This window comes from Anomaloglossus baeobatrachus, chromosome 5 (assembly GCF_048569485.1).
Source record: "Anomaloglossus baeobatrachus isolate aAnoBae1 chromosome 5, aAnoBae1.hap1, whole genome shotgun sequence".
NCBI classification, from domain to species: domain Eukaryota; kingdom Metazoa; phylum Chordata; class Amphibia; order Anura; family Aromobatidae; genus Anomaloglossus; species Anomaloglossus baeobatrachus.
In genome coordinates, this window is record NC_134357.1 from 348,711,935 (window position 1) to 349,000,292 (window position 288,358).

A 288,358-nucleotide genomic window follows, 5' to 3' on the forward strand; every position below is an offset into this window, starting at 1 on the left:
TCGGTGGTGCACCCTAATTTTGGGTATAGGGGAACCTCAGCAATTGACCGAGCTGTTACTGGAAATTTCTATACAGAGACCAACACTGAAATGGTTAGCATATAGTGGTTGATACCAGTCTGCAGAACATGTAAGAGATTACAGGACAGTTATAGATAGTGGCAGGGCTGTATTTGGTGTTCATGCTGCCCTAGGCACTTTAAGTTGTGACGCCCCCAACTGGTAAGTCAAACTAAGGGATTGTGCACATGACATCTTTTTTAGGTGGATATGCTCCATTTCCAGCCTGAAATAATGCTAAACTCTAAATAATAATAATCTTTATTTATTCCTACACCAACATATTCCTCAGTGCTTTACAATTTAGGTTCGTATTCCAGCAGTCATAAGTAACAGTTATATAAGATACAATAATTAAAGCAAAAATAATGACAACCCTGCTTGTAAGAGTTTATAATCTACAATGAGGTGGGGGTGACACAAAGTACAGATGCTTATTTACAATGATGGACCAGCCATCTTGAAGAAATGGAGGATAGATAAAAGCTGCATGAGCCAGTCATCAGCGAATCGTACTGCTTTTGGGTGTGGTGGAGTTTGATGGAGGATTATGTTCAAAGAGAGAGTGAATGGGTTGTATATGAAATTACTTCAAGTCAAATGTGATAGGCCGCTCTAAGTGTTTTTAGGTAGCGTCTAAAACTGTGTAAGTTGTGGTTAGTCCTAGTTTCTTAGAGTAGAGCGTTCCAGAGAAATGGTGCAGCTAAGGAGAAGTCTTGGAGCCAGGAGTGGGAGGTTCAGTTTAGGAACTGAGAACGGGTACGGTTATATACAGAGATGAGGGTGGAGATGTAGGGGGGTACTGCACTGTGGATAGCTTTGTGGATGAGAACAAGCAATTTAAATTGGATCCCATAATATATGGGCAGCTAGTGCAATGACTGGCACAGAGCGGAAGCGTCCGAGTACAGATTAGCCAGAGAGTTGACCCTTGCTGCGTTAAGGGTGGACTGGAGAGAGGAAGGTCTACAGAGGGGGAGGCCAATTAATAGAGAATTACAATAATCAAAGTGGGAGTGGATCAGGGACACAGTGAGGGTTTTTGTTGTTTCCATGGTGAGAAAGGGGCAGAATCTAGTGATATTCTTTGTATATAAGAGGTAAAGGAAAGATTGGTGTCAAACATAACACACAAACAGCGAACCTGCTGTATAGGCTTAATCGTTGTTCTGCACACTGATAAATCACCACAACCACCATCAGTACACGAGTACATTACATGAGTACATTACAAGAACAACCATCAGTACATGAATTTGTCACCAGAACCACAGTCAGTACATGACTACATCCCCAAAACAATTATTAATGCAAATATACTGCACCAGAAACACCATCCGTACACAAATACATCATCAAGGTTAGTACAGCGATCACTTTCAATGTCAGGTTAGCCCCTAGCATATAAACTTGTATTGCATAAAATGGCAACTTCCAGTATGTCGTTAACAATGGTAAGGAAATTATTGTAGTTGTTGTTACCAGACATTGCAAAACTATGGACCATATAGGAACCACAGTACTGATTAGTTGCAGGTAGCAGCACTAATAAACATTTAAAGGGAATCTGTCACCATTTTGATCTTTTTAAACTGTTAATATGGGCATACAGTTTATAGAATGCTGAAAAAGTCATACCTGTCTGCCTCGTATCAGCTATAGGGATGGGCGATCCCGATCTGTAAAGATCGGGGATTGTACTGATCACATAGTGATTGTGTACACGATCCCGATCATGAGATTTCCTGGGAAGCTCATGTTACAGATCAGGTCCAGATCGAGTCCAGGGGCTGGAAAAAAAGCACATTATTAAAAAACATTATGATCATTCTTACAGGTTCCGCGACGCGTCCGGCAGATTATGTCTCCTGGACGCTTCTGCTTCCGACCAATCTTTGCTGTACTATATATTGTGTAAATCTAATATATAAAGCTGAGTTTATGTATATATGTGTGTATGTATGTATGTGTGTATGTGTTATGCTCACCGAGGAGCGGCGAGCGTCCGGAGGTGGACCCACTGGACCGTGCACCGGACTCCCCCGAGAAGGCGACCAGCAGCGATCCCCTATACAGGGACTGTGCGGCGCCTCCCCAGAAGGCCTAAATGCACGGCAGCCAGGAACCGGTAGTAGGAGTCTCTGTAGGGCCAGGTGTAGCAAGGTTGTGACGTCCACAGCCGGCAGAACACGGAAACGGCACCGGAGATGTTCACAGCAGGTGACGTCCACAGCAGGTACGGTACAGATAATGTCCACGGCAGGTAGAACCCGGTGACATCCACTGTAGGTATGAGTGGTGACGTCTACTGCGGGTATGGCCGGTGACGTCCACTGCGGGTATGTATAGATAGTGTCCGTGGCAGGTATGGCACGGTGACGTCCACGGTAGGTATAAGCGGTGACGTCCCCAGCCGGAATTGTATAGATGGCACTACGGTGAGACAAAGGATTAGAACCAGGTATCAAATGCACGGATATCAAATAATAGCACAAATGGCTCTGGACACTGGCAATGCAATGCGACACACAGACAGAGACTGGGAGAGAGACAGAGAGACAGTTACTATCCCGAGTAACGCCCGGGTACTACAGCTAGATATATATATATATATATATATATATATATATATATATATATATTATATACATATATACAGTACAGACCAAAAGTTTGGACACACCTTCTCATTCAATGAGTTTTCTTTATTTTCATGACTCTGAAAATTGTAGATTCACATTGAAGGCATCAACACTATGAATTAAAACATGTGGAATGAAATACTTGAAAAAGTGTGAAACAACTGAAAATATGTCATAGAATTCAAGGTTCTTCAAAGCAGCCAACTTTTGCTTTCATTAGTACATTGCACACTTTTTGCATTCTTTTGATGAGCTTCAAGAGGTAGTCACCGGAAATGGTTTTCCAACAGTCTTGAAGGAGTTCCCAGAGATGCTTAGCACTTGTTGGCCCTTTTACCTTCACTCTGCGGTCCAGCTCACCCCAAACCATCTCAATTGGGTTCAGGTCTGGTGACTGTGGAGGCCAGGTCATCTGGCGTAGCACCCAATCATTCTCCTTCTTAGTCAAATAGCCCTTACACAGCCTGGAGGTGTGTTTGGGGTCATTGTCCTGTTGAAAAATAAATGATGGTCCAACTAAACGCAAACCGGATGGAATAGCACACCGCTGCAAGATGCTGTGGTAGGCATGCTGGTTCTGTATGCCTTTAATTTTGAATAAATCCCAACAGTGTCACCAGCAAAGCACCCACACACCATCACACCTCCTCCTCCATGCTTCACAGTGGGAACCAGGCATGTAGAGTCCATCCGTTCACCTTTTCTACAAAGACACGGTGGTTGGATCCAAAGATCTCAAATTTGGACTCATCAGACCAAAGCACAGATTTCCACTGGTCTAATGTCCATTCCTTGTGTTCTTTAGCCCAAACAAGTCTCTTCTGCTTGTTGCTTGTCCTTAGCAGTGGTTTCCTAGCAGCTATTTTACCATGAAGGCCTGCTGCATAAACAGTTGTTCTAGAGATGAGAAGGTGTGTCCAAACTTTTGGTCTGTACTGTATATACAGCTCTGGTAAAAATTAAGAGACCACTGCAAAATTTTCAGTTTTTCTGATTTTTCTCTTTATAGGTATATTTTTGAGTAAAATGTAAATTGCTCTTTTATTCTATAAACTAGTATTTTCAGAAAATAAATACAAAATTTACTGCTTGGAAATTCGGAGACATATTGTCAGTAGTTTATAGAATAAAAGAACAATTTACATTGTACTCAAAAATATACCCATAAAGAGAAAAATCAGAAAAACTGAAAATTTTGCATATATATATATATATATATATATATATATATATATATACTGTATATATATATATACACACAACATATAGTTGTATACAAAGAAATTATTTAAAAAAGTGACATAGTGCTCCGCGGTATTTTTGATTCTCAGCGCACATAAGGCAGACGACTACGGGCTGCCACCCCCATCTGCCTGGCGTTACCTTGGCTGGCAATCAAAATACAGGGAAGCCCATTTTTTTTTTTTAGTTATTTAAAAAAATAATTAAAAAAAAATGCGTGGGCTCTCCCTGCATTTTCTATTGCTAGCTATGGGTAATCCAAGCAGTTACTTGCTGCTAACCCCCACTGCTTGGTGTTACCTTCACTGACAAAGGAAAATCCAGGGAAGCCCTATTTTTAAGTTTTTTGCCAAAAAAATAAAAAAAAATTACGTTGGTTGCGCCACATTTTTGTATGCTAGCCAGGTACAGCAGGCAGGTACGGGCTGCCCCCAACCCCCAGCTGCCTATTTGTACCCGGTTGGGAACCAAAAATATAGGGAAGTCCTTTTTTCAATTATTTCAGGAATTTCATGAAATAATAAAAAAAAACGACGTGCGCTTCGCCCAATTCTTGTGTCCAGCCAGGTACAACTAGACAGCTGGGGATTGGAATCCGCAGCGCAGGGTGGCCCAAGCTTTCTGGGCACCCCCACTGTGAATTGCAGTCTGTAGCTGCCCCAGAAAATGGCGCTTTCATGGCAGATCAAAGTATTGTAGTGCGCCTGCATAGGACCTCAATGCCGGCTATTGTGGATGACGTAGGATGCGTCTTGCACCCAGGCTTCAGAAGAAGGAGGACAAAGATGGCCGGTACCAGAGAACAGAGACACCTGTCCAACCAGTCTGCACCGCAACGTCCCCTTAGGTGAGTATTATAAAGTGATTTTTACGTTCTACACAGCTACCTGGGCGCTTTTATACAGCATGTTAGGATACTGTATATAAGAGCCCAATGGTGGTGGCCGGAGCTTATAGGCCCCAAATCTGGTGACAGGTTCCCTTTAAAAGCATGAACAAATCCCAAATGACAACCTCCGCAAAAGTGTGCTAACCTACTGTAATACAATACCCATATACAGTTAATGCACATAACAATTCAATACATGGAATAAGTATGTGCAGTGCCGCACAGCTAGCACAGAGACATACGTATAGCTAAATTCAACTTATTCTGTAATAAACCGGATATGGGCACTGCAAAGAAGGATTAGTATAAAAAAGTAGCCCTGAATAGAGCTCTGTGCAACAGCACATGGAGCAGACCCAGTATATCAGATGTGGCACTTATGATAACCCACTCTTATAATATGCTCATAAACAATAATCCACAATAACAATATATAGATTAAATACGCGTCGTGCTATATAGCCAGTACAGAGTCATATGTATAGCTTAATTACAGGCTATTATAGCTCACTGCTAACATGTCAGGGCATCCATGTGATCCAGTCAAATAATGAAAAAGTAATATAATAATAATAAAAAAGTTTTATTTCTATAGCGCCAACATATTCTGCAGCGCTTTACAATTCAGAGGGGACATGTACAGACAATTTGAGACAATACAAAAAAACAAAATTAAGATACCAGGAGGAGTGAGGGCCCTGCTCGTAAGCTTACAGTCTATGAGGAAATAGGGGAGGTACAAAAGGTGAATGGTGGGGAGAAAAGCTTGTTATATATGGTCCAGCCATCGATTTAATAAGGTATTCAAAACCAGCTGCATGAACCCGTCATTGGCCAGAATTTATACAGGTACAGGGGACAAGAATTGGAAGTACATTTTTTGTTATGAAAGGCAGAAAGGGACTAGATTAGATCAGGGCAGTGAGGTGATACATAGGATCCTATACCCAGTATGATGATCCACTGAACCAGGAACTATCAATCCCTGTACAGATATAGATATGGGGCACCGAGTGCAAAAATACGCCAAAAAGAACAGAAATATACATGTGCCGAGCTAAGAGAAGGGGTTGGAGCACTTGGATAAATGTTCTCTGCAGTAAAGCATAAAGCAGGCCTGATGAGCCTGATATAGGTACTGCAAAAGAGTATTAGAATAAAAGGGAAATCGCTTTGCAAGCCCTAAGTAAATGCTCTGTGCAGCGCTCTGCAACAGAGCATGAAGCAGAGCCAATATACCAGATGTGGCACTGCAGTTGGGGTATCAGAGCAGGAGGGAAGCCCCATGCTTATGGCAGCGATACATGGGGCTTCCTGACTGCTTCCCTCCAACTCTGATACCCCTCTGCAGTGCCACATCTGGTATAATGGCTTTGCTTCATGCTCTGTTGCACAGAATTGCACAGAGCATTTACTTAGAGCTTGCTGACAGTTTCCCTTTTAGTACAGAGATATTAAACACAGGGATGACACAGCACAGGGCAGTTTCTGTAGTGTTACAGGCAGACATCTGCACATTATTATACTCACCTGCTCCTGTGCTGTGAGAGATAATGTTAGTGGCTTCTGCCTCCACTTCCTGTGAGTCTTGCTTGCTGTGTTCAGATCCTGTTCTCTGCTTTTTCTGCCTGGTGCTTCTGCTCTCAGCTTCTTCTTGTTTGCTTAGCTCTCTCCTTGCTCTGCTTCTTCTGCTCTGTTGTCTCCATGTCAGGTCTCTGCTCCTTCTCGTGCTCTGTTTTTTCTTTCCATATTTTGATTTTCCTGCGGCTGTACTGAACAAGCTCTGCCCCCTCTCCTGATTGGCTGTTCTCCTCCTAGCAGCTCTCACAGCTCTCTGACTGGTAGAACATGCTGCCTGGCCACTCCCCCTCTACAGCAGAGGCCGCGCTGTGTGCAGTGTGCGTGAGTCGGACTCTGCACCTCTGTGTTGATGCCTGCAGCTATTCAAACAGGGCGGACCCCCCTTTAATCAGCTGCTTGGTGATGGCCCTGGGCAGCCTGCCCATGCTGGGAATGAGGAAAGTGAAAGTGCACACAAGGCGGGCAGCCATCAGGGCCCCTTTAGGTCACGGGCCCCGTAGCAGCCACGTGGTCTGCCTCTATTGACGGTACGCCACTGCTGAATTTTCCTTTCTAGCTGAGATTACTCATGGTCTTATTCACAGCTGCATCATCTTATCACTCCCTTCTGCTATATTTAGCTACTCCTGGCTTCACTCCAGGCGGTGATAGATCCTTTATACTGACCACTTTGAAGAAGCCTGTCTATGGAGAAGCTGAGATGTTCATTTCTGTTACAGCTGAGAAGTTTCCTCCTGGAGAAGCTATTTGTTGTGTCTTTCCCCACCTGTTTGTTTTACCTTCCTTTGTTTTCTTTTATTGCAGTATCAAGACTAGGATGTCGCTGGCCTAGACACGAATTAGGGTGAGTTCAGGGCCAGGGAGGGCCTAAGCACATGACAGCGCACAGGGAAAAAGACCCATCTAGGGACATTAGGGAGTACAGGCATCAGACTCAAATGATTGTTAGGAGGTGACCCCACTTTCCTCTCCCTATCCCCAGGACCTTCCATGGTAACTCTTCCCTGGTTTTCCTTTCATGTTGCACTGCTCGTTGAATGTCCTCTTGCACCCAGCATGACACCAGCAGTGATCTATGGAGCCTCTTTCTGAAAAGGTTCTCAGAACCAAGCTCCATAGGAATCGATGGAAATCATGGGACATTACTCCATTGGATTTCGATGGAACCTCCAGTATTTCTTTTAAATTAATAAATTGGTGAACTAGGGAGTGTCGGGGAGTTTGTCAATTCACACCTGACATCAACCCCAAAAGTATTACCCCGATGGCTACTGCCACATCAGGACAATTGAGAAAAGCCAGGTAAAGCGACAGAATTAGCGCCTCTAATGGATGCTCCATTTCCAGGGTGGCTGCGGGCTGCTATTTTTAGGCTGAGAGGGGCCAAATAACCACGGATCTTCCCAGCCTGATAATACCAGCCAAGGTAAAGCAGACAGCTGAGGGTTGCAGCCCACAGCTGTCTGCTTTACCTGCACTGGTTATCAAAAATATGGGGACCCCACATCAATCTTTAAAAAAATGTATTCTCTATCCACATTTGTTTGCAGGGCATTTGTCCCCATTTTGCTTCCTTTTGGAGCCCCCTATCCCATACTACGACTATTGTACAGCCATTTTACAGCACAGAAGTTTGGATACCCACTGACTTATATGGAGTTCTAGGTCCAGGGTCAAGTCCGGGTCCCGAACCAAACTTTTAAGTAAAATCCAGTCGAACGTGGCGAACACGAACTTCCACAGGTCCGCTCATCTCTGTTTTTAAACGCCTACTTTCAACATTTGTTAAGCCTCATTCACACATCTGTCTAAAATTGTCCTTGTACGTATTTGTATTTCTATGAGGCTGTCACGTTTGAGTCAGGAGCCCCATGGCCAGTCTGTACATTACAGTCCGTACAAGGACCATGTTACATGGACATCAGAATGAGGCTTTATGTTGCTGTAAACACAAGTACCTGGTATACTTACCACAGATTCTAGGACAAAATACTGTACCACCAAGCATCATACCTCTGTAGCACAGTCAGACAGGCACTTCGTATGCAGCTATGCAGAGATTGGGCACACAGCTTTTCTGGGATCAGTGGACCTAAGGTAAGTAGGAAACTGAGTTGAGATACTGTACTCAGTTTTTGCCTTGAAGACAATGTTACATTTTGTTAACATTGCCACCTAGTGGGTATTTTGTGAACACTTACTATGAAAGACCTAATGTGAGAAAAAACATAACGAGATGTATATTATTTTGGTCTCTCGTTAATTGTACTAAGTGCTCATTCATCTTTTGAAAAATATAGCAGCAAGGATTCCTGTAAAATAAAAGAGCTTTAATTACAACCCATACAAAAGCATACATAAACTAAAAGATAGCAGAGAAAGCAAGAAAAAAAACACCTTGGTTTAGTTCTTTGGATTGAAACATCCCCAGCACAGACCTATATTGTACTGTATCCTGCCTGTGAGGCACCATATTCTCTTAAAGGGTTATATCCTTTTTCCTATAAAGTTAAAATTGCAAAGTTCTTGTAAAAACAATTTACATGTTATCAAAATTCCTCTCAACTCTCAAGAACGGAGTAATTTCTAATTTTATTGCTTATGATTCATTGCCTAGGTTACTGGACACCTCTGCAGCCTTACAGCAGTGGCTGAACATGCGCAGTGCTTACAAGCTCTTTCCAAGCACTGCTATGTTAGCTCCCGATCCAGCCAGCTTCTGTAAGGCTTGGTCATCCAGTCTCGTCAAATCTGCTATCTCTCAAATAATTCTCTTTTTGACCCTTTACAATCCGGTTTCCGCTCCTTATACTCTACTGAAATAGCTTTTACTAAAGGGTACTTTACACGCTGCGATATCGGTACCGATATCGCTAGCGAGCGTACCCGCCCCCGTCGGTTGTGCGTCACGGGCAAATTGCTGCCCGTGGCGCACAACATCGCTTACACCCATCACACGGACTTACCTTCCCTGCGACGTCGCTCTGGCCGGCGAACCGCCTCCTTTTTAAGGGGGCGGTTCGTGCGGCGTCACAGCAACGTCACACGGCAGCCGTCCGATAGCAGAGGAGGGGCGGAGATGAGCGGCCGGAACATGCCGCCCACCTCCTTCCTTCCTCATTGCCGGTGGACACAGGTAAGGAGATGTTCGACGTTCCTGCAGTGTCACACTTAGCGATGTGTGGTGCCACAGGAACGACGAACAATATCGTACCTGCAGCAGCAACGATATTTGGAAAAGGAGCGACGTGGCAATGAGCAACGATTTTTCACGTTTTTGTGTGAAGCCCCGCCGGTGCTGTATCGGTGCATACCTTCAGGGACTCCACGTAGCTGGTGCTGGTCACAGGTAGGAAATCTTCGGTTTTGATCGTGACGCCACTCTCAGTATTGCGGTCAGTGGGGACCGCCACTGCAGGTTAGGGGACGCCTGGGGCTGATGGTGTGTGCAGTTAGTTGGAATAGCCTCCTGAGAGTGAGGCAAGCCCCAGGGCCCGATGTAGGTTTGTAGTACCACAAGGCGCAGAATAACTCCACACAGGCAGAATTGTCTTTCAAGGGCTTTACTCACATTTGATGGCAGGGTGAGTAGCCCGGGCGTAGCTGAGATGAACCAGGTGGGAACCAGGTATCCTTCAGGCTGACTTTATGAGGGTGACTACTGACTCGCCTTCCTTAGCCCTTGGTGGTTTGGGGTGACCCCGACTTTTAGTCCCTATGGGGGTCGCCCAGGGAAGATGCTGCAGCCTCTCTCCCCCTTTTGTTTGCCGTTTGCTTGTTCCCCGGACCAGGCCACTCCAGCTTCTTGCCTCCTGTGACCTATGGGCCCTCACTGCGGTTACGTGGCTGCGGCTTTTGTGGTGTTGTGGTGTGGGCTTTGAGAGCCCCACACCGGCAGGTTTAGCAGAAGAAAGCTGGATCTATCTTCGCTCCGGGATCTGCCGCCCGGTTGGGCCTGGTGCTCTCTAGCAGTCTCCTTACTTCCCACTCCGTTGCACTCCCTAGCTGAAGCTGGCTTTCAGGTAGCACTCCTAGTTGACCGTTCTCCCCCGTCTGTAGCCACTGCGCGGACGCTGTCAGATTGCACAGCTCCAGGGATCTGCTCCTCACTTGAGCTCCCTGGACTCTACACTGAACTGGCTCACTGCTCCTCCTCTCCTGTTCTTGCCTACGCCACCTAGCAACCAGACTCTCCACCACACCCCTTGAGAGGAGATGGAGGCTCTACCCCCTCCACTATTCCAGTGAAGGTGAAGGCTTGCCCCCTCCTGGGATCCCCAGGGGTCCTCTCATGGGTACATGTGTGAGACCTGATCACTATGCGCCTGTGTTCCACACCCCTGTCAGCCTTCTGGATTACCTGTATTGTACTGTCCCCAGCATGGGTGCAGTACTCAGTGGTCCCTGACCAGGTCAGGGGCGCCACATTCCCCCTTAGTTATCACCAGCACGTCCTCGGGCTGCAAGACAACATTTTAAAATGCATAAAACATTAAAACATGTAAAACATTTTTAAAACCACCAGGTATCAGACATCACCACCCTCCACCCACAAGTCCGTTAACCCACCCAAAACCCTCTCAGGAGGCAGGTCACCGGTCCTGTTGGTAACCAGGTCTGGGCCATCCGTTTCCCCAGACCTTTCCTCCAATCTTCCTCTCCCGTTGGCCGCGACTTCAGCCACTTCTGGCAGGATGTAGAGGCGGCTTTCATGGGCTGGTGGTTTCAGGGTATACCTGGCCTGGTGGATCCGCGCCGTCAGCCTCTTCTGGCAGAATGTAGAGGCGGCCTCCACAGTTGGTGCTGACCAGGTACCCTCTTTGTGGTGGTGAGCCAAGGCCCCATAAACAGGCGTGCTCTCTGGTCGCAAGTGAGCCAAGGCCCTATATACGGACGGGCCCCTCCTGGTTGCAGACGAGCCAAGCCCCTAAACAGGCTGGCCCTGGTGGTGGTGCCACTGGTGTAACTATTTACACTGCGAGAGTTTGTGGCTATAGCAAGTTCATAGCCTTAAAGTTTATTTCTCACAATAGTTTTTGTGGGCACATGCTTAAACAATAACGTTGCAAACTTTTCAACTTGTCAAACTGGTCAAACTTTCGGTACTTCTTTCTTTACTTTACTCCTCGGTACCAGGGCTTTGGCCTATTGGGCTACGGCACCTGCTGTTTTCTTGCTCCTTGTCATCCTCTGAGGTAGTTTCATCTGTAGGCTCTTTGTCTTTTCTTTCTTGATCTTCATCTGTTCCCTTTTCTGCATCTGTTTCTTTATCTCTGTCTTTTCTTTCTTCTTTGGGACATGGTGCTACGTCTAAGGCATAGTAGCCCCTTTCTCCTTGATGCAAGGTGAACTGTACTGCGTCTCCAATTTTCAAATTTCTGCCTGAATGTCCTCTGGGCAGGTGGGCTTGAACATCTCTCCGATTCACAAATATACCCTCTTTTATTCCTCTTGCTACAATAAAGCCGTATCCGCTTTTCAAATTGAAGTCCTCCACAACTCCTCTACAAAGGGGTCCTCTGACCTGGGCTTTGGATCTTCTCAGTAACCTTTTCTCCTGTAGGTCTCTGGCTGTGACTTCTCTCTGCTCTGGAGACTGTGGTGCAGGGGACAGCGTTGTCCTGTTGCGACGCTGTGTCTTGCAGGCTAGATTCTGCGAAGTGCAGCTTGCAAACTCCCATGTAAGGCTTTTGGGCAGATCTTCTTCTGCAGATGGTGTCAGGTCTTCCTCATCCCAGCGAGAATAAGGCAGCATCTCTGGCTCTGGGTATGGCTCTGGAGTCAGCCCCTCAACCTCCTGGCCTCCTCCCCCCCTTAGTTCTTCCTGGCACTCCTTGGGTAGCAGTGCTGGGGATGGACTTCTTTCTGCCGGCCCAGGTGGGGAACTCTTTGCCGTGGTTGCTGCGGGAGCTGTCGGGATACTCTTTGGGGTGTGCGGAGGGAGCATGTACCGCTCCACCATCTCCCGTGGGAACTTAGCTTCCAGGTCGGCTTTTAGCTGCCAGTATGCGGAGTCCTCACCTACCAGGGATTGCCTAGCAGGGACTTCCTGAACCTGGGGAGCCTTGTCTGCTCTGGCCTTGCGGGCCGGGGTAAATGGTACGTCAGCCTTGTCTTGGCGGGCCGCGCCTGGCATGGCGGCGGCCTGGTCTTGGCGGGCCGCGCCTGGCATGGCGGCGGCCTGGTCTTGGCGGGCCGCGCCCTGGATGGCGGCGGCCTGGTCTTGGCGGGCCGCGCCCGGCATGGCGGCGGCCTGGATCGGCGTCGCAGCTGTGATGGGATCTGTGCAGGCTGGGCTGGGCGTCGCTGCAGGGACCGGGTCTTGGTGGGCCGAGCAGGGCATCGCTGCGGCGGCCGGGGCTTGGCGGGCCGCGCCTGGCGTGGCTGCGGCCTGGTTCAGCACCTCACTTGCGGCGCGGACGAGCGTTGCTGCGGCGGTGGGGTCTCGGCGGGCCGGGCCTAGCAGGGCGGCGGCCTGGGTCAGCGTTACGCCTGCGACGCGGATGAGGGTCGCGGTGGCAGCCGGTTCTTTGCGGGCCGGACTGGGCGTTGCTGCAGGGACCGGGTCTTGGTGGGCCGAGCAGGGCATCGCTGCGGCCGCTGGGGCTTGGAAGGCCGCACCTGGCGTGGCTGCGGCCTGCTTCAGCGTCGCCGCACCGGACGCCTCTTCGGGGACCGCGGGCGTGGCAGCAGGGGTCGGGGCACTTGCGCTGGCCGGGGCATCACTCGACTCACCCACCGGTGGCAGCATCGGGGTCTGCGTCATCGCCGTCCTGTCTGGCACTCGGCGCGCGGCTCTCCTTTCATAGGCCCGAACCGCGGCAGCCATCTCCAGCAGTTCCATTCGTTCTTCTCTAATCTGCTCCACGACCCGGTTCTCCAGTCGGTCGCAGAACTGGGCCAGCTCCCGATACCACCAGGCAGCGGAGCCCGGTTCTGGATTTCTGCGGTCAGACGCCATTTCTTCTGCGCCCTCTTCTGCACGACTCTCCAGCTGTGGACTCGCCGTTGCCTCCGATAGCAAGCTGTTCAGTTTCTGCTCTGCCTCTTTCAGCAGCTCCTCTCCCAGCAGCAGGCTTGTGGCTCTCTTTCCTTCCCGCCGTCTCTGGACGCTTCCACTCTCATAGCTGGCAAGGTCAGAACTCTGCAGGGGATCTCTGGGTAGCCACACCTCTTCGTGGGCGGTAACTTCTTCCAGCGCGGGCTGCTGTTGTTTTTCAGCGCGCTTTTCATGGTGGCAATATGGCGGCGCTTCCAATTTTTCAAGCGGACCGCCCAGGCACATGGTCACCTGTCTGAACAGGTCTAGTCCTTATCCTGTTCGTGACGCCAGATGTGAAGCCCCGCCGGTGCTGTATCGGTGCATACCTTCAGGGACTCCACGTAGCTGGTGCTGGTCACAGGTAGGAAATCTTCGGTTTTGATCGTGACGCCACTCTCAGTATTGCGGTCAGTGGGGACCGCCACTGCAGGTTAGGGGACGCCTGGGGCTGATGGTGTGTGCAGTTAGTTGGAATAGCCTCCTGAGAGTGAGGCAAGCCCCAGGGCCCGATGTAGGTTTGTAGTACCACAAGGCGCAGAATAACTCCACACAGGCAGAATTGTCTTTCAAGGGCTTTACTCACATTTGATGGCAGGGTGAGTAGCCCGGGCGTAGCTGAGATGAACCAGGTGGGAACCAGGTATCCTTCAGGCTGACTTTATGAGGGTGACTACTGACTCGCCTTCCTTAGCCCTTGGTGGTTTGGGGTGACCCCGACTTTTAGTCCCTATGGGGGTCGCCCAGGGAAGATGCTGCAGCCTCTCTCCCCCTTTTGTTTGCCGTTTGCTTGTTCCCCGGACCAGGCCACTCCAGCTTCTTGCCTCCTGTGACCTATGGGCCCTCACTGCGGTTACGTGGCTGCGGCTTTTGTGGTGTTGTGGTGTGGGCTTTGAGAGCCCCACACCGGCAGGTTTAGCAGAAGAAAGCTGGATCTATCTTCGCTCCGGGATCTGCCGCCCGGTTGGGCCTGGTGCTCTCTAGCAGTCTCCTTACTTCCCACTCCGTTGCACTCCCTAGCTGAAGCTGGCTTTCAGGTAGCACTCCTAGTTGACCGTTCTCCCCCGTCTGTAGCCACTGCGCGGACGCTGTCAGATTGCACAGCTCCAGGGATCTGCTCCTCACTTGAGCTCCCTGGACTCTACACTGAACTGGCTCACTGCTCCTCCTCTCCTGTTCTTGCCTACGCCACCTAGCAACCAGACTCTCCACCACACCCCTTGAGAGGAGATGGAGGCTCTACCCCCTCCACTATTCCAGTGAAGGTGAAGGCTTGCCCCCTCCTGGGATCCCCAGGGGTCCTCTCATGGGTACATGTGTGAGACCTGATCACTATGCGCCTGTGTTCCACACCCCTGTCAGCCTTCTGGATTACCTGTATTGTACTGTCCCCAGCATGGGTGCAGTACTCAGTGGTCCCTGACCAGGTCAGGGGCGCCACATTTGCGCTCGTTGATCGTCGCTCCTTGGTGTCACACGCTGCGATGTCGCTAATGGTGCCGGATGTGCGTCACTAACAGCGTGACCACGACGATATATCGTTAGCGATGTCGCAGCGTGCAAGGAACCCTTTAGTCTCTAATGATCTACTAACAGCGAAATCTAGTGATCACTACTCCCTGCTGATTCTCCTGGATCTCTTTGCTGCATTCAACACTCTGGAACACCAGCTACGCCTCACTATGCTCCACTATTTTGGGCTTAAAGGCACCGCTCTCTCCTGATTTTCTTCCTACCTCTCTCACTCTTCTTCATTGTATCTTTTGCGGACTCCTCTTAATCTCCTCTTCCCTTTACTGTCTTTGTTCCTCAGGGTTCAGTCCTAGCCTCCCTCCTCTTCTCTTGTCTTTATAAGCTGCTCCTATTGGACAAATCATTAGTATATTCGGGTTTTCAGTACCATCTGTATGCTGATGCCACAAATTTATACAATGGTGTCTCCAGTATCATGTCTTCTCTCTATCTAAAACTGAATCTGTCAAAAACTGAACTTCTCGTGTTTCCTCACTCTACTAACCTTCCTAAACCCAATATTACTATTTCTGAGTATGGTTCAACCATTACTCCACAGCAAGATGTCCGCTATCTCAGGGTCATAGTTGACTTAGGTGTACTTTGCATACTACGACATCGCAGCTGCGATGTTGGTGGGGTCAAATCGAAAGTGACGCACATCTGGCGTTGCAGTCGATATCGTAGTGTGTAAATCGTTTATGATACGATTAACGAGTGCAAAAGCGTCATAATCGTATCATTGGTGTAGTGTCCGACATTTTCATAATTGCGCTGCAGCAACGGTACGATGCTGTTCCTCGTTCCCCTGCGGCAGCACACATCGCTGTGTGAGAAGCCGCAGGAGCGAGGAACATCAGCTTACCTACGTCACTGCGGCTCACGCCGGCTATGCAGAAGGACGGAGGTGGGAGGGATGTTTACGTCCCGCTCATCTCCGCCCCTCCGCCTCTATTGGCCGCCTGCCGTGTGACGTCGCTGTGACGCCGCACGACCTTCCCCCTTAGGAAGGAGGTGGGTCGCCGGCCAGAGCGACGTCGCAGGGCAGGTGAGTGCATGTGAAGCTGCCGTAGCGATAATGTTCGCTACGGCAGCGATCACAAAATATCGCAGCTGCGACGGGGACGGGGACTATCGTGCTCGGCATCGCTACCATTGGCTTGCGATGTCGCAGCGTGCAAAGTACCCCTTAGATCTGTCCTTCATTCACTGGTCATTTGCTCTATCATGTCACCTACACCCAGGGGCAGGCTTGCCCGGGAGGCCAGTGGGCAATCTCCCCCTGGGCCACTCTCCCAGGTGGTTTATGGGGTTGGCTGCATAATGTCATTATCACACACGTCATTATCACACAGACACGGCTGCGCACAGGTCACTTTGCGCGGCCGTGTGTTAGGGCTCGTGCGCACGTTGCGTAATTACATGTATTTACGCTGCGTATTTCACTGCAGCGTAAATGCATGCGTCCTGCATCCCCTGCACAATCTATGTAGATTGTACATGATACGTGCCTACGTTGCTTTTTTGAATGCAGTGATTTGTATGCCAAAATTTTGACCCAAATCCGTGCCTTACCTTCAGACCCCCGCTTTTATTATAAACAATTCCAGGAACACGTGGAGATTGTTCCTGGTGTCAGCTATGGCGGCTGAAGCCCCGCCCCCTTCTGATCACATGGGCATGGCGTCAGCAAGCTCCTCTAGCCCACTGGTATGTACACCAGGGGTGGGATTCAAATTTTTAAAAACAGGTTCTCTGTAAACCCCGCCCAGTTGAAAACCACACCCATTCAGTAACCACAGCCATTTTGTTAACCACACCCATTTACACGCACTTTCCTCAACCAAAAATACAAGTAATTTAAAGTAAAATCTCTTTCCCCTTCTTCCCCTCCCATACCTTCCCTCTTCTGTCCAGCACCAGTTGTTCCCGTCACTGTCAGTCTTATTGTATTAAACGTTTTTTCTACAATTTTTAAAAATTATTACTAAATGAGTTCTGCTAAAATGGGAACAGACGAACTTCCCCACACAGATCTCATCCCATGTGGTCTCTTTCCCCTGCAGATCCCATTACATTATGGCCTCTTTACCCCTACAGATCCAATCCCATCATGGCTTCTTTTCCCAGCAGATCTTATCCCATGTGCTCCTTTTCCCAGCAGATCTTATCCCATGTGCTCCTTTTCCCATTTCCCATGCGGCCTTCTCTCCCCATATAGTTCACATCTATGCGGCCTCCTCTTCCCATATAGCTCCCATCTATGCGGCCTCCTCTCCCCATATAGCTCCCATCTATGCAGCCTCCTCTCTCCATATAGTTCCCATCTATGCAGCCTCCTCTCCCCATATAGTTACCATCTATGTGGCCTCCTCTCCCCAAATAGTTCCCATCTGTGGCCTCCTCTCCCCATATACCTGCTATCTTTTGCGGCCCCTCTCCCCATATAGTTTTCATCTATGTGGCCTCCTCTCCCCATATAGCTGCCATCTTATGCGGCCCCTCTCCCCATATAGCTGCAATCTTTATGCGTCTCCTCTCCCCATATAGCTGCCATCTTATGCGGCTCCTGTCCCTACATCTTTGGCTCACTGAGCGCTTACCTGCTCCAAGCACCGGCGGCCTCTCCTCTGTCTTCCATCCTCCTCCGCGGCACTCTGCACACTGACGCTGACAGATGGCAGTAGGGGGAGCTACCTCCTCACACTGACGTGACCCGTGACACTGACGTTCTTTTATGTGACTATCTATATGTATATGCTTCTGTGTGACTATATCTGTGCACATGTCTGCGTATATGTATATGCTTCTATGTGACTGTGTATATGTATATGCTTCTGTGTGACTATATCTGTGCACGTGTCTGTGTATATGCTTCTTTGTGACTATATCTGTGGACGTGTCTGTGTATATGTATATGCTTCTATGTGACTATATCTGTGCATGTATATGTATGTGATTCTATGTGACTATATCTGCACGTGTCTGTGTATATGTGTATACTTCTGTGTGACTATATCTGTGCACGTGTCTGTGTATATGTGTGTACAAATGTCTGTATGATGTGTACACATCTCTGTACTGTATGTTTTCATGTTCATGTTTCTGGGGTTGTATGTGTGTAAGATGCGTGTATGTAAGGCTGCGTGCTCACGATCAGGGTTTACAGCATTTTGGATACAAGGTGTTTTTGCTGTGTCCTAAATGCTGTTATGTACAGTACAAGTACAGTGGATGGAGTTATAGAAATCCCATGCCCACTGTGCGTTTACTGCCCGCAGCATAACCTGACTTGCGGTGCTGCTTCCCGAGCTGCATCATGTCACTTTATTGCTGCAGAGTCGTGAGTGTTCTCTGTGGGGCAAACAGAGAGAGAGACCGCAGCAGCCCGAACCCTGATCATGGGCTCAGGCAGCTATGGTCCCTGCGGATAGCACACAGAGCAGGTGCGTCCCTGCGGATAGCACATACAGCCCTGCAGGGGAGGACATGCTGCGTCCGGGATGCAGCATGTCCGGACCGTGGTCACTTACCCTTATAGTGTATTGTGATGTATGTGTAAAACATTTGTATCTTTAGGGTACAACTATAAATCTATAAGGCCTAGGATACACGGCGAATAAAACGGATCGAGTGGAATGCAATTAAAAAATCGCATTCCAATCAGCCCAATGTTACTCTATGAGGCCACTCCCATGAACGATTTTTTTTCTCAGGATCGCATTCCACTTGCAGCATGCTGCGGTTGTTTTCTCGGTCCGATTAGGGCTATTTTACTCGCACCCATTCAAGTTTATGGGTGCGAGAGAAACATTGCACTGCACTCGCAGTACAGCGGAGTGCTATGCGATTATCGCATCAGCCAGCAATGGAGGAGATAAATCCCTCCCTCTACTCGGCGGCTAGGATCTGATTGCAGGATTGGACCACAGTCCCATGACATTCGGCTCCTGCTGTGCTGTGAGCATGTATGGCCCCAGCCTAAGGGTAAGTGCCCACCATCAGGCTTCCTCACAGACGCAGCGCACTTTCTCTGATGGAAACGCTAGTCTCCTGGGTGGGAGATCGCGCTGTCCGTGCCCACCACCAAGCTTCCTCACGGTCTGGATGCAGCATACTTTCTCTGGTGGAGACGCCAGTCTCCTGGGCGGGAGATCGTGCTATCCGTGCACACCATCAGGCTTCCTCATGGTATGGACACAGCGTACTTTCTCTGGTGAAGTCTCCTGGGCAGGAGATCGCGTTGTCCGTGCACGCCATCAGGGTGACTGACAGTGGATTTTTGCAGTCTTCTTCCGCACGGAGCACTAGGATCTCTGTTAGAATAAATTGACATGCTGCAGCTCGGAAACTTGCGCCACAGGTCAGTTTATGGAGCATCTAAAAGAAGCTCAGGGGGGGCGGAGATTTCTATAGATCCATCCACTGTGCCTGTACTGTACAACATAGCACTTTGGACACAGTGAAAACGCTTTATGTCCAAAAAGTGCTAACACTGATCGTGGGTCCGGATCCTAAGGGCTCATTCACATGTGTTAGGGAATTTAATTTGTCTTTCCATGTTTATGAAAAGAAAAGTGAAACTAACTGTGCACTATGACGTAGCTATGTCACCTTAGAGCCTCCTTCACATGTCCATGTTGTATCCTGTTACCACATGTACCTATTATAATCTATGGTGCTGCTCACATGTGCGTGTGTTTACACAGACCGTGCGTCCATGTGGTCCACATGGAGACGTCTTTTTTTTTTTTCCATCAGCACAGATGACAAGAGCCAATAGAAGTCTATGGGGCAGTGAAAGACACATACAGCACACGCATGGCGTCAGTGTACAGTCCGTGTGCCATCTGTGTGCTGTAAGTGTTTAACATTGAAAATAAAGGGGAAGCTTTCTAATTGTTGTATTTGTAGTTAGCTGGGTTATGGTACTGTATCTATGTTGCGGGCGGTGGCCAGACCACAGCTAAGGGGCTGCTCGGGGATGCTCGGATCCGGGGCTTTGCTGTGGCTCGAGTGGGACCGGACCCGGGCTCGAGCAGCGGTCCGCCGCCCACAAATGAAAAGGGGTTATTTGCAAGGGAAATTGTCTGTGACGCCACCCGTGGGTTGCGGTGATGAGATGGTGGCACCGCCGCTGCCTCTGGGGACCGTGCCCGGGACTGATGGAGCGGGGTAGCAAGGTGGGATCCCCTCCACGGGTAAGGGAGTTGTAGTCCCGGGGCCCAGTTGGGAGTTGAGGTGGTGGCAGGGATTGCAGGGAATAGTACACTCATAGTTCAGTTGTCAGGTGCTGGATGAGGCTGTTTTGATGTGGAGGGTGAGTAAACACTGATGGAAGAAATACTCAGAGTCCACTACTTAACCAGAAATGGCCGGTGTCCGTAGGCCTTTGGTACGGGGGTGTTCGGATCCCACACCCGGTAGAAGAAGAAGGGCCCTCTCTTTCTCTCCTGCACTCCATCTGACAGTCACCTTTTCCTCCTCGGTTTCGGACAGAGGAAGTCCTTTCTCTGCACAAGTCCGGGTTCCCGTGCACACTACCGGCGGGCCACTACCCTGCCCCGGTCCACCACGGGTTTCCCTGAGCCTACTCTCCACTTCAGCTCCTAGAACTCGGCTTTCACTTTTCTTCACTTCCCCAGCAGCCCAGGAGCTACAACCCCTGTCTGCTCTCCTCTCCCTCCCTTCTCCTACTGACTCTCAACTCCTCCCCTCCTGCTCTTTTCAGTTGCTACACTGGGGGGAGGATGCGGCTGCGTCACTGCACCGATGTGGGATCAGGTGGTACCAAGGAGGATTAACTCTTTCTGTGACTACCTGGTGTGCCAGGGTGTCCCATTCTCCCTTGGTAAAACACAGCCCGTCCGCGGGCTGTCCGGACAACGACGGTTTATTTTACAGGAAACTGTAGGGGGAGAAATGTGAAAGTTTAAAACTTACAAAACATAAAACATCTCAGCCCCCTAAGGGGAGGCATTTTTGCTTAAACGTTTCGAAACTGTCCTTCCCACCAGTCCATAAAACAACATTTTTACAACTGCTGCCGCTCCCAATACAGGGCACGGGTTGCGTGTTCCGCCTCCTGCTCAGGAGCCAGGCCCACTCGGATGCCTTCGGCGCCGGCTACAACCAGCCTCGCTAGCTGCCGAGAGCCCACACGCTCAGTGGCCTGCTCCTCCTCTCGGCAGGTGCACTCCCACTGTTTCACAGCCGGGACGGGGCATTTGGGAGCGACTGGCGCTACAGCTGGGAGAGATTTCAGGACAGGTGCTGCCGTCGTTGCGGCTGGGCGGACTGCCGGATCCGACGTCATCTCTGTTGTGGCCGGGCGGACTGCCGGGGCCGACGTCATCTCTGTTGTGGCCGGGCGGACTGCTGGGGCCGGGGATGACGTCATCGGGGCTGCGGTCCAGCTTGGGGCTGGATGGGATATCGTCGGGGTTGCAGCCAGCTGTGACATCTTGCCGCTCTTGTGTCCAAGAACGGGATTTTGCAGAGTCCTGGCGTTCCTACACTTTGCAGTTCTGGTTACATGCCGCAGCTTCTCTGCCCGCCCCCCCTGTTTTTTCGGGAGAAGTCCTCTCATGCGGCTTGCTAGTCTCGCTTTCGGCCTCAGGGTCCTCCTTCTGGCTGGGTTCCGAGGGGGGCTTTGGCTTCGCGCCCTTTCTCGGGGAAGAAGACGCGAGGTTATTTTGGCGCCAAGAATGGCGGTCAAGATGGCGGCAGTCCAAAAATTCCAAAGTTCAAAGATCAACAGCTCAGGAACAAGGCGCACTTCATCCAGGTCACAGATGGGGTAAGAATCCTGTTTGTGATGCCAAATTGATGCGGGCGGGGGCCAGACCGCAGCTAAGGGGCTGCTCGGGGCTGCTCGGATCTGGGGCTTTGCTGTGGCTCGAGTGGGAACCGGACCCGGGTTCGAGCAGTGGTCCGCCGCCCACAAGTGAAAAGGGGTTATTTACAAGGGAAATTGTCTGTGATGCCACCCGTGGGTTGCGGTGATGAGATGGTAGCACCGCCGCTGCCTCTGGGGACCGTGCCCGGGACTGATGGAGCAGGGCAGCCAGGTGGGATCCCCTCCACGGGTAGGGGAGTTGTAGTCTCGGGGCCCAGTTGGGAGTTGTGGTGGTGGCAGGGATTGCAGGGAATAGTACACTCACAGTTCGGTTGTCCTGGTGCTGGATGGGGCTGTATTGATGTGGAGGGTCAGTAAACACTGATGGAAGAAATACTCAGAGTCCAGTACTTAACCAGAAATGGCCAGTGTTCGTAGGCCTTTGGTACGGCGGTGTTCGGATCCCACACCTGGTACAAGAAGCAGGGCCCTCTCTCTCTCTCTCTCCTGCACTCCATCTGACAGTTACCTTTTCCTCCTCGGTTTCGGACGGGGGAAGGCCTTTCTCTGCACAAGTCCGGGTTCCCGTGCACACTACCGGCGGGCCACTACCCTGCCCCGGTCTACCACGTGTTCCCCTGAGCCTACTCTCCACTTCAGCTCCTAGAACTCGGCTTTCACCTTTCTTCACTTCCCCAGCAGCCCAGGAGCTACAACCCCTGTCTGCTCTCCTCTCACTCCCTTCTCCGACTGACTCTCAACTCCTCCCCTCTGGCTCTTTTCAGTTGCTACACTGGGGGGAGGGTGCGGCTGCCTCACTGCATCGATGTGGGATCAGGTGGTACCAAGGAGGATTAACTCTTTCTGTGAGTACCTGGTGTGCCAGGGCGTCACATCTATGTAGCAAGTGTGGTTTTGCTCCTATATCTATATAGTAAGCTGGGTTATGGTACCATACTTAAGAAGTAAGCTTAGTTCTGGTACTATATCTATACAGTAAGCTTGTTCTGTTCCTTTATCTATGTAGGCTTGGTAATGTTGCTGTTTCTATGTAGTAGACTTAGTAAGTACAATTTTGTTACTGTATGGATACAGTAAGCTCAGTTCTGTACCCGTATCTCTGTAGTAAGCTTGGTTCTGCTCCTGTATCTCTGTAGTAAGCTCAGTTCTGCACCCTTATCTCTGTAGTAAGCTCGGTTCTGTTCCCGTATTTATGTAGTAAGCTCAGTTCTGCTCCCGTATCTCTGTAGTAAGCTCGGTTCTGCACCCTTATCTCTGTAGTAGGCTTGGTTCTGTTCCCTTATCTCTGTAGTAAGCTCGGTTCATGTTCCCGTATCTCTGTAGTCAGCTCGGTTTTACTCCCATATCTCTGTAGTAAGCTCAGTTCTGCTCCCTTATCTCTGTAGTAAGCTCAGTTCTGTTCCCATATCTCTGTAGTAAGCTCTGTTCTGATCTCGTATCTCTGTAGTAAGCTCGGTCCTGCTCCCATATTTCTGTAGTAAGCTCCTTGCAGTTCCTGTATCTATGTAAGCATCTTGGTCCTGTTGCAGTAAGCGCGGTTCTGTTCCCATATATATGTACCAGTCTGTTCATAGAGCCTGATATCTCTGAAAATTTAATGCAGCGGCCAGAGATAAACAGGCCAAAGTTGGGCCGCTGCAACTTGAGGGCCACTGCCTTATGATTGCCTCCCTGGCCAATATATGCCAGCTAGCCCCTGCCTACACCTCAAAAACATCTCTAGATTTCAACCTTTTCTTACTGTCGATTCTGGAAAAACTCATACTGCTACTCTTATTCATTGTAGTCTGGAATATTGCAACTCTCCACTAATCGGTCTTCCTCTTACTAAAATCTCACCTCTCCAGTCCATCTTGAATGTAGCAGCCAGGATCATAGGCTACATAGGCTACACCGATGTCTCCACCTTATGCCAGTCATAGTGTGACGCCCCAGGGGCGCTGATCCTGTTCGGGGACGCCACAGTGCTCCTTCAGCAGGACAACAGGTATGTTGGGTTTTACTATCTTAGTCGTGACGCCACTCTCAGTTTTGCGGTCAGGGTGAGAGGGGACCGCCACTGCAGTTTAGAAGCGTCTGGGGCTGATGGTATTTGCAGTTAGATGCTGTGGCCTCCCGAGAGTGAGGTCGGCCCCTGGGGCTCGAGTGTAAGTGCGTAGAACCACAGGTCACAGAAGAACTCACACACAGTCCAGAATGTCTTTCACGGTTTTTACTCACTTTCAGTTGTTTTCTGTGAGGTAACCCTGGCGATACTGAGATAGACTGCAGGGAGAACTAGGTATCCTTCAGGCTGAAGTAAGGATGACTGTAAGCTCGCCTTCCTAGCACTTCTTGTTTCAGATAACCCCCGACTTGAAGTATATGGGATTCATGCAGGGAGTCGCATCTGCCTTTTCTCCCCTTTCTGGCCCGTTTGCTGACAGCGTGGACCAAGTAAAGATGGCTTCTTGCCCTATCTCACTTATGGGCCCCCTCGTTGCTGCTGATGCTGTGGACTCTGTGTGTTTGGTGAGACACCTGGAGTGTCCTCACTGGCAGGATTTAGCAGACCACTAAATGGATGTCTGGCTCTAGGGACCTGTCCCCGTGTGTGCCTGGTCTACCAGGAGTCCCTGTACTCAATCACCCCGCTTCTTCCTGAGGTGTCTTTCAGGCTAACTGTGTGGCAACCGAACTCCCCCGCCGACAGCCACTACACTTGCAGGGTCTGACTAGCGTATCTGCGTGCCTGCTCTCCGCTTTAGACTCGGCTTGTGAGTCCTCCTCCACTGCTTCTTTTGACTCACTACCACTGCACAACTCCTTCCAGCTTCTCCACCGCACCACTACCTGAGATGTGGAGGCCACGCCCCTCCTGGGTCTGCCCAGGGGTCCCCTCTAAGGTGTGTGTGAGACCTGGTTAAAGTGTGTCTGTGTGTTCACACCCTATTCAGCCTTTTGGATTATCTGTTTGTACTCACCCAGCATGGGTGCAGTACTCTGTGGTGCCTGACTAGGTCAGTGGTGCCACATTTGCACTGGTTGTCCATCCGGTAGAGTACGATATAAACTTATCACTCTCACCTACAAAGCTCTCCAAAGTTCAGCACCGCACTACAGCTCTTCCCTCATCTCTGTCTATCACCCTATCTGTGCTCTCCACTCCGCTAATGACCTAAGACTGGCATTCTCTATGTCTTTCAGGTGTCTTTCAGGCTGACTGTATGGCAACCGAACTTCCCCGCCGACAGCCACTACACTTGCAGGGTCTGACTAGCGTGTCTGCGGATTACCTGTACCTCCCCCAGCATTGGTGCAGTACTCAGTGGTGCCTGACCAGGTCAGGGGTGCCCCATTCCCCCTTAGTTATCATCAGAACGTCCTCGGGCTGCAAAGACAATAAAAATTTTAAAACTTTTAATACAACTTTCCCCACACAGGGATGACATTCACATAAAACATCATAAAACATTTTACCAGGTACTATTCTTCACCACCCTCCACCCACAAGTCCATAACCCACCCAAAAATCTCTCAGAAGGCCGGTCACTGGTCCTTTTAGTGACCAGGTCTGGGCCAGCTCTATCCCAGCCTTTCCTCCAATCTTCCTCTCCTGGGGATGGTGGTTAAAGGTAGGCTCCATAAACAGGCGTACCCGCTTCCGCGTGGTGGAGAGCCAGGCCCCATAAATAGGCGTGCTCCCTTGTTGTTGGCGAGCCAGGCCCCATAAACAGGCGTGCTCTTGGCTTTTGGACAGCAGGCGCCATTAAGAGGCATGCTTCCTGGTGGTGCAGAGCCAGGCCCCATAAAAAGGCGTGCTCTGATGTTGGAACCACTGAGGTAACTATACACAATGCGAGAGTTTGTGGTTATAGCCAGTTCATAACCTTTTGGTCCATATTTGTTTAAAGTGCACAAAACTGGTGCAAAAACAGGTGGGTATCAAAACAGTTCTCACAAAAGTACTTGTGGGCGCATTCTTGAACTTTAACGTTGCTTCAACTGGTAACTAACATTGCACACTTAAACGGACTTCCTCCTCTCACTGTTGCTTGGCACTGCAGTGCTCTGCTCCTGAAAAGTGGTGTTCTGTACGGTACTTGCATTGTCATCTGGAACTGTACTTGCGTTGTCATCTGGAACTGTACTTGCGTTGTCATCTGGAACTATACTTGCGTTGTCTTCTGGGGTTTCTGCTTGAGCTGCATCTAGTGTATCTGTGTTTGGAACATTACCTTGAGAGTCCCTTGGTGGCGTTGACTTTGGGGACCTAGTGGAAACTGTAGGGCTGTAGCTTGAGCTCTTCAGGCGTAGTACCACGTCTAGGGCAAACCAACCCCTTTTACCCTGTGTCTGGTGTACTCCACGATGTCTCCCATATGTAGGTCTCGACCAGGGTGTCCTCTTGGCAGGTGCGACAGCACATCTCTCCTTGAGACAAATATGCCCTCCTTAACGCCAGCCTCCACGATAAAGCCGTAGCCAGTACACAAGTTGAACTCCTCTACCACCCCACGTTGGATGGGACTTCTGGTCTGGAACCCGGTCTGCCGCAGAGACTTCTTCTCTTGTAATTCCCTGGCCTCCACTTTCTCTTTTTCAGGGGTAGGCTGCACAGGGGGGTGCCTTGCCCTCATGAGGCGCTGTCCTCTGTGGGTTGGCCTCCGCATCACCGTTACTTGGTCATCTGCGGGCTCCCAGGTCACATGAATGCTGGGCAGAGAAACGGTCAGCTCTTCCTCCTCTTTAGGGCATGCACCAACCTCCTCCAGTTGCTCTAGCGGTGGCTCCGGGGATGAGCTCTTATCAGCTGGCCAGGGTGGTGGATCCCTCTCCAGCATAGAGGTTGCTGGGACAGCTCCGGGTCCGGATGGCAGCCTGGGGGCCAAGTACATGTCCACCAGGTGCGCCGGGAACCGCGTTTTCAAATCCATCTTTAGTTGAGCCGCCTCTTCGGCTGCTTCTGGCAGGAATCTATGGGCGGCATCCCCAGTCTGCGACTGGGGCGCTGTGGCCGCTTCTAGTCTGCAGGTAGGGGTAGAAGGCGTTGCGGCCTGGTCTGGTCTGACGCGGCGTTGCTGCGGCCTGGTCTGGGCTGGCCGGACGCGGCGTTGCTGCGGTCACCGCATGGGGCGTCGCACCGGATGTCGCGCTGGGCGTCGCACCAGGTCGGGCAGGGGCTGCGTGGGATTCACCCAGAGGCAGCAGCAAGGGGGTCTGGGTGGTCACCTCTCGGCATGGCACTGGTCGCGCGTCCCACCTCTCGTGGGCCTGAATCGCCACAGCCATCTCCCACAGCTCCGAGCGCCACTCCATCGCTTACTGGAGGGACCGTGCCTGCACCCGGCTCCAACATTCCTGGCGTTCAGGGTCAGATCCGCTCTCATCTTCTCTGTGCACTCAGTCAGAGCATTCCAGGGGTTCTAGGATCGCCACACCTCTTCGTGGGCGGTTACTTCTTTTTGTGCGGGCTGCTGTTGTTTCTTTGGCAAGCTTTCCGCGGTGGCAATATGGCGGCGTTTCAAACTTTTCAATCGGACCTCCAAGGCGCACGGTCACCTGTCTTAACAGGTCTAGTCCTTATCCTGTTCGTGTTGCTAAAAACTGTGACGCCCCAGGAGCGCTGATCCTGTTCGGGGACGCCACAGTGCTCCTTCAGCAGGACACAAGGTATGTTGGGTTTTACTATCTTAAGCCTGCTTTACACGTTGCAATTTCGCATACAATATTGTATGCGATTTGCAACGCCCCCATCGTATGTGCGGCATGTTCAATTTGTTGAACGTGCCGCACAGACGATTCACCCCCGTCACACGTACTTACCTACCATACGACCTCGATGTGGGCGGCGAACGTCCACTTCCTGGAGTGGGAGGGACGTTCAGCGTCACATCGACGTCACGCGGCAGCCGGCCAATAGAAGCGGAGGGGCGGAGATGAGCGGGAGTTAAATATCCCGCCCACCTCCTTCCTTCCGCATTGTCGGCGGGAGCCGCGGACGGAGGTAAGCTGTCGTTCAATGTTCCGGGGGTGTCACACACTGCGATGTGTGCTGCCTCGGGAACATTGCACAACCTCACGTTCATTTTTTGAGGAATGAACGACGTGCATGCGATGAACGGATTTTCGTTCAATCGCAATTGCACGGAGGTTTTACACGCTACAATCATACTTAGGATGCCGGATGTGCGTCACTTACGATGTGACCCCGCCGACACATCGTAAGATTTATTGTAGCGTGTAAAGCGGGCTTTAGTCGTGACGCCACTCTCGGTTATGCGGTCAGAGTGATAGGGGACCGCCACTGCAGTTTAGCGAGCGTCTGGGGCTGATGGTATTTGCAGTTAGATGCTGTGGCCTCCCGAGAGTGAGGTCGGCCCCTGGGGCTTGAGTGTAAGTGCGTAGAACCACAGGTCACAGAAGAACTCACACACAGTCCAGAATGTCTTTCACGGTTTTTACTCACTTTCAGTTGTTTTCTGTGAGGTAACCCTGGCGATACTGAGATAGACTGCAGGGAGAACTAGGTATCCTTCAGGCTGAAGTAAGGATGACTGTAAGCTTGCCTTCCTAGCACTTCTTGTTTCAGATAACCCCCGACTTGAAGTATATGGGATTCATGCAGGGAGTCGCATCTGCCTTTTCTCCCCTTTCTGGCCCGTTTGCTGACAGCGTGGACCAAGTAAAGATGGCTTCTTGCCCTATCTCACTTATGGGCCCCCTCATTGCTGCTGATGCTGCGGACTCTGTGTGTTTGGTGAGACACCTGGAGTGTCCTCACTGGCAGGATTTAGCAGACCACTAAATGGATGTCTGGCTCTAGGGACCTGTCCCCGTGCGTGCCTGGTCTACCAGGAGTCCCTGTACTCAATCACCCGGCTTCTTCCTGAGGTGTCTTTCAGGCTAACTGTGTGGCAACCGAACTCCCCCGCCGACAGCCACTACACTTGCAGGGTCTGACTAGCGTATCTGCGTGCCTGCTCTCCGCTTTAGACTCGGCTTGTGAGTCCTCCTCCACTGCTTCTTTTGACTCACTACCACTGCACAACTCCTTCCAGCTTCTCCACTGCACCACTACCTGAGATGTGGAGGCCACGCCCCTCCTGGGTCTGTCCAGGGGTCCCCTCTAAGGTGTGTGTGAGACCTGGTTAAAGTGTGTCTGTGTGTTCACACCCTATTCAGCCTTTTGGATTATCTGTTTGTACTCACCCAGCATGGGTGCAGTACTCTGTGGTGCCTGACCAGGTCAGTGGTGCCACATTTGCACTGGTTGTCCATCCGGTAGAGTATGATATAAACTTATCACTCTCACCTACAAAGCTCTCCAAAGTTCAGCACCGCACTACATCTCTTCCCTCATCTCTGTCTATCACCCTATCTGTGCTCTCCACTCCGCTAATGACCTAAGACTGGCATTCTCTATAACCAGAACCTCCCATTCTTGTCTCCAAGACTTCTCACGAGCTGTGCTAATTCTCTGGAACGCACTACCAAGAACATTTTGATTAATTCACAACACCCACAGTTTTAAGTGTGCCCTAAAACCGCATTTCTTTAGATTGGCCTATCACCTTACCTCACTTAATTAACTATTCCCATTTTGCCCTTACAACATTTTCTTCCAAATCTGGTCCTTTTTATCATTTGTTTATGTAGCGCCCCTGAGGCTCTGGTTGCTACAGGGTACTGCAAGTGAGTTAAGGAGCAGTATCTATCTGGGGTAAGTGACAGGTGGTTTGCCGGTGCTCACACTAGACACATTACACAGGCAGTTAGGTGCCTTCCTCACAGGGGGGAGTGGACTGGGGTGGACAGGGAGAGTTAGCCATCCAGTAGTTTGGGACTTCCCGGTCACTAGGACAACGACTGGCGGGCGGGTGCCACATGGGGTATAAGAGGAGGTAGCCATGTCACATAGAGAGCTTTGCTGGAGGGAAGTACCATGAGACCAGACTGAATGCAGGAGAGCACCAGTGCTGGTGGGACTTCAGACATCTTATTTTTCTGTTACGGAGCCTGGGGCTTGGGAGCAGGAGCTCAGCCCAGGTTCCTTCTGCTGATCGCTGGATAGCGAGGACAAACAGGACATTTACACTGACACCGGTAACCACCTGGACCTTGCACCGGATAACTAGAGACTTACCAGCAGTGAAATAGGACACTCTCGGGCAATCTCCTAACCAGTGAATAAAAGACCTGAACCGGAGCTCTTGCTTCATTTCCATTAAATACCGGCAACGCCATCCCACGCTCCGGCGCCTACGGCCCACTAACTCCATCACCTGAGGCCCTACTTGCAGAGGGCCCAACATCCAGGCTGCCGTCAACATCAGCCCCAGCGGAGAGACTGTGCAGCGGTGGTTCTATATCCATAACCGCGACCCGCAAGTGGCGTCACTAAGTAAACGTTATTAAATACTCCCCTGTACATAACCCACTTTAAAAGTGACCCCCAGGGTCATGGAACCGGGCAATGCCCATCCAGTGACACATCCCAGTAGTACACCGCCCGTGACCGAGTACCTCATAACCCTTGGGCGAGTCAGTGTAGCGCCCCTGAGACACTCAGGGCACTATAGGGAACTGCATCCTCATGGGGATGCAGGGCCTACCCCCAGGGACCTGGAACACCAGTGCCAGCAACACCTAGACACACCAAAATCCTAGTTACCACTCCACACCAGGGGTAATTGGCTAGTCGGACACAAGGTGATGGCCACCTAGAGGGCGGAGAAAGACCAGGGGGACTATACAACCTGGTGGGAGGAGACAGCAGTCAGTCTAGAGAGGAAGTGAAAGTGGAAAGACGTGCCTAGAGCTGTCGTGTAACAGTGACCCGGGGCACAGGAGAGTGGTCGCCAGGGCAGGTACACCCGAGTACCGCTGGGACCAGAGCACCAAAGGGGCACAGGGCCCTAGGTCAGGTGACAGTTTCAGACGGCCTGGCAAATAACTGCACAGTGAGGGGACCTTCACAGACCTCACTGACCTACAGATCCGGGGGCACCAGCAGTAAAGCAAGGATCAGGGTTCGGGACACAGACCAGCCCTACAGGGTCCACACTGCCCGCCGTACGGACAAGAAGACTGCCACCAAAAAGGGACAGTCAGGCCCCAAACGCTCCACGCTATTAGGACCCAACCACACTGAGGTTTGCCGGGAACAGAGCAACCGAGTCATCAACTCGCACTGGAAATACAGGGGCCTGAACCAGCCATCCAAGGGTCCAGAGTGAGTAGAGACTGTTAACTACAACCCACGGTGTGGTCTCCCTTATTACTCCATCATACATCTCCCAGGCTCAGCCCTACTTGCAGAGGGCCTACCACCACAGCTGCCATTACCACCAGCACTGGGAGTAACCAATCCAGCAGCGGCGGTTCCACAATCTTAACCGCAACCCGCAGGTGGCGTCACACAAATTACTTTAATCTCCCCTGTAAATACTCCCCATTAAAAAGCACCCAGGGCACGGGACCTGGCAACGGCCACCAAAGTGACATTCCTCAGCTATACACTGCCCTGGACCAAGTACCCCATTCCCTGGGCGACACATCAGCTTCACACCCTCCATGCACTTAATATCACCCTTTATCTGCACTTGTACACATACTGGCTGGTGTCCGGCTCATGCAACTATTTGAATTCCCTATTTATTATATTGATGGATGGACCATGCTGTTAAAGCACTTTTAACATTTACCTTTTATGCCTCCCCTATTTCCTCATAGATTGTAAACTTGTGAGCAGGACCTTCACTCCTCTTGGTATCGGTTGAATTGTCTTAGGGCCGTTTTACACACAACGATATCGCTAACGAGATATCGCTGGGGTCACGGAATTCGTGACGCACATCCGGCCTCGTCTGCGACGTCGTTGCATGTGACACCTACGAGCGGCTGGTAACGATCAAAAATACTCACCTAATCGTTGATCGTTGACATGTCGTTCCTTTCTCAAAAATCGTTGCTGGTGCTGGACTCAGTTTGTTCGTCGTTCCTGAGGCAGCACACATCGCTATGTGTGACACCCCGGGAATGACGAACAACAACGTACCTGGGTCCTGCCAGCAATGATGTGGTTGTGTCGTTAATGCGGCTGGTCTCCACCCCTCCTCTTCTATTGATGGGACGCTAGCAAGGTAAGTATGTGTGACGCGTCCTAGCGATATTGTGCGCCATGGGCAGCGATTTGCCCGTGATGCACAACCGGCGAGGGTGGGTGCTTTCGGTAGCGACATCGCTAGCGATGTTGCTGCATGTAAAGCGCCCTTTACTCTGTAATGTCTGATATTGTCTGTAGGTGTCCCCATTGAATTGTAAAGTGCTGCGGAATATGTTGGTTCTATATAAATAAAAATTATATTTACTATTCTTACAAGGTTTAAAGATTATATCCAGGTTTTTTTTCCTTAAATGTGACCAAGCAATAACATGCAGGTAGTTGATACTTACCTGCCTGTTGTGCCCAGCTCCATTCTTCACCAGCACAGAGCACTCACAGACGGCTCCTGCAGGCAATTCAGCTGATTCCACTGATGCCGCAACAAAAGAGCAGCGGCTTCTTGTCCGCTCTGCTCTGTAGTTGTGATGCCCTGGACTAGTCAGGTCGCCCCAGGTAGTCCCACACACACACCCCGCTCCCTAAAAAGGTGACAGCAGCCAAACTTCAAAACCCTTGTCACCTCCCTCCAGGTTTGATGTCCACCCCAGGGGGGTGGAGCCAGGCAGTTGGCATGCTGTTTCTATTTGTCTTAGTTAAAACTGTTATTTAATATTTTTCATGCTTGTCTCTGCTGCCATCTACTGGTCAGACCTTTCGGCTCCTCTGTTTCTTTTGTCCAGCCCATGGGAGTGTCTGATGACCCTCTTGCATCACATCCTGGTATGTGCATTCCAAACCAGAGTTTTGTTTCATCACATCCCTTATTGGAGCTGCTAGAAGCAAAGTCTTCTGACCACGTAGTAGCTTCAGAAACAAACATCACTAGAGAATTACAATGCCAGCTACTTGGACCGCTGTACTTCTGCATGTCTTTAACCTTTGGAGAAAATAAACCACCATTGTTTCATCTCAGCATGTGCATGTTTAACTCTGGAGAACTGTGTCGTGTTTACTGGCTGAGTGAGTACCTCAGTGCCGCAAGGCACAGCGCTGCCCCTGCGCCCCTGCACCCCACTGGGCCCCGGGATCACCAACCCCTACCCACGGAGGGGCAACACAACAACTGGCTGCTCCACATCACCATCCCCGGGATCCCCACATTGAGCAGCGGTGGTGAAATCACCACAACCGTGGGTGGCGTCACGAACTATAACAATCCCCACACCCAACCACAAAACCCCCCTTTCACTCACGGGCGAGGAGTGTCGCTCGAGAAACCCCGGGATCCGGCCCACCGCTCGAGCCACCACTGAGCAGCTGCCGGACCCGAGCAGAAGGGGTGAGCGCGGTGTGCTGACACCCTCCTCCCCGCCCGCGACACCAGTACCACCTAAAGCACCCGAGCAAATTAATCACAGTCACCAAGAGGTGCCCTCTCAAACACAGTCACCACGGCAAGATGGCAACCAAGTGTTTCCTGACCCACTTCCACAGCTCAAGCAGCGGTCATCAGAATCTACAGAGGCTAAACCACAGCTCAACCCTGCAGCAACGTCATTTTACCCGGGAACATCTCATCCATTCACGCCAGACAGCTCATACGCCCCAGGGGCATCACGAGTCGTCGTGGCAACAAGTGGTGAGAAATCAGATATGTCTGAGTTTGCCAGGTTCATGGTGAGCAGAGAGCTAATCAACACTAGTCTCACGAAATTCGATGATCGTGCAGAGAGCTACAGGGCCTGGAAAGCAACTTTCAAGGCAGCCATCACCAATCTCAACTTAACTGCAGAACAGGAGCTCGACCTCCTGATCAAGTGGTTGGGCCCAGGCTCTACAAACCGTATCAAGAGCCTCAGAACCGTCTATGTGGGACAAGCAGAAGCAGGTCTCGCTGCTGCATGGCAAAGACTGGAACGCACCTTTGGCAGCGCAGAAGCAATAGAGAAAGCCCTATTCAAGAGACTGCAGGACGTCCCAAAGATTAACCTTAAAGAAGTCCACAAGCTTCAAGACCTAAGTGATCTGCTCATGGAGCTGGAGCTCGCCAAAAGAGATCCTCGTCTGTCTGGGCTGTGCTACCTGGATACAGCCCATGGAGTGAACCCAATCGTGGTGAAGCTGCCATACAGTCTGCAAAAGAAATGGGCAACGTCAGTCTCAAGGTACAAAAGAGTGCATGACGTCACCTTTCCCCCATTTATTCAGTTCTGCAAGTTCATCGACGAGCAGGCCCAGATGAGGAACGACCCCAGCCTCGACTTCCTAGAGTTCGACACTTCGGCAGCTGCAACATCATCATCATCAAGGTATGAAGGTGCCATACACAAACACAGAGACATTAAGAACACTGTGAGTGTCACGAAGACCATCACCTGCAGCACCCACAGATAAACAGTACACCATCTCATCACGAGATAAGTCTTTCATTCAAGAATGTCCCATCCATAAAAATCGCACTCACTGAACAAGTGCAGAGGGTTTAGATCCAAAACCCTACAGGAGCGCAAGAAAGTCCTCACAGAGCTTGGGATCTGTTTCAAATGCTGCACATCACTTGAGCACATGGCCAAGGACTGTAAATCCATTGTCAAGTGTGAGGAGTGTCATAGTGAAAAACACGTTTCAGCCATGCACCCAACCCAGCTAGCTAGAGACACACTGGCTGCAGTCACCACCACTCCCACTCCAAGTCATGGCGGGGAGTCCAAGAATCAGACTGACACCACCACAGCCGTCTCCTGCTCATGCTCAGAGGTATGTGGAGAGGGCCAAACACAGAAATGTTGTGCCCGAATATGCCTCATCAAGGTTTATCCCGAGGGACATCCAGAAAAGGTAATGAAGGTGTATGCCATCATAGACGACCAAAGCAACCGGTCCCTGGCAGGAAACAAATTCTTTGAAGCCTTTGGAATTAATGGACCATCAGAACCCTACACCTTGAACACCTGCTCGGGTCGCATAGAGACTAGCGGCAGAAGAGCCCAGGGATTCATTGCTTCTCCTATCAATGGGAAGACTGAAATACCTCTACCAACGCTCTTTGAATGTGACCAAATACCCAGCCACAGGAATGAAATTCCTACCCAAGAAGCTGCATTTCATCAACCACACCTAAGACACCTCGCTAGTGTTATCCCACCTTTGGACAATAACGCAGAGATTCTACTCCTGCTCGGCAGAGACAATCTAAGGGTACACAAGGTGCGACAGCAGTGTAATGGGCCTGACTATGCACCACACGCCCAGAGACTTGACTTGGGATGGGTAGTCATAGGAAATGTGTGCGTTGATCGATCAGAAATTGATTCCTTCAAGACTTACGTGCATGGAGATGGGCACACAACCTGCCTAAAGCCATGTCTTCATCACTATGGAGTGAAAGAGAAGTCTCCAGACACAATACAGCTACCTGACATCGCTTCTTCTCTGCATATCGACAACTTGGGAAGATCAGTCTTTCACACAACCAAGGACGACGATAAAGTAGCCTTGTCAGTAGAGGACAGAGAATTCATCGAAATAATGGACTGTGAGTTTTCTAAAGACAAAACCAACCACTGGGTCTCTCCATTACCCTTCCGATCTACCAGGGTAAGACTCCCAAACAACCGAGATCAAGCTCAGACTAGGTGTAACTCTCTTCAGCGTTCCATGAACAGCAAACCTGAAATGAGAGAACACAGCGTCGCCTTTATGGACAAGAAAGTCTGCAACAACCTAGCAGAACCTGTACCATCTGAACTGAATCCAGCAGATCACGCAACTAGACCTATGTCTATAAGTTCTTTTGCTAATTCTTCTTGGCTTACAGGTCCAGATTTCCTGCTGAGACAGTCCGAAGAAGGTGTCCAGGAAGCCTTCAGCATCCTAGATCCAGACAACGATCCAGATGTCCGAGCTGAAGTCAATACCCTGGCCACCAGTGCAGAAAAAACTTCCAACCTCGGTTGCCAATGTTTTGAACGTTTCTCCAGCTGGATGAGGCTCGTCAGGACTGTCGCTAGGTTAGTGCACATCGCCAGATCCTATCATACGGACCTTAAAAACAAAGACTGTCATCGCTGGCATGTCTGCCACAAACCCCTTTCTGCTGAGGACATCTCCCATAGCGAGTACCTCATAATAGGCCACCTCCAACAGAGTGAATTCGCCATAGAATGGAAGTGTTTATACAACAAACAGCAGATTCCATTAAGAAGTCCTCTCGCCAATTTAAACCCAGTCATCGACAGTTTCGGCTTACTGAGAGTTGGCGGTCGTTTAAATCAGGCTCATCTTGGAGTTGTAGAACAAAATCCTCTCATCATTCCCAACAAACACCATGTTACAGTCTTGCTGATCCGACACCACCATGAAAAGACTGAACACCAAGGCAGGCAAATTACAGAAGGTGCTTTACGGTCTGCAGGCCTCTGGATTATTGGGATGAAGAGACGTGTAGCACAAATATTACACGATTGTGTGCACTGTCGTAAAGCGAGAGGAAAACAACTGTACCAACAAATGGCTGACTTGCCTACAGACAGACTTTCTACAGAGCCACCTTTCACCTACGTGGGCCTAGACGTTTTTGGACCATGGATGTTGTCCACACGCAGAACTCACGGAGGCCAAGCAAACAGCAAGCGGTGGGCTGTGTTATTCACCTGCATGAGTGTTCGAGCCGTTCACATTGAGGTGTTAGAGTCCATGGATACCTCCAGCCTAATCAACGCCTTGAGAAGGATCCTTGCCATCAGAGGACCAGTGAAACAGCTGAGGTCTGACCGTGGAAGCAACTTCATCGGTGCATGTAGAGAACTGAACATCGACACCAAGCCTATCCAAGATCAGCTGGCAGAGAAAGGTTGCACCTGGATCTTCAATCCCCCTCACAGTTCTCACATGGGAGGCTCCTGGGAGAGGATGATCGGGATTTCACGCAACATCTTGAACTCCATGCTAATGGACGTCAATTCCTCAAGACTCACACATGAGACTCTAGTCACTCTTTTAGCTGAAGTCTCAGCCATTATCAATTCAAGACCCCTTGTGCCGGTGACCATGGATTCAGAAACACCAACCATATTGACTCCTACTATTCTTATTACCCAAAAAACTGACAACGCGGTAATGCCCTGCAGAGAGTTCACACACGCGAACACTTACCAAAAACACTGGAAACGGGTTCAATACTTGGCTGACTACTTCTGGAACCGATGGAGGAAGGAATACCTCACCATTCTTCAAGGAAGAAAGAAGTGGCGACATCCCAAGCCGAACCTCAAAGAAGGAGACCTAGTCCTCATGAAAGACCAGACCACAGAAAGGACTGACTGGCCTATGGGACTGATTACTAGGATACTGCCTAGTCAGGACGGCAATGTTCGGAAGGTGGAGCTAAGGGTCATCAGGAAAGGTGAGACGAAGACCTTTGAAAGGCCAATCCACGAACTTGTTCTGCTTTTGCCCATAGAAAGCCTCCCTACAGGATGAACGCTACCGGACCTGAACTTTGAGCCATCCTTCTTGTTTTGGACTCAATTGAGCTTGTTTTTGCATTTAATGTGCCTTTCCTTTCAGGTTGTATTATGGACTCAATAGTGAAATCCCCAAAGTAAATTTCAGACGGGGAGTGTGCTGTTTCTATTTGTCTTAGTTAAAACTGTTATTTAATATTTTTCATGCTTGTCTCTGCTGCCATCTACTGGTCAGACCTTTCGGCTCCTCTGTTTCTTTTGTCCAGCCCATGGGAGTGTCTGATGACCCTCTTGCATCACATCCTGGTATGTGCATTCCAAACCAGAGTTTTGTTTCATCACATCCCTTATTGGAGCTGCTAGAAGCAAAGTCTTCTGACCACGTAGTAGCTTCAGAAACAAACATAACTGGAGACTTACAATGCCAGGTACTTGGACCGCTGTACTTCTGCATGTCTTTAACCTTTGGAGAAAATAAACCACCATTGTGTCATCTCAGCATGTGCATGTTTAACTCTGGAGCGCTCTGGTCCTGTCTGCCTCACCTATAGGAAAAACGAAGGTAAGATTCTCACAACCTCTCACAACTTCGCGCCTTCCATCGCCTTTAAGTGGGGATAGAACAGTTGGCTCTGCCCACCGAGGAGTTCACAGGCCTGGAAGCGGGAAAAACAGTAGTTCTAGAGAGATCAGCTTTGACAGTGGACTGGAGTAGTCAAGTTCAAGGGCAGACCTGTGACCAGGCCTGCCATAGTCTACTAGGTGTCTGGGCTGGGGCCCAGTCACCTCTGGCAAGGAGTCAGACGGTGGTGGCCGCCTGCAGAAGCTGGGATTACAGCCGGTGGAACCGTAGGGACCGGGATCGGGCGGTGGCCTGCCAGTACCGAACCGGGGAACCGATTGGAAACCGGAGCACCAGGAGGGGTACTCAGACCCAGTACGAGGCCTAGAAACAACTAGGCTAAGTTGAATCAACTGATTAAGGACTGGACTTTAGGACCTTTCTCACACAAGACCCGACTGAAGACAACAGCCCAACCATTAGGGTAAAGCCACTGCCAAGGCATAGAGACCCAAGGGGCCAGCATCTGCGGGCAAACAGGGCTCTCCCGACACCCAGCAAGCTGGGGAGCGGACTGCCGTTGCTTAGGCATAGGAGTCATAACGTCTACATTAAAGAGGTGCAGGAGAAAGGTGGAAACCACCAACCTGTTAAGGGAGAAGCTGCAGCCGGCTGCGGGCACCGTTCATCATCCCGTTTGCTTTACCAGAGACTCCAGTGTGTTGTATCATAGTGAGTACACCAGTGCCTTCGGGCTGCGCACCGCACCGCACTAGCACCCAGCACACACTCGCTCCCCCGCCTCAGCACCTCCCTCGGGCCCCCGGGACAATCACTCCCCTACCCACGGAGAGGTCAACACCAAGCTGCGCAACATCGTCCCCGGGAGGCCTAGTCAACGGCAGCGGTGGTGTCCATCCATTCACCACAACCCGTGGGTGGCATCACGAACTTAAATCCCCCCTACAAACCACCGGGGCCCCAGCCGTGGAACTCCCCACCGAAGTCCCTGTGTGCAGCGGCAACCCCCCCTTTCAGAGCGACGTGACCCCCGGTCCGTGGAGAGCTCGAGCCACCCACCGACGAGCACGGATTCGAGTGGCTCGGCAACCGGCCGAGCCCGCGGGGCGGTACATAGTCATGGTGGGACAGCCAATGTTATGCTGATTGAAAGTCGGCTCCCCCAGTTAGGCAGCAAGAAGCCGGCTGTGAATCAGCATGACGTCTGCTGTCCCACGCCGTCTACAAGGCAGAGTGGAAAAGAATCCTATGCTTTGTTGACAAAGCCATTGTACCGCCGGCAGGAGCAGTGTGTGATCACTTTATACCAGTCAAGAATGCGCCGGGCACAGCAGCTACCTACTTGTTAGTGCTTAGGCACATTTTTTTAACGTCCCAGATATAACCATTAACTATTAGTGTGCTGAACATTCCAATCTACAGTATCTACATACATAATTGCCAGTTGCGGATGTAACCGTATCCCACAATGCACTGCAGCACTGTCAGTTGCGCAGCCTCAGTTCGCACCCACATCATAGCCATGGTAACCAGGGTTAACAGTGCAGGTGGAACCTAAATTTTGGGCTGAGTAAACACAATTCTGTTCCCAGTCTAACATTGTGCTACCCATACCACATCCAGGTATAATGAGGTGTTGGTGTTTGCGATGTCACGGAGCAGTAAGGAGGCATGGCCAGGTTTGTCCGCCCTTGCCTGACATCGCCATGCCTTGAGCGATGTTGCGGCAAGCGACAAGACATGGCAGCACTGACTAGACATGACGAGACATGGCGGCACTGACGAGAGATAGAGGGAGGGAGAGAGAGAGAGAAAGAGAGAAAGAAAAAGTTCCCGAGTCAGCCTGCTGCCATGACTAAAGTTAACTAAGGTCATTCCAGGGGCCTCCCCGCCCGCTGTGACATGGTAGGGAGAAAGTGATCGTGGAAGCCTTGGAGTCTGACCTCAGATACCCTCACTGCTGGCACCGCATACAACACATACAATACACAAATGCGGAGGGATGACATACAACAGATATTTTGGAAAGCACAGTGTGACACATGTCCACTATGTCCACTGCTCCTGTCAGCACCACTAAGGGGCACTTTGCACACTACGACATCGCAGCTGCGATGTCGGTGGGGTCAAATCGAAAGTGACGCACATCCGGCGTCGCAGTCGATATCGTAGTGTGTAAATCCTTTTTGATACGATTAGGGAGCGCAAAAATGTCCAAATTGTATCATCGGTGTAGCATCAGTCATTTCCATAATTTCGGAATGACCGATGTTACGATGTTGTTCCTCGTTCCTGCGGCAGCACACATCGCTGTGTGTGAAGCCGCAGGAGCGAGGAACATCACCTTACCTGCGTCCTGCGACTCACGCCGGCTATGCGGAAGGACAGAGGTGGGCGGTATGTTTACGTCCCGCTCAGCTCCGCCCCTCCGCTTCTATTGGCCGCCTGCCGTGTGACGTCGCTATGATGCAGCACGACCCGCCCACTTAATAAGGAGGCGGTTCACCAGCCAGAGCGACGTCGCAGGGCAGGTGAGTGCATGTGAAGCTGCCGAAGCGATAATGTTCGCTACGGCAGCTATCACCATGATATTGCAGCTGCGACGGAGGCGGGGACTATCGCACTCAGCATCGCAAGCATCGGCTTGCGATGCCGTAGTGTGCAAAGTTCCCCTAAGCATAGACAGATGATCTTTTCACCGCACTCCCGATGCGATAGTATCGGGCCTATTTCTAATATTTATATAAGCCGATGTGATTACTCATGGTTACTCGCTAATCCTTCCCACCAGAGCCCTGCATACACTGAGGAGCATGTAACCCCTGACTCCTCCCCTCCATGTGACATCATCACAAGTCCTCTAAGCACAGACACAAATCCTGTTATATACATTTTGAGGCGCCCCTGAGTGTCAGGTGCCAGAGGGTATTGCATCCAGTAACAGGTGCAGTGCTAACCTCGGGATTCCTGGAAGACCAGTAAATAACATTCAAACACACATTTACATGCCCTTTTTCCCAGACTGAGTAGCAGGCTAGAGACGAATCTGATGGATGGCCACCTATTGGTCGGGACTCATCCAATCGCTAGTCAGAAACCTGAGAGGAGGAGGGGCTAGTCAGTGCAGTGGATAGAAGACGGACATCTTGTCAGATAGTAAGAAAAGGTCAGTCAGACAGACAGTCAGTCGACGCTCAGACAGAGAGTGTAAAGTGAACTATTGGGCTAAAGAAGTACAGTCGCCAATACGGTGTGAGTACTCACTGGACCAAGCACCGGCGGGGTGCAGAGCCCTAGTTTAGGAAGACGCTTCAAGCTCACCTGATAAATCTGCCCGGTGAGGGAGTCATCAAGATTTCTCACCAACGTTAGTGTCCGGGGCACAGCAGCAAAAAAGGGAACCCGGGAACGGGGACAGAGGTCCAACCCAAGAGAGGTTCAACCTGCCTGCCATATGGGCCAGGACTGTGACAACAGGAGGAGACCCCAAAACTCTTCAGGCCACGGGGACCCACCAACTACAGATGGATGGATGGAACTGTGCCGCCCAGGGCTATGGGGTACTCGGTCCCGGGCAGTGTACTCCTGGGATGTGTCACTGGGTGGCTGTTGCCCGGTTCCATGACCCTGGGGGTCGCTTTAAAAAGGGGAATATTTACAGAGGGATAGTTAATAAAGTTTACATCGTGACGCCACATGTGGGTTGCGGTTATCATGATGGAACCGCTGCTGCACAGTCTCTCTGCCGGGGCTGATGTGATTGCAGCCTGGATGTTGGGCCCTCCGCAAGTAGGGCCGGGGCCCCAGGGGTTGGTGATGGTGTTAGGCGTGGAAAGAATAGTAGGCCACATGAGAGGTTGGTGTGTAACTGGTTGTCTTTACTCACAGTAGATGGTAACTGGTGGCCAGAGGATGGCTGGTATTCACCTCTGGTTCTCTTAGTCCCAGTGCCGGTTGGTGACCTGGTGGATTCTTTCCCCTGCACCTCTCTCAAGTTGGTGGGTCCCCATGGCTTGGAGCGTCTTGTGGTCCCCTCCTGTTTCTCTCTCAGTCTCTGGTCCGTACGGCGGCAGTGTGAACCCTGTAGGGACGGTGTTTGGTTCCGGTCCCTGGCTCTCCCGTTACTGCTGGTGCTCCTGGACTTCTAAGGTCAGTGAGGTCCTGGATGGTCCCCTCACTGTGCAGATTTTTATCAGGTCTGCCTGTACCATTTGCCTGACCTAGGGCTCTGTGCACCGTCGGTGCTATGGTTCCGGGAGTACTTCACCGTACTCCTCCAGCAATCAGACGCCTGGGCCCTCAGGTTTCCGTTACACTCCCGTGTCAGAGCAGTTACGTCCGTCTCCTCTCACTTTCACTTACTAACTCCAACTCACTTAATGTTGTCCCCTCCCACCTGGTCATTGTCTAGTGGACTGGATCGGCTCCACCCCTGGGTGGCCATCCATTGGGTCCAATTATAGTCTGTCACCAGTCTGTGTGGATAGGGGAAAACTGGGATTACAATGTGTTTTGCTGTTACCGGCACTGGTCTTCCAGGTCCCTGTGGGTAGGCACCGCATCTTTCGCAGGATGCAGTACCTTGTAGTGCCCTGATGGGTTCAGGGGCGCTACAGAAGTAAAGCTCCCCAGGTCATTACACCGGCACTGGGATCAAAGGAATACGAGTTGCAGCTACTCAGAACCAGTGAGTAAAACACAAGTTAAACCGCAACCCCTGTGTTGTCTGAATTCTTCCTACACCTCTGCATCACCAACTTTTACCATACTACTACCACCATCATTCTACCCTGGGGCTTAGCTCTACTTGTGGAGGGCCATATCATCCAAGCTGCTTAATACCACCAGCCCCAGCAGTGAGAGACTTTGCACCGGCGTCTTCCCCCATATAGCCGCATACCGCAAGTGGCATCATGATAAACACTTTATTTTTATTCTTCTTTGTATTTTCCCCTTTTTATGAAGCGACCCCCAGGGTCACAGAACCGGGCACCGGCCACCCGTGATACGTCCCCGTGATACAAGGCCCGGGACCGAGTACCCCAAAGCCCTGGGGTGCGTCACATTGCACACTCACACATCTCAAGCTGAGCTGATTCAGCCAATGAGAGACAAAGGCCATGTACTGCAAAATTGCAACTCCCAGCATTTTTCACGTCACGTTTTCATTGCCAGTCGACAATTATCAACTTCCTTTACACATAATTCAACCACTTCAACTAAGGTAAACGTACATTTAATTGCATCCACATTCTTCGAAAGAAAATGAACCAATAAGAAGCTCCATCTCACAGGCCGGAGGAAAATATGGACAACGATTCAGTAGCTGCTTGACTACAACAATATTGACAAAAATGTAGAATTGCTTATCAATAATTAACACCTGAGCAGATAGAGCAGGATAACCAAAGATATAAGGAAGCTTATCAACAACAAACCGCTCATCAGAATGAATGTGCACACTGGAAAACGGAATTTTCTTAAGAAAATTCCGCAGGGTCTGAAAGATTACCGCTCCCGAAAACCGCATGCGGTTTGCCGCGGTTTTACCGCGGTATTGCCGCGGTATTTTTACCGCTGTTTGCCGCGGGTTGGTACATGTGTTTTAATGCATTAAATGCAATAAAGCACATTGGAAAAAAAGTCATTTCCTTCTGAGATAGATAGTGGATAGATAGATAGATAAATAGACAGATAGAAGAATAGATAGATAGATAGATAGATAGAGGGATAGATAGATAGAGGGCAGATCAATCAACAATCGACACACTGCATTTCTCCCGAACGGTAATGTGTTTTCACATTACCGGCCGTGAGAAATGCGCTGTGGTTACCTCTCTGCAGGCTCGTTGAGAGGCTGCATACTGTACAGTGTCAGTCGCGGCTTGATGCAAGCGACGTGGGACCTCTGTGGATTATGCCGGAGCTGTGTGTTTGGGGGGGGGGGGTAATAAAGGGGTAAAAGAGGGGCTTTTTTGTGTTTTATTTAAAATAAAGGATTTTTTGGTGTTTGTGTTTATTCACTTTACTTACGGGTTAATCATGTAAGCGGTCTTATAGATGCTGCCATGATTAAGCCTGGACTTAGTGGTGGCGATACGCTGCCATTAACTTATTATTACCCTGATTGCCACCGCATCACGACAACAGGAAGTGCTGGGGACACTCCGGGACTACCGCATAATGGATGCAATAGTCCAGGGGCAGCTGTGGGCTGATATTCTCGGCTGCGGGAGGGGGGGGCATTAACCCTGTCCCTCGCCCTCCCCAGCCTGTGAACACCGGGCCGCTGCTGTGTGTTTACCTCAGCTGGACGGTAAAAATATGGCGGAGCCCACGTTTTTTATTTTTATATGTCCGTTTGATTTCTATGTGTATTCTATATGTCTGTGTCTGTGTGTGAGTGCGATATGTGTGTGTTTACTATATGTCTGTGTCTGTGATATGTGTGTGTTTACTCTCTGCATGGCTTCAGGGGGCTTTACACGCTACGACATCGCTAATGCAAACTCGTTGGGGTCACGGAATTGGTGACGCACATCCGGCCGCATTAGCGATGCCATTGCGTGTGACACCTATGAGCGATTTTGCATCGTTGCAAAAACGTGCAAAATGGCTCATCGGTGACATGGGGGTCCATTCTCAAAAATCGTTACTGCAGCAGTAACGAGGTTGTTCCTCGTTCCTGCGGCAGCACACATCGCTCCGTGTGACGCCGCAGGAACGAGGAACCTCTCCTTACCTGCCTCCCGGCCGCTATGCGGAGGGAAGGAGGTGGCCGGGATGTTCGTCCCGCTCATCTCCGCCCCTCTGCTTCTATTGGGCAGCGGTTCAGTGACACAGCTGTGACGTCGCTGTGACGCTGAACGAACCGCCCCCTTAGAAAGGAGGCGGTTCGCCGGTCACAGCGACGTCGCCGAGCAGGTAAGTATGTGTGACATGTCTGGGCGATGTTGTGCGGCACGGGCAGCGATTTGCCCGTGTCGCACAACAGATGGGGGCGGGTACCCACGCTAGCGATATCGGTACCGATATCGCAGCGTGTAAAGTAGCCTTTCCTCTTCCTGTCATAATGACATCACTTCCCTGAAAACCGCAGGCAGTGATGAACATTATGTCCCGAAACCGCGAAATACCGCAGGGAATAACGCAGGAAAATGCAATGAAATGCACAGAATTTGCTACCTGCGTTATTCCCTGCGGGATTTCCCGATTACATTATAGTCAATGGAGTGAAATGCCGCAGCTATCTGCGGAAAAGAAGTGACATGCAATTCTTTTTGCTGCGGGAATCCCGCAGCAAAACATGCAGCTGTCAAAATCCGCATAGTGCGCACAGCATTTTTTTTCCCCATAGGATTTGCTGGTGAATCACTGCAGAGATGTTATGAACATAACAAGCAGCGAAACATGCAGCAAAACCGCAGGAAATCCGCGGCAAAAACCGGTAAGTGCGCACAGGGCCTTAGATAGGAATGGGCGTTCTGAGCGTTAGCTGGCTGGGAACAGCTAGTACTTTAATAAGTGACAGTCACTCTGCGTTGACCCTTAGGCGGGCTTTGCACACTACGACATCGCAGGTGCGATGTCCGTGGGGTCAAATTGAAAATGACGTACTTCCGGCATCGCATGCGACAACGTAGTGTGTAAAGGCTCGATGATACGATTAACGAGCGCAAAAGCGTCGTAATCGTATCATCGGTGCAGTGTCGGCGTAATCCATAATTACGCTGACGCGACGGTCCGATGTTGTTCCTCGCTCCTGCGGCAGCACACATCGCTGTGTGTGAAGCCGCAGGAGCGAGGAACATCTTCTACCGGCGTCACCGCGGCTTCAGTAGAATATGCGGAAGGAAGGAGGTGGGCGGGATGTTTACATCCCACTCATCTCCGCCCCTCCGCTCCGATTGGCCGCCTGCCGTGTGACGTCGCAGTGACGCCGCACGACCCGCCCCCTTAATAAGGAGGCGGGTCGCCGGCCAGAGCGACGGTCGCAGGGCAGGTGAGTGCATGTGAAGCCGGCGTAGCGATAATTTTCGCTACGCCAGCTTTCACAAGATATTGTACCTGCGACGGTGGCGGGGACTATCGCGTGCGACATCGCAGCATCGGCTTGCGATGTCATAACGTGCAAAGCCCGCCTTACATGCTACTGGTCAAGACATAACTTCAATAAAACAGGAATAATTTTGGTAACAGATACAGCAGTACCTAGTGTAAGGTTACAAAAAAGACCCCAATGTTACCAAAAAAAGAAACACTGAGACTATCTTTTTCCAGGGTCCAGATATGATAGGTGGGGACCACTGTAGTAGTAGCAGAGGTTGGCTTAGGGTTCAGTCTTAAAGCCGCTTTACACACTGCGACATCGATAAAGCGATGTCATTGGGGTCACGGAATTCGTGACGTACATCCGGCCGCGGTAGCCATGTCATTGTGTGTGACACCTACGTGCGATCGAAAATCGACGCAAACACGTGCAAAATCGCTAATCGTTGACATGCTTCCCTATTCCCAGTTACCGTTCCTGCTGCAGGTACATTGTTCGTCGTTCCTGCGGCACCACACATCGTAATGTGTGACAACGCAGGAACAAGGAACCTCACCTTACCGGCGGCCGCCGCCAATGAGGAAGGAAGGAGGTGGGCAGGATGTTCGTCCCGCTCATCTCCGCCCCTCCGCATCGATTGGGTGGCCGCTTAGTGACGTTGCTGTGACGCCGAACAAACCACCCCCTTAGAAAGGAGGCGGTTCGCCGGTCACAGCGACGTTGCTAGGCTAAGTAATGTGATGGGTCCACGCGATTTTGTGCGCCACAGGCAGTGATTTGCCCGTGACGTACAAACGATGGGGGCGGGTACGCACGCTATCGATCTCGCAAGCGAGATCGCAGAGTGTAAAGCGACCTTTAATGTCGTAGGAATCAAAACATACAAGTTAATAAAAGTCTCTATAATAAATGTCTCTATAATAAATCTGGCAAAGTTCACGGAGTATGAATACTTTTTGAAGGCACTGTATTTCTTTCAATTAGTATTCCCGGCAAAATCCTAAACAAGCTAAACTCTATTGCCATCTACAGGTGCAAGTGTTACTAGCAAGTGCAAGTCTCCCGTATTGGAGGCCACTCTGGAAAACCAAATCCAACATTGGCAGCAATTATTTGACAAAGTTCTTCTCTGAACACTTTTAGGTTTACATACATTTCTTATCTACAACTGCAAAAGGTTCTTCTTTCACAACAACCATCGTAACTCTGATAATGCTATGTAACAAAAAAAAATTCTGTTCCTGGGTTAAGTGTTATTTCCTGTTTAATTGTGCATTACTTAGTTTGGAAAAAGTTGTTGTAACCCCAGAAACTTCGCTTTTGTGGGTGTCGCAATGAATTTATGATACTTATGTAGTGTAGCACCCAGGTGGCCGTTACCCGGTTTCGTGCCCTGGACCCTTTTTGTAATGAGGATATTTACAGTGGATTGGTGAATCGTGACGCCACTTGCGGTATTGCGGCTAAGTATAGGGAGCCGCCGCTGCAGAATGTCTTTACTGAGGCTGATGGTATCAGCAGCTAGTATGGTAGTCCCTCTGCAAGTAGGGTATTGCCCCAGCGGGTGTATGGTGTGGTGGGCGTTGGAAGAAGGAGTCCAGACAGGTATTCAGTGCAACTGGTTTACTCACTTTTCGGGTGTTAACTGGTTGCCCGAGGCTGGTTTCTCCTCCAGGTCACTGTCGTCCCAGTGCCAGTCTGGTTCTCTGGTACCTTCTTTCCCTGCACCTGTCTCTGGTAAGTGTGTCCCCGTCGTATGGAACACTGGGGGTCCCCGGTTTGTGGTTTGCCCACCTCTGTCCGCATGACGGTAGCGTGAACCCTGTGGGGTTGGAGTCTCTGGTCCTGTCCCTGGCTCTCTCTTTGCTACTGAGTCTTCGGATTCTTTAGGGTCAGCAAGGTCCTTGATGGTCCCCTTTGCTGTGAAGGTGTTAACAGGTTGACTTGAAGCTCTTTCCTGTTCTAGGGTCCTGTACCCCGTCGTTCAAAGCTATAGATACACAGAAGTATTGCTCCATAATAGTAACAAGTATCCTACTCTTCCATTTGCCCATTCAGCAAAGCTTAAAGAAGACTGAATTCAAAATGGTTGCATTCAAGATGAGTTTTTAAGGAGGGTATACTAAGTTTCCATGCTTTCTTTGTCTTTGGAATAGTAGGGACACTAAAGCACACTACCATAGACAATATTGACTTGAATGTACTGCGTTTTCTATGGGGAGTAACAACATTAAATGTGAGGCACTTTTAGACCCTCGAAAGGTACTAATGCCACTTTTCCACATCAAACTAGGCCTTATGCAACAATTTGTCACAAGGACAAGGAATCAGTGGCATTCAAGTATTTACAAGATTTCTTCCCAAAGCTTTGAGAAACAAAAGTTAAAGCTGGCGTTTTCGTTGGCCCTCAAATAAAGACAGTAAAGGAGTGTCAAGAACTTACCAAACTCCTCAAAAGAAAAGAGAAAGAAGCATGGATCAATTTTGTTAACGAAATTACAAGCTTCCTTGGAAATCATAAAGCTGAAAACTATGTTGCATTGGTTGAAACTATGGTGAAAAGCTATAGCAAAATGGTCTGCAAGATGTCTCTAAGGCTGGACTCACGAACGTATGAAAAAATGGTCCCATTCTCATCCTGGAGAGTTGGACGACTGTAATCCGTGTGGTAGTCCGTGTGTACTGCATGTATAATGCGATTGTGTGTTTTTTCTCCTCTATTCTAGTCCGTGTGGCATCTGTGTGGAATCCGTCTGCAATGCGATTTTTCACATACGTTAACATTGTAGTGGATTAAAATCATGACTCTGTTGTTAGGCCAACCCTATAAAAGATTCCTGACCCATGACACACAGTGATAGCAAATCATTTTTTGTGTGTGCTGTGATCCCTTTGATTGACTTAGCGTGCATAGTGTCATGGCCTAGGCAAATATGTCATTGCCTGTTACTTTTAATACCACTGAACATGTATTTTTGCACTGAGTATTGTCTAGACAGTTTGGCAAACCATACCCTGAAGATGTTGTTCCTCGAAGGCGGCGTAGAATGTGGGCTCATCCGCTATTGTGTCAACGGGATACTAGAGGCCATTTTCATAGGTTATATGATGAGCTATGTTGTCATCCAGTAAAATTCATGGACTACTGCAGTATGTCTATCGCGATCTTTGATAAGTTGCCGGACTTGATTCGGCTACTCATTACTTTCTATGACATTAACATGCGATGGTGTATTTCAGCTGAACAGAGTTTGTTGGTGACTTCAAGGTATGTTTTGTTTTTTATTTAATGCCTTCTAAATGGGTGATTGCTATTGTTTAGAATTTAAAATGTCACAATTTTTATTTCTTCTTCTTTATCATAATAAAACACTAGGTTCCTATTCACAGGTGTGTCTTATGCTGCTTTACATCTAGAATTTCTACTGGGCAAGTCTACCATATTTGTGATTGTTCGGTCCACTTGTGAAGACTTCTGGAGAAATCACTAGTCGTGCCTGAGCCTAGTGAAGAAGATTGATATTGGATTGCAAGTGGTTTACTTGACACCTGTCAGTTTCCCAACTGCATAGGGGCACATGATGAGAAACACATCTGCTTCAAGAAGCCGCCAAACTTATATTACAACTGCAAACAGTATTTTTCGGTTGTCCTTTTGGCCTTAGCTGACAGCACATATGTGTGTCCCACCCCCACGGCTATTACTGGGTACAACAGTACATCCGACATCTTTTCTGGTTGTTGCTGATGAGGCATTCCAACTATGTCTAGAAGTGCTCCGGCCATATCCACAACGTGGTCTTGATCAACGTAGACGAATTTTCAACTATAGATTAACATGAGCAAGACGAGTTGTGGAGTGTGCCTTTGTTATTTTAACATCAAAATGGTGGGTGTTTATCTCTCCCTTAGGGCGGCTTTGCACGTTGCAACATCGCACATGCGATGTCGGTGGGGTCAAATCAAAAGTGACGCACTTCCGGCATCACTTTCGAGATCGTAGTGTGTAAATGCTAGATGATACGATTAACGAGCGCAAAAGCGTCGTTATCATATCATCGTTGCAGGCTCCGACTTTTTTTGACATCGCTGTGTATAACGCCGCAGGAGCGAGGAACCTCACCATACCTTTGCCGTCTTCTCTTCAGCAGGGGGCATTGCGCTCATGCATGCTTACCACACATTGGAGCTGAGCCCCTGCCCTTTCCTGACACAGCAGTTGGATTGATCTTTCTGGAAAAAAATTGCAGCATATTAGACAGAGATTTTAGCCTGGAATGCAATCAGATTTCACCCTGTAATCCACATCTACATTTCAAAGTCTGAACATCTTGAAATCCCATAAAGACGTACGAGTGGCTCCCCTCCCCATCATTGTGTAGGTATGTCGCCCTTCCTCGGCCACTTCCTGGTAAACATGTCCCCCCATCCTGATATATATATTTCCTACATTCTGGTATATTTGTCCCCATCACGGCCCCATCCTGGTAAATGTCCTCCATCCTGGTAAATGTTACCCATTCTGGCATGTTCCCCCATGCTGGTAAATGTACCCCATCCTGACATATTGCCCATCCTTGTAAATGTTCCCCCATCCCGGCATGTACCTCATTCCTGGTAAATGTTCCCAATCCTGGTTAATTTACCCCATCCAGGTAAATGTACCCCTTCCTGGTAAATGTACCCTATCGTGGCATGTTTCCTCCATCCTGGCATGCATGTTTCCTCCATCCTGGCATGCATGTTTCCCCATCCTGGCATGCATGTTTCCTCCATCCTGGCATGCATGTTTCCTCCATCCTGGCATGCATGTTTCCTCCATCCTGGCATGCATGTTTCCTCCATCCTGGCATGCATGTTTCTTCCATCCTGGCATGCATGTTTCCCCCATCCTGGCATACATGTTTTCCCCATCCTGGCATGCATATTTTACCCATCCTGACATATATGTTTTCCCCATCCTGGCATGCATATTTTCCCCATCCTGGCATGCATGTTTTTCCCATCCTGGCATGCATGTTTCCTCCATCCTGCTATGCATGTTTCCTCCATTCTGGCATGCATGTTTCCCCATCCTGGCATGCATGTTTCCCCATCCTGGCATGCATGTTTCCTCCATCCTGGCATGTATGTTTTCCCCATCCTGGCATGCATGTTTTCCCCATCCTGGCATGCATGTTTTCCCCATCCTGGCATGCATGTTTTCCCCATCCTGGCATGCATGTTTTCCCCATCCTGGCATGCATGTTTCCTCCATCCTGGCATGCATGTTTCCTCCATCCTGGCATGCATGTTTCCTCCATCCTGGCATGCATGTTTCCTCCATCCTGGCATGCATGTTTCCTCCATCCTGGCATGCATGTTTCCTCCATCCTGGCATGCATGTTTCCTCCATCCTGGCATGCATGTTTCCTCCATCCTGGCATGTATTTTTCCCCATCCTGCCATGCATGTTTCCCCATCCTGGCATGCATGTTTCCCCATCCTGGCATGCATTGTTCCCCCATCCTGGCATGCATGTTTCCCCCTCATCCTGGCATGCATGTCATCCCCCCCCATGGTGGCATGCATGTCATCCCCCCCATGCTGGCATGTGTGTTCTCCCACTCCCCATGCTGGCATGTGTGTTCTCCCACCCCATGCTGGCATGTGCATTCCCCCACCCCCACCCCACGCTGGCATGTGCGTTCCCCCACCCCACGCTGCCATGTGCATTCCCCCACCCCCACGCTGCCATGTGCGTTCCCCCACCCCCACCCTGGCATGTGCGTTCCCCCACCCCACGCTGCCATGTGTGGTCCCCCACCCCCACCCCACGCTGCTATGTGCGTTCCCCCTCTCCCACCCCACGCTGCCATGTGCGTTCCCCCTCTCCCACCCCATGCTGCCATGTGCGTTCCCCCTCTCCCACCCCACGCTGCCATGTGCGTTCCCCCACCCCCCACTGCCATGTGCATTCCCCCTCTCCCACCCCATGCTGGCATGTGCGTTCCCCCTCTCCCACCCCACGCTGGCATGTGCGTTCCCCCTCTCCCACCCCACGCTGCCATGTGAGTTCCCCCACCCCCCACTGCCATGTGCGTTCCCCCTCCCCCACCCCACGCTGCCATGTGCGTTCCCCCACCCCACGCTGCCATGTGCGTTCCCCCACCCCCACCCCACGCTGCCATGTGCGTTCCCCCACCCCCACCCCACGCTACCATATGCGTTCCCCCACCCCCACCCCACGCTGCCATGTGCGTTCCCCCACCCCCCGCTGCCATATGCGTTCCCCCTCTCCCACCCCACGCTGGCATGTGCGTTCCCCCTCTCCCACCCCACGCTGGCATGTGCGTTCCCCCTCTCCCACCCCACGCTGCCATGTGCGTTCCCCCACCCCACGCTGGCATGTGCGTTCCCCCCACCCCATGCTGGCGCTGCCGCACACGAGTTATAAAAAAAAAAAAAGCAGCACACAACTTACCTTCCTGCACCCACTCTACCGCTGCACGCTGATGGGTCCTCAGTTCCCACGCGGCCATCAGACGGCGCTGGCGCCGCTCTCTGACGCTCCTCCGTCTCCTAGGCAACACACTGCAGCCTGGGGGAGGAGGAGTGTCAGAGTGGAGGAGAAATGTATCCTCCGCTCCAACACAGATTTGATCTGCCAGCGCGACTGCACTAGCAGACCAAAGCTGCAGCATCGGGCGACAGCACGCGTGCCAGCAGAATGGGCTCAGCGTGCCCCTGGTGGCACGCGTGCCATAGGTTCGCCATCACTGCCATATACAATCACGGGATCACAGATCACGGATTGCACATGGACTACCCACATGTGCCGTGAATCACGGAACACGGAGGGACATGTGCGTGTTTTACACGTCAGTGAAGAACGTCAGTGTTTTTCACTGACGCGTGAAACGGGCCTAAGGGAGCTATTCCTTTGCCTGATTCTTTACTTTAAAGACCTTAATTTGTTTTGTAATTCTATGTGAAAATCAGCAAAGTTGTTAACGTGAGAATCCCATTTCACGTTTTTTATTTTTTTTTTTTGTGGTGGCGCAGCCTGTGTTGTTGTTTTTTTTGTTTGTTTTTTTTAAAGGTGAAGCAATAATGAATACAAAATGCATTTTCTTATTCTTGAAAAGTAAACATAAATACAAAATGGCTTGTATTCTCTCACAATCCCCCTTTTGTGACTAATTGTGGCCATATCCGGAGGTATATAGGAGCACGCTACCCGCGTCCTCTGGACTTTCCTACCTGCTTTGCCACAGTTCCCTACCTAGATACCCATAATAATATCACAACACTAATGGATCTCTTCTTGTCTTGTTTCTGTATCCTACAACCAGAAGTTCTTTGACAGGATTTCCCTTACATGTGGACCTGATTACCTTTTTGTATTACACAGAGTAGCACTTTTCCGGCTACATGCGCAAGACAATACCAGTTACATACAGATGTGTGTTATCTATGAAAATCGCCCACATAAATCTTTAAACTAATTGTTTAGTTTGGGACGAAGAATGTTTCTCCCACCATGAGTCCTTGTTTTGCATCGTGTTTCTGTAAGCATTGTTCCCTTATATTGGCTATTTTCTGTATATCAGCCCCAATCTGAAAATATCTCATAATGTCCTATGTGAGAGAATGCACCCGCCCTGGTGCGGTGACAAGGATCCTTGTCACTACTATAGTGTCCTGAAGAAGGGGGCAGAGACGCCTGAAACACGTTGACCTGTATATGTGCCTGCAATAAACGACTTGAATTAATATTTCCAACTTGCATTGGTGATAAGCGCAGCGGTGACCCCCGTTTTTCTTCTCAAAAATTCGTCTCATATTCCTGCGGGGCTGCAGCTATCTCCACCCATGATTATGCGATTTCAGTTGTGACATTTTCACAACCCCTATAGGTGAGTGTACACTTTTTATAATTATCTGGTTTTTATCTGGTAAGACCCTATGCGTCTTTCTCTCCACAGTCCTTGATACTTTGTTGATCATTTGGCTTTCGGAAAGATCTACAACCTACATACACATTTGACCATCTTACCCATTTCTGCTCTACTCATCCAGAGAGGGCATCGTCATCACTGTTTCCTGTCCCAATAAGAGGGGAGGGAGTGGTTCGGATTTTTATTACCTCATGTTGTGTAAACCGTACCATATCCATTGTACAATCGACCAACATCTTGTTCCATCTATGAAAACAAAAACTAAAAATATGCATTAGATCATTCCTATAACTTTAGCTCTGACCATGATACAGTTAGTGGTAATCTATACTTTACACGGTTGAAAATACTAAATTCATAAATAAATAAATAAATAATATATATGACAAGATTTTCCTGTTTCAGATAGCAGATATATTTCATTGTAATCCAGTAAATATGACTGTTGCACAGGAAGTGCCAGTTTCAGGGTTTCTCTAGTATGTGTGTCTGCTGAACCCTCTACTGCTGGAGAATATAATATGTGACCTCCTTCTCCCCCTTTTGAATTCAGTGTCCTCTTGATAACTGGATTCAAAACTATATCTGTTAAGTCGGAATTTTTTTTTTTTTAAATATTTGTAGTGAGTCTCTTTCTGACTGAGCACTCCGCTCTATAAACCAGGCTGTGTTCATAATCCTTATACCAGGAGTCCTAGCTGCCCAAACAAGGAGGTTAGTCCAATTAGTGGCATTTCAAGTTAGATTTTTTTAGTCTATATGCCCCAACACGGATGTTTTTAACCTAGATAGTGGCATTTTAATTAGGTACCCGGATTATTGAGATTTACCTCGCCATTGGTTTCCGGGCTCACATGCATTGGCCAATTCATAAACTAAAAATCTAATTTTTTCATATAGCAGTAATGTAGTACCAGAGTTCCCTTATGCATTGTTGGCATTTTAGTGTGCAGCTGTCTGCATCTTGTATTTGTTACTGATAACATGTCTGCTCCAGGGGATTGTGCCAGTGTCCCAGTTCAACCAGGGACATGGACCGTGGAGAGGCTAGAAGCGGAAGTCCAGCAGCTGTGCTGGACTCTGCGGGCGGAATACTTGCAGCGAGTCAAGGAGATGATGGAGGTGGTGGCAGCCATGCGGGCCCAAGAGAGAGGAGCGCCAGTTGACCAAGCTGCACCAATCCAGCTACCAGAATCCGTCCTCAACCAGCCTGTGTCACCACCAGAGCCAGAGAGACCAGAAGCGGTCGAATCACCTTCTCTGCTGGAGAAGGACACAGTGTTGTCAGCATCCCCTGCCAGAGCAGAAGCGGTCGCCTCACCTTCTCTGCTGGAGAAGGAGCAAGCTTCGTCCTCTGATCCAGTGACAGCAGCCCAGGTGATGACGTCATCGGAGGAGGCGGTTTCGACCATCGCCAGGTACTGTGCCAAGGCTGGAGCACCTGGTGCGCCAATTCGCTGTCATTCTGTATCCGGCCTGGCATGTGGTTGCTTCTCAGATGCCACCCTATGTGACGGCAGAGGAGCCAGGAGACAGTGCAGGTGCACAGGACCAATGCACACAGACTCTGAGTGCTGATCCCACGAGGCCAAGTGAACCTGATGGCCCCTACCCAGCACCCTGGTAGCCATGACCTGCTATGCTACCAGTTAAATTGTTTACTGTTGACTGTTCCAGTTAATGTTGTGTGATGTAACATTGATTTAAATTGCCTACTGAAAATTGTTGTTTGAACATTGGACTGTTCCTGAAAAAGTTACCAGTTTTGAAATGCTTTGATATAAAAATGGACCCGGGCTGCAGGACTGGAAGCAGCCAACACAAACTTGTGTATTGTAAATAGTTGCACCAGTTGTGCCCAACCAGGGTACACCCATTCAGCGGACATTGCTGTGAGCACCGCCACCAGGAAAGGCCGGGTGCAGGAAAGGTCTGCGGCAGAGGCGGCCGAGACCTGGTCACTAGTGAAGCCGGTGACCTGTCTCCTTAGAAGGGTTCTGGGACCAGGATCTTTGGGTGTTGGGTTCAGGGAGGGATACCCAGGTTTGAAACGTTTTTAAAGTGATGAACCTCCCCTGCGTGGAATGACCAGTTAATGTTTACTTGAAAAATAAAATAAAAAAAAGTGTTTTACCTTGCAGCCCGAGGACGTGCTGGAATTAACCAAGGGGGAATGTACCACCCCTGAAGCCCTCAAGGTGCTACAAGGTTCTGCATCCCCACCAGGATGCAGGGCCTACCCCCTTAGGGACCCAAAACCCCAGTGCCGGTAACACCAAAAAAACAGGTAATCCCAGTTTTCCCCAACAATCCCCCATACAATGGTACTTAGCTAGGGTGGGACCCATGGATGGCCGCCTAGAGGTGGAGCTACTCCAGTCCTCTAGTTGACCAGGTGGGAGGAGCAGACTGTGGAGAGTAATCAGAACAGAGTTGACAGTAGAAGTGTAAAAGGTGTGACTGAGCAACGTCCTGACTCGGGTTAACGGTGACCTGGTACCCAGGAGAAGTGGTTGCCGGTGGAGTGCTCCCGGAGCTACGCACCGATGGGGTACAGGACTCTAGGACAGGAAAGAGCTTCAAGCTGACCTGTTAACACCTGCACAGCAAAGGGGACCATCAAGGACCTTGCTGACCTTAAAGAATCCGAAGACTCAGTAGCAAAGGGAGAACCGGGAACAGGACCAGAGACTCCAACCCCACAGGGTTCACGCTACCGTCAGGGGACCCCCAGTGTTCTATACCACAGGGACCTACTTACCAGAGACAGGTGCAGGGGAGGAAGGTACCAGAGAACCAGACTGGCACTGGGATGAAGGGGACCTGAAGGCGAAACCAGCCGGCCTCGGGCAACCAGTTAACATCCCAAGTGAGTAAACCATTTGCACTGAATACCTGTCTGGACTCCCTTCTTCCGACGCCCACTGCACCATACACCCACTGGGGCAATACCCTACTTGCAGAGGGACTACCATACTAGCTGCTAATACCACCAACCCCAGTAGAGATATTCTGCAGCGGCGACTCCCTACACTTAGCCGCAACACCGCAAGTGGTGTCACGAAGAAACTTTATTCACCAATCCACTGTAAATATCCCTATTACAAAAAGGGCCCAGGGCACAAAACCGGGTAATGGCCACCATCGTGACATTCCCAAGACCTACTACTCTGTCTCTTCCTGGTAGCTGTGAATCCCAAGCGCTCTAATTATCAGTCCCTTAGATAACTGTATGATTGTACTCACATCCACAGATAGTTCAACTTAGCCAGAAACAATGACTTGTAGGAAGACCAGGAGAAGCGCTGAAGTTTTCTTCTAGAATCCTGTATTAAGTACAAAGTAAAGGCAGGTGAAAAGGAATAATCTGTACAGGGTTGTAGACATGTGTCTTGAGCAATGGTTCCTCTCTAGACTAATCTGAGGAAGAAAGGGAGGAGCATTCTATACAGAAGCCAACTAAGGGAGGAACATAGGGACAAACTTCCTACAGTCTAAATCTACCTAGTAACAATAAAGGAATTTCCTGATAGGAAGAAAAATATGCAATGCAAGAAATATATACAACAGGTTGTTCCCATTCATGGGACACAACACTCCCCGTCTGACATCATCTGATTTCACAAGTCCTTCTACGACGTAAGGAGTCAATCCTGTCCCTCGATGTCACAAAACCTGTAATGAGAAAAGAGAGAAACACAAAAAATGCAACGGTAATGCACTGAATTCAAGTCCATGCTTGGTCGATGACGCATAGTCCTTGCGTAAAAATGTAAAAGTAGAAAAAATGGAAAATGAATTCAAGTTCAACAAACCCATCTTCAGATTGGGGAAGCCGCAAACATGCCAACTCTTCCTCCAACCCAATAATCCAACGGTAAAGTTTGAGTCCAAAGGAAAAGTTCAAGGTTCAATTGGACACGGACAGTTGTGTCTCAGTACTGCAGGGGTAAGGAAAGATACGCTCCCCACCGTGGCAGTGTCCAACGACAAAGTTAGTTCATGTAACGTCCTCCTTCGGTATAAGTAGCACGGTATAGTAGAGTTCGGTAAATGGACCAAAGAAGATTCGGGTTGAACCGCCCTTCGTCACCTTCACTTCTACTTTCTGGGTCTTTCCATCTTTGGTTAAATAAACAGAAAATTGATCATGCCCACATGGATGCTGGTCTTTTTCTCCGAGCGCTCGATCTTGATTAGGTCTGAAGAGGCCTAATTGAGAAGACCTCACTGGTGATCCCATAAGCTGACTTGTGACAAAAGAGAACAGCTACAACAGTTTTTGGTGCCCAACGTGGAGCCGTGGCCAACCAGCCTATTCGGAAGAAGTTTTGGGGACTCTTGAGACAGTGAAATTTCAGCTGCAGCAAGGTGAGAAGCTTTATTCTTACACTTTATTTCACTCTCTCTGATTTCCCGAATATTCTGGGTAAGGCTGTACACACGGTTCAAGAACTCTGGCATCACCAGTGAGTATTGTTTTTTCATGCATGTCTGAATGAGAGTTGAAATATAGAGTAATAAGATAATCTGTTGTTCGTCCATTAACTGATTGCATAGATTGCATAGCACGGAATTTGGGACAGTCTCTGTATAATTGCATTTGCTGTGTTGCTGTGTTTTGTGTTTTGCTTTGGCCATCTTTGCATTTTTGATGGGCAATACACTGGTCTAGGGATATGTGTTCATAAGTGGTTCCATACTAATGCCTAGATAAAGTAGGGAGGCAATAGGTTGTTGTATATTGATGAGAAGCCTCTGAATAACAAAGTGACAAGTAATTGAGATAAGAGACTTGGTGAAATAATATGTATGTATAAGTCTAATGGTTATAGGTCATACTGTGGACTGTGAAAAGATGTTCCGGTTGTGAAATGTCACAGGGCATAGCCATATAGAGTATTTGAGTGGATACCTGACATATGTTTTTTTTTTCCCATCAGTGTCAAGAGCGGTTTAGATAATTTTATTTGCATGTGAGGTTAACTGATCCTTGGAAGGTGTATTGTTACATATGCTTCTGGAATCAATGAATGAGTAGGACAAGTGGTCCTGGGATCTGTCCTTATAGTGAGATATTGTGTGTTTCTTCCCCTCAAAATGGGGATGAAGGTTTTATAGTAAAATAGAATATTAGTGCTGTGAAGGTATATAAGTAGTCTCAATTTTCTGCAGGGATTGTGTATTATACCAGTGGGTATTAGGATTGTGTTTTGGGAAGCTGAATCCGGACGAGATAACACTCTTGCTAAACAAACTGTGCGCTACTGACATTCTTTTGGGAGGGGTCAAGTGAACAGCTGCGCGATTTTCTGCCCTCTGTGAGAAGTCAGCTCTGTTAATTGTTTTGGTTTAACTCTTACGTTCGTTGCTGGAATACTCTGTAAAGGACCAGCATGGAGTAGCCAACTGCACATCAGGTCTAAGTGGGTTAGAGAGCATTTGTGGCCTTCCCACTTACATGGAGGTGGTCTAGCAGGTGAGAGGACTATCACACCTGGTCCTTCCTGCTTTAGTCATCTGGTCTATTGGGTGAGAGAGGTTTTTAACCCTTCCCAATACGCCCTACAAGTGTAGCAGGTGAGAGTGAATGCTGATTGAGCCTTCTTGCTACCACTTGAGAGCCCATTCTGACTTGCCAGGAGACGTGTGGCCTGTTAACAAGGTTCAGGGACACTGAGAGGGCATTTGCAGAAAGGTGGGCTGTGTGGGAATAAGTTGAAGCCATGGGCAACTTGTTCAGTGTGCAGTGTGGGGCTCCTGCAGGATCCAAAACAGCCAAACAGATAGTGCAAGAAAGAGAAGGCAAAGAAGCAGTGAAAAATGTCAGACTAATACTCAGAAAGGCAGACATGCCAGAGTGTGGGTATTTGGATGTTGAGAAATGGCACAGATTCAGGGAAGAGGTGCAGCATTGTGGATGTAAAGAAATAACAGTGGGATGTATTATTATATTATTGTTATGTAAAGTGTATTATAAATGTTTTAATGCACCAAGAGCAAAAACTGTGACTGCTACCGCCCCCCCCCTTCACATGATCAGAAACCCAGACCAGATGAATGGACTTGTAAACATTGTAGTCAGAAAAACCCAGACTGGAGAAGTACTTGTGCTACGTGTAATGTTACTCGCCCTAAGCAGATTGCACTAACTCCTGTTCGAACCAGATCACATGTGATGACAGAGGACGCTGACACTGAGACAGAGGTAGTGAAGGAATTGAGTTTTGGGGAGGAAGCTGGACATTACTCTGATGGTGAGGAAAGAAAACAGTTATCTGACCCTGAAGACCAACCTTTCCCTCTTTCCCTGACTGACGTAATACAGCAGGAAGGGGAGAGTATAGAGACGTACTTTTGGAGGTTACAGCTGAAGTGGGCAGACGTGGGGTACAAAGTCAGAACCTCCCTTAATGACAAAATACTGATGAGTATATTTGTTAACGGTATGAATAAGTTTTTACGAGAAGCAGTACAGACAGCCAGACCTGAGTGGAGAAACATGGACCCAACAGACCTTCTGCAAGTAGCTAAGGGGGTTGAACTGACAAAATGCAAGCAACCAGTTATGTATGCTAGAGCACAAGGAAAACAGTGGAAGCAGAGAGGGAGGGCACCAGGTGACCGAGTGACCGTACAGTGCTGGAAAAGGGTGGCTGGATTCAGAACATTACACCTCTTGAGGGTGACATACTCAGGAATCAGAAGGGCACATTCAAGTCTGAGCTGTCTGGCCATAGACAGGTGTTTCGGTTGGACTTGCACAAGTATAGCATGGATGTCATGCGGGGAGTAAATTGTAGCGGGAAAATATCAATGTGATCTCGCAAGCTTTCCCTAGCAGTACTGCAGCAGCCGCTACAGCACGGACACACGTGGGTGACCCTCTGACAACTGGGTCCAATCGCGCTGAGTAGTAAGCTATTGGTCTCTGTTGTCACCATGTTGCTGTGTGAGGACGGCTGTCGCATGCCCTCCCTGTTCTGTGCAAAACAAGAAAAATGATTGTCTGTCATCTGACCCCTTTGACCTCACTCAGGAAGCTATTGATTCCTTTCATTCCCTTAAACTACTCATTGTATCTGTCCCGGCCCTGGGTATTCCAAATTACGATCAACCATTTTTCTTGTTTTGCACAGAACAGGGAGGGCATGCGACAGCCGTCCTCACACAGCAACATGGTGACAACAGAGACCAATAGCTTACTACTCAGCGCGATTGGACCCAGTTGTCAGAGGGTCACCCACGTGTGTCCGTGCTGTAGCGGCTGCTGCAGTACTGCTAGGGAAAGCTTGCGAGATCACATTGATATTTTCCCGCTACAATTTACTCCCCGCATGACATCCATGCTATACTTGTGCAAGTCCAACCGAAACACCTGTCTATGGCCAGACAGCTCAGACTTGAATGTGCCCTTCTGATTCCTGAGTATGTCACCCTCAAGAGGTGTAATGTTCTGAATCCAGCCACCCTTTTGCCAGTAGATTCAGAAAAGGGGGAATTGGTGACAATGGTAGCAAGTGAGGATGAATACTTTGACATGACGCACGAGCATGGCTGCATAGAGCTGATGAGTCAGGAGACAGCAGGTTTTCCACATGTCTATGATACACCTATTACTAATGCAGATTTTGAGTTTTTTTGTAGATGGCTCCAGATACCACCTGGATGGGAGATTCTACACTGGATATGCAGTAGTATCCTCACATGAGGTAATCCGAGCTGAACCACTCCCGCCGCACATGTCCGCGCAGGAGGCGGAGCTAACAGCGCTCATTGAGGCGTGTAGAGCGGGGTCAGGTAGGAAAATTAATGTTTATTCAGACTCAAAGTATGGATTTGGGATCTGTCATGATTTTGGCCCTATCTGGAGAAGTAGAGCTTTTCTTACGTCAGCTGGTAAGCCTATTAAAAATGCAGAATTGGTAAAACGGTTAATGGAGGCACTAATGTTACCAGTCCAGGTTGGCATCATTAAGGTGAAAGCACACACAAAAGGTGACTCACTGGAGGTAGCGGGCAATAGAAGGGCGGATGCAGCTGCGAAAGCAGCGGCAAAGAGGCCTAGGGATCAGAGGATAGTGGCAGGGAGCCAGCAAGTCCCAGCCACAGTGAGTCTGGATGTCCTGAAATCCCTCCAGCATCAGGCTGCCCAAACAGAGAAGGAACACTGGGGAAAATGGGAGCTGGGCTGAACTCGAATGGAGTATGGGAAAGTAAGGATAGGTTGTATTTACCAAGGTCCCTGTTCCCTATGATGGCACAAGCAACACATGGCCCCACTCACGCCTCAAAAAGTCACATGTGTAACAAGGTGAATGCCTTCTGGATCGCTCCTGGCTTCAATTACGTAGCCTCCAAACACGTACAATCCTGCATTATCTGCGCACAACACAACCCAGGTAAAACAGTAAAAGTCCCTAAGAAAGCAACACCCAGACCGCTCTACCGTGTCAACGACTGCAAATAGACTACATACAACTACCCAAGGTAGGAGTGTATGAATACGTCCTGGTATGTGTAGATCTCTTCTCAGGATGGGTTGAGGCCTATCCAGTAAAATGTGCAAATGCTAAAACAACTGCAGAAAAACTGATGAAGGAACTAGTCTGCCGGTATGGCATCCCAGAAGCCATAGAAAGTGACAGGGGTACACACTTCACTGGAGAAATAATGAGGGACATTATGCAGGCCCTGGGAATAGAGCAGGCATTCCATACCCCTTATCATCCACAGAGCAGTGGAAAAGTAGAGAGATTAAATGGGACACTTAAAAAAAAAAAATAAAAATTCAAAAAGGCCATGGCAGAGACAGGAAAGAATTGGGTAGAGTGCTTATCCCTGGCACTCTTTTCAGTCAGACACACTCCAAATAGAAAGACAGGCTTGTCTCCTTTTGAAGTCCTTTTTGGTAGTGCCCCAAAAACAGGTCTCTACTTTCCACAAGTGTTACAGATGCAACACGGCACTATGACAGCCTACGTCCAGGCCTTACAGGAAAGACTTAATGTGGTGCATAAACATGTCTTTTCATCCATTCCAGATCCCAATGCAAGTGCAGATGTGCATCAGCTGAATCCAGGTGATTGGGTGGTCGTGCGCAGACACGTGAGAAAGAGCCTAGATCCACGCTTTGATGGCCCATTCCAAGTCCAGCTGACCACATCCACCTCAGTGAAACTTGAGGGAAAGCCCACCTGGATCCACGCCAGTCACTGTAAAGAGGTCACTCCACCGGCTGAATGACAGTCTTGCTAATTATCCTGCTAGGTGTAGCAGGGTTGCTGCACCAAACAAAGACACTGAGCGAACTTTTAAATACGGACTGGGATAATAAACTCATTCGCCACCATATTTCTCTTACTGAGGACATGGAAGGAGAAAAGCCAAAAGACTGTTGGATCTGCACACACAGTTTTATTTTCTTCAAAGACTATGCCATATTTAGCCTTACCTCTGGAACCACAGGAGGTGTTGATATCAGACTGTATGTACAATGAAACCTGGACTCTATCGATATTCTGGTGAAAAGATGTATTTGCCACCTTGACTATGGCTGGAAAGGTCACTAATCCCTGGTTCCAGCTAAATATCACACAGCCTAGGGGACAGTCGTGGTGGATGGAATACAATCCGGACATTGAGGGTGTAGTTACCAAAGTAAAGACTAAGATCCCTCATTCAGGCCCCATTACCTACGATGGATTATGGTTCAGTCTTCAATATAATGATGTTGCTATCTGTGGAAAGGACAATGATTGTTTCCGTGTGTTTGTGTCTATGTGTGTATCTACATACATGGTCACCAGTTTTTGTCTGTTCTCCTATTATATGTATATACATGTGTATGTATATATGTATATATATGGATGACTCCAGCGAAGACTCCTGGTGAGGAAATACATTTTCTTTTATGAATCCAGCTAATTGGTTTAAGGGCCTAGCAGGTTGGGTTTCTGGCATTATACAGTCCTGTATGCAAATATTGTTATTCTGTCTATTGCTTTATATAGCTGTAAAAGCATTGATATATGCGTTAGCTAAACTATTGAATAATGTATGTTCTAAGAGTTTCAGTATTGAACCCTCTGTAGTTTACTACGGACCCCAAATGGCCTCTACTGACGGGGAGTAGGTGTCCACACTGAGGGTGGATGGGTGAAGTGGTAGGAAGACCCCTCATGGGTACTAGACCCATGAGCCAGCAGCTCCTGTTTGGACGCCTACTGACCCTGTAGTGAAGGTTATACCATTTACAAAAGGGGGAAATTGATATAGAAGGGTTAATAGTTTCTATATTTCTTCATTAAAGATATTTTATTGTTATTAGTAAGTATATCTGGTGGTAGTTCATAGTCATTATGGAGCCTTCGGAATAAGAGACAGGCTCAAGGATTATTTTGTCTCTAAATGTTCTTCTTATCTTCTTCTTATCTCATATGCATGACTCTACATTTTTGCTTTGCTAAAACTTAAAGGTCATGTGAGCAACTTGTAAAGTCCAGCTTAGAAGCCTTATTTGCAATATCACATTGATCTGTAAATGGTATAAATAAAGTGTACTTTGGTTAAATAAACAGAAAATTGATCATGCCCACATGGATGCTGGTCTTTTTCTCCGAGCGCTCGATCTTGATTAGGTCTGAAGAGGCTTAATTGAGAAGACCTCACTGGTGATCCCATAAGCTGACTTGTGACAAAACAGAACAGCTACAACAGTAATGCACTGAATTCAAGTCCATGCTTGGTCGATGACGCATAGTCCTTGCGTAAAAATGTAAAAGTAGAAAAAATGGAAAATGAATTCAAGTTCAACAAACCCATCTTCAGATTGGGGAAGCCGCAAACATGCCAACTCTTCCTCCAACCCAATAATCCAACGGTAAAGTTTGAGTCCAAAGGAAAAGTTCAAGGTTCAATTGGACACGGACAGTTGTGTCTCAGTACTGCAGGGGTAAGGAAAGATACGCTCCCCACCGTGGCAGTGTCCAACGACAAAGTTAGTTCATGTAACGTCCTCCTTCGGTATAAGTAGCACGGTATAGTAGAGTTCGGTAAATGGACCAAAGAAGATTCGGGTTGAACCGCCCTTCGTCACCTTCACTTCTACTTTCTGGGTCTTTCCATCGTTGCTGAGTACAGCCTTGGTGATGAGTCCCATTGGCCACTCATTGCGATGAGCCTCTCAGTCTTTCAGCAAGACAACGTCTCCTACTTTCAGGTTAGGAGATGAATTCTGCCATTTGTGACGGCTTCGAAGCAGATGCAAATACTCGGTCTTCCACCAATGCCAGAACACATTGGACAAATGTTGTACTTGCTTCCATTGACGTCTGAAAATGTCCTTTTGATTGAATTCCCCAGGGGGGACTGAAACGGCTCCAATTTTCTGTGTGAGGAGTGTGGCTGGAGTGAGAATCATTGGAGCGTCGGGGTCGGATGATACAGGAACCACAGGTCTGGCATTTATTATAGGGGATACCTCTGCGAGGAAGGTCACCAGCACTTCGTGGGTGAGAGGTGTACCGCCCCGAGAGGGGCCCGGCCGCTTCCTCCGCTTGCTCGGGCCGAGCCGCTCGAGGTCCGGGCTCGGGTTGTCGGTGGCACGAGCGCCTCCGGACCGGTGGCCACGTCGCTCTGTTAAGGGGGAGAGGCAGTGGGGTGGTGGTGGTGGTGGGATGAGGCGCGCAGCCGGGGAGGGCCGCGCTGTCATCCTACGGGTCACGACGCCACCCACGGGTCGTGGTGACAGGATGCACCACCACTGCAGCTGGAGTGAAGGCGGGCTCGTCCGGGATCGGTGTTGCGGCCGCAGCCTAGATGTTAGCCCCTCCGTGGGTAGGGGCAGTGTGTCCTGGGGCCCGGTTGGAGAGGGGGACGCTGGAGGATACTGGAGCGCTGGTGTTGTTGTCGGGGTGCAGGGTGCAGTGCTGCGGTGCAGTGTCGTCCCCGGATGGCACTGGTGTACTCACGATTAATTCACACTCAGAGTCACTGGTAAACCAAAGTTCGGGTATGGTCGGGTCCCGCAGCCGGCTGCTCGTGTCCCCTGTGAGGTTGATGGTGGCCCCTTTCCCGTGCACCTCTGGTTGTGGTTTGTTCGGCTCCCCTGCCTGAGCAGTGGTAGCCCGCTCCCCGGCGTGGAGCTGCCGGAGGAGCCCTCAGTTGCCCGCAGGCGCTGGCCCGTTGGGTGTTTGGCCCTTGGCGGTGGCGCTCACCCGGTCTCGGTGGGCTTTTGCCTTCTTTCGGGACTTTGGGTGTGGATGAACTCGTGAGGTCCAGCCAGCAATCAGTCAATTTGCCTAAACTCAGTGGCTTCTAAGCTAGGACGGGGTCTGAGTACCCGGTTTCTGGTGCTCCGGTACACGGTTGACTCCCCGGTTCAGGGCCAGCGGGCTCCAACCCTGGCCCGGTCCCTACGATTCCGCCGGTTGCTGTACCGGTACTCCTGCAGGCGGCCACCACCGTCTGCTTGCCTGACGTTTTCCAAGGGGCCCAGGCTCCAACCCGGGTCCCTGACAGTTTCTCTCCTTTTCACCTCCTGTTACTCTCACACTCTAAACTGTTCTCCACTGTTCTGTTTGTACTTCCTGCCTCAGGACAGTAGTCTCCTCGGTGGGCGTGCCTTTCCACCTGACTCCGCCCACCTGGTGTGCCCTACTGGCCCTGAGGGAGGCATCAGGTCTCCCTTTCGGGTGACTGGTGTGTCCTCACAGGGGATGGGGGGGGGGGGTGTAATGTGGTAGGTGTTGTTACCTGTGACCCCTGGGGTCCAGGGCGTCACAGAGGAAGTTTGTGATTTAGTAGCATGGAATCAAGGATTCTTCGTGCGATTCCGATCATGCGTTCCCAGGATCCACCCATGTGTGATGAGTGTGGTGGATTAAACACCCAGGTACAGCCATTGTCAGCCAAGAAGTTGTTTAGCTGCAGTTCCTTACAAGCCCCTGTGAAATTAGTTCCACAGTCGGACCGGAATTGTTTGGCATGTTCTTTGTCGATGACAGCATGATGATTCTCGCCCATGTGCCAGCTGTGGCACGTTGAAGACTTGTAGAAATGGTGAGTGATGTGAATAAGACGAGCTATGGCTCGTACTGCAGATGACCAACTTGACAAGCGCTCGAAACGATGAGGACCCAACTTCTGTTTTGATGTCGCTGAAGTGTAGCGAGCCGAGATGATTGGTCTAATTTCCTTGTCGGATTCTGGTTCCACCAGCTCGTACATGTTGACAGCGTAGTTATCGCAGGTCTCCTCGTATAAGATACTTGGAGGTGTCAGCCACATGGTGTCGCCGAGTTTGGACGCATCAGTGAGTCTCGTTCCTCGGTCACCTGGGTTTTGTTCGGTGGGAATGTGGTGCCACTGTTCGGCATAATCTCTGTTGAGGATATTTTGCATCAACTCGACAAAGTGTTTCTCCATCTCTGGTTGTCTTTTCAAGGTGCGTTTTAGAGAGGAGAACCTTGCGGTTGCTTGCTGGAAGTTGTTTGGCAACCTTGGCCTTGGAGACCGAAAGGGTAATGGGGCTACCCAACTGCTAGAGTCATTTTGAGAGAACTCTTTATCCATAATCTTTATGAATTTCTTGTCTTCTCTCATCGGTGCCAACTTGTTGTCTTCGTTTGTAGACTCAAACACTGTTGACACGAAGTTGTCATCCCAGAGGTGGTGTGCATCCGCGCAGTCTGGTGACTGCTGTCTCCACCTGGTGTCGCTCAGCCTCTCTTTCACCCAGTAGTGATGCGGACATGGTTGAAAGTGAGTGCCGCGACCGTTTGGGAGGATGTGCATCTTGTAGGAGGAGATCACGTCGGAACTGTTCATTCTGCCCACGCAGACGTTTCCTATGATCACCCAGCCTAAGTCGTAGCGCTGAGCAAATGGCGCGTCGTGTGGCCCGTTGATTTTTTGGCGTACTTTATGTAGCCAGAGGATGTCCCTTCCAAGCAGAATCAGGATTTTTGCACTATGATCAAGAGCTGGGATCTTGCTGGCGATAGTTCTCAGGTGAGGGTGGGGAAGAGCTGCCTCCGCTGTCGGAATCTCTTCCCGAGTTAGCCAGTATCTGGTTGCACTCGACGAGAGTCGGTAGAGGTATCTCTACGGTATTTTCAAGAGATGTTACCACGAGACCACTGGCTCATCTTCCGCAAGCTTCTGAGATGCCGCTGCAAGTACCTAGTGTGTAAGGGTAGGCATTTCCTTTTAAGCCGAACAAATCAAAGAGTTCGGACCTGGCCAGTGACCTGTTGCTCTGGTCATCCAGGATGCTGTACACCTTAACGGCCCTTTCTGGGTGACCTTTGGGATATACCCTTACTAGGCATATTTTCGCACAAGACTTGTCCCAGAGATCTTCTCCACAGACTCAGGTGCACGAGGAGGATACTGTGAGGTGGTTTGCATCTTGGCCTGTACTCTCCCCGCCATGACTTGTGGTAGGAGAAGGTGTAGGATCAGGCTGAAATGGGTGGAGCGCTTGCATGTGATCCGTGCTGTCACACTCCATGCACTTAATTGTAACCTGACAGTCCTTTGCAAGGTGTTCTGTAGAGGCACAACACCTGAAACATACCCCAAACCTTTTCAAGAGTTCCTTTCGTTGTTGAAGGGGTTTCTTCCTGAAGCCAATGCACTTCAGGGGCTGTGGCAGTTTGTGAATAGGACACTGGCGGTTCAGATTTTCCACCTTCCCGCCTTCATTGCCCTTGTCTGGTGCCGACGTTGGTGTAGGTAGTAGCACATCGGTCTTTTTGACAGATACTGGGCCCCTACATTTTCTGTCATTTTGATGAGGGCTCTCATATCTGGGAGCTGGTGAAGTGGAGCCGGTGGGTTCTCCACAGGTGAAGCTGGGTTCTGCCTTACGTTCCGCGATGCCGTTGATGAACTCGCAGAAGTAGGAGAATGGAGGGAAGGAGACTTGGTGCTCTTTTTTATAGTTTGTTCCTACCGTGGTCCACCTTTCCTGCACGTTGTAAGGTAACTTGGTGACTATGGGTTTCACCCCACGAGCGGTGTCCAGATAGCTGAGGCTAGGTAGGTGTGCATCTGTTTTGGCCAGCTGGAGCTCGGATAGCAGGTCGCTGAGTTCCTGGTACTTTGAAGCATCCTTGACAGATATTTTGGGAAGGTTGTATAGTTGTTTCAGCAATGCCTCTTCAATTGCTTCAGGACTGCCAAAGCCTTTCTTTAGTCTGTCCCATGCGGTTGCGAGACCAGTTGCTGGGTTGCTGATGTAGACGGATCTGAGTCTCTTGATTCTCTCGGTAGAACGTGGCCCTAGCCACTTGATTAGCAAGTCCAGCTCTTCGGAAGCCGTAATGCCGAGGTCACGCGTTGCTGTTTTGAAGGCACACTTCCACCCTCTGTAGTAGTTGGGCTGGTCATCAAACTTCGTGAGACCGGTGTTGGTGAGTTCTCGGCGGATCATGTACCTCGCAAATTCGGACATGTCTGATCTTTCCGACATTGGGGGCACATTTGCTGACTGCGTGGTGCTTGTTGCGTGGTTCATAGCTTTTTGGTTCGGGAACATGGGAAAGTACGGAGTGGCGTAGGCATTTAGACCAGTGATCGGTTTGGTGTGTACAGTCTCTGTTGTATGCGGGGCCGGAACTACACTGTTGTTGGGAGTGTAGCGCCTTGCCGGCATGTTAGGTTGCATGTAGACATGGGCATACAGAGGTTGCTGATGCGCAGTGTGTGGCTGTACATTCGAATATGAAGCAGGTTCAGGCTTGAAGGTCTGTGGTGCATTGGACTGACCTGGAAGGCTGGAAGCTGTAGGTGGATCAGTGTCTTGAAGCTCTGGAGAAGTGTTATCGCTGACGGGAATGTTGATGGTAGTTGGCAGTTCGTCGGCTTGGCTCAGCACGTAATCTCTTGTACGCTTAAATGGGTCTTCTGTGTCGAGATCACACAAACTGGCGCTGCCTTCTTGGCTCCCACCCAGAGCTTGCTCAATGACCTTTAGCCTCGCCATGGCCGCCACATGTTCACATTCCTTCTGTAAGGCTTCAATTTCTGCCTTTTTGCGTGAAGATTCTGCAATTGTCTCTGCTTCTCTGTGTGCAGATTCTGCTTTCATCTCTACTTCTCTGCGTGAAGATTCTGCGTTCATCTCTGCTTCTCTCTGGGCAAAGATGGCTTGTACTTTCGTTGTTTCTGCTTCAGCGCGCGCCTTTATGAGCTGCTCGTTGAGGGTTGAGTACCTTGATGAGCCTGATTTGAGTGAGTGCCTTGAGCTCTTAACGGACCTGGATTTGTAAGATGCTGCTCCTGACATTTGCGCCATTTTTGCTTCAGTCTCACTCACAATGTCACGCACGGTGTGATCTCGTTCAGCATTAAGCTGTTGGAAGTCCTGTAGTTCTTTTTGAGACTCAGACGTATTTGTTCTCAGCAGGGTAGAGGAATATTTTTTACAAATCTCTTTGTAGGACCGGTATGCTGAGTACAGTTGTTCAAGGGCTCCCTCTGGTGGTAGCTTATGAGCACCAGGCACAGATAAAACAGTCACTTGTTTTTGCACTCTTTGCCACAATAATGTTGTGTGGGTAAGCAGTTCACTTCTGGCTGTTTCTAGGTTCTCTTTAACCTTCCATGTTGGTTTGGTCAACCGCTTAGATCTTTCACTGTAATTTAAGTGTGAGTCCATGTCTTTCTCTTGTTGCTCCAGAGCAGGTAGTGAAATTGTTCTCTTTGGCTGCTTTCACACATCCGTTTTTTGCTGTGCGGCACAATATGGCGCTTTGCGGGAAAACCGCATCCGTGTTTTTTTGCCGCGGGGTGCGGTTTTTCCACATAGACTTTTGTTAGCACCGGATTGTGCCGCATGGCCTTGCGTTGCGTCCGTTTTTTGCCGGATGCGGCATATTTAGCTGCTGCGGCGGCCGGATGAAACGTTCAAGTGAACGTTTTTGTCTGCTGCGAAAAACCGCATCGCGACGGATCCGGCTTAATTTACAATGCAAGCCTATGGACGCCGGATGCGGCGTCCTGCGGCAAAAACCGCATCCGGCCGCCAGATGCGTTTTTTTTGAACTGCGCAGGCACAGTATCAAGTCGCATCCATCAAAAAACAGACGGGCCGCATGGAAAAGCCTATGCAACGGATCCGTTTTTTTCGCCACATCCGTTGCATAGGTTTTTGAGCCGGATTGTGCCGCACTGCAAAAACCGGATATATGAAAGCAGCCTTTGCCTCCATCAAGAAGGGTGAATGCTGCTCTGCACTGGTTGTCAGGGAGACGAATACAATGTTGCAATCTTAGCTGGGGAGCAGCCTGTGTTTGCAGAATATATTTGCAGAGTTTCTGGCTGCAACTTAAGGTGGCTTTACACACTGCAACATCGCAAACGACATCGCTGTAATGTCACTGGTTTTGTGACGTAATAGCGACCTCCCCAGCGACATTGCAGTGTGTGAAACACATCATCGACCTGGCCCCTGCTGTGAAGTTGCTGATCGCTACAAATCGTTCAGGACCATTCTTTGGTCCTTTGTTTCCCGCTGTGCAGCATGATCGCTAGAAAGTCTCAGTGTGTAAAGGGGACTTTACAGCGACTTCGTTAGCGACTTCCCTTTCAAAAAGCTGCTTTACAACGTCCCCAATGACTAGCTAGGTCGTTCTGCAGGTCCGGATCGCTGTTGCGTCGTTGCCCAGGTCTGCCTGTTTGACGGCTCACCAGAGACTTTGTAGCGATCCCGGCCAGGTTGGGATCGCTGGTGGGATCGCTAGAAAGTCTCAGTGTGTAAAGGGGCCTTTACAATTAGCTTATGGGTGATTCTAGGTTTATAGCTGCACACAGTTCTGATAACAGGTTAATACTTTACAGGGTACTTTCTGTCAGAAGCTGCTATAAAGTTTTATGCAGTGGCTTGTTATCAGCCCCTTGGGGTAATCCTTTCTCTGGATTGTATGCAGTATAGCACTCCTGGAAACAGGTTCTTTACTGATATATGTATAATAATCCAGGTCACAGCTAGTCCTTTTCACTGTTCTGTCTCTTCCTGGTAGCTGTGAATCCCAAGCGCTCTAATTATCAGTCCCTTAGATAACTGTATGATTGTACTCACACTACCGGCATCCACAGATAGTTCAACTCAGCCAGAAACAATGACTTGTAGGAAGACCAGGAGAAACACTGATCTTTTCTTCTAGAATCTTGTATTAAGTACAAAGTAAAGGCAGGTGAAAAGGAATAATCTGTACAGGGTTGTAGACATGTGTCTTGAGCAATGGTTCCTCTCTAGACTAAACTGAGGAAGAAAGGGAGGAGCATTCTTTACAGAAGCCAACTAAGGGAGGAACATAGGGACAAACTTCCTACAGTCTAAATCTACCTAGTAACAATAAAGGAATTTCCTGATAAGAGGAAAAATATGCAATGCAAGAAATATATACAACAGGTTGTTCCCATTCATGGGACACAACACGTACACTGCCTGGAACCGAGTACCCCATATCCCTGGGTGTTACATGTACATACTCAGAGTTTTTTTCCCCTTTTTCTTTTGGGGTTTGCCCATATTTATGGAATATATCATGAATACTACTCTTTTATATCATTGTATTGTTACAGACATATGTCTGGATCCCCCTATGTGCTGTATCAGAGTTTGCATATTTGTATAAGCGCTAGGATAGCTATCTGTATATGTATTTGGGATTGTATAGGGATGATTGGGTACTGATCTAAACACGATTATAGCTAATTGCATATGTACATGGGATTGTATGGGGTGTCTCCATATATTTTTGTTTACACGATTGTGACATAATTCATGTATAATCTATGTATAATCTATGTATGTAAATTGTTCTCATATGTAATCTATTATGTTATCTATATATATAATTGCCTTATTCTGTCTGTCTGTCTGTCTGTCTTGCTCCAAAATTGTGTCACCGTGACAGTGTCATTACAGTGACAACTGTCGGATTGGCCGCTGGGCTCGGCCTGGCCCCGCCCCCCCCACGGATTGGCCGCTCGCCTCGGCCTGGCCCCACCCCTCGCATGGATTAGCCGCTTGCCCAGGCCCTCCGCACGCATTGCCCGCTCCAGCGTACACCGGCTCCCGGTACACATGTGCAGGGAGCCGGCATACGCTGATGCCTCGCCCGCTCGCCCGCGCCACACGTTGGCACACTCGGTCCCGCCCCCGGCGGACATAACCTTGCGATGCTGGGATCGTGACGGAGCCAGTGTACGCTGGTAACCATGATACACATCGCGTAACTATAGGAAGCGCTTCCCTTAGTTACCCGATGTGTATCATGGTTACCAGCGTACACCGGCTCCCGGTACACATGTGAAGGGAGCCGGCATACGCTGATGCCTCGCCCGCTCAACCCTGCCCACGGCACACGTTGCCACGCTCGGACCCGCCCCCGGCGGCCCCAGCATGGGGGATGGAGCAGGATGGTAGGTGTTCAGCATGGAGGATGGAGCACGATGGGGGGTGTGCAGCATGGAGGATGGAGCACGATGGGGGTTGCGCAGCATGGGAGACGTAGCACGATGGGAGGTGCGCAGCATGGGGGATGGAGCACGATGGGGGGTGCGCAGCATGGGGGATGGAGCACGATGGGGGGTGTGCAGTATGGAGGATGGAGCACGATGGGGGGTGCGCAGCATGTCGGATGGAGCACGATGGGGGGTGCGCAGCATGAGGGATGGAGCACGATGAGGGGTGCGCAGCATGGGGGATTAAACATGATGGCGGGTGCGCAGCATGGGGGATGGAGCACGATAGGGGGTGCGCAGCATGGGGGATGGAGCACGATGGGGGTGCGCAGCATGGGGGATGGAGCACGATGGGGGTGCGCAGCATGGGGGATGGAGCATGATGGGGGTGCGCAGCATGGGGGATGGTACACGATGGGAGGTGCGCAGCATGGGGGATGGAGCACGATGGGGGTGCGCAGCATGGGGGATTGAGCACGATGGGGGGTGCGCAGCATGGGGGATGGAACACGATGGGAGGTGCGCAGCATGAGGGATGGAGCACGATGGGGGTGCACAGCATGGGGGATGGAGCACGATGGGGGATGCGCAGCATGGGGGAAGGATCACGATGGGGGGGTGCAGCATGGGGGATCGAACACGATGGGGGGTGCACACCTCCCCCCAAAACACACACACACTGCCACACGCGCACCGCACAACACACCACACACACACTGGGAACCACAAACACCGCCCTACACAGACACCCACACAGACGCCGCACACACACACACACACAAAACTCATACATTAACTACACAATACGTAAATTCTAGAATAACCGATGCGTTAGAATCGGGCCACCTTCTAGTGTATATATAAGTGTGCGGATTAACTACTATATAACATCTTTATCACTTGTGTAGTACCTCCCTATGCTTATTTGGGCAGACCCATTTTTACTTCTCTGGTATTGCTTAAGTTCTTCCAATCTCTACTATCTGGCTGGTATCTGTGAGACATTGACATACTGCATCTGCGTGGGGTAAACCAAAAAAGTGGGAAAAACCAGCTCACCCACCTGGAGATCCAATAATGGCCAAACGGTGCACGGACAATTCAGCAGAGCCCCACTGAGATCAATAGTAGAATGCAAAAAATCCAGCATCCAGTTCTGGCAAATCCATAAAACGAATTCTTTATTTATCAAACTTTAAAAAGATAGACATTCTTCCATAAAATTAAAACCGCCCTATGGCAAGGTAATGGTAACACGGTACGCGTTTCGGAGGGTTCCCTCCTTAGCCTAAGACCATCTGCGTGGGGATATTTTTTCATCGTACAATAGCAGAATCTGATAAAACAGAAAAATAGTGCCCAATAGTCCAATTTAGCAGAGATAATAGCAAGGACTAAAACTTAACTTTTAATTTATTAATAAAATCGATATTAGTTCACTTAAATAGTGTAAATAGTACAGTAAAACAAACGTGCCAAATGGCTACATATTAGAAGGATCTCACCCAGATCTTTTAAAAAGGGTAAGGAGACACACCGATCCACAGTTGGTCACAGGCTGGAAGAACCAGGGTAAGGCGTTGGGAGATGGAATAAAAACCCCTGTCGTGCCCCTGTAATTGTACTTCCGCCCTGACAAGGGCAGCACCCAAGTGAGTTGTCTGCCCCGCAACCATACAAAAACAACCAAAAATCGTCTTCCCGACGTGTTTCCCTCTGAATGACCAGAGTTCCTCAAGGGAGACCAAAAAAGAATGATCAACCTGCAATGGCAGGGATCACAGACCTAATCAACCTGCAATGGCAGGGATCAGAGGAGTAACCTATGTGTCCAGGTAAGCGGTGGTCATATTTTTTCATCCCTGCGGTCCATGGGGAGCACACCAACTGCGCATGTAGGATCAACGTCACTAATTGATGACGCAGAGCGCATGCATTGATGATGCGTGCGTTCTGGCGTGGAGCGCATGTGCCGACAACATCATTGATTTTATGATGCTGGAATTGCCATCTACGTTGTGTGCGTTCCAGTTTGGCGCACACGCACTTGCACATGCGCTGGTACAGTGCTTCGTCCTCTAGTAAACAGGTGTGTTGTGGACATCATTATTGCAATTTTTTTCCCCTGTGGTAGGGCCATTTATAGAGGAAGGGGTGGGAATCAACTCTAGATTATCTTTGAGTTTCCTAATACACTGGACAGCTGGCGGATCTCCTGCATTGTCAGCGCTGCCTGAATCTATGGTATGGGGAAATTGCCTGGTTTTCCATTGTGAACCCATTTCCACCCTCGTTTTTTCTGGAATAAGGAATAAGGTGTTTATCTGGGCAAGTATGATTGGCTATTTCTGTGGGGATCCATGTTTAGTAGCATTTTTTGATCATTTTGCTGATGTGGGGATTAGAGATGAGCCACCCCCTAAAGGCTCGAGTTCGGTTCGGTTCGTCGAACGGAGGCCGCGTTCGAGTTCGGTTCGACGAACCGTTCGACGAACCTCTCGAACCCCATTGAAAACAATGGGAGACAAACACATAAAAACACATAGAAAACACCTTCAAAGGTGTCCCAAAGGTGACTAACAACTCCCAATACACCACAAACACATGGGAAAGTGACAAAGACATATACTCATGCAAAAACAAAACAGCTGGACGATGAAAAAGAGGAGACACAGATATATGAGTATATGCAAGTGAACATCGATGCTATTACTGTGCAACTTGAGCCTTGCTCATTTCAGGCTTCCAATCTGGATAAATTTCCTGAGCTCGCCACTTACGCCTTGGGAATCTTGTCGTGTCCCGCAGTCAGCGTTCTCTCGGAAATTGTCTTCAGTGCTGCTGGGGGTGTGCTGACAAATAAGCGCACGCATCTGTCCACTGACAATGTGGACAGACTAACGTTCATCAAGATGAGGAAGTCATGGATCACAGATGACTTTTCTACCCCTGTGTCATCCAGGGGAGGCAAAAGTCTGGTGTATTTTTGAGAGTGCTTCATGCAAAGCTTCTTTTAAAGATTGCAACTGGGAGACAACTGATGCCAGTCAAGTGGTGTGTGTGTGTGTGTGTGTGCACGTGTGTGTGCACGTGTGTGTGTGTGTGTGTGTGTGTGTGTGTGTGTGTGGCCCAGTTTTTGGAAACGAGGGAGACTGTGGTTAGAGTCCCCTTGCTTTTTTCAAAAAGAACCAAGATGAACAAGTCATGGATCACAGAGGACTTTTCTACCCCTGTGTCAGCCAGGGGAGGCGAAAGTCTGGTGTATTTTTGAGAGTGGTTCATGCAAAGCAACTTTTTAAGATTGCAACTGGGGGACAACTGATGCCAGTCAAGTGGTGTGTGTGTGTGTGTGTGTGTGTGTGTGTGTGTGTGTGTGTGTGTGTGGCCCCATTTTTGGAAACGAGGGAGACTGTGGTTGGAGTCCCCTTGCTGTGTTTTACATGATTTTAGAAGGGCATGGCATGCCTAAGAGGTTGACTTTCAGCATCTACAAACTGTTGGCTACAGAAATGCTGCCTTTCCAAGCTTTTGAACAAGGGATTTTTGAGACCTTATGCCCATCGCAGTGCCCCAAGAGCCGATGCCCAGTTGCCACTCCTTCTCAAAGAAAGGCGTACTTGCACTACACCAGCGTGTCGCACACAATATCACCCCTTCCTTGAGAAACTCTTTGTGTGACAGGGTGCATTTCAACACAGATACTTGGACCAGTAAGCATGGACAGGGGCGTTACATGTCGCTGACTGGGCACTGGCTAACTATGGTGAGAGATGGAGAAGTGTCTGCTGTCCAAGTCTTGCCGTCCCCACAAGTTGTGTGACAATCCTTCCTCTGTATGTAGAAGTTCCTCCACTGCTTCTGCCTCCTCAACCTCGTCTAGGTCCTCAACCTCCGCTCAAAACCTGTATTGTAAGGCCACCGGCGTTGTAACTGTGCAGAAGGAATCCTGCACACCTCCTTACTATGCTGGCAGCAGAGCTCAACGGCATCAGGTGGTCGACTCTTTACTTTGAAATGTCTGTTAAATGTGAGTCACACAGCTGAGGAGTTGTGGACGGTAAGCTCTGGAGAGAGAGACCAAGTTTCATCAATGGTTGGCTCCATTCAACCACCAGCCAGGGAAGGCCGGGTGTGACAATGATGCAAACATGGTTGCAGCCCTTTGCTGTGACAATGTGACACACGTGCCTTGTATGGATAACGTGTTGAACCTGGTTATCCAGCAATTTTTAAACCACTATCCTGGCCTACATGGCCTTCTGCAGAGGGCACAGTGTAACACCTGCCTGGATCCACACACTCAGACGGGCTGTAAGGGATAGGCTAGAGGGAAGCCACTCACCAAGCAGGACCCCCAGAACCCTGAAACCCATTAACCCCTATACAGGGATTTGGAATTACACAGGGCCCAAGGTGATCAATACCTGTGGAAGGCTGCAGTCCGAGAGAGAAGTAGTCAGGCAGGGTCAAACCATGAATTGAGGAACATGAACAGAATCGGACGGCCAGGTCTTAATCAGAAAACAAATAAGGAATAACATTTGGAACACCAGTCTAAGTCTGAACTGGGTGCAAAAACCTAAAAAATCATCACTATGGGGAGATAAGGTATGCACACCAGTGACTATGTAAGGGGAATACATGAAATAGCAGAAACCGCTGTGTGAATACTGACTTGAAAAATCCAATAGCTATATGTAAGACTGAAAATGTGAAAAATGGAATCTGCATTACTGCCATGAACATATGAATCAAGAGAAATTTAGCTACTGAATTGATCAATGCAATAGAGCCCCAACACTACGCCAAAGTATTTCTCTACGTTGGGGTCCCTAGCTTGTGTGTGTCCTCTCATGCAGTTAAAAAACTTACCGTGTATGGGAAGCTGAGACTCATTTAACTGCATGAGAGGACACACACAAGCTAGGGACCCCAACATAGAGAAATACTTTGGCGTAGTGTTGGGGCTCTATTGCATTGATCAATTCAGTAGCTAAATTTCTCTTGATTCATATGTTCATGGCAGTAATGCAGATTCCATTTTTCACATTTTCACTCTTACATATAGCTATTGGATTTTTCAAGTCAGTATTCACACAGCAGTTTCTGCTATTTCATGTATTCCCCTTACATAGTCACTGGTGTGCATACCTTATCTCCCCATAGTGATGTTTTTTAGGTTTTTGCACCCAGTTCAGACTTAGAATGGTGTTCCAAACGTTATTCCTTATTTGTTAGTATTTTTTCGTTTGTGAACCCTCCCCAACCACACCTATTGCCAATCCATATCATACGCATAAATAGCCTGGGTCTCAGCTTCCCATACACGGTAAGTTTTTTTAACTGCATGAGAGGACACACACAAGCTAGGGACCCCAACGTAGAGAAATACTTTGGCGTAGTGTTGGGGCTCTATTGCATTGATCAATTCAGTAGCTAAATTTCTCTTGATTCATATGTTCATAGCAGTAATGCAGATTCCATTTTTCACATTTTCACTCTTACATATAGCTATTGGATTTTTCAAGTCCGTATTTAATCAGAAAACAAGCAGAGGTCAAATGCGGATCGGGCAACGAGGTACATAAACAGCAGGCAGGAGACATAGTCAGGAAACAAGCAGTAGTCAGCACACAAAATCACAAAACAGAACTGGGTGGAACAGGAACCTGAAGTTCAGAACTATGTCTGGCAGTGGTCAGCAGACAGGAGGAGCCTAAAAAAGGGTGTGGTGTCTCACCATTGTTTGTAGCTGAATGATGGTACTTCCGCTGTTAGACAACCACCACCTACAGTCAGCCAGTGGTACAGCAGATTTCAAGGTAACCCAGCCCAGTGGCTGTGCGTAACCTGCAGCCACCGGCGCCGCTGGCATCGACTCCTCTCCCATCATCAGCACTATGTACGAAAGGAGCACGGTGTCACCTGGCGATCGGAGTACAAGTTGCTGGAGCGTACTCCGGTGGTGACTTAACAGCCATGTGCGACAATCATGCAAACCTGGGTGCGGCCCTTTGTCAGGGCAATGTGACACACGTGCCTTGTATGGCTCACGTGTTGAACCTGGTTGTCCAGCAATTTTTAAACCAACATCCCGGCCTACATGGGCTTCTGCGGAGGCCATGCTCGCTATGTGCTTACTTCCACCGTTCACACCCAGCAGCTCAACAACTTGCATCTCTCCAGAAGTCTTTTGGTCTGGCAGTTCACTGCCTGAAATGCGATGTGCCGACACACAGGAATTTGAATCTGCACATGTTGCAGCGTCTGTGGCAGCACCGGCGAGCCCTGCTGCAATACGTTATGACGGATAGCCTTGGCTAAAGAGATCCAGAGGTGGGGCAGATCACGCTGCTGGAGTGGTCTCAGATCAAGGACCTATGCACCCTTCTTTGAAGTTTACAAATGACGACGAAGATGTTTAGCGCTGACGTTGCCATTATCGGCATGACAATTCCGGTGATCTACATGCTGGAGCACACTCTAAACAGCATTCTTAGTCAGGTGGTGGGACAAGAGGAATGGGAGGAAGTGCAGGAGGAGTCATATGCTGAAGGGATAACAAGATCTACAAGGTCCAGACGGTCAGCAGCACCAAGGCAGCAGGCATGGGACGGTGGGGGAGAGGGATTAACAAGGGCGCATAGTATCAGCCTAACTGTTGAGGAAGGTGCAGGAGCCCAGTAAGAAATGGAGGACGAACTGACGAGGTGCATCGAAGACTGAGGAAGAGCTTGCTCACATTTCGGTTGTGCAAGGTTGGGGGGAGAGGGCAGAGGAAGGAGGCATGATTCTCACCTCTCCGCCACCAACACAGCAAGGACGTGGTCCTCCTGGATGCGCAAGACACATGAGCGCCTTCTTGCTGCACTACCTACAACATGACCCTCGGATTGTCCGAATGCGAAGTAATGCTGACTACTGGGTTGCCACACTGTTAGATCCCCGGTACAAGACAAAATTTGGCGAATTAAATCCTGCCATAGAAAGGGACGCATGTATGCAGTAATAGCAGCAGAAGTAGGTACGCAATCTTAGTTCGGCTTTTCCACTAAACACCAGTGCTGCACAGAGTGAATCTCAACGCTTTCTCATGGCTAGAAGGAAATGGTCTTTTACTTATCCACATCTGAGGGACCGAAGGCTGGCTGCTGTGCTGAGACGGCGTTGAGTAGGGTGTCCCTGCAGAGTTGCAAATTTGTAAATATACAAAATGAGTGGCAAAAGGCCATATGCTGGTGGAAATGGGAACAGGTGTGTTGGAAAGGAGAAAAAAGTTTGTGTCCGTGGGTTTGGTGGTTAAGCAACAGTAACATCTGCTGAAGAAACACCATCTGTTACGGGGGGACTGGCAGATTAGGATAAGGTGGTATATATCACAATCGCCAGTCGGGGTCCACCGTGCTCCCAGATGGAAAAGGAAATGCTGGCAACGCGAAGGTTAGGCGGAGGATACAGAGCTGAGTGGCTCTGAAACAAATGGTAGCCTGAACCGAGTTAGACAACACTCAGATCTTGAGACTGTGAAACCTGTTAGCGTCACAGGGTCCAAACACCCAGCCCAGTAACTACCTGTTAACAACACAGGGGCCATTGGGTACACTATCCGTGTGCGTAGGGGGCACACCTGTGGACAGCAGGAGCAGCAGCAGCCCAGTTAATGCCACTGGGCTGCACTAGCAGGACTGGTAGGACAGGAGCTGGTATTAACCGTTCTGCGTTACCAAGTGTGGTGGCGGCCTGCACCGATGCCCTATCCCTGCCTTCCTCTGTCCTAAAGCCGCAATGGGTTCAATACATGTCAGTGTGCTCTTTCTGAGAATAATAGAAGACTGCGCACCTCCTGGTTGTCTCCAACCCCTTTTATAACCTGGGTCTGCCCCAACCAAGGGTGGACCACAATGCACCTCCAGGAGCCAAAAGCAGAAAGCCACGTCATCAGTGGCATAATCAGCGGCCTATTCGGAACCGCTACTTCAATGATGACCTCATGGCAGCCCCGACCCAAACACCTCACCAGTCATCGTCTGACAAACAATAATGAGGTGACAAGTCATAGGGGCGGGCCTCTGCAAGCCAGTCCGGAGTGGCATGGCCACATCATCAGGACACCTGATGCCCTGTGGCCTATCTGGGACTTCCACGTCACGGACAGGGCCAAAGAGTTCATTACCGGACCTAGCCTCTGATGCAGTAAGTGCCTGAGCATGCTCAGTAGCCTGAACAACAGCCTCAGAATAAAAGACTATCAGCTTCAGCATGCTCTCTAGGCACAACACGGGACTTAGACACGGCACGGAGTCCAAGTACCTGTGCAAAGAGGCTTTTCGCACTAAGTGTGGGAGCATGCGCTGTAGCCCGAACTGAGGACTTAGCCTCAGGAATGGCACAGTGAGGCTGAGCATACTCAGTAGGAGAAACACTGGACTTAGGCTGTGTCTGGGGTAAATCAGCACACGCATGCGCACTAGCCGCCTCTCCACACTTAGACGTGGAGGAGAAAGCAGCCAGCTGGACGACCCGAGGCACGGCCAAAAATGGCAGCTGACGCCTGGGCGCAACTGGAACCGCAGCAGGCTGCGTCTACGGCGGCACCAATTCGTAACACCAACTACCAGCCAAAATAAGAGGTGTACTTCTTCCCGTGGATAATCTGATATGATCCCTTTTTTCACGGACACGACCATCGCTACCAAATGTAGATTAGGCACCAAAACAGTAGGTGATTCAATGGATCTCAAGTGCTCCATAAAGTGGCCTCTCCTCCACCTCAAGTTCAATATCCCAAAAACTCCATTCCTCTGTGGTGTCAACCTAATCGCACTTGCTCAAGTTTCCACCAGCCCTGCTGAGTATGGGGTAACAGAGATGGTTGAGTCTGCAGAGCTGTTCAGTCACACTATGGCCTGGGAATCAAAGGTCTGCTCCAAAGCTGCTGTGAGTCCAGACAAGTAAATTATCTGCACTGATGCCCAGAAGCTTTGTGAGTCGGATCCAGGCCCCGATGAAGAAGGTGCTGAGTATAATGTACACTCTCATTCCCAAACTGTAAATCCTCCTGGTGGAGACAATGGGGAACATGCTGATGAGACTCAGATACCTGATTGGAACGACAACTTTACTTTTCGGTCAGGGCAGGAAGAGGTTTGCTCGGAGGACTCAGGACGAGGTGAGGTTGGAGACCCCACTTACTGTCAAACCAAAGTCACCCAGTCGATGAGATCAGCAGAGGATACTTCTGACGACGAGGTTACGTTGCATCTTCCTGGACAGAGACAAAGTACTGGAAGCATGTCAACAACTGAATCCTGAGCCACAACTCTGCCTCTGAGCAGAAGTCGTGGTGGCTCTGCAGGTCGCGTGGACTGTAAGCCTTGTTTAGCATGGGGCTTTTTTGACATCGCAAAGGATCACCGAAGTCATGTCATCTGTAAGATTTGTCACCAATCTCTAAGTAGAGGCAAAAAACTCACTACTTTGAGTACTTCGTCCATGAAGTGTCACATGTGTCACAAGTGTCACATGAATTGATAGCGTGAGGGTGTATTGATCAGCTTTATCCACTGTGAATGCAACATGCTTACTTGCCATTGCTTGCATGCATTGTTGCAGACTACCCACAAGGGGCTGCTGTTTTTTTTCCATCAGCCTTTGACCGTTTGGTCAATATAGCAATAGCAAAACGGTCTTCGGCTGTGGACTTGGAGAGCGGAGGAGATGCTGTCTATGAACAGAAGGAAAAGCTACAGGTGTGTGTTACAGCAAGGAGCCTTCGCGGAAACACTTCGGTCAATTGTGAGGGGAGTCGTGTTTGAGTTTGGTGAGGAGGACCGTAACGCCTGTGAACAGCATCCTGTGCCACAGACCGACATTCTTCTGGTGCTGTCTACACTGTTTACTGTGAGAGGAGCGTAAAGTCTGTATTTATGGCAACTGGACACCACAGTACCCGTGTACGATAGGCTGGGCCCAGACAGTAATGCGTGCACGCAACACTTTGTTTTCTTAGCTAAACACATATCTGTTCTGGTTAGGCCGACTATATAGACAATAAGACTTGCTGCCTCTGTACTGTCAAATTGTCACTTACAGTTAAAACCGTAGAGGGACAGCAACACGTTTGCATTGACTGTTGCTTTACAAGATTTCCAGGACTGTGTTGCTGAGCTCTGTGGTTTGCATTCACACTGTTATCATCTGCTTTATCTGTGAGGCTTCAGCTAACAAGGGTATACAGGGGTGGTAATGGGTTTTGTCTATGTTTAGGTAGATAAGTTGTAAGCTCTTGTGATGTGACACTGGTAAGTCGTGTTTGCACACACACAAACACACACACGCACGCACGCATGCACGCACACACAATTACTTCTGCTATGCAGAGGGATTACAAGGTAGCAGGTAACTATTTAGACAGTCCCTTGGTTAGGCAAAAGTTGGTGAGCAGGGGGTATAAATCGCCATTACGAGTGTCGCAGCATAGGGATGTAGGCTTTTGGAATTGTGAATAGATTGTTCTATTCTTTCAGTTTTATGTATGGTTCTTATTGTTTGTTTTGGGAAAGTTAAAGAATCATTTATCAACCCAACTGCCTAGAGTCCCTTTCCTAGTGTGTGGTTTTGCTGTATACTGGGGAGCCCACCCTGTACACTACTTTAAATGAAGCATAAGTCGCAGTGGAAAGGTCACTATGCCACAATGCGGCCTAGCGGGGCGGTGCAACCACCGTCTGCCCCATCAATGGCATCTGCGTGCTCTTCATCCTCTGTGACTGTGGGGACAGCAGTCACACATGCTTTTTCACGCTGAGCCTCCACCCCTTTACCCGCAACAGGGAGTGTGAATGTCATGTCGTCAGTTGTTTTGGAAATGGAAACAGCTGGTGGTGTTGAGCTCTCTCAGACATCGAGAGAACTACCTTTGGATGAAGGCAACATTATATCCACGCCTGCACCTTCGTCACAGATTGGCTGCAGTTAAAAATTGCATAGCAGAAATGGAGAGGAGTGTAGAATGCACATGTGGTGTACCTTTTTTGACAGCAAAGAAACCCTAAGGTAGTATCCCAGACAATTTTAGTACGCCCCAGAAAGTGTCAGCACTTTGGGAAATTAAAATTGCGTAGCAGAAATGGAGAGGAGTGTAGAATGCACATGTGGTGTACCTTGCTTGGCAGCAAAGGAACACTAAGGTAGTATTCCAGACACTTTTAGGATGGCACAAAAAGTGTCAGCTCTTTGGGAAAATAAAATAGCATGGTAAAAATAGGCAGGCGGGTAGAATGCACGGGTGCTGTGGGTCAGTGGACAGCTAAGGAACACTAAGTTAGTATTCCAGACACTTTTAGGATGGCATTAGCCAAACTCTCCGCAATATACTCTTTAAGGACCTGTGCACACACTGCGTTTTTACCCGCGTTTTTTTGTGCGTTTTGCTGCAGAAATTTCTTGAGAAAATTGTTGACACCTTTTTGCAGACATTCCCCAGCAAAACCTATGGAAAAAAAATTAGCTGTGCGCACACTGCGTTTTTTCTCAAGAAAATTCTTTCAGTAGATTTAAAAAGAATGAGCTTGTCACTTCTTTTCTGCAGCTAACTGCGTTATTCACTCCATTGACTGTAATCAAGAAATCACGCAGGGAATAACGCAGGTAGTAAATTATGTGTGTTTCATTTCCTTTTCCTGCGTTATTCCCGCGTTATTTCATGTTTTTCGGGACATAATGTTCATCACTATCCTGCGTTTTGCAGGGAAGTGATGTCATTATGGGCTCATTAAATGACCGTTCTGTTTGTCCTGTTCAGTTCCTGTTTTTTTGCGGACCCACGGACAGGACCATCTTTTCAATGTCTTTTGTGTAGGATCGGATGGCACACGGAAGAACTTCCATGTGCATCCGATCCTACAAAAAAAAACACATTGGATGCCGTATGTCCGTTCCGTTATTATGGAACATGTCCTATTCTGTTCCATAATAACGGACCGTGACTCAATACAAGTCAATGGGCCCGCAAAATTCCTGGAAGCCGCACGGAAGCACCTTTGTGTGACCTCTGTCGGATGCCCCTGTAGTCTGTGTCCCACTCCAGCCCCGCGGTTGCCCGCACTGCAGCGTGTCAGTGTTTGCCCTCCCTCTGCAGTATCAGCAGCTTCTCACACTGCAGTGCGGGCAGCCGCGGGGATGACATGCGCTGCTATCAGGAGGTTAGATGAGATCATTACCTGCTGTGACGATCTCCTGCACTCCTGACGTCAGCGCTGTCACTGCCTTCCATGCCCGCTGCGTTCTCACATCATGTCTCGCGGGCGGCCCGAGACTGTCACTAGCATTGACGTCACGGGCTTCCGCGATATTGCTGAGAACACGGCGGGCATAGAAGTCAGTGACAGTGCTGACGTCAGGAGTACAGGAGATCGTCACAGCAGGTAATGATCTCATCTAACCTCCTGACAGCAGCGCTCATCATCCTCTGCAGTGACCTGGGCTGACCTATTGATGTTAGCTCAGGTCACTGCACTACTCTCCCAGCCAATGGGGAACATTCTGTTCTTCACTGACTGGGACAGTGACTATGGTATGGATCATCGTGGGACCCCCTTATTGGATTACGCCGGACCTGGATTTGATTGTTTTAAATAAATTGGTGAAACAGGGAATGTTTTGGGGAGTGGTTTTTCAAATAAAACTTTTTTTGTTGTCTATTGTTGTTTTTTTATTACTGACTGGGTTATTGATGTCGGGTATCTGATAGATGCTTGACATCACTAACCCCAGGGCTTGATGCCAGGTGACATTACACATCTGACATCAACCCCATATATTACCCCGTTTGCCACCGCACCAGGGCAATGGGATGAGTTGGGGCGAAGCGCTAGGATTGGCACATCTAATGGATGCGCCACTTCTGGAGTGGCTGTGGCCTGCTATTTTTAGGCTGGGGAGTGTCCAATAATGGTGGACCTCCCTAGTCTGAGAATACCAGACCACAGCTGTCTGCTTTACCTTAGCTGGTGATCCAATTTGGGGGGGACCCCTCGTTTTTTGTTTTACATTTTTTATTTAACATAAAATAACAGCGTGGGGTGGCCTCTGTTTTGGATTACCAGCCAAGGTGAAGCTGCCAGTTGTGCTCTGCAGCCTGCAGCCGTCTGCTTTACCCTAGCTGGCTACAAAAGATAGGGGGGAGCTCACGTCGTTTTTTTTAATTATTTATTTTTTGGCTAAATACAAGGCTAAGCACCCTTTAGTGCCACATGAAAGTCACTAAAGGGTGCCAGCTTAGAATATGCAAGGGGTCTTTCTCATCTATTATCTATCTGTCTATTTATCTATCCATCTTTCTAGCTATCTATCCATCTTTCTAGCTATCTATCTATCCATCTATCTATCTATCTATCCATCTTTCTATCTATCCTTTATCTACCTGTCTATCCATCTATCCATCGATTATCTATCTATTATCTATATTATTTATTGCTGTGAAAGCTTTAAAAAACGCAGGGACCAACCTGCAAAAAAACGCACCAAAAACGCACAAAAATGCGGTAAAAACGCACGCGTTTTTCAGTGCGTTATTGGTGCTTTTTTTAACGCAGGTGTGCTAATCCTTCACTCTCAGGAGATTTCTTAAGAAAATTTCTTGAGAAAAATCCTTTTTCTAGTGCGCACTTAGCCTAAGAGCTAGTCTCTCAGGGTCTGACAAGTTATACAGTTTGCACTTGGGCAACTTTGCCGCTGGATTCAACCTTATAAAGCAGTTATAAGGTCTATGCGGCTGCAACTTCTGAAACTTTTATCAGAGAAGACATCCTCAAATTCTGAGAGAGGATCCAGAAGCCTAGTCGTTATTGCCGAAATACAGGTTGCTAGACAATGTTCCTTACAGTATGAGCTCCATTTAATTATGTCCTGGGTTTTCCAGTCAACAATAGGATTATGTAATACGAACCAGGGGAAACCTAAAACAATTTGTGCAGGGAGATCCTTGAGTACATAAAACAATATAAGCTCTGAATGGAGTACCTCTATGTGGAGTTCCAACCCCTGTACACACTCAGCAAAACCCCCTTGAGATAGAGGAGACGAGTCAATGGCAAAAATCCGTACCGGATTAGATAACTTTTTCACCTCTAACCCAGATGAATGGGCAATCTGTGCATCAATTATGTTTTCTACAGATCCACTATCCAGAAAAAACGTTATAAGGACATTTTGGCCACCTACCTTAACCCTTGGGCACAGAGGAGCATTACTAACAAAGTGTCCCTCTTTGCCACAATAAAAACAAACTCCTCCCCTTTTAGCAAAAGAGAAGTTTTTCCTCTTATGGAACGTCCCTCCAAGTTGTATAGGATCGGGTAATGCCTTTGGAGGTAATGTCGGTACAGTTTCCCCTTCCCAGAGAGTCCTTGTATTATGAGACTTTTGTCAAAAACGGCGATCAATCCGAATTACAAGAGACATGGGACACTCAAGAGACGGAGGAGTTTCATAAATAACCAATACCTCTTTAACCCTCTTGGATACACCCTGAAAAAACTCTTTTTTTAGCACAGGCTTTTCCACATTCTCCAAGGACCAGCGCCGGAATTTGGCGCAATAATCCTTTGTCGGCCGATTCCCCTGATGTAGTGAATGGATTTTAGACTCCGCTAAATAAATTTTGTCTGGATCATCATAGCTATGATGAGCCCGAGTGCAGAGAAAAATCCGTTCACTAAAAACACAGTTGACTAAAGCTGCAAGGAAAATCCCCATGTTTGTGGGTTCCCACTCAGGAGTGAGACCATAATTTCCACCTGCTGAGCCTTATCTCCAGATGAAACAGATGTAGCATTTAGTATTATCTCTCTATGTACTTATGATTTTTCTTCTTAAACCACCAAAATTTTATTTTCCACCCATGTTCACTCCTCGTTTTTCAATATAGAATTCCTGATTGAAAGTAAAAAAAAAAATGTGAGTTAAAAGAAAAGGGGTATCAAGGATGATAAATTCCTATATATGTGTTACAGGCAATGTATGAATCTATAGAATACCTAGGCAATGTATACAATCCCTGTCGTTTTCAGGCAAGGTATGAAATATCTGCGTTCTATACTTTTCCTAGGCATTACATAAAATGTCTAGGTATTATAAATAATGACAAGAACTGCTCAGGCAAAGTCTGATATAATGGTCAGATTGGAAAAGTCTTTAGTAACAAACAGTCAAAAGAAGGGAATTTTGTTTACTTACCGTAAATTCCTTTTCTTCTAGCTCCTATTGGGAGACCCAGACAATTGGGGTGTATAGCTTCTGCCTCTGGAGGCCACACAAAGTATTACACTTTAAAAAGTGTAACCCCTCCCCTCTGCCTATACACCCTCCCGTGGACCACGGGCTCCTCAGTTTTGGTGCAAAAGCAGGAAGGAGGAAACTTATAAATTGGTCTAGGGTAAATTCAATCCGAAGGATGTTCGGAGAACTGAAGACCATAACCCAAAAGAACAACCAGCCCAAAGGGCACAGGGGTGGGTGCTGGGTCTCCCAATAGGAGCTAGAAGAAAAGGAATTTACGGTAAGTAAACAAAATTCCCTTCTTCTTTGTCGCTCCATTGGGAGACCCAGACAATTGGGACGTCCAAGAGCAGTCCCTGGGTGGGTAAAAGAATACCTCAATAAGAAGAGCCGAAAACGGCCCCCTCTTACAGGTGGACAACCGCCGTCTGAAGGACTCGCCTACCTAGACTGGCGCTGCCGAAGCATAGGTATGCACTTGATAGTGCTTCGTGAAAGTGTGCAGACTAGACCACGTAGCTGCCTGACACACCTGCTGAACCGTTGCCCGGTGCCGCAATGCCCAGGACGCACCTACAGCTCTGGTAGAATGGCCTTTCAGCCCTGAAGGGAGCGGAAGGCCCGAAGAACGGTAGGCCTCGAGAACCGGTTCCTTGATCCACCGAGCCAAGGTCGACTTGGAGGCCTGAGAGTCCATACGCTGGCCAGTGACAAGGACAAAAAGCGCATCTGAACGGCGCAGGGGCGCCGTGCGAGACACGTAGAACCGGAGTGCTCTCACTAGATCCAAAGAGTGCAAAACCTTTTCACACTGGTGAATTGGATTAGGGCAACAGGAAGGCAAGGAGATATCCTGATTTAGATGAAAAGGAGATACCACCTTAGAGAGAAATTCCGGGACAGGACGAAGAACCACCTTATCCTGGTGGAAAACCAGGAAGGGAGCCTTGCATGACAGTGCTGCAAGCTCAGACACTCTCTGAAGATATGTGACTGTCACTAGGAAGGCCACCTTCTGCGAAAGACGGGAGAGAGAGACATCCCGCAGCAGCTCAAAAGGCGGCTTTTGAAGAGCCGTCCGGACTCTGCTAAGATCCCAGGGTTCCAACGGACGTTTGTAAGGTGTGACCATGTGGCAGACCCCCTGCAGGAACGTGCGGACCTGCGGAAGCCTGGCTAGACGCTTTTGAAAGAAAAACGCGGAGAGCGTGGATACTTGGCCCTAGAGAGAGAGAGCCGAGTGACAAACCCTTGTCCATTCCAAATTGTAGGAATGAAAGGAATGTGGGTAAGGCAAACGGCCATGGAGGAAAGCCGCTATCAGCGCACCAGGATAGAAAGACTTGCCAAGACCTGTAATAGATCTTGGCGGACGTTGGCTTCCTGGCTTGTCTCGTGGTGGCAATGACATCCTGAGATAACCCTGAAGACTCTAGGAGTCAGGGACCAATGGCCACCTAGTCAAGTTGAGGGCCACAGAATTCAGATGGAAAAAACGGGCCTTGTGACAGCAAGTCTGGGTGGTCTGGAAGTGCCCACGGTTGACCCACCATGAGATGCCACAGATCCGGATACCACGACCGTCTCGGCCAGTCTGGAGCGACGAGAATGGCGCGACGGCAGGCGATCCTGCGTAGTACCCTGGGCAGCATCGCCAGAGGGGGAAACACATAAGGCAGTCGAAACTGCGACCAATCCTGGACTAAAGCGTCCGCTGCCAGAGGTCTGTGATCCTGAGACCGTGCCATGAAGGCCGGGACCTTGAGAGATCGACGTCCTGCGTTCCTCAGGGGCGATGGATCTCTCAAAGCACTTTTGGGTGCAGAGACCATTCCCCCGTGTGAGGCAAACCCTGGGATATGAAGATGAATTATGACTTCCAGTCATAATCGCTCTCATCACTCCCTGGCAGTGCCCCCTCCCTTCTTGTTCTCAATGTCCACCATCTGTGAAGGTGTCACATCCCATGGCCATCTCCTGTGATATGGAGATTAGGTGATGTGGGAACAATGGACACAGGATGACTCCCTGCCGTGACCCTGTAGTAGGGGCTGCTATCTAATTAGCAAGGCTATGGAAGTATCCAGACAGAACGACTCCAGTAAAAAATGGTTCATATCTCGCAAGCCATATTTCCGATAAATATGGCAACCATAAAAATGGTGTCTCCGCATGCGGACGATGCTGGCACACCCTTTTTATGGGAGCAGGACCTGGGGAAATACCCCAGGCGTGATATCAGCCAATGGGGAACTAGTAGACAAGTCATGAGTCCTCTCGTTCTGTAGCTAAATTCATAGCTGTCACAATGAGAGCGTTGGCGTCCGCCTACGACGCTCCCAGGCCAAGTTATGGCCATATTCCATGTTGTGGATTTTGTCCATAACTCCAGCCAGGGGTGGAGCAGTGCTCCCTCTGAGGTCACTAAGGTAGGAGGGGACCTGGATTTGCCCAGGTTGATAACCCTACTTCGGCCATTTTCCAGTGTTCTTCTGCTCGGGGGCCTGGTTGGGAAAGACCTGTGAGGGAGTTCCTGGAAACCTGGTCTACAGCGCCCCCCTGTGGCCAGACGCACAAGGTAACTGCTGGAACTGTGTATGCCTGTTTGTAACCCATGCTTTGCTTGTAACTGTACTCTGACATATGTATATTCTGTAGATCTCCTATTGTATATATTGTAGTTTCTAGTGTGCTTTAGGCTGATTAAATTATATAATTAATCTTGGGCTGTTCTGTTATCTCGATCTTGAATCCCACGTCTGTGTGTTCGGCTAATAGTTACCGTGAAGCGGTTGGTGGCAGCGAGTTGTGCCAAGGAATATTGTGGGGAGGCCAGTGAGATTCGGGGAGGTTTTATATATTCCGCCCGCGGAGGTCGGGGGAATATATACCCTACTCTCACCGGGGACCCTTCAATAATCGGCATAAGTAGTATAGCGGCCTCCTTGCTTATTGTCGGGCAATTCCATAATTGGCCTGACTATAAGAGGGGCGCTAGAGAGCGCGTCACGTGCTCTGTCTGTCGGTCGGGAGGTATAAAGGAGGGGTGACCCCCACTTGTTACCCCCCGATTGTGACGTACTGGTAGCCAGCGCGGGGGATTTCTGAGTGACCCCCCCGGTGGTTCGTGACATATTGGTGGCAAGCGGTGGGATCGAGATAATAGTGTGTGTGAGTGTGAGACCCATACTCCCAGACACTAAAGACTGCCTGCAGCAGCTGTGGCTGCTGGGGTCTTCAGACCAGACCAACACTAGAGTGTCAGAGTGCAGATACTGTAAGGTGTGTGGAGGCATCAGGTGTCAGTTCTGTGTCAGTGACCAAAGTCTGCAACAATGGCTGAGAGCACCAGGAGCAAAGCCAAAGGAATGGCCGATGCTCAGGCCAGAGACGATGAGGAGGTTGTCCACGAGCCCTCCAGGAGCTCGACGCCAGAAAACCGTTCTGCAGAGGACAGCGCACAACCTGGCAATTATGGACAAGATGAGGAGCAGCTCACCCAAGGGTCCTCAACGAGCCAGATGCCAGCCCTCCGCTCTGCAATGGACAGTGAAGCACCAGGCTCCGCAGCGGGCCGCAGATCACCACGTGCCATTCCACCGAGCCTGGGAGGCTCGGATAGCCTTCTTCAAATGGCTATGGCCCTTCTCCAGGCTGGAGACCGGGATACCTACGAGATACTCATGGCCGAGCGTGAGCGACAGGCAGCGCGTGACGCTGAGGCTGCGGAGCGGCAAGCAGTGCGTGAGGCTGCGGAGCGGCAAGCAGCACGTGAAGAGCGCCAGGCAGAGCGTGACTACCAGCTGCAGCTAGCTCAGCTCCGGCCCTCATCAGCCACACGTGACCTTCAAGACACCAAACTTCCAAAGGTCCGTGTTGAGGACTTCCCAGTGCTGGAGAAGGATGGAGACTTGGACTCTTTCCTGACTGCTTTTGAACGGACTTGCTTGCAGCACCATCTGGACAAGGACCAGTGGGCCAAATACCTGACCCCCCGTTTAAGGGGTAAGGCCCTGGAAATCCTTGGGGACTTGCCTACTGAGGCAGATCAGGGCTACGACACCATCAAGCGGGCCCTGATCCAACAGTACAACCTCACTCCGGAGTCCTACCGCAAGAAGTTCCGGACCCTGCAGAAGGGACCAAAGGACTCCTGGGCTGACCACCGGCGGGCACTTGCCCGAGCTGCCGACCACTGGACCCAAGGCCTGCAGCTTTCCACCGGACCGGAGATCCTGGACTTGTTCATCACGGAGCAACTCTTGTGGAACTGCCCTGAGGATCTCCGCCAGTTCATCCGAGACCAGAAGCCAAAGGGGTCCACGGCTACAGCTGACCTGGCCGATGACTACACCAACAATCGGGCTCCTGAGGCCAGGAGAGCAGCCACCAGCAGCACCTGGAGAGGGGGTAAGATGAACTCTGCGACTGCCCCACCTGCCCCTAGACTGCAGGGGGTGTCCCCCTCAACTCCCCTCTCCAGGCCCGTGGCAGAACCAAGACGGTGCCACCAGTGCAACCTACCTGGACACTTCAAGGCCATGTGCCCTCAGCGTCCCAAGGCCCCGGCTCCGTCCCCGTCCCAAGGGCCGCCCAAGGTGTATTGTGTGGGTGGGGGTGGTGGTAGGTCCCTGGACAGCTTCCAACCTGTCACCGTCGGCCGGTCTGTGACCATGGGACTGCGAGACAGCGCCTCGGAGGTGACTCTGGTGCGGCCTGAGATGGTGTCCCCCCAAGACTTGATCCCTGGAAAAACCCTCGCTGTCTCCGGGATTGGAGGCATTGACCCGGCGCTGCCTGTTGCTGACATTTATGTGGACTGGGGCGCAGGGCGAGGGGTGAGGGAGGTGGGGGTAACTGATCGGATCCCCGCAAACGTGCTACTTGGGACAGATTTGGGGCAGATAACCTCCCAGTTTGGGCCCCAACCAAGGGCTGAACCTTCAGCCAGTACTGACATGCCTCCGGACAATGTTAATGTGTTATCTATGAATGATGTAAGGGAGGAGGGAGTGAACTCTGATATTTCTGCTTGCATAGACACCATAGACACACACACAGCTGCAGCTGTGACAGGGGAGGGGGTCAGAGAAAGGTGTGACAATGCCTCTACAAGTAATCAGCCTGTGAGCTGGGATCTGTTGCCCTCTGCAGGGATAAGCAGAGAGCAGGGTGCTGCAGGGGGAGGACCAGTGTGTGGGGTGGGGGCTACCACAGCAAATGTGGGGTCCCCAGAGATTTCACAGCGGGGTTCTGTTGCTGCAGGAGGGGAACAGGCAGGTGAGATTGGGGCCGGTCCAGGAGCGGAAGTGCTCCCAGGTAAGATCTCGGTGCATGGTTCCCCCACAACCGGGGTGTCAGGAAGCCAGGTAGGTCTGCCTGAACCGGCGACTTGGTCAGGAACGGAGGAGGAGCAGGCACGACCCACGGTCGCAGCGGCTGTGGCCGCTGTCACCCGCAGTGGGAGTGCTGGAAGCCAATGGGCCTCCCAGAGGTCCGATAGCTCTTCCCCTTCTGACCCAGTGGCAGCCGAGTCAGGTGGAGGCCAGGACACAGGTCCCGGGGTACTGACCGAAGATGTGACAGTCTCGTCGATTCTGGCCACATCTAGTCAGGGGTTTCAGGCAGCGTTAGAAGCTGACGACAGCCTGAAAGCTCTTAAGGAGCAGGCGGCACAGCCTCCCTCGGACTCGGACCCGGAGCGAGTGGTCTGGGACCAAGGACGGCTGTACCGGGCCACGGTCCAGCAGGGTTCACCGGAGGCGTGGCCCAGGGACCGACAGTTGGTGGTACCCTATCCGTTCCGGACGGAGTTGTTGCGGATCGCACATGAGATTCCGATGGCCGGACACCTAGGGATCGCTAAGACCAAGGCCAGGTTAAACCAGCATTTCTACTGGCCAAAAATGGGGGCCGATGTGGCTGCCTACTGCCGTTCGTGTGAAACCTGTCAGAGAGTGGGGAAGGCGGGGCCACACCCCAAAGCCCCACTGGTATCTCTGCCAATCATCGATGAGCCTTTCAGGAGGGTGGCTGTGGATCTGGTCGGCCCGCTGGCCATCCCCAGCAGCTCCGGGAAACGCTTCATACTGACGGTAGTGGACTATGCCACCCGGTACCCGGAAGCAGTGGCCTTGTCGTCCATTCGGGCTGACAAGGTGGCCACCGCATTGCTGGAGATTTTCTCCCGAGTGGGTTTTCCCCAGGAAATGCTCACTGACCGGGGGACCCAATTCATGTCCCAGCTGATGGAGGCCCTCTGTAAGCAAGTCCAGGTGCGACATCTGGTGGCCAGCCCGTACCATCCACAGACTAATGGCCTGTGCGAGCGGTTCAATGGCACCTTAAAGCAGATGCTTAAGATGTTGGTCGACTCCCATGGGTGTGACTGGGAGCGGTATCTCCCACACCTGTTATTTGCTTACCGGGAGGTTCCACAGGCCTCAACAGGATTCTCACCGTTTGAGCTCCTGTACGGGCGACGTGTGCGGGGCCCCCGGCTCTGGTGAAAGAGGCTTGGGAAGGGGATTTGGCCACCCCTGGAGTGTCGGTTATCGAGTATGTCATGCGCTTCCGGGACAAAATGCAGGCCTTGACGCAACTGGTACACGACAATATGGCTCAAGCCCAGGCCGATCAGAAGCGTTGGTACGACCAGAACGCTTGTGAGAGGACCTACCAAGTGGGTCAAAAGGTGTGGGTACTGGTCCCCGTACCACAGGACAAGCTTCAGGCAGCCTGGGAAGGCCCATACCTCGTGTACCAGCAGCTCAACCCTGTGACGTACCTGGTCACCCTGGACCCTGCCCGTGGAAGGCGGAAGCCCTTCCATGTGAACATGATGAAGGCACATCATGAGCGGGAGGCATGTGCGCTCCCCGTGTGCAACCTGCCCGAGGAGGGAGAAGCGGAAACCCTCTTGGATATGCTAGCCCAGGTTAGGGCAGGCGGATCCATTGAGGATGTGGAGGTTGGCCACCAGCTCTTGGAGGACCAACGGTCCCAGCTGTGGGCCACCCTACACCCCTTCCGGGGGTTGTTTACCAACCAGCCCGGAAGGACTAACTTGGCTGTCCATCACGTGGACACTGGGGATCATCCCCCGATCCGGCGTTCAGCATATCGGGTCTCCCTGGAGGTGCAGCAACACATGCGCCAGGAGATTGACGAGATGCTGAAGCTGGGGGTGATCCAGGCATCCAACAGCGCTTGGGCCTCGCCTGTAGTCCTCGTCCCTAAGAAGGACAGAACCACTCGGTTCTGCGTGGACTACAGGGGGCTCAATGCTGTCACGGTCGCCGATGCGTACCCAATGCCACGCATCGATGACCTGCTCGATCAGTTGGCCGGGGCTCAGTACCTGACCATCATGGACCTGAGCCGGGGATATTGGCAGATCCCCCTGACTCGCAAGGCCAGGGAACGCTCTGCCTTTATTACCCCATTTGGACTGTACGAGTCCACGGTGATGCCATTCGGGATGAGGAATGCCCCTGCCACCTTCCAGCGGATGGTCAACACCCTGCTCAAGGGACTTGAAGGGTACGCGGCCGCGTACCTGGATGACATTGCCGTCTTCAGTCCCACCTGGGAGGACCACCTAGAGCATCTAGCACAGGTGCTCAGGCGGATCCACCGGGCAGGTTTGACCATCAAGCCGGGAAAGTGTCAGCTGGCCATGAGCGAGGTCCAGTACCTCGGTCACCGGGTAGGTGGGAGAACACTGAAGCCCGAGCCTGAGAAAGTGGAGGCCATCGCATCCTGGCCCACCCCCAGGACCAAGAAGCAGGTGATGTCCTTCTTGGGGACCGCTGGGTACTATACGAGGTTTGTTCCATGCTATAGTAGCCTGGCAAAGCCCTTGACGGACCTCACCAAGAAGAAGCTGCCCTCTGCAGTCGATTGGACAATGGACTGCGAGACAGCCTTCCGGGCCCTAAAGGACGCCCTGTCCAGCCCGCCCGTGCTACAGGCAGCCGACTTCACGCGGCCGTTTGTAGTACAGACCGACGCCAGTGACTTCGGCCTCGGTGCGGTGCTCAGCCAGGTGGACTCTGCGAGCCAAGAGCACCCAGTCTTGTACCTGAGCAGGAAGCTGTTACCACGGGAAGTGGCCTATTCCACGATGGAAAAGGAGTGCCTGGCCATAGTGTGGGCCCTGCAGCTTCTGCAACCCTATCTATACGGGCGCCACTTCATCGTGGAGACGGACCACAATCCCCTCAGCTGGTTACACACTGTCTCTGGGACGAATGGGCGATTGTTGCGATGGAGCCTTGCGCTCCAGCAATACAACTTCACCATTCGCCACAAAAGGGGCCGGGACCACGGTAACGCAGACGGGCTGTCCCGACAAGGAGAGGTCGCGGACGGGCGCACGGGGGAACACCGGAGTGTGCTGCCCCCTAGCGCCCTCAAAAGGGGGGAGGTGGAGGCAAACCCTGGGATATGAAGATGAATTATGACTTCCAGTCATAATCGCTCTCATCACTCCCTGGCAGTGCCCCCTCCCTTCTTGTTCTCAATGTCCACCATCTGTGAAGGTGTCACATCCCATGGCCATCTCCTGTGATATGGAGATTAGGTGATGTGGGAACAATGGACACAGGATGACTCCCTGCCGTGACCCTGTAGTAGGGGCTGCTATCTAATTAGCAAGGCTATGGAAGTATCCAGACAGAACGACTCCAGTAAAAAATGGTTCATATCTCGCAAGCCATATTTCCGATAAATATGGCAACCATAAAAATGGTGTCTCCGCATGCGGACGATGCTGGCACACCCTTTTTATGGGAGCAGGACCTGGGGAAATACCCCAGGCGTGATATCAGCCAATGGGGAACTAGTAGACAAGTCATGAGTCCTCTCGTTCTGTAGCTAAATTCATAGCTGTCACAATGAGAGCGTTGGCGTCCGCCTACGACGCTCCCAGGCCAAGTTATGGCCATATTCCATGTTGTGGATTTTGTCCATAACTCCAGCCAGGGGTGGAGCAGTGCTCCCTCTGAGGTCACTAAGGTAGGAGGGGACCTGGATTTGCCCAGGTTGATAACCCTACTTCGGCCATTTTCCAGTGTTCTTCTGCTCGGGGGCCTGGTTGGGAAAGACCTGTGAGGGAGTTCCTGGAAACCTGGTCTACAGCGCCCCCCTGTGGCCAGACGCACAAGGTAACTGCTGGAACTGTGTATGCCTGTTTGTAACCCATGCTTTGCTTGTAACTGTACTCTGACATATGTATATTCTGTAGATCTCCTATTGTATATATTGTAGTTTCTAGTGTGCTTTAGGCTGATTAAATTATATAATTAATCTTGGGCTGTTCTGTTATCTCGATCTTGAATCCCACGTCTGTGTGTTCGGCTAATAGTTACCGTGAAGCGGTTGGTGGCAGCGAGTTGTGCCAAGGAATATTGTGGGGAGGCCAGTGAGATTCGGGGAGGTTTTATATATTCCGCCCGCGGAGGTCGGGGGAATATATACCCTACTCTCACCGGGGACCCTTCAATAATCGGCATAAGTAGTATAGCGGCCTCCTTGCTTATTGTCGGGCAATTCCATAATTGGCCTGACTATAAGAGGGGCGCTAGAGAGCGCGTCACGTGCTCTGTCTGTCGGTCGGGAGGTATAAAGGAGGGGTGACCCCCACTTGTTACCCCCCGATTGTGACGTACTGGTAGCCAGCGCGGGGGATTTCTGAGTGACCCCCCCGGTGGTTCGTGACACCCCGCGTCTATGCCCTGATGACTGAAAAAATCTGCTTCCCAGTTTTCTACGCCCGGGATGTGAACTGCGGAGATGGTGGAGCCTGTGGTTTCCACCCACTGCAGAATCCGCCGTACTTCCTGGAAGGCTTGACGACTGCGAGTGCCGCCTTGGTTCGCGAACGGCACTGCCTCCATAGCTGCAACCATCTTCCCCAGGAAGTGCATGAGGCGCCTTAAGGGGTGTGACTGACTCCGAAGAAGTGATTGCACCCCCGCCTGCAGAGAAAGCTGTTTGTCCCTGGAGAGTCGCCAGAGCGACGTGTTGACACGCCACCTGAGAAGGGGCCCAGAGGTTCTGAAGAAACGAGCCGCAGGACGAGAACTGAACTCTATCCTGTAACCATGAGACAGAATGTCTCTCACCCATCGGTCTTGAACTTGTGGCCACCAGGCTCCGCCGAAGCGGGAGAGCCTGCCACCGACCGGGGATGCGGCTAGGGTAGGCCGAGAGCCATGAGGAGGCCGTTTTGGAGGCAGTGCCCCCTGCGGCCTATTGGGGTCGTGACGTGGGCCGCCACGCATATGAGTTCCTCTGGCCTTTCTCCGGCCTGTTGGACGAAGAAGAATGTGGCTTGGCGGAGGGACGAAAGGACCGAAACCTCGATTGGAGTTTTCTTTGCTGAGGTTTGGACTGGGGTAAGGAGGAGACCTTTCCCTTGGATTCCTTAATAATATCAACCAATCGTTCGCCAAATAAACGGTCGCCAGAAAAAAGCAAACCAGTTAAGCCGAGTCTGGTTCTCTTTCGCGCAGCCACATGGCCCTGCGAACTGCCACGGAGTTAGCATATGCTACAGCCGTGCGGCTAGTGGAGTCCAGGACGGCGTTCATGGCGCAGGACGAAAAGGCTGATGCCCGAGAGTCAAAGACGGAACATGCGGAGCAAAATTCCATGTGACAGCATTAAACTCCTTCAGACAAGCCTAGATTGCTTGGAGAGCCCACACGGCTGCAAAGGCCGGGGCGAAAGACGTGCCCGTGGCCTCATAGATGGACTTCACCAAGAGCTCTATCTGTCTGTCAGTGGCATCCTTCAGGGATGAACCATTTGCAACAGACACAACGGACCTAGCAGCCAATTTGGAGACTGGAGGATCCATCTTGAGAGAATGAGCCCAACTCTTAACGACTTCAGATGGAAAGGGGTAACGCGTGTCAGTGTGACGTTTAACCCAACGTTTGTCCGGGACCGCTCCGGGTTTCTGGACAGCATCCCTGAAGTTAGAGTGATCAAATAACGTATTGCGTGTACGTTTGGGGAACCGAAACTGGAGTTTCTCCTGCTGAGAAGCCGACTCCTCTACAGGAGGAGGCGGAGGAGAGCGAACCAGCACCTGGATGATGGACGAGATAAGATCATTTACTAAGGCGTCCCCCTCAGGAGTATCAAGGTTAAGGTTGAAGTCAGGGCCAGAGCCCTGAGCTCCCCCGTCCGCCTCGTCTTCCTGAGAGTCCTCAAGCTGGGATCCCTAGCAGCGTGAGGAAGTCGGGGAAAAGTCCCAGCGAGACCGCGTAGCCGGTCTTGGACTGCGGTCCGGGCAGGAGTCCACCGCCTGAGACCTAGGGCTCAACCTGGGAGCGCGCTGCGAAGCTAACCAAGCGGGGCCTGGATGAGACAAGCTAACAGGGCCAGGGCCTGTGAAAGGTCCGGTCTGGACTGCAATGCCTCAAGGAGCTTAGAAGACCATTTGATCATATGAAAATGACTGAGGGCCAACACCGGTGACTCTGTCCCTGCAGCCTGCTCAGGGGGAGCAGGGGGGTCTACATGAGCCGAGGGGCGGGGCCCACCAGTGCCCGAGGCTCCGGCTGAGCAAGCGAGGCAGGAGTCGAGCATTGCTCACAGTGAGGGTAGGTGGATCCCGCGGGTAACATAACCCCAGAAGAGGTAGAGACCGCGAGAAAAACCTGTGCCTGTTGTCTCCTAGGAGAGTGACCACTGAAGGTAAATGTGAACAAAGGGTATACAGTCTGTCCGAAGAGAAATATATATAATATATACATATGTATCCGGCACCCTAGGGGGACCAGCAGCGGGTGCTGTGTTCACCCTGAGCTCCCCTGAGAAGCACCCACCGGCAGAATGACAGAAAATGGCCGCCGGAGCTCTCAGGGGAGGAGTGGGGCCGAGGGCGGCGCCAGCAAAGAGCGGGAGTCTGGGTTCCCCACAGTGGTCAGTGAGGGGGGGAGGAAGACATGCAGGATGTTCCAGCCCTCACATCCGACGTCATGTCGGTAATCCCGCCCTTACCCCTGACAGGCAGGCCCAGGGGCGGGATTTTCGCGACTAGGCCGCGGTGAAGCCGGGGACTAAATTTGAGGCCGCGCCCGATCAGCAGGCCCGGTCGGCGCGGAAGTCCACCTGCCTCCTCAGTTTTACAACTACCGCGGCTTCCGGGAAGAAGGTGCGCTCCCTGTACAGTCCCCAATGGGGACACAGAGTACCTTTAAGTAGCAGGGCCCGGTCCCTGGGGTTGAAGAGGCTCCGCTCCGGCAGGTTCCACCAGGGGCTGCGGATGGAGCACGGTCCCAGTAAATGGATGACCGCTCAGGATCCCACTTCTCCCAGAGCCGCATAAGGGATGGTGAAGGAAAACGGCATGTGGCTCCAGCCTTTGTACCCGCAATGGGTACCTCAACCTTAACAACACCGCCGACATAGTGGGGTGAGAAGGGAGCATGCCAGGGACCCCGTGGGGGTCCTCTTTTCTTCCAACCGACAACTAAGTTATGAGAATGCATGAGTGGATGTGTGCCTCCTTCCACACAAAGCATAAAACTGAGGAGCCCGTGGTCCACGGGAGGGTGTATAGGCAGAGGGGAGGGGTTACACTTTTTAAAGTGTAATACTTTGTGTGGCCTCCGGAGGCAGAAGCTATACACCTCAATTGTCTGGGTCTCCCAATGGAGCGACAAAGAAAACTAATGAAAGAAGAAATCCTAAATGAACAGCAGGATATCTTTACTGGGAAAAAAACACAGAGAAACAGAAGTGTCATTCCTGACTATTAATCTTTAGTAACAAACAGTCAAAAACATGAAAGAAGAAATGCAAAATGAACAACAGTATATGTTTGCTGGGAGAAAAAATGGAATCAGAAGTGTCATTGCTGACTATTTGTTACAGCACGGGAGGCTAGAATGGCATTTTGAATTGCACTTAATTTTTTTTTTTACGCAAAGGCATTTGTTAGTTTGGCACTTAGGGGTACTTTGCACACTACGACATCGCAAGCCGATGCTTGCGATGCCGAGCGCGATAATACCCGCCCCCGTCGCAGCAGTGATATCTTGTGATTCCTGCTGTAGAGAACATTATCCCTACGGCAGCTTCACATGCACTCACCTGCCCTGCGACATTGCTCTGGCCAGCGACCCGCCTCCTTCCTAAGGGGGCGGGTCGTGCGGCGTCACAGCGACGTCACACGGCAGGTGGCCAATAGAAGCGGAGGGGCGGAGATGAGCGGGACGTAAACATCCCGCCCACCTCCTTCCTTTTGCAGAGCCGGCGTGAGCCGCGGTGACGCAGGTAGATGTCCCTCGCTCCTACAGCTTCTCACACAGCGATGTGTGCTGCCGCAGGAACGAGGAACAATATCGTACCGTCGCTGCAGCTAAATTATAACAATGTCGGACACTACACCGATGATACGATTACGAAGCTTTTGCGCTCGTTAATCGTATCATAAAGGATTTACACATTACGATATTGACAGCAACGCCGGATGTGCGTCACTTTCGATTTGACCCCACCGACATCGCACCTGCGATATCGTAGTGTGCAAAGTACCCCTTAGTCTTGCACATACACCTCAAAAGATTGGTTACTAATGCTAAGACGGGCTTTATTTGCAATTGCTAGCGATGTCCAGCGCGATAGCACCCGCCCCCTTCGCATATGCGATATGTGGTGATTTCTGCCGTAGTGAACATTATCACTACAGCAGCGTCACACGCACATACCTACTGGGCGATGTTGCTGTGAATGCCGAACTATCCCCCCTTCAACCGCAACATCACTAATCGGCCGGCAAATAGAAGTGGAGGGGCGGAGATGAGCGGGACATAACATCCCGCCAACCTTCTCCCTTCCGCATTGCTGTCGGGATGCAGGTAAGGTGATGTTTGTTGCTCCTGCGGGTTTACACACAGCGATGTGTGGAGCTGCAGGAACGACAAACAACATCGTACCTGCGGTCGACCCGACATTATGAAAATGAACGACGCTACACAGATCACCGATTTTCGGCGCTTTTGCGATCGTTTATCGTCGCACCTAGAATTTACATGTTGCGATGTCGCTACTGGCGCTGGATGTGCGTCACTAACGACGTGACCCCGACGATATTTCGGAAGTGATGTCGCAACGTGTAAAGCCCCCCCCTAAGGGCAACTGAGCCAGTTTCACAGATCTGCTGCTGCCTGCTCTGTCCACCTACTTTTGGATGCTAAGGGCAACTCAGGCAGTTTCACAGATCTGCTGCTGCCTGTTCTGTTCACCTACTTTTGGATGCTAAGGGCAACTCAGGCAGTTTCACAGATCCGCTGCTGCCTGTTCTGTCCACCTACTTTTGGACGGACCACCCTTGTAGTATTCTACACTCCATCTTTTTGTCATTTAGGTATTCTATAGAATGAATAGGAAATGTATGAACATCTGATGTATTTCATACTTTGACGACCCATTTCCGGCATTGTATACATAGGTATTCTATAGAATGCCTGTTTTTATACATTGCCGGTAACATATGTACTGCATATGTACTGTATTCTTGAAGAAAATAAGTAAATTATTAATGGCAACATTGTATGGTATGGATGGATACAAACTGATTACATCGCAGCTCAACCATGTGTAGATAGGATACCAGTAAAAATTATTAAATGCACCTACAATAGCTTTAGTATCCCTGATGTATGCAGGAACAATGTGTACTAAAAGTTGGAGGTAGTGATCTACCCATGTTCCTCACTTTTCTTCCAATGCTCCTATATCTGAAATAATTGGTCTAAATAGAGGGGAAAAAAATGTCTTTGTGAAATTTGGTAGACCAGAGCTCCTCGTGCAAACCCTCTAATGCAGGGGTCTCAAACTCAGCTGGGTGTATGGGCCGCATATAAAAAAAAAATAAATTGAGAGGGGACGCATTCTTTGCAGGACAAAGTGACATTTTAAATGAATTCATGTTTTTTTCCTACACACCTTTGGATCACTTTTTTTGAACATTTTTTGCTTGTTTAGTATAACAAAACTGCACTTTTTTGTTTAGTTTAATTTATATATAAAAAGCATTTTAATTGCAAAAAAAAAAAATCATGATTTATTTTGAATTTTATCACCTTGTAATATTGTTTTAAAATTAGCAGCATCATATAGTAATCTTAGCCAACATCTTGTAGTAATTTCCCCATCTGTGTGCCCTGTAGTAAGGTGTCCAGTAATATTATGCCCATCCTTGTAGTATTGTGTCCAGTAGTTTTGTGCTCATCCTTGTACCCTGTAGTATTGTGCACATCCTTGTAATATTGTGCCCAATAGTATTGTGCTCATCCCTGTAGTATTGTGCCCATCCTTGTAGCATTGTGCCCATCCTTGTAGCATTGTGCCCAGCAGTATTGTGCTAATCCTTGTAGTATTGTGCCCATCTTTGTAGCATTGTGCCCAGTAGTATTGTGCTCATTCTTGTAGTATTGTGCTCAGTAGTATTGTGCCCATCCTTTTAGTATTGTGCCCAGTAGTATTGTGCTCATCCTTGTGGTATTGTGCCCATCCTTGTGACCCTGTAGTATTGTGCCCATCTTTATAGTATTGTGCCCATCCTTTTATTATTGTTCCCTGTAGTATCGGCTCATCCTTGTGGTATTGTGCCCATCCTTTTAGTATTGTGCCCAGTAGTATTGTGCTCATCCTTGTGGTATTGTGCCCATCCTTGTGACCCTGTAGTATTGTGCCCATCCTTGTAGTATTGTGCTAATCCTTGTGGTATTGTGCCCATCCTTGTAGTATAGTGCCCATCCTTGTAGCATTGTGACCAGTAGTATTGTGCCCATCCTTGTATTATTGCGCCCAGTAGTATTGTGCTCATCCTTGTAATATTGTGCCCTGTAATATCTGCTCATCCTTGTGGTATTGTGCCCATCCTTGTGCCCTGTAGTATTGTGCCCATCCTTGTGGTATTGTGCCCAGTAGTTTTATGCCCATCCTTGTTGTATTGTACCCAGTAGTATTGTGCCCATCCTTGTAGTATTGTGCCTACTAGTACTTTGCCCATACTTGTAGTATTGTGCCTTGTAGTATTGTGCCCATCCTTGTGGTATTGTGGCCATCCTTTAGTAACACGCAAAAAAAAAAAATTCTCTTCACCGTTCCCTCTTATTAGGCTCTGTGCCCACGATCAGGGTTTGCAGCGTTTTGAATGCAGCATGTTTCAGCTGCGTCTAAAATGCGGCGATGTACAGTACAACAAGCACAGTGGATGGATTTGTAAAAATCTCATGCCCACTGTGCTTGTGAGGCCAGCAGTGAAGACTGACCTGCGGTGCGGCTTGCAGAGGGGAGTCGCTTGCCCTCCCTAGGGAGAGCACAGCAAGGAGACCGCAGCACTCTGAACCCTGATCGTGGGCATGGGCAGCTGCGGTCTCTTAAGGAGGACCCTTGCGGCCTCGCAGGTCAGGACCCGCCGCGTCCACAACGCAGCGGGACCTGTTCGTGAGCACGTACCAGCTTGTTGCGGCCCGTGACGATCGCAGTTCTATGCCGGAGGCTGGCGCCGGCAGGACTTTACTACAATTGAATCATATACGGTGCCGCGCAGAGGAGCTGTCTGCATTATACCAATGGCTACCGCCGGCTAATCAGAGGCAAGGAGGGGACGTCATACAGCGACGTCTCTTCCTTGCATCTGATTGGCGGGCAGCTGCCATTGGTATAACGCAGATAGCTCCTTTGCGTGGCACCGCAAATGATTCAATTGTAGTAAAGTTGTGCCAGCGCCGACCCCCGGCATAGAGCGGCAATCGTCACGGGGTCTGGGGGCCGCAACAAGCAGCCTCGGGGGCCGCATGCTGCCACCGGGCAATGTGTTTGAGACCTCTGCTCTAATGAGTCCCAGAACTAGATGAGCTGATTCTCCCATTCCCATTTCCTCTTTTAATCTTTTTTTTTTCATGTGTTCAATACTTTCTCCCTGTGTCATTTCTCATTATTACACATCCCTAAACTTATAGACATCTATGGTATAATTTCTTTGTGTGGATTGGATGTTATTACCGACATCTGGTGAGAAATTCATGTCAATACCACCTTTAGAAATACACTTACTTAGAAAATTGGTGATGTGTTCAATACTTATTCCACCCACTGTACATAAACACTGTTGATTGTGTATGTTTTATTTTGCAGGATCTCTTACATATGAGCCATGTTATTCTAGAGACATTTCCTTATATATGTAACACGTATTACTAAGGCCACTTACCAAATAAAAGTGCTCCACTGCTCCACTCCACAGGAGACCCTGGGGGGCTGGCTGCATGACACATGGAGGCCCTGGGGGGGCTGGCTGGCTGCATGATACATGGAGGTCTATGGGGCTGCATTATACATGAAGGTCTATGGGGCTGCATAATAAACATGAAGGACACCTTATACATGGACTATATGGGTGCATTATACATGGAGGAGTATGGGGCTGCATAATACAATATGCGCGGTGACGTCACTCCTGTGCGACTGCTGTGTGTGGTGAGAGCACAGAGCGCAGGAGGACGCCGACCGGAGCCACGGGGGAACGAGGACAGAAGTGAGGACGGGCAGCGGTGAAACAAGTAGAGGTGAGGACAGAACTGCGGTGGAAGGAGAAGACAGGTGAGTACTTGTTTTTTGTTTTATAAATCAGTGAGTACACGGGGAGGCTGGCTGCAGGACACATGGAGTCCTTGGGGGGGCCCTGGCTGCAGGACATATGGAGGCCCTGGGGGTGGGGGGCTGGCTGCAGGACACATGGAGTCCTTGGGGGGGGCCCTGGCTGCAGGACACATGGAGTCCTTGGGGGGGCCCTGGCTGCAGGACACATGGAGTCCTTGGGGGGGCCCTGGCTGCAGGACACATGGAGTCCTTGGGGGGGCCCTGGCTGCAGGACACATGGAGTCCTTGGGGGGGCCCTGGCTGCAGGACACATGGAGGCCCTAGGGGGGGGCTGGCTGCAGGACACATGGAGTCCTTGGGGGGGGGCCCTGGCTGCAGGACACATGGAGTCCTTGGGGGGGCCCTGGCTGCAGGACACATGGAGTCCTTGGGGGGGGGCCCTGGCTGCAGGACATATGGAGGCCCTGGGAGGGGGGGGGGCTGGCTGTAGGACACATGGAGTCCTTGGGGGGGCCTGGCTGCAGGACACATGGAGGCCCGGAGGGGCTGGCTGCATGACACATGGAGGCCCTGGGGGGGGGCTGCATGACACATGGAGGCCCTGGGGGGGGGGCTGCATGATACATGGAGGTCTATGGGGCTTCATTATACATGGAGGTCTATGGGGCTGCATAATAAACATGAAGGACACCTTATACATGGACTATATGGGTGCATTATACATGGAGGAGTATGGGGCTGCATAATACAATATGAAGGGTTATGGGGCTGCATTGTAATACATATAGGACTATGGGGGCTACATTATAATATATGGAGGACTATGTAGGCTACTTTATACATGGAGGACTATGGGGGTGCGTTATAAAACATGAGGACTGTGGTGCAGTATAATATATGGAGAACTATGGGTGAATTATAATGCATGGAGGACTATGGGAAATGCATTATAATACATAGAGGACTATGGAGGTGCATTCTATGTGGGACCCTTTATACTATATGGAAGGCTATATGGGGGCCATTATAGTATTTGGAGAACTATATACGAGGGGGGACAAAGATACAAGCATGGGATGAGAATGTTTTGTGCTGAGGGAAAAAGGCTCTTTCTCTAAGCACCCAGCTTTCCCATGCCCTGCTATACATCTTTCCCTCCGCACCCAGCTTTCCCATGCTCTGATATGGGAAAGCTGGGTGCTGAGGGAAAGATGTATTTTGGAGCATGGGGAAGCTGGGTGCCGAGGACAAGATGGATATCAGAAAATAGGAAAGCTGGGTGCGGATAGAGGGATTTCAGATCATGGGAAATCTAGGTGCTGAGGGAAAGAGCCAAGTGTCAGCGTCATTATCCTGTACCCCGAGTGTCAGCGTCTTTATCCTGTACCCCGAGTGTCAGCGTCATTATCCTGTACCCCGAGTGTCAGTGTCTTTATCCTGTACCCCGAGTGTCAGTGTCATTATCCTGTACCCCGAGTGTCAGTGTCATTATCCTGTACCCCGAGTGTCAGTGTCATTATCCTGTACCCCGAGTGTCAGTGTCTTTATCCTGTACCCCGAGTGTCAGTGTCTTTATCCTGTACCCCGAGTGTCAGTGTCTTTATCCTGTACCCCGAGTGTCAGTGTCTTTATCCTGTACCCCGAGTGTCAGTGTCATTATCCTGTACCCCGAGTGTCAGCGTCATTATCCTGTACCCCGAGTGTCAGCGTCTTTATCCTGTACCCCGAGTGTCAGTGTCATTATCCTGTACCCCGAGTGTCAGCGTCTTTATCCTGTACCCCGAGTGTCAGCGTCATTATCCTGTACCCTGTCTGTGTGCACCAAGGCCCATCAAACTCTAGTTACGCCACGGCCACCAATCATACATGCACTGGATACTAGAGAAACGATACGTGCTATGGATACCACCAGTCATATGTGCCGTGTACCAGACATACGATACAGCAGATACAATAGCACCAACGTGCCAGGGGAAAGAGAAAAGTAGAAGTATAGACACAGCGAATGTCTCCACAAGCCTACGAGTGAGAGCAGGGAGGCTCCTGAGCTGGCGGTTACCACAGAGAGAGGCGGGAGCCCGTCTCCCTGACAACCTGTTGACGAGCAGTAGTGCCGTGTGGCCACGCCTCTCAGAAGTCGTCACGCTGCCCCTGGTTGGTCGTGTTGGAAACCCCGTGTTGGTGTAAGGAGACTGGCGGCCGCCATTTCGGGGAGTCGCAGGTTTGCCATTACACGGCCGTCATCTTCCCGCCCCGCTGTCCCCGTTATAGCTGTTCGCTCTCGGCTGCGGCCTCCCTCCTTCTGTCTCTCCTCTCCGTCCTGTGTACACGCGTTGTTCGCCAGTAACGACGCCCTGTTCTCTTGTAGATTCAACGCCATTTCTTTCTCAGCACAAACAAGGCCGAGGCCTAGTATCGATCAGCCCTAAAAGCAGCCGGGGCTCTCCTCAGGTAAGTCCGCGCTTCTCCGTCCTTGCTTTGTATTGTCTGTGTGCGGGGTTTCCCGGGTGTTTGGTACGTTGTGTGCTGGGGATGGCGGCCTCTCTGGTGATAGCGTGTTGAGGGGTGGTTGGCCTCTAACGTAATGGCGTGCTCCGGGTCGGAGGCCTTTCCGGTGTGGGGAGGGGGAGGGTGGTCGCTGGCCTCTCCGGTGAGGCTCTGTCTGACCTTTCCGGTGGGGGTGGGGGGCTCTGGCCTCTCCGGTGAGGCTCTGTCTGGCCTCTCCGGTGAGGCTCTGTCTGACCTTTCCGGTGGGGGTGGGGGGGCTCTGGCCTCTCCGGTGAGGCTCTGTCTGGCCTTTCCGGTGGGGGTCGCTGTCCTCTCCGGTGAGGCTGCGCCGTGGGGGTTGGTGGCGCAGCTGCTTCCTTGTGTCCTCCCTTCACATACTTGTCCTGTGAGGTCTCGTACTTCCCCTTGTGGGGTGTAATGTGCAGGACCTCTATGTAATGGTCGCACATGTATAATCTTATCTGTGGACTTGTAACTTTTTTTTATATTGTTGGGAAAAACAACAACTCTGTTCTCTGGCATGGTGGGTTGGTGGCCATCCTGGTACTTTTCACATCACGTTTCATGCCCCTCACTGCATACATTTCATAAGTTCAGACACGTTCTGCTATCTAGTGTATATACAGCCCTCTATAGTGTATATACAGCCCTCCTTATTGTCAGGGTAGACAATATTGGCACTTTGGAATTAGCCTGATATATTTGTTTAAGGACATAAACAGCTGTCAGGCTCCTTCTCTTAGATACCTGTCGGAGTGTTCCCGTTATGGCGGAGCTCTGGAGAGGTGGCGTTCTGCCATATGTGTGACCAACCTTACCATGTATCCAGTGTTCCTAAGAGCTAGCAACAGATCATTAGTGTAGTCTTTTTTTTTTTTTTTTTTTTTTTCTACAGTGCCACCATATTCCACAGCACGTTACAATCCAGTGGTGACATGTACACACAATAAGACATTAGAGCAATATGGTTCAACACACATTGAGACGGACAGCCCTGCTGGTAAACTTACAATCTCTGAATAGTGTAATGCTGACCTTATGATTGGCATTGTATTTGTTGGCCAGTTTGGAGGTATCTGCTGTCCATGTCCTGAATCTGAAGCTATGAGCAAGATTGGTTCTTTTATTCCCGGAGGAGATGAGCTGCCAGTTGCTAACATTGGCTTAGAATCTATTCACGCATGCGGTTTTTGGTACCTTTTTGTCCCATGCGGTTTTTAAGTGTATGAAAGGGAACCTGTCACCAGATTGGGGGCCTATAAGCTGCGGCCACCACCAGTAGGCTCTTATATACATTCTAACATGCTGTATAGAAGAGCCCAGGCCGCTGTGTAGAACGTAAAAATCACTTTAATAATTACATAAACGGTCGCTGCAGTGGAGTTGGGTCATATGGGCTTCTCCCGTGCCGGCGCCTCCTCTTTCGACCATCTTTGTCCTTCTTCTGAAGCCGGGGTGCATGATGCATCCTATATCATGCACACATGCCGGCATTGAGGTCCTGCGCAGGCGCACTTTGATCTGCCCTAAGCAGGGCATATCAAAGTATTGTAGTGCACCTGCGCGGAATCAGCGAGTGTGTATGACGTAGGACGCGTCATGCACACAGGCTTCAGAAGGAGGATGAAAATGGCCAAAAGAGGAGGTAATGGAGACGCCCATATGGCCCAACTCCACCGCATCGTCCGTTTAGGTAAGTATTGTAAAGTTTGTTCTACACAGCAACATGCTAGAATGGCGTATATAAGAGCCCACTGGTGGTGGCCGCAGCTTATAGGCCTCAAATCTGCTGACAGGATCTCTTTAAGGTTACGTGCGCACTGAGTGTTTTTCGCAGCGTTTTTCGGGTGCGGTTTTGGGCTCGAAACTGTGACTTTGCTTCCCCAGCAAAGTCTGATTTTTCATTTTTGCTGTCCGCACATAACTTTTTTTTTTTTAGCTGCGTTTTTGAGCTGAAAAAATGGACATGTCAATTCTTTCCTGCGTCTTACAGCGTTTCACCCATGCAATGCAAAAATGCGGTGATCAAAAACGCAGCCTGAAACATGGTAAAAAACGCATGCTTTTGTTTACCTGTGCGTTTTACAGCGTTTTTGATCACTGCACTTTGTGTTTTTCCAATGCATTGCATGGGTGAAAAATGCGGTAAAATGCAGAAAAGAATTGACATGTCCGTTTTTTTTTTTTCCTTTTTTTAAACTCAGCGTCAAAAAAACGCTGTATGCGCACATAGCCTAAGTGGCTGGAAGGGGTAAAAAACGCAGCAAGAACTGACATGCTGCTTCTTTTTTCTGCACTAAGAACTGCAAGAAATAAAGGTACAACGTGCGCACAGCATTTCTGAATTCTCATAGACTTTGCTGGGAGAAGGATAGACATGCAGTTTTGGGCAACAAACTGCACCAAATAAATGCAGCGTGCGCACACAGCCTTAAGTGTGGCACAGGCAGGCTTTAGCCATTTTCCATATGTTACTAAACCTCCCCCTTAGTGCCGTGCGTTTGGGCCTAGTGTATTATGTAAAGAACCTTCAGTCCAAGAGTTTTTTTTTTTTTTTTAAATTTGTATGCTGAAAGCCACTGCAAGGTCAAAGTACAGCATAGCATGTGCTCACTTGGAAAATATTACTCAAGTCAGAAGACTTGATGAGGCTGCTGTAAGTGGACACACTTGTAACATATGTTTTAAAGTGCCTTTGCTGGAAGGGTTTTGCCTAAAGAGCCAGTGTTACATGTACGGTAAATACCTCCATTCTCAGAATGCAGTGCTGGGTATTTTACTTTAGGAGTTCAGCTAATCTGTAGGGTCGTGTGTGTACACAAAGCCTGCTTTTTTCTAGTAATAACCAGCAACCATTGTGAAAGCGGCCATTGCCTAAAAGTTCATGTTCACATGTTGAAGTATGAGTATGGGTATGCTCACATGTGAAGCCTTGGTATTGTTTGGGGAGAGGTTATGCATAAAGTAAGCATAATGCTGCATACATTATTCATGTTTTTTATGGATATTTATTTTTTTACACATTTTGATGTGGTTTTAGTGCAGTTTTTCACTTCTCTAGATTCTGCAGTATTCTCTTATTGTAAAAATGCATGTTAACTTTCAACTGTTTCTAAACACCCTCATTAATCGTAATGGTTAGTAAAAAAAAAATCCCACAGCAAATACGTAGCTGAAAATATTGATATTGCATCTTAGGCTATGTGCGCACGTTGCGTAAAATCATGCAGTTACGCTGCGCTTTGTAGCGCAGCGTAACTGCATGCGTCCTGCGGCCCCTGCACAGTCTATGGAGATTGTGCAGGGGCCGTGTGCACGTGGCGTCTAAGAGCGCAGCGCTTCGGCTACTGCCGAAGCGCTGCGCAAAAAGAAGTGACATGTCACTTCTTTCCTGCGCTTTGCCGGCAGCTCCTGCTCTGTCTATGGCAGGAGCTGCAGGCAGAGCGCATGGAATCGGCGCTCACTACGGACATTTCTGCAGCGATCTAAAGCGCACATGTGCTCTTCAGATCGCTGCAGAAATATCTGCAGGGCTAGTACGCAACGTGCGCACATAGCCTTAAAGAGGTTGTCCACAATCCTTTCTCATTTCCCATGTTTGCCCCCATAAAAATAAAACCCTATACTCTCCTCCTCTCCTTCCAACGGTGTTGGAACTTGCCTTCCTGGGGCTCACATGACATTGGGCTCTGGGATCGTGATGTCACGATCATGTGACTAATCGGCAGAGCTCAGCAGAAAATTTCTGGTGATGGACCTGTGCATAATTAATTACACTGCAGGGAGTGTGACTACGTTCAAAAAAAGAAGTTTGCTTGAATTGTCTGCTCATGCGCACGAGACCTCTCTGAGGCCGGGACACATACACCCGACTTCAGAGTCCGCATGACCGAAAGTGCCGGGACCTCTGGTCATTGGCACGGAGTCTAAAGCTACTGTCACACTTGCGTTGGACGGCTTCCGTAGCATTGCGTTGTGTGACGGATGCAACGGATGTGTTGCATATAGTGGCACAACGGATGCTACAGATCGTACAAAACGGAAAGCTTTTTTTTTTTTTCCTCTTCTTTACAGTTTTACCGGCAGCAGACTATTGTTAACGCTCAGCTGAGCGCTCTCACATGCCGGCGGCCGGGCGCTCAGCTGAGCGCTCTCACATGCCGGCGGCCGGGCGCTCAGCTGAGCGCTCTCACATGCCGGCGGCCGGGCGCTCAGCTGAGCGCTCTCACATGCCGGCGGCCGGGCGCTCAGCTGAGCGCTCTCACATGCCGGCGGCCGGGCGCTCAGCTGAGCGTTCGGCCACTGAGAAACAAAATAAAGTTTGTGATTTTTTTAAAAAAAAAAGAGCATGCGCAGTGAAAAATAAATGTTTCCGTCGCTAAAAAAAAGTTACATGCTGCGTTCCTTCCACCCGACGCAGCGTCAAAATAACCACTCTACGTCGTCCAGCGGATGCATTGCTGACACGTTACAGTGCGTAGTCCATACAAGTCTATGGAGAATAGCGCAGTGTGTTAACGGACTGCGCTATTCTCCATAGTGACGGACTCCGCTGAACGCAAGTGTGAAAGTACCCTAAGGCTGCTTTCACACCTCCGGTTTCTGCAATGCGGCACAATCCGGCACTTTGCAGGAAAATCGCAACCGTTTTTTTTGCTGCTGGTTGCGTTTTTTCTGCATAGACTTTAATTTGTGCCGCAAGGCCTTGCGTTCCATCCGGTTTTTGCCGCATGCGGCAGATTTAGCCGATGCGGCGGCCGGATGGAACGTTGCCTGGCACGTTTTTTCGTGCGGCAAAAAAAACCCGCATCGCGCCGCATTCTGCCGATGCGGCGCATTTTTCAATGCATGCCTATGGCGGCCGGATGCGGCGCGATGCGGCAATAACCGCATCCGGCCGCCGCATGCGGTTTTTGCCACTGCGCATGCTCAGTAGCATGCCGCAAGCGGCAAAAACCGGACAGGCCGCAAAGGAAAAACTTATGCAAAGGATGCAGTGTTTTTCACCGCATCCGTTGCATAGCTTGCACAGCCGGATTGAGCCGCAGAGCTCAAGCCGGATGTGTGAAAGCAGCCTAAACCAGTTGTCCGAGGCAGTGACAACGGACAGGTACGCGCCTCCATGAATTTGCCGCTGGGCATTGAATAACATGTTGGCGCACCCACAGGCATGTACTAAAATGCTATTTGGGCAGACTAGTCCCTGCACTCATTTGCATTTCATAAAGGATCTTTAGAAATACTTTTTTTTATAAAGATCTGCTTATGTATGTTAGTGTAGTGGGGACAGTTAGGCAGGCATTCTAAATATGCACCCAGAATTACTCATGGTTCTAGGTACATAGGGGACCTGACGGGTTACCTTTATAACTGCCTAAAAATATCCCCAAAGCCAGACATAGGCCCTGTGCGCACTGGGAAATAACTTTTTCTTAAGAAAAATTCGCACCCCCTGACAAAATACCGCACCCGCGGCCATAACCACTGTAATAACGCACCCGCAGTTTTTCCGCGGGTTGGTACCTGCGGTTTTTTACCATTATCTATGGCAAAAGCTGCAGGTACCTGTGGAAAAGTGACATGCTCATTCTTTTTGCTGTAGAAATTCTGCAGCAAAAACCTGTAGGTAAAAAGTGTGCGCACAGCATTTTTTTCCCCATAGGTTTTGCTGGGGAAGGACTGCAGAAATGTTAAACATTTTCTGCAGCAAAAAACGCAGTGTGCGCACAGGGCCTTAAGGACATTACGTTCTAGGAAAGTGAGATCCAAACTTTTAGATTGAGATTCTCATGCCGAGGGCGATCCCACAACCTTTCAGAGCACCAGCAAGATCTTGTGCTTTGAACTAAACCAGTGCTAATACATTTACTAAGCAGTTACTGATTGGCAAGATCTCCAATACTGTCTTCTCCCTGTACCGATCTGCAATTGCGTTGTAAAAAAAAAAGCAGAGCTGATCAATGTGAGACCATTTGATAAAGCGCAATATCTTGTGCTTTTACAATGAGGGGAGCCATGGAGGATTGTGGGATTCCATTCTGCATAATGGGATTTCAAAACCCAACTTTTGCTAGTCTTGTCCTTAAAGGGAAACTGTCAGTATCAACCCTCATAAGCCGTCTACATGAAGATGCAATTATAAAGTTGAATAATGTGATCCCTTGATATCTGCGATTCGTTGTCTTATTTCAAAGAAATCCTCCTTTTTTTTATATATGTAAATGAGCTTTTAAGATCTGTTGGCGGGACACAAATCTGCATGAGTATCTCCCTCCAAACTTATTTAAAAGATATTACCAGTGTGAGACATATGACTGACCATCTGTTCTTCTGATCTAAGCTTATGAGGCAGAGTCTCATGCAGCTCTATGTCCAGCCCATAGATCTTAAAAGCTCGTTTCCGCTTCCTATGACCATGCCCATAAAGTGTCATTCTGAGACCAGAACTTTTTTACATTTCTCCATTGGTGGAGCTATGTGAGGGCTTATTTTTTGCGTAGCAAACTACCATTTTGAGGTGGCCCTCGGCTGTCATGGTAACCCATAATTTCCCAGCTTTCGCATTGTGGTGAGCTGATAAAAGCCAGTACGAGCAAGTATTGGTAACTGCATCATTTAAATGCCCCTTGCAGAGATTGTCAGTGGCATTTAAATGTTACTGGCTGTTAGACACAGATGCTGGCTATTTTACTTAGGTTATGTTCACATTTCAGTTGTTTTGCATCAGTCACATGCATTGCTTGACGCTTGTGACTGATGCATTGGACAAAAATTAGAAATCATTGTCGGACTCTGTTGTAAAATGTGAGAGAGAACGATCAGCTGATCGTTCACAATAGCCAGCCGCCGGCTTTTGAGAGCGAACAGATGACCTCCCGGCGGCCAGCTAATGACAGCTATCAGCTGATCGCTCACGGCAGCCGGCCGCCGGGTTTCCAGCTGATCGCTCACGGCAGCCGGCCGCCGGGTTTTCAGCTGATCGCTCACGGCAGCCGGCCGCCGGGTTTTCAGCTGATCGCTCACGGCAGCCGGCCGCCGGGTTTTCAGCTGATCGCTCACGGCAGCCGGCCGCCGGGTTTTCAGCTGATCGCTCACGGCAGCCGGCCGCCGGGCTTTCAGCTGATCGCTCACGGCCGCCGGGCTTTCAGCTGATCGCTCACGGCCGCCGGGCTTTCAGCTGATCGCTCACGGCCGCCGGGTTTTCAGCTGATCGCTCACGGCCGCCGGGTTTTCAGCTGATCGCTCACGGCCGCCGGGTTTTCAGCTGATCGCTCACGGCCGCCGGGTTTTCAGCTGATCGCTCACGGCCGCCGGGTTTTCAGCTGATCGCTCACGGCCGCCGGGTTTTCAGCTGATCGCTCACGGCCGCCGGGTTTTCAGCTGATCGCTCACGGCCGCCGGGTTTTCAGCTGATCGCTCACGGCCGCCGGGTTTTCAGCTGATCGCTCACGGCCGCCGGGTTTTCAGCTGATCGCTCACGGCCGCCGGGTTTTCAGCTGATCGCTCACGGCCGCCGGGTTTTCAGCTGATCGCTCACGGCCGCCGGGTTTTCAGCTGATCGCTCACGGCCGCCGGGTTTTCAGCTGATCGCTCACGGCCGCCGGGTTTTCAGCTGATCGCTCACGGCCGCCGGGTGATCAGCTGATCGCTCACGGCCGCCGGGTGATCAGCTGATCGCTCACGGCCGCCGGGTGATCAGCTGATCGCTCACGGCCGCCGGGTGATCAGCTGATCGCTCACGGCCGCCGGGTGATCAGCTGATCGCTCACGGCCGCCGGGTGATCAGCTGATCGCTCACGGCCGCCGGGTGATCAGCTGATCGCTCACGGCCGCCGGGTGATCAGCTGATCGCTCACGGCCGCCGGGTGATCAGCTGATCGCTCACGGCCGCCGGGTGATCAGCTGATCGCTCACGGCCGCCGGGTGATCAGCTGATCGCTCACGGCCGCCGGGTGATCAGCTGATCGCTCACGGCCGCCGGGTGATCAGCTGATCGCTCACGGCCGCCGGGTGATCAGCTGATCGCTCACGGCCGCCGGGTGATCAGCTGATCGCTCACGGCCGCCGGGTGATCAGCTGATCGCTCACGGCCGCCGGGTGATCAGCTGATCGCTCACGGCCGCCGGGTGATCAGCTGATCGCTCACGGCAGCCGGCCGCCGGGTGATCAGCTGATCATTCGGCCGCTGAGAGAGAGCATGCGCAGCGAAATCCTAAGGATTCTGCTGCTCAAAAAACGTTACACTCTGCGTTCCTGCCACCTAACGGTCAGTCGTTCCACGACTGATCAGTCTGGCGGGGGATGCAACGCAAGAGCATCAGTCACAATCCGCCGCTCATGAGTCTATGGCAAGTCTATGCGTTATCAGAGCGGCGGATTGTGACTGATGCAAAACGGAAATGTGAACCTAGCTGTCATCTACTGCCTGTCTTGCGAGCTCAGCTCTTAAGTCGACCATATAATGCAGGGGTCTCAAACTTGGCTGAGTGTAAGGGCCACACATAGAAAAAAAAATTATTTGGGGGGCCTGCATAATTTTTTTTTTTTCTATACTCCTTTTGGAACACATTTTGTTGAACAATTTTTGCTCGTTATAACAAACCGTGCACTTTTTTGTTTGTTTTATATAAAAGCTTTTTTTAGTGTTAAAAGTGATGCTTTATTTTAAAATATATTTTTTCTTACATTTTATCCCCTTGTAAGTAATATTGTTTTCCAATTAGCACCATATAGTAATTTCGACTGACATCTTGTAGTAATGTGCCTATCCTTGTCCCCTTCTCTCTAGAAATGTCCCTTTTTTGGAAAAATAGGGGGGACCCAACGTTTTTAGGGTTTTTTTTTTTTCCATAATCAAATAATTTTTAAAAAAAGGAAAAAACGCGTGGGATCACCTCTATTTTTCATAACTAGCTAGACTGCTGAGGGTTGCAGTCCGCAGCTGCTGCCGCTCCTGTGCTGGATATGAAAATAAACACAAAACGGCCGGCCAAGCTGGCAATGGCTCTATCTATGGGGCTATTCTGTTATTTTGTTCTATGTTGTCTTATCAATTCTATATGTTCTATCTATTCTAGCTATCTATAAATTTTCCAATCATATTTTGTTTCTACTTTAAAAAACACATTAACAAAGATGCATTAGGCTCTGTGCGCACTAGTGCGATTTTACCCGCGGATTTGCCGCGGAAATTTCTTGAGCAATGTCTGCAATCTTTGTGCAGACATTTCCCAGCAAATTCTAATGAGAAAATAAAATAGCTGTGCGCACTGTGCGGATTTTTCTCAAGAAATTTCCTTGAAGAATTTCTTGAGAAAATTTCTTGAGAAAATGAGCATGTCAATTCTTTTCCGCAGGTACCCTGCGGATTTCGGCAGTACAGCCTGCAAAATCCGCAGGGAACTACCCGCGGGAAAATCGCGTCTAATCCGCGGCAAATCCGCATGCGGATTTGGTGCGGATTTTTTCCGGAGGTCCGGAAATCTTTCACTCCCAGACGTTTCTCAAGAAATTTTCTTGAGAAACTTCACATTTCTAGTGCGCACATAGCCTTAGAAATGTTTTTTTTATGGGCCAAAAACGTGCATCTTTGTGGTCACCACAAAGATGCAGCGTGTGCGTATAGCCTTAAAGGGAGCCTGTACGCTTATTTCACCCACCAGACTAATGTGCTCATGTACAGAAATCCAGCAATACCTCTACATGACCATTCTGTTCTTCCATTACTGAGAAATCAGTGTTTTAGTTCATATACAAATGAGGTTGTAGATGTGAAGCCTTTGTCGCTTTAGCTATATTCTCTGGCTATAGCCACCACCTCTTGTATGACTGACTTCTTTGCCTGAAGTCACACAGCACAGAGGCTGTGGGTTAGGGCGCTTTTCCATCTGCGATTTTCTTGTGCGATCTGATAAAAAATCGGATTGCACTCGCACCAGTGTTAATCAATGAGACAGTTTCTTCTGTCCCGTGTTTTTTTGTTTTTTTTTTTTCTCCACATGAATCGGGCTCTCGGTGCAATCGCAGCATGCGAGTCTCAGCTCTCGCACCCCCATGCAAGCCTATAGGGGCGAGAAAAAAATCGCACTACAGATGGCATACGCATATCACACGGATCTTTGGTGTTAAAAATCTATTGAGGCTAGTTTCACACTTGCGTTGAACGGCATCCGTTGCATTGCGTTGTGTGACGGATGCAACGGATGTGTTGCATATAGTGGCACAACGGATGCAACGGATGCTGCAAAACAACTGAATCCGTTTTTTTTTTTTTTTTTGTTTTTTTTTACAGTTTTACCGGCGGCAGACTATTGTGAACGATCAGCTGATCGCTCCCTGCAGCAGGCCGCCGGGGGATCAGCTGATCGCTCCCTGCAGCCGGCCGCCGGGGGATCAGCTGATCGCTCCCTGCAGCCGGCCGCCGGGGGATCAGCTGATCGCTCCCTGCAGCCGGCCGCCGGGGGATCAGCTGATCGCTCCCTGCAGCCGGCCGCCGGGGGATCAGCTGATCGCTCCCTGCAGCCGGCCGCCGGGGGATCAGCTGATCGCTCCCTGCAGCCGGCCGCCGGGGGATCAGCTGATCGCTCCCTGCAGCCGGCCGCCGGGGGATCAGCTGATCGCTCCCTGCAGCCGGCCGCCGGGGGATCAGCTGATCGCTCCCTGCAGCCGGCCGCCGGGGGATCAGCTGATCGCTCCCTGCAGCCGGCCGCCGGGGGATCAGCTGATCGCTCCCTGCAGCCGGCCGCCGGGGGATCAGCTGATCGCTCCCTGCAGCCGGCCGCCGGGGGATCAGCTGATCGCTCCCTGCAGCCGGCCGCCGGGGGATCAGCTGATCGCTCCCTGCAGCCGGCCGCCGGGGGATCAGCTGATCGCTCCCTGCAGCCGGCCGCCGGGGGATCAGCTGATCGCTCCCTGCAGCCGGCCGCCGGGGGATCAGCTGATCGCTCCCTGCAGCCGGCCGCCGGGGGATCAGCTGATCGCTCCCTGCAGCCGGCCGCCGGGGGATCAGCTGATCGCTCCCTGCAGCCGGCCGCCGGGGGATCAGCTGATCGCTCCCTGCAGCCGGCCGCCGGGGGATCAGCTGATCGCTCCCTGCAGCCGGCCGCCGGGGGATCAGCTGATCGCTCCCTGCAGCCGGCCGCCGGGGGATCAGCTGATCGCTCCCTGCAGCCGGCCGCCGGGGGATCAGCTGATCGCTCCCTGCAGCCGGCCGCCGGGGGATCAGCTGATCGCTCCCTGCAGCCGGCCGCCGGGGGATCAGCTGATCGCTCCCTGCAGCCGGCCGCCGGGGGATCAGCTGATCGCTCCCTGCAGCCGGCCGCCGGGGGATCAGCTGATCGCTCCCTGCAGCCGGCCGCCGGGGGATCAGCTGATCGCTCCCTGCAGCCGGCCGCCGGGGGATCAGCTGATCGCTCCCTGCAGCCGGCCGCCGGGGGATCAGCTGATCGCTCCCTGCAGCCGGCCGCCGGGGGATCAGCTGATCGCTCCCTGCAGCCGGCCGCCGGGGGATCAGCTGATCGCTCCCTGCAGCCGGCCGCCGGGGGATCAGCTGATCGCTCCCTGCAGCCGGCCGCCGGGGGATCAGCTGATCGCTCCCTGCAGCCGGCCGCCGGGGGATCAGCTGATCGCTCCCTGCAGCCGGCCGCCGGGGGATCAGCTGATCGCTCCCTGCAGCCGGCCGCCGGGGGATCAGCTGATCGCTCCCTGCAGCCGGCCGCCGGGGGATCAGCTGATCGCTCCCTGCAGCCGGCCGCCGGGGGATCAGCTGATCGCTCCCTGCAGCCGGCCGCCGGGGGATGAGCTGATCGCTCCCTGCAGCCGGCCGCCGGGGGATCAGCTGATCGCTCCCTGCAGCCGGCCGCCGGGGGATGAGCTGATCGCTCCCTGCAGCCGGCCGCCGGGGGATGAGCTGATCGCTCCCTGCAGCCGGCCGCCGGGGGATGAGCTGATCGCTCCCTGCAGCCGGCCGCCGGGGGATGAGCTGATCGCTCCCTGCAGCCGGCCGCCGGGGGATGAGCTGATCGCTCCCTGCAGCCGGCCGCCGGGGGATGAGCTGATCGCTCCCTGCAGCCGGCCGCCGGGGGATGAGCTGATCGCTCCCTGCAGCCGGCCGCCGGGGGATGAGCTGATCGCTCCCTGCAGCCGGCCGCCGGGGGATGAGCTGATCGCTCCCTGCAGCCGGCCGATCAGCTGATCGCTCCCGGCCGCCGGGGGATCAGCTGAGTGCTGTCACTTACCGATAGCTGAGCGCTCAACTGAACGTTCGGCCACCGCAAGCCAAAATAAAGTTTGTGATTTAAAAAAAAAAAAAAAAGAGCATGCGCAGTGAAATCCAGAGGATTCCGCTGCTGAAAACAACGTTACAAGCTGCGTTCCTCCCGCTGGGCGGAAGCAACGCAGGTCCTTTTGGTACAATCCGTCACCCATACAAGTCTATGGGAAACAGCGGAATCCGTTAACGGATTCCGCTGTTTTCCAAAAGGGCGGATTGTAACGGAAGGACAAAAACGCAAGTGTGAAAGTACCCTGACTTGCATAGCACTCACATGGCACTTACATGATACTCACATGTCATACGGATGCTAGGTGAGAAAAAAACCGCACCTCATACGCATGACAGTCACCCCATTTTAATCGCAGATGAAAAAGAGCCCTTAAACAGGAGAACGCAGTGCTGGGTGGGCAATCAAGCTGGAGTGACTGAGGCTTCAGATACTCTGCCTCATTTGCTAATCAATTCAAAACCTACTTTCCAGTAACAGGAATGGACTGGCCACGTAAAGGTTATGCAGGACTTGTCACAGTTATGTGCATATAAATAATTTTGGGGTGTGATACTGCTGACCATTCCCTTTAAAGTGCTAAGCACATAACTATGACTCAACAGCAAATTGTTTGCGGAATGAGCGGTAACTATGCTGTTAGTCTCAAGAGATGTGTATGAAAACTTGCATATCTCCTGGCACTACACAATACTTTTTATACTTAGCTGGTGGTGTAAGATAAGTGTTCATTAAAATTAGTTTTTGTGTTTACTATAAAAAAAACAAACTACTAGAATTTTGTCAGCAGGAAGTATTGTGTAACCAGTGGAATTGCAAAACTTTATCAAAATAAAATTACTATCCATCAGAGGAGGAAATGGGCATGACCTTTTCACCAGATTTTGCATGTTGAACTGGATAAACAATGTAATAGTGGCTGCAGAGCAGAAAAATATTTTTTTATATATATATTGGCAGTTAAATATTTGGCATCTAATGAGTTGTACTTAGTTAAAGGTGTATTCCCATCTCCAAGATCCTATCCCATTATGTAGTAGGTGTAATAAGAATATTAGCAAATGCCTCCAATTCGAAATTGTCATTCACCTCATTTCCATGGCATCACAGTAGCTTAGGTATCCATGGTTACGACCACTCATAGGGACAGTTGCTAGTAGTCGTAACCATGGATACCTAAGCTACAGTGATGCACTACAGATGTGGTGAATGACATAATTTATCAGAAGAATGTTACTAAATTTCTATTTTGAATGATAATAATAATTTCTAATTGAGTCAACAAAAATACCCTTTAATTCTAGTGTATCGAGCTGTAAACTTAAGGCCTCTTTCACACGTTTGTGCCTCCGGTATGTGTTTGACAGTTTTCTCATGTACCGGAGACACATACACAAGTTGAGGTATGTTTTCCTATACACGTACTTTTGCACGGAACGTGTGTCCATTCCGTACTTACGTGTGCCCGTGTGCTCCACACGCCGACATGTCCGGTTTTCTCCGCCATCACGAGTGTCACACGGAACGCAAACTGGTCACACGTAACACACACGGACCACACGGATGTGTTCCGTGTGACACGCACCGGAGAAAAGACATGTCTGCGAGGAAAAAAAAAAATTACTCACCTTCTCCTGCCCTTGTGGTTCTGCCGCTGCTGTCACTGCGGCCAACAGCTGCAGCAGCGGAGAGTCGGCCGGACCGGAGACCGAAGATCAGCACCACTGACAACGACGCCAGGGACAGGTGGGTAGAAAGTTCCCGTTGTCCGTGTGTTATCACGGATAGCACACGGAGAACACACGTGTGCCATACACAGAGTGCAAAAGACATCTTTGACACATCCGTGAAAAACGTGTGTGATTTTCACGGGCGTGTGAAAGAGGCCTAAAGCATTATGAACAACCACACCAACAAATGTATATGGCCTAAAATATCAATTTTTATTAATAACTTTTAAAACAATGAATATTAAGGATAGTGGTAGTACAGGTACCAGGACCAGACAAAAAAATGGACGATGTCAATAATATGTAATAATTTTACTATATAGTAGGATAATTTATTGAAATATCACAAAATAAAAGTGCCAAGTGCATGTGAAAAAATCATATATCTAAAAATAATTAAGTCAATGCCACAAAGGTATAGCCCAATGAATACGTACAGTAATTACAATTGTATAGCCCAATATATACGTACAGTAATTACAATTCTGTATTTCTTTGTCGCTCTATTGGGAGACCCACACAATTGGGTGTATAGGCTATGCCTCCGGAGGCCGCACAAAGTATTACACTCAAGTGTTAAGCCCCTCCCCTTCTGCCTATACACCCCCCGTGCTCCCACGGGCTCCTCAGTTTTTTGCTTTGTGCGAAGGAGGTCAGACACGCACGCACAGCTCCACAGATTGGTCAGCAGCAGCTGCTGACCATGTCGGATGGAAGAAAAGTGGGCCCATATAGGGCCCCCAGCATGCTCCCTTCTCACCCCACTCTTGTCGGTGGTGTTGTAAGGTTGAGGTATCCATTGCGGGTACGGAGGCTGGAGCCCACATGCTGTTTTCCTTCCCCATCCCCCTCAGGGCTCTGGGTGAAGTGGGATCCTATCGGTCTCCAGGCACTGAGACCGTGCTTCATCCACAACTCCTGTGGAGACTGCTGGATAGGAGCCGGGTATCGTTCAGGGACATGGCCCTGCTACTTGGAGGTACTCTGTGTCCCCGTGGGGACCGCGCACAGCAACACTCCAGCTTTGCTGGGTGTGCTAGTGCACCGGGGACCGCGGCGCTGACCGGGTTAATATGTGCCATTACACACTCAGCGTTGCTGAGTGTGTTTATGTATAGGGACTGCCGCACTGACCGCCGCTGCCATGGAAACACTGCGGCGCGGCTGGGACTTGTAGTGCGCCGGGGACTTCCACGCCGGCCGCGCTTTTACGGCGGCCGCGTTTATTACTAGAGTCCCCGGCTTTTTGCGGCCTAGTTTCCTTTCCTCCCGCCCACAGCCCTGACAGGCAGGGGAAGGGCGGGACGCTGCACAGAACGAGCAGCACTGAGGGCTGGAGCATGCTTTGCATACTCCACTCCCCTCACTGTGCACAGTGCGGGCACCAGTTCCCGCTCTTTCTGGGTCACGCCCACGGCTCCCTCCTCTCCTCAGGACGCCGGCAGCCATTCCTGTCAGCTCCTCGGACGCTGCAGAGGGGGACAAAATCTGGGAGACCCAGGCAGGGACTCTGGTGGCCTCACAACCGCTTGAAGCGGGTGGTAAGCAGCACCTGTGGTGCTAGCCCCATTGTGCAGTAGTGTAACATTATATGTTTAACCCCTTAGTGACGGAGCTAATTTTCACCTTAATGACCAGACCAAATTTTGCAATTCTGACCAGTGTCACTTTATGAGGTTATAACTCTAGAACGCTTCAACGGATCCCGGTGATTCTGAGATTGTTTTTTCGTCACATATTGGACTTCATGTTAGTACCAAATTTAGGACAATATTTTTTGCGTTTTATTTATGAAAAAAATTGAATATTGGCAAAAATTTTGAAAATTTTGCAATTTTCAACTTTTGAATTTTTATACCGTTAAACCAGAGATTTCTGTGACACAAAATAGTTAATAAATAACATTTCCCACTTATCTACTTTACATCAGACCAATTTTGGAAACAAAATTTTTTTTTGTTAGGAAGTTAGAGGGGTTCAAAGTTTATCAGCGATTTCTCATTTTTACATCAAAATTTACAAAACCATTTTTTTAGGGACCACATCACATTTGAAGTGACTTTGAGAGGCCTAGATGATAGAAAATACCCAAAAGTGACACCATTCTAAAAACTGCACCCCCCAAAGTACTCAAAACCACGTTCAAGAAGTTTATTAACCCTTCAGGTGCTTCACATGAACAAAAGCAATGTGGAATGAAAAAAAGCAAAAATTAAATTTTACCTAAAAATGTTGCTCTAACCCAAATTTATTCACTTTTAGAAGAAATAACACAACAAAATGGACCCCAAAACTTGTTCCCCACTTTCTTATGAGCACGCCGATACCCCACATGTGATCAGAAACCTCTGTTTGGACAAATGGGAGGGCTCGGAACAGAAGGAGCAATATTTGAATTTTGGAAAGCAAATTTGGCTGAAATAGATTGCGGGCACCATGTTGCATTTACAGGTCCGCTAAGGTACCTAAACAGAAGAAATCCCTCACAAGTGACACCATTTTGGAAACTAGACCCCTCAAGGATTCTATCTAGGGGTATAGTGAGCATTTTAGATCCACAGGTACTTCACAGATTTTGTTAACGTTACGTTGTCATATTGAAAATTTTAATAATTTTCTCAAATGTTGCTTTAGCATCAATTTTCTCACTTTTTCAAGAGGTAATTCCAAAAATTTGACCTCAAGGTTTGTTACCCACTTTTTTATGAGCGCGGTGATACCTCACATGTGGTCTGAAACCTTTGTTTGGACAAATGGGAGGGCTTGGAACGAAAGGGGCAATATTTGAATTTTGGAAAGGAAATTTGGCTGAAAAAGATTGCGGGCACCATGTCACATTTGGAGGACCCCTAAGGTACCTAAACAGCAGAAACCCCGCACAAGTGACCCCATTTTGGAAACTAGGCCCCTCAAGGAATTTATCTAGATGTTTGGTGAGTACCCTGAACCCCCAGGTGCTTCACAGAATTTTATAACGTTGAGCCATGAAAAAAAAAAAATACAATTTTACCACAAAATTGTTATTTCAACCAGGTAGCTTTTTTTTTTACAAGAGTAAAAGGAAAAAATTCAGCATAACATTTATTGTGCAATTTCTCCTGAGTTTGGCGATACCTTATATGTGGTGGAAATCAACTGTTTGGGTGCACAGCAGGGCTCGGAAGGGAAGGAGTGCCATTTGACTGCAAAATTGGCTGGAATCAATAGCGGACGCCAGGTTGCATTTGGAGAGCCCCTGAGGTGCCTAAACAGTGGCTGTCCCCCACAAGTGACTCCATTCTGGAAACAAGACACCTCAAGGCTTTTATCTAGGTGTATAGTGAGCAGTTTGAATCCACGAATACTTCACAGATTTTGATAAGCTTAGGTTGCCATATTGAACATTTTTCATTTTTTTCACAAAAATGTTGCTTCAGCATCAAATTTCTCACTTTTTCAAGAGACAACAACAAACCGTGGACCCCACAGGTTGTTATCCAATGTCTTATGAGCACAGGGATACCCCACATGTGGCCAAAAACCTCTGTTTGGATAAATGGGAGGGCTTGGAATGGAAGGAGCACCATTTGAATTCTGGAAAAGTTGAGAGAAATTGCGGGCACCATGTCACATTTGCAGGGCCCCTTGGGTACCTATACATTAGAAACCCCCCACAAGTGACTCCATTTTGGAAACTGGATTTTATTCAGGAGTATAGTAGCATTTTGAATCCACAGGTACTTCACAAAAATGTTGCTGTAGCAACAAATGTCTCACTTTTAGGCTATGTGGCCATGATCCAGCGACACGGCGTCTAGTACACAGTGTCAGCCTCCTGCAGAGATGTGAGTGTTGTCCACGGGAGAACGCAGCTGCCCATGCCCACGATTTGGGTTCAGGCCGCTGTGGAGCTCTATGCTACCTGCAGAGAACACTCATCTCCGCAGCATAAATTGACATGCTGAGGCTCGGGAAGCTGCCGCCACAGGTCGGTTTATGCTGCGGAGAAGAGAAGTACATTGGGCAAGCACATTGGGCATGGGATTTCTAAAAATCCTTCCACTGTGCTTCTACTGCACAATGCAGCGTTATGGACGCAGGGAAAACACTCTGCGCCCAAAACGCTGCAAATCCCGATTGTGGGCGCACAGCCTAAAATGCTACAATGGATGAATGGATAGATGTCAAACAAATATAACGTCCCACCCCCTGCATATTCTAAGCTGGCGCCCTTTAGTGCCTTTCATGTGGCACTAAAGGGTGCCTAGCCTTGTATTTAGCCCCCCAAAAAATTAATAATTAAAATAAACGACGTGGGGTCCCCCCTATTTTTGATAGCCAGCTAGGGTAAAGCAGACAGCTGTAGCCTGCAAACCACAGCTGACAGCTTCACCTTGGCTGGTGATCAATTTGGAGGGCTCCCCAGGCGTTTTTTAAAAAAAAAAAAAAAAAAAACGTGGGGTCCCCCCAAATTAGATCACCAGCCAAGGTGAAGCAGACAGCTGGGGTCTGGTATTCTCAGGGTGGGAAGAGCCATGGTTATTGGACTCTTCCCAGCCTAAAAATAGCAGGCCGCAGCCGCCCCAGAAGTGGCGCATCCATTAGATGAACCAATCCTGGCGCTTCGCTCCAGCTCATCCCGCGCCCTGGTGCGGTGGCAGACGGGGTAATATATGGGGTTGATACCAGCTGTAATGTCACCTGGCATCAAGCCCTGGGGTTAGTGATGTCACGGCATCTGAACAGATACCCGACATCACTAACCCAGTCAAGAAATAGAAAAAAATAAAGACAAAAAAAAAATTTATTTGAAAAAAAACTCCCCGAAACATTCCTCTTTTACCAATTTATTGTAAATAAATAAATTTCGGTCGCTGTAATCCATTTTTGAGGTCCCACGCCGTCTCTGGATCTTCTAGAATATGGGGGGCACGTTCAGGGAACGTATCCCCCATTTTCTGGAAGAGCAAGCTCTCCATGAGCAGTGTGGGTGCAGTAATCTGAGAATACTGCACTCACACTGCCCCGGTCCATCCTAGGGCAGAGTGACCTGCAGTAACCTCATTCTAGAATATGAGGGGCACGCTCACAGAACGTACCCCCCATTTTCTAGAACAGCAGGCTCTCCATGTGAGGAGTGTGTCTGCAGATTACTGCACTCACCCTCCCCCGGTCCACAGTGGAGCAGCCTACTGCAGCAGCGACGTCAGCGTCCCTGCTTGCAGGGATCCAGCTGACAGCCGCTGTCTGCGCATGCGCCGCCAGCATTCAAGAGAAGGAGGCGGCGTGATCGCGGGGCCGGAGCACCAGCAGCCAGGTAACGTATGACCGGGGGCTGGGGGGGGGTGACGGGGGGACCTGGGGACAACTTTCTGCCGCATGTGACGTGTCACATGCGGCAGAAAGAGTAGGATGAATGCGGCCGCCATTTTCCACGCTCCGGAGGGGAGAGGGGGGAGGCGGCTCTGGAGAACCGGAGGGGGCTCCGGGGACCAGAGATCTCCGGTGTACCTGAGAAGGGGTCAGGGGGAGGACATTTCCCTCCGATCTGAAATGTTTGATCATTTCAGATCGGAGGGAAATGAATGCAGAGCCGACGGCGGCGGCAGTTTTCAGCGCGCGTCGGCGCCATCTTGGATTTTCCGGAGGGGGGGTAGGGGTGGTGGGGGGACTCTCCGGTACCGGGGGCTTTGGGGGCACTAGAGGATTATATTTATTTCTCATCTGACATGTTTGATCACGTCAGATGAGAAATAAATCAATTTTACCGGCCATTTTTTTTTTTTTTAATGTTGTCGCCGGTATACGGTGTATACCGGCGATCGCATTAACGGGGTCCAAAAAAAACACCCCGATTCATAATCTTGGGGGTCTCAGCTACCTCCGGTAGCTGAAACCCCCGAGATTTTTCGTCACTGGGGGGCGCTACAAGCTTTTTCCGGCCTGACGTCTCAAGACGTCGGAACAGAATAAGTACCCTGTTTTTCCGACGTCTTGAGACGTTAGGCCGTCGCTATGGGGTTATTTTACACTGTATAGTGCACAGTTGATTTCTGGCTATATACCCTATTGTGTTGCTCAGGGAAGATAATAGCATGGCGCCCACGAAAGGCAGGGGTGCCAAAACACAGGCTTATTATGTTGCCTGCGCCGCATGTACGACCCCGCTACCGGCAGGTTCCACTGACCCTCATTGTGTGCACTGTTAGGCCCCTGTGGCACTTACTCAGCCAGAGCCTCTGCTAGGGGGGGCCCAGGGGGAGCCACCTGCTAACACTGTTCAGGTGACAGGGACGGAGTTTGCAAAACTCTGAGACTATGGCTAAGATACTGGAAGCCTTGCAGTCCAGACCGGTATCTCAGCACAGGGACTCGGTTGAATCTTTGTTCCCTGGCCCACCTCAGCTGGACCAACAATGTCCTCCCGGGGTATCTCATAGATCCCAAGCTGAGGGTTCTGACACAGACCCCAGCCCTCTTCCACGCTCCGGAGGGGGGAGGGGGGTGGTGGCTCTGGAGAACCGGAGGGGGCTCCGGTGACCAGAGGGCTCCGGTGGACCGGAGGAGGGGTCAGGGGGAGGACATTTCCCTCCGATCTGAAATGTTTGATCATTTCAGATCGGAGGGAAATGACTGCAGAGCCGGCGCCGGCGGCAGTTTTCTGTGCGCTTCGGCGCCATTTTGGATGTCCGGTGGGGGTAGGGGTGGGGGTGGGGGGACTCTCCGGTACCGGGGGCTTTGGGGGCACTAGGGGGTTAGATTTCTTTCTCATCTGACATGTTTGATCATGTCAGATGAAAAAGAAATCAGTTTTACCGGCCATTTCTTTTTTTTTTCATGTGTTCGTCGGTATACGGTGTATACCGGCGATCACATGATCGGGGTCCAAAAAAAAACACCCCGATTCATAATCTGGGGGGTCTCAGCTACCCCCGGTAGCTGAAACCCCCGAGATTTTCGGTCGCTGGGGGGCGCTACAGGGTTTTTTCGGGCCGCCGCTTTAAAGCGGCGGAACAGAATAAGTACCCTGTTTTGCCGCCGCTTTAAGTCGTACGGCCGTCGTTATGAGGTTAATTTACCCACCCAGGGACTGCTTTTGGACGTCCCAATCGTCTGGGTCTCCCAATGGAGCGCCGAAGAAGAAGGGAATTTTACTTACCGTAAATTCCTTTTCTTCTAGCTCCAATTGGGAGACCCAGCACCCGCCCCTGTTCCTTCGGGATTTTTGGTTGTTCGGGTACACATGTTGTTCATGTTGAATGGTTTCAGTTCTCCGATGTTCCTTCGGATTGAATTTGTTTAACCAGTTATTGGCTTTCCTCCTTCTTGCTTTTGCACTAAAACTGAAGCAGCCCGTGATCCCACGGGGGGTGTATAGGCAGAAGGGGAGGGGCCTTACACTTTTTAGTGTAATACTTTGTGTGGCCTCCGGAGGCAGTAGCTATACACCCCAATCGTCTGGGTCTCCCAATTGGAGCTAGAAGAAAAGGAATTTACGGTAAGTAACAAAATTCCCTTCTTCTCAGCCGACAGGGCATGGACGCGGGGGAATGGTCTCTTCACCCAGACGTGTTTCGAGAGATCTGTCGCCGCTGGGGCACGCCGGACGTCGATCTCATGGCGTCACGGCACAACAACAAAGTCCCGGCATTCATGGCCCGGTTTCAAGATCACAGAGCTCTGGCGGCGGACGCATTAGTTCAGGATTGGTCGCAGTTTCGACTTCCCTATGTGTTTCCTCCCCTGGCGATGCTACCCAGAGTGCTGCGCAAAATCAGGTCCGACTGTCATCGCGCCATTCTCGTCGCTCCAGATTGGCCGAGGCGGTCGTGGTACCCGGATCTGTGGCATCTCACGGTGGGTCCATCGTGGGCGCTCCCAGACCGCCCAGACTTGCTGTCTCAAGGGCCGTTTTTCCATCTTAATTCTGCGGCCCTCAACCTGACTGTGTGGCCATTGAGTCCTGGCTCCTAGCGTCCTCAGGGTTATCTCAAGATGTCATTGCCACTATGAGACAGGCCAGGAAACCAACGTCCGCCAAGATCTATCACAGGTCTTGGAGGATCTTCTTATCCTGGTGCTCTGACAAGGGTTTTACTCCCTGGCCCTTTGCCTTACCCACTTTTCTTTCATTCCTTCAATCCGGAATGGACAAGGGTTTGTCTCTCGGCTCTCTCAAGGGACAAGTATCGTCGCTTTCCGTATTTTTTCAAAAGCGTCTAGCCAGGCTTCCGCAGGTCCGCACGTTCCTGCAGGGAGTTTGCCACATAGTCCCACCTTACAAGCGTCCGCTGGGACCTCAATAGGGTGCTAACGGCTCTTCAGAAACCACCTTTCGAGCCGCTGCGGGAGGTCTCTTTATCACGTCTTTCGCAAAAGGTGGCATTTCTAGTGGCAGTTACGTCGCTCCGTAGAGTGTCGGAACTGGCAGCGATGGCATGCAAAGCCCCCTTCCTGGTTTTTCACCAGGATAAGGTGGTTCTACGTCCGGTCCCGGATTTTCTCCCTAAAGTGGTATCCCCTTTTCATCTCAATCAGGATATCTCCTTACCTTCATTTTACCCTCATCCAGTTCACCAATGTGAAAAGGATTTGGACTCATTAGATTTAGTGAGAGCACTCCGACTCTACGTGTCTCGCACGGCGCCCCTGCGCCGTTCAGATGCCCTCTTTGTCCTTGTCGCTGGCCAGCGTAAGGGTTCGCAGGCTTCCAAGTCAACCTTGGCTCGATGGATCAAGGAACCAATTCTTGAATCCTACCGTTCTTCTGGGCTTCCACTTCCTTCAGGGTTGAAAGCCCATTCTACCAGAGCCGTGGGTGCGTCCTGGGCACTGCGGCACCGGGCTACGGCTCAGCAGGTGTGTCAGGCAGCTACCTGGTCTAGTCTGCACACTTTCACGAAACACTATCAGGTGCATACCTATGCTTCGGCAGACGCCAGTCTAGGTAGGCGAGTCCTTCAGGCGGCGGTTGCCCACCTGTAAGAGGGGGTCGTTTTCGGCTCTTTTTATCGAGGTATTCTTTTACCCACCCAGGGACTGCTTTTGGACGTCCCAATTGTCTGGGTCTCCCAATGGAGCGACAAAGAAGGGAATTTTGTTTACTTACCGTAAATTCCTTTTCTTCTAGCTCCTATTGGGAGACCCAGCACCTGCCCCTGTTCCCTTCGGACTGTTGTTCTTTTGTGTATACATGTTGTTCATGTTGAATTGTTCTTTTGGTTCATGGTTTCAGTTCTCCGAACATCCTTCGGATTGAATTTACCTTAGACCAATTTATAAGTTTCCTCCTTCCTGCTTTTGCACCAAAACTGAGGAGCCCGTGATGCACGGGAGGGTGTATAGGCAGAGGGGAGGGGTTACACTTTTTAAAGTGTAATACTTTGTGTGGCCTCCGGAGGCAGTAGCTATACACCCAATTGTCTGGGTCTCCCAATAGGAGCTAGAAGAAAAGGAATTTACGGTAAGTAAACAAAATTCCCTTCTTTTTTTTTGCATGTTGAGCTGCAGTTTTTAATTATACCATTTTTGCGTAGATGAGATGTTTTGAACGCCTGTTATAACATTTTACTGCAATGTTGCGGTAACCAAAAAAAAACACAATTTTGTTGTTTGGAATTTTTTTTTCTTTCTACACCATGTACCCAGCAGATTAATTTTATATATGATCGGGCATTTCTGAGCCCAGCAATACCAAATGTTTAATAATTATCATTCTCTACGGGGCAGAAGTGGGGGTGATTTGAACTTTTTTGTTTTTTTTGGGGTTTTTTTTAACGTTTTATTTTACTGCTTTTACTAGTCTCCCTAAGGGACCTTATCCCTACACAGTCCTATCGCTTCTGCTGTTCAGAGATGCTTCAGCATCGCTCTGATCAGCAGAAATGCTAATCTCCTGTAAATGCCGGCGCTCTGCCACCATACACAGGAAGTGAGGCTTAACAGCAACAGGGGTCATCATCTGACCCCACGCTGTCATGGCAACAAAATTATGAATACGTAAACACATTGTAGTGACTAGCTAGTACTTGGAAAATACTTCACATGGCCAACAAATACGCAATACCTATAACATGTGTTGAGCTCTTGGAGGTGACCTAGGACGTACATAATACATCCTAGGTCGTGACAGGGTTAAGCCTTTTGGAGTCAAATATTTGATTGCTAATATCTCATACAAGCGAAATAAAGTTTTGTTTTTTTTTTCTCTGCAGCCACTATTACATTGGGTGTGTAACTCAACATGAAAAAAATTGGTGAAAGCTTCTTCTAAAATCTGAGTTTACCAGATATACCGTATTTGTCATTTTATAAGACACACCGGATTATAAGACGCACCCCAAATTTGGAGAAAAAAGGTAAAAAAAATATGGGGTCCGTATTATAATCCGGTGGTGTTTTACTGGGGAGAGGGGTCGGCAGCAGAACGGGGGTCACAAAAGGCAGGGGCGGTGCTTGCGAGGGGGGCCCAGATACTCACTGCTGGGGCTTCGCTGCTTTGCACGTGGTGAGTCATGGGCCATTCTGAAGATGTCGGCGGTGGGGGCTTATTCAAATAATAAGAGCTCCATCTGCGAGCGCCGACTCTGGGCGCCATTATTTGAAGAAGCCCTCACCGCCGACATCTTCAGAATGGCCCATGACTCATCGCACAGAGCAGTGCCGGCAGCACACCGCATAGCATTGACCCTGCCTTTTTTGGCCCCACTTCACCAACCCCCAGTAAGCTACATTCGGATTTTAAGACGCACGCCTCATTTTCCTCCCAAATTTTTGGCAGGAAAAGTGCGTCTTATAATCTGAAAAATGATAGTTCCTTCCAACATAGTCTTACCACAAATCCCAGCAATCAACATTCAGTCTTCCTGAGCTTTAAAACACATCTAAGGTTTGCAATTCTAAAATGAGTGAACTTTACAAAATAACTTTAATTACTAATTCTAAGCAGTTTTAAAAAATACCTCAACTTTTTTTTGTTTGTTTTTAGATTGACCAAAATGGCTGATGACTTTGATATAGAAGCTATGCTTGAAGCGCCCTATCGGAAGGTGAGAAAGATCTGTCACATGGTTTTTATCTTTCAAGCTTAGTTAATTCTTGAAACTGCTGCAGAAATGTTAACTAACACCCCTGGAGCTCTCATGACTTATCCCTTGGAGATGTTGCATAACTTGAAAAGTAAATATTTACTGTTGATGTGATGATTTTGTGCAGTAGTTTGACTTCAGCGTGATAAATAAATGCCCATCTATCTCTTTTTGTAGACTTGCCTAACGATATATCACCTCTACTCCCATGAATTCACCTTTGATTCCAGTGTGAACTGTCAATCATAAGGTAGTAATTGAGTGACGTATCGCTGTACCGTGGTCCCCTAGGTAAAAAGACTTGCCTATGAACTGCTGAGCTTCGGTTTGGCTTAGCAACAAGGTGAATAGAGTGGTTTTGGGAAAGAAATGGGGTTCCAAGAATATCCACTTTCACCAGCCAAGATCAGGGCAGTTCAAGCAGATTTTACTCTGCACGTTTTAATATATTTTGTAATTATTTTTTTTTTTTTATTTTTGTGTGTTTTGGGTTTTGTCTTTTGTTAAGTAAGTGGGGGAAAAAAAATGGTGGAAGGTTTGACATGGGAAGCTTCCAGCCTTTTAACTTTATAAACGTGACCAGATTCTTGGATCTCCCACTAATAATTTTTTTTTCTTTTATCCTTTTTGTGAAATGACTTGGCTAATATGCTGATCTGTACCTAAGGTTCAGCAAAGTTTTGTAGTATTGTAACACAGGTTTTATGTACTTTCTATAGTGCATTATGTTTCTGTGTTGCCTTAATGCAAATTTCCATCTTGGAAATGTAAAATCTCCCTGTCCTCACCATGTCTGGGAAATTAACCTGTAATTTGCATGCAAAAGCATAGAAAAGCTCAGTATGACTGAGTGCATTATAGGCATTTGAAATATCCAAGCTTGAACTTGGATTGTGGTTCTTTTGCCACATTATTTCTCTACGCTTGTTTATGTATTGACAGTTATCCCCTCATAATGAAGATGCTGGTCATAGTGTAAAGACTTCTTCAGCCTTAATTAAACATGGATATTTCCATGTTACTAGAATTGGAAGTAGGAAAATGTTTAGGTTTGACAGGTACATATTTGATGATTTTTCTTGGGAGTCGACGTTACTAAAGCAGTGTGAATCCCTGTTTGCTTCAGGGCGAGATGTGTGACAGAGGTGGCATCAAGCTCTTACAGTCCCAACCCACCAACGAAAATGGGCGAAGATCACAGGAATGGCATCGATCACAGGAATTGGATAGTGGTTGCTGCTAGCATGGCCACTTTGGGCTTAGGCAAACGATAGCCTTGGTACTGACCAGAAGGACTACAGCACTTAACCAATGTTTTTAAATCAATACAATTTTCTACATGTAGGCAAAACTACAGCATCAGCATTTTACAATCACAGGATGCTCTACGACATGAGCTCTTTAAGTATAGACAACTAAACCAACTTGCACTAGTTAATTTTATTGCTTATAGACTTATCGACATTGTAGTGGAACTCTTAAACAAGTTCCCATGTATATAATTTTTTTTTCTTAGCCTTACACACATTTTTTTAGTAATTTAGTCATTAAATTTTTGTTTATTCTCTCATTCCAATCCCCTTTCCCCTTTGCCCACTTGAATTATTTCCTCTTCGCCCTCATGATGTTCTTCTATCAACCCTGCTTAGGACGAGAACAAACTGAACAGTGCAAATGGACATGAAGAGCGTAGTAAGAAGTAGGTATCCCTGTGTATTCCAATATACACCATATTTTGCTAATATTGTTCAATAACATTTCCACTAACTTGCATGTGATCATCTGTTTTCTGCCTTTGAAATTATTTATGGCACCTCATCCATTAACCTCATATTGACAATGTATGCAGTATACATAACCTTGTGTTGCAAAAGGCAAATTATTTCCTTGTGTGTGTATGAGCAGACTGCCATGATCTGCACTAAACACTTAAATAGCTCCTGGATATGCTTCGGAAGTGAAAACCTTTTTAATTTGTTGCCAGGCTTTTGATGCCTTTTATGAGAGCAGCGTAATGTAGGCAAATATACCCTGAATCCAGCTATATATTAATTTACTGGGTACAGAAGTTGTGATGGTCAGTTTTTAGATGTAGCATATTAAAGCGCTCAAAGCTAAGCCACCCACCCCACAGCATTGTGCATATTGTCTATAGATAGTGAGCTGCTTATCAGGGGAAGTGGAGTGGCCAGACAACTTGGCAAGAGGCAACTAGTCACAGCAATGATATCTTAGTGATAAAACATTCTCTGTAAAGGCCCAGTCACACACAACGACTTACCAGCGATCCCGAAAGCGATGCGACCTGATAGGGATCGCTGGTAAGTCGCTGGAAGGTCACAGGTGAGATGTCAGTCAGATCTTACCAGCGATGCAGAAACAATACAGGTCGCAGTAGCGATCTGTATAACGATCTCAGCAGTCACTGTGACCCTGTCAAACACAGTGATGCGTCCTGCCCAGCAGGACATCGCCTTTTAAGAAAATGGCCTGGACCATTCTGCAACGACTAGAGATCTCACAGCAGGGGCCTGATCGCTGGTGTCACACATAACAAGATCGCTAACGGGATCGCTACTGCGTCACGGAAACCGTGACTCAGCTGCGATCTCGCTAGCGATCTCGTTGTGTGACTACCTTAAGTAACCAGCAGCGCACAGCCTAATAAATGACACAGCGCTGATATCAGTTTCAGACCCATCTCCTGCTGTCTTCTGACTACATAGCTAAAACCTGCAGAGTCCCTTTAACACGTATGAACCATTATAAAAAAAAAAGCACCAGAATAAGGTCTGTAGGCAAAGTATGTGGTGGGCACTGGAGCTTAGCCAGCTGCATATGTGGTGAGTGTAAGCGAAACACTTGCCTGCTGCTGATGTGATCTCAGTGTTTAAAACGTTTAAAGATTGCCCATCAAAAAAAAAAATCCTTTTTTTTATGTTTAATATATTTCTAAATATAAAAAACAAAATTAAAGGCATTTGTATACTTTTGTGAAGAACGTGCAAATGGTATGCAATTTCTGCTGAAATCCGCCAACAGGCAGCTGAAACAGAAATTCCCAGTGTGCCTAGTGGCACTACATCAGTCTGCAGCATAGTCTGCGCTGAGCAGGGATAATTTTCAGTGCAGTGGCATGATAATGTGTGTGCTACTGTCGGGACCATAGATTCACTTTTTAGCTTTCACTGCTGCTCGGCAGCACCTTGTTCTCATTTGTGTTCTTTTGTTGATTAGAGCGGAGTATAATAGTGATCTGCTGAGGAGCAGCAAAAACGCTTCCAATAAACTAAAATCTGCCTGAACAGCAATATCAGTTAATCCATATCAGCGAACTATTCACTAATCATTGAGAGATCGCAATAATTTGCAAGACCTTGTGGTCTTAGCGAGGTCAGAATGTAATGTGAATCATAATAACCAGGTGTCAAAAAAAAAAGAAGAGATCTAATTGCTGCTCCACAGCACTTGGGTAAATGCCTGCTGTACTGATTTGAGAACAAGCCTACTTTAGTGTGACGGTCATGGTCAGTAAGCGCTTGAATCTATGTCCCCAACAGCAGCCTCTTTCAGTTTCTCCTGGCTGTGCATTCACACTAGAAATGTATGGTGCAGGGAAAACTATGAGAGGCGGTCATCCACAAGATGGCATTCTTTCATTGTAAAAGTTGTATGAATCAAGGGGTTTTAAATGCGGAACTTTAAAGACTGTATCTAAAACACATGTTACTTTCTATAATCATTGGGCTTCATACCATGCTGCACACAAATTGGACTGTATGTTGTATGTATAGGATTTGTCAAACTCCCCTTCACATGTGAAAACTGACGCGGGTATCTCCTCATAGATAATGGCAGATCATTAGGATGTCACCACTGTCTGTTTGGCAGTGGACTGAGAGCATATCCTTCCTAATATGGCAGCCGGTTTTATTTCTTATCGCAATGCCATGGTAAATAAACATTAACCCATAGTAGAATGTGTGTGGAATTGCGGTACCTTTTTAAATTTTGTTTGCTATTTTAAGGCGAAAGAAAAGTAAAAGCAGGAGTCGCAGTCGTGAAAGGAAGCGTAGCAAGAGCAAGGAGAAGAAACGTAGCAGGGAACGAGAGAGGAAAAGAAGTAAAAGCAGAGAAAAGAAGCGCAGTCGCAGTAAAGAACGGAGGAGGAGTCGGTCACGAAGCAGAGATCGGAGGTTCAGAGGCAGATACAGAAGTCCATAGTATGTATATATACTTGTGTACTTTGCCATACTTGTTAAAGTTAGAAATAATCCTTAATACCCTCTGCATCACTCTTCTAACATAGATGGTACTTGCTGGATACCATTACCATGGATGAAGCGGCTGTAAGACTTATGTACCAGATGTGGTCTGTTATCCTATATAAAGTGCACCTCCTTTAAAAATGGTTTTGGCATTCTTTCTCTTTACTCTGGAGCACAAACTCACCCCCCTGTCCCCTTTCAGAAGTTAGGCTGATACAGGTGCATTTGTACTGCAGTCACTTGAGACTCGTTGAATGCAGGTGATCTGCATTTGAATTATGTTACTTCTAAAACACATTGACCGTCCCACTGATGATTTAGGTCTGTCATAGTAACAGGGGTGAGTAGCAATAATATTTAATTATTTAATGCTTATTTACTTGGGTCACATTGAGAGTTGTTGTACATTTGACACTGAAGCCTAAATAAGGCTCACGTAATGTAATTGTGCTGCTTACAAAGGCACTGGTTTATGAAACCATCCAAGTGCTCATCACATTATAGGCATTGCATATTTGTTGGCTATGTGACATGTTTTCCAAGTAATAGCTAGTCAATATAATGCAATGTGTTTTAAGTAATCGTGCATTGCGTATTTAATCCTTCAACCTTTAGATTTGCCTTTAGTGTAAATCCCAATGCAAAAAGGAATCTACACTAGTGTTAGAAATGCAGAATTTTATCATTTTATTTTATAATTGCGCTCATCAGGAAAGGAGCAGTACCAACTATTGATTGTGGCTCCAACACTAGTCAAATTGACACATGGTGAATATCAGTAAATTAGATAGACCTATAGACAAGTCTTAATTCTTTGCCAGGTAATTCATGTTTCAAAAAGTGGAAAAAAATAAAATTAAATACAAAGTCTCTCAATTTTGGAACTTTGTACAGAAAATAATGTGATTTTAATCTGTTTATAGTTCTGGACCAAAATTTGGCGGCTCCATGCGTGGTAAAATGGGAGTACAGCACAATGTGAAGCTAAGGTAAGCAAACTTTGTTACATATGCTTAATGTTTCATGTAAATTTTGTAGCATAGAAATGGGCACATTTTTTAGATATTTAAAGCTTCATTTTATACAGTCTATAGAAAGTATACAGTAGTGCCTATTTAAAGTGTAGTTGGCATCCTTATGAAGTGATTGCATATCCTAGATATGGCCATACTTCAGTTTCCTGTACAGTGGTCGATCAGAAGCACCACTCTGCAGGAAAAATATGTGGATGCTTCACGGCAGGTCTTTGATTCTCCGTATCATTGGTGATCCCAGCAGTATGTCCTTCTAATCATAAATTGGTGCCAGTTCCATTAATACAATTTGCTCAATGCTGTCTCTCTAATTTTGTATTTTTTAAGTGGTTTTCAGGTTTTGGGACAACTCTTGTCCTCTAGCTGCAGTTAGTCCTTAGGCTAGGTTCACATTTCCGCTGTTTTGCATCAGTCACAATCCGCCGCTCTGATAAACAACGCAATCCGTTTGGTGGATTCCGTTGTTTCCCATAGACTTATGAGTGGCGGATTGTGACTGATGCCCTTGCGTTGCATTCTCCGCGCGGCTGATCAGTCGTGGAACGACAGGAACGCAGAGTGTAACTTTTTTGAGCAGCGGAATCCTTAGGATTTTGCTGCGCATGCTCTCTCTCGGCGACCGAACGATCAGCTGATCACCCGGCGGCCGGCTGCTGTGAGTGATTAGCTGATCACCCGACCGCCGACTTTTGAGAGCGATCAGCTGATCGTTCACAATAGCCGACCGCCGTTAGATCAGCTGATTGCTCTCAAAAGCCAGCGGCCGACTATTGTGAATGATCAGCTAATCGTTCTCTCGCGCTCGTTTTATAACGGAATCCGCTTTCTAATTCCAATTTTCATCCGTTGTACAACGCATCAGTCACAAGCGTCAAGCAATACATGTGACTGATGCAAAACGGAAATATGAACCTAGCCTTAAAAAGAAAATCTACTTTACACACCCTTCCCAGGGTCCAGCATTCAGTCTGCTGCTGCTTATGGTGTCTCATTGCTGTCAGCTCTGTAGGCAATATCTGTGGGCTCAGTATCTGTCAGAGTTGATGACGAGCCACTGAGCTCACTGATTTGGATGCAACTATGTCAGTGCTTTCAGTGCTGCAGATATTGACTCCAGAAGTTGCAGCGGAGACTGTGTGCTGGGTCTGAGGAGAGTGAGTAAAGCAATTGTTCTTTAAAACACACTGTAGCCATAGGACAGGGTTTTTCAAAGAAAACAATGGTCAATTGAGTTTAATGATCGAATATTCTTAAACACTTAAATTCACTTAGACAGCACTTGTATTTAGGATTAGTATTAGGTGGTGGGTTCCATGGAATGTGGATATCAATATTGTAATTTGTTAGCTACAAAGTGCTCTTAGGCTATGTGCGCACGTTGCGCAAATACATGCAGTTACGCTGCGCTTTGTAGCGCAGCGTAACTGCATGCGTCCTGCGTCCCCTGCACAGTCTATGGAGATTGTGCAGGGGCCGTGCGCACGTGGCGTTTTAGAGCGCAGCGCTTCGGCTATTGCCGAAGCGCTGCGTTCTAAGAAGTGACATGTCACTACTTCCGTGCGCTTTGCCGGCAGCTCCTGCTCTGTCTATGGCAGGAGCTGCAGGCAGAGCGCATGGAATCGGCTTCACTACGGACATTTCTACAGCGATTTAAAGCGCACATGTGCTCTTCAGATCGCTGCAGAAATTTCTGCAGTGAACTGTACGCAACGTGCGCACATAGCCTTAATTCTGTTTTTTAATTTTTTTTTTTTTAAAGACGTCGTTCAAAGAGCAGAAGCCCACAGAAAAGAGAGAAAAGCCCTGTAAGGTATGAAACTTTTGTGCTGCAAATACCCTCTGATTTGGTGTGGTGTTTGACATCAACCATATGGGATCCACTGATTCTCTCCAGTAAAAAGGGCTCATAGGACACAGCTGGTATCAGTCATGGTTTCCGATACAAGCCATAATGCAGAAGTTTACAGAGCCCAAGACCCATATTAGTAGGTCTTGTATTTTGTACAGGGTGATTGATTCAAGAAGGATGGTGCAAGACTATTATAACCTTAATATTCATGACCAAGAGAACTTAAAGCAATTTTATTAACGTGATAGACACAGTTCAAGTTTAATCTATACATTGCAATGATCAAAGTGATTTCCATTGGTGACACAGCAGATGTCTAGACTGTAGTTCTGTTAAATGTAATATTGGTGTGCACTCAGCCCGAATTTTCTTCAGAGGTGCTAGTGAGAGGACCAGGGTGCAAGTCATATATCTAGAAGGGAACACTGCACTCTTCTTTCACTTATTCAATGAAAAAGAATAAAGGTTTGTTTGCAAAACAAGTGTGGTTTTTTTTTGGCGACAAACTTGACGTTTCGGCCTCACAGGACCTTATTCATATACAGTCGCTCAATGATAGCAGAGGAAGACTTCAGAAGAGTGAAGAATGAGAAAAAAAATGAGAAATAATCTATCCAATCAAGATATATTAAGTGGGGAGTCCCAAAGAAAATAGTTGCCGTCTTCCCAGGATGTGGCCATGTGACATCCTGGGAAGGAGGCAACCATTTTTTTGGGACTCCCCACTTAAAATATATTTTAAGCAAGATATATTTCTTTGTCGCTCCATTGGGAGACCCAGACAATTGGGTGTATAGCTTCTGCCTCCGGAGGCCACACCAAGTATTACACTTTAAAAAGTGTAACCCCTCCCCTCTGCCTATAAACCCTACCGTGGATCACGGGCTCCTCAGTTTTATGCTTTGTGTGGAAGGAGGCACACATCCACTCATGCATTCTCATATTAGTTATGTCGTTTGGAAGAAAAGAGGGCCCCCACGGGGCCCCCGGCATGTTCCCTTCTCACCCCACTACGTCGGCGGTGTTGTTAAGGTTGAGGTACCCATTGCGGGTACAAAGGCCGGAGCCTCATGCCGTCTCCTTCACCATCCCTTAGTGGCTCTGGGAGAAGTGGGATCCTGAACGGTCATCCAGTTGCTGGGACCGTGCTCCCTCCGCAGCCCCTGTACGAATCTGCCGGACCGGAGTCTATTCAACCTCAGGGACCGGGCCCTGCAACTATAAGGTACTCTGTGTCCCCATTGGGTTATGTGCAGGAGGGCACCTTCTTCCCGGACACTGCGGCAGCTGCTGAATTGAGAAGACCGGCGGACTTCCGCGCCGACCGTGCCTGCTTGTCGGGCGCGGTCTCAAATTTAGTCCCCGGCTTCATCGCGGCCTAGTCGCAAAAATCCCGCCCCCGGGCCTGCCTGTCAGGGGTAAGGGCGGGACTGCCGACCTGACATCGGATGTGAGGGCTGGAGCATCCTGCATGTTTCCTCCCCCCTCACTGATCACTGTGGGGACCCCAGATTCCCGCACTTTCCTGGCGCCGCCCACGGCTCCACTCCTCCCCTGAGATCTCCGGCAGCCATTTTTTGAGCATTCTGCCGGTGGAGGATTCTTAGGCACAGCTCTGCAGCTCCAAGGGGACCTAAAGCTGGGAATCTGGAGGCGCACACTCCGCTTGTTAGCGGTCGGTAAGCCACACCGGTCACCCGGTGCTGGTCCCCCCCTAGGGTGCCGGAATAGATACGTATTTATATATATATATATATATTTCTGTTTGGTCGGGCTGTATACCCTGTTTTCTTCGGCGCTCCATTGGGAGACCCAGACGATTGGGTGTATAGCACTGCCTCCGGAGGCCACACAAAGCAATTACACTAAAAAGTGTAAGGCCCCTCCCCTTCTGGCTATACACCCCCAGTGGGATCACTGGCTCACCAGTTTTCTGCTTTGTGCGAAGGAGGTCAGACATCCACGCATAGCTCCACTGTTTAGTCAGCAGTAGCTGCTGACTATATCGGATGGAAGAAAAGAGGGCCCATATGGGGCCCCCAGCATGCTCCCTTCTTACCCCACTTGTGGTTTGTAAGGTTGAGGTACCCATTGCGGGTACGGAGGCTGGAGCCCACATGCTGTTTTCCTTCCCCATCCCCCTGAGGGGCTCTGAGGAAGTGGGATCTTACCGGCCACCAAGCCCTGAGGCCGGGCTCCAACCACAGACCCATAGAACCTGCTGGATGTGGAGCGGGAGTGCCGTTCAGGGACAAGGCCCTGCAACTTTCAGGTACTCTGTGTCCCCGTATGGCAGGCCACGCACACCCCAGGCTTGCTGGGTGTGCTAGTGCGCCGGGGACTGTAGCGCTGTGCGCTGGGCTTATAGTCCCCGCAGATTACTGGGGGACTTTATGTGTGTGGATCGCCGCGCCGACCGCCCCTGGAGCGGCGGCGCAGCTGCGACTTGTAGTGCGCCGGGGACGCGCCGACCGCGCTTTTACGGCGGCGGCGCTTCTAACTTTAGTCCCCGGTTTTCTGCGGCCTAGCTCCGCTTCGTTAACGCCCCCCACCCTGTCAATCAGGGTAGGGGAGAGACGTTGTTCAATCGGCAGCGCCGAGGGCTGGAGCACGATTTACATGCTCCAGCCCTCTCACTGAGCACAGTAGGACACAGGCTTCGCGCTTTTTCTCTGTGCACGCCCTAGGCCCGCCCCCAGGCTTGCAGCTACCCAGGACGCCGGCAGCCATTATACACATGCAGTCTGGCTGGAGAACGGACGCAGGCTCTGAGGGACCCAGGCTAGGGGTTTCTGGCGACCACACACCCGCGCTAAGCGGGCGGTAAGCAGCACATACGTGCGGCCCCACTAGTGCCACAGTGTTATATTTGTGTACTGCACTGTAAGGTCGCTTCTTGGCTGTACACCCTATATTGCTTTGAGGAGACAACAGCATGTCATCCGCAAAACGCAAGGGTGCCAAGGCACGGGCTGTATACACTGCTTGTACAGCATGTGGGGCTAATCTACCAGCAGGCTCCAACGACTCTCATTGTGTGCAATGTTCAGTCCCAGTGGCACTTCGTCAGCCAGAGCCTATTGTGGTGGTAGCCCAGGCAGAGACGCCTGTGAACCCTACCCCGGTGACGGGGACAGAATTTGCAGTCTTTGCTGATAAAATGTCTGTGACTATGACAAAAATCCTGGAGACCTTGCAGTCCAGGCCAGTTGCTCAGACCATGGACACCGCTGTGTCTATGTTCCCCGGCCCCCCTCAGCTGGAATTAATCCGTAATTCAAGGGGGTCCCAGGCATCACAGGCTGAGGGCTCTGACTCCGATGACAGTCCCAGTCCGCCTAAGCGAGCTCGCTGGGAGAGACCCTCCACGTCATCACGCGGATCAGGGTCTCAGCGAGAAGGGTCTCTATATGATGGCTCAGAGGTGGGTGATCAGGAGTCTTGTCCTGACGCCGCACTCAATTTGGATACGCCAGATGGTGACGCCATGGTAAATGACCTTATAGCGGCCATCAATAGGCTGTTGGATATTTCTCCCCCAGCCCCTTCTGCAGAGGAGGCAGCTGCACAGCAGGAGAAATTCCATTTCCTGTATCCCAAGCGTAAATTGAGTACTTTTCTGGACCACTCTGACTTCAGAGAATCCATCCAGAAACACAATACTTATCCGGACAAGCGTTTTTCTAAACGCCTTAAGGATACCCGTTATCCTTTTCCCCCTGACGTGGTCAAACGCTGGACCCAGTGTCCAAAAGTGGACCCTCCAATATCCAGGCTTGCAGCTAGATCCATAGTTGCAGTGGAGGATGGGGCTTCACTTAAAGATGCCAATGACAGACAGATGGACCTTTTGGTTGAAATCTGTCTATGAAGCTATTGGCGCGTCGTTTGCTCCAGCATTCGCGGCCGTGCGGGCGCTCCAAGCTATTTCAGCTGGTCTGGCACAGGTGGACTCTCTCATACGTCCAGCAGTGCCGCAAGTGGCGTCCCTAACTACGCAAATGTCTGCGTTTGCGACCTACGCTATCAATGCGGTACTGGACTCTACGAGCCGTACCTCAATGGCATCCGCCAACTCTGTAGTTTTGCGCAGAGCCTTGTGGTTAAAGGAATGGAAAGCAGATTCTGCTTCTAAAAAATGTTTAACCAGCTTGCCATTATCTGGAGACAGACTGTTTGGTGAGCAATTGGCGGAAATCATTAAACAGTCCAAAGATAAGGACTCCTCCTTACCCCACCCCAGATCAAGCAAACCTCCACAGAGGAAGTGGCAGTCAAAGTTTCGGTCCTTTCGAGGCTCGGGCAAGCCCCAATTCCCCTCGTCCAAAGGGACTCAGAAAGAGCAAAGGAGCTCTGATTCCTGGCGGGCTCACTCACGCCCCAAGAAAGCAACCGGAGGTACCGCTTCCAAGGCGGCTGCCTCATGACTTTTGGCCGCCTCCCTCCGCATCCTCGGTCGGTGGCAGGCTCTCCCGCTTTTGCGACATTTGGCTGCCACAGGTCAAAGATCGGTGGGTAACAGACATTTTGTCTCACGGGTACAGGATAGAGTTCAGCTCTCGTCCTCCGCCTCGGTTCTTCAGAACTTCCCCACATCCCGACCGAGCAGATGCCCTTCTGCAGGCGGTGAATTCTCTAAGAGCAGAAGGAGTGGTGGTCCCTGTTCCTCTTCAGGAACGAGGTCAAGGTTTTTACTCCAATCTCTTTGTGGTGCCAAAAAAGGACGGCTCATTCCGTCCTGTTCTGGACCTAAAACTGCTCAACAAGCATGTGAACGCCAGGCGGTTCCGGATGGAATCCCTCCGCTCAGTCATTGCCTCAATGTCTCAAGGAGATTTCCTAGCATCAATAGACATCAAGGATGCTTATCTCCACGTGCCGATTGCTACAGAGCACCAACGCTTTCTACGCTTCGTGATAGGAGACGACCATCTTCAGTTCGTAGCTCTGCCATTTGGTCTGGCGACAGCCCCACGGGTGTTCACCAAGATCATGGCGGCAGTGGTAGCAGTCTTGCACTCTCAGGGACACTCTGTGATCCCTTACTTGGACGATCTACTGGTCAAGGCACCCTCTCAAGAGGCATGCCAACTCAGCTTGACGGTTGCACTGGAGACTCTCCAGACGTTCGGGTGGATCATCAACTTCTCAAAGTCAAATCTGTCACCGACCCAATCACTAACGTATCTTGGCATGGAGTTTCATACTCTCTCAGCGATAGTGAAGCTTCCGCTGGACAAGCAGCGGTCTCTACAGACTGGGGTGCAGGCTCTCCTTCAAAGTCAGTCGCACTCCTTAAGACGCCTCATGCACTTCCTCGGGAAGATGGTGGCGGCAATGGAGGCGGTTCCGTTTGCGCAGTTTCATCTGCGCCCACTTCAATGGGACATTCTCCGCCAATGGGACGGGAAGTCAAAATCCCTGGACAGGAAAGTCTCCCTTTCCCAGACGGCCAAGGACTCTCTGCAGTGGTGGCTTCTTCCCACCTCATTATCACAGGGAAGATCCTTCCTACCACCGTCTTGGGCGGTGGTCACGACAGACGCGAGTCTGTCAGGGTGGGGAGCAGTTTTTCTCCACCACAGGGCTCAGGGTACGTGGACTCAGCAGGAGTCCACCCTTCAGATCAATGTTCTGGAAATCAGAGCAGTGCATCTTGCCCTACTAGCCTTCCAGCAGTGGCTGGAAGGAAGGCAGATCCGAATTCAGTCGGACAACTCCACAGCGGTGGCATACATCAACCACCAAGGGGGGACACGCAGTCGGCAAGCCTTCCAGGAAGTCCGGCGGATTCTGATGTGGGTGGAAGCCACGGCCTCCACCATATCCGCAGTTCACATCCCCGGCGTAGAAAACTGGGAAGCAGACTTCCTCAGTCGCCAGGGCATGGACGCAGGGGAATGGTCGTTTCACCCAGACGTGTTTCAGGAAATCTGTCGCCGATGGGGAAGGCCGGACGTCGACCTCATGGCGTCCCGGCACAACAACAAGGTCCCAACCTTCATGGCACGGTCTCGCGATCAAAGAGCGCTGGCGGCAGACGCCCTAGTGCAAGATTGGTCGCAGTTCCGGCTCCCTTATGTGTTTTCACCTCTGGCACTCTTGCCCAGAGTGCTACGCAAGATCAGATCCGATTGCAGCCGCGTCATACTCGTCGCCCCAGACTGGCCGAGGAGGGCGTGGTATCCGGATCTGTGGCAGCTCACGGTCGGCCAACCGTGGGCACTACCAGACCGACCAGACTTACTGTCCCAAGGGCCGTTTTTCCATCGGAATTCTGCGGCCCTGAACCTGACTGTGTGGCCATTGAGTCCTGGATCCTAGCGTCTTCAGGATTATCCCAAGGGGTCGTTGCCACCATGAGACAGGCTAGGAAGCCCACGTCCGCTAAGATCTACCACAGAACGTGGAGGATATTCTTATCCTGGTGCTCTGCTCAGGGAGTGTCCCCCTGGCCATTTGCATTGCCTACCTTTCTTTCTTTCCTGCAATCTGGGTTAGAAAAAGGTTTGTCGCTCGGCTCCCTTAAAGGTCAGGTCTCGGCGCTATCCGTCTTTTTTCAGAGGCGTTTGGCACGCCTTCCTAAGGTGCGCACGTTCCTACAGGGGGTTTGCCATATCGTACCCCCGTACAAGCGGCCGTTAGATCCATGGGATCTGAACAGGGTACTAGTTGCCCTCCAGAAGCCGCCCTTCGAGCCTCTGAGGGAGGTTTCACTTTCTAGACTATCACAGAAAGTGGCTTTTCTGGTAGCGATCACATCTCTTCGGAGAGTGTCTGAGCTGGCAGCGATATCATCCAAGGCTCCCTTCCTGGTCTTCCACCAGGACAAGGTAGTGCTGCGCCCCATTCAGGAGTTTCTCCCGAAGGTGGTATCCTCTTTTCATCTTAATCAGGATATCTCTTTGCCTTCGTTTTGTCCTCATGCAGTTCATCGGTATGAGAAGGATTTACATTTGTTGGATCTGGTGAGAGCACTCAGAATCTACATTTCCCGCACGGCGCCCTTGCGCCGTTCGGATGCACTCTTTGTCCTTGTCGCTGGTAAGCGCAAAGGGTCGCAGGCTTCTAAGGCCACCCTGGCTCGATGGATCAAAGAACCAATTCTTGAAGCCTACCGTTCTGCTGGGCTTCCGGTTCCATCAGGGCTGAAGGCCCATTCTACCAGAGCCGTGGGTGCGTCCTGGGCATTGCGACACCAGGCTACGGCTCAACAGGTGTGCCAGGCAGCTACCTGGTCGAGTCTGCACACTTTCACCAAACATTATCAGGTGCATACCTATGCTTCGGCGGACGCCAGCCTAGGTAGAAGAGTCCTGCAGGCGGCAGTTGCCTCCCTATAGGGGAGGGCTGTCTTGCAGCTCTAACATGAGGTATTCTTTACCCACCCAGGGACAGCTTTTGGACGTCCCAATCGTCTGGGTCTCCCAATGGAGCGCCGAAGAAGAAGGGAATTTTGTTACTTACCGTAAATTCCTTTTCTTCTAGCTCCTATTGGGAGACCCAGCACCCGCCCTGTTGTCCTTCGGGATTTTTGGTTGTTTTTCGGGTACACATGTTGTTCATGTTGAACGGTTTTCAGTTCTCCGACGTTACTTCGGAGTGAATTTGTTTTAACCAGTTATTGGCTTTCCTCCTTCTTGCTTTTGCACTAAAACTGGTGAGCCAGTGATCCCACTGGGGGTGTATAGCCAGAAGGGGAGGGGCCTTACACTTTTTGGTGTAATTGCTTTGTGTGGCCTCCGGAGGCAGTGCTATACACCCAATCGTCTGGGTCTCCCAATAGGAGCTAGAAGAAAAGGAATTTACGGTAAGTAACAAAATTCCCTTCTTTACAAGGCTGGAGCCTTCACATGCCACGCTCCTTCACCATCCCCTGAGGCTCTGGCTTGAAGTGGGAGCCATCACGGTTCTCACTGCTTTGCAGGAGACCGGTCTCCATCCGCAGCCCTTTCAGGATCCTGCCGGACGGAGCGCTCACCTCCCAGGGACCTGGCACCTGCGTCTCACAAGCTAAGTACTGAGACGTTATTACCACAGAAAGTGGTCTTTCCAGGGGTCCCTTGTACTTTATATATTGGGGAGAGTGTGTTATATGACTGTGTTAACATTTCCGGCCGGTTCTCCAGTTTTCACTGGAGAACCGCGCCGATGGTGCCTGCACGCTGGCCGCATGTTTAAATCTAGGCCCCGGCTTCGCCTGAGGCCTAGTTTCGATTTCACTGCCCCTGCATGTCAGTCATGCAGAGGGACAGTGCGGCTCCGCCCAGCGGCTGTTCAGCACAGGGAACGGACACTCCTCACTGAGGAAAGATTCCCTCCCCTGTATACCTCATTTGCCCGCTCTCAGAGTAGGCCCCGCCCCCTCTCCTCGCTCCGGTCGCCATGTTATCAGCGTTTTCAATGTCTGCATAGGCACAGAATACCACATTGTGACAAATGGGGGCCTGGGCTGGGGGACTGGAGGGCACGGAGATGTATGTTAAACGGTCTGGCAAGCCACAACCTCCGGTTGTGCAGCTGCTTATATACTCTGTTTATATACTCTGCTGGGGTTCATTCTGGACAGAGCCCCCACTTCTGCAGCATGTCTCACATCAGAGCAAGGCTGCAAGGCTGTTCTTAATATACACTGCATGTAGACTCGTACTGCCTGTACCGAGCACATAAACACAGTGGTCCCTCAGCCTGGAGGCTCATCAGTGGTCCCTCCAGCTGCTCCGGCTCCGGTGGCTGAACCCCCGGTTTGGGTAGAATCCGCTCTTTCCAGGGGACAGCTGTCCCGGACTCTGCTGAGCATGCATTAGCTCCCTTCTCAGGGCGCTTCTGCTGCTACGGCTCGCTCAGCAAAGCTCACAGAGGACTCTTCATCTGGTCTCAGACCCCGTCCTCCTAAAATGGAGACGCAGGGTCCCCTGTCCTTCCCCATCCCGCAGCTCTGATTCACGAGCTGACTCGCAGGATGAGGAGGATTTCTTTACTAGGGGCTCGGACGCTACTTCATGTACCATTGATCTGTCCGAAGGTTACGCAGATGCTAATGATTTGATTGCGTCCATTATATTTGTACTGGACCTCAATCCGCCTGTATCAGGGGAGCATCCCCCTCTGGCAGAAAGGCATCAGTATACCTTAAGAGAACAAGGAGTGTGTTCCTTAACCACTCCAGTTTTCAGCCCACTGTGACCAAGCCCAGAGCCTGTCCTGACAGACGCTCCCAAAGCGTGGTTCTGATGACTGTTTCTCCCTTCCACCAGAGGTGGTCAAGGAGTGGGCTCATTCACCAAGGGTGGACCCTCCGGTGTCTAGACTTTCAGCACGGATAGTTGTATCAGTGGCTAACGGCACCTCTCTAAGGATCCCACTGTCCGCCAGGTTGACCTTCTGGCCAAATCTATATGAGGCGGCAGGGGCCTCGTTCTCCCCATCTTTTGCAGCAGTGCGGGCTCTCAAAGCCATCTCTGCTTCTCTGGAGGAGATGCATTCCCTCACCAGGGACTTTATGCCCGAAATGGCTGCCTTAACTTCCAGGCTTCAGTCTTTTCATCCTATGCCATGTCTGCCATGCTGGACACTGCCACCGCACTGCGGTGGCCTCGGCTACTTCCCTCGCTATCCGCAGGCTCCTGTGGCTTCAAGAGTGGAAGGCAGATGCTTCTTAAGAAGTTACTTGCTGGGCTCCCTTTTGCTGGGACCAGTCTATTCGGTGAACAACTGAATGAAATTATTAAGGAAGCTTTTTTGGCAGGAAGAGTACTTCCATGCCACAAACCCAGGAAACCTGTCCAGGGCAGGAACCAGTCGAGGTTTCGTTTCTTTCGTTCCTCTAACTGGTCGTCCTCTAAGCCCTCGGCCTCGTCCACTAACTCAGCCAAGGTCCGTAAACCAAGTGGCTCATGAGGCCGCGTCCTCAGAAGTCCGCAGGAGCTGCTGCCACCAAGGCAGCCTCCTCTTGATTATCTGGCCGCGCCAGCAACGTCCTTGGTCGGTGGCAGGCTCTCCCACTTGGGCGACGTGTGGTTTCAACACGTCTTCGATCAGTGGGTGTGGGTTACCATCTCCCACGGCTGCAGAATAGAATTCTATCCAGCCCGCCAGACAGAGGGTCGTGGCCTTCTTGCAGGCCTGTGGAGTAATTGTACCAGTTCCCGACTGGGAACGGTCCTGAGATTTCTACTCAAATCTCTTCCTAGTCCCCGAAGAGGACGGTGCCTTCCGACCTGGATCTCAAGCTTCTCAACAAGCATGTTCAGGTGCGGCATTTTTGCATGGAATCTCTGCGATCAGTCAATGACCCAAGGAGATTTCTTAGCATCCATTGACATCAGAGAAGTCTATCTGCATGTGCCAATCGCAGTTTCACACCAGCGTTGGCTACGTTTTGTAATCGGAGAGGAGCATTTCCAATTCGTGGCTCTCCCCTTCGGGTTAGCCACGGCCCTTTGTGTATTCGCCAAGCTCATGGCAGTAGTGGTTGCGGTTCTGCACCTCCAGGGGTTGGCAGTGATTCCTTACCTGGACGACCTTCTAGTCAAGGCTTCATCCAGTGCAGACTGTCAGCGGAGTGTCTCGCTCACTCTCGCCACGCTTTCAAGTCCACTCTGACCCCGACCCAGGAACTTACGTACCTAGGGATGCAATTCAAGACTCTGCTGGCACTTGTGAAGCGGCCCTTAGTCAAACAGCAGTCCCTTCATCTGGCGGTTCTCTCTCTGCTGAGGCTCCGCCAGCATTCCATCAGGCACCTCATGCAGGTGCTGGGTCAGATGGTGGCGTCAATGGAAGCGGTTCCCTTTGCCAGTTCCATCTGCGTCCCCTGCAGCTGGACATTCTCCGCTGTTGGGACAAGCGGACCTCTTCCTTGCACAGGCTGGTGGCTCTGTCGCCACAGACCAGGAGCTCTCTTTAGTGGTGGCTTCGGCCCCTCTCCCTGTCCCAGGGACGCTCTTTTCTGGCCCCGTCATGGGTGATTCTCACCACGGATGCCAGTCTATCCGGCTGGGGAGCAGTGCTTCTCCACCACCGAGCACAGGGCACTTGGACTCCGTCCGAATCAGCCCTCTCGATCAATGTGCTGGAAATCAGAGCTGTGCTCCTAGCTCTCGTAACTTTTCACCACCTGTCGGCGGGCAAGCACATTTGAGTCCAGTCAGACAAAGCGACAGCAGTTGCCTACATCAATCACCAGGGCGGGACGCGCAGCACCTAGCCCTGTTGGAAATTCAACGCATCAGTGGACAGAAGACTCCAAGTCCACCATATCCGCACCCAGGCGTAGAAAACTGGGAGGCAGATTATCTCAGCCGTCAAACCGTGGACAGCGGCGAGTGGGCCCTGCATCCGGCAGTGTTCCAGTCAATCTGCCGCAGGTGGGACAATCCGGAAGTGGATCTAATGGCATCCCGGCACAACAACAAGGTCCCGGTTTACGTGGCTCGCTCCCATGATCCTCAGGCCTTGGCGGCGGACGTGCTGGTTCAGGATTGGTCCCAGTTCCGTCTGGCCTACGGGTTTCCCCCTCTAGCTCTCTTGCCCAGAGTCCTGCGCAAGATCTGAATGGAGGGCCGTCGGGTCGTACTCATCGCCCCAGACTGGCCCAGGCAAGCTTGGTTCCCAGACCTGCTCCGTCTGTCCGTAGAGGTGCCGTGGCATCTTCCGGACTGCCCAGACCTTCTCTCACAGGGTCCGTTTTCCGCCAGAATTCTGCGGCTCTCAGATTGATGGCGTGGCTCTTGAGCCTTGGATCCTTACGGCTTCAGGCATTACTTCCGAGGTCATCTCCACTATGACTCAGGCTCGGAAGTCTTCCTCGGCCAGGATTTACCACAGGACTTGGAGAATTTTCCTGTCCTGGTGTCGCTCTTCCGGCCATGCTCCTTGGCCGTTTTTTTTTTTTTCCTTGCCGACCATCCTGTCCTTTCTACAGTCCGGTCTGCAGCTAGGACTGTCCCTCAATTCCCTCAAGGGACAGGTCTCGGCTCTGTGTTGTTCCAGCGGCGTATCGCCCGACTGGCCCAGGTGCGCACCTTCATGCAGGGCGCGTCTCACATCATTCCGCCTTACCGGCAGCCTCTGGATCCCTGGGACCTTAATCTGGTCCTCACGGCCTTACAGAAACCCCCCTTCGAGCCTCTTAGGGAGGTTTCGTTGTTTCGTCTTTCACAGAAGGTGGTCTTTCTGGTGGCCATAACTTCTCTCAGGAGAGTCTCTGATTTGACTGCTCTCTTCGGAGTCACCCTTTTTGTTTTTTTCACCAAGTCAAGGTGGTTCTCCGTCCGACGCCGGGCTTTCTCCCTAAGGTGGTGTCTCCTTTCCACCTTAACCAGGACATTTCATTGCCTTCCCTTTGTCCGGCCCCTGTGCATCGCTTTGAGAAAGCGTTGCATACTTTGGATTTGGTGTGGGCGCTCCGGATCTGTGTGTCACGCACCGCCGCTCTCAGGCGGTGCACCTCTCTTTTTGTGCTAACCACGGGTCAGCGCAAGGGTCTCTCGGCTTCTAAACCGACCTTAGCTCGTTGAATTAGGTCGGCCATATCCGATGCCTACCAATGTTCTCAGGTGCCCCCACCGCCTGGGATTAAGGCGCATTCGACCAGAGCTGTCGGTGCCTCCTGGGTTTTCAGGCACCAGGCTACGGCTCAGCAGGTTTCTCAGGCTGCCACTTGGTCTAGTCTGCACACCTTGTCGAAGCACTACCTAGTGCATGCTCATGCTTCGGCAGATGCGAGCTTGGGCAGACGCATCCTTCAGGCGGCTGTCGCCCATTTGTGAAGTTAGGTTTTACCTACTTCTCAGTTCTGTTTATTTCCCACCCATGGACTGCTTTGAGACGTCCCATGGTCTCGGTCTCCCATAAGGAACGATTAAGAAAAAGAGAATTTCTTCGGCGCTCCATTGGGAGACCCAGACTATTGGTGTATAGCTACTGCCTCCGGAGGCCACACAAAGCATTACACTAAAAAGTGTAAGGCCCCTCCCCTTCTGGCTATACACCCCCCGTGGGATCACGGCTGCTCAGTTTTCAAGCTTTGTGCGAAGGAGGTCAGACATCCACGCATAGCTCCACTGTTTAGTCAGCAGTAGCTGCTGACTATATCGGATGGAAGAAAAGAGGGCCCATACTAAGGGGCCCCCAGCATGCTCCCTTCTCACCCCACTTTCTGTCGGCGGTGTTTGTAAGGTTGAGGTACCCATTGCGGGTACGGAGGCTGGAGCCCACATGCTGTTTTCCTTCTCCATCCCCCTGAGGGCTCTGGTGAAGTGGGATCTTACCGGCCTCCAGACTCTGAGGCCGGGCTCCATCCACAGACCCGGAGATCCTGCTGGATACGGAGCTGGGTACCATCAGAGACAAGGCCCTGCAACATTCAGGTACTCTGTGTCCCCGTGCAGACAGGCACAGACACACTCCAGCGTTGCTGGGCGTTCTAGTGCGCCGGGGACAGTAGCGCTGTGCGCCTGAGTTTTACTCACTGCAGCTTTGCTGAGTGAGTTTATGGGGGGAACTACCGCGCCGGCCGCCAACGCCCACGGGCCCGCCCCTCTTCACAGGACGCCGGCAGCCATTCCTGCACGCAGTCTGAGCTGGAGAACGGACATAGCCCTGGGAGACCCAGACAGGGGATTCTGGCGACCACACACCCGCGATTAAGCGGGCGGTAAGCAGCACATAAGTGCTGACCCCACTAGTGCCGCAGTGTTGTTTTGTGTACTTTTGTTTATACATATATATATTGCACTGTACGGTCGCTTCTTGGCTTATACCCCTATATTGCTCTGAGGAGACAACAGCATGTCATCCGCAAAAAGCAAGGGTGCCAAGGCACGGGCTTCATATGCTGCCTGTACCGCATGTGGGGCTGATCTACCGGCAGGTTCCACTGACCCCCATTGTGTGCAATGTTCGGTCCCTGTGCCACTTCGTCAGCCGGAGTCTATGCTAGTAGTGGCCCAGGCAGAGACGCCTGTGTACCCTGCCCCGGTGACGGGGACAGAGTTTGCAGTTTTTGCTGATAAGATGTCTGTGACTATGACAAAGATTCTAGAAACCTTGCAGTCCAGGCCGGTCACTCAGACCATGGGCACTGCTGAGTCAGGTCCCCCTCATTTGGAGCTAATCCGTGCTCCAAGGGGGTCCCAGGCATCACAGGCTGAAGGCTCTGACTCGGACGACAGTCCCAGGCAGCCTAAGCGAGCTCGCTGGTAGAGACACTCGGCGTCATCACGCTGGTCAGGGTCTCAGCGAGAGGATTCTCTGTATGATGACACAGAAATAGGTGATCAGGAGTCTAATCCTGAGACCGCTCTCAACCTGGATACCCCTGATGGTGACGCTATGGTGAATGATCTTATAGCGGCCATCAATAGACTGCTGGATATCTCTCCTCCAGCGGAGGAGGCAGCAGCACAGCAGGAGAAATTCCATTTTAGGTATCCCAAACGTAAATTGAGCTTTTTTCTGGACCACGCGGACTTCAGAGAAGCAGTCCAGAAACACCATGCTTCTCCAGACAAGCGTTTCTCCAAACGTCTTAAGGATACCCGTTATCCCTTTCCCCCTGACGTGGTCAAACGCTGGACCCAGTGTCCAAAGGTGGACCCCCCAATCTCCAGGCTTGCGGCTAGATCCATAGTTGCAGTGGAAGATGGGGCTTCACTTAAAGATGCCAATGACAGACAGATGGACCTCTGGTTGAAATCTGTCTATGAAGCTATCGGCGCGTCGTTTGCTCCAGCATTCGCAGCCGTGTGGGCACTCCAAGCTATTTCAGCTGGTCTGGCGCAGGTGGACTCGATTATACGTCCATCAGTGCCGCAAGTGGCGTCCTTGACCTCGCAAATGTCTGCGTTTGCAACTTACGCTATCAATGCGGTCTTGGACTCTACCAGCCGTACGTCAATGGCGTCCGCCAACTCGGTGGTTTTACGCAGAGCCTTATGGTTAAAAGAATGGAAAGCAGATTCTGCTTCCAAAAAATGCTTAACCAGTTTGCCATTATCTCAAGACAGGCTGTTTGGTGAGCAATTGGCGGAAATCATTAAACAGTCCAAGGGTAAGGACTCGTCCTTACCCCAGCCCAGATCAAGCAAACCTCAGCAGTGGAAGGGACAGTCGAGGTTTCGGTCCTTTCGAGGTTCGGGCAGGACTCAATTCTCCTCGTCCAAAAGGACTCAGAAGGAGCAGAGGAGCTCAGACTCCTGGCGGACTCACTCACGTCCAAAGAAAGCAGCCGGAGGAACCGCTTCCAAGCCGGCTACCTCATGACTTTCGGCCTCCTCCCTCCGCATCCTCGGTCGGTGGCAGGCTCTCCCGCTTTTGCGGCATTTGGCTGCCACAGGTCAAAGACCGGTGGGTAACAGACATTTTGTCTCACGGGTACAGGATAGAGTTCAGTTCTCGTCCTCCGTCTCGGTTCTTCAGAACTTCCCCACGTCCCGACCGAGCCGATGCTCTTCTGCAAGCGGTGTGCTCGCTAAGGGCAGAGGGAGTGGTGATCCCCGTTCCTCTTCAGGAAAGAGGTCAGGGTTTTTACTCCAATCTATTTGTGGTGCCAAAAAAGGACGGCTCTTTCCGTCCTGTTCTGGACCTAAAACTGCTCAACAAGCACGTGAAGACCAGGCGGTTCCGGATGGAATCCCTCCGCTCCGTCATTGCTTCGATGTCTCAAGGAGATTTCCTAGCATCAATAGACATCAAAGATGCTTATCTCCACGTGCCGATTGCTCCAGAGCACCAGCGTTTTCTACGCTTCGTTATAGGAAACGAACATTTTCAGTTCATAGCCCTGCCGTTTGGTCTGGCGACAGCCCCACGGGTTTTCACCAAGGTCATGGCAGCAGTGGTAGCAGTCTTGCACTCTCAGGGACACTCGGTGATCCCTTACTTGGACGATCTACTTGTCAAGGCACCCTCTCAAGAGGCATGCCAACACAGCCTGAATGTTGCGCTGGAGACTCTCCAGACTTTCGGGTGGATCATCAACTTTTCAAAGTCAAGTCTGTCACCGACCCAATCACTAACATATCTTGGCATGGAGTTTCATACTCTCTCAGCGACAGTGAAGCTTCCGATGGACAAGCAGAGTTCACTACAGACAGGGGTGCATTCTCTCCTTCAAGGCCAGTCGCACCCCTTAAGACGCCTCATGCACTACCTGGGGAAGATGGTGGCAGCAATGGAGGCAGTCCCGTTTGCGCAGTTTCATCTGCGCCCACTTCAATGGGACATTCTCCGCCAATGGGACGGGAAGTCGACGTCCTTGGACAGGAAAGTCTCCCTTTCCCAGACGGCCAAGGACTCTCTTCAATGGTGGCTTCTTCCCACCTCATTATCACAAGGAAGGTCCTTCCTACCCCCATCCTGGGCGGTGGTTACGACAGACGCGAGTCTGTCAGGGTGGGGAGCAGTTTTTCTCCACCACAGGGCTCAGGGGACGTGGACTCAGCAGGAGTCCTCCCTTCAGATCAATGTTCTGGAAATCAGGGCAGTGTATCTTGCCCTACAAGCCTTTCAACAGTGGCTGAAAGGAAGGCAGATCCGAATTCAGTCGGACAACTCCACAGCGGTGGCATACATCAACCACCAAGGCAGGACACGCAGTCGGCAAGCCTTCCAGGAAGTCCGGCGGATTCTGATGTGGGTGGAAGCCACGGCATCCACCATATCCGCAGTTCACATCCCCGGCGTAGAAAACTGGGAAGCGGACTTCCTCAGTCGCCAGGGTATGGACGCAGGGGAATGGTCCCTTCACCCGGACGTGTTTCAGGAAATCTGTCGCCGCTGGGGAAGGCCGGACGTCGATCTAATGGCGTCCCGGCACAACAAGGTCCCAACTTTCATGGCACGGTCTCGCGATCACAGAGCTCTGGCGGCAGACGCCTTAGTGCAAGATTGGTCGCAGTTCCAACTGCCCTATGTGTTTCCCCCTCTGGCACTCTTGCCCAGAGTGCTACGCAAGATCAGGTCCGATTGCCGCCGCGCCCTGCTCGTCGCCCCAGACTGGCCGAGAAGGTCGTGGTATCCGGATCTGTGGCATCTCACGGTCGACCAACCGTGGGCGCTACCAGACCGGCCAGACTTACTGTCACAAGGGCCGTTTTTCCATCTGAATTCTGCGGCCCTGAACCTGACTGTGTGGCCATTGAGTCCTGGATACTAGCATCTTCAGGATTATCTCAAGGGGTAGTGGCCACCATGAGACAGGCTAGGAAGCCCACGTCTGCTAAGATCTACCACAGAACGTGGAAGATTTTCTTATCCTGGTGCTCGGCACAGGGAGTGTCCCCCTGGCCATTTGCATTGCCTACTTTTCTTTCCTTCCTGCAATCTGGTTTGGAAAAAGGCTTATCGCTCGGCTCCCTTAAAGGGCAAGTCTCAGCGCTATCGGTATTTTTTCAAAAGCGTCTAGCACGACTTCCTCAGGTACGCACGTTCCTGCAGGGGGTGTGTCACATCGTCCCTCCGTACAAACGGCCGTTAGATCCATGGGATCTGAACAGGGTACTAGTTACTCTCCAGAAGCCGCCCTTCGAGCCTCTGAGGGAGGTTTCACTTTCTCGGCTCTCACAGAAAGTGGCCTTTCTGGTAGCGGTCACGTCTCTTCGGAGGGTATCCGAGCTGGCAGCGTTGTCATCCAAAGCTCCCTTCCTGGTTTTTCACCAGGACAAGGTAGTGCTGCGCCCGATTCAGGAGTTTCTCCCTAAGGTAGTATCCTCTTTTCATCTCAATCAGGATATCTCCTTGCCTTCCTTTTGTCCTCATCCAGTTCGTAGGTATGAAAAGGATTTGCATTTGTTGGATCTCGTGAGAGCACTCAGAATCTACATTTCCCGCACGGCGCCCCTGCGCCGCTCGGATGCACTCTTTGTCCTTGTCGCTGGTAAGCGCAAAGGATCGCAGGCTTCCAAATCCACCCTGGCTCGATGGATCAAGGAACCAATTCTTGAAGCCTACCGTTCTGCTGGGCTTCCGGTTCCATCAGGGCTGAAGGCCCATTCTACCAGAGCCGTGGGTGCGTCCTGGGCATTACGACACCAGGCTACGGCTCAACAGGTGTACCAGGCAGCTACCTGGTTGAGTCTGCACACTTTCACCAAACATTATCAGGTGCATACCTACGCTTCGGCGGACGCCAGCCTAGGTAGAAGAGTCCTGCAGGCGGCGGTTGCCTCCTCGTAGGAGAGGGCTGTTTTGCAGCTCTAACTTGCGGTATTACTTTACCCACCCAGGGACTGCTTTTGGACGTCCCAATAGTCTGGGTCTCCCAATGGAGCGCCGAAGAAGAAGGGAATTTTGTTACTTACCGTAAATTCCTTTTCTTCTAGCTCCAATTGGGAGACCCAGCACCCGCCCTGTTTCCTTCGGGATTTTTGGTTTTTTCGGGTACACATGTTGTTCATGTTGAACGGTTTCAGTTCTCCGATGTTACTTCGGATTGAATTTGTTTAAACCAGTTATTGGCTTTCCTCCTTCTTGCTTTAGCACTAAAACTGAGCAGCCGTGATCCCACGGGGGGTGTATAGCCAGAAGGGGAGGGGCCTTACACTTTTTAGTGTAATGCTTTGTGTGGCCTCCGGAGGCAGTAGCTATACACCAATAGTCTGGGTCTCCCAATTGGAGCTAGAAGAAAAGGAATTTACGGTAAGTAACAAAATTCCCTTCTTTGTTACTTACCGTAAATTCTTTTTCTTATAGTTCCGACATGGGAGACCCAGCACCCTCCCTGTTGGCAGTTTCTTGTTCCGTGTTTTTTCACCGGCTGTTGTTGTTGTAGACAGAGTAAAACCCGGAATAACCGGAACCTCTATCTCTACTTATGGGTGGATGTCCTCCTTCAGCTTTTGCACTAAACTGGTTAGATTTGTCATCCAGGGGGTGTATATGCTCGGAGGGAGGAGCTACACTTTTTAGTGTAGTACTTTGTGTGTCCTCCGGAGGTAGAAGCTATACACCCATGGTCTGGGTCTCCCATGTCGGAACTATAAGAAAAAGAATTTACGGTAAGTAACAAAATTCTCTTTTTTGCCCATATACCCTCATTGATCATTCTCCTAGGAGACAACAGCATGTCGTCCACAAGGAGCAAAGCTGTTAAGGCACAGGGGTTTTTTGGCGGCCTGTACCTCTTGTGGGGCTATGTTACCTGCGGGTTCCACCTACCCTCACTGTGAGCAATGCTCGACCCCTGTTTCACTTGCTCAGCCGGAGCCTCGGTCACTAGTGGACCCCTCGGCTCATGTAGACCCCCCTGCTCCCCCTGTCCAGGCGCCAGGGACAGAGTTCTCCTCTTTTGCTGAGAAACTCTCTGAGTCACTTTCACAATCCATGGCTCAGTCTATGGACAAATGGTCTGCCAAGCTACTAGAAGCTTTGCAGTCCAGGCCGGTCCTTACACAGGCCCCGGCCCCTGTTGGATTGTCACCTCCAGGCCCCTCTCGGTCCGAGCCACAGCGCGCTCCCAGGTTGGGCCCTGGGTCCCACGCGGAGGACTCCTGCCAGGACCACAGTCCTAGACAGGCTAAGCGGGCTCGCTGGGAATCTTCCCCGACTTCTTCACTCTGCTCGGGTTCCCAGCTTGAGGACTCTCTGGAGGACGAGGCGGACGTCGCAGCTCAGGGTTCTGACCCTGACGTCGCCCTTAACCTTGATACCCCTGAGGGGGACGCTTTAGTGAATGATCTTATCTCGTCCATCAACCAGGTGTTGGATCTCTCTCCCCCGCCTCCTACTGTAGAGGAGTCGGCGTCTCAGCAGGAGAAACACCAGTTTCAGTTCCCCAAACGTACACGTAGTGCGTTCTTCGATCACTCTAACTTCAGAGACGCTGTCCAGAAGCCCAGAGCGGTTCCGGACAAGCGCTTTGCTAAGCGCCTCACTGACACGCGTTACCCCTTCCCCGCTGAAGTCGTTAAGGGGTGGGCTCAATGTCCCAAGGTGGATCCTCCAGTCTCTAGATTGGCGGCTAGATCTGTGGTATCGGTGGCAGATGGCTCATCGCTAAAGGATGCCACTGACAGGCAGATAGAGCTCCTGGTGAAGTCCATCTTTGAGGCCATGGGCGCGTCTTTTGCCCCAGCCTTTGCAGCCGTGTGGGCACTCCAAGCTATCTCGGCTTGTCTGACTGAGATTAATGCTGTCACACGTAATTCTGCTCCGCAAGTTGCGTCTTTGACTTCTCAAGCGTCAGCTTTTTCTTCCTACGCCATGAACGCAGTCCTAGACTCGGCTAGCCGTACAGCTTTGGCATCCGCTAACTCTGTGGCAGTCCGCAGGGCCATGTGGCTGCGCGAATGGAAGGCAGACTCTGCCTCCAAGAGGTTCTTAACCGGTTTGCCGTTTGCTGGCGAACGCTTGTTTGGCGAACGATTGGATGAGATTATTAAGGAATCCAAGGGAAAGGACTCATCCTTACCCCAGTCCAGACCTAAGAGACCTCAACAACGGAAAATACAATCGAGGTTTCGGTCCTTTCGTCCCTCCGCCAAGCCCCAATCCTCTTCGTCCAGCAGGCAGGAGAAAGGCCAGAGGAACTCCTATGCGTGGCGGTCCAAGTCACGCCCCCAAAAGGCCGCGGGAGGCACTGCCTCCAAGGCGACCTCCTCATGACTCTCGGCATCCCCTAACCGCATCCTCGGTCGGTGGCAGGCTCTCCCGCTTTGGCGACGCCTGGTGGCCACATGTTCAAGACCGATGGGTGAGAGACATTCTGTCTCACGGTTACAGGATAGAGTTCAGCTCCCGTCCTGCGGCTCGTTTCTTCAGAACCTCTCTGCCCCCCGCTCAGGCCGACGCACTTTTTCAGGCAGTGGACGCTCTGAAGACAGAATGAGTTGTGACCCCCGTTCCCCTTCAGGAACGTGGTCGCGGTTTTTACTCCAACTTGTTCGTGGTGCCAAAAAAGGACGGATCATTCCGTCCCGTTCTGGACCTCAAACTGCTCAACAGACACGTGAGAACCAGACGGTTTCGGATGGAATCTCTCCGCTCGGTGATCGCCTCGATGTCACAAGGAGACTTCCTAGCATCGATCGACATCAAAGATGCTTATCTCCACGTGCCGATCGCACCCGAACATCAACGCTTCTTGCGTTTCGCCATCAGGGACGAACACCTTCAGTTCGTGGCATTGCCTTTCGGCCTGGCGACAGCCCCACGGGTTTTCATCAAAGTCATGGCATCCGTCGTGGCGGTCCTACACTCTCAGGGCCACTCGGTGATTCCCTACCTAGACGATCTCCTAGTCAGGGCCCCTTCTCAGGCTGTGTTGACATGCCACCCTACAGTCGCTCTGACGACTCTCCAGCAGTTCGGGTGGATCATCAACTTCCCAAAATCCAAGTTGACACCGACCCAATCACTGACTTACCTCGGGATGGAGTTTCATACACAGTCAGCGGTAGTCAAGCTGCCGCGAGGCAAACAGCTTTCTCTGCAGGCAGGGGTGCAATCACTTCTTCGGAATCAGTCACACCCCTTAAGGCGCCTCATGCACTTCCTGGGGAAGATGGTGGCAGCGATGGAGGCAGTGCCGTTCGCGCAATTCCATCTACGGCAGCTCCAATGGGACATTCTCCGCAAATGGGACAGGAGGTCGGCTTCCCTCGACAGGAACGTCTCTTTCCCTTGCAACCAAGACGTCACTTCAGTGGTGGCTGCTACCCAATTCTCTATCGCAGGGAAAATCCTTCCTACCCCCAACCTGGGCTGTGGTCACCACGGACGCGAGCCTGTCAGGGTGGGGAGCGGTTTTTCTCCACCACAGGGCTCAGGGAACCTGGACTCCGGTAGAGTCTTCTCTTCAGATCAATGTTCTGGAAATAAAGGCAGTGTATCTAGCCCTATTGGCTTTTCAGCGGTGGCTGGAGGGCAGGCAGATCCGTATCCAGTCGGACAACGCCACTGCCGTCGCATACATCAACCACCAAGGCGGCACTCGCACTCGTCAAGCCTTCCAGGAAGTCCGGCGGATTCTGCAGTGGGTGGAAGCCACAGCCTCCACCATCTCCGCAGTTCACATCCCGGGCGTAGAAAACTGGGAAGCAGATTTTCTCAGTCGTCAGGGCCTGGATGCGGGAGAATGGTCTCTGCACCCAGAAGTGTCTCGAGAGATCTGTCGCCGCTGGGGAACGCCGGACGTCGATCTCATGGCGTTACGGCACAACAACAAAGTCCCGGCATTCATAGCACGGTCTCAGGATCACAGAGCTCTGGCGGCGGACGCGTTAGTTCAGGACTGGTCGCAGTTCCGACTGCCTTATGCGTTTCCTCCTCTGGCGATGCTGCCCAGAGTGTTACGCAAGATCAGATCCGACTGCCGTCGCGCCATTCTCGTCGCTCCAGACTGGTTGAGGCAGTCGTGGTACCCGGATCTGTGGCATCTCACGGTGGGTCAGCCGTGGGCGCTTCCAGACCGCCCAGACTTGCTGTCACAAGGGCCATTTTTCCATCTGAATTCTGTGGCCCTCAACCTGACTGTGTGGCCATTGAGTCCTGGCTCCTAGCGTCTTCAGGGTTATCTCAGGATGTCATTGCCACCATGAGACAGGCCAGGAAGCCAACGTCCGCCAAGATCTATTACAGGTCTTGGCAAATCTTCTTATCCTGGTGCTCTGATAACTGTTTTTCTCCATGGCCGTTTGCCTTACCCACTTTTCTTTCATTCCTCCAATCCGGAATGGACAAGGGTTTGTCACTCGGCTCTCTCAAGGGCCAAGTATCGGCGCTCTCCGTATTTTTTCAAAAGCATCTAGCCAGGCTTCCGCAGGTCCGCACGTTCCTACAGGGAGTTTGCCACATAGTCCCACCTTACAAGCGTCCGCTGGAACCCTGGGATCTTAACAGAATGCTAACTGCTCTTCAGAAACCACCTTTCGAGCCGCTGCGGGATGTCTCTTTTTATCACGTCTTTCGCAAAAGGTGGCCTTTCTAGTGGCAATTACATCACTCCGGAGAGTGTCTGAGCTTGCAGCACTATCATGCAAAGCCCCCTTCCTGGTGTTTCACCAGGATAAGGTGGTTCTGCGTCCGGTTCCGGAATTTCTCCCTAAGGTGGTATCTACTTTTCATCTCAATCAGGATATCTCCTTACCTTCATTTTGCCCTAATCCAATTCACCAATGTGAAAAGGATTTGCACTCCTTGGATCTGGTGAGAGCACTCCGGCTCTACGTGTCTCGCACGGCGCCCCTGCGTCGTTCAGATGGGCTCTTTGTCCTTGTCGCTGGCCAGCGTAAGGGTTCGCAGGCTTCCAAGTCAACCTTGGCTCGGTGGATCAAGGAACCGATTCTCGAAGCCTACCGTTCTTCTGGGCTTCCGCTTCCTTCAGGGCTGAAAGCCCATTCTACCAGAGCCGTGGGTGCGTCCTGGGCATTGCAGCACCGGGCGACGGCTCAGCAGGTGTGTCAGGCAGCGGCGTGGTCTAGTCTGCACACTTTCACGAAACACTATCAAGTGCATACCTATGCTTCGGCAGACGCCAGTCTAGGTAGGCGAGTCCTTCAGGTGGCGGTTGCCCACCTGTAAGAGGAGGGCCGATTCGGCTCTTGTTATTGAGGTATTCTTTTACCCACCCAGGGACTGCTTTTGGACGTCCCAATTGTCTGGGTCTCCCAATGGAGCGACAAAGAAGGGAATTTCTTCGGCGCTCCATTGGGAGACCCAGACGATTGGGTGTATAGCACTGCCTCCGGAGGCCACACAAAGCACTACACTAAAAAGTGCAAGGCCCCTCCCCTTCTGGCTATACACCCCCAGTGGGATCACTGGCTCACCAGTTTTTCTGCTTTGTGCGAAGGAGGTCAGACATCCACGCATAGCTCCACTGTTTAGTCAGCAGCAGCTGCTGACTATGTCGGATGGAAGAAGAGAGGGCCCATACTAGGGCCCCCAGCATGCTCCCTTCTCACCCCACTTTATGTCGGCGGTGTTTGTTAAGGTTGAGGTACCCATTGCGGGTACGGAGGCTGGAGCCCACATGCTGTTTTCCTTCCCCATCCCCCTGAGGGGCTCTGAGGAAGTGGGATCTTACCGGCCCACAAGCCCTGAGGCCGGGCTCCATCCACAGACCCATGGAACCTGCTGGATACGGAGCTGGGTACCGTTCAGGGACAAGGCCCTGCGACATTAAGGTACTCTGTGTCCCCGTATGTACAGGCCGCGCACACTCCAGACTTGCTGGGTGTGCTAGTGCGCCGGGGACAGTAGCGCTGCGCGCTGGGGTTATAGTCACTACAGTTTTTCTGTGTGACTTTATATGTTGGGGACTGCCGCGCCGGCCGCCCCTAGGCGGCGGCGCAACTGCGACTTGTAGTGCGCCGGGGACTTAGCGACGACCGTGCTTTTACGACGGCGTCGCTTATAAATTTAGTCCCCGGCTTCTGCGGCCTAGCTCCGCTTCGTTCCCGCCCCCACCCTGTCAATCAGGGCAAGGGAGAGACGCTGTACCATTCATCAGCGCCGAGGGCTGGAGCCTTATTTACATGCTCCAGCCCTCTCACTGAGCACAGTGGGACGCAGGTTTCCCGCTCTTCGTCTGCACACGCCCAGGGCCCGCCCCTCTCCATAGGACGCCGGCAGCCATTCCTACATGCAGTCTGGCTGGAGAACGGACACAGGCTCTGGGAGACCCAGACAAGGGATTTCTGGCGACCACACACCCGCGTTAAGCGGGCGGTAAGCAGCACTTAAGTGCTGGCCCCACTAGTGCCACAGTGTTATATTTGTGTACTTTTTTCTCTGTACCATATATATTTTGCACTGTAAGGTCGCTTCTTGGCTGTATACCCCAATTGCTCTGAGGAGACGACAACATGTCATCTGCAAAACGCAAGGGTGCCAAGACACAGGCTGTGAGCGCTACTTGTGCCGCTTGTGGGGCTAATCTACCGGCAGGTTACAATGACCCCCATTGTGTGCAATGTTCGGTCCCTGTGCCACTTCGTCAGCCGGAGTCTATGGTGGTAGTGGCCCAGGCAGAGTCGCCGGTGAACCCGGTGACGGGGACAGAGTTTGCAGTTTTTGCTGACAGGATGTCTGTCACTATGACAAAGATCCTAGAGACCTTGCAGGCCAGGCCAGTTACTCAGTCCATGGACAATGCTGCGGCACTGTTCCCCGGTCCCCCTCAGTTGGAGTTAATCCGTGCTTCAAGGGGGTCCCAGGCATCTCAGCCTGACGGCTCTGATTCAGATGACAGTCCCAGACAGCCTAAGCGTGCTCGCTGGGAGAGACCCTCCACGTCATCACGCGGATCAGGGTCTCAGCGAGAAGAGTCTCTACATGATGAGACAGAGGAGGGGGATCAGGAGTCTAATCCTGAAACCGCTCTCAATCTGGATACTCCTGATGGTGACGCCATGGTAAATGACCTTATAGGGGCCATCAATAGTCTATTGGAAATTTCTCCCCCTGCCCCTTCTGCAGAGGAGGCAGCTGCACAGCAGGAGAAGTTCCATTTCAGGTATCCCAAGCCTAAACTGAGTACTTTTCTGGACCACGCTGACTTCAGAGAATCGGTCCAGAAACACCATGCTTGCCCAGATAAGCGTTTCTCCAAACGTCTTAAGGATACACGTTATCCCTTTCCCCCTGATGTGGTCAAACGCTGGACCCAGTGTCCAAAGGTGGACCCCCCCAATCTCCAGGCTTGCGGCTAGATCCATAGTTGCAGTGGAAGATGGGGCTTCACTTAAAGATGCCAATGACAGACAGATGGACCTTTGGTTGAAATCTGTCTATGAAGCTATCGGCGCGTCGTTTGCTCCAGCATTCGCGGCCGTGTGGGCACTCCAAGCTATTTCAGCTGGCTTGGCACAGGTGGACTCTATCATATGTCCAGCAGTGCCGCGAGTAGCGTCCCTAACCTCGCAAATGTCTGCGTTTGCAACTTACGCTATCAACGCTGTCCTGGACTCTACGAGCCGTACCTCTATTGCGTCTGCCAACTCTGTTGTCTTGCGCAGAGCCTTGTGGTTAAAAGAATGGAAAGCGGATTCTGCTTCCAAAAAATGTTTTTAACCAGCTTGCCACTATCTGTAGATAGACTGTTTGGTGAACAATTGGCTGAAATCATTAAGCAATCCAAGGGTAAGGACTCCTCCTTACCCCAGCCCAGATCAAGCAAACCTCAACAGAGGAAGTGGCAGTCGAGGTTTCGGTCCTTTCGAGGCTCCGGCAAGACCCAATTCTCCTCGTCCAAAGGGACTCAGAAGGAGCAAAGGAGCTCAGATTCCTGGCGGGCTCATTCACGCCCCAAAAAAGCAACCGGAGGAACCGCTTCCAAGGCGGCTGCCTCATGACTTTCGGCCTCATCCCTCCGCATCCTCGGTCGGTGGCAGGCTCTCCCGCTTTTGCGACATTTGGCTGCCACAGGTCAAAGACCGGTGGGTAGCAGACATTTTGTCTCACGGGTACAGGATAGAATTCAGTTCTCGTCCTCCGCCTCGGTTCTTCAGAACCTCCCCACATCCCGACCGAGCAGATGCCCTTCTGCAAGCGGTGTGCTCACTAAAAGCAGAAGGAGTGGTGATCCCTGTTCCTCTGCAGGAACAAGGGCAAGGTTTTTACTCCAATCTCTTTGTGGTTCCAAAAAAGGACGGCTCGTTTCGTCCTGTTCTGGACCTAAAGCTGCTCAACAAGCATGTGAACGCCAGGCGGTTCCGGATGGAATCCCTCCGCTCCGTCATTGCCTCAATGTCTCAGGGAGATTTCCTTGCATCAATAGACATCAAGGATGCTTATCTCCACGTGCCGATTGCTACAGAGCACCAATGTTTTCTACGTTTCGTGATAGGAGACGACCATCTCCAGTTCGTAGCTCTGCCATTTGGTCTGGCGACAGCCCCACGGGTTTTCACCAAGGTCATGGCGGCAGTGGTAGCAGTCTTGCATTCTCAGGGACATTCGGTGATCCCTTACTTAGACGATCTACTTGTCAAAGCACCCTCTCAAGAGGCATGCCAACACAGCCTGAATGTTGCGCTGGAGACTCTCCAGACTTTCGGGTGGATCATCAACTTTTCAAAGTCCAACCTAGCTCCGACTCAATCACTAACGTATCTTGGCATGGAGTTTCATACTCTCTCAGCGATAGTGAAGCTTCCGCTGGACAAGCAGCGGTCACTACAGACAGGGGTGCAGTCTCTCCTTCAGAGTCAGTCGTACCCCTTAAGGCGCCTCATGCACTTCCTAGGGAAGATGGTGGCAGCAATGGAGGCAGTCCCGTTCGCGCAGTTTCATCTGCGCCCACTTCAATGGGACATTCTCCGCCAATGGGACGGGAAGACAACTTCCCTAGACAGGAAAGTCTCCCTTTCTCAGACGGCCAAGGACTCTCTGCAATGGTGGCTTCTTCCCACCTCATTATCACAGGGAAGATCATTCCTGCCCCCATCCTGGGCAGTGGTCACGACAGACGCGAGTCTGTCAGGGTGGGGAGCAGTTTTTCTCCACCACAGGGCTCAAGGGACGTGGACTCAGCAGGAGTCCACCCTTCAGATAAATGTTCTGGAAATCAGGGCAGTGTATCTTGCCCTATTAGCCTTCCAGCAGTGGCTGGAAGGAAAGCAGATCCGAATTCAGTCGGACAACTCCACAGCGGTGGCATACATCAACCACCAGGGAGGGACTCGCAGTCGGCAAGCCTTCCAGGAAGTCAGGCGGATTCTGATGTGGGTGGAGGAAAGAGCATCCACCATATCAGCAGTTCACATCCCGGGCGTAGAAAACTGGGAAGCAGACTTCCTCAGTCGCCAGGGCATGGACGCAGGGGAATGGTCCCTTCACCCGGACGTGTTTCAGGAAATCTGCCGCCGCTGGGGGGTGCCGGACGTCGACCTAATGGCGTCTCGGCACAACAACAAGGTCCCGACCTTCATAGCGCGTTCTCGCGATCAAAGAGCTCTGGCGGCAGACGCCTTAGTGCAAGATTGGTCGCAGTTCCGGCTCCCTTATGTGTTTCCACCTCTGGCACTCTTGCCCAGAGTGTTACGCAAGATCAGATCCGATTGCGGCCGCGTCATACTCGTCGCCCCAGACTGGCCGAGGAGGTCGTGGTACCCGGATCTGTGGCATCTCACGGTCGGCCAACCGTGGGCACTACCAGACCGTCCAGACTTACTGTCCCAAGGGCCGTTTTTCCATCGGAATTCTGCGGCCCTGAACCTGACTGTGTGGCCATTGAGTCCTGGATCCTAGCGTCTTCAGGATTACCCCAAGGGGTCGTGGCCACCATGAGACAGGCTAGGAAGTCCACTTCTGCTAAGATCTACCACAGAACGTGGAAGATTCTTATCCTGGTGCTCTGCACAAGGAGTATCCCCCTGGCCATTCGCGTTACCTGTTTTTCTTTCCTTCCTGCAATCTGGGTTGGAAAAGGGCTTGTCGCTCGGCTCCCTTAAAGGGCAAGTCTCGGCACTATCCGTGTTTTTTCAGAAGCGTCTAGCGCGACTTTCTCAGGTGCGCACGTTCCTGCAGGGGGTGTGTCATATCGTACCTCCGTACAGGCGGCAGTTAGATCCGTGGGATCTAAACAAGGTCCTTGTTGCTCTCCAGAAGCCGCCTTTCGAGCCCCTGAGGGATGTGTCACTTTCTCGACTCTCACAGAAAGTGGCCTTTCTTCGGCGCTCCATTGGGAGACCCAGACGATTGGGTGTATAGCACTGCCTCCGGAGGCCACACAAAGCAATTACACTAAAAAGTGTAAGGCCCCTCCCCTTCTGGCTATACACCCCCAGTGGGATCACTGGCTCACCAGTTTTCTGCTTTGTGCGAAGGAGGTCAGACATCCACGCATAGCTCCACTGTTTAGTCAGCAGTAGCTGCTGACTATATCGGATGGAAGAAAAGAGGGCCCATATGGGGCCCCCAGCATGCTCCCTTCTTACCCCACTTGTGGTTTGTAAGGTTGAGGTACCCATTGCGGGTACGGAGGCTGGAGCCCACATGCTGTTTTCCTTCCCCATCCCCCTAAGGGGCTCTGAGGAAGTGGGATCTTACCGGCCACCAAGCCCTGAGGCCGGGCTCCATCCACAGACCCATAGAACCTGCTGGATGTGGAGCGGGAGTGCCGTTCAGGGACAAGGCCCTGCAACTTTCAGGTACTCTGTGTCCCCGTATGGCAGGCCACGCACACCCCAGGCTTGCTGGGTGTGCTAGTGCGCCGGGGACTGTAGCGCTGTGCGCTGGGCTTATAGTCCCCGCAGATTACTGGGGGACTTTATGTGTGTGGATCGCCGCGCCGACCGCCCCTGGAGCGGCGGCGCAGCTGCGACTTGTAGTGCGCCGGGGACGCGCCGACCGCGCTTTTACGGCGGCGGCGCTTCTAACTTTAGTCCCCGGTTTTCTGCGGCCTAGCTCCGCTTCGTTAACGCCCCTCACCCTGTCAATCAGGGTAGGGGAGAGACGTTGTTCAATCGGCAGCGCCGAGGGCTGGAGCACGATTTACATGCTCCAGCCCTCTCACTGAGCACAGTAGGACACAGGCTTCGCGCTTTTTTCTCTGTGCACGCCCTAGGCCCGCCCCCAGGCTTGCAGCTCCCCAGGACGCCGGCAGCCATTATACACATGCAGTCTGGCTGGAGAACGGACGCAGGCTCTGAGGGACCCAGGCTAGGGGTTTCTGGCGACCACACACCCGCGCTAAGCGGGCGGTAAGCAGCACATACGTGCGGCCCCACTAGTGCCACAGTGTTATATTTGTGTACTGCTCTGTAAGGTCGCTTCTTGGCTGTACACCCTATATTGCTTTGAGGAGACAACAGCATGTCATCCGCAAAACGCAAGGGTGCCAAGGCACGGGCTGTATACACTGCTTGTACAGCATGTGGGGCTAATCTACCAGCAGGCTCCAACGACTCTCATTGTGTGCAATGTTCAGTCCCAGTGGCACTTCGTCAGCCAGAGCCTATTGTGGTGGTAGCCCAGGCAGAGACGCCTGTGAACCCTACCCCGGTGACGGGGACAGAATTTGCAGTCTTTGCTGATAAAATGTCTGTGACTATGACAAAAATCCTGGAGACCTTGCAGTCCAGGCCAGTTGCTCAGACCATGGACACCGCTGTGTCTATGTTCCCCGGCCCCCCTCAGCTGGAATTAATCCGTAATTCAAGGGGGTCCCAGGCATCACAGGCTGAGGGCTCTGACTCCGATGACAGTCCCAGTCCGCCTAAGCGAGCTCGCTGGGAGAGACCCTCCACGTCATCACGCGGATCAGGGTCTCAGCGAGAAGGGTCTCTATATGATGGCTCAGAGGTGGGTGATCAGGAGTCTTGTCCTGACGCCGCACTCAATTTGGATACGCCAGATGGTGACGCCATGGTAAATGACCTTATAGCGGCCATCAATAGGCTGTTGGATATTTCTCCCCCAGCCCCTTCTGCAGAGGAGGCAGCTGCACAGCAGGAGAAATTCCATTTCCTGTATCCCAAGCGTAAATTGAGTACTTTTCTGGACCACTCTGACTTCAGAGAATCCATCCAGAAACACAATACTTATCCGGACAAGCGTTTTTCTAAACGCCTTAAGGATACACGTTATCCTTTTCCCCCTGACGTGGTCAAACGCTGGACCCAGTGTCCAAAAGTGGACCCTCCAATATCCAGGCTTGCAGCTAGATCCATAGTTGCAGTGGAGGATGGGGCTTCACTTAAAGATGCCAATGACAGACAGATGGACCTTTGGTTGAAATCTGTCTATGAAGCTATTGGCGCGTCGTTTGCTCCAGCATTCGCGGCCGTGTGGGCGCTCCAAGCTATTTCAGCTGGTCTGGCACAGGTGGACTCTCTCATACGTCCAGCAGTGCCGCAAGTGGCGTCCCTAACTACGCAAATGTCTGCGTTTGCGACCTACGCTATCAATGCGGTACTGGACTCTACGAGCCGTACCTCAATGGCATCCGCCAACTCTGTAGTTTTGCGCAGAGCCTTGTGGTTAAAGGAATGGAAAGCAGATTCTGCTTCTAAAAAGTGTTTAACCAGCTTGCCATTATCTGGAGACAGACTGTTTGGTGAGCAATTGGCGGAAATCATTAAACAGTCCAAAGGTAAGGACTCCTCCTTACCCCACCCCAGATCAAGCAAACCTCCACAGAGGAAGTGGCAGTCAAAGTTTCGGTCCTTTCGAGGCTCGGGCAAGCCCCAATTCTCCTCGTCCAAAGGGACTCAGAAAGAGCAAAGGAGCTCTGATTCCTGGCGGGCTCACTCACGCCCTAAGAAAGCAACCGGAGGTACCGCTTCCAAGGCGGCTGCCTCATGACTTTCGGCCGCCTCCCTCCGCATCCTCGGTCGGTGGCAGGCTCTCCCGCTTTTGCGACATTTGGCTGCCACAGGTCAAAGACCGGTGGGTAACAGACATTTCTTCAGCGCTCTATTGGGAGACCCAGACGATTGATTGGGGTATAGCTACTGCCCTCTGGAGGCCACACAAAGCACTACATTAAAAGTGCAAGGCCCCTCCCCCTCTGGCTATACCCCCCCGTGGTATCACGGGTTCTCCAGTTTTAGCTTTGTGTGCGAAGGAGGTCAGACATTCCATGCATAGCTCCACAGATTTTAGTCAGCAGCAGCTGCTGACTATGTCGGATGGAAGAAAAGAGGACACATATAGTGTTCCCAGCATGCTCCCTTCTCACCCCTGGATGGTGTTGTAAGGTTGAGGTACCTATTGCTGGTACAGGGCTGGAGCCTGACATGCTGTTTTCCTTCCACATCCCCTTGTAGGGCTCTGTGGAAGTGGGATCCTGCCGGCCTCTCAGCTCTGACGCCGGGCTCCATCCACAGACCCATTAGAACCTGATGGATTCGGAGCAGGAGTACGATCAGGGACAGGGCCCTGCATCTTACAGGTACTCTGTGTCCCCGGCAGGCACAGACACACTCCGGGCTGGCTGGGTGTTATAGTGCGCCGGGGACCGCAACGTGGAGTTGGTGTCCCTACAGATTACTGGGGGATTGTTTGTGTTTGGGAACGCAGCGCCGACCCCCTCTGGACCGGGCGGCGCTGCTGTGACTTGTGGTGCGCCGGGGATCCGCCGTCCGCGCTTTTACGGCGGCGGCGGTTATAACTTTAGTCCCCGGCTTTTTGGGCCTAGGACGCCGGCAGCTCCGTTTCGTTCCCGCCCCCACCCTGTCATTCAGGGTAGGGGAGAGACGCTGTTCGCAAGCAGCGACGAGGGCTGGAGCCTGATTTACATGCTCCAGCCCTCTCACTTGGCACAGAGGGAAGCAGGCTTCCCGCTCTTGGCCAGGAACGCCCAGGGCCCGCCCCCCTTCCTCTCTCGAGACGCCGGCAGCCATTACATGCATGCCTGGCTGGAGGAAGGACGCAAGGCTCTGGGAGACCTGGACTAGGGGCTATCTGGCGACCACACACCCGCTTTTTAAGCGGGCGGTAAGCGATTTTTCTGTGCTGGTCCCTCTAGTGCCTCACTGTGTATCAGTGTACTGGATACAGTTATATAGATATTGTATTTCTTGCACTGTGAGGTGCGCTTCTGGCTGCATATCCCAGATCGCTCTGTGGAAGCAGCAACATGTCATCCTCAAAACGCAAGGCGGCCAAGGCAAAAAGGGCTGTGTATACTGCGTGTGCTGCATGTGGGGCTAATCTACCAGCAGGCTCTGATGACCCCCATTGTGTGCAATGCTCCGACCCGGTGCTGCTTCGCCAGCCGGAGTCAGGAGAGGTAGCGACCCAGGCTGAGACGCTTGTAAGTTCTGCCCCGGTGACAGGGACGGACTTTGCAGTTTTTGCAGATAATATGTCTGTATCTATGGCAAAAATCCTTGAGACCTTGCAATCTATGCATGGGGCTCAGTCTCTGGGCACGGCGAGGCCTCTGTCCTCAGGTCCCCCTTACTTGGAATGTATCCAGCCCACAGGGGGGTCCCCGGCTTCACAGGCCGAGGATTATGACTCAGATGATGGCCCCAGCCACCCTAAGCGAGCTCGCTGGGAAAGACCCTCGACGTCTTCACACTGCTCAGGGTCTCAGCGCAATCAGTCTCCCTGTGATGTGTCTGATGAGAGTGATCAGGAATCCACTCCTGGAACCCCTCTCAACCTGGATACCCCGGATGGGGATGCCATGGTAGACGACCTTATCTCAGCCATCAATAGGCTGTTGGATATTTCTCCCCCAGCCCCTTCAGCAGAAGAGGCGGCTGCGGAGCAGGAAAAGTTTCGTTTCCTTTATCCCAAGCGTAAATTGAGTGCTTTGTTAGATCACTCTGACTTCAGAGAATCAATCCAGAAGCACGACGCTCACCCAGAAAGGCGTTTCTCTAAACGATCTAAAGATACGCGTTTCCCTTTCCCCCCTGAGGTGGTCAAGCGCTGGACACAGTGTCCAAAGGTAGACCCCCCGATTTCCAAACTTGCAGCTAGATCCATAGTTGCAGTGGAGGATGGCGCTTCACTTAAAGATGCCAATGACAGACAGATGGACCTTTGGTTAAAATCTGTCTATGAAGCTATAGGCGCGTCGTTTGCTCCGGCATTCGCAGCCGTATGGGCACTCCAGGCTATTTCAGCTGGCTTAGCAAAAGTGGATGCTATCATGCATCCAGCAGTGCCGCAAGTGGCGCACCTTACCACGCAGATGTCGGCGTTTGCGTCTTACGCTATCAATGCGGTCCTAGAATCTACCAGTCGCACCTCAATGGCGTCCGCCAATTCGGTAGTTTTGCGCAGAGCCTTGTGGTTAAAGGACTGGAAAGCAGATGCTGGTTCCAAAAAATGTTTAACCAGTTTGCCTTTGTCTAGAGAGAGACTGTTTGGCGAGCCATTGGCTGACATCATTAAGCAGTCCAAGGGTAAAGACTCCTCTTTACCACAACCCAGAACACCCAAACCTCAGCAGAAAAAGTGGCAGCAGAGGTTTCAGTCCTTTCGAGGTTCGGGCAAGACACCATTTACCTCGTCCAAAGGGACTCAGAGGACGCAAAGAAACTCAGATTTGTGGCGGACTCACACACGCCCCAAGAAAGCAAATGGAGGTACCGCTTCCAAAGCGGCTACCTCATGACTTCCAGCCCCCCCCCTCCGCATCGCCGGTCGGGGGCAGGCTCTCCCGCTTTTCCGGCATTTGGATGTCACAGGTCAAAGACCGGTGGGTGACGGACATTTTGTCTCGCGGGTACAGAATCGAGTTCAATTCTCGTCCTCCAGCTCGGTTCTTCAGAACCTCCCCACATCCAGACCGAGCAGATGCTCTGCTGCAGGCGGTGGATTCCCTAAAAGCGGAAGGAGTGGTTATCCCAGTCCCTCCTCAGGAACAAGGGCAAGGGTTTTACTCCAATCTCTTTGTGGTTCCAAAAAAGGACGGCTCGTTCCGTCCTGTTCTGGACCTAAAACGGCTCAACAAACATGTGCACGCCAGGAGGTTCCGGATGGAAACCCTCCGCTCTGTCATTGCCTCAATGTCCAGAGGAGACTTCCTTGCCTCAATAGACATCAAAGATGCTTATCTCCACGTGCCAATTGCTACAGAACATCAACGTTTTCTACGTTTTGTGATAGGAGACGACCATTTTCAGTTCGTAGCTCTTCCATTTGGTCTGGCGACAGCCCCACGGGTCTTCACCAAGGTCATGGCGGCGGTGGTAGCAGTCTTGCACTCTCAGGGACACTCGGTGATTCCTTACCTAGACGACTTATTGGTCAAAGCTCCCTCTCAGGAGGCATGCCAACTCAGCCTGAATGCTACGCTGGAGACTCTACAGTCTTTCGGATGGATCATCAACTTTCCAAAGTCGATCCTATCACCGACTCAGTCACTAACGTATCTTGGCATGGAGTTTCATACTCTAGCAGCGATAGTGAAGCTTCCGCTGGACAAGCAGCGGTCACTACAGACAGGGGTGCAATCTCTCCTGCAGGGCCAGTTGCATCCCTTGCGGCGCCTCATGCATTTCCTAGGGAAGATGGTGGCAGCCATGGAAGCAGTTCCCTTTGCGCAGTTTCATCTGCGCCCACTTCAATGGGACATTCTCCGCCAATGGGACGGGAAGTCAACGTCCCTGGACAGGAAAGTCTCGCTTTCCCAGACGGCCAAAGACTCTCTACAATGGTGGCTCCTTCCCACATCATTGTCTCAGGGAAGATCCTTCCTGCCCCCATCCTGGGCAGTAGTCACGACAGATGCGAGTCTGTCAGGGTGGGGAGCAGTATTTCTCCACCACAGGGCTCAGGGGACGTGGACTCCGCAGGAGTCCACCCTTCAGATCAATGTTCTGGAGATCAGAGCAGTGTATCTTGCTCTACTGGCCTTCCAACAGTGGCTGGAAGGAAAGCAGATCCGAATCCAATCGGACAACTCCACAGCGGTGGCATACATCAACCACCAAGGAGGGACGCGCAGTCGGCAAGCCTTCCAAGAAGTCCGGCGCATTCTAATGTGGGTGGAGGACAGAGCATCCACCATATCCGCGGTTCACATCCCAGGCGTAGAAAACTGGGAAGCAGACTTCCTCAGTCGCCAGGGCATGGACGCAGGGGAATGGTCCCTTCACCCGGACGTGTTTCAGGAAATCTGTCGCCGCTGGGGAGTGCCGGACGTCGACCTAATGGCATCCCGGCACAACAACAAGGTCCCGGCATTCATGGCGAGGTCGCGCGATCAAAGAGCTCTGGCGGCAGACGCCTTGGTTCAAGATTGGTCGCAGTTTCAGCTCCCATACGTGTTTCCGCCTCTGGCGCTCTTGCCCAGAGTGCTACGCAAGATCAGATCCGAGTGCAGCCGCATCATACTCGTCGCTCCAGACTGGCCGAGGAGGTCTTGGTATCCGGATCTGTGGCATCTCACGATCGGTCGACCGTGGTCACTGCCAGACCGACCAGACTTACTGTCCCAAGGGCCGTTTTTCCATCAGAATTCTGCGGCCCTGAACCTGACTGTGTGGCCATTGAGTCCTGGATCCTAGCATCTGCTGGATTATCTCAGGGAGTCATTGCCACAATGAGACAAGCTAGAAAGTCGAATTCGGCTAAGATCTACCACAGAACGTGGAAGATTTTCTTGTCCTGGTGCTCTGCTCAGGGAGTGTCTCCCTGGCCATTTGCATTGCCCAAGTTTCTTTCCTTCCTGCAATCGGGGTTAGAAAAGGGCTTGTCGCTCAGCTCCCTTAAAGGGCAAGTTTCGGCACTATCCGTGTTTTTTCAGAAGCGTCTAGCACGTCTTCCTAAGGTGCGCACGTTCCTGCAGGGGGTCTGTCATATTGTGCCCCCGTACAAGCGACCGTTAGATCCATGGGATCTGAACAGGGTACTAGTTGCTCTCCAGAAGCCGCCCTTCGAGCCTCTGAAGGAAGTTTCCTTTTCTCGGCTGTCGCAGAAAGTGGCGTTTCTTGTTGCAATCACATCGCTTCGGCGAGTGTCTGAGCTGGCAGCTCTGTCATCTAAGGCTCCCTTCCTGGTGTTCCACCAGGACAAGGTTGTGCTGCGCCCCATTCCGGAGTTTCTCCCTAAGGTCGTATCCTCTTTTCATCTTAATCAGGATATTTCCTTGCCTTCTTTTTGCCCTCATCCGGTTCACCGGTATGAAAAGGCCTTACGTTTGCTAGATCTGGTGAGAGCACTCAGAATCTACATTTCCCGCACGGCGCCCATACGCCGTGCCGATGCACTTTTCGTCCTTGTCGCTGGTCCGCGCAAGGGGTTGCAGGCTTCTAAAGCCACCCTGGCTCGATGGATCAAAGAACCAATTCTAGAGGCCTACCGTTCTGCGGGGCTTCCGGTTCCTTCAGGGCTAAAAGCCCACTCCACCAGAGCCGTGGGTGCGTCCTGGGCATTACGTCACCAGGCTTCGGCTCAACAGGTGTGCCAGGCAGCTACCTGGTCGAGTCTGCACACTTTCACCAAGCATTATCAGGTGCATACCTATGCTTCGGCGGATGCCAGCTTAGGTAGAAGAGTCCTGCAGGCGGCAGTGACACCCCCATAGGGGAGGGCTGTTTTGCAGCTCTAACATGAGGTATTTATTTATAGGGACAGCTTTTGGACGTCCCAATCGTCTGGGTCTCCCAATAGAGCGCTGAAGAAGAAGGGAATTTTGTTACTTACCGTAAATTCCTTTTCTTCTAGCTCTTATTGGGAGACCCAGCACCCGCCCTGTTGTCCTTCGGGATGTTTTTTTGTTGTTTGCGGGTACACATGTTGTTCATGTTGAACGGTTTTTCAGTTCTCCGATGTTATTCGGAGTTAATTTGTTTAAACCAGTTATTGGCTTCCTCCTTCTTGCTTTGGCACTAAAACTGGAGAACCCGTGATACCACGGGGGGGTATAGCCAGAGGGGGAGGGGCCTTGCACTTTTAATGTAGTGCTTTGTGTGGCCTCCAGAGGGCAGTAGCTATACCCCAATCAATCGTCTGGGTCTCCCAATAAGAGCTAGAAGAAAAGGAATTTACGGTAAGTAACAAAATTCCCTTCTTTGTCTCACGGGTACAGGATAGAGTTCAGTTCTCGTCCTCCGCCTCGGTTCTTCAGAACTTCCCCACATCCCGACCGAGCAGATGCCCTTCTGCAGGCGGTGAATTCTCTAAGAGCAGAAGGAGTGGTGGTCCCTGTTCCTCTTCAGGAACGAGGTCAAGGTTTTTACTCCAATCTCTTTGTGGTGCCAAAAAAGGACGGCTCATTCCGTCCTGTTCTGGACCTAAAACTGCTCAACAAGCATGTGAACGCCAGGCGGTTCCGGATGGAATCCCTCCGCTCAGTCATTGCCTCAATGTCTCAAGGAGATTTCCTAGCATCAATAGACATCAAGGATGCTTATCTCCACGTGCCGATTGCTACAGAGCACCAACGCTTTCTACGCTTCGTGATAGGAGACGACCATCTTCAGTTCGTAGCTCTGCCATTTAGTCTGGCGACAGCCCCACGGGTGTTCACCAAGATCATGGCGGCAGTGGTAGCAGTCTTGCACTCTCAGGGACACTCTGTGATCCCTTACTTGGACGATCTACTGGTCAAGGCACCCTCTCAAGAGGCATGCCAACTCAGCTTGACTGTTGCACTGGAGACTCTCCAGACGTTCGGGTGGATCATCAACTTCTCAAAGTCAAATCTGTCACCGACCCAATCACTAACGTATCTTGGCATGGAGTTTCATACTCTCTCAGCGATAGTGAAGCTTCCGCTGGACAAGCAGCGGTCTCTACAGACTCGGGTGCAGGCTCTCCTTCAAAGTCAGTCGCACTCCTTAAGACGCCTCATGCACTTCCTCGGGAAGATGGTGGCGGCAATGGAGGCGGTTCAGTTTGCGCAGTTTCATCTGCGCCCACTTCAATGGGACATTCTCCGCCAATGGGACGGGAAGTCAAAATCCCTGGACAGGAAAGTCTCCCTTTCCCAGACGGCCAAGGACTCTCTGCAGTGGTGGCTTCTTCCCACCTCATTATCACAGGGAAGATCCTTCCTACCACCGTCTTGGGCGGTGGTCACGACAGACGCGAGTCTGTCAGGGTGGGGAGCAGTTTTTCTCCACCACAGGGCTCAGGGTACGTGGACTCAGCAGGAGTCCACCCTTCAGATCAATGTTCTGGAAATCAGAGCAGTGCATCTTGCCCTACTAGCCTTCCAGCAGTGGCTGGAAGGAAGGCAGATCCGAATTCAGTCGGACAACTCCACAGCGGTGGCATACATCAACCACCAAGGGGGGACACGCAGTCGGCAAGCCTTCCAGGAAGTCCGGCGGATTCTGATGTGGGTGGAAGCCACGGCCTCCACCATATCCGCAGTTCACATCCCCGGCGTAGAAAACTGGGAAGCAGACTTCCTCAGTCGCCAGGGCATGGACGCAGGGGAATGGTCCCTTCACCCAGACGTGTTTCAGGAAATCTGTCGCCGATGGGGAAGGCCGGACGTCGACCTCATGGCGTCCCGGCACAACAACAAGGTCCCAACCTTCATGGCACGGTCTCGCGATCAAAGAGCGCTGGCGGCAGACGCCCTAGTGCAAGATTGGTCGCAGTTCCGGCTCCCTTATGTGTTTCCACCTCTGGCACTCTTGCCCAGAGTGCTACGCAAGATCAGATCCGATTGCAGCCGCGTCATACTCGTCGCCCCAGACTGGCCGAGGAGGGCGTGGTATCCGGATCTGTGGCAGCTCACGGTCGGCCAACCGTGGGCACTACCAGACCGACCAGACTTACTGTTCCAAGGGCCGTTTTTCCATCGGAATTCTGCGGCCCTGAACCTGACTGTGTGGCCATTGAGTCCTGGATCCTAGCGTCTTCAGGATTATCCCAAGGGGTCGTTGCCACCATGAGACAGGCTAGGAAGCCCACGTCCGCTAAGATCTACCACAGAACGTGGAGGATATTCTTATCCTGGTGCTCTGCTCAGGGAGTGTCCCCCTGGCCATTTGCATTGCCTACCTTTCTTTCTTTCCTGCAATCTGGGTTAGAAAAAGGTTTGTCGCTCGGCTCCCTTAAAGGTCAGGTCTCGGCGCTATCCGTCTTTTTTCAGAGGCGTTTGGCACGCCTTCCTAAGGTGCGCACGTTCCTACAGGGGGTTGGCCATATCGTACCCCCGTACAAGCGGCCGTTAGATCCATGGGATTTGAACAGGGTACTAGTTGCCCTCCAGAAGCCGCCCTTCGAGCCTCTGAGGGAGGTTTCACTTTCTAGACTATCACAGAAAGTGGCTTTTCTGGTAGCGATCACATCTCTTCGGAGAGTGTCTGAGCTGGCAGCGATATCATCCAAGGCTCCCTTCCTGGTCTTCCACCAGGACAAGGTAGTGCTGCGCCCCATTCAGGAGTTTCTCCCGAAGGTGGTATCCTCTTTTCATCTTAATCAGGATATCTCTTTGCCTTCGTTTTGTCCTCATGCAGTTCATCGGTATGAGAAGGATTTACATTTGTTGGATCTGGTGAGAGCACTCAGAATCTACATTTCCCGCACGGCGCCCTTGCGCCGTTCGGATGCACTCTTTGTCCTTGTCGCTGGTAAGCGCAAAGGGTCGCAGGCTTCTAAGGCCACCCTGGCTCGATGGATCAAAGAACCAATTCTTGAAGCCTACCGTTCTGCTGGGCTTCCGGTTCCATCAGGGCTGAAGGCCCATTCTACCAGAGCCGTGGGTGCGTCCTGGGCATTGCGACACCAGGCTACGGCTCAACAGGTGTGCCAGGCAGCTACCTGGTCGAGTCTGCACACTTTCACCAAACATTATCAGGTGCATACCTATGCTTCGGCGGACGCCAGCCTAGGTAGAAGAGTCCTGCAGGCGGCAGTTGCCTCCCTATAGGGGAGGGCTGTCTTGTAGCTCTAACATGAGGTATTCTTTACCCACCCAGGGACAGCTTTTGGACGTCCCAATCGTCTGGGTCTCCCAATGGAGCGCCGAAGAAGAAGGGAATTTTGTTACTTACCGTAAATTCCTTTTCTTCTAGCTCCTATTGGGAGACCCAGCACCCGCCCTGTTGTCCTTCGGGATTTTTGGTTGTTTTTCGGGTACACATGTTGTTCATGTTGAACGGTTTTCAGTTCTCAGACGTTACTTCGGAGTGAATTTGTTTAAACCAGTTATTGGCTTTCCTCCTTCTTGCTTTTGCACTAAAACTGGTGAGCCAGTGATCCCACTGGGGGTGTATAGCCAGAAGGGGAGGGGCCTTACACTTTTTAGTGTAATTGCTTTGTGTGGCCTCCGGAGGCAGTGCTATACACCCAATCGTCTGGGTCTCCCAATAGGAGCTAGAAGAAAAGGAATTTACGGTAAGTAACAAAATTCCCTTCTTCTGGTAGCGGTCACGTCTCTTCGGAGAGTGTCTGAACTAGCAGCGCTGTCATGCAAAGCTCCTTTCCTGGTGTTCCACCAGGACAAGGTTGTGCTGCGCCCCATTCAGGAGTTTCTCCCTAAGGTGGTGTCCTCTTTTCACCTTAATCAGGATATCTCCTTGCCTTCCTTTTATCCGCATGCAGTGCATCGGTATGAAAAGGATCTACATTTGTTGGATCTGGTGAGAGCACTCAGAATCTACATTTCCCGCACGGCGCCCCTGCGCCGCTCGGATGCACTCTTTGTCCTTGTCGCTGGTAAGCGCAAAGGGTCGCAGGCTTCCAAGGCCACCCTGGCTCGATGGATTAAAGAACCAATTCTTGAAGCCTACCGTTCTGCTGGGCTTCCGGTTCCATCAGGGCTGAAGGCCCATTCTACCAGAGCCGTGGGTGCGTCCTGGGCATTACGACACCAGGCTACGGCTCAACAGGTGTGCCAGGCAGCTACCTGGTCGAGTTTGCACACTTTCACCAAACATTATCAGGTGCATACCTATGCTTCGGCGGACGCCAGCCTAGGTAGAAGAGTCCTGCAGGCGGCAATTGCCTCCCCGTAGGGGAGGGCTGTCTTTGCAGCTCTAACATGAGGTATTTCTTTACCCACCCAGGGACAGCTTTTGGACGTCCCAATCGTCTGGGTCTCCCAATGGAGCGCCGAAGAAGAAGGGAATTTTGTTACTTACCGTAAATTCCTTTTCTTCTAGCTCCTATTGGGAGACCCAGCACCCGCCCTGTTGTCCTTCGGGATTTTTGGTTGTTTTTCGGGTACACATGTTGTTCATGTTGAACGGTTTTCAGTTCTCCGACGTTACTTCGGAGTGAATTTGTTTAAACCAGTTATTGGCTTTCCTCCTTCTTGCTTTTGCACTAAAACTGGTGAGCCAGTGATCCCACTGGGGGTGTATAGCCAGAAGGGGAGGGGCCTTGCACTTTTTAGTGTAGTGCTTTGTGTGGCCTCCGGAGGCAGTGCTATACACCCAATCGTCTGGGTCTCCCAATAGGAGCTAGAAGAAAAGGAATTTACGGTAAGTAACAAAATTCCCTTCTTTTGTTTACTTACCGTAAATTCCTTTTCTTCTAGCTCCTATTGGGAGACCCAGCACCCGCCCCTGTTCCCTTCGGGCTGGTTGTTCTTTTGTGTACACATGTTGTTCATGTTGAATTGTTCTTTTGGTTCATGGTTCAGTTCTCCGAACATCCTTCGGATTGGATTTACCCTAGACCAATTCATAAGTTTTCTCCTTCCTGCTTTTGCACCAAAACTGAGGAGCCCGTGATCCACGGGAGGGTGTATAGGCAGAGGGGAGGGGTTACACTTTTTAAAGTGTAATACTTTGTGTGGCCTCCGGAGGCAGAAGCTATACACCAATTGTCTGGGTCTCCCAATAGGAGCTAGAAGAAAAGGAATTTTACGGTAAGTAAACAAAATTCCCTTCTTTCTTATTCTTCACTCTTCTGAACTCTTCCTCTTCTATCATTGAGCAACTATATGAATAAGGGCCTGTGATGCCGAAACGTCACGTTTCTGTCACCAAATAATAAAAACCACACTTGTTTTGCAAACAAACCTTTATTCTGTTTCATTGAATAAGTGAAAGAAGAGTACAGTGTTCCCTTCTATATGAAGTTCTGTTAAGATGTGTGCCATTATAACCTCCGATATTGACTCCTGTTTCAGTGATGCCCTGTTTCTTGTAAATTCACCAATATTGTGCTAGTTTCCATGATTGCCAGATCTAATGACCTGCAACCTCTATCTTTGGCGCTACATCACGGACTCTGTGTATCTCCCCTAGCCAGAGGATAGGAATTCCCTGAGACTACAAATCACTGAAATAATGGAGTCCTTATTCAAGGATATGAGAGAGAGAGGATAATGTATTTTCATATTAATAAATTTGTGTGTTCGCTCAGCTTGGAATATTGAGGCTAAAATTTTGCACAATCCTTTTTGAATTGCCCTGTATTTTACTAGACTATAGCATACAGCTGTTAATTAAAACAGATTCTCTCTGTACAAACTGATGAATAATGCTTACTTCCTTTCTGTAAACGTGTTGTTTTTTTGTTTTTTTATTATTAATAATAGAGGACCAATTGATAATCTATCACCAGAAGAAAGAGATGCCCGCACTGTATTTTGTATGCAACTGGCAGCAAGAATCCGCCCAAGAGACTTAGAAGAATTTTTTTCAACGGTTGGCAAGGTAAGCAATGCATCTTTAATAAGCATCTTGTCAATCTGCCATACTTTGCAAAATCAGTCTGTGTATGTATGTTATTATATGTTGGGTTATTTTTAAAAATCTTTTTCTTAGGTTCGTGATGTAAGGATGATCTCTGACAGAAATTCCAGGCGTTCTAAGGGGATAGCTTACGTCGAGTTTGTTGATGTTAGCTCGGTACCCCTAGCAATTGGTTTAACAGGACAAAGAGTCTTGGGTGTTCCTATCATAGTGCAGGCCTCCCAGGTAAGTTAATGAATATACATGTGGTATCGTGTGACTGCACATTTTATGGTTTGACTACACAAGTTCCCAAGTTAAGCAATAATGGTGTCTTGAATTTTTTTCTCTTTACAGGCGGAAAAGAACAGAGCTGCCGCAATGGCCAATAACTTGCAGAAAGGCACTGCGGGGCCAATGAGGTTATATGTTGGATCTCTTCATTTTAACATAACAGAAGATATGCTGCGTGGCATTTTTGAACCATTTGGCAGAGTGAGTGTAAAAATAAACGTATAATTATTTTTTTTTTGTATTGCTTATTTCTCTAATAATAAATACTGTTTTTTTTTCTCAAGATTGAGAGTATTCAGTTGATGATGGATAGTGAAACTGGTCGCTCAAAGGGATATGGATTTATTACTGTAAGTATTACAATCACCAGTTTTTGTAACAGTGCGTAGAAGCCTTCAACATTCAGATCACTTTTTATATTTTTCTTATTTATCACTTATAGTTTTCTGATTCTGAATGTGCCAAAAAAGCTCTGGAGCAACTAAATGGATTTGAACTGGCTGGGCGTCCCATGAAGGTTGGACATGTGACAGAACGCACTGATGCTTCAAATGCCAGTTCATTTTTGGATAGTGATGAGCTTGAGCGAACTGGAATAGACCTTGGTACTACTGGTAGACTTCAGCTTATGGCAAGGCTTGCAGAAGGTATGCTTCCTAAGTTACTCACACTAGCCATCACTTATTTTTACATTTTATTATAAACCCATGTCAATTCTATCTAACTTAATTGCAATCAATAGTTTATGTAAATTGTGAAGTTTTAGTGTTTGCAAAAACCTCTGAGCACGATTTTGTAATGTATAGACGTCTGTAATAAAGGCCCCGTCACACACAGAGATAAATCTTTGGCAGATCTGTGGTTGCAGTGAAATCATGGACATATTGTTCCATTTGTACACAGCCACAAACCTGGCACTGATTGTCCACAATTTCACTGCAAATCAGTGCCAGGTTTGTGGCTGTGTACAAATGGAACAATATGTCCATGATTTCACTGCAACCACAGATCTGCCCAAGATTTATCTGTGTGTGACGGGGCCTTCACGCTTGTAATACTGATAACGTTGATACCTTTTGAAGAAATTTGCTTTTATGATGGTTCTGTAATTATCATTCGAAGTTTTCTACTAATTAGGTCTTCTCCTCCCTGTCTGTGATTCCCTGTCCCCCTCCGGCTGTCTCCGTTCTGTGTGTGACTGATCACTGCTGAGATTTCAAACTGAGCAGCCAGATCATTCGTAGACCAGAGGTAGGCAAAGTGGCTGGGAAATCGGATAGGGTGTGAAATCTTGTGCACTGAAAGCCAATTAGCAGTAAATTTCAAATGGTGATTTTCCCCTTCGCACATTTACGTCAAAGGTCATGTCCCTTCCTTTGATGTGGGCTCTTTCCCTATACGTCGGCTGATTTAATCAGCCACTATGTGCCTCTAAACAGCCACGGGTGGATCAGAAATCAGTCCACTGCTGTTTACCAGTCACATCCCGCTGTCAATCTTTGACAGTGGGAATTTAACTTGCATTGGTGGGTAGTGCGTCATTCCTCGCTCCCATTGGTGTACTTATGACGTGATCAGAGGACCCCAAAAGAGAGCTGGCGTTCATAGATGATGATTTCTTTGTCGCTCCATTGGGAGACCCAGACAATTGGGTGTATAGCTTCTGCCTCTGGAGGCCACACAAAGTATTACACTTTAAAAAGTGTAACCCACACCCTCCCGTGGGCCACGGGCTCCTCAGTTTTATGCTTTGTGTGGAAGGAGGCACACATCCACTCAAAAAAAAAAAAATTCTCTTACATAGTATGACGGATGGAAGAAAAGAGGTCCCCTATGGGGTCCCCGGCATGCTCCCTTCTCACCCCACTACGTCGGCGGTGTTGTTAAGGTTGAGGTACCCATTGCGGGTACAAGGGCTGGAGCCACATGCCGTCTCCTTCACCATCCCTTATGCGGCTCTGGGAGAAGTGGGAGCCTCACCGGTCATTCACCTGCTGAGACCGTGCTCCATCCGCAGCCCCTGGTGGAACCTGCCGGACCGGATTGTCTTCACCCCCAGGGACCGGGCCCTGCTCCTTGAAGGTACTCTGTGTCTCCATGTGGGGACGGTACAGGGAGAGAGGTCGCCCTTCTCCCTAGTAGCACCGTCCGTTGTTTTTTCATCGGACTTCCGCGCCGACCGTGCCTGCTTGTCGGGCACGACCTTAAATTTAGTCCCCGGCTTCACCGCGGCCTAGTCCGAAAAATCCCGCCCCCCGGGCCTGCCTGTCAGGGGTAAGGGCGGGATTAACGACAGCGGGCTGGAGCATCTTTGCATGTCTCCCCTCCCCTCTCATTGACCACTATGGGGCCTCCAGATTCCCGCCTTTTGCCGGCGCCGCCCATGGCTCCACACCCCCCATGAGAGCTCCGGCGGCCATGTTTGGCATTCTGCCGGTGTATGCTGCAGCTGCACAGCTCTACAGCTCCGGGTGACCCACGACACGGAATCTGGAGGACACCAGCGGTTGGTAAGCCACACCGGTCACCCGGTGCTGGTCCCCCTAGGGTGCCGGGAGATAGATAGATGTAGATAGATGTAGGTAGATGTAGGTAGATATGTGTATATATATATATATATATATATATAGATAGATAGATATAGATATATATATTCGGAACGGCTGTATAACCCTTTCCCATATTCCCTCAGTGGTCACTCTCCTAAGAGACACCTATTGCTTACAGCATGTCGTCCACAAGGAGCAAAGCCCCTAAGGCACAGATGTTTTTCGTGGCCTGTACCTCTTGTAGGGCTATGTTGCCTGCGGGATCCACCTACCCTCACTGTGATCAATGCTCGACCCCTGCCACGCTTGCTCAGCCGGAGCCTCGGGCACTTGTGGGCCCCTCGGCTCCTGTAGATACCCCTGCTCCCCCTGAGCAGTCAGCAGGGACAGAGACACCGTCGTTGGCTTCTTTCGCTGAGACACTCTGTCACTTTCTCAATCCATTGCACAGTCTATGGACAAATGGTCATCTAAGCTCCTTGAGGCATTGCAGTCCAGACCGGGCCCTTCACAGTCCCCGGCCCCTGTTCGTTTGTCTTCCCCAGGTTCTTCTCGGTCCGCGCTGCAGCGCGCTCCCAGCATAGCTCCTAGGTCCCAGGCGGAGGACTCCTGCCCGGATCGCAGCCCCAGGCCGGCTAAGCGGCCTCGCTGGGACTCTTCCCCGCCCTCCTCACGCTGCTCTGGATCCCAGCTTGAGGACTCAGGAAGACGAGGCGGATGTGGGAGCTCAGGGCTCTGACCCTGAATTCACTCTTAACCTTGATGCCCCTGAAGGGGACGCCTTAGTAAATTATCTTATCTCATCCATCAACGAGGTGTTGGATCTCTCTCCCCCACCTCCTCCTGCAGAGGAGCCGGCTTCTCGGCAGGAGAAACACCAATTTCGATTTCCCAAACGTACTCGCAATACGTTTTTTGATCACTCTAACTTCAGGGACGCTGTCCAGAAGCCCAGAGCGGTTCCGGTCAAGCGCTTTGCTAAGCGGCACACTGACACGCGTTATCCTTTTCCACCTGAAGTCGTTAAGGGCTGGGCAAACTCCCCCAAGGTGGATCCTCCAGTCTCTAGATTGGCTGCTAGGTCCGTTGTGTCTGTTGCCGATGGCTCATCCCTGAAAGATGCCACTGACACAGAGCTCTTGGTGAAGTCTATTTATGAGGCTACGGGCGCGTCTTTCGCCCCGGCCTTTGCGGCAGTGTGGGCTCTCCAAGCAATCTCGGCATGTCTGACTGAGATTAATGCCGTCACGCGGAATTCTGCTCCGCATGTTGCATCCTTGACTTCTCAGGCATCAGCTTTTTCGTCCTACGCCATGAACGCCGTCCTGGACTTCGCTAGCCGTACGGCCGTGGCATCAGCTAACTCCGTGGCAGTCCGCAGGGCCATGTGGCTGCGCGAATGGAAAGCAGACTCTGCCTCCAAAAGGTTCTTAACTGGTTTGCCTTTTTCTGGCGACCGTTTGTTTGGCGAACGGTTGGATGAGATTATCAAGGAATCCTCGGGAAAGGACTCCTCCTTGCCCCAGTCCAAGCCTAAGAGACTTCAGCAGAGGAAGATCCAATCGAGGTTTCGGTCTTTTCGTCCCCCCGTCAAGACCCAATCCTCTTCGTCCATCAGGCCGGAGAAAGGCCAGAGGAACTCCTATGCGTGGTGGTCCAAGCCACGCCCCCAAAAGGCCGCGGGAGGCACTGCCTCCAAGTCAGCCTCCTCATGACTCTCGTCCTCATCCAGCCACATCCTCGGTCGGTGGCAGGCTCTCCCGCTTTGGCGACGCCTGGTGGCCACACGTTCAAGACCGTTGGGTGAGAGACATTCTGTCTCATGGTTACAGGATAGAGTTCAGCTCTCGACCTGCGGCTCGTTTCTTCAGAACCTCCCCACCCCCCGCACAGGCCGACGCACTTTTTCAGGCAGTGGACGCTCTGAAGATGGAAGGAGTTGTGATTCCCGTTCCCCTTCCGGAACGTGGTCGCGGATTTTACTCCAACTTGTTCGTGGTGCCAAAAAAGGACGGATCATTCCGTCCCGTTCTGGACCTCAAGCTGCTCAACAGGCATGTGAGAATCAGACGGTTTCGGATGGAATCTCTCCGCTCGGTCATCGGCTCGATGTCACAAGGAGACTTCCTAGCATCGATCGACATCAAAGATGCTTATCTCCATGTACCGATCGCACCCGAACACCAACGTTTCCTGCGTTTCGCCATCGGGGACGAACACCTCCAGTTCGTGGCACTGCCTTTCGGCCTGGCGACAGCCCCACGGGTTTTCACCAAAGTCATGGCATCCGTCGTGGCGGTCCTGCACTCTCAGGGCCACTCGGTGATCCCTTACTTAGACGATCTCCTAGTCAGGGCTCCTTCTCTGGTGGCGTGTCAACGGAGTCTTACCGTCACTTTGGCGACTCTCCAACAGTTCGGGTGGCTCATCAATTTCCCGAAATCCAAGTTGACGCCGACCCAATCACTGACTTACCTCGGGATGGAGTTTCATACCCAGCCAGCGTTAGTCAAGCTACCGCGGGACAAACAGCTTTCTCTGCAGGCGGGGGTGCAGTCCCTTCTTCGGGGTCAGTCACACTCCTTAAGGCGCCTCATGCACTTCCTGGGGAAGATGGTTGCAGCTATGGAGGCAGTGCCGTTTGCGCAATTCCATCTACGGCCACTCCAATGGGACATTCTTCGCAAATGGGACAAGAGTTCGGCTTCCCTCGACAAGAACGTCTCTTTCCCTCGCAACCAGGACATCACTCCGGTGGTGGCTCCTCCCCACATCTCTGTCCCGGGGAAAATCCTTCCTACCCCCAACCTGGGCCGTGGTCACCACGGACGCGAGCCTGTCAGGTCGGGGAGCGGTCTTTCTTCACCACAGGGCTCAAGGAACCTGGACTCCAATAGAATCATCCCTTCAGATCAATATCCTGGAGATAAGGGCAGTATATCTAGCCCTATTGGCTTTCCATCGGTGGCTGGAGGGCAGGCAGATCCGAATCCAGTCGGACAACGCCACTGCCGTCGCCTACATCAACCACCAGGGCGGCACTCGCAGTCGTCAAGCCTTTCAGGAAGTCCGGCGGATTCTGCAGTGGGTGGAAGCCACAGGCTCCACCATCTCCGCAGTTCACATCCCGGGCGTAGAAAACTGGGAAGCAGACTTTCTCAGTTGTCAGGGCATGGACGCGGGGGAATGGTCTCTTCACCCAGACGTGTTTCGAGAGATCTGCCGCCGCTGGGGAACGCCGGACGTCGATCTCATGGCGTCACGACACAACAACAAGGTCCCGGCCTTCATGGCACGGTCTCAGGATCACAGAGCTCTGGCCTCGGACGCTTTGGTCGCAGTTTCACCTGCCATATGTGTTTCCCCCTCTGGCGATGCTGCCCAGGGTACTACGCAAAATCCGGTCCGACTGCCGTCGCGCCATTCTCGTCGCTCCAGACTGGCCGAGGAGGTCGTGGTATCCGATCTGTGGCATCTCACGGTGGGTCAACTGTGGGCACTTCCAGACCGCCCAGACTTGCTGTCCCAAGGCCCGTTTTTCCATCTGAATTCTGTGGCCCTCAACCTGACTGTAGTGGCCATTGAGTCCTGGCTCCTAGCGTCTTCAGGGTTATCTCAGGATGTAATTGCCACCATGAGACAAGCCAGGAAACAAACGTCCGCCAAGATCTATCACAGGACTTGACAAATATTCTTATCCTGGTGCTCTGATAACGGTTTTTCTCCATGGCCGTTTGCCTTACCCACATTTTTCATTCCTACAATCTGGAATGGATATGGGTTTGTCCCTCGGCTCTCTCAAGGGCCAAGTGTCGGCGCTCTCCGTGTTTTTTTCAAACGCGGCTAGCCAGACTTCCACAGGTCCGCACATTCCTGCAGGGGGTTTGCCACATGGTCCCACCTTACAAACGTCCGTTGGAACCTTGGGATCTTTCTCAGAAGGTGGCCTTCCTGGTTGCAGTCACATCTCTTCGGAGAGTGTCTGAGTTTGCAGCGCTGTCATGCAAATCTCCTTTCCTGGTTTTCCACCAGGATAAGGTGGTTCTGCGTCCTGTCCCCGGAATTCCTTCCTAAGGTGGTATCCCCTTTTCATCTAAATCAGGATATCTCCTTGCCTTCCTTTTGCCCTAATCCAATTCACCAGTGTGAGAAGGATTTGCACTCTTTGGATCTAGTGAGAGCACTCCGGATCTACGTGTCTCGCACGGCGCCCCTGCGCCGTTCAGACGCGCTCTTTGTCCTTGTCGCTGGCCAGCGTAAGGGCTCTCAGGCCTCCAAGTCCACCTTGGCTAGGTGGATCAAGGAACCGATTCTCGAGGCCTACTGTACTTCTGGGCTTCCGCTCCCTTCAGGGTTGAAAGCCCATTCTACCAGAGCTGTAGGTGCGTCCTGGGCATTGCGGCACCGGGCGACGGCTCAGCAGGTGTGTCAGGCGGCTACGTGGTCTAGCTTGCACACTTTCACGAAGCACTGTCAAGTGCATACCTATGCTTCGGCAGACGCCAGTCTAGGTAGGCGAGTGGCGGCGGCGGTTGCCCACCTGTAAGAGGGGGCCGTTTTCGGCTCTTTTTATTGGGGTATTGCTTTACCCACCCAGGGACTGCTCTTGGACGTCCCAATTGTCTGGGTCTCCCCAATGGAGCGACAAAGAAAAAGGGAATTTTGTTTACTTACCGTAAATTCCTTTTCTTCTAGCCCCTGTGCCCTTCGGGCTGGTTGTTCTTTTGTGTACACATGTTGTTGATGTTGATTTGTTCTTTTGGTTCATGGTCTTCAGTTCTCCGAACATCCTTTGGATTGAATTTACCCTAGACCAATTTATAAGTTTTCTCCTTCCTGCTTTTGCACCAAACTGAGGAGCCCGTGGTCCACGGGAGGGTGTATAGGCAGAGGGGAGGGGTTACACTTTTTAAAGTGTAATACTTTCTTCGGCGCTCCATTGGGAGACCCAGACGATTGGGTGTATAGCACTGCCTCCGGAGGCCACACAAAGCAATTACACTAAAAAGTGTAAGGCCCCTCCCCTTCTGGCTATACACCCCCAGTGGGATCACTGGCTCACCAGTTTTCTGCTTTGTGCGAAGGAGGTCTGACATCCACGCATAGCTCCACTATTTAGTCAGCAGTAGCTGCTGACTATCGGATGGAAGAAAAGAGGGCCCATATGGGGCCCCCAGCATGCTCCCTTCTTACCCCACTTGTGGTTTGTAAGGTTGAGGTACCCATTGCGGGTACGGAGGCTGGAGCCCACATGCTGTTTTCCTTCCCCATCCCCCTGAGGGGCTCTGAGGAAGTGGGATCTTACCGGCCACCAAGCCCTGAGGCCGGGCTCCATCCACAGACCCATTGAACCTGCTGGATGTGGAGCGGGAGTGCCGTTCAGGGACAAGGCCCTGCAACTTTCAGGTACTCTGTGTCCCCGTATGGCAGGCCACGCACACCCCAGGCTTGCTGGGTGTGCTAGTGCGCCGGGGACTGTAGCGCCGTGCGCTGGGCTTATAGTCCCCGCAGATTACTGGGGGACTTTATGTGTGTGGATCGCCGCGCCGACCGCCCCTGGAGCGGCGGCGCAGCTGCGACTTGTAGTGCGCCGGGGACGCGCCGACCGCGCTTTTACGGCGGCGGCGCTTCTAACTTTAGTCCCCGGTTTTCTGCGGCCTAGCTCCGCTTCGTTAACGCCCCCCACCCTGTCAATCAGGGTAGGGGAGAGACGTTGTTCAATCGGCAGCGCCGAGGGCTGGAGCACGATTTACATGCTCCAGCCCTCTCACTGAGCACAGTAGGACACAGGCTTCGCGCTTTTTCTCTGTGCACGCCCTAGGCCCGCCCCCAGGCTTGCAGCTCCCCAGGACGCCGGCAGCCATTATACACATGCAGTCTGGCTGGAGAACGGACGCAGGCTCTGAGGGACCCAGGCTAGAGGTTTCTGGCGACCACACACCCGCGCTAAGCGGGCGGTAAGCAGCACATACGTGCGGCCCCACTAGTGCCACAGTGTTATATTTGTGTACTGCTCTGTAAGGTCGCTTCTTGGCTGTACACCCTATATTGCTTTGAGGAGACAACAGCATGTCATCCGCAAAACGCAAGGGTGCCAAGGCACGGGCTGTATACACTGCTTGTACAGCATGTGGGGCTAATCTACCAGCAGGCTCCAACGACTCTCATTGTGTGCAATGTTCAGTCCCAGTGGCACTTCGTCAGCCAGAGCCTATTGTGGTGGTAGCCCAGGCAGAGACGCCTGTGAACCCTACCCCGGTGACGGGGACAGAATTTGCAGTCTTTGCTGATAAAATGTCTGTGACTATGACAAAAATCCTGGAGACCTTGCAGTCCAGGCCAGTTGCTCAGACCATGGACACCGCTGTGTCTATGTTCCCCGGCCCCCCTCAGCTGGAATTAATCCGTAATTCAAGGGGGTCCCAGGCATCACAGGCTGAGGGCTCTGACTCCGATGACAGTCCCAGTCCGCCTAAGCGAGCTCGCTGGGAGAGACCCTCCACGTCATCACGCGGATCAGGGTCTCAGCGAGAAGGGTCTCTATATGATGGCTCAGAGGTGGGTGATCAGGAGTCTTGTCCTGACGCCGCACTCAATTTGGATACGCCAGATGGTGACGCCATGGTAAATGACCTTATAGCGGCCATCAATAGGCTGTTGGATATTTCTCCCCCAGCCCCTTCTGCAGAGGAGGCAGCTGCACAGCAGGAGAAATTCCATTTCCTGTATCCCAAGCGTAAATTGAGTACTTTTCTGGACCACTCTGACTTCAGAGAATCCATCCAGAAACACAATACTTATCCGGACAAGCGTTTTTCTAAACGCCTTAAGGATACACGTTATCCTTTTCCCCCTGACGTGGTCAAACGCTGGACCCAGTGTCCAAAAGTGGACCCTCCAATATCCAGGCTTGCAGCTAGATCCATAGTTGCAGTGGAGGATGGGGCTTCACTTAAAGATGCCAATGACAGACAGATGGACCTTTGGTTGAAATCTGTCTATGAAGCTATTGGCGCGTCGTTTGCTCCAGCATTCGCGGCCGTGTGGGCGCTCCAAGCTATTTCAGCTGGTCTGGCACAGGTGGACTCTCTCATACGTCCAGCAGTGCCGCAGGTGGCGTCCCTAACTACGCAAATGTCTGCGTTTGCGACCTACGCTATCAATGCGGTACTGGACTCTACGAGCCGTACCTCAATGGCATCCGCCAACTCTGTAGTTTTGCGCAGAGCCTTGTGGTTAAAGGAATGGAAAGCAGATTCTGCTTCTAAAAAATGTTTAACCAGCTTGCCATTATCTGGAGACAGACTGTTTGGTGAGCAATTGGCGGAAATCATTAAACAGTCCAAAGGTAAGGACTCCTCCTTACCCCACCCCAGATCAAGCAAACCTCCACAGAGGAAGTGGCAGTCAAAGTTTCGGTCCTTTCGAGGCTCGGGCAAGCCCCAATTCTCCTCGTCCAAAGGGACTCAGAAAGAGCAAAGGAGCTCTGATTCCTGGCGGGCTCACTCACGCCCTAAGAAAGCAACCGGAGGTACCGCTTCCAAGGCGGCTGCCTCATGACTTTCGGCCGCCTCCCTCCGCATCCTCGGTCGGTGGCAGGCTCTCCCGCTTTTGCGACATTTGGCTGCCACAGGTCAAAGACCGGTGGGTAACAGACATTTTGTCTCACGGGTACAGGATAGAGTTCAGTTCTCGTCCTCCGCCTCGGTTCTTCAGAACTTCCCCACATCCCGACCGAGCAGATGCCCTTCTGCAGGCGGTGAATTCTCTAAGAGCAGAAGGAGTGGTGGTCCCTGTTCCTCTTCAGGAACGAGGTCAAGGTTTTTACTCCAATCTCTTTGTGGTGCCAAAAAAGGACGGCTCATTCCGTCCTGTTCTGGACCTAAAACTGCTCAACAAGCATGTGAACGCCAGGCGGTTCCGGATGGAATCCCTCCGCTCAGTCATTGCCTCAATGTCTCAAGGAGATTTCCTAGCATCAATAGACATCAAGGATGCTTATCTCCACGTGCCGATTGCTACAGAGCACCAACGCTTTCTACGCTTCGTGATAGGAGACGACCATCTTCAGTTCGTAGCTCTGCCATTTGGTCTGGCGACAGCCCCACGGGTGTTCACCAAGATCATGGCGGCAGTGGTAGCAGTCTTGCACTCTCAGGGACACTCTGTGATCCCTTACTTGGACGATCTACTGGTCAAGGCACCCTCTCAAGAGGCATGCCAACTCAGCTTGACTGTTGCACTGGAGACTCTCCAGACGTTCGGGTGGATCATCAACTTCTCAAAGTCAAATCTGTCACCGACCCAATCACTAACGTATCTTGGCATGGAGTTTCATACTCTCTCAGCGATAGTGAAGCTTCCGCTGGACAAGCAGCGGTCTCTACAGACTGGGGTGCAGGCTCTCCTTCAAAGTCAGTCGCACTCCTTAAGACGCCTCATGCACTTCCTCGGGAAGATGGTGGCGGCAATGGAGGCGGTTCCGTTTGCGCAGTTTCATCTGCGCCCACTTCAATGGGACATTCTCCGCCAATGGGACGGGAAGTCAAAATCCCTGGACAGGAAAGTCTCCCTTTCCCAGACGGCCAAGGACTCTCTGCATTGGTGGCTTCTTCCCACCTCATTATCACAGGGAAGATCCTTCCTACCACCGTCTTGGGCGGTGGTCACGACAGACGCGAGTCTGTCAGGGTGGGGAGCAGTTTTTCTCCACCACAGGGCTCAGGGTACGTGGACTCAGCAGGAGTCCACCCTTCAGATCAATGTTCTGGAAATCAGAGCAGTGTATCTTGCCCTACTAGCCTTCCAGCAGTGGCTGGAAGGAAGGCAGATCCGAATTCAGTCGGACAACTCCACAGCGGTGGCATACATCAACCACCAAGGGGGGACACGCAGTCGGCAAGCCTTCCAGGAAGTCCGGCGGATTCTGATGTGGGTGGAAGCCACGGCCTCCACCATATCCGCAGTTCACATCCCCGGCGTAGAAAACTGGGAAGCAGACTTCCTCAGTCGCCAGGGCATGGACGCAGGGGAATGGTCCCTTCACCCAGACGTGTTTCAGGAAATCTGTCGCCGATGGGGAAGGCCGGACGTCGACCTCATGGCGTCCCGGCACAACAACAAGGTCCCAACCTTCATGGCACGGTCTCGCGATCAAAGAGCGCTGGCGGCAGACGCCCTAGTGCAAGATTGGTCGCAGTTCCGGCTCCCTTATGTGTTTCCACCTCTGGCACTCTTGCCCAGAGTGCTACGCAAGATCAGATCCGATTGCAGCCGCGTCATACTCGTCGCCCCAGACTGGCCGAGGAGGGCGTGGTATCCGGATCTGTGGCAGCTCACGGTCGGCCAACCGTGGGCACTACCAGACCGACCAGACTTACTGTCCCAAGGGCCGTTTTTCCATCGGAATTCTGCGGCCCTGAACCTGACTGTGTGGCCATTGAGTCCTGGATCCTAGCGTCTTCAGGATTATCCCAAGGGGTCGTTGCCACCATGAGACAGGCTAGGAAGCCCACGTCCGCTAAGATCTACCACAGAACGTGGAGGATATTCTTATCCTGGTGCTCTCCTCAGGGAGTGTCCCCCTGGCCATTTGCATTGCCTACCTTTCTTTCTTTCCTGCAATCTGGGTTAGAAAAAGGTTTGTCGCTCGGCTCCCTTAAAGGTCAGGTCTCGGCGCTATCCGTCTTTTTTCAGAGGCGTTTGGCACGCCTTCCTAAGGTGCGCACGTTCCTACAGGGGGTTTGCCATATCGTACCCCCGTACAAGCGGCCGTTAGATCCATGGGATCTGAACAGGGTACTAGTTGCCCTCCAGAAGCCGCCCTTCGAGCCTCTGAGGGAGGTTTCACTTTCTAGACTATCACAGAAAGTGGCTTTTCTGGTAGCGATCACATCTCTTCGGAGAGTGTCTGAGCTGGCAGCGCTATCATCCAAGGCTCCCTTCCTGGTCTTCCACCAGGACAAGGTAGTGCTGCGCCCCATTCAGGAGTTTCTCCCGAAGGTGGTATCCTCTTTTCATCTTAATCAGGATATCTCTTTGCCTTCGTTTTGTCCTCATGCAGTTCATCGGTATGAGAAGGATTTACATTTGTTGGATCTGGTGAGAGCACTCAGAATCTACATTTCCCGCACGGCGCCCTTGCGCCGTTCGGATGCACTCTTTGTCCTTGTCGCTGGTAAGCGCAAAGGGTCGCAGGCTTCTAAGGCCACCCTGGCTCGATGGATCAAAGAACCAATTCTTGAAGCCTACCGTTCTGCTGGGCTTCCGGTTCCATCAGGGCTGAAGGCCCATTCTACCAGAGCCGTGGGTGCGTCCTGGGCATTGCGACACCAGGCTACGGCTCAACAGGTGTGCCAGGCAGCTACCTGGTCGAGTCTGCACACTTTCACCAAGCATTATCAGGTGCATACCTATGCTTCGGCGGATGCCAGCTTAGGTAGAAGAGTCCTGCAGGCGGCAGTGACACCCCCGTAGGGGAGGGCTGTTTTGCAGCTCTAACATGAGGTATTTCTTTACCCACCCAGGGACAGCTTTTGGACGTCCCAATCGTCTGGGTCTCCCAATAGAGCGCTGAAGAAGAAGGGAATTTTGTTACTTACCGTAAATTCCTTTTCTTCTAGCTCTTATTGGGAGACCCAGCACCCGCCCTGTTGTCCTTCGGGATGTTTTTTTGTTGTTTGCGGGTACACATGTTGTTCATGTTGAACGGTTTTTCAGTTCTCCGATGTTATTCGGAGTTAATTTGTTTAAACCAGTTATTGGCTTCCTCCTTCTTGCTTTGGCACTAAAACTGGAGAACCCGTGATACCACGGGGGGGTATAGCCAGAGGGGGAGGGGCCTTGCACTTTTAATGTAGTGCTTTGTGTGGCCTCCAGAGGGCAGTAGCTATACCCCAATCGTCTGGGTCTCCCAATAAGAGCTAGAAGAAAAGGAATTTACGGTAAGTAACAAAATTCCCTTCTTTCTTTGTCGCTCCATTGGGAGACCCAGACAATTGGGTGTATAGCTTCTGCCTCCGGAGGCCACACAAAGTATTACACTTTAAAAAGTGTAAAGCCCCTCCCCTTCTGCCTATACACCCCCCGTGCATCACGGGTTCCTCAGTTTTCATGCTTTGTGCGAAGGAGGCAGACATGCACGCATAGCTCCACAGCTTAGTCAGCAGCAGCTGCTGACTATGTCGGATGGAAGAAAAGAGGGCCCATAACAGGGCCCCCAGCATGCTCCCTTCTCACCCCACTCTTGTCGGCGGTGTTGTTAAGGTTGAGGTATCCATTGCGGGTACGGAGGCTGGAGCCCACATGCTGTTTCTTTGTCGCTCCATTAGGAGACCCAGACAATTGGGTGTATAGGCTATGCCTCCGGAGGCCGCACAAAGTATTACACTAAAAGTGTTAAGCCCCTCCCCTTCTGCCTATACACCCCCCGTGCTCCCACGGGCTCCTCAGTTTTTTGCTTTGTGCGAAGGAGGTCAGACACGCACGCACAGCTCCACAGATTGGTCAGCAGCAGCTGCTGACTATATCGGATGGAAGAAAAGTGGGCCCATATAGGGCCCCCAGCATGCTCCCTTCTCACCCCACTTTTGTCGGCGGTGTAGTTAAGGTTGAGGTATCCATTGCGGGTACGGAGGCTGGAGCCCACATGCTGCTTTCCTTCCCCATCCCCCTCAGGGCTCTGGTGAAGTGGGATCCTATCGGTCTCCAGGCACTGAGACCGTGCTTCATCCACATCTCCTGGGAGACTGCTGGATAGGAGCCGGGTATCGTTCAGGGACATGGCCCTGCTACTTGGAGGTACTCTGTGTCCCCGTGGGGACCGCGCACAGCAACACTCCAGCATTGCTGGGTGTGCTAGTGCACCGGGGACCGCGGCGCTGACCGGGTTAATATGTGCCATTACACACTCGGCGCTGCTGAGTGTGTTTATGTATAGGGACTGCCGCACTAACCGCCGCTGCCAGGGAAACACTGCGGCACGGCTGGGACTTGTAGTGCGCCGGGGACTTTCGCGCCGGCCGCGCTTTTACGGCGGCCGCGTTTATTACTAGAGTCCCCGGCTTTTTGCGGCCTAGTTTCCTTTTCTCCCGCCCACAGCCCTGACAGGCAGGGGAAGGGCGGGACGCTGCACAGAACGAGCAGCACTGAGGGCTGGAGCATGCTTTGCATACTCCACCCCCCTCACTGTGCACAGTGGGGCACCAGTTCCCGCTCTTTCTGGGTCACGCCCACGGCTCCCTCCTCTCCTCAGGACGCCGGCAGCCATTCCTGTCAGCTCCTCGGACGCAGCAGAGGGGGACAAAGTCTGGGAGACCCAGGCAGGGACTCTGGTGGCCTCACAACCGCTTGAAGCGGGTGGTAAGCAGCACCTGTGGTGCTAGCCCCATTGTGCAGTAGTGTAACATTATATGTTTATGGTATACATATTTTACACTGTATGGTGCACAGTTGATTTCTGGCTATATACCCTATTGTGTTACTCAGGGAAGATAATAGCATGGCGCCCACGAAAGGCAGGGGTGCCAAAACACAGGCTTATTATGCTGCCTGCGCCGCATGTATGACCCCGCTACCGGCAGGTTCCACTGACCCTCATTGTGTGCACTGTTCGGCCCCTGTGGCACTTACTCAGCTAGAGCCTCTGCTAAGGGGGGCCCAGGGGGAGCCACCTGCTGACACTGTTCAGGTGACTGGGACAGAGTTTGCAAAACTCTCTGAGACTATGGCTAAGGTACTAGAAGCCTTGCAGTCCAGGCCGGTATCTCAGCACAGGGACTCTGTTGAATCTTTGTCCCCGGCCCACCTCAGTTGGACCAACAATGTCCTCCTGGGGTGTCTCATGGATCCCAGGCTGAGGGTTCTGACACAGACCCCGGCCCCAGACCGACTAAGCGAGCTCGCTTGACAATTCCCTTGACATCCTCATATTGTTCAGGGTCTCAGCGGGGGGAATCTCTAGTTGATGATGCGGACACAGCTGATCAGGATTCTGATCCTGAGGCCGCTCTCAATCTTGATACTCCGGACGGGGATGCCATAGTGAACGACCTTATTGCGTCCATCAATCGTATGTTGGATATTTCTCCCTCAGCTCCTCCGGTGGAGGAGTCAGCTTCACAGCAGGAGAAATTCCGTTTCAGGTTTCCCAAGCGTACACAGAGTATGTTTCTGGACCACTCTGATTTCAGAGAGGCAGTCCAGAATCACCATGCTTGTCCAGATAAGCGTTTTTCTAAGCGCCTTAAGGATACACGTTATCCCTTTCCCCCTGACGTGGTCAAAAGTTGGGCTCAGTGTCCCAAAGTGGATCCTCCAATCTCCAGACTGGCAGCTAGATCCATACTTGCAGTGGAAGACGGGGCTTCACTCAAAGATGCCACTGACAGGCAGATGGAGCTCTGGTTGAAATCCATCTATGAAGCTATCGGCGCTTCTTTTGCCCCAGCATTCGCAGCCGTATGGGCGCTGCAAGCTATCTCAGCAGGTCAAGCGCAAATCGACGCAGCCACACGCACGTCCGCGCCACAGGTGGCGTCCATAACCACACAGACTTCGGCATTTGCGTCTTACGCTATTAATGCTGTTCTGGACTCTGCGAGCCGTACGGCGGTTGCAGCCACCAATTCGGTGGTACTCCGCAGGGCCTTGTGGCTACGGGAATGGAAGGCAGATTCTGTTTCCAAAAAGCGCTTAACCAGTTTGCCAATTTCTGCCAACCGATTGTTTGGCGAGCGTTTGGATGAAATCATCAAACAATCCAAGGGAAAGGATACATCCTTACCCCAGCCCAAACCGAAAATACCCCAACAGAGGAGGGGGCAGTCGAGTTTTCGGTCCTTTCGGGGCGCGGGCAGGTCCCAATTCTCCTCGTCCACAGGGCCTCAGAAAGATCAAAGGAACTCTGATGCATGGCGGTCTAAGTCACGTCCTAAAAAGGCCACCGGAGGTGCCGCTACCAAAGCGGCTTCCTCATGACTTTCGGCCTCCCCACTCCGCATCTTCGGTCGGTGGCAGGCTCTCCCGCTTTTGCGACACCTGGCTGCCACGGGTAAAAGACCGTTGGGTGAGAGACATTCTGTCTCACGGTTACAAGATAGAGTTCACCTCTCGTCCCCCGACTCGATTCTTCAGGTCATCCCCGCCTCCCGAGCGAGCCGAGGCTCTTCTGCAGGCGCTGGGCACTCTGAAGGCAGAAGGAGTGGTGGTCCCTGTTCCTATTCAGCAACAGGGTCACGGTTTTTACTCCAATTTGTTTGTGGTCCCAAAGAAGGACGGGTCTTTCCGTCCTGTCCTGGACCTGAAACTTCTCAACAAACACGTAAAGACCAGGCGGTTCCGGATGGAATCCCTCCGCTCCGTCATCGCCTCAATGTCCCAAGGAGATTTCCTTGCATCGATCGATATCAAGGATGCATATCTCCACGTACCGATTGCTCCAGAACACCAGCGCTTCTTGCGCTTCGCCATAGAAAATGAACACCTGCAGTTCGTGGCACTGCCGTTCGGCCTGGCAACAGCCCCACGGGTTTTCACCAAGGTGATATCTACTGTAGTAGCGGTCCTCCACTCTCAGGGTCACTCGGTGATCCCGTACTTGGACGATCTGTTGATCAAGGCACCCTCTCTAGAGGCATGCCAACACAGCCTCGACGCTACCCTGGAGACTCTCCAGAGTTTCGGGTGGATCATCAATTTTCCAAAGTCAAATCTGACACCGGCCCAATCGCTGACATATCTTGGCATGGAGTTTCATACCATCTCAGCGATAGTGAAGCTTCCACTGATCAAGCAGCGGTCACTACAGACAGGGGTACAATCTCTCCTTCAAGGCCAGTCACACCCCTTGAGGCGCCTCATGCACTTCCTGGGGAAGATGGTGGCAGCAATGGAGGCAGTTCCGTTCGCGCAGTTTCACCTGCGTCCACTTCAATGGGACATCCTACGCAAATGGGACAGGAAGCCGACGTCCCTCGACAGGAACGTCTCTCTCTCTCTCAGGCGACCAAAGCTTCCCTTCGGTGGTGGCTTCTTCCCACTTCATTATCGAAGGGGAAATCCTTCCTACCCCCATCCTGGGAGGTGGTCACGACGGACGCGAGTCTGTCAGGGTGGGGAGCGGTTTTTCTCCACCACAGGGCTCAGGGTACGTGGACCCAGCAAGAGTCCTCGCTTCAGATCAATGTTCTGGAAATACGGGCAGTGTATCTTGCCCTGAAGGAGTTCCAGCAGTGGCTGGAAGGCAAGCAGATCAGAATTCAGTCGGACAATTCCACAGCGGTGGCATACATCAATCACCAAGGCGGCACACGCAGTCGGCAAGCCTTCCAGGAAGTCCGGCGGATTTTGATGTGGGTGGAAGCCACGGCCTCCACCATATCTGCAGTTCACATTCCAGGCGTGGAAAACTGGGAAGCAGATTATCTCAGTCGCCAGGGCATGGACGCAGGGGAATGGTCCCTTCACCCGGACGTGTTTCAGGAGATCTGTTGCCGCTGGGGGGTGCCAGACGTCGACCTCATGGCGTCCCGGCACAACAACAAGGTACCGGCATTCATGGCACGGTCTCAAGATCCCAGAGCTCTGGCGGCAGACGCCTTAGTTCAGGATTGGTCGCAGTTTCAACTCCCTTATGTGTTTCCACCTCTGGCACTGTTGCCCAGAGTGTTACGCAAGATCAGGGCCGACTGCCGCCGCGCCATCCTCGTCGCTCCAGACTGGCCGAGGAGGTCGTGGTACCCGGATCTGTGGCATCTCACGGTGGGCCAACCGTGGGCACTACCAGACCGTCCAGACTTGCTGTCTCAAGGGCCGTTTTTCCATCTGAATTCTGCGGCCCTCAACCTGACTGTGTGGCCATTGAGTCCTGGATCCTAGCGTCTTCAGGGTTATCTCAAGACGTCATTGCCACTATGAGACAGGCTAGGAAACCAACGTCCGCCAAGATCTACCACAGGACGTGGAAGATATTCCTATCTTGGTGCTCTGATCAGGGATTTCTTTGTCGCTCCATTGGGAGACCCAGACAATTGGGTGTATAGCTATTGCCTCTGGAGGCCACACAAAGTATTACACTTAAAAGTGTAAGGCCCCTCCCCTTCTGGCTATACACCCCCAGTGGGATCACTGGCTCACCAGTTTTGTGCTTTGTGCGAAGGAGGCAACACATCCACGCATAGCTCCACTTTTTAGTCAGCAGCAGCTGCTGACTATGTCGGATGGAAGAAAAGAGGACACATATAGTGTCCCCAGCATGCTCCCTTCTCACCCCACTGTATGTCGGAGGTGTTTGTAAGGTTGAGGTACCCATTGCGGGTACGGCGGCAGGAGCCCACATGCTGATTCCTTCCCCATCCCTTTTTACAGGGCTCTGGGTGAAGTGGGATTTACCGGTCTCCAGGCACTGAGACCGTGCTCCATCTACAGCCCCTGGAGAAGATGCTGGATGGAGCGGAGTACATCAGGGACATGGCCCTGCTTCCTCAAGGTACTCTGTGTCCCCGTGCATTTGGCGCTCACACCGCAGCATGCTGGGTGTTGTAGTGCGCCGGGGGACATCAGCGCTGCGGCGCCTGTGCCATGGCCTCATTCAGCTTTGCTGAAGCAGGCTCACTTATGGGAATTGGTCGCGCCGGCCGCTGGGACTGCGGCGCGGCTGGCACTTGTAGTGCGCCGGGGACTTCAGCGCGGCCTGCGCTTTTACGGCGGCCGCGCTGATAACTAGAGTCCCCGGCTTTTGCGGCCTGCTTCCGTTCGTTCCCGCCCCCAGACCTGCCAGTCAGGAGAGGGGCGGGACGCTGGCCACTTCCAGGAATCGGTCGCGCCGGCCGCTGGCAGCGGCGCGGCTGGCACTTGTGGTGCGCCGGGGACTTCAGCGCGGCCCGCGCTTTTACGGCGGCCGCGCTGATAACTAGAGTCCCCGGCTTCTGGGCCTAGTCTCCCTTCGTTACCGCCCACAGCCCTGACAGTCAGGGTAGGGGCGTGACGCTGCATAGAGCAGAGCTGAGAGCTGGAGTATGTTTTGCATACTCCACCCCTCTCACTGTGTGCACTGTGAATCCGGATTCCCGCACTTTCTCAGGCACGCCCACGGCTTCCTTCTCTACAAGGACACCGGCAGCCATTAGTGTCAGTTTCTGTACGATACAGAGACAAGTGTGGAAGACCCTGGCATTCTGATAGTCACACAATCGCTGTAACAGGCGTTAAGCAGCACCTGTGGTGCTAACCCCACTAGGGCAGAAGTGCACTTATAGATATGCTTGTACTATATACATTGCACTGTTTGGTCGCACGTTGTATATACCCTCCTGGATTATGCGGAGGAGTTATCAGCATATTCTCTGTGTAAAACAAAGGTGCAGAACCACATGTTTTTCTATACAGCTGGTACAGCATGTACGGCTATACGGCCGGCAGGTACATAGACTCCCATTGTATGCACTAATGGCCAGGGGATGAGGACGGTGTCTGCAGTATTTACTGACAGTTTTTCTGAGACTATGGCTATGATACTAGAAGCCTAGCAGTCCGGACATGTCTCTCACAATATGGGCACTGTTGAATCATTGATCCATGGCCCCCCTCAGTGTGAATAACTAACAGCTCCGGGAATGTCACACGCATCCCAGAGTCACGGCTCTGCACGGACGTCAGTCCCAGACAGCCTAAGTGGGCTCGCTATGAGCGGCCTCGGTTTCATCAGGGTCCTAACAGAAGGACTCGCTGTGTAATGAGGCGGAAGTAGCGGCTCAGGATTCTGATCCTGAGACCGCTCTCAATCTGGATACACCTGATTGTGACGCCATAGTAAATAATCTTATAGCGTCCATCTATAGAATGTGGGTTATTTCTCACAGCTCCTCCAGTGGAGGAGTCAGCTTCACGTATTTTTCTGGACCACTCTGCCTTCAGAGAGGCAGTCCAGGAACACCACGCTTATCCAGATATGCGCTTCTCCAAACGGCTTAGGATACACGTTATCCCTGTCCCCTGACTTGGTCAAGGACTGGACCCAATGTCCCGAGCGGCATCCTCCAATCTCCAGGCTTGTAGCTAGATCCATAGTTGCAGTGGGAGATGGAACTGCAAACTCAAAGATGCCACTGACAGACAGATGGATCTCTGGTCGAAAGCCATCTATGAGGCTGTCGGCGCACCGTTGGCTCCGGCATTCTCTCCCTTGGGGCACTCCAAGCTATTTCAGCTTGTCTTACACAGATTGACACGGTTACACGTACATCTGTGCCGCAGGTGGCATCCTTAACCTCTCAAATGTCTGCATTTGTTTCTTACGCGATTCAGGTTGTCCTGGACTCTGCGAACCGTGCGGCGGTAGCCTCCGCTACTCCGTGTTTTTAAGCAGAGCCTGGTCTGCTCGTTAAGTGAATGGAAGGCAGATTCTGCTTCCAAAAAAGGTTGCCTAACCAGTTGCCTTTTTCTGCTGACCGACTGTTTGGTGAGCGTTGGATGTAACCATCAAACAGTCCAGGGGTAAGGATTCATCCTTTCCTCAGCCCGGACACAACAAACCCCAACAGAGCAAGAGGCAGTCGGGGTTTTCGGCCTTTTCGAGGCTCGGGCAGGTCCCATTTTTCCTCGTCCAATGTGGACTCAAAAGGATCAGAGGAGCTAAGATTCTTAGCGGGCTCAGTCTCGCCCAAAAAAGCGACAGTCTGAAAACCCGCTTCCAAGGCGGCTTCCTCATGACTTGCGGCCTCGGTCGGTAGCAGGCTCTCCCGCCTTGGCGATATTTAGCTGCCATAGGTCAATGACCATTGAGTGTGAGACATTCTGTCTCACGGGTACAGGATAGAGCTCACTTCTCGTCCTCCAACTCGATTCTTCAGAATTTCTCCACCTCCCGGCCGGGCCGCTGCTCTTCTGCAAACAGGGTGCACTCTATAGGCAGAAAGAGTGATGACCCCCGTTCCTCTTCAGGAACAAGGTCACGGTTTTTACCCCAAATTCTTTGCGGTACCTATAACAACGGGCCGTTCCGTCCCGTTCTGGATCTAAAAATGCTCAGCAAGCTCGTGGACACCAGGCGGTTCCGGATGGAATCCCTCCGCCATGTCATCGCCTCAAGGTCCCAAGGATATTTCCTAGCATCATTAGGCATCAAGGATGCTTATCCACACGTGCCGATTGATCCAGAGCACTAGCGTTTCTACGCTTCGTTATAGGAGACGAACACCCTCTGTTCGTAGCTCTACCTTCCGGCTAGCGACAGTCCAACTGGTCTTCGCCAAGATCAGGGCAGCAGTAGTCACAGTCCTGCACTCTCAGGGTCACTCTGTGGTCCCGTATTTAGACGGTCTACTTGTCAAGGCACTCTCTTAGGAAACATGCCAACACTGCCCGAACGTTGCGCTGGAGACTCTCTAGAGTTTTGGGTGGATCATCAACTTTTTAAAGTCAGATCCGACCCCGACCCTATCGATAACATATCTAGGCATAGAGTTTCTTACTCTCTCAGCGATAGTGAAGCTGCCGCTAGACAAACAGCATTCACTACGGGCTGCAAGCTCTTCTTTAAGAACCAGTCGCACACATTGAGACGCCTCATGCACTTCCTACGTAAGATGGTAGCAATGGAGGCAGTTCCTTTCGCGCAGTTTTACTGCGTCCACTACAATGGGACATTCTCCGCCAATGGGACGAGGAGTCGACGTCCCTCAACAGAGTCGTCGTTCTTTCTCAGGCGGCCAAGGAATCTCTACGGTGGTGGCTTCTTCTCACCTCTTGGTCAAAAAGAAGGTCCTTCCTATCCCCGTCCTGGGCGATAGTTACGACAGACGCGAGTCTATCAGGGTGGGGAGCAGTTTTTCTCCACTACAGCGCTCAGGGTACGTGGACTCAGCAAGAGTCCACTCTTCAGATCAATGTTCTTGAACACAGAGCAGTGTATCTTGCCCTACAATCCTTCCAACAGCGGCTGGAAAGCAAGCATATCCGACTTCAGTCGGACAGCTCCACAGCGGTGGCATACATCAACCACCAAGGAAGAACGCGCAACCGGCAAGCCTTCCAGGAAGTCCGGCAGGTTCTGATGTGGGTGGAAGACACGGCATCCACCATATCCACAATTCACATCCCAAGTGTGGAAACTAGGAAGCTGACTTCCTAAGTCGCTGAGGTGTGGCCGAAAGAGTATGGTCTCCTCACCCGGACGGGTTTCAGGAGATCTGGCGCCGCTGACAGAGGCCGGACGTCGATCTAATGGCGTCACGGCACAACAACAATGTGCCAGCTTCATGGCACGGTTTCACAATCATCGAGCTCTGGCGGCAAACGCCTTAGTTCAGCATTGGTCGCAGTTCCAGCTACCTTAGGTGCCACCTCTGGCATTGTTGCCCAGAGTACTGCGCTAGATCAAGACCGACTGCGGCTGCGCCATCCTCGTCGCTACAAATTGGCCGAGGATGTTGTGGTACTCGGTTCTGTGGTGCCTCACGGTAGGCTAACCGGGGGCACTACCAGACCAATCAGACTGGCTGTCTCAAGGGCCATTCTTCCATTTGAATTCTACGGCCCTCAACCGGATGGTGTGGCATTGAGTCCTGGAACCTAGTGTCGTCAGGATTACCTCAGGACGTGGTTGCCACCATGAGACAGGCTAGCATACCAACGTCCGCCAAGATTGACCACAGGACGTGGAAGATGTTCTTATCTCGGTGCTCGGCGCAGGGTGTTTCTCCCTGGCCGGTTGCATCGTCTATGTTTCCTTCCTTCCTGCAATCTAGGTAGGAAAATGGGTTGTCGCTCAGTTCCCTTTAGGGACAAGTCTCAGCGCTATCTGTATTTTTTCAGAAACGACGACTTCCTCAGGTACGCACGTTCCTACGGGGAGTTTGTCTTCTCAGCACTCCGTACAAGCGGCCGTTAGAGCCCTGAGATCTGAACAAGGTTCTAATTGCTCTCCAGATGCCGCCTTTCGAGCCTTTGAAGGATGTCTCCCTTCCCGTTTTTCACGGGAAGTGGCCTTCTAGTAACGGTCTCGTCTCTTAGGAGAGTTTCCGAGCTAGCAACGCTCTCATACAAACTCCCTTCCTGGTCCTTCACCAGGACAGGGTAGTTCTGCGTCCGGTTCCGGAATTTCTCCCTAAGGTGGTATCCCATTTTCATATCAATCAGGATATCACCTCACCTTCTTTGTGTCCTCGTCCAGTCCATCAATTTCAGAAAGATTTGCAATATGTTGGTTCTGGTGAGAGCACTCAGGTTCTACTTCCCGCATGGCGCTCCTGCGCCACCCGGATGCACTCTTTGTCCTTGTCGCTGGTCGGCGTAAACAGTCGCAAGCTTCCAGATCCACCCTTGCTCGGGGGCTCGAGGAACCAATTCTTGAAACCTACAGTTCTACTGGGCTTCTGGTTCTCTCAAGGCCGAAGGCCCATTCTACCAGAGCCGTGGGTGCATCCTGGGCATTACGGCACCAGGCTACGGCTCAGCAGGTGTGTCAGGCACCCACCTGGTCGAGTCTACTTACTTTTACCAAGCATTATCAGATGCATACCTACGCTTCGGCAGACGCCAGCCTAGGTAGATAAGTCATTCAGGCGGCGGTTGGCCACCTGTAGGAGAGGGCCGTTTGACGGCCCTATCATGAGGTATTCTTTTACCCACCCAGGGATTGCTTTTGGACATCCCAATTGTCTGGGTCTCCCAATGGAGCGACAAAGAAGAAGGGAATTTTGTTTACTTACCGTAAATTCCTTTTCTTCTAGCTCCAATTGGGAGACCCAGCACCCGCCCTGTTTTCTCGGGGTTTTTCTGTTTTTTCGGGTACACATGTTGTTCATGTGGTATGGTTCAGTTCTCCGATGTTTCCTCGGATTGAATTGGTCTTTAAACCAGTTATTGGCTTTCCTCCTTCTTGCTTTGGCACTAAAACTGGTGAGCCAGTGATCCCACTGGGGGTGTATAGCCAGAAGGGGAGGGGCCTTACACTTTTAAGTGTAATACTTTGTGTGGCCTCCAGAGGCAATAGCTATACACCCAATTGTCTGGGTCTCCCAATTGGAGCTAGAAGAAAAGGAATTTACGGTAAGTAAACAAAATTCCCTTCTTTCTCCCTGGCCATTTGCATTGCCCAGTTTTCTTTCCTTTCTTCAATCAGGATTGGAAAAAGGTTTGTCGCTCGGCTCCCTTAAGGGACAAGTCTCAGCGCTCTCTGTGTTCTTTCAGAAGCGTCTTGCCAGGCTTTCTCAGGTACGCACGTTCCTGCAGGGGGTTTGTCACATTGTCCCTCCTTACAGGCGGCCGTTAGCACCCTGGGATCTGAACAGGGTTCTGATGGCCCTTCAGAAGGCACCTTTTGAGCCTTTGAAGGATATTTCTTTCTCGCATTTCGCAGAAGGTGGTCTTCCTAGTAGCAGTCACATCACTTCGGAGAGTGTCTGAGCTAGCAGCGTTGTCATGCAAGGCTCCTTTCCTGGTGTTTCACCAGGACAAGGTGGTGCTGCGCCCGGTTCCGGAATTCCTTCCTAAGGTGGTATCCACCTTTCATCTCAATCAGGATATCTCCTTACCTTCTTTTTGTCCTCATCCAGTTCATCAATGTGAAAGGGATTTGCATTTGTTAGATCTGGTGAGAGCGCTCAGAATCTACATTTCCCGTACGGCGCCCCTGCGCCGCTCGGAGGCACTCTTTGTCCTTGTCGCTGGTCAGCGTAAGGGGTCACAGGCTTCCAAATCCACCCTGGCTCGGTGGATCAAGGAACCAATTCTCGAAGCCTACCGTTCTTCTGGACTTCCGGTTCCCTCAGGGCTAAAGGCCCATTCTACCAGAGCCGTGGGTGCGTCCTGGGCTTTACGGCACCAGGCTACGGCTCAGCAGGTGTGCCAGGCGGCTACCTGGTCGAGCCTGCACACTTTCACCAAACACTATCAGGTGCATACCTATGCTTCGGCGGATGCCAGCCTAGGTAGACGAGTCCTTCAGGCGGCGGTTGCCCACCTGTAGGAACGGGCCGTTTTACGGCTCTATTATGAGGTATTATTTTACCCACCCAGGGACAGCTTTTGGACGTCCCAATTGTCTGGGTCTCCCAATGGAGCGACAAAGAAGAAGGGAATTTTGGTTACCCACCGTAAATTCCTTTTCTTCTAGCTCCAATTGGGAGACCCAGCACCCGCCCTGTTCCCTTCGGGCTGTTGTTTTTTCGTGTACACATGTTGTTCATGTTGAATGGTTTCAGTTCTCCGAAATTTCTTCGGATTGAAGTTACTTTAAACCAATTTATTTGCTTTCCTCCTTCTTGCTTTTGCACTAAAACTGAGGAACCCGTGATGCACGGGGGGTGTATAGGCAGAAGGGGAGGGGCTTTACACTTTTAAGTGTAATACTTTGTGTGGCCTCCGGAGGCAGAAGCTATACACCCAATTGTCTGGGTCTCCCAATTGGAGCTAGAAGAAAAGGAATTTACGGTAAGTAAACAAAATTCCCTTCATTTCACTGTAGCATTACGGGGGGTTTTTGCAACATTGCATATAAAAATCAATAAGAGGCGATTAAAACATTGTAACTACGCCAATATGGTATCGGTATAGAAAAAAATCAGCTCAGGGCGCAAAATAATAAGCACTCAAACAGCCCCATATCCCAGAAAATGAAAATGTTGTGTGTCTCGTAACATAACGACACAATTAAAACATTTTTACAAATTTTGGGGGGAAAAAATGTCGCCACTTAAATTTAAAAAACAAAACTATACATCTTTGGTATCTACTTTTACTGACCTGGAGAATCCTATTGCCAGGTCAGCTTTACCATATAGTGAACATGTAAGTAAGAGGAAAAGAAAACCCAAAACTTGTGGATTGCACTTTTATTTGTAATTTCACCACACTTGGATTTTTTTCCCCATTTCCAGTACAGTAGTCAGATGAAACTGTTTCATTCAAAAATACAACTCTTCCGACATAACACAAGCCATCATACGGCTATATTGATAAAAAAAATAATCTTCTGACGCTCTTGGAAGGAGGACAAAACTGAAAATGGCAAGTCCTTAAAGGGGTTAAAGAACCACAAAGTGGACTTCTGCATCAAAGGTTTTAATTGAATGAGTAGTACAGGTTCATTTTAGCGGTCATTAATTATAAAATCGTGCCGACAGGTTGTCTTTAAGTTAAAGTCAACTGTTTCCTATTTTTTTAATTTCTGCTTTCCCTTTCTCCCCTGTTTTCTCATAAAACAGGATTAAATTGTTGGTAGTATATACATGTTTCTATGCCACTGAGTCATAGAATGTATTGCATAAAATGTTTATATGAGCTTGAGTCCAGCCAGTAAAATACTTAAGCGGGGGAATGTGAACATGTCATCAAGAAGTAATGCAGAACAGATCGATATGATGAGGAAAAGGGGGAATTAAGGAGCTTGGGGGCTGAAGTGGAAAGTACTGGTCAGCAGAGAACATAAGCAAAACAAATCTAAGCATACTGTTGACAAAGTTGATCGTTGGGAGTTGAAAATTGTGTGAGATCGAGAAGTTTGGTACTGATAGGCAGGATACGTAGTATGGAAACGACAGCAGGCCAAGTTCTATCCATTCTGTAAGGTAATGTAGATGATGCTGTTAGTAAGGCCTCACTCCCACTCTTAATATGGGCGAGTATAATCAGATAAAACATCAGATTCTCTCGCACCAATGTTTAACAGTAAGGCAGTGTTCATCTGTGAGGTTTTGTTTGTTTTGGGGTTTTTTTCTTGTTTTTTACCCCTCGTGCTGAATCTGCATGAGAAAAAATTGCTGCATTTAGCAGTGGGTCTCTGATCACATATACCCCGTGTGAACCACCAGATGGACTGTCCTTGGATGACCTCTGAGTCCAGTGTGATATACAGAGACAGACCATTACTCTCTCCTTATCTTCAACTGTGAGTGAATTATCGCATGTGAGAGAATCCGATCGTGTTAGCATGATACTCTGCTCACGCTCGCAGGAGAGCTTGAGACAAGTGTCATTAGCATATCTCATCAGATTCTCTAGCATCAGATGCTATATGTTAATGTGAGCGAGGCCTAAGGGTGCGTGCCCACGATCAGTGTTTTGGATGTAGCGTGTTTTCACTGCGTCCAAACTCTGCGTTGTACAGTACAAGCATAGTAGATGGGATTTCTAGAAATCCCATGCTCACTGTGCTTGTGTTTTCCGCAGCAAACACTGACCTGCGGTGCGGCTTTCCAAGCCACAGCATGTCAATTATTTGTGGATTCGCATGTGTCCACCGTAAGGAGAATACAAGCGAAAAACCACAGCGCACTGAACCCTGATCGACCCCCGCAGGTCAGTTCCCACTGTGTCCAGGATGCAGCGAGTCCTGATCGTGAACACATACTTTAAGGCTATGTGCCCACGGGGAAAGTGTTCTGCAGATATATCCGCAGGAGCTCCCAGAAAACCACAGCACTACTTTGTCTGCTTTAATGCTGTGGTTGTATTGTGGAATGTCCTGCGGATATGCTGTGGGCATTCTGCATTGAGTATACAGTACCATGGCTTCGGCACTGCATCCTCAATGCAGAACAAGTGCTGGAGTGTTGGGGGGGAGATTATACCTCCATCACTTAGCACATCACTCTCCGGCCGTGTCTGTCAGTGTCTGCACTTTGCAGGAGAAGGTGGGTGGACCTGAACTAGCTCCGGCTGTCACATGACCAGAGCTCGTGCAGGCCCCGCCCACCACCTCCTGCTCCTGGCTCCACCGAGCTCCTCTCCACCGGAGGAAGTGACTCCGGTGTCTTCAATCAAGGCAGATAAGTATGGGTTTGTGCTGAAAAAATCCGCAGGAATAATTCACATGCTGCAGATTTTTCCGCAGGGAAATCCGTACTATTTTTGCTGCAGAAAAAAACGCAGCATGGGCACAGCACTCTCCAAATGCCATAGAAATGGCTGGGGACTCGCTAAACTGGATTTTTGAGAAATCCGCGTAATTTCTACAAAAAAATAGCGGCAAATTTTCCTCAGCATGGGCACATAGCCTAATAGTCAGGTTAGGTTCTCATTTACACTTGAAGAGAACTAAGAGACCTCTGTCCAGTCCGGGGTAATGGGATGATGATGCTAGGCAAACAAGAAAATATCACACTGAAGAGCTAGGGGAACTTCTTTCTAATACAGTGTTGCGTGATAGTGAGGTATAATGAATTATTTTTCTTTTTGGCAGGCACTGGATTGCAGATACCTCCTGCCGCACAGCAAGCGTTACAGATGAGTGGTTCTTTGGCCTTTGGTGCTGTTGCAGGTATCTGCCCTTACTTCTGATCACTGTTTGTTTTTAAATTGTACCTTAAGTGGTATAGAAAAGCAATTCTAATTTAGGTTTTTGCAAAGAATAGTTCTATTCTGATACTTGGCTATACGAATTCTAAACTGCAGCCCTCCAGCAGGGAGATAGCTGTATGTGAGCTGGCTCTGTTGCATCCTCCTCCACTGGAGTCTTCTGGATTTTGATATTGCTGCTTATAGGCAGAATAGCCTCGATTTTTACCTTGAAGTTCTGTAATGTTGTGTCTTGTTGTGTTTTTTGTTTTTTTTTTTTCTTACGTAACTGCAGTTACTATAGCCATTTCATGACCAGGCAAATTTTCAGTTTTGCGATTTTCATGAGCCTATAATTTTTATTCTTTCTTTGTCGCTCCATTGGGAGACCCAGACAATTGGGTGTATAGCTATTGCCTCTGGAGGCCACACAAAGTATTACACTTAAAAGTGTAAGGCCCCTCCCCTTCTGGCTATACACCCCCAGTGGGATCACTGGCTCACCAGTTTTGTGCTTTGTGCGAAGGAGGCAACACATCCACGCATAGCTCCACTTTTTAGTCAGCAGCAGCTGCTGACTATGTCGGATGGAAGAAAAGAGGACACATATAGTGTCCCCAGCATGCTCCCTTCTCACCCCACTGTATGTCGGAGGTGTTTGTAAGGTTGAGGTACCCATTGCGGGTACGGCGGCAGGAGCCCACATGCTGATTCCTTCCCCATCCCTTTTTACAGGGCTCTGGGTGAAGTGGGATTTACCGGTCTCCAGGCACTGAGACCGTGCTCCATCTACAGCCCCTGGAGAAGATGCTGGATGGAGCGGAGTACATCAGGGACATGGCCCTGCTTCCTCAAGGTACTCTGTGTCCCCGTGCATTTGGCGCTCACACCGCAGCATGCTGGGTGTTGTAGTGCGCCGGGGGACATCAGCGCTGCGGCGCCTGTGCCATGGCCTCATTCAGCTTTGCTGAAGCAGGCTCACTTATGGGAATTGGTCGCGCCGGCCGCTGGGACTGCGGCGCGGCTGGCACTTGTAGTGCGCCGGGGACTTCAGCGCGGCCTGCGCTTTTACGGCGGCCGCGCTGATAACTAGAGTCCCCGGCTTTTGCGGCCTGCTTCCGTTCGTTCCCGCCCCCAGACCTGCCAGTCAGGAGAGGGGCGGGACGCTGGCCACTTCCAGGAATCGGTCGCGCCGGCCGCTGGCAGCGGCGCGGCTGGCACTTGTGGTGCGCCGGGGACTTCAGCGCGGCCCGCGCTTTTACGGCGGCCGCGCTGATAACTAGAGTCCCCGGCTTTTGCGGCCTGCTTCCGTTCGTTCCCGCCCCCAGACCTGCCAGTCAGGAGAGGGGCGGGACGCTGGCCACTTCTATGAATCGGTCGCGCCGGCCGCTGGAACTGCGGCGCGGCTGGCACTTGTGGTGCGCCGGGGACTTCAGCGCGGCCCGCGCTTTTACGGCGGCCGCGCTGTTAACTCGAGTCCCCGGCTTCTGGGCCTAGTCTCCCTTCGTTACCGCCCACAGCCCTGACAGTCAGGGTAGGGGCGTGACGCTGCATAGAGCAGAGCTGAGAGCTGGAGTATGTTTTGCATACTCCACCCCTCTCACTGTGTGCACTGTGAATCCGGATTCCCGCACTTTCTCAGGCACGCCCACGGCTTCCTTCTCTACAAGGACACCGGCAGCCATTAGTGTCAGTTTCTGTACGATACAGAGACAAGTGTGGAAGACCCTGGCATTCTGATAGTCACACAATCGCTGTAACAGGCGTTAAGCACCACCTGTGGTGCTAACCCCACTAGTGCAGAAGTGCACGTATAGATATGCTTGTACTATATACATTGCACTGTTTGGTCGCACGTTGTATATACCCTCCTGGATTATGCGGAGGAGTTATCAGCATATTCTCTGTGTAAAACAAAGGTGCAGAACCACATGTTTTTCTATACAGCTGGTACAGCATGTACGGCTATACGGCCGGCAGGTACATAGACTCCCATTGTATGCACTAATGGCCAGGGGATGAGGACGGTGTCTGCAGTATTTACTGACAGTTTTTCTGAGACTATGGCTATGATACTAGAAGCCTAGCAGTCCGGACATGTCTCTCACAATATGGGCACTGTTGAATCATTGATCCATGGCCCCCCTCAGTGTGAATAACTAACAGCTCCGGGAATGTCACACGCATCCCAGAGTCACGGCTCTGCACGGACGTCAGTCCCAGACAGCCTAAGTGGGCTCGCTATGAGCGGCCTCGGTTTCATCAGGGTCCTAACAGAAGGACTCGCTGTGTAATGAGGCGGAAGTAGCGGCTCAGGATTCTGATCCTGAGACCGCTCTCAATCTGGATACACCTGATTGTGACGCCATAGTAAATAATCTTATAGCGTCCATCTATAGAATGTGGGTTATTTCTCACAGCTCCTCCAGTGGAGGAGTCAGCTTCACGTATTTTTCTGGACCACTCTGCCTTCAGAGAGGCAGTCCAGGAACACCACGCTTATCCAGATATGCGCTTCTCCAAACGGCTTAGGATACACGTTATCCCTGTCCCCTGACTTGGTCAAGGACCGGACCCAATGTCCCGAGCGGCATCCTCCAATCTCCAGGCTTGTAGCTAGATCCATAGTTGCAGTGGGAGATGGAACTGCAAACTCAAAGATGCCACTGACAGACAGATGGATCTCTGGTCGAAAGCCATCTATGAGGCTGTCGGCGCACCGTTGGCTCCGGCATTCTCTCCCTTGGGGCACTCCAAGCTATTTCAGCTTGTCTTACACAGATTGACACGGTTACACGTACATCTGTGCCGCAGGTGGCATCCTTAACCTCTCAAATGTCTGCATTTGTTTCTTACGCGATTCAGGTTGTCCATGGTCTCCTCACCCGGACGGGTTTCAGGAGATCTGACGCCGCTGACAGAGGCCGGACGTCGATCTAATGGCGTCACGGCACAACAACAATGTGCCAGCTTCATGGCACGGTTTCACAATCATCGAGCTCTGGCGGCAAACGCCTTAGTTCAGCATTGGTCGCAGTTCCAGCTACCTTAGGTGCCACCTCTGGCATTGTTGCCCAGAGTACTGCGCTAGATCAAGACCGACTGCGGCCGCGCCATCCTCGTCGCTACAAATTGGCCGAGGATGTTGTGGTACTCGGTTCTGTGGTGCCTCACGGTAGGCTAACCGGGGGCACTACCAGACCAATCAGACTGGCTGTCTCAAGGGCCATTCTTCCATGGTGTGGCATTGAGTCCTGGAACCTAGTGTCGTCAGGATTACCTCAGGACGTGGTTGCCACCATGAGACAGGCTAGCATACCAACGTCCGCCAAGATTGACCACAGGACGTGGAAGATGTTCTTATCTCGGTGCTCGGCGCAGGGTGTTTCTCCCTGGCCGGTTGCATCGTCTATGTTTCCTTCCTTCCTGCAATCTAGGTAGGAAAATGGGTTGTCGCTCAGTTCCCTTTAGGGACAAGTCTCAGCGCTATCTGTATTTTTTCAGAAACGACGACTTCCTCAGGTACGCACGTTCCTACGGGGAGTTTGTCTTCTCAGCACTCCGTACAAGCGGCCGTTAGAGCCCTGAGATCTGAACAAGGTTCTAATTGCTCTCCAGATGCCGCCTTTCGAGCCTTTGAAGGATGTCTCCCTTCCCGTTTTTCACGGGAAGTGGCCTTCTAGTAACGGTCTCGTCTCTTAGGAGAGTTTCCGAGCTAGCAACGCTCTCATACAAACTCCCTTCCTGGTCCTTCACCAGGACAGGGTAGTTCTGCGTCCGGTTCCGGAATTTCTCCCTAAGGTGGTATCCCATTTTCATATCAATCAGGATATCACCTCACCTTCTTTGTGTCCTCGTCCAGTCCATCAATTTCAGAAAGATTTGCATCTGTTGGTTCTGGTGAGAGCACTCAGGTTCTACTTCCCGCATGGCGCTCCTGCGCCACCCGGATGCACTCTTTGTCCTTGTCGCTGGTCGGCGTAAACAGTCGCAAGCTTCCAGATCCACCCTTGCTCGGGGGCTCGAGGAACCAATTCTTGAAACCTACAGTTCTACTGGGCTTCTGGTTCTCTCAAGGCCGAAGGCCCATTCTACCAGAGCCGTGGGTGCATCCTGGGCATTACGGCACCAGGCTACGGCTCAGCAGGTGTGTCAGGCACCCACCTGGTCGAGTCTACTTACTTTTACCAAGCATTATCAGATGCATGCCTACGCTTCGGCAGACGCCAGCCTAGGTAGATAAGTCATTCAGGCGGCGGTTGGCCACCTGTAGGAGAGGGCCGTTTGACGGCCCTATCATGAGGTATTCTTTTACCCACCCAGGGATTGCTTTTGGACATCCCAATTGTCTGGGTCTCCCAATGGAGCGACAAAGAAGAAGGGAATTTTGTTTACTTACCGTAAATTCCTTTTCTTCTAGCTCCAATTGGGAGACCCAGCACCCGCCCTGTTTTCTCGGGGTTTTTCTGTTTTTTCGGGTACACATGTTGTTCATGTGGTATGGTTCAGTTCTCCGATGTTTCCTCGGATTGAATTGGTCTTTAAACCAGTTATTGGCTTTCCTCCTTCTTGCTTTGGCACTAAAACTGGTGAGCCAGTGATCCCACTGGGGGTGTATAGCCAGAAGGGGAGGGGCCTTACACTTTTAAGTGTAATACTTTGTGTGGCCTCCAGAGGCAATAGCTATACACCCAATTGTCTGGGTCTCCCAATTGGAGCTAGAAGAAAAGGAATTTACGGTAAGTAAACAAAATTCCCTTCTTCATGGACATGGCTATAAACTATGCGATTTACTTATTTATTTTTTTTATACAAAATGAGTTTTAATTTTGAAAAACACAATTTTACCTTATTGTACTGAAAAATAAGCAGAAAAATTGTGTGGTAAATAAAAACACAATTTTGGCTTTTTTTTGTTATGGTTTTCATTGATGGTAATAAAAAAAATGATTTGGCAATATTCTTCTCCAGGTGATTTTGGCGATGCTAAGCTTCTCAACTATGGAGCGGTGGATTTTATAAATAAAGGTACAGATTGTCTTCTCTTTTCTAAAAGCTACATGATGATATAAGTGGTTTGGGGCTAGGGGGGTTAAAATCATTGTTTTCCATGTAGGGGGTTAATTTGCTTATTTTACATTGAGATGTAGCTTTTGCATGCTTGTGTTAATTGTTATTCTTTTTTTTTTTTATATATATACATAGATCTTCAGTCAAGAATTTCACAACAAAGTGAAGGTTCGTAGCCCACTTTTTTTCCCCCTACTTCCTCACTCTCCACTATGATCAATTGAAGTTCATAGCATGCACTATATGGCCAGTTTTAGATTTTGCAAATTTGTGTAAAACATAAAAAAAAGAGGCTTTTCAGCAGTCCGCTGACATGTAATTGATTTTTCCTAATACACTACTCAAAAAAGTTAATGTTTGGCTTTCTGTTTGAAACTTCAGGATGATCTCTAACCTTTTCAGGTGACCTTAATGTGACTTTCTCTAATCTTTTGAATGCAAATGTCCAACTGTTCAGTGTTTCAGTACTTTTTGCTAGAATTGCTGTTCTCTAACAAAAAGCTTAATGGCAAAATTCACAACAGGTGTTTAATGCATAATGACTCGCCCAATAAATTTCGGGATTCAATTAGAATTGGTATTTAAACAGTTCACCCCAACAGTTTATTAGCAGTTCCTCAACATTGTGAGGCATCAATCAGGATGTTCAGGTGGAAGGGGCCACTGAGCTTAGTGTCAGTGTCATCAGCAGGTTGCAACAGAGACACTGGAAGTCACAGGCATAGAATTGGACGTCCTTTGGCCACATTCCACACTGACTGCTTAATTGTGAACAGTACCCTTCGGAACCATATGATGAATGCCATGCAACTCCAGGCACATTTAAGGGAGGTGAGACTCCCAACTCTCACCAAAACTGTTAACATCATCATCTATGTGCTAAATGACCTGCAATGGTACCAGACCACACCACCAGACGCAAGTGTCATCGTCTTGCTGGACAAGGGACCAGTAGGTCTCAGACCTGTTCATTGATGAAAGTTTATTCACGCTGTGCAGAAATGATGGCGCCACCAATGTTGGGAGACCTCAAGGAGAGTGCTATGCATAAGCCACTGTTGTCACCAGACAAGCCTTTGGTGGTGAGGTTAGTGTGTGCAGATGTGTTTAGTCAATACAGAACTACCCTGCACTTTGTGAATGGTACAGTGACAAGCCACTACTTGATAATCATTAATCCAGTAATTTTGCCTAATTTTATCCTCATGACCAACAATGCTCCTCCTGCTCATTAAGGTTGCACCATTAGGGAACGGCTGCTGGAGACTGAGATGCCTCCAATGGAGTGGCCTGCACTTTCTCCGGACCTGAATCCCATAGGAAACCTATGTGATCAGCTGAGTCGCCATGTAGAGGCTCGATACACTGTACCCCAGAACCTTAACCTGAGCGCCAACCTTCAAGAAGAGTGGGATGCCATGCCTCAGCAGACAATAACTTGACTTGTGAACATGAGATGTCGTTGTCAAGCTGTAATTGATGCTCAAGGCTACATAAGTTAAAGGCGTTGTCCGACATAAACTCAAACATTTTTGGTAAACTAATCTGTGCTGTATTGTCATATAAACCACCCCTACATTGTTATTTTTTGTTTTCTAACTTTTTTTCCTCTTGAATTATCCCTTTAGTCTCTGCAGCTCTTTGTTTGCATTCAGCTCCAGCAAACATAACTTCCTGTGCTAAACCTGACAGTCCGAGCTGGCACCGCCCAGCCTCAGTGTCCAGCCCTGCCCCCTCTGCCCGCCCCCTGCACACACACATTCATGTCAGTATTCTGCCCCAGCACCTGACCTGTTATCACTCTAGCAATGGAAACAGCCCCACATCGGGCTCTGCACCCCCCACTCACGCACACGTGGGGCTCTGCACCCCCCCCCCCCACTCACGCACACGTGGGGCTCTGCACCCACACACACGTGGGGCTTTGCGCTGCGCTCCCTCTCATCACTACTTTCAAATGTATCGGCATCACAGATGCTGATACATTTGAATGTGCGATCCTGAGCAGGGGGCCCGTTGCTGGCAGTGACACCGTGGGCAGCCGCCACCAGGCCCCTCCCCTCAGCTCACGTGTCCCACAGCCGTGCCGGGGAAGGTTGCGGGGAGAGTGCGGGGGAATGTGTGGGAGGGTGTATGAAAGGGGGGCGGGGACTCCATGGACCGTACCCGCCCAGCAGGGCGGCAACATGCTGTTCCCAGATTTGCATGTCAACATGGTCCTGCCCATATTGACATGAAATGACCGGAAGCAGCAAAATCGCAGCAGGAGCGGTCACATGACCACTCTGAGCCAGGGGAGAGGGGCTGACAGCAGGGCAGGTAAGTGGTCTCTATCTACTTACCTGCCCCAATGTAGCCCAATAGGGAAATTACAAAGTCAAAATAAGCTGGATAACCCCTTTTAAGACCTTGATATATTTTGGGGAGTTATACCCACCACTGTTATATTTTGTTTCAATAACTTGTTTGAGATGAGGAAATTGCCATCTTCATGCTTCTACTTAAATGCCTTAATTCCATGATAAAATATCACTGTAGTGTAAACTTTTTACTTGTTATGGAAGTTTCACCCAAAAGCCAAATATTCCTAACTTTGTGAGTAGTGTATATTGTGCACTTGCCACAAATTTCTGCCGTGGATTTAACCTATTGATGTAAAGGGGGATATCTGCTTGACTTTTTTTTTTTTTTTTTGTTTTGTACATCTTGCTAAATTGTAATTTTGTCATCATATTCCACAGCACTTTATAATTGAGGGATATATGTACAGGCAGATATTACAAAGTAACAGACAGTTCAGCAAATACAAGAGTGAGGACCCTGTCCAAAAGCTTACAATCTAAAAAGGAAACTGGACACAATAGGTGGAATGTGCTTGTTATGTTTTGTCCAACCATCATAATGGGAGTTATGAAAGCTGCTTAACTTGTCATCAGCCTGTATCAGTCTTAGTAGTTAGTTACCAAGTGCTATTGGGTGCATAGAAAGTGTGGAGACAGATGAATAGGAGGGAGTGCATTCTGAAAAAATATTTAAAGGGAAAGAGGGGAGTTAGATTAGGGTGGTAGTGAGCCTTTCGAAAGTGATGCTTTTAAAAGGAACCGATTACCAGTTTTTTCACTATTAAAGTAAAAGTATCACCTGCAGCTCCTGTGCTGCATTCTATGAAGGTGCACCTTGTTCCCTGACTCCCCTTGCAGACCCCGAAAATATCTTTATAAAAGCTGACAGCCACTTGTGCTCATTACATGTGTGGCTCAGATGGACGTCCTCTTTTTCGACTCCTTTCCCCCCTCCTGCCGCTGTTCGCCGTATTTCCTTTGACGCCTCCGTCATCATCCATGTTGCTCTTTCAAATCTCGCGCTTGTGCAGTCATGTCTGCTCGTGCAAGCGCAGTTCGCTCTGCCATATCACAGGCGGAGCAGAAAACATAGCTGCCCTCGCGCACGCCAATGAGCTATTTGCGCAGGCGCGAGATTACGGTCGGCGCTGTGCATGGCGTCACTGCGTCGTTCTCGTAACTGGCCTAATCCGCGTGCCTGTAGCTCACCGGTGCGTGTGAGGGCAGCTGTTTTCTGCTCTGCCCGCGATATGGCAGAGCGAACTGCGCTTGCGCAAGCGGACATGACTGCACAGGCGTGAGAGTTGAAAGAGCAACGTGGATGATGACAGAGGCGTCATCACATCAATCAAGAAAGGAGGACGGCGAACAGCGGCAGGAGGGGGGAAAGGAGTCGGAAAGATAGATTTTTGTGTACTCACCGTAAAATCTCTTTCTCTGAGTCTTCATTGGGGGACACAGGACCATGGGTTATGCTGCTGTCACTAGGAGGCTGACACTACGTAAACAGAAAAAGTTAGGTCCTCCCCAGCAGTATAACCCCTGAGCCGGAGGCGGGCTCAATCAGTTTAGTGCACAAGCAGTAGGAGAACCAAACAATCCTAGATAAGATAAGGAAAAAAACTATAACCAATTAGACGTGCGACCAATGGCCTGGGAATATGGCCACTGAGGCAACAGACAGGTAAAATGTAATCCAAAAAACACAAGCAGGGTGGGTGCTGTGTCCCCCAATGAAGACTCAGAGAAAGAGATTTTACGGTGAGTACACAAAAATCTATCTTTCTCCATCGTTTCATTGGGGGACACAGGACCATGGGATGTCCAAAAGCAGTCCCTGGGTGGGAAGAGAACCATCACCGGAGATCGGTAGGAAACCGCTTCGTCCTGTCGGGCTTGACCCAGACCTACAAGTACCTACTTTGTTACAGGTGTGCTACTGCCGCCCGCAAAGATAACGGCAAGACTGGCCTCTGCCAAAGCTTGGGTGTGACCTGATAGGAACTAGTAAAGATCTGCCGACTAGACCAGGTGGTGGCCCGGCAGACCTCGGTCCATCAACGTCTGTAGTCCAATCATCCAAGAGACTCCCCTTGGACGGTAGAAAAAACGGCGGAGGTCCGTCTTCCATGCGATAGGCTTTACCTATGACGGAAGGATCCCTGTGGAAATCTTAGCCCTGGGCGCCGGCATGCGCCACCTGGGACCGGGTGAAAAGATGAACTGTCCTGAAAAGATGAACTGACTGTCGGAGTAAACCGAAAAGTGCGGTCCTGAGGGCACAACCTACTGAGGGCTCGTACCAGTTCAGGAAAGAACTAGGCCCTTTTCAGGCTGAGAGAAGGTACTAGAACCGAACCCGAAAACCCAAACTCCTTATCTGGAAGGAAGGCGGGCTGCCTTGGACCGAAGGGAGGGTAGTGGCCGGAGCACCCCCCTTGCCCTGCTGGAGGACCCGGAAAAAAAGGGGGGGAACAAAGGCAACAAGAGAGAGCTGTCCGCCCTGATGCCCCTTGAAAACAAGGAGACGGCCACGAGGAGCCCACCTATTCAAACAGGTGGGAGTAATAAGCACTCGGAAAGGCTCAAACCGAGAGCCGTGAGGTGAACCCATCGCTAGGTTAAGGTCCCACGTTACTAGTGGACTGCGATGCCGCCGAGCCAGATGGACGCTTCTCTGCGTGAAACACCTTGGTCGTGGGACGAGAAGTGATAAGCCTCTGAAACCGAAATGACCGCGTAGACACCAGGCCCCTAGAGGGACGCGCTAGAAAGCCACATCCAGACCTGACTGCCAGCATGGCAGTAGTGCAGGAAGGGAGAGAGCGAAGAGAAGATGTGCTCCTTACACCCCGGAGGAACGCCACACGTGTGGTAATACATCGTCGAGGGAACCGGCTCCCCGGTCTCCAACATTGTCTGCATCCTTCTTGCCAACCGGCCTCTGCGAGCTAGAACCCGGGATCCGTTCTTAAGGTCGTCAAACTTAGGGCTTCTAAGTCCTGGTGGCAGAGAGGGCCCGACACGGAAAAACTGGACGGTCTGGAAAGCGCCACAGGGCATCTGCGAGTGGATTGAGTGAGTTCTGTGAACTATGCTCGCCTGGGCCCCTCCATAGCCACCTTCTGCCTTGGTCCATCTTGAGAACGCTCGAGATCATGGGAAGCCGTGGGAAGATGCCCAAGAAAATGAATGAACCGGCCTCACAGCCGGCGAGGGCGTCGTCACCTAGCGCAGAGAAGGGGGCACCCTAGACGCGCCGTTGACTAGAAAGCTGGATCGGGGGGCCAATAGGACCACGACTGGAGGTCTTCCTTCTTCGTAGATCTGGCTGGAGACTTCCCTGTTGAGGAGCCATTTTGCCTAGGCGAGGCCCCTCCTGCTGAGAAAAAACGGCCGTCCAAACGTCCACGGTAGGGATGTGTACTGCCGAGATTAGAGAGCGATGAGATCCGGCCCAGAGCAAGATCTTCTTGACCTCTTCCTTTGTCATGACACTTCCTGCGCCTCCCTGGTGGATGATGCACGCCACCGCTGTGGCATGGTCCGACTGGAACCTGACCGGAACAACCTCGCCCAGTGAAGAAAACGTAACCGGTCTAACCGGATGGATCTGAAATCTGGAATGCTGAAGGGGAGACCACACACAAGGGGTGTTCCTCGGGACCGTGCTGTGGAAAGGTGGACAAGCCCACCCTAGCACAGGAGACTGGTAATGGCTGATGCTATTCTCCAGAGGAGACGGAGAGGGGATCTTCCCAGGGACCGGTTACGAAGGCTGGTCCACTAGGAAGGGAAGGGCGGGTCCCCGGGGCAAACGGAAGCTATTTATCTCCGTTCTTCAGTGGGGACCTCTGGAAGGGCAAGGATGAAAACCGGTAAGTGTACCGCCGCTATCACCTCCACCAACCGCTGCGGACTCTCCTACCGAACCCGGCTTGGTGCAGGGAAGAAAACTACTCCTGCGTGAAGAGTAACTTCCCTTGGGCGGTCTCGAAAAACATGCCTAAAGGGATGATCTACCGGGCCGGGGTCTGAAAGGACTCCAACCGGTAGAGCCGCTACCCTAGTAGCGAGAAATGACGATGAGAGATAGAGGCGCCCTGATGGTTGCGGCTCGAACGGACTGGAACCGAGCGGTGAAGGCGACGATCCTGAGCGTCTGGGCCGATGCTAGGAAGAGATGTGCTCTTCCCTCACGTAGCCTAGGGGATCCACTGGACTAACCTATCTCCGAAGGGACGGTCACCTAAAGGCGGAAGGAACGTCAGTGATTCCTTAGATGTCGCCTCCGCGTTCCAGCTCCTGAGTCAGAGGCCTCGACGGGTGGTCACACTGCTGCTATAGGCTCAGGCCGTGAAGCTGGTAAAACGCCAGGGCTATGGGGTACTTACCGAAGATGTCAACCAGTTCTGATCGGCAGAGATGGAATGTAGTCCGCTGCGTAGGGTGTCCGTGGAGTCCCTGAGAGACGTCACCTTAGGGATGATAAGCCAAGAGGCAACCTGGCGGGTCGATCGCAGGGGGGCATGCCCCTTCTCTCTGGAGCCCCTTGGAGAATGAATAAAGACAATAACAAGACTTACCGCTGGTAACGTCCTGTCTGGAGTGTTGTCTGTGAAGGAGCAGTAGCTCTGCGAACTATTGGATGTCCACTGAAAACATCATGGGTCCACTAGAAAATTCTTAAAGGAGACCTGTGTGCTCAGAGAGGAGAAGAGAACTATCCGTGCTCTTATGGTCTGACTCACCGTTTCTTCCAGGCTATTCGTCATGCGCCGAACCTCGGCGCTTGCTCGGAATCCAGCAGAGGTGGTACGTCTGGGTCATCACCAGAGAGGTCGGAAGGCTTCTGGTCGAGCGGGAGCTCTGGACCTGGGAATGAAGGAAAAACCAGGGGGAGGCGTCAAAGGCGAGACCTGGCGGGTACGCTTCGAGCAGCGGATGAGGTCCCTGGTACGGGACTCTCCTCCCCCGGTGCGTGCACGGAGAGAAGGACTGACCGTACCTTTTTAAGGCTTGACTCACCATCCTTACCCGGCTATTAGTCATGCGCCAAACATCCGGGTCCTGCTGCTCGAAGTCCAGCAGAGGTGGAAACGCCTGGGCCATCCCCGAGAGGTCGAAAGGCTACCAGAGGAGAGGCAGTCTGGACCTGGGGATTAAGGTGAACCCTGGGGGCGCAGAAGACGAGACCTGGCGGGTCCGCCTTGGGCAGAGGAAAAGGTCCCTATTACGGGACTCATCTCCCCGGGGGGATTGCGCCAGTCTTGCGGATGGTACGGCAGAGCGTCGGCCGGGGACGCAGCGCATGCGCACCCACCCGAGGGACGTCAGCACGGGGATGTAGGGCCTGAGACAGGGCGCCAACCCGCCTGCAGGGGCGGGATACAGGTGCGTGCAGTGCCAGGGGCCGCGGAAGCTGTAAGCACTAATGTGCCAACGTTCGGGGTAATTCACAACTGAGAGAACAGCCCTAAACCAACTGTACCTCTGATGCAAACCAAGAACCCGAATAAGTGCTCGTAAGAGTTAATATAAATATATATATATATATATATATATATATATATATATATATATATATATATATATATATATATATATATATATATATATATATATATATATATATATATATATATATATATATATATATATATATACATATATATATATATATATACGTTTACATATTGAAATAAACTGAGCCCATGATAAAAGAAAAACAAACAACCACTAATGTTAATGAACGTGGCTAATGTTGGCTACTTTTCCCCAATATGAGGGTTGCTGTAGCCTCAGCAATTCGCAGACCAGGGGAACTGCTATAATCAGTCTTTTTTTTTTTTTTTTTTTTTTTAAATGGATTCTGAGGAGGCTGGAGGGGGGGCCGAGGAGAGCGGGAAAAAACCTCCACCGCCCCCCCTGTGATGCCTGGGGCTAGGAGGAGGGTGGAGACCGAGCGGCCGGCGGCCAATCGCGCTGCGGCAGGAGGCGGGCCTAGGACGCCGGGGACAGGGCCGAAGCCGGGGCCTAAATTTTGAAGCTGCCGGAGCAGGAAGATACAGGCCGGCTGTCCTGCCAGCGAACGGTGGCGGCGGCGCAGCAGCGAATACCTGATGCCGACAGGGAGCTCTGCGTGCACGCCGGTGCACTCTGTCGCCCGATGCGGCCCGGGGCGTCCGGTGACTAGGCCCAGGCCGGAGCCTAAACTTGAAGCAGCCGGCGCAGGGGCAGGTAGAGGCCGGCGGTCCTACCTGTGGGAGCGGTGGCGCGGTAGCGATGTCCGGGTGCCGGCCGAGCACTGCAAGTGTGGCGTCGGATGGGAACGTGGCCGGGGCGCCCGGTGAGTAGGCCCGGACCGGGGCCTAAATTTTGCAACCGCCCGGGAGAAAGGTAGGAGAGGGTGTGCTACCTGATCGGCGGCGTCGCATCTGCCAGTGTGCAGGCGTGGAGCTCTGCACCTGTGTCCGTGTGCTCCGCACACCGGAGGAATGGCTGCGGGCAGCAGGAGAAGAATGAGGCAGGTGGACGCTGGGGAGGGGAGGGAGCCCCTCAGTAGTGTGGCAGCGCTGCGGGCCCCATCATACCATCCAGATGCGCTGCGAGGTCCAGTCCCTGCTGTATGCCCCTTGCACCCTTTGGGGTGATACCGTAGGGTGGACAGGGGGTGCCCAGGAAGGTTCAGCCCCGCGTGCCAACCCGGGAGTGGTACCATGGAATTGGACGGGGGAGAGGGCCTGACGACTCGAGCCTCTGCGACCCAGGGGAGTGGTACCCACACGGGCTGCGAGAGCTGAGGTAGAGAAACGATACCTGTAGAAAAAGAGAATTCCAACAGATGAGAGCGATGAGCGTCGCCGAGAAAAAAAAATGAAAAAATATCGCAAAAAATCAAGTGGCTGAAGGGGGCCCAGTCGGCCCACATCAGCCTCCTACGACACTAAGCAAAAACTGATTGAGTCCGCCTCCGGCTCAGGGGTTATACTGCTGGGGAGGAGCTAACTTTTTCTGTTTACTTAGTGTCAGCCTCCTAGTGACAGCAGCATAACCCATGGTCCTGTGTTCTCCAATGAAACGATGGAGAAAAGAGGACGTCCATCTGAGCCACACATGTAATTTGCATACGTGGCTGTCAGCTTTTATAGTGTTATTTTTGGGGTCTGTAAGGGGAGTCGGGGAACAAGGTGCACCTTCATAGAATGCAGCACAGGAGCTGCAGAAGGTGATACTTTTAGTTTAATAGTGAAAAAACTGGTGACAGGTTCCCTTTAAAAATGTGGGGTATAGGCATTAATAGCTTTGCACTTAATTTGCTATAAAAGAAACTCAAATAGAATGCATAACCAGTAGAATCTGGCAGTCATTGATTTTAGAAAACAATAACTGAAATGATCATTCAAATGTGAAGGTCAATAAGATGTAGATATGTAGTTTTTTTTAATGTAATTTCAAAGTGCATGTGCTTTCTAAATTACAAGATGTGTAACTTTCTGAAACTTACAGCTCTTGCTGCTGCTGCCGCCTCAGCTGCTGCCATCTCATTGACGTCATCCACTTTACCAGTCCCTGCTGCAGCAGCTACCCAGCCACTTGCCACACAATGCTTCCAGCTGTCAAATATGTTTAACCCACAACAGTAAGTAATTTTATCTTTTTATTAGTTCTGTATTTTAGAAATCATTACAGGATCTACAATATGACCACAATCTGTAAACAGTAAAGTACAGCTTCATCAGACTGGTGTTGTTGGTGTTAATGAGACCTACATCTTTTCATGAATTTAAAGCATGTGACGAGTGGTTGTGCTTCCGTGTACCACGCCAGAACTTCACACCAGTCAAGAAATGGAGTGAGATTTGTTGCAGGAAACGCCACAGCTCGTCAGGAATTAAACGAGGTGTGGCCCACCCATTTTGTCGAGGTTGGGAAAAACTGGCATGAAAATGCCAAGTCACAAAATAGAAGATAATAAATAAATTCACTGCACTCATAGATTGTGATGCAAAAACGTTTTCAAATTTATTGAGGCGACTGGAGTCATTCCGACGTTTCGACCCCGCCTGGGTCTTAGTCAAGATTTGCTTCAAGATGGGTGCCTGGGATATGGAAATTTGAGTGGATTATTAGCGTTTTGGTAGAGAATACCTTGAGGATAAAGGTCCTGGGTTTAGCCAGCTCAGCAGCGCTGTGCCTGGTGATATGGTGTATCCTGGATCCTGGTTTAAGTCAGTAGAACCTGAAAAGGTAAGCACAGAAGTAAAGCAACCTGGAGATCTGCTTAATAGAGACCTGATGAGGAAAGGCCTAGAGGTCCTAGACACAATTGACAAGAATTGAAACGAGGAAGGCTGTTCTAGACAGGCACTGAGATGCGCTGTGACCATGTACAATATATCTTAGAGAACAGTTTGAGGAGAAAAACCAAGCCAGAGAAGGCCATCTTAGAGTAAACCGGATGCATGAGCACCCTGTTAAGGTGAAGAACAAGACTGTTAGTTCCGAGCCAGGCCGAATGGGATCACCGTGGGGTAAAAAACCTTTTGGAAAACAAGGCAGAGTTGGATGGATTCAAAAGGGGGGACACTATATAAAGAGGTAGACCCCAGCTGATTTAGATTAACTAAGCGGACCCTCCTCATTGGGAAACTTGGTATGTGAATTGGAAGCCAGGTTCCTTTTGAAATACCTAAAAGGCAGGGATAGGACCTAGGGAGAGCTGAGAAACAGGGTGGACTCCAGGTTTGATGCCACAAAGCACATGAGCAAGGATAGGTACAAGAGGAGGGTTTCCCTGCCTTGATTACCAATGAGCTGATCGGTAAAAACGGAAGTCATTGAAAACGAAAAACAGGGAAACTGATATAGACGTTTCCATGAGGTGTCTGCAAGAGGGTATCCCACGTCTACGGAATGGTAGACTACCTCTGCAGACCCGATTCCCTTTGTCTTTCTGTAACCAGAGAATGACGGAAGGAAGGGGAGGATGGATAGCACAAGACACACAGGGCAATGGAGGAAATTGCTGAGTGTCGCAGAACTTGGATGCGAACTGTGAGGGATCCTATAGCACACTCTGGAAACCATCAGACCGACGTCAAGGGTACTCTTCTGTAACTAATATGAATGAGAACAGTTTTAAGAAGCAATCATGTCTCCTGTCGAAGGTCCTTCGTAGGTAAGGAAATCTGTGGTACAGATCTTTCTTCAGGACTGCGAATTGCTGGAAATACTGGCACATACTGTTCAGATGATGATCAGAAGCCTCAGGGTTCCATCTTTGCAAATGATGAGTCGCAGCGATGTCTTTTACATGCGGAGAGCAAGCTTGACTGATGATCTTAACAAATGAGGATACGCAATGAAACTGCTCTGAGGTCCAGATGAAGGAGGTAGAGAAGCCTTACTGATCCCATCAGCGATCCTGAATAGTTGAAACTGGAATAAATATCTCCAACTGAAGAGACTGGAGATTGTCATCACAAGCTTCGAACAATTAGGAAGGTGCCCTGTGAAAAATTAGAGAACACCGCCTGCACACAAAGATTAAGTGACTAGGGAGGGAACTGTTATACCAGGGGAATCACTAGGGAGAAGGGAAATCACTCAAGAACCAAGAGTAGAAAACTTTACTACTGAGAAGGACTCCTGCACGTGTGACTTGACCGTGCGCCAGACAATTATACACTTGGTCGCAATGGGAGACTTAGATTTGTGGGGTGTGATTCTGAGTGAGAAGTGTGCTGTAGGTGCTTGAAAATTTGTGTGCTGAAGAAAAGAGCCTTGAAACCTGTTCTCTGGGTATGTTGCTAGGATGGCTATACTGCTGACCTGAACCTTGAAATAGGATACTGGAAAGGTGTTTAAGCCAAGGGTAATGTGGGCTGTTCGTGAGATTCCTGGACTCTAGGTGGTCCAGAAAAATGTAGATGAGCAGAGGCATGTTAAAGTCCGCATAACGAAAGCAGCTGCAGGTGCCTTGAAGGTTATCCCCAATAGTGGAGTCAATTTTGGAAGGCCTGTCTGTAAGCCTGACTATCAGAAGAGGACTGGCGGTACTGTCCCACCGTTGGACACACAATCGATTTGGAGGCTTTCTCATAGAAAGTGAACGTTTCTTGTAGCATATGGGAGAAAACGGGCAGAGATGACACAGACCAGTACTTGGGGTGAGGTGAAGTTACCTGTCCTGAAGGCCCTGGAATCCTTTGCAGCTTGAGGGTGGAAGACCTTCATCAGATGTCCCAAATGCTGTCTGTCGGGGCACCTTGAAGGTACTGGTTCTGTCTTCCCTCTCTTCATAGTCACTCTAGTGGGTGAGTGGGCAAGAGGAATAGTGGTAAGGACTAACCGCCAGGGATTATCAAGCACTCTTGATGTTAGAGGTTTAGGCTATGTGCCCACGCTGCGGATTTTGCCGCGGATTTTCCGAAAATCTGCAGCAGCGGCACTTCCAAGCCATTTCAATGGCATTTTGGAAATGCTGTGTCCATGCTGCGGATTTTTCTGCCGCGGATTTTGATCCGGAAAAATCTGCAGCATGTCAATTATTTGGTGCGGATTTTGGGTATAGAACGGGGGGAAAAAAAAAATCCGCGGTAAATCCGCGGCAAAAATAAGGTGCGGATTTGCCGCGAAAGTCGCGGATTTTCATGCAGAAAAATCCGCAGGTACATTCTACCGTGGACACATAGCCTTAGGGTCCTGCCTCAGATCTTGGTTAACAGCAGTGATACAAACCCATATGGTGTTCTTGGTCCCTATGTTAGATGACATACTGAGCAGGTACTCTTGTACAATCCAAGCTGAATGTGAAAGAAAAAGGGTATTCATTAATGAAGGGGGGAACAAACCCAAAACATTCCAAGATAGAAATGGGGCTGAATGTAAGCCCCATGTCTGCCTCCTACAGACACCAAGCTAAAGCTGATCACCTTGGCTATGATTGGTGGGTGTATCCTGGGGAGGAGCTAACTTGTTTTGCACTGTCAGTCTCCTAGTGGCAGCAGCATACGCTCATGGTTTCCCGTGTCCACCAATAAGCAATAGAGAAATGTTGGATTCCTTGTCACTTTATTGCTAGTAATGTTTGTGACGAACGTGTCTTGCTTATTTTTTTAATCTCTAGGGAAGATGAGCCAGGTTGGGACACAGAGATAAAAGATGATGTTATTGAAGAATGCAACAAACATGGAGGAGTTGTTCACATTTATGTAGATAAAAGTTCACCACAAGTAAGTTCCTGTCTTCAGATTATTTACAATGTGGGTTAATTTGGTATATGGACATAATGAAAATTGTGTGTCCTTTTTTCTTTTACTGGAGAGATATATTATTTCCTGTGTTCACATGAATCACTTTTGGTTTCTTTCCCCTTAAAGACCACCTTGGTATGGGTATATGCTTCCCCTTATGGGACTTGAACCTGCAATAGTCTGATCACTTGTTCCCTATACAGCAATGCCACAGCATTGCTGTATATAGAAGAAATCAGTCTCTTATGAACTCTGGCCACTGGCTGATTTTCATAGGAATACTGTGATGTGAGACACAGCAGCGGTCATCAGCTGTCCCTGGGCTATCATAACTCATCAATGGCGTTGTGGTCAGAGCCACTTGTCCCCCTGCCAGCACATGTTAAATGCCACTGTCACTCAGTGGCACTTAACAGTTTAATAGCTGCTGGTGAAGAGTTGCTCCACCTGCGGCTGATTTCAGGCAACGTGCAAGGAGAGATGAGTGTTTGGTGTGCAAGCCTGCATCAAAGGCAGGGAGATGACAGATGACACAGTATGCCATTCATCTTTAAGGGGTTAATGTCCTTGATTATAGGGGTTTACAAGATGATTCAAAAGGTGCACATAGGTAGCCATGCATGTAAACCTTTATTGCATGTCTGATACTTCACACTCCACTTACAGTAAGGAAAATATTCAAATTGTCCCTCCAGTGAGGAAGGAGACCAACTTTAGCGCCACCTATTGGAATTAGCAATCCTAAAAGTCAAAAGTGGCTTTTTAAAGAAAGTAAGGAAAATAAGTATGTGAAACGCTGCCAATTTTTTTGCACGGTTTCCCACCTACAAAGAATGGAGAGGTCTGCAACTTTTATCATAGGTACACTTCAACTGTAATAGACAGACAATACCCCCAAAAAGTCCAGAAAATCAATTGTATGATTATTAAATTGATTTGCATTTTATTGCATAAAATGGATAAAATTAAAAAAAACTTCTAATTGCAAATACAGGTTTCTGTACAAAATATGAAATCAGATGTTTCCTGTTTTTGATCAAGTTTACAGCAGGGATTTTGCCCCACTCATCCATACAGATCTTCTCCAGATCTTTCAGGTTTCGGGGCTGTCGCTGGACAGCATAGTTTCCGCTCCCTGATTTTGTATTGAGTTTAGGTCTGAAGACTGGCTAGACCACGCCAGGACCTTGAAATGCTTCTTATGGAGCCACTCCTTAGCTGCCCTGGCTGTGTTTCAGGTCATTGTCATGCTGGTAGACGCAGCCACGACCCATTCTCGATGCTCTTTCTTATGGAAGGTTGTTGGTCAAAATCTCGCTATATAGGACACCAGCCATTCCCCCTTCAATACGGTGCAGTCGTCCTGTCCCCTATTCAAGGTTTGGTCAGTGTTCTTGAGGTTATACTCATTTATCTTCCTCCAAACACATTGAGTGGAGGTGATACCAAAAAAATCTATTTTGGTGTCATCTGACCACATGCCTCCTCTAGATCATCCAGATGGTCATTAGAGAACTTCTACTGGACCTGGACATGTGTTGGTGTGAGCAGGGGAACCTTGCATGCCCTGCAGGGTTTGAAACAATGACTGTTTAGTGTGTTACCAACTGTAATCTATGAGACTGTGGTCCCAGCTCTCTTTAGGTCATTGACCAGGTCCTCTCGTGTAGTTCTGAGTTGATTCCTGACTTTTCTCAGAATCCTAATTACCCCACGAGAGAAGATCTTGCATGGAACCCCAGACTGAGTAAGACTGACAGTCATCTTGTGTTTCTTCCACTTTCTAATAATTGCTCCAACAGTTGTTGACATCTTCCTAAGCTGCTTGCATATTGACCTGTAGCCCATCCCAGCCCTGGTGAGGTCTACAATTTTGTCCCTGGTGTCTTTAGACAGCTCTTTGGTCTTGAATATGGTGGACAGATTGGAGTGTGGACGTGTACCTTTTTAATGGGTTCAAACAGGTGCAGTTTATACAGTTAATACGTGCAGAGTAGGAAGCCTTCTTAAAGAATAAACAGGTCTGTGAGGGTCTGAATTTTTGCTGGTTGGTAGGTGATCAAATACTTAGTGCAATCAAATACAAATTACTTAAATCATACAATGTGGGTTTTTTTGGGGGGGGGGGAGGGAGGGTTCTGTTAGTCACAGTTGAAGTGTACCTATGATACAAAGAATTGAGAGGTCTGATTGTTAGGTGGGAAAACTTGAAAAATCAGTGCATCAAATACTTATTTCTTTGTCGCTCCATTGGGAGACCCAGACAATTGGGTGTATAGCTACTGCCTCCGGAGGCCACACAAAGCATTACACTTTAAAAAGTGTAACCCCTCCCCTCTGCCTATACACCCCCCGTGCATCACGGGCCCATCAGTTTTTTAGCTTTGTGTTGAAGGAGGCACACATGCACACAGTGCTCCACATTTTAGTCAGCAGCAGCTGCTGACTATTTCGGATGGAAGAAAAGAGGGCCCTTTACAGGGCCCCCGGCATGCTCCCTTCTCACCCCACTGAGTCGGCGGTGTTGTTAAGGTTGAGGTACCCATTGCGGGTACAGAGGCTGGAGCCCACATGCCGCTTTCCTTCCCCATCCCTTAGGGGCTCTGGGTGAAGTGGGATCCTATCCGGTCATCCAGGCACTGGGACCGGGCTCCCTCCGCAGCCCCTGGTGGTATCTGCCGGACAGGAGACTGAGTATCGTCAGGGACAAGGCCCTGCAACTACAGGTACTCTGTATCCCCTTTGGGACGGTGCATGGAGCACCTGGGCCTCGGACGCTGCAGCGCATGCAGTATTGTTTTTTTGTACGGGACTACCGCGCCGACCATGCCTGCTGGCCGGCCGCGGTTTCTACTTTAGTCCCCGGCTTTTGCGGCCTAGTACATTAAATGCCCGCCCACGAGCCTGCCAGTCAGGGGCAAGGGCGGGACGGTCAAGCTGATGCAGACAGTGAGGGCTGGAGCACACATAGCTGTCCTTCCCCCTCACTAATCCCTATGGGGCACCAGATTCCCGCACTTTTGTAAGTCCGCCCACGGCTCCCTCCTCCCCTGTGAACACCGACAGCCATGTTTTAACACATTCTGCCGGTGGAGGACGTCTGCTGCAGCTCTGGGAGACCCGAGGCAGGGAATCTGGTGGCCACACACCGCTGGAGCGGTTGGTAAGCCACACCGGTTACCGGTGCTGGTCCCCCTAGGGTGCTGAACTATATATAGATACATTATATTTGTATACTTTTCCGGTTCAGCTGTATTGTTTACTTGTGGCTATATACCCTCAGTGAGCACGCTCCTGGGAGACAACAGCATGTCGTTCACAAGGAGCAAGGGGGCCAAGGCACAGGGTTATTTTGCTACCTGTACCTCTTGTGCGGCCATGTTACCTGCAGGTTCCACCTACCCTCACTGTGAGCAATGCTCAGCCCCTGTGGCTCTCGCTCAGCCGGAGCCTGAGGCACTAGGGGGTCCCTCGGCCCAGGTAGAACCACCGGCCCCCCCCTGTCCAGATGGCAGGGACAGAGTTTGCTGTTTTAGCTGACAAACTCTCTGAGTCGCTTTCTCATTCCATGACTCAGTCTATGGATAAATGGTCGGCTAGGTTTCTAGAGGTTTTGCAGTCCAGACCGGCCCTTACACAGGCCCCGGGCACTGCGGGATCACCCCCAGGCCCCTCTCGGTCTGCGACTAAGCGTGTTCCTGGTGTGGCCTCTAGTTATTACGTGCAGGACTCCGGCACGGACCGTAGTCCCAGACCAGCTAAGCGGGCTCGCTTAGAATCTTCCCCGACTTCTTCACGCAGTTCGGGGTCTCAGCATGAGGATTCTCTAGAGGAGGCGGCGGAGGTCGCAGCTCAGGACTCTGATCCTGACGTTGCGCTCAATCTGGATACACCTGAAGGGGACGCCATAGTGAATGATCTTATAGCATCCATCAACCAGGTGCTAGATCTGTCTCCCCCAACTCCGCCTACAGAGGATTCGGCTTCACAACAGGAGAAACACCAGTTTAGGTTTCCTAAACGTACACTGAGTGCTTTCTTCGATCACTCTAACTTCAGAGATGCTGTCCAGAAGCACAGGGCTTTCCCGGACAAGCGCTTTACTAAACGCCTTAATGACACACGTTACCCCTTCCCCGCTGATGTGGTTAAGGGTTGGGCTCAGTGTCCCAAGGTGGATCCTCCAGTCTCTAGACTGGCGGCTAGATCCGTAGTAGCAGTGGCTGACGGTGCATCGCTCAAGGATGCCACGGACAGGCAGATAGAGCTACTACTGAAATCCATCTATGAAGCCATAGGCGCATCTTTTGCCCCAGCCTTTGCAGCAGTGTGGGCACTCCAGGCTATCTCAGCTTGTCTGTCTGAGATTAATGCGGTCACCCGTACCGCTGCGCCACAAGTAACATCTTTGACTTCTCAGGCGTCAGTATTTGCATCCTACGCCATGAAAGCTGTCCTGGACTCGGCTAGCCGTACAGGGGTAGCATCCGCCAATTCTGTGGCAGTCCGCAGGGCCATGTGGCTACGCGAATGGAAGGCAGACTCTGCTTCCAAAAAGTTCTTGACCGGTTTGCCTTTTTCTGGCGACCGACTGTTTGGCGAGCGATTGGATGAAATTATTAAGCAATCCAAGGGAAAGGACTCGTCCTTACCCCAAACCAAACCGACCTCAGCAACGGAAAGTTCAAGCGAGGTTTCGGTCCTTTCGGCCCTCAGCCAGATCCCAACCCTCCTCGTCCAACAGACCACAGAAGAGCCAGAGGAACTCTTCTGCATGGCGGTCTAAGTCACGTCCTCCAAAGACCGCTGGAGGCACCGTCTCAAAGGCGGCCTCCTCATGACTTTCGGCCGCCCCAAACCGCATCCTCGGTCGGTGGCAGGCTCTCCCGCTTTTGCGACGCCTGGTGGCCACATGTCCAAGACCGATGGGTGAGGGACATTCTGTCTCACGGTTACAGGATAGAGTTCGGCTCTCGTCCTCCGACTCGTTTTTTCAGAACATCTCCGCCCCCCGAGCGGACAGTTGCGCTTTTTCAGGCGGTGGACACTCTGAAAACAGAAGGAGTGGTGATCCCCGTTCCCCTCCAGGAACGCGGTCGCGGTTTTTACTCCAATCTGTTCGTGGTGCCAAAAAAGGACGGCTCATTCCGTCCCGTTTTGGACCTAAAATTGCTCAACAGACATGTGACAACCAGGAGGTTTCGCATGGAATCCCTCCGATCGGTCATCGCTTCGATGTCCCAGGGAGACTTCCTAGCATCAATCGACATCAAAGATGCCTATCTCCATGTGCCGATCGCTCAAGAGCATCAACGCTTCCTGCGTTTCGCCATCGGGGACGAACACCTTCAGTTTGTGGCACTGCCTTTCGGCCTGGCGACAGCCCCACGGGTCTTCACCAAGGTCATGGCATCCGTCGTAGCGATCCTTCACTCTCAGGGCCACTCGGTGATCCCTTACCTAGACTATCTCCTAGTCAAGGCACCCTCACGGGTGGCTTGTCAACACAGTCTGACCGTTGCTCTGGAGACTCTCCAGAGGTTCGGGTGGATCATCAATTTTCCAAAGTCAAAATTGTCTCCGACCCAGTCACTGACGTACCTCGGAATGGAGTTTCATACTCTCTCAGCGATGGTCAAGCTGCCGCTGGACAAACAGCGGTCGCTGCAGACAGGGGTGCGATCCCTTCTTCAGGCACAGTCGCACCCCTTGAGGCGCCTCATGCACTTCCTGGGGAAGATGGTGGCAGCAATGGAGGCAGTTCCATTTGCGCAATTTCATCTGCGTCCACTCCAATGGGACATTCTCCGCAAATGGGACAAGAGGCCGACGTCCTTGGACAGGAACGTATCTCTGTCTCTGGAAGCCAAGACCTCTCTTCAGTGGTGGCTTCTCCCCACTTCTCTGTCGAAAGGAAAATCCTTTCTGCCCCCATCCTGGGCTGTGGTCACGACGGACGCGAGCCTGTCGGGATGGGGAGCGGTTTTTCGCCACCACAAGGCTCAGGGAACCTGGACTCCGACAGAGTCTTCCCTTCAGATCAATGTTCTGGAGATACATCAACCACCAGGGCGGCACTCGCAGTCGTCAAGCCTTCCAAGAAGTCCGGCGGATTCTGCTGTGGGCGGAGGCCACAGCCTCCACCATCTCCGCGGTTCACATTCCGGGCGTAGAAAACTGGGAAGCAGACTTCCTCAGTCGCCAGGGCATGGACGCGGGGGAATGGTCTCTCCACCCGGACGTGTTTCAAGAGATCTGTTGCCGCTGGGGAACGCCGGACGTCGATCTCATGGCGTCTCGGCACAACAACAAGGTCCCGGCATTCATGGCACGGTCTCAGGACCACAGAGCTCTGGCGGCGGACGCCTTAGTTCAGGATTGGTCGCAGTTTCAACTGCCTTATGTATTCCCTCCTCTGGCAATGCTGCCCAGAGTGTTGCGCAAGATCAGGTCCGATTGCCGCCGCGCCATCCTCGTCGCTCCAGATTGGCCGAGGCGGTCGTGGTACCCGGATCTGTGGCATCTCACGGTGGGGCAACCGTGGGCGCTCCCAGACCGACCAGACTTGCTATCTCAAGGGCCATTTTTCCATCTGAGTTCTGCGGCCCTCAACCTGACTGTGTGGCCATTCAGTCCTGGCTCTTAGCGTCCTCAGGGTTGTCTCATGATGTCATTGCCACTATGAGACAGGCCAGGAAGCCAACGTCAGCCGAGATCTACCACAGAACTTGGAAGATCTTCTTAGCCTGGTGCTCTGAGAGGGGGTTTATCCCCTGGCCGTTTGCCTTACCCAGGTTTCTTTCCTTCCTTCAATCGGGATTGGACAAGGGTTTGTCTCTCGGCTCTCTCAAAGGTCAAGTCTCGGCGCTTTCCGTGTTTTTTCAAAAGCGTCTAGCCAGGCTTCCGCAGGTACGCACGTTCCTGCAGGGAGTTTGCCACATAGTCCCACCTTACAAGCGTCCGCTGGAACCCTGGGATCTCAACATGGTTCTACGGGCTCTTCAAAAACCACCTTTTGAGCCGCTGCGGGATGTCTCTCTATCACGTCTTTCGCAGAAGGTGGCATTTCTAGTGGCGGTTACTTCACTCCGTAGAGTGTCAGAGCTTGCAGCGCTGTCATGCAAAGGCCCTTTCCTGGTTTTTCACCAGGATAAGGTGGTTCTGCGTCCGGTCCCGGACTTTCTCCCTAAGGTGGTGTCCACTTTCCATCTCAATCAGGATATCTCTTTGCCTTCATTTTGCCCTCATCCAGTTCACCAATGTGAAAAGGATTTGCATTTGTTAGATCTAGTGAGAGCACTCCGGATCTACGTGTCTCGCACGGCGCCCCTGCGCCGCTCTGATGCGCTCTTTGTCCTTGTCGCTGGCCAGCGTAAGGGGTCGCAGGCTTCCAAGTCTACCTTGGCTCGGTGGATCAAGGAACCGATTTTTGAAGCCTATCGTTCTTCTGGGCTTCCGATTCCTTCAGGGCTGAAAGCCCATTCTACCAGAGCCGTGGGTGCGTCCTGGGCATTGCGGCACCAGGCTACGGCTCAGCAGGTGTGTCAGGCGGCTACCTGGTCGAGTCTGCACACCTTCACGAAACACCATCAGGTGCATACCTATGCTTCGGCAGATGCCAGCCTAGGTAGGCGAGTCCTTCAGGCGGCGGTTGCCCACCTGTAAGAGGGGGTCGTTTTTCGGCTCTTTTTATCGAGGTATTCTTTTACCCACCCAGGGACTGCTTTTGGACGTCCCAATTGTCTGGGTCTCCCAATGGAGCGACAAAGAAGGGAATTTTGTTTACTTACCGTAAATTCCTTTTCTTCTAGCTCCAATTGGGAGACCCAGCACCCGCCCCTGTTCCCTTCGGGCTGTTGTTCTTTTGTATACACATGTTGTTCATGTTGAATTGTTCTTTTGGTTCATGGTTTCAGTTCTCCGAACATCCTTCGGATTGAATTTACCTTAGACCAATTTATAAGTTTTCCTCCTTCCTGCTTTGGCACCAAAACTGATGGGCCCGTGATGCACGGGGGGTGTATAGGCAGAGGGGAGGGGTTACACTTTTTAAAGTGTAATGCTTTGTGTGGCCTCCGGAGGCAGTAGCTATACACCCAATTGTCTGGGTCTCCCAATAGGAGCTAGAAGAAAAGGAATTTACGGTAAGTAAACAAAATTCCCTTCTTTCCCCACTGTATGTTACGTTTGCTTCATATCTCACAGTGGAAATATAGGCTGTGACCTCTGCGGCCAAATAGTGATGTGCTGTACATATCATGCGGAGTATAAAAAGCTGTGACATTTGAAGCATATGGAAACAGAAAAGAAGCATCAGGATTCAATATTGAATTGTCCAAAAGTAATTTTTTTTATTATTTTACACCTGTTGATGGTGGTTGCTTGGTCCTGGATAACTCCTTAACCCCTTAACGACCCATGACGTACTGGGTACGTCATGGATCGTGTGCCGGCAAGCCCCGCCTTCTGCAGGCGGCGAACCGCGCACATATCAGCTGTTATTAACAGCTGACGTGTGCCTGCTAGCCGCGGGTGGAATCGCTTCCACCCGCGGCCATTAACCCCTTAAATTTCGCTGCCAAAATCTGACAGCGATATGTATATGGGCGCCGCCATGACAGTCACTTACCCCGCCCCCACCGGAAGTCACGTTACATGATCACGTGACTTTCGGTGGTTGCCATGGTAGCACAGGGTCATGTGATGACGCCTGTAGCGATCATGACTCACTTCCTCTCAATGCCGGAATACAGCCGGCATTGAAAGTAAAGCAGCAAATCTGCAGTTCTCAGCTCTGTAGCTGAGATCTGCAGATAGTGCAGAGCGATCGGATTGCTGATCGCTATAGCCCCCTAGAGGGACTAGTAAAATAAAAAAAAAGTTTTAAAAAATTAAAAAAACCTTAAAGTTCAAATCACCCCCCTTTCACCCCATTGAAAATTAAAGGGTTAAAAAAATAAAAAATACACACATTTGGTATCGCCGCGTTCAGAAATGCCTGATCTATCAAAATATATAAAATCAATGAATCTGATCAGTAAACTGCGTAGCGGCAAAAAAATTCAAAACGCCAAAATTACGTTTTTTGGTTGCAGCAAATTTTGCACAAAATGCAATAACAGACGATCAAAACGTAGCATCTCCGCAAAAATGGTACCGTTAAACATCAGGTTGAGACGCAAAACATAAGCCATCACTGAGCCTCAGATCCCAAAAAATGAGAATGCTACGGGTTTTGGAAAATGGCGCAAAACGTGCGCCACTTTTTTTTGGACAAGCTTGTGAATTTTTTTTAACCCCTTAGATACAAGTAAACCTATACATGCTTGGTGTCTACAAATGCGCACTGACCTGAGGCATCACATAGATGCATTAGTTTTACCATATAGTGAACACAGTGAATAAAATATCCAAAAAACTATTGTACGATCACACTTTTTTTGCAATTTTTCCGCACTTGGAATTTTTTTGCCGTTTTCCAGTACACTATATGGTAAAACGTATGATTTCATTTAAAAATACAACTCGTCCCGCAAAAATCAAGCCCTGATATGGCAAGATTGATGGAAAAATAAAAAAGTTACGCCTCTCGGAAGAAGTGGAGCAAAAACAGAAAGTGCCCGGGGGGCTGAAGGGGTTAATGCTTGAAACACAAGTCAGCCAACTTCTTGTGTAGGTAGACAAATTTGCAAGGTGAGATCTAGCAATCAAGTCCAAAAATAATTAAAAAAAATTAAACTTTTTTTTTTTTTTTTTTACATCCATCATGTAGGGAAAATTAGGAAAGAGGACGCGTTTCGGCCTTAAGTCCTTACTCTCTAATTTTTCCTACATGATGGATTTTTTTTTAAAAAGAATGAAATAAGTTTTATCCAATTTTTTTATTATTTTTGGACTTTATTGCTGGATCTCACCTTGCTCTCACCTTGCAGATTTTGTTTAACAAAGTGTGGTGTTTTTTTTTTTTTTAAAAAATCTTTCCCACTTACTTTACAGGGTAACGTTTATGTGAAATGTCCAACCATAGCATCTGCAATTGCAGCAGTTAATGCTTTGCATGGAAGGTGGTTTGCTGGTAAGTTGTTATACTTGTCAATTATATCATGTGTACTTGAAAACTTGGAAGTTACTTAAACTGATGAACCTTTCTTCTCCGTAGGCAAGATGATTACTGCTGCATATGTCCCTCTTCCAACTTATCACAGTCTCTTCCCGGATTCCATGACATCCACTCAGCTTCTGTTTCCTGTTCGTCGATGATTCTGACCCAGACTATTTTGTACATAGAATATACTATACTTTTCAAAAGAGTGTTGTAGGGATTCTTTTATTTAGATGCAGTTGGAAGGGAATGGGTGTATTGTATTTTTGTGTACAAAACTAAAACCTTAAAAATGAATGCAGTGCATTGGCTAAACAGCATTCAATCTGTTAATTTGCTGTGCTGCCTTACTGTCTAAGAGGAAATAGCTAGGACAGAAAAAGTAAAGGGCAATGGAAGAAATAAATACCTGAACTACTTGTTGTGTTGGGGGGTAAAAGTACAAATCACAAAACCTGTTACAGAAGTTGGAAAAAATTTAGTGCTTTAATATGTTTCTCAAAAAGATAGCAAACGAGGAAATTAAACTGCAGTTTGTCTCAAATGATTACATTTATGTATCTGTGAAATTTATTTTGTACATAGTTATGGTATTCCTTCTATACCAAACAAAATCTCAATGTGTTTCCAGGCAAGAAATGTAAGCGTTTGTTAGAAGGCTGTCAGGGAATGCATTGACATTTTGCTTGGTTGCCTATAATCTTTTTTGCTCTTTAAGCTCTGTGAGCTCTGAAATAATTTTATTTTTTGTTAATTTAGTGTGTTTGACAAGACTGCTTAATATTTCTATCCAACGACTTTCATATTTCAAGTATCTTTGTAAAGAAGCTCTCAAATAAAATTCTTTGAAACAAAGTGTTATTTTCTTTGGATGGGTTTAATGAGTCCTATAAGAATCAAGGCTTTTTGCAATTATTTTCTGTATTGAGGTCACAAGGTTTGTTTCTCTTAGAAAAGTTTTGTTTTGTTTTTTTTTAAATAAGCTACTTTAGATATATATAGATAGAGAGAGAGATGACATTACTTTACCCTCAATATCCAGCGCCAACTCTCTACTACCAGCGGTCTCTGCCTGAAGCTCACATCACTTGGATAGTGCTACAGCCAATCTGTGAACTCAGCAGCTCATGCAATCTCAATGGCAGACAAACAGAAGTATGGATGGAGGCTATAAAATTAAAGAAATATGGTGACACCCCCTGAGGCCTCCTATTATGGAATAACCTTGATGTAGAACTTTTTTTTTTTTTTATTTTGGAGGATTTCTCATGTATTCTACTCATTAATTTCTCATGATTCTACATGTATGTCATCGGCCGTGTCATATGCTGAGCCCGCATCTTTCTGGCACTTGACGGCTGATTGAGGCTGGTTTCAGATCAGCGGTTTCCTGCCGCACTCAAAGATCTGGCACAAGGGCAGTACAATACAGTTCACTGGCAAGCTGTCATGTGACAAGAGCATGTGACTGGGCTTGCCGCACTGTCTGTGAACTGTATTGTACTGTACTGCCCTGCCGGATCTTGGAGTGCGGCATGAAAACGCTGATCTGAAACCAGCCTTAGACAGCAGCCAAGTGCATCTTAAGTGAATCTCTCCACCCGTAGCTGTTAATCAGTTAAATGCCTCTGTCAATTTCTGATAGGGCATTTAACACACGCTAATAGGAAGTGTCAGTGATCCCGCCCATCAGCGCTCCCCCATCCTGTGGTCACGCTTCACTGCTCAGGTAATTACCTCTGTCTCATTACGATCCTCCTGTAAACAGCTGCGAGTTGGCATTAATCGTAATTTTAGCTATATAGAGTAGGGCATCAGCTCAGTTCTGTATAGCACAGGCAATCGGATGATCACAGCTTAAAGTCCCCTAAGACTATTAACCCCTTCACAACCTTGGAGGTACTTGCCTACCTAGGACATATAGGTACGTCCTGACTATCTTAGGGGTACTGGCGCCATGCCTGGTGCAATCACTGCCAGGGACTCTCTCCCATCAGCTGAGCTCTTACAGCCAGGGATGCTACCTGTTGCGTCCCAAGCTGTTTAACCCTCTAAATGCTGGAATTGATATTGATCACAGCACTTATGGGATTGGGACAGGGATCACGCTCCCTCTCCCCTCCGATCAGCGCCCCCGCAATGTAATCGCGAGGGCCCGATCGTCGCCATGGTGAGTGGTCTCCTTTATACATGATTCATGTTTGTTAAAATTACAGTAGTAAAATGGTAACATCAGGCTTTTAATCATTAGTGCAATAATCAAGCTGTTTAGGTAGCCTATAAAATATATTTATTGGAATACATGTTTAGAACACAAACAATATGCAATACACTGCAGTTAGTGGAAACAAACATTTTCAACAATGTATGGAATAAAATTTGTGCAATCTGAATTTGTTCTGAGAAATGGTATCTCCTCCATCAGATCCTCGTACATGGATGACCTCAAATCTGACCTAATTAGTCATATGAAAAAGTTTGGGCACCCCCTATTGATGTTGACCTTTTTTCTTTATAACAATTTGGGGTTTTGCAACAGCTATTTCAGTTTCATATCTATATATATAATTGCCTTATTCTGTCTGTCTGTCTGTCTGTCTGTCTGTCATGCTCCAAAATTGTGTCCTTACGGTGACACAAAGCTGATTGGCCGCTGGGCTCGCCATGGCCCCGCCCCCCCACACGGATTGGCCGCTCACCCAGGCTGCGCCCCCACACGGATTGGCCAGCCGCTCGCCCAGGCTCCGCCCCCCCCACAGATTGGCCTCTCGCCCCGGCACCCTGCAGGCATTGGCAATTCAGCCACGCCCCGCCCCCCTCACGCAATGCACGTTAGCTCTGGCCCCACCCCCTCCCTCCCCCCGCGCATTTCTCTAACTGACACGGCTGTCACGGAGGTGAGTACGGTACTCCCTATCCCCCCCCAACCCCCCCCCCCCCCCCCGGCCCCCGCTCCCAAAGGGGTGGTGTGGATACTCGCATGGTTACAAGCGCTGTCACGGAGGTGAGTACTGTACTCCCTCCCCCTCCCCCGGCCCCCGCTCCCACGGCAGTGGTGGGAGTGGTGTGGATACGTTGGTAACCATGCTCGCATGGTTACAAGCCCATCAAGGTCCTGCTGCGCCGGAAGGTCCACACGCACACACACAAACATACACACACATCAGATCACACTCACTCTCATACACACCTCACACACACCTCACATCGCATCCACATACTCACGACATCCTGGGATATCGCTTGCTTCTCGGCGGCGAAAATGTGCTGTTGTGATCTTCCAGGACCTGACGGAGGATCACATGGCCAGAAGCATGTGATATCCCCGGATGTTGTGAGTATGAGCGCGTAAGTGCGATATCGTCAGTGTCTGTGTGTGTGAGTGGATGCGATCGGGTGTGTGTGAGTGGATGCGATCGGGTGTGTGTGAGTGGATGCGATCGGGTGTGTGTGAGTGGATGCGATCGGGTGTGTGTGAGTGGATGCGATCGGGTGTGTGTGAGTGGATGCGATCGGGTGTGTGTGTGAGTGGATGCGATCGGGTGTGTGTGTGAGTGGATGCGATCGGGTGTGTGTGTGAGTGGATGCGATCGGGTGTGTGTGTGAGTGGATGCGATCGGGTGTGTGTGTGAGTGGATGCGATCGGGTGTGTGTGTGAGTGGATGCGATCGGGTGTGTGTGTGAGTGCATGCGATCGGGTGTGTGAGTGTCGGCAGAGGAGCAGGGCGTGCTGGAGGAGGCTGGGAGCAGAGAGGCTGATCATGGGGAAGAGGGAAATGCTGATGCTGAAGGAGGCTGGGATGGGAAAGCTGGGAAGAAGGAGGCTGGGAGGAGAGAGGCTGATCCTAGGGAAGGCTGGGGAGAGGAGGCTGATGCTGAGGGAGGCTGGAAGGAGAGAGGCTGATGCTGAGGGAGGCTGGGACGAGGGAGGCTGATGCTTAGGGAAGCTGATGCTGCAGGAGGCTGGAAGAACAGAGGCTGATGCTGGTGGAGGCTGATGCTTGGGGAGGCTGATGCTGGGGGAGACTGGGACAGGAAGGCTGATGCTGAGGGAGGCTGGGAGAGGGAGGCTGGGAGGAAGGAGGCTGGGAGGAGAGAGGCTGATCCTTGGGAAGGCTGGGAAAGGGAGGCTGATGCTGAGGGAGGCTGGAAGGAGAGAGCCTGATGCTAGGGACAGAGACGCTGATGCTGGGAGGAGAGAGGCTGATGCTGCGGGCAGAGAGGCTGATGATGCGGGTAGAGAGGCTGATGCTGGCGCAGCATGGCGGATGGAGCACGTTTGGTAATGCGCAGCATGGCGGATGGAGCACGTTTGGGAGTGCGCAGCATAGCGGATGGAGTACGTTTGGGAGTGCGCAGCATGGCGGATGGAGCACGTTTGGGAGTGCGCAGCATGGCGGATGGAGCACGTTTGGGAGTGCGCAGCATGGCGGATGCAGCACGATGGCGAGTGCGGAGTATGGCGGATGGAGCATGTTTGGGAGTGCGCAGCATGGCGGATGGACCACGTTTGGGAGTGCGCAGCATGGCGGATGGAGCACGTTTGAGAGTGCGCAGCATGGGAGATGGAGCACGATGGGGGGTGCGCAGCATAGGGGATGGAGCACAATAGGGAGTGCACTGCATGGGGGATGGAGCACGATGAGGAGTGCCCAGCATGGCGGATGAAGCACGTTTAGGAGTGCACAGCATGGCGGATGGAGCACGTTTGGGAGTGCGCGGCATGGCGGATGGAGCACGTTTGGGAGTGCGCAGCATAGATGATGGAGCACGATGGGGGGTGCGCAGCATAGGGGATAGAGCACGATGGGGAGTGCGCTGCATGGGGCATGGAGCACGATGGGGAGTGTGGAGTATGGCGGATGGAGCACGTTTGGGAGTGCGCAGCATGGTGGATGGAGCACATTTGGGAGTGCGCAGCATGGCGGATGGAGCACGTTTAGGAGTGCGCAGCATGGGAGATGGAGCACGATGGGGAGTGCGCAGCGTGGCGGATGGAGCACGATGGGGAGTGCGCAGCATGGGGAATGGAGCACGATGGGAAGTGCGCAGCATGGCGGATGGAGCACGTTTGGGAGTGCGCAGCATGGCGGATGGAGCACGTTTGGGAGTGCGCAGGATGGGAGATGTAGCACGATGGGGGGTGCGCAGCATAGGGGATGGAGCACGATCGAGAGTGCACACCTCCCCCCAACACACACACACACGCGCGCGCGCGCACTGCACAACACACCACACACACACACTGGAAACCACAAACAACTGCCCTACACAGACACCCACACACAGACAACGCTGCACACACAAATATACGCACATACCGCACATATATATAACAAAAATCATACATGAACTACACAATACGTAAATTCTAGAATACCCGATGCGTAGAATCGGGCCACCTTCTAGTATCTAATAAATGATGGACTCAGTAATATTTCTGGATTGAAATGAGGTTTTTCTTTGTCGCTCCTAATTGGGAGACCCAGACAATTGGGTGTATAGCTACTGCCTCCGGAGGCCACACAAAGTACTACACTTAAAAGTGTAAGGCCCCTCCCCTTCTGGCTATACACCCCCCCGTGGGATCACGGGCTCCTCAGTTTTATGCTTTGTGCGAAGGAGGCCAGACATCCACGCATAGCTCCACTGTTTAGTCAGCAGCAGCTGCTGACTATGTCGGATGGAAGAAAAGAGGGCCCATACGAGGGCCCCCAGCATGCTCCCTTCTCACCCCACTTTCTGTCGGCGGTGTTTAAGGTTGAGGTACCCATTGCGGGTACGGAGGCTGGAGCCCACATGCTGATTCCTTCCCCATCCCCATTAGGGCTCTGGGTGAAGTGGGACTTTACCGGTCTCCGGGCACTGAGGCCGTGCTCCATCCACAGCCCCTGGAGGATCTGCTGGATACGGAGCGGAGTTTCCTCAGGGACAGGACCCTGCTCCATCAAGGTACTCCGTGTCCCCGTGCTTATCGCACGCACACTGCAGCATTGCTGGGTGTGTTAGTGCGCCGGGGTAAACAGCGCTGCTGCGCTTGTGCCGTTACTCACTACAGCTCTGCTGAGTGAGGTGACTTAGTACGATCGGCCGTTCCGGCCGCGGGGGTCAGTTTTTACTGCATCGCGGCTGGGATTTGTGGTGCGCCGGGGACTTCCGCGCTGGCCGTGCATATATGACGGCCGCGCTAGATTACTACAGTCCCCGGCTTTTGCGGCCTAGTTCGTATCGTTCCCGCCGTCAGACCTGCCAGTCAGGAGGAGGGCGGGACGCTGTACAGACCAGCAGCGCTAAGAGCTGGAGTCTGTTTTACATACTCCAGCCCTCACACTAGGCACAGTGGGACGCAGTTTCCCGCACTTTTGTTTGTGACGCCCACGGTCCGCCCCTCTTCACAGGACGCCGGCAGCCATTCCTGCCTGCACGCTGAGCTGCAGAGGGGAGACTCAGACAAGGGATTCTACGACCTCACACCCGCTTTTCAGCGGGCGGTAAGCAGCCCTCAAGGGCTCTCCCCCACTTGTGCCATAGTGTACTTTGTATTTTGTGCTGGCAATACTTTGCACTGTACAGTCGCTGGTGATTTTCTGCTATATACCCTCCTTAGATTTCTCAAGGAGACAACAGCATGTCGTCCGCAAAAAGCAAAAGTGCCAAGGCACGGACTTTTTATGCTGCTTGTACCGCATGTGGGGCTACTCTACCGACAGGTTCCACTGACCCCCATTGTGTGCAGTGCTCGGCCCCTGTGGCAATTGCTCAGCCGGGGCCGCTGCTAGAACCTGTGAATGCTGTCCAGGTGACAGGGACGGAGTTTGCAGCTTTTGCTGACAGATTGTCTATGACTATGTCTAAAATTCTTGAAACATTGCAGTCTAGACCAGTAACTCAGACCATGGGCACTGTTGATTAATTGCCACCTTGTCCCCCTCAGCTGGACCACTTCCTAGCTCCGGGGGTGTCACATGCACCCCAGGGTGACGGCTCTGACTCGGACGACAGTCCCAGACAACCTAAGCGGGCTCGCTATGAGCGACCCTCAACTTCATCACACTGGTCAGGGTCCCAGCGGGACGACTCTCTGTGTGATGAGGCGGATGTAACTGATCAGGAGTCTGATGCTGGGGCCGCTCTCAATCTAGATACCCCGGATGGTGACGCCATAGTGAATGATCTTATAGCGTCCATCAATAAGATGTTAGATATTTCTCCACCAGCTCCTCTTGCGGAGGAGGCAGCTTCACAGCAGGAGAAATTCCATTTCAGGTATCCCAAGCGTAAATTAAGCACTTTTCTGGACCACTCTGACTTTAGAGACGCAATCCAGAAACACCACGCTTATCCAGATAAGCGTTTTTCCAAACGGCTTAAAGATACACGCTATCCTTTTCCCCCTGACGTGGTCAAGGGCTGGACACAGTGTCCCAAGGTGGACCCTCCAATCTCCAGGCTTGCAGCCAGATCTCTAGTTGCAGTGGAAGATGGGGCGGCACTTAAAGATGCCACTGACAGACAGATGGAGCTCTGGTTAAAATCCATCTATGAAGCGATTGGAGCGTCGTTGGCGCCAGCATTCGCAGCCGTATGGGCACTCCAAGCTATTTCAGCTGGGCTTACACAGGTCGACACGGTCACACGTACATCTGCTCCGCAGGTGGCACCCTTGACCTCTCAAATGTCTGCATACGCGTCTTACGCGATTAATGCTGTCCTAGACTCTACGAGCCGTACGGCGGTGGCGTCAGCCAACTGTGGTTTTACGCAGAGCCCTGTGGTTGAGAGAATGGAAGGCAGATTCTTCTTCCAAGAAGTGCTTAACCAGTTTGCCTTTTTCTCGTGACCGATTGTTTGGTGAGCGTTTGGATGAAATCATTAAACACTCCAAGGGTAAGGATTCATCCTTACCTCAGCCCAGACAAAACAAACCCCAACAGAGGAGGGGACAGTCTGGTTTTCGGTCCTTTCGAGGCTCAGGCAGGTCCCAATTCTACTCGTCCAAAAGGACTCAAAAGGATCAGAGGGGCTCAGATTCTTGGCGGACTCAATCACGCCCAAAAAAGCCAGCCGGAAGAACCGTTACCAAGACGGCTTCCTCATGACTCTCAGCCTCCTCTCTCCGCATCCTTGGTCGGTGGCAGGCTCTCCCGCTTTGGCGACATTTGGCTGTCACAGGTCAAAGACCGTTGGGTGAGAGACATTCTGTCTCACGGGTACAGGATAGAGTTCAGCTCTCGTCCTCCAACTCGCTTCTTCAGAACTTCCCCACCGCCCGACCGAGCCGATGCTCTGCTACAAGCGGTGTCCGCTCTAAAGGCGGAAGGAGTGGTGACTTCTGTTCCTCTTCAGGAACAAGGTCACGGTTTTTACTCCAATTTGTTTGTGGTGCCAAAGAAAGACTGGTCGTTCCGTCCCGTCCTGGATCTAAAGCTGCTCAACAAACACGTAAAAACCAGGAGGTTCCGGATGGAATCTCTCCGCTCCGTTATCGCCTCAATGTCTCAAGGAGATTTCCTAGCATCAATAGACATCAAGGATGCTTATCTCCACGTGCCAATTGCGCCAGAGCATCAGCGTTTTCTACGCTTCGTTATAGGAAGCGAACACCTGCAGTTCGTAGCTCTACCTTTCGGGCTGGCGACAGCCCCTCGGGTCTTCACCAAGGTCATGGCAGCAGTAGTAGCAGTCCTGCACTCGCAAGGTCACTCCGTGATCCCGTATTTGGACGATCTACTTATCAAGGCACCCTCTCAAGAGGCATGCCAACACAGCCTGAACGTTGCACTGAAGACTCTCCAGAGTTTCGGGTGGATTATCAACTTTTCAAAGTCAAATCTAACCCCGACCCAATCACTAACATATCTTGGCATGGAGTTTCATACTCTCTCAGCGATAGTGAAACTGGACAAACAGTGCTCGCTACAGATAGGGATGCAATCTCTCCTTCAGGGCCAGTCGCATCCCTTGAGGCGCCTCATGCACTTCCTAGGGAAGATGGTAGCAGCAATGGAAGCAGTTCCTTTTGCGCAGTTTCATCTGCGTCCACTACAATGGGACATTCTCCGCCAATGGGACGGGAAGTCGACGTCCCTCGACAGGGAGGTCTCCCTCTCTCAGGCAGCCAAGGAATCTCTCCGGTGGTGGCTTCTTCCCACCTCATTGTCAAAAGGAAAGTCGTTCCTACCCCCATCCTGGGCGGTGGTCACGACAGATGCGAGTCTATCAGGGTGGGGAGCAGTGTTTCTCCACCACAGGGCTCAAGGTACGTGGACTCGGAAAGAGTCCACCCTTCAGATCAATGTTCTGGAGATCAGAGCAGTCTATCTTGCCCTACAAGCCTTCCAACAGTGGCTGGAAGGCAAGCAGATCCGAATTCAGTCGGACAACTCCACAGCGGTGGCATACATCAACCACCAAGGGGGAACACGCAGTCGGCAAGCCTTCCAGGAAGTCCGGCGGATTCTGACGTGGGTGGAAGACACGGCATCCACCATATCCGCAGTTCACATCCCAGGCGTAGAAAACTGGGAAGCAGACTTTCTCAGTCGCCAGGGCATGGACGCAGGGGAATGGTCTCTTCACCCGGACGTGTTTAAGGAGATCTGTCGCCGCTGGGGGATGCCGGACGTCGACCTGATGGCGTCACGGCACAACAACAAGGTCCCGGTTTTCATGGCACGGTCTCACGATCACCGAGCTCTGGCGGCAGACGCCTTAGTTCAAGATTGGTCGCAGTTCCGGCTACCGTATGTGTTCCCACCTCTGGCATTGTTGTCCAGAGTGCTCCGCAAAATCAGGTCCGACTGCCGCCGCGCCATTCTCGTCGCTCCAGACTGGCCAAGGAGGTCGTGGTACCCGGATCTGTGGCACCTCACGGTAGGCCATCCGTGGGCACTACCAGACCGTCCAGACTTGCTGTCTCAAGGGCCGTTTTTCCATCTGAATTCTGCGGCCCTGAACCTGACTGTGTGGCCATTGAGTCCTGGATCCTAGCGGCCTCAGGTTTATCTCATGAAGTGGTTGCCACCATGAGACAGGCTAGGAAGCCATCCTCCGCCAAGATCTACCACAGGACGTGGAGGATATTCCTATCTTGGTGCTCTGCTCAGGGAGTTTCTCCCTGGCCTTTTGCATTGCCTACTTTTCTTTCCTTCCTGCAGTCTGGGTTGGAAAAAGGTTTGTCGCTTGGCTCCCTTAAGGGTCAAGTCTCCGCGCTATCCGTATTTTTTCAGAAACGCCTGGCGCGACTTCCTCAGGTACCCACGTTCCTGCAAGGGGTTTGTCATATCGTCCCCCCTTACAAGCAGCCATTGGAGCCCTGGGACCTGAACAAGGTTCTAATTGCTCTCCAAAAGCCGCCTTTCGAGCCTATGAAGGAGGTTTCCCTTTCTCGTCTTTCACAGAAAGTGGCCTTTCTAGTGGCGGTCACGTCTCTTCGGAGAGTGTCCGAGCTGGCGGCGTTATCATGCAGATCTCCATTCCTGGTGTTTCACCAGGACAAGGTAGTTCTGCGTCCAATTCCAGAATTTCTTCCCAAGGTGGTATCTTCCTTTCATCTCAATCAAGATATCACTTTACCGTCTTTGTGTCCGCATCCAGTTCACCAATTTGAAAAAGGTTTGCATTTATTGGATCTGGTGAGAGCACTCAGGATCTACATTTCCCGCACGGCGCCTCTGCGCCGCTCGGATGCACTCTTTGTCCTTGTCGCTGGTCAGCGTAAAGGGTCGCAAGCTTCCAAATCCACCCTTGCGCGTTGGATCAAGGAACCAATTCTTCACACCTACCGTTCTGCTGGGCTTCCGATTCCATCAGGACTGAAGGCCCATTCTACCAGAGCCGTGGGTGCGTCCTGGGCATTACGGCACCAGGCTACGGCTCAGCAGGTGTGCCAGGCGGCTACCTGGTCGAGTCTGCACACTTTTACCAAGCATTATCAGGTGCATACCTACGCTTCGGCGGATGCCGGCCTAGGTAGACAAGTCCTTCAGGCGGCGGTGGCTCACCTGTAGGAAAGGGCTGTTTGACGGCCCTATCACGAGGTATTCTTTTACCCACCCAGGGACTGCTTTTGGACGTCCCAATTGTCTGGGTCTCCCAATTAGGAGCGACAAAGAAGAAGGGAATTTTGTTTACTTACCGTAAATTCCTTTTCTTCTAGCTCCAATTGGGAGACCCAGCACCCGCCCTGTTTTCTTAGGAAGTTTGTTTTTTTCGGGTGCACATGTTGTTCATGTTGAACAGTTCAGTTCTCCGAGGTTGTTTCTCGGGTTGAATTTGTATTTAAAACAGTTATTGGCTTTCCTCCTTCTTGCTTTTGCACTAAAACTGAGGAGCCCGTGATCCCACGGGGGGGTGTATAGCCAGAAGGGGAGGGGCCTTACACTTTTATGTGTAGTACTTTGTGTGGCCTCCGGAGGCAGTAGCTATACACCCAATTGTCTGGGTCTCCCAATTGGAGCTAGAAGAAAAGGAATTTACGGTAAGTAAGCAAAATTCCTTTCATTGTACTAACTGAAAATGTGCAATCCGCATTTAAACAAAATTTGACCGGTGCAAAAGTATGGGCACCTCAACATAAAAGTGACATTAATATTTCTTTATCGGTCCTTTGGGAGGCCCAGACCATGGTTGTTTAGCTTCTGCCTCCGGAGGACAAAGTACTACACTAAAAAGTGTAGCTCCACCCTCTGAGCTTATACACCCCCTGGTGAGCAGACCCAGCCAGTTTATCGCTTTGTGTTCAGGAGGCATACATCCACACATGCATTCTCATGATTTTTCCCTTTTTGGAATGAGTTTGAAGAAATGTGGGTCCACGTCTGGACCCCCGGCATGTCCCTTCTCACCCCACTGTGTCGGCGGTGTTGTAAGGTTGATTTCCAAGGCTGGAGCCTTACATGCCGTGCTCCTTCACCATCCCTCCTGGGCTCTGGCTTGAAGTGAGAGCCAGCACGGTCTCCATGCCTGGCAGGAGACCGGTCTCTATCCGCAGCCCTTCAGGACCCTGCTGGACCGGAGCACTCATCCCCAGGGACATGGCCCTGCGTCTCAGCAGCTAAGTACCTGAGACGTTTATATTTGGGGGTCCCTGTGCTTTATTGTTGGGGGAGAGTGTGCTTATTGTATTTTATGACATTTCCGGCGGGTTCTCTAGCTGTCGCCCAAGAACCGCGCCGATGGTGCCTGCGCGTCGGCCTCGCCGCTCAAATTTAGGCCCCGGCTTCGCCGGAGGCCTAGTTTCGTTTCACTGCCCTAGCATGTCACTCATGCAGAGGGACAGCGCGGCTCCTCCCGGCGGCCGTTCTGCACAGGGGAGGGACACTCCCCACTGCTGTGCGTGTCTCCTCCCCTGTAGGTCTCTCTGGCTCTCCAGATCCCACTCTTCATGTAAGTCCCGCCCCCTCTCTTCGCTCCGGAGGCCATTTTCTCAGAGTTCTCTCAGCGTTGGTCTGCGTTCTGCATCCCTGCTGAGGTGCTGTGCTTGGGGGTCCGGGCTTCGGGATCTGGAGGGCACACAACACCGCTCTGCACAGCACAGCGGTCTGGTAAGCCACAACCGGCTCTGGTTGTGGACCTCTGATATACTCTCTGGGGTTCATTCTCTGGCAGAGCCCCCACTCCAGCAGCATGTCTCACACGAGGAGCAAGGCTCCAAAGCTTTACTCTGTATGCGCTGCATGTAAGCTCCTGCTGCCTGAACCGAGCACCTATCCACATTGTGATGCCTGCTCTAGCTTGGCGGTGCCACAGCCTGGAGTCTCTCCCCCAGTGGTCTCTCAGGCTGCTCCTGCTCCTGTGGCTGAGCCCCCGGCCTGGGTAGAATCCTTTTCTAGGTCTATCTCCCAGTCCTTTGAGTCTATGGGACTTCTGTCCAGGACTTTGTTGAATATGCATCAGCCCCCCTTACAGGGTGCCTCTGCTGCTAGGGCCCTCTCAGGACCGGAGCTCACAGAGGATTCATCATCAGGTCCCAGACCCCGTCCTCCTAAGAAGAGACGTAGGGTTCCCTCTCCCTCCTCCTCCCGCGGCTCTGATTCAAGAGCGGACTCGCAGGATGAGGAGGATGCCTTTACAGGGGGCTCGGAGGCTAACTCCATATACCCCATTGACCTGTCCGAAAGTGACTCAGATCTTAGTGACTTGATTGCTTCCATTAATTCTGTACTGGATCTCAATCCGCCAGTATCAGAGGAGCAACCCCCTCTGGCAGAAAAGCACCAGTTTACCTCGCCTAAGAGGGCAAAGAGTGTTCTTTAACCACTCCAGTTTTCAGGCCGCTGTGTCCAAGCCCATGGCCTGTCCTGACAAACGCTTCCCAAAGCGTGGTTCTGATCGTTTTCCCTTTCCACCTGAGGTGGTCAAGGAGTGGGCTCAGTCCCCAAAGGTAGACCCCCCGGTGTCTAGGCTCTCAGCCCGGACTGTTGTGTCGGTGGCTGGCACCTCCCTTAAGGATTCCACTGACCGCCAGATTGACCTTCTGGCCAAATCCGTATATGAAGCGGCGGGGGCCTCGTTTTCACCGACTTTTGCAGCAGTGTGGGCTCTCAAAGCCATTTCTGCTTCTCTGGAGGAGATGCATTCCCTCTCCAGGGAATCTATGCCCGAAATGGTTGCCTTGACTTCCCAAGCTTCAGCTTTCTTTGTCGCTCCATTGGGAGACCCAGACAATTGGGGTGTATAGCTTCTGCCTCCGGAGGCCACACAAAGTATTACACTTTAAAAAGTGTAACCCCTCCCCTCTGCCTATACACCCCCCCGTGCATCACGGGCTCCTCAGTTTTTATGCTTTGTGCGAAGGAGGCACACATGCACGCATAGCTCCACAATTTAGTCAGCAGCAGCTGCTGACTATATCGGATGGAAGAAAAGAGGGCCCATAACAGGGCCCCCGGCATGCTCCCTTCTCACCCCACTCTGGTCGGCGGTGCTGTTAAGGTTGAGGTACCCATTGCGGGTACATAGGCAGGAGCCACATGCTGTTTTCCTTCCCCATCCCTTAAGGGCTCTGGGTGAAGTGGGATCCTAATCGGTCTCCAGGCACTGGGACCGTGCTCCCTCCGCAGCCCCTGGGGAATCTGCTGGACAGGAGCCGGGTATCGTCAGGGACAAGGCCCTGCTACTGTGAGGTCCTCTGTGTCCCCTTGGGGACGGCGCATGGAGCGCTTGTGTCATACACGCTGCAGCACTGCTGGGTGTGTTAGTGCGCCGGGACTACCGCGCTGACCGCGCTTGTTTGCCTGCCGCGCTTATAACTTTAGTCCCCGGCTTCTGCGGCCTAGTACCGCATACTCCCGCCCCCGGGCCTGCCAGTCAGGGGAAGGGCGGGATGCTGCACTGGACGTCAGCGCTGAGGGCTGGAGCATACTTTGTATCCTCCTCCCCCCTCACTGAGCACCGTGGGGCACCAGATTCCCGCACTTTCTAGGGCACGCCCACGGCCCCCTCCTCACAGAATGCCGGCAGCCATTCCTGTCAGCACTTCTGAAGCTGGAGAGGAGAGACAACACGGCTCTGGGAGGCCCAGGCAGGGAATCTGGTGGTCACACAACCGCTTTGGGCGGTCGGTAAGCCGCACCTGTTTCTAGGTGCTGGCCCCCCTGGGTGCCGAAGTGTGTGTATATATGTATGTGTGTATATATATATATATATATATATATATATATATATATATATATATATATATATATATATAATATGCTTATATGCTATACATTTACTCTGTACGGTCGCACTGTTGGTTTTTGGCTATATACCCTCCCGGATTGTACTCGGAGGAGACAACAGCATGTCGTCCGCAAAAAGCAAGGGTGCCAAAGCACAGGCTTACTTTGCAACCTGTACCTCATGTGCGGCTATGCTACCGGCAGGTTCCACCTACCCTCATTGTGTGCAATGCTCGGCCCCTGTGGCACTTACTCAGCCGGAGCCTCTGCCACTGGTGGCCCAAGTGGAACCACCTGCTACCACTGTCCAGGTGACAGGGACGGAGTTTGCAGTATTCGCTGACAAACTGTCTGAGAGTATGGATAAATGGTCTAAGATACTAGAAGCCTTGCAGTCCAGGCCGGTAACACAGGCCCCGGGCACTGTTGAATCATTGACCCCAGGCCCCCCTCGGTTGGAGCAGCAAAGTGCTCCTGGGGTGACTCATAGGTCCCAAGGTTGAGGTCTCTGACACGGACCGCAGTCCCAGACCGCCTAAGCGGGCTCGCTGGGAGCTTCCCTCGACTTCATCACACTGCTCAGGGTCTCAGCAGGAGGACTCTCTAGAGGATGAAGCGGAGGTGGCAGATCAGGATTCTGATCCTGAGGCCGCTCTCAACCTAGATACACCTGAAGGAGACGCCATAGTGAATGACCTTATAGCGTCCATCAATCAGGTGTTGGATCTTTCTCCCCCAGCTCCTCCAATTGAGGAGTCAGCTTCTCAGCAGGAGAAATTCCGTTTTAGGTTTCCCAAGCGTACAATGATACGTTTCTGGATCACTCCGACTTCAGAGAGGCAGTCCAGAAACACCGAGCTTGTCCAGATAAGCGCTTTTCTAAGCGCCTTAAGGACACACGTTATCCCTTCCCCCCCTGACGTTGTCAAGGGTTGGGCTCAGTGTCCCAAGGTGGATCCTCCAGTCTCCAGACTGGCGGCTAGATCCATAGTTGCAGTGGAAGATGGGGCTTCACTCAAAGATGCCACTGACAGACAGATGGAGCTCTGGTTGAAATCCATCTATGAAGCTATCGGCGCGTCCTTTGCTCCGGCATTCGCAGCCGTATGGGCACTCCAAGCTATCTCAGCTTGTCACTCGCAGATTAATGCAGTCACACGTGCCTCTGCTCCGCAGGTGGTGTCCTTAACCTCTCAGGCGTCGGCGTTTGCATCCTACGCCATTAATGCTGTCCTGGACTCTGCGAGCCGTACGGCGGTAGCATCCGCCAATTCGGTGGCAGTCCGCAGGGCCATGTGACTACGTGAATGGAAGGCAGACTCTGCTTCCAAAAAGTTCTTAACCGGTTTGCCATTTTCTGGCGACCGCCTGTTTGGTGAGCGATTGGATGAAATCATTAAACAATCCAAGGGAAAGGACTCATCCTTACCCCAGTCCAAACCAAACAGACCTCAACAACGGAAGGTACAATCGAGGTTTCGGTCCTTTCGGCCCGCGGGCAGGTCTCAATTCTCCTCGTCCAACAGGCCACAGAACGGTCAGAGGAACTCCGATTCATGGCGGTCTAAGTCACGTCCTAAAAAGACCGCCGGAGGAACCGCTCCCAAAGCGGCCTCCTCATGACTTTCGGCCTCTTCACACCGCATCCTCGGTCGGTGGCAGGCTCTCCCGCTTTTGCGACGCCTGGCTGCCACAGGTACAAGACCGTTGGGTGAGAGACATTCTGTCTCACGGTTACAGGATAGAGTTCAGCTCTCGTCCTCTGACTCGATTCTTCAGAACATCTCCGCCCCCCGAGCGAGCCGATGCTCTTCTTCAGGCAGTGTGCACTCTGAAGGCAGAAGGAGTGGTGATCCCTGTTCCTCTTCAGCAACAGGGTCACGGTTTTTACTCCAACTTGTTTGTGGTGCCAAAAAAGGACGGATCTTTCCGTCCTGTTCTGGACCTAAAACTGCTCAACAAACACGTAAAAACCAGGCGGTTCCGGATGGAATCGCTCCGCTCCGTCATCGCCTCAATGTCCCAAGGAGATTTCCTAGCATCAATCGACATCAAAGATGCTTATCTCCACGTACCGATTGCACCAGAGCATCAGCGCTTCCTGCGTTTCGCCATAGGGGACGAACACCTTCAGTTCGTGGCACTGCCTTTCGGCCTGGCGACAGCCCCACGGGTCTTCACCAAGGTCATGGCAACAGTGCTAGCAGTCCTACACTCTCAGGGACACTCAGTGATCCCTTACTTAGACGATCTGCTTGTCAAGGCACCCTCTCGAGTGGCATGCCAACACAGCCTGAACATTGCTCTGGAGACTCTCCAGAGATTCGGGTGGATCATCAATTTCCCAAAGTCAAATCTGACACCGGCCCAATCACTGACATATCTCGGCATGGAGTTTCATACTCTCTCAGCGATAGTGAAGCTTCCGCTGGACGAACAGCGTTCACTACAGACAGGGGTGCAATCTCTCCTTCAAGGCCAGTCACACCCCTTGAGGCGCCTCATGCACTTCCTAGGGAAGATGGTGGCAGCAATGGAGGCAGTTCCTTTTGCGTCCACTTCAATGGGACATTCTCCGCAAATGGGACAGGAAGTCGACGTCCCTCGACAGGAACGTCTCCCTTTCTCAGGCAGCCAAAGCCTCCCTTCGGTGGTGGCTTCTTCCCACTTCATTGTCGAAGGGGAAATCCTTCCTGCCCCCATCCTGGGCGGTGGTCACGACGGACGCGAGTCTGTCAGGGTGGGGAGCAGTCTTTCTCCACCACAGGGCTCAGGGTACGTGGACTCAGCAAGAGTCCTCCCTTCAGATCAATGTTCTGGAGATAAGGGCAGTGTATCTTGCCCTAAAGGCGTTCCAGCCGTGGCTGGAAGGCAAGCAGATCCGAATTCAGTCGGACAACTCCACCGCGGTGGCATACATCAACCACCAAGGCGGAACACGCAGTCGGCAAGCCTTCCAGGAAGTCCGGCGGATTCTGCTGTGGGTGGAAGCCACAGCCTCCACCATATCCGCAGTTAACATCCCGGGCGTAGAAAACTGGGAAGCAGACTTTCTCAGTCGCCAGGGCATGGACGCAGGGGAATGGTCCCTTCACCCGGACGTGTTTCAAGAGATCTGTTGCCGCTGGGGGATGCCGGACGTCGACCTAATGGCGTCCCGGCACAACAACAAGGTCCCGGCATTCATGGCACGGTCTCAAGATCACAGAGCTCTGGCGGCAGACGCACTAGTTCAGGATTGGTCGCAGTTTCAACTGCCTTATGTGTTTCCTCCTCTGGCACTGTTGCCCAGAGTGTTACGCAAGATCAGGTCCGACTGCCGCCGCGCCATCCTCGTCGCTCCAGACTGGCCGAGGAGGTCGTGGTACCCGGATCTGTGGCATCTCACGGTGGGCCAACCGTGGGCACTACCAGACCGACCAGACTTGCTGTCTCAAGGGCCGTTTTTCCATCTGAATTCTGCGGCCCTCAACCTGACTGTGTGGCCATTGAGTCCTGGATCCTAGCGTCTTCAGGGTTATCTCAAGAGGTCATTGCCACTATGAGACAGGCCAGGAAACCAACGTTCACCAAGATCTACCACAGGACGTGGAGGATATTCTTATCCTGGTGCTCTGATCAGGGTTTTACTCCCTAGCAATTTGCCTTGCCCACTTTTCTTTCCTTCCTTCAATCCGGATTGGAAAAGGGTTTGTCGCTCGGCTCCCTTAAGGGACAAGTCTCAGCGCTGTCTGTGTTTTTTCAGAAGCGCCTAGCCAGACTTCCACAGGTACGCACGTTCCTGCAGGGGGTTTGTCACATAGTCCCTCCTTACAAGCGTCCGTTAGAACCCTGGGATCTGAACAGGGTGCTGATGGCTCTTCAGAAACCACCTTTCGAGCCAATGAAGGATATTTCTCTTTCACGCCTTTCGCAGAAAGTGGTCTTCCTAGTAGCAGTCGCATCACTTCGGAGAGTGTCTGAGCTAGCAGCGCTGTCATGCAAAGGCCCTTTCCTGGTGTTTCACCAGGACAAGGTGGTTCTGCGTCCGGTTCCAGAATTTCTCCCTAAGGTGGTATCCCCCTTTCATCTCAATCAGGATATCTCCTTACCCTCTTTTTGTCCTCATCCAGTTCACCAATGTGAAAAGGATTTGCACTTGTTAGATCTTGTGAGAGCACTCAGACTCTACATTTCTCGTACGGCGCCCCTGCGCTGCTCGGATGCACTCTTTGTCCTTGTCGCTGGCCAGCGTAAAGGGTCACAGGCTTCCAAATCAACCCTGGCTCGGTGGATCAAGGAACCAATTCTCGAAGCCTACCGTTCTTCTGGGCTTCCGGTTCCCTCAGGGCTGAAGGCCCATTCTACCAGAGCCGTGGGTGCGTCCTGGGCTTTGCGGCACCAGGCTACGGCTCAGCAGGTGTGTCAGGCGGCTACCTGGTCGAGCCTGCACACTTTCACGAAACACTATCAGGTGCATACCTATGCTTCGGCAGATGCCAGCCTAGGTAGACGAGTCCTTCAGGCGGCGGTTGCCCACCTGTAGGAAGGGGCCGTTTTACGGCTCTATTACGAGGTATTATTTTACCCACCCAGGGACTGCTTTTGGACGTCCCAATTGTCTGGGTCTCCCAATGGAGCGACAAAGAAGAAGGGAATTTTGTTTACTTACCGTAAATTCCTTTTCTTCTAGCTCCAATTGGGAGACCCAGCACCCGCCCCTGTTCCCTTCGGGCTGTTGTTCTTTGTGTACACATGTTGTTCATGTTGACTGGTTTTCAGTTTTCCGAACTTCCTTCGGATTGAATTTACTTGAGACCAATTTATAAGTTTCCTCCTTCCTGCTTTTGCACTAAAACTGAGGAGCCCGTGATGCACGGGGGGGTGTATAGGCAGAAGGGGAGGGGCTTTACACTTTTAAGTGTAATACTTTGTGTGGCCTCCGGAGGCAGAAGCTATACACCCCAATTGTCTGGGTCTCCCAATTGGAGCTAGAAGAAAAGGAATTTACGGTAAGTAAACAAAATTCCCTTCTTTTCATCCTATGCCATGTCTGCCATGTTGGAGGCTTCTCACCGCACTGCGGTGGCTTCGGCTAATTCCCTCGCTATCCGCAGGATCTTGTGGCTTCGAGAGTGGAAGGCAGATGCTTCTTCAAAAAAGTACCTTGCTGGGCTCCCTTTTGCTGGGTCCCGGCTGTTCGGAGAACAGCTGGATGAAATTATTAAGGAAGCTACTGGCGGGAAGAGTACTTCCATGCCACAAACCAAAGCCAGGAAACCTGCCCAGGGTAGGAATCAGTTGAGGTTTCGCTCCTTTTCGTTCCTCCAACTGGGCGTCCTCAGCCCTCGGCCTCGTCCACTAACTCAGCCAAGGACCAGAAATCCAACTGGCGCCCAAAAGCACGTCCACAGAAGACGGCAGGAGGTGCTGCCACTAAGGCAGCCTCCTCGTGACTATCTGCCCGCTCCAGCAACGTCCTTGGTCGGTGGCAGGCTCTCCCACTTTGGCGACGCTTGGTTTCAACACGTCTCCGATCAGTGGGTGAGAGATATCATCTCCCACGGCTACAGGATAGAATTCTCTTCCAGTCCGCTAAACAGATTTTTTTCTCTCAACCTCCCCCCCCCCTGCTCCAAGTCCACTGCCTTCTCACAGGCCGTGGCATCCTTGCAGGCCAATGGAGTAATTGTACCGGTGCCCGCCCGGGAACGGTTCAGAGGTTTCTACTCAAATCTCTTCCTAGTCCCCAAAAAGGACGGTACTTTCCGGCCCATCTTGGATCTCAAGCTTCTCAACAAGCATGTTCAGGTCCCGAATATAGCACTAACTCAGAACCAGTAGGTAATACAGAAGAATTCCAACATGTACAACTTATTCAGATATAGCAACATGTGATAGTAAAACTTAACCTTTAATTGGGTTATTTAAAATGACGTAAATAACATACAGTGATCCAAACACCATTTAAAACCAGAAAAATGTTGAGGCCAATGCAGTTCATGTATTTATGGCGCCAACATATTTCAATATACAGGGGAACAGGAAACGTTGACCCTTTACAACCAACACAGGAGGGGTAGGGAGATCTTGTGCATAGTTGGCTATAATGGCACTGCTAGTAAGTTGAATTATTGCTGGGTATATGTAGCATACAGGATACATATATGATCACAATAAAATAAGTATGCCAATTAACCCAGTCAGCGTTAGTACCATAAGGCTTAAATGGATGAAAATAATCGCCCAGCTGTAAGTTTACAATAGTGTAAAATACCAACAAAGGACAATTTAAGCCGAAACAAACACCATAGACTATAATATCCAAAGGATGGCGACTCCTATATGGATAGAATATGCTAGATATCAATAATATCCTATGGCATATAATGAGAAAAAAATGCAATATCAAGACCACTTGAAGTGGAACAATCTCACCCAATCCTTTCGTCCCATGGATGGATCAAAGTTCTCCCGTGTTGTATAGTCCAAATACCGGCACGGTGGGAGTAGTGGTTTGGTCACTAGCCCTGTCTGGGACTAAACTGACCCTTTAATTATCCACTGACTCCCGCCCTTACAAGGGCAGTCCACAGCTGGCCCTGTTGTGGCTGACCCTTAGTAGATGAAACCAGGTGACTCCCGACGCGTTTCACATTATCTGCTCATCAGGGGAGGCGTAAAACACCTGAAAATCACAGCGGTGGCTCAACACAGAGCTCAAACCTATGTGGCCTGGTATCCATGAGGATGTGTGATGTACTGAGGTTAAAAAGGGGCCTTGGTCCCACTCCCCGAGTTAGAGGACCCACCTCACTTAATTATGCAAATGGCACAACGGTAATAGGGAAGACCCGGATTGCAAACAGAATTAACCCATAAGGAGATGATCTAACCCAGCGATCTGATGAATAGCCAGGCTCAAGATATCTCTGGATATACATTACTGCATGTAGTTTAATATAAACACACAGATCGTTCTTACCGAATGACCGAGTAGAACGTGCGCTATCTCATAGTGATCAGGCGGTGGGGTGCAATACTTCCTGGTTACCCGATCACATGGGTAATCACATGGATAAACAGGAGCATGTGGGAGGATGATGTGAGTCGCGTCACAGAATGCTGGACGCGCATCATCAAATGGTGACTGATCGGTGGAACGCAGGACTTCCTGGTTCTCCGGTCACATGAGCGGTCATATGGTCTTTAGTGAACCAGTAGAGAGGGGAGGCGACAGAGGCGTCTCCATAGCGTCAAACCCACATTCCATGTCATATGTTGGTGCCATAAATACATGAACTGCATTGGCCTCAACATTTTTCTGGTTTTAAATGGTGTTTGGATCACTGTATGTTATTTACGTCATTTTAAATAACCCAATTAAAGGTTAAGTTTTATTAAGCATGTTCAGGTGCGGCACTTTCGCATTGAGTCTCTGCGATCAGTCATTGCCTCAATGACCCAAGGGGATTTCCTGGCGTCCATCGACATCAGAGATGCCTATCTGCATGTGCCAATTGCAGTCTCACACCAGCGTTGGTTACGTTTTGCAATCGGAGAAGATCATTTCCAATTTGTGGCTCTCCCCTTCGGGTTGGCCACAGCCCCTCGGGTATTCACCAAGGTCATGGCTGCAGTGATTGCGGTTCTGCACCTACAGGGGTTGGCAGTGATCCCTTACCTGGACGACCTTCTAGTCAAGGCTTCATCCAGCGCAGATTGTCAGCGGAGTGTCTCGCTCACTCTCGCCACTCTAGCCCAATTCGGGTGGCTGGTCAATCTTCCCAAATCCACCCTGACTCCGACCCAGAGTCTCACGTACCTAGGGATGCAGTTCGAGACTTTGCCGGCACTTGTGAAGTTGCCCTTAGTCAAACAGCAGTCCCTCCAACTGGCAGTGCGCTCTCTGCTGAGGCCCCGCCGTTATACCCTCAGGCGTCTGATGCAGGTGCTGGGTCAAATGGTGGCGTCAATGGAAGCTGTCCCCTTTGCCCAGTTCCATCTGCGCCCCCTGCAGCTGGAGATTCTCCGCTGTTGGGACAAGCGGCCTTCCTCCTTACACAGGCTAGTGGCTCTGTCGCCACAGACCAGGAGCTCTCTTCAGTGGTGGCTTCGGCCCCTCTCTCTGTCCCAGGGGCACTCCTTCCTGGCCCCGTCCTGGGTGATCCTCACCACGGATGCCAGTCTATCCGGCTGGGGAGCGGTATGTCTCCACCACAGAGCGCAGGGCACTTGGACTCCGTCCGAGTCAGCCCTTTCAATCAATGTGCTGGAAACCAGAGCCGTGCTTCTAGCTCTTCTAGCTTTTCACCACCTGTTGGCGGGCAAGCACATTCGAGTCCAGTCAGACAACGCGACAGCGGTTGCCTACATCAATCACCAAGGCGGGACACGCAGCCGCCTGGCAATGTTGGAGGTACAACGCATCCTTCAATGGGTGGAGGACTCCAAGTCCACCATATCCGCAGTCCACATCCCAGGCGTGGAAAACTGGGAGGCAGATTATCTCAGCTGTCAAACCATGGACGGTGGCGAGTGGTCCCTGCACCCGGCAGTGTTTCAGTCAATCTGCCGCAAATGGGGCACTCCGGACGTGGACCTAATGGCATCCCGTCATAACAACAAAGTTCCTGTTTACGTGGCTCGCTCCCACGATCCTCAGGCATTCGCCGCGGACGCTCTGGTTCAAGACTGGTCCCAGTTTCGTCTGTCTACGTGTTTCCCCCTCTAGCTCTCTTGCCCAGAGTCCTGCACAAGATCAGAATGGAGGGCCGTCGAGTCATCCTCATTGCACCGGACTGGCCCAGGCGAGCTTGGTATCCAGACCTGCTCCATCTGTCCGTAGAGATGCCGTGGCATCTTCCGGACCGTCCAGACCTTCTCTCGCAAGGTCCGTTTTTCCGCCTGAATTCTGCGGCTCTCAAATTGACGGCGTGGCTCTTGAGTCCTGGATTTTGACGGCTTCTGGTATTCCTCCTGAAGTCATCTCCACTGACTCGGGCCCGTAAGTCTTCCTCCGCCAACATCTATCACAGGACTTGGAGAATTTTCCTATCCTGGTGTCGCTCTACCGACCATCCTCCTTGGCCTTTCTCCTTGCCGACCCTTCTTTCTTTTCTACAGTCCGGTCTGCAGCTAGGTCTGTCCCTCAACTCTCTCAAGGGACAAGTCTCAGCTCTGTCAGTTCTGTTCCAGCGGCGTCTCGCTCGGCTGGCTCAGGTCTGCACCTTCATGCAGGGCGCGTCTCACATCATTCCGCCTTACCGGCGGCCCTTGGATCCATGGGACCTTAATTTGGTTCTCACGGTTTTGCAGAAACCCCCCTTTGAGCCTCTTAGGGAGGTTTTCTTGTATCGTCTTTCACAGAAAGTGGCCTTTCTGGTGGCCATTACTTCCCTCAGGAGAGTCTCTGATTTGGCTGCGCTCTCTTCGGAGTCACCTTTTTTGGTTTTTCATCAAGACAAGGTGGTTCTCCGTCCGACTCTGGACTTTCTTCCTAAGGTGGTCTCTCCTTTCCACCTTAACCAGGGCATTACCCTACCTTCCTTTTGTCCGGCTCCTGTTCATCGCTTTGAAAAAGCGCTGCATACTCTGGATCTGGTGCGTGCTCTCCGGATCTATGTGTCTCGCACCGCTGCACTTAGGCGGTGCACTTCTCTTTTTGTGCTAACCACAGGTCGGCGCAAGGGTCTCTCTGCTTCTAAGCCGACCTTTAGCCCGTTGGATTAGATCGACCATTTCGGACGCCTACCAGAGTACTCAGGTGCCTCCCCTGTCGGGGATCAAGGCACATTCGACCAGACCTGTCGGTGCCTCTTGGGCTTTTAGGCACCAGGCTACGGCTCAACAAGTCTGTCAGGCTGCCACTTGGACTAGCCTGCATACCTTTTCGAAGCACTACCAAGTGCATGCTCATGCTTCAGCAGATGCGAGCTTGGGCAGACGCATCCTTCAGGCGGCTGTCGCCCATTTGTGAAGTTAGGTTCTGCCTACTTCTTAGTTTATTCTGTTTATTTCCCACCGAGGGACTGCTTTGGAACGTCCCATGGTCTGGGTCTCCCAAAGGAACGATAAAGAAAAAGAGAATTTTGTTACTTACCGTAAATTCTTTTTCTTATAGTTCCGTATTGGGAGACCCAGCACCCTCCCTGTTGCCTGTTGGCAATTTTTTCTTGTTCCGCGTGTTCTCACCAGCTGTTGTCGTGGATAGAGTCTCCGGTTGTTCCGGCTCTTGCTCTGTTCTACTTGTGGGTGGCTATTCTCCTTCAGCTTTTGCACTAAACTGGCTGGGTCTGCTCATCAGGGGGTGTATAAGCTCAGAGGGAGGAGCTACACTTTTAAGTGTAGTACTTTGTGTGTCCTCCGGAGGCAGAAGCTAAACACCCATGGTCTGGGTCTCCCAATACGGAACTATAAAAAAAAAAAAAATTACGGTAAGTAACAAAATTCTCTTTTTTGTAGATCCTCCTTTTGCAAAAATCACAGCCTCTAGTCGCTTCCTGTAGCTTTTTAATGAGTCCCTGGATCAAGGTATATTTGACCATTCCTGTTTACAAAACAATTCCAGTTCAGTTAAGTTTGATGGTCACCGAGCATGGATAGCCCGCTTCAAATCATCCCACAGATGTTCAATGATATTCAGGTCTGGGGACTGGGATGGCCATTCCAGAACATTGTAATTGTTCCCCTGCATGAATGCCTGAGTAGATTTGGAGAGATGTTTTGGATCATTGTCTTGCTGAAATATCGATCCCCTGCGTAACTTAAACTTCGTCACTGATTCTTGCACATTGTCAAGAATCTGCTGATACTGCGTTGAATCCATGCGACCCTCAACTTTAACAAGATTCCCGGTGCCGGCATTGGCCACACAGCCCCAAAGCATGATAGAACCTCCACCAAATTTTACTGTGGGTAGCAAGTGCTTTTCTTGGAATGCCGTGGTTTTTTGCCTCCATGCATAAATAATGCCTTTTTGTATGACCAAACAACTCAATCTTTGCTACATCAGTCCACAGGACCTTCTTCCAAAATGTAACTGGCTTGTCCAAATGTGCTTTTGCATACCTCAGGCAACTGTTTGTGGCGTGCTTGCAGAAACTGCTTCTTTCGCATCACACTCCCATACGGTTTCTCCTTGTGCAAAGTGCGCTGTATTGTTGACCGATGCACATTCACACCATCTGCAGCAAGATGCAGCTGCAGGTCTTTGGAGGTGGTCTGTGGATTGTCCTTGACTGTTCTCACCATTCTTCTTCTCTGCCTTTCTGATATTTTTCTTGGCCTGTCACTTCTGGGGTTAACAAGAACTGTACCTGTATTCTTCCATTTCCTTACTATGTTCCTCACAGTGGAAGCTGACAGTTTAAATCTCTGAGACAACTTTTTGTATCCTTCCCCTGAACGACTATGTTGAATAATCTTTGTTTACAGATCATTTGAGAGTTGTTTTGAGGAGCCCATGATGTCACTCTTCATAGAAGATTCAAATAGGAGAACAACTTGCAAGTGGCCACCTTAAATACCTTTTCTCATGATTGAATACACCTGCCTATGAAGTTCAAAGCTCAATGAGGTTACAAAACCAATTTAGTGCTTCAGTAAGTCAGTAAAAAGTAGTTAGGAGTGTTCAAATCAAGAAATTGATAAGGGTGCCCATACTTATGCACCTATCAAATTTTGTTTAAATCCAGATTGTGGGGGACGTGTCCTGGCCATGAGGGAGTGAGGTTGTGCTTTGCCTCAGTTCCCCCTTATCTCCCAGGAAATCAGCTACTACCTTAATTTTTTCGGCCCTCTATCCCGGACTAAGCACGAGGTGGCGGAGGGGAGCTCAGGGACACCTTTCCAATGCAGAATTGAGGCAGCATCCAGCGATTTCTGGCTAATCTAACAGTGGCACAGATGGAGCAGGAGGGAAGTAAGATGGCCGCTGGCCTTGTCAGCTATGCAGCAGTGGCAGCGGGGGAGGGGGCGCACAGAGTACCTGTCAGACGCCCACAGCAGAGAACAGCCCGAGGAGCAGAAGGTGGAGGCAGGAATCCAGACTGTGGCAGATCCTGTGCAGCTGGAGGAGAAGTGGGGTTTGAGGAGCCAGGTACTCGGATGGAGCAGGCTCTGGTGTCTTCACAGCATGGGGAGCAGGTCCTGGCAGAGGGAGAGGAGGTGGACGGGCAGCAGGTGAGAGGCCTGGGACTTGCAGACTCTGCAGCTTCTCCTGGAGGAGGGGAGAGGGATCTGACTTTGCCCCTGAGCCCTTCACTGTCAATGGAGGGACAGGAGGATGGGGCTCCCTGGACTTCCAGCCCATTGCTACTCAGTGGCACTGCAGCTGCTGTGACAGGCACAGAGGTCAGAGCTAATATAGAAGATATGGAGAGTATGGAGCACTCCACCAGCCAGATTTCTCAGCATGTCAGCACTCTGGGGCTGGGACAGGAAGGTTTTAGTGTCCTGAGGGCGCTAAGGGAGCTCAGAGCAAGAATCATCAGCATCCCATCCAGAGAGGACATGGAAGGCTATATCTCCAGATTGGAGAAGGCGTGCAGGTCAGAGCTGACAGTGCGTTCCAGTGTGCAGAATATAGATGCAAGGGTCCTGTCTCAGGAGACCCAATTACAAGAAATGCAGAAAGACTTATCCTCTCATAAAGAGTTGCTAGAGACCCAATCTCGCCAGCTCCACTACATGACTGAAGCACTGGACGATGCAGAGAACAGAGGACGACGCAACAACTTGAGAGTACGGGGTCTGCCAGAGTCCGTTGATTCCAGGGAACTCCCACGTGTCCTCCAAAGAATCTTCAACAAGATATTGGGGCTCCCTCCAGCCACGGAGATCGAATTTGATAGAGCACACATCCTTGGGACCCAAACCAGCGGACTCGGAGTTCCCGCGGGACGTGATCTGTCGGGTCGACCATTATTTACAAAAGGAGTCTATTCTGCTGAAGCTCCGGGAAGGGGTACCGATCCTTTTCCAAAAGATTAAGTTGCAGATCCTACCCGACCTCTCTCGTCTTACCCTCCAGAGGAGGAGAGCACTACGGCCTCTGTTGGAGCTCCTTCGGTCACGGGACTTGGTGTACAGCTGGGGCTTCCCTTTTCACCTTCAAGTCCGCAGTGGCGGCCGAATGCACGTTCTTCATTCACCAGAGGATCTGATACCCTTTTCGGAGGCCTTGAATCTCCCCAGAGTTGAAATTGAGGACTGGCCTTCTATTCCAAGAGAATTCTCGCGGGGGCTTCCTCAGCGTCCTCCAAGAAGTAATCGCGGGGAGAGGAAGACGGGAGGAGGAGGTCGTCCCTCTACCAAGGACTGATGTTCGTCAAGACGGGGCTTGTATGCTTCTCACACTTTATACTGTACTTGTGTAGTATTGTTATTTGGGGGTTGGATGCGGAGGGCTGATTGAGGGGCAAAGTTTAAGTTAATGAAGTCATGGGAGAGGTTTAACGCTAGATATAATAACTGACGTGAGTCGAAACGGTTCCCTCTCTCTGCCGCTACAATTTTGCCCTCCTGCCCCCAATTCTTGTAGTTTCATGCTTTTACAGAATTCCTAACATTTTCATATAGGACATGTATGGTTATGATTAACACCCCCACCCCCGTTTGTCATGTTTCCTTCCGCTTCCTCCTTCTGTGTCCCCTTTGGCCTTTTATCGCCTCTTTTCGGGCCCGTGCTCCTCAACCTCTCTCTTCCCCCTTTCTTCTTGCCCCCTGTGGGCCTCTGCCCCCCCCCGTCCCCCCCTTTTTTTTTCTCTCTCCTTCCCCCCCTTCCTCCCCCCCTTTTTTCCTTTCCCCCTTTTTTTTTCTTTTCTCTCCTTCCCCCCCCTTTTTCCTCCCCCCCTTTTTTTTTCTCCCCTCCCCCCCCCCCTTCCTCTCCTCCACTTTTTTCCTTTCCCCCTGTTTTTTTGTGTTTTTTTTTCTTTTTCTACCTCTCTTCTCCCTCCCTTCCCCTGAGGGGGGTGGGTTGTGGGGGGGGGGGTGGGAGTTGCCGGGCGCGCATCTGAGCTGGGGTTTGTCTGTGGTTTGGGTTTTATAATGAGGCCTGGGAGGGGGAGGGGCTTCCGTCCTGGAAAGCACACGCCTGGTTTGGGTTTACGCGTCGCGGATTGAGTGACGCTTGAAAGCAATACCCAGGAATTACCTCATTTGTTGGGCTTACAGTTTGTAATCTTTGTTTTCCCTTTTCTTTTTCTCTATTTCACAGCCTAATCTTTTCTTGATGCTTGCTGCGTTTCTTGCTCCTTACTCTGGTCATCTCTCTTTCCCCTTCTTCACCCCTATCCTTAGGTGTGGGACCCCAGTGCTCGGCATGACGCAACTTAATTTTGGCTCCCTTAATTGTAAGGGGTTGAATGTGCCGCAAAAGAGATCGCAAATATTTTATGCTATGCATAAACAGAGGACTCAGGTGTTATTATTACAAGAGACCCATTTTAAAGCAGGCCAGGTCCCAGTTCTTAGGGATAGATTTTACACAACATTGTTTCACAGCCCTAACCCGACTGCTAAATCCGGGGGGGGGGTCTCCATTGCTCTCCATAAGTCATTGGTGTTCTCCGTGATCGACTCTTTGCTTTACTCTGAGGGTAATTTATATTTCTGAAGCTCCAGATTGGTGTGGGTGTATATACCGTAGCTAACTGGTATTTACCCAACTCCAGACCCACTGTGGCATGGTCTTCCCTCCTGTCTCAGCTGGCGGAATTTGCAGAAGGGACTTTAATAGCTGGGGGGACTTTAATTTCACCTTTGAACCGGCAATTGATACCTCCTCGGGGCGGCGTTTTATTTCACAAAAAAGAATGTTGGCACTAGGGAAAAAGTTGCAAGCATTACAATTGGTTGATATTTGGAGGGCACTGCATCCCACGGAGAGGGATTACTCTACTCTTATTTCTCCCCAATTCATTCATCTTACAGCCGTATAGATATGTTGTGGATTAGCTAACACGCCATGCCATGGCGAGCCCAGGCCTCCATAGGGTCTATATGTCTATCGGACCATGCACCGGTGTTCGTCCAACTCACTCCTCCAGACGGTTCGCGGCGACCATGGACGTGGCGTCTTAATGACCATCTACTTAAAGACTACTTATGTGTAGCGGAAATACGACAGGTGATGAGTGATTTCTTGGAAATTCACGCTCAGGACCAGACGGCCTTGCCGACACAGTGGGAGGCCCTTAATGTGTGGTGCGGGGTATATTAATAATGCATGGATAAAAACTTAAACGGGAGAGGACTTCTCTCATTACCTCTTTGGTTCAGCGAATACAGACCTTGGAGGCGTCCCACAAAAAATCCTTATCGGCCTCGGTGTACGCTGAATTGGTGGGATCCCGGGAGGAACTTAGGGGGCTCTTAGATCAAAAATACTATGTACAGAGGGTACGTTTACAGAGATACTTATATGAACATGCAGACAAGTGTGGAAGGGCATTAGCCAGGTTTATTCACCCGAGGAAACTCACAAATCATATCCCGAAAATTAAGGACAGAGGAGGACATATGATTCAGGACCCGGTTAAAATAGCTGAAGAGTTCCGAGCCTTTTATGGGGAACTGTACAACATAAAGGGTCAGTTTACTGATATGTCACCGATGGCACTCAATAATAAGATTGAGGACTATGTCCAGCGGACTGCCTTGCCTAGGCTAGCGCAATCAGAAATTGAGACGCTGGAGTCAGATTTTACGGAAGAGGAGATATCTTCGGTTATCAGAGACACCCCAGTAGGTAAGAGCCCGGGACCGGATGGTTTTACAACTACATTTTTTAGAGTTTTTAGGGAACAGATTGTTCCCTTTTTGACACGGGTCTTTAACTCGGTGCCTGCTGGAGCATCTTTTGTTCCTCAGTCTCTAGAGGCGCATATATGTGTAATTCCGAAGCCAGGGAAGGACCCGGTTAATGTCTCCAAATACCGTCCCATATCATTGATTAATATAGATGTCAAATTCTTTTCAAAAGTTCTCGCCAATAGACTGGCACCTTTGCTTCCAAAAGTGATACACACGGACCAGGTGGGTTTTGTGGGGGGCCGAGAGGCAAGAGACAACACGAATAAGACGTTTCTTCTGCTGGCTCGGGCGAAGGCAAAGGCACTACCTATGTGTTTACTTTCCATAGATGCGGAGAAAGCCTTCGACCGGGTCAGCTGGAGTTTCATGTTAGCAGCGTTGAGACAGGTGGGGATAGGTGACAGGTTCCTTAGAGGAGTGGCCTCCCTTTATAGTACACCGACTGCCAGAATAAAGGTAAATGGGTCCTTGTCCGCGCCAATTAGCATAAAAAATGGTACCAGACAGGGTTGTCCCTTATCCCCCCTCCTATTTGTTCTCGTAATGGAGCATTTGGCTTTGGCCATTAGACAGAACCCAGATATAAAAGGGATAGAGGTGGGAGAGCATCATTGTAAAGCGGCCTTATATGCAGATGACCTCCTCCTATACATTACACAGCCCCACATATCATTTCCCTCCTTGGTTAAGGAAATTGAGAACTTCGGACATATAAGCAACTTTAAAGTTAACTATAATAAATCAGAAGCCTTGAATTTCACTCTGCCGGGGAGGGAAGTAGATCATATTGCATCCAACTTTCCTTTTAGATGGCAGACATTGGCCCTGACTTATCTGGGGGTGGCGGTACCACGGGACAGTACCAAGATTTTTCACCTCAATTACCTCCCTTTGTTGGAACGCACTATAAGAGATCTTAAACAAATCGATAGACAGAAACTGTCCTGGTTTGGACGTATTCATGTCATCAAGATGGATGTTCTCCCTCGTTTTCTATATATCTTTCAAACGGCCCCTATAGCACTACCATCGTTTTTCTTTACCAGAATACAGTCAATTAACAAATTTGTGTGGGCAGGGAGGAGCTCTCGGGTGGGGAGGAGAGTGTTGAGTAGAGGTAAGGGAGAGGGGGGGGCAGGGTTGCCAGACTTTAAAAAGTACCACAAGGCGTCTCTTCTGCTGAGACTAATGGATTGGCAATTTAATAGGAGCACTAAACAATGGGTGAGTCTGGAGCAGGTTTGCTCCGAAACGCCCCTGCGGATCCTCCCGTGGATCACACCGCTGCGGAGGGGACGGATAGATGGAGAGGCGGAGTTTCTCAGGGCATCCCTGAGGGTCTGGGACGTTGAGTGCAGGCGGGGATCTCTCTCAAGGGGTCCTGGTCCACTCTCACCGCTTTTCTCTAACCCGGAGTTCCCCCCCAGGGATGGGAGTCGAGCATTTCTTAGGTTGGAGGAGGAGTGAGGACACACGGATAGCCCAGACTTTGCACGATTTGGAAGTACCCTCCTTTTCGGCCCTTTTGCTCCCAGAGGGTCGGCATCCAACGGCTTGGCTGGAATACCTTCAACTTAGGTCCTTCTTGATAGTTGACAACAGACTTGGGCTTTTTGCGGCTCAGCCCACAAAATTTGAACAATTGTTTTTGCGGGAGGATTCTCCCGCGCATCTCTTGTCTCTGGTTTACTCCTTCCTGATTAGAGGCGGACATGGGAGACCTTAAATATATCAAAAAGTGGAATAGAGATTTGGGGACTTTCATTCCTGAGGAGGACTGGAAAAAGTCCTTTATCCTCACTCATAAATTTTCCATCGCCTGTGCAGCACAGGAAAAAAATTATAAGATTCTGACCCGTTGGTACAGGTGCCCGGATACTCTATATGCAATATTTCCCGGGGTCTCAGCTGCTGGAGGTGCGGAAGGGGAAGGGGGACAATGCTGCATATCTGGTGGAACTGCCCATTGATACAACCTTTCTGGAGGTCCGTGTTCAAAGCATACGCTGTGATTTGCGGAGAGCAGTTGGTGGGTTCCCCTCAGATGGCATTGCTTTCAATCCTCCCGGGATCGCTTAAATCACAGAAAGCGGGCCTTCTGAGATACTGTCTTACGGCGGCACGCATGGTGATCCCGAGATACTGGAGATCAACTGGGGTGCCATCTGTGAGGGAGTGGTTTGCAGAGATGGCCATCCACAGGATGGAGTCCCGAACGGCAGAAACCAATGACTCAGTGGATAAATGTCTTAGGATCTGGACCCCTTGGACCCTGGCTCTTGATTCTCTACCATTTCAGAACCTTATTGGTAACGGATAACGTGTGTTACGTTAGTCCAATGCAGCGGCCCGAGTACTGGGGAAGTAATCCCTACTATGCCTTCCCTCCCTCTCTTTCTGTTGCTCTTCTCTCCCCCTTTTCCTTCTCTTCTTTTCCTTATCTTTCCCCCTTGCTACTTTCCTTTCTGTCTGGTTCTCGTTAAATCTTCAAATTTTTTCCTTTTCTTTTTTGTTTTCGGCAGTAGCCTCACTTTGTTTGAGGGGTAGTTCTCAATTGGAAGGAGATTGTCTGTCTGTATTATAAAAGGTGGTTACATGTCATATGCGTGCCTTATGATAGTAAGAGAAGGGCTGTTAGTTGGGATGTGGCTTATACTCCTCTCTGTAAGTTGACATGAAGTAATCTTTTTTTTTTCTTCCTGTAAATTCTCTTGTTTCTTTAATAAAGAAAGATTAAACATAAATGCAGATTGCACATTTTCTGTTAGTACAATAAACCCCATTTCAATCCAGAAATATTACTGAGTCCATCATTTATTGGATATATGAAACTGAAATAGCTGTTGCAAAAACCCAAATTGTTATAAAGAAAAAAGGTTAACATTAATTGGGGTGCCCAAACTTTTTCATATGACTGTATTTTAAGGCTAGAGAACATCCTCTCCACTAACTTGGTTGGTGGCAAAGTGGTGACCACATGGGCAACATCTCTAACAATTTCAGGGTATAAAGGAATTGCCTCATGCACAGTCCGTTTTAATGAACAGTTGAACTCTTCTTCTTTGTCAGCAAGTGAAAAATCTTCCCTGCGGAAGGCTTTGCCTGCTGCACGTCATCCAAATACTTTTAAAGTAAATTAAACTCATCTTTTTTTTTTTTAATCCAATCAATTTTTATTGTAGGAAGTTACATTACAAAAAGGAGAAATTCAGGTATCATTGGCAATAATACACAAAGAAAACAACGCTGTAACATGTGGTAGTATCACCTTTGATTATGATTCACATTTCCTGTCATACCACCACCAATCATGTCTGATGCAAATTGCAACTTTTTTTAGGTTAATCAATACCCAATACGTATAGAGTCAACCTACCAATTTACTCTTTAATCCTCAAAACGAGGGATCCAAACAACCAGAACCAGAGAGTAAGAAAGGAAGATAAGAAAAGGGAGGGGACAGAAAGGTGGGGGAGAGGGGGAGAACCATGGATGGTTGCAAGGAAGCAACCAGGGAGGGGGAGGGGGGAGGGAGGGAATTGGATGGCGTTTCGGGATAGCCCGAGCAGTAACAACAACAGAGATTTAAACACCTTGAATATTGACATGTGGTATGGGTGAACTCCCTGCGTAACACTCTCTTTGACCCTATTTGACCCATTTTTAATTATCAAGAGTTTGCCCTGGAGACAGATGCCTGACAGGGGATGCATATACAGAGTTTAGCCACGTGTCCCAAATCAAAAGTATTTTGTTTTTGGCGCGGATGGAGTGAGCCAGACAGAACTCGTATTGGCATTGGAGATTAATTCGGTGATATAGTTCAACTAATGTAGGCGTCTTTGGGGATTTCCAGTGCAAACTTATGCAATATCTGGCAGCTACTAGAATGTGAACTAATAAACCCCTGGATTCCCAAGAGAACTCCTCTATACCCACGTTTAGCACTGCCAGACCTGGATTCGGATTAATAGGATTGCCTGTCAGCTCACCCATCAGGCCAAACACCTCCAACCAGAACGAGAAAACCTTGGGACAAGTCCACCAGCAGTGACCAAGAGTACCCCTTTGGAGGCAGCCCTTCCAACAATGTGGCGAATAATTTGGGAGGAACTGTGCTAAGTTGGCTGGGGACCGATACCATCGCAGGTGTACTTTTTTCAGTTGCTCCAGATGATTTATACACTTGGAATATTTTTGGATATTTGCTGATGCCGAGTGCCAGTTTGAAGGAGAGGTAGAGACACTCAACTCCACGTCCCATTTATTCATATAAGGAGATTTTTGCTCTTCGGGGGGGTTATTGAGCCATTTGTATGTCGAGGAGATACCTACAACAAAGGCTTTGGTATTTAAAAAGATAATTAAATCCAAAGGTAACAGAGGCTTTGACTTTGGAGGAAATTTAGAGGCCAGAAAATGACTAATTTGGATGTGTTGATAGAAACAGCCCTTTAAAGAGGGGTGTTCCCGTACTATTTCATTAAAGGGGTTAACACCCAAATCAGAGTGTAGATCCGCCAGCACTGTAATGCCCGATCCCTCCCACCTGGCCAGATTCAAAAAGGGGATTTGAGATTCCAACGACTTGAGGGAAATCTCTGAAAGAGGAATCTGAATCTTATGAATCAAGTCATTTCGCCAGACCTCCAGGGAGGCTGACATGGTGGGAACACATGGGGAGAACCGTGAACGGCTCAAATATTCTGCTTCCATCATTCTTCTGACCGAGCCGTGGCGGGACAGGAAATGTTCAATCTGAGCCCATCTATGTGAATTACCTGGACGCCACCATTCCTTTAGTGATTTAATTAGTAAGGCTTTATAATTTGCCGATATGTTTGGGGTGCCCAATCCCCCTAAGTCATATGGGGGGTATAACACTTTACCTGCGACCCTAGCCCTTTTATTACCCCAGACAAATTTGTTAGTCAATGATTGAAGTTTCATCAGGGTTTTGTGAGAAATTTTGATGGGAAGGCATCTGAGCACATACAATATTTTGGGTAAGAAAACCATTTTAAAGGACTGTATCCTGGCCATCCAGGACAATATTTTTTCATACCTTCCCAATTCCTTTTCTAAATTTTGGATCAGAGGTTCCAAATTTTCTTTAATTAACATCTGCGATGGTGTCAGCTTAATACCCAAATAAGGTATCCCCCTGTTGCACCATTTGAATTGAAAGGCCCCCTCCAGCGCACTCCTGGCCTCCACCGGTACATTAAACGGCAGTATCAAAGACTTTGCCGCATTAAGCTTATAATACGACACTTTAGAAAAGTTTGATAATGTGTTCACCACTGCTGGAATCGACACTGCAAGGTTAGAACAGGAAATTATCACATCGTCTGCGTATAAACCAAGTTTATGTTCAAATTCCCCAACTCTTATACCAGAAATGGCTATGTTTTTTCGTATAGCTTCCGCCAGAGGTTCTACCACTAAAGCAAAAATAGCGGGTGACAATGGACACCCCTGGCGGGTGCCATTACTTATTTGAAATTTAGATGACAGAAACCCCAATGCCAACACTGACGCATTTGGGTAAGAGTACAGGGCTAGAATGGATGACTTGATTTTCCCCAAGAACCCGAATTTTGTTAGAACTCTCTCCAGGTATCCCCAGTGCACCCTGTCAAAGGCTTTTTCAGCATCAAGAGACAGGAATGCACTGGGTTCACCCGATATCTCCACCAGTCCAATCAAGTCAAGCATCCGTCTGGTGCCATCCTTAGATTGCCTCCCTGTCACAAACCCAACTTGGTCTGGAGCCACTAAGGTCGGGATCACTTTATGAAGTCTATCTGCCACTAGTTTGGCATAAATTTTAACATCACAATTTAGGAGTGAAATGGGCCTAAAATTACCCGGGGTGTCTGCAGGTTTCCCTGGCTTGGGTAGCGTGATAATAATCGCTTCTAAGTTGTCTGGGGAAATTGACCCTTTATTTTGCCAAAAATTGAAGGTTTTTGACATAAAGGGGGACAGAGTGGATGTAAATTGTTTGTAATATTCGTATGGCAGCCCATCGGGGCCCAGGGCAGAGTTAGACTTAGTCATTTTGATGGCATCTAGGATTTCATGTGTAGTAAAGGGAAGATTAAGTTCCTCTAATTGCTCATCTGAGACCCGGGGAAGATCCAGGGTGTCTAGGAAACCCTGTATATCCACTTGAGTCGGCTATGACGTATTGGAATCATATTTTAGATTATACAGGGCCTCATAGTATTTCGCAAATGCTTCTGCTATTTCAATGGGATGTCTAGTGATTGTTCCGTTTGGGTCCCTCAGGAATTCTATTTTAGATTGTTGGATCTCACGTTTTTTCGTCCTTCTTGCCAATAAGGACCCCGCTCTATCCCCCATAGCATAAAATGTCGATCTATTTTTTTTTAAGATTATGTTCGTATTTTTGCAAGAGTAGGGATCTTAGTTGGAATCTATGGGTTACAATTTCTTTAGTCAAGTTAGGGGATGCTTTGGCTTTATTCAGGGATTCAAGGTGATGAATACGGGTTAATATATATTTAATATCTGCGTCTTTTTTCCTTTTTTGGATGGAGGCTATTTTTATGAGCTGCCCTCTGACTACTGCTTTATGAGCAGCCCACAGGGTCTCGTCAGAAATTTCCCCATTATTATTAAGTTTAAAATATTCTATTAACACTGGCTCTACTTCATCATGTACCTTCTGCCTACCAAGCAAGCTGGTATTCAGTCTCCACCTAGGGGAATTTTGAACATTAAAGCTACCCTGAACAGACAAAGAGATCGGCGCATGATCTGTCCAAGTAATTAAACCAATATCAGCTGCCACACAATTACTTATAGATTTGCTGTCGACCAAAAAAAAATCAATTCTACTGTATGAGCGATGCCTGGAAGAGAAGAATGTATAGTCTCTTTCTGATGCGTGCAAATATCTCCAGATGTCATGAAAATGGAATTCATTGATGAGCTGCTTAAGATCCTTAGCATGTGGGATGCTGGTGTTGGAGCAATCCATGGAGCGTATTACAGGTATATTAAAGTCTCCACAGATGATTTCCGCCCCTGTGGCAGTATCTTTGAATGCTTGGAAAAATTTCCTAGCAAAGGTCAATTGTGATGAATTTGGGGAGTAGACCGCTGCCAAGGTATAAGGGACGCTGTTGATATAACAAGACAAAATAATATATCTTCCATCCGCTCCATAACTGACATTTATCAATTTAAAGGCCACTGAGTTCTTTATTAAAATGGCCACTCCTCTTTTTTTTGAGTCATTAGCAAAAAAGGTGTGTTGGAACCTTGGATGAAGTAGCCGTTTATTATCTGTGGAAAGAAGGTGGGTCTCCTGAATGCACGCTATATCACAGTTAGATGCTTTCACCTCTCTCCACATCATTGACCTTTTTGCTGGGGAGTTGAGTCCGTTCACATTAATAGACAATATCTTAATTCTCATATTGGAGCCGCAGGGGGGTTTGAATTCCTAGGAACGCCATCAGGGATGAGAGGGGCTAGACCAGCAAGGAATTGAGAGAAATTTCCAGAAAAAATTAAGGAACATTTGTGAGAAGAGAAACAAAAACAAAAAAATTCCAACAACACCGGTTTGCCCCGAGTAGGGTGCCCGGTGTATAACCGCTCGCCATAGGCGAGAACATCAGGGGGGCTACGTGACATCCCGTGTCACAGGAGCAGGGACAGCAGGTGCCATAAGCAGGAAGGAGTCCCAGCTAAGCTACTGACCATTCAGGGTTAATCCTGTCTGGAGGGCCTCTATGATTCTCCTGCCCACCAGGGTTTGGTGGGTGGGCTATTCCCCAGTCATCCAGCAATTTGCCCAGCTGAGAAGGAGTATGACATATGTGAGTGCCTCCATCTTTGAAAATTATCATCTTCACCGGAAAACCCCACTTGTACTTGATGTCTTGATCTCTAAGGAGTTTAGAAAGGTGGGCAAATTCTCTTCTTTTATTAAGAGTTGCAGCAGAAAGATCTGGGAAGATTTTTAGTCCCATGAAAGTGTCTGGCAGGGCTGGATTTCCCCTCAGTGTGTGCAGCACAGCTTCTTTTGTTTTATAGAAATGAAGTCTAGCCAGGACATCTTTAGGCAGAGCTGGATCTATGCCTTTAGATTTAGGGACTCTATGAATCCTGTCCACTATCAGGTCTCTGGTGTCCCATCCAGGGAGTATAAGCTGCAGAAACTTGTGGAAGTATTCCTGGAGGTCTTTATCTGCTACTGATGAGGGAATCCCTCTGATTTTTTAGGTTATTTCTTCGGGATCTGTCCTCTATATCACTGATTTTAAGTTTTAGTGCCTCCACCTCCTTTTCCAAAGCTGTGTTAGCATCTATCAGATTATGTGATGTTGCAAGTTCAGCCATTTTAGTTTCTACATGCTCTGTGCGATCACCTAGAGACCTGATCTCTTCCTTCAGCTCTCTTACTATTTCTCTGAGATCAGCCTGCAGGGAAGCCCTCAGCGTTTTCAGCAGAGCTTGCATTGTTTCCTCTGTCAGAGGAATGGCTGTGCAGCCTCTCAAGCAGCCTGTATCTCCTTGTGAGGAGTTGGGAAGAAGCTGAGTGGGAAGCCAGCGCCATCTTGCTTGGTGAGGAGAGATCCCTATCCCGGGGGTAGAAGTCTGTCAGTTTGGCTGGAGTGCCAGTTTTTTTAGGTCTCCCCTTAGGCATAGCTGGGGGCTGGGGTTACTCACACCTGTAGCTGGTAATCCTGTTATCTGTGAGCTGATAAGAGCCAGTTTATCCTGCTGTCAGCACAGAGCTCTCCTTCAAGCAGCCATCCCCATCAGCGTGCAGGCCACGCCCCCAAATTAAACTCATCTGATGAGGCTGAAGATACGGCAGCAGTAGCACTGGCAGGATCGAAGTTCTTTTGCTCTTGGCAGTCCTGTAGCCAACTCATCCTAACTGCTACCTCTTTTGTGAATGTCGTCTATGTGGGTGCTGTTTTGGAGCTCCCTCTGACGGCCAGGAATGGTAGTGGAGCTGAGTCTGAGCCTGTGACTCAGACAGGTGTTGGCGTTAATTAGGAATTAAGGAAGTCCTATTGTAGACAAGCCTGGTGTATATAGGAGAGCACTTTTTGCCTTGCTGGGGCTGGGTATAATTGAATTTTCTCAGTCTCTGGACCTAGCTTGGAGTTCTGTCCTTCGGTGTTTCCCTGTGCAAGACTACTGCAGAGAAGTTTTTTAGGTTTTTACTTGCTTCCTGGTTTACACCTTAGGCTGTTTTTGTTTTTCTTTGGCTTGTTTTGTAACTGTTTTCTTGCAGGTGAAGTTTTGTTTCTCTAGTGTGTTGAGCATGGGGGTTCCCCCCTTTGCTTGCTCTTCTGCAAGAAATGGCAGTTTCTCCCTGTCGAACTTGACTATTTGCTCTTTTATATTTTTGTGTTCTTTGGTATTTTGTCTCTCCCATTATTTACAAGACTTCCTGATAGTGGGGGTGAGGTTGTTCGACCTCAAGGGCCATTTTACTATCAGGAGATTGGTATTTTTTCTGCGGGATTTTTGTACTGACCACAATCAGTTTCCTTTCTTTTTGTATCTAGTTAGGTGGGCCTCGCCTTTGCTAAATCTATTTTTCCTATCTGTGTATCGTGTTTTCCTATATCACCGTAATCTTTATATGTCGGGGGCTATCTACTCCTTTGGGGACTTCTCTGAGGCAAGGTAGATTTCCTCATTTCTATCTGTGAGGCGTAGCTAGTTTCTCAGGCTGTGACGAGGCATCTAGGCATTTAGATGTAGCCGTGGAGCGTTCCTAGTGTGGTCTGATAGGGGATTGCGGTCAGCTCAGGTTCAAACTACTCTTGTTGTTCTTGGTGTTTTTCCACTAATGGGAGTTTTTTGTAATCTTCCACGGTTACCGGATCATAAGATACCTCTGCCAGAGCTTCTTTTCCTTTAGTAAGGTGTTGATCATCCAGTAATATACGATGAATTGGGTCCACATAAATAGCTGCCAGAAGAATTGTATTTTCTAATGCCAGTGTCTCATTGAAGCAACAATGCCATCTGCAATTAAGCCTCCTCTTTGGGACAGTAGTCCAGTCAAAATACGGTTTGACCCAGAACAAATTCCAAGAAAGCTTTTTATGTTTTTTTTTATTACTATTATATGTGGGGAACAACATATTAAAGTTTTTCAAAAGATGATCACCACAAAGGTCCCTAACTATGATGTCATAAGACGATGACAGCCATCGCACTAAAAATAACAAATATTTCCCTATTTCAAAGCTGTAGCTGTAGGTTACAGAAGTTTGCATTTTCTATACTAATATATTTTCATATAACAATTTTTATACAAAGTTTTATACTAACTACATGGACAGGCAAGATCATGACGTCATCAATGACGTCATGACATACATGTACATTTCTAGAAATTATAGAATTAATACAGAGTGCATTTTAAGACCTACTTCATCACTGAATAACCGTGTCAGGTCAATAGTCACTATATTCATCATCAGACACTGCTTCCTCACTCATATTGTCACAATGCCCTTCTTGACATGGTCTGCATACCCGTGAACAGGTAAGTCCCTGTCTTTTGCAAGTGCACCGAAGTGTACTACAACCACGAGATCAATTGCAGTGAATTATTTTCAGATGTGTTTCTGGCGTTTTTGTTGGATGACTGACACTGCTGCCTTAACAATCTCCACATCTGCATCCCCCTCTGATTGTATTACGTGGCAACCTCTGTCAATCATGCGCTGTGAAACTAGATTGATAAGAGACTGTTTGTTCTCCACATTCGAAAGGAAGTCCTCCTTTCTTTATCGTTCCTTTGGGAGACCCAGACCATGGGTGTTTAGCTTCTGCCTCCGGAGGACACACAAAGTACTACACTAAAAAGTGTAGCTCCTCCCTCTGAGCTTATACACCCCCTGGTGAGCAGACCCAGCCAGTCTATCGCTTTGTGTTCAGGAGGCATACATCCACACATGCATTTTCCCTTTTGGAATGAGTTTGAAGAACTGTGGGTCCACGTCTGGACCCCCGGCATGTCCCTTCTCACCCCACTGTGTCGGCGGTGTTGTAAGGTTGATTTCCTAGGCTGGAGCCTTACATGCCGTGCTCCTTCACCATCCCTCCTGGGCTCTGGCTTGAAGTGGGAGCCAGCACGGTCTCCATGCCTGGCAGGAGACCGGTCTCCATCCGCAGCCCTTCAGGACCCTGCTGGACCGGAGCACTCATCCCCAGGGACATGGCCCTGCGTCTCAGCAGCTAAGTACCTGAGACGTTTATATTTGGGGGTCCCTGTGCTTTATTGTTGGGGAAGAGTGTGCTTATTGTATTTTCTGACATTCCGGCGGGTTCTCTAGCTGTCGCCCGAGAACCGCGCCGATGGTGCCTGCGCGTCGGCCTCGCCGCTCAAATTTAGGCCCCGGCTTCGCCGGAGGCCTAGTTTCGTTTCACTGCCCTAGCATGTCACTCATGCAGAGGGACAGCGCGGCTCCTCCCGGCGGCCGTTCTGCAAAGGAGAGGGACACTCCCCACTGCTGTGCGTGTCTCCTCCCCTGTAGGTCTCTATGGCTCTCCAGATCCCACTCTTCATGCAAGTCCCGCCCCCTCTCTTCGCTTCGGCGGCCATTTTCTCAGAGTTCTCTCAGCGTTCGTCTGCGTTCTGCATCCCTGCTGAGGTGCTGTGTTTGGGGGGTCCGGGCTTCAGGATCTGGAGGGCACACAACACCGCTCTGCACAGCACAGCGGCCTGGTAAGCCACAACCGGCTCTGGTTGTGGACCTCTGATATACTCTCTGGGGTTCATTCTCTGGCAGAGCCCCCACTCCAGCAGCATGTCTCACACGAGGAGCAAGGCTCCAAAGCTTTACTCTGTATGCGCTGCATGTAAGCTCCTGCTGCCTGAGCCGAGCACCTATCCACATTGTGATGCCTACTCTACCTTGGCGGTGCCACAGCCTGGAGTCTCCCCCCAGTGGTCTCTCAGGCTGCTCCTGCTCCTGTGGCTGAGCCCCCGGCCTGGGTAGAATCCTTTTCTAGGTCTATCTCCCAGTCTTTTGCTGAGTCCATGGGACTTCTGTCCAGGACTTTGCTGAATATGCATCAGCCCCCCTCACAGGGTGCCTCTGCTGCTAGGGCTCTCTCAGGACTGGAGCTCACAGAGGATTCATCATCAGGTCCCAGACCCCGTCCTCCTAAGAAGAGACATAGGGTTCCCTCTCCCTCCTCCTCCCGAGGCTCTGATTCAAGAGCGGACTCGCAGGATGAGGAGGATGCCTTTACAGGGGGCTCGGAGGCTAACTCCATGTACCCCATTGACCTGTCCGAAAGTGACTCAGATCTCAGTGACTTGATTGCTTCCATTAATTCTGTTCTGGATCTCAATCCGCCAGTATCAGAGGAGCAACCCTCTCTGGCAGAAAAGCACCAGTTTACCTCGCCTAAGAGGGCAAAGAGTGTGTTCTTTAACCACTCCAGTTTTCAGGCCGCTGTGTCCAAGCGCAGGGCCTGTCCTGAAACGCTTCCCGAAGCGTGGTTCTGATGACCGTTTTCCCTTTCCACCTGAGGTGGTCAAGGAGTGGGCTCAGTCCCCAAAGGTAGACCCCCCGGTGTCTAGGCTCTCAGCACGGACCGTTGTGTCGGTGGCTGATGGCACCTCCCTTAAGGATTCCACTGACCGCCAGATTGACCTTCTGGCCAAATCCGTATATGAAGCGGCGGGGGCCTCGTTTTCCCCGACTTTTGCAGCAGTGTGGGCTCTCAAAGCCATATCTGCTTCTCTAGAGGAGATGCATTCCCTCTCCAGGGAATCTATGCCCGAAATGGTTGCCTTGACTTCTCAAGCTTCAGCCTTTTCATCCTATGCCATGTCTGCCATGCTGGAGGCTTCTCACCGCACTGCGGTGGCTTCAGCTAATTCCCTCGCTATCCACAGGATCTTGTGGCTTCGAGAGTGGAAGGCAGATGCTTCTTCTAAGAAGTACCTTGCTGGGCTCCCTTTTGCTGGGTCCCCGCTGTTCGGAGAACAGCTGGATGAAATTATTAAGGAAGCTACTGGCGGGAAGAGTACTTCCATGCCACAAACCAAAGCCAGGAAACCTGCCCAGGGTAGGAATCAGTCGAGGTTTCGCTCCTTTCGTTCCTCCAACTGGTCGTCCTCTGAGCCTTCGGCCTCGTCCACTAACTCAGCCAAGGACCAGAAATCCAATTGGCGCCCAAAAGCGCATCCACAGAAGACGACAGGAGGTGCTGCCACTAAGGCAGCCTCCTCGTGACTATCTGCCCGCTCCAGCAACGTCCTTGGTCGGTGGCAGGCTCTCCCACTTTGGCGACGCTTGGTTTCAACACGTCTCCGATCAGTGGGTGAGAGACATCATCATCCACGGCTACAGGATAGAATTTTCTTCCAGTCCGCCAAACAGATTTTTTCTCTCAACCCCCCCTGCTCCAAGGCCGCCGCCTTCTCACAGGCCGTGGCATCCTTGCAGGCCAACGGAGTAATTGTACCGGTGCCCGCCCGGGAACGGTTCAGAGGTTTCTACTCAAATCTCTTCCTAGTCCCCAAAAAGGACGGTACTTTCCGGCCCATCCTGGATCTCAAGCTTCTCAACAAGCATGTTCAGGTGCGGCACTTTTGCATGGAGTCTCTGCGATCAGTCATTGCCTCAATGACCCAAGGGGATTTCCTGGCGTCCATCGACATCAGAGATGCCTATCTGCATGTGCCAATTGCAGTCTCACACCAGCGTTGGTTATGTTTTGCAATCGGAGAAGATCATTTCCAATTTGTGGCTCTCCCCTTCGGGTTGGCCACAGCCCCTCGGGTATTCACCAAGGTCATGGCTGCAGTGATTGCGGTTCTGCACCTACAGGGGTTGGCAGTGATCCCTTACCTGGACGACCTTCTAGTCAAGGCTTCATCCAGCGCAGATTGTCAGCGGAGTGTCTCGCTCACTCTCGCCACTCTAGCCCAATTCGGGTGGCTGGTCAATCTTCCCAAATCCACCCTGACTCCGACCCAGAGTCTCACGTACCTAGGGATGCAGTTCGAGACTTTGCCGGCACTTGTGAAGTTGCCCTTAGTCAAACAACAGTCCCTCCAACTGGCAGTGCGCTCTCTGCTGAGGCCCCGCCGTTATACCCTCAGGCGTCTGATGCAGGTGCTGGGTCAAATGGTGGCGTCAATGGAAGCTGTCCCCTTTGCCCAGTTCCATCTGCGCCCCCTGCAGCTGGACATTCTCCGCTGTTGGGACAAGCGGCCTTCCTCCTTACACAGGCTAGTGGCTCTGTCGCCACAGACCAGGAGCTCTCTTCAGTGGTGGCTTCGGCCCCTCTCTCTGTCCCAGGGGCACTCCTTCCTGGCCCCGTCCTGGGTGATCCTCACCACGGATGCCAGTCTATCCGGCTGGGGAAGCGGTATGTCTCCACCACAGAGCGCAGGGCACTTGGACTCCGTCCGAGTCAGCCCTTTCAATGTGCTGGAAACCAGAGCCGTGCTTCTAGCTCTTCTAGCTTTTCACCACCTGTTGGCGGGCAAGCACATTCGAGTCCAGTCAGACAACGCGACAGCGGTTGCCTACATCAATCACCAAGGCGGGACACGCAGCCGCCTGGCAATGTTGGAGGTACAACGCATCCTTCAATGGGTGGAGGACTCCAAGTCCACCATATCCGCAGTCCACATCCCAGGCATGGAAAACTGGGAGGCAGATTATCTCAGCTGTCAAACCATGGACGGTGGCGAGTGGTCCCTGCACCCGGCAGTGTTTCAGTCAATCTGCCACAAATGGGGCACTCCGGACGTGGACCTAATGGCATCCCGTCACAACAACAAAGTTCCTGTTTACGTGGCTCGCTCCCACGATCCTCAGGCATTCGCCGCGGACGCTCTGGTTCAAGACTGGTCCCAGTTTCGTCTGTACTACGTGTTTCCCCCTCTAGCTCTCTTGCCCAGAGTCCTGCACAAGATCAGAATGGAGGGCCGTCGAGTCATCCTCATTGCACCGGACTGGCCCAGGCGAGCTTGGTATCCAGACCTGCTCCATCTGTCCGTAGAGATGCCGTGGCATCTCCCGGACCGTCCAGACCTTCTCTCGCAAGGTCCGTTTTTCCGCCTGAATTCTGCGGCTCTCAAATTGACGGCGTGGCTCTTGAGTCCTGGATTTTGACGGCTTCTGGTATTCCTCCTGAAGTCATCTCCACTATGACTCGGGCCCGTAAGTCTTCCTCCGCTAAGATCTATCACAGGACTTGGAGAATTTTCCTATCCTGGTGTCGCTCTACCGACCATCCTCCTTGGCCTTTCTCCTTGCCGACCCTTCTGTCTTTTCTACAGTCCGGTCTGCAGCTAGGTCTGTCCCTCAACTCTCTCAAGGGACAAGTCTCAGCTCTGTCTGTTCTGTTCCAGCGGCGTCTCGCTCGGCTGGCTCAGGTCCGCACCTTCATGCAGGGCGCGTCTCACATCATTCCGCCTTACCGGCAGCCCTTGGATCCCTGGGACCTTAATTTGGTTCTCACGGTTTTGCAGAAACCCCCCTTTGAGCCTCTTAGGGAAGTTTCCTTGTATCGTCTTTCACAGAAAGTGGCCTTTCTGGTGGCCATTACTTCCCTCAGGAGAGTCTCTGATTTGGCTGCGCTCTCTTCGGAGTCACCTTTTTTGGTTTTTCATCAAGACAAGGTGGTTCTCCATCCGACTCCGGACTTTCTTCCTAAGGTGGTCTCTCCTTTCCACCTTAACCAGGACATTACCCTACCTTCCTTTTGTCCGACTCCTGTTCATCGCTTTGAAAAAGCGCTGCATACTCTGGATCTGGTGCGTGCTCTCCGGATCTATGTGTCTCGCACCGCTGCACTTAGGCGGTGCACTTCTCTTTTTGTGCTAACCACAGGTCGGCGCAAGGGTCTCTCTGCTTCTAAGCCGACCTTTAGCCCGTTGGATTAGATCAACCATTTCGG

The 288,358-nt window shown here is 50.6% G+C and overlaps 1 protein-coding gene across 3 annotated transcripts; it reads left to right on the forward strand.

The window, feature by feature from the left end:
* Positions 1–108,471: 108,471 nt before the first annotated feature.
* Positions 108,472–242,813, forward strand: RBM39 (RNA binding motif protein 39). 3 transcript variants are annotated; one of them, XM_075349896.1, is made up of 19 exons: positions 108,472–108,559; positions 108,707–108,789; positions 133,824–133,884; positions 135,573–135,622; positions 137,952–138,146; positions 139,115–139,180; positions 140,985–141,035; positions 183,934–184,051; positions 184,163–184,315; positions 184,427–184,564; positions 184,648–184,713; positions 184,806–185,010; positions 213,092–213,169; positions 218,158–218,214; positions 218,392–218,424; positions 228,108–228,240; positions 231,730–231,835; positions 241,853–241,931; positions 242,016–242,813. In XM_075349896.1, exons 3-19 carry the CDS (start codon positions 133,834–133,836, stop codon positions 242,114–242,116), a joined length of 1,680 nt encoding a protein of 559 aa, XP_075206011.1. In that variant the 5' UTR covers positions 108,472–108,559; positions 108,707–108,789; positions 133,824–133,833; the 3' UTR covers positions 242,117–242,813. The 3 variants fall into 3 exon arrangements, with proteins under 3 accessions (XP_075206011.1, XP_075206010.1, XP_075206012.1); XM_075349895.1 differs by having other exon boundaries at positions 108,517–108,789; XM_075349897.1 differs by lacking the exons at positions 108,472–108,559; positions 108,707–108,789; positions 133,824–133,884 and adding an exon at positions 135,179–135,202.
* The last annotated feature ends 45,545 nt before the right edge of the window (positions 242,814–288,358 follow it).

Coding starts and splice junctions, on each gene's coding strand:
- RBM39 (XM_075349896.1), top strand. CDS start 133,834: ATGGCTGATGACTTTGATATAGAAGCTATGCTTGAAGCGCCCTATCGG. Junction 133,885..135,572: donor TTGAAGCGCCCTATCGGAAG/GTGAGAAAGATC, acceptor AACCCTGCTTAG/GACGAGAACAAACTGAACAG. Junction 184,714..184,805: donor AGGGATATGGATTTATTACT/GTAAGTATTACA, acceptor TATCACTTATAG/TTTTCTGATTCTGAATGTGC.